Source organism: Acomys minous (genome assembly GCF_964271855.1).
Source record: "Acomys minous genome assembly, chromosome: 12".
Taxonomy (NCBI): Eukaryota; Metazoa; Chordata; class Mammalia; order Rodentia; family Muridae; genus Acomys; species Acomys minous.
In genome coordinates this window covers 88,112,765-88,391,162 of record NC_140493.1, presented here as the reverse complement: position 1 = coordinate 88,391,162, position 278,398 = coordinate 88,112,765, and the positions used below count along the sequence as shown (strand labels likewise).

The window sequence follows — 278,398 nt, the reverse complement described above, 5'->3', positions numbered from 1 at the left end:
GCTGTGAGCACACTTGGCTAAGCGTGAGTGCGTCTGTTCCCAGCAGTGGCACTAAAGTCTGTTTCTTCTGTACAGAAGGAGCAGCAGAAGACACTTGAGCAGACCCTGGAGAAGATGAAGGAGGCAGAAAGCGCTGAGAAGAAGAAGCAACAGGAGCTGAAGGCACGTGACCTCACTCTGCCTCCTCCTTATCCCCCTTAGAAATGTCTGCAGGGGCAAGTGAGCAATTCTCAGCCCCTGGCCACTTCAGGCTGACCTAGGTGACAAGCCTGAGCATTACAAGCCATTGCTCCCCTGTCTCGAAAAAAAAAAAAAAAAAAAAAAAAAAAAAAAAAACAAGCCATTGCTCATTGAGCCAGGCCTTGGGCTGTAAGGCTAAGCCACTGAGCAGGGAGTAGTTCTGAGGAGAGTTCCTTCCAATTGGGCGCTCCACAGAGTGCTTTTTATTCCCATACACTAGAATGTAATGTTCCTCTAAGTCCTGTTTTTCACTGTTGCTTTAGAACCAGCTGTCCAGTCTACAGAAAGAAGTGAGGAGCCTTGTTCTGCAAGACCAAGTAAAGACAGAGCAGCTGGAGTGTCTCAAGAAAGTAAACAGCCAGCTCTCCCTCAGCTTAGCTGAACAGGTAGGCTTGGAGGGAAGCACCCCCAAGACAGTACGCTTTGCTTTCTATAGTGGCTCCAGGAGAGTTTCAGGAGGAGCCTTTCTGTTTCTCCTGTCTGCCTCTTTGTCATATGAGGATGTACCATGGCTTTCTTCAACAACTAAAACACTTAACCTCTCCCTCTTTCGTCTGCTCAAGAGCTCAACAGGTGTGCTAACGATGTGGGCACACTTGGCTAAGTGTGCGTGTGTGTCTGTTCCCAGCAGTGGCACTAAAGTCTGTTTCTTCTGTACAGAAGGAGCAGCAGAAGACACTTGAGCAGACCCTGGAGAAGATGAGGGAGGAAGAAAGCACTGAGAAGAAGAAGCAACAGGAGCTGAAGGCACGTGACCTCACTCTGCCTCCTCCTTATCCCCCTTAGAAATGTCTGCAGGGGCAAGTGCGCTGTGCTCAGCCCCTGGCCACTTCAGGCTGACCTAGGTGACAAGACTGAGCATTACAAGCCATTGATCATTGAGCCAGGCCTTGGCTGTAAGGCTAAGCCTCTTCGGGTTGGGGCAGTTTACAGTTCTGAGGTTCTTTACAATTGTACATTAGAATGTAATGTCCTAGTTTTCCCTTATGTCCTGTTTTTCACTGTTGCTTTAGAACCAGCTGCTGAGTCTACAGGAAGAAATGGAGAGCCTTGTTCTGCAAGACCAAGGAAAGACAGAGCAGCTGGAGTGTCTCAAGAAAGAAAACAGCCAGCTCTCCCTCAGCTTAGCCGAACAGGTAGGCTTGGAGGGAAGCACCCCCAAGACAGTACGCTTTGCTTTCCATAGTGGCTCTGCTCAGGGAGAGTTTCAGGAGGAATCTTTCCTACCAATGGCTGCCCAGGCTGGCTTGGGACTCAGTTTCTCCTGTCTGCCTCTGTGTACTTCTGGGTTAAAGCCGTTTGTTATATGAGGTTATATCATGGTTTTCTTCAATAACTAAAAGATTTGACCTCTCCTTCGCTCTGTCTGCTCAAGAGCTCAGCAGGTGTGTCTATAGTGTGCACACACGAGGGTGAGTGTGTCTGTTCCCAGCAGTGGCACTATAAAGTCTGTTTCTTCTGTACAGAAGGAGCAGCAGAAGACACTTGAGCAGACCCTGGAGAAGACGAAGAAGAACGAAATTATTGAGAGGAACAAACAACTGACTCTGAAGGCATGTGACCTCTGCTCTTTTCCATATTACCCCCCTTAGAAAGGTCTGCAGGTGCTTTTAATCCCAGCACTTGGGAGACAGAGCAGGCTGACCTCTGAGTTCGAGGCCAGCCTGGTCTACACGTGAGTCCAGGATAGCCAGGGCTGCACAGAGAAACCCTGACTGGGAGAAAAAAAAACAAAACAAAAATAAAAACAAGGCCAGTAAACAAAAACTCTGTGGGTGCAAGGAAGTGTGGTGTGCGCGTCCCCTGGGCACCTCCAGTCTGATCAAGTTAACCTGACTAAGTGTTAACCAGTTTAGTCGTTGGGTGTTGGGCTGTTATGTGTAAGGCTAAACCACTGAGGGGGGAGTAGTTAGTTTTCAGGGTTTTTTGTAATTGGACTTTGCTAGAGGAAGGTCTTTGTTACTGTACATTAGAATGGAATGTTCCAAATTTTCCTTTGTCCTATTAATTCATTGTTTGCTTTAGAACCAGCTGTCAGTTCAACACCAAGAAATGCTGGCCTTGGCTCGGAAAGATAAAGAAAAGGCTGACCAGCTGGAAACACTCAAGAGCCAGCTCTCCCTCAGCCTTGGGGAACAGGTAGACTGGATGGGAAACACCCCCAAGACAGTAAGCCTTGCTTTTCTATAGTGGCTCCTGGAAAGTTTCAGAAGCAGCCTTTCCTTCCATGACTGCCCTGGGCTGGCTTGGGGCTCAGTTTCTCCTGTCTCTACCTCTGTTCCCAGCAGTGGCACTAAAGTCTGTTTCTTCTCTGTACAGAAGGAGCAGGAGAAGACACTGGAGAAACAGGAGCTGAAGGCACATGAACCATTTTGGGGTTTTTTCACATCACTATGTGAGGGTTTCCAAGGACACAAGGGACAAATAAGGTGTTAGAAAAAGCAGCCACCCAAAGCCAATTGTTATAACTAATGTTAGCAGTCACCATTAATTGTGAACCATTCTGAGTAGTATAGTAGTCTTTTTTAAAAGCAACAAGACCCCAATGAACTAGTGATTTCCTGCAATAAATTGTTGGAAAAGAGGCCCCACGATGGTGCTCCCAGGTGCCTGAAAGCTGTGGATTCTGAATGGATGGGACTTGTCACTCTTGGTCAGTTTTTGAAAACCGTGGTGGCACAAGTCTTTAATCCCAGCCCTGGGGAGGCAGAGGCAGGTGGATCACTGAGTTCGAGGCCAGCCTGGTCTACAAAGTGAGCCCAGGACAGCCAAGGCTACAGAGAGAAACTCTGTCTGGGGGGGGGGGGGAGGCAGGGAGGGGGAAGCTGTAGCGCCTCCTTGCCATCTGCAGGTGGGGGTGGAGGCGAGAGCAGTGACATGGATCTTAAGGTGGCCTACGCAGCACACAACCACACACAGGGTCTCATGTGCTAAGCATGTACTTGCTCTTCCACTGAGCTACTCCCTCAGCTCTGCTGCTCGCCCACCTCCTTCCTTTAACTCACTTCTTTCCTGAGGTATTTTGGATAGAGATTTGAGCCTCTTTTTGACCAGCGTAGCTTTCCTTATTTCCGCCCCCCCCCAAAAAAAACCCCTTTTTTCTTGCTTATGATAGATCTTTATTTCTCAAAAGCCCTCTAACTGCCAGGGCTGTATCTTACACTTCAGGAGCCTATGAAGAAGGAAACAAGGAAAGAGGAGGAGGAGTTAGCGCAAGAGGTGAACCGCCTAAAGGCAAAGGTAGAGGCGGAGAGAGCCCAGTTCTTTAAGAAGTGCGAAGAGTGTCAGCAGCTCCACAAACAGATCAGGGAACTCAGTGCTGCTACAAAGGTAGGTGGCCAAGTCAAGGGGCCCAGGAAAGTAGGGGATGTGAAAGATACACACACACACCAAGTGCAGAAGATGTACCCCATTACTAAGAAATCTGGGGAAAAGACCCTAGGAACTTAGGCAAGAGCCCACTCAAGTCTCCGGAGAAAGTTTCTGTAGTGATCGAGGTTTGGGGCACTCATTTTTTTTCGAGACAGGGTGTCTCTAACAGAGCCCTGGAACTTAGAGCCTGCCTCTGCCTCCCGAAGGCTTAGTCCTTATTTCTTCTGCCTTTTGAGGAAGTAGAGCAGAACCAGAAGAGCCAACAGGAGCCAGTGAGGATGGGGAGTCAGCACTGTCATGGGGTAGCCCCCTTTTGACCCTCAGGGTCAGGCTAGAAGCACACAGCAGTTTGGGCACAAGCATTCAAATAAAAATATCCCGCAACCAAAAAACCACGACTAGTAGGATTAGTTGAAGGTGTGTTCATGAAGACGTATGCACACGTATGTGTACAAACATGGAGGATGGTTGAATCACTGCCATCTTCTGGGAGACTTGAGTGTGGTTTGTGTCTCCTGCGGGATCTGAGGCACAATATCCCTGTCTTTCCATTAAGAGTCCTCCCAAGCAAGCCATGTCTGAGCACCTCAGGCAGCAGAGCAAGATGCCTCAAAAGCTAACTTCTTCATGTCCCGGCTGGGTAGGGTTCCAGGAGGCTAGTTATTTACCTTTGTCAAGCTTCCTCCCTTCCTTGACCTTGTCATGCCTGCCTGAGCTTTCAGCATTTTGGCTCTAAGTCCTCAGCACCCTCCCTACGTCCCTTCTCCCCAACCTCAGCCTGCTTCCCTTAGGAAGCCGGCTCCTCTGCAGGCTACATTGGGGCTCTATTGCATTATAAGATCCTAATTCTAATGTCTTTTTGCTTGACAGAACGAGAAAGAGCAAATGGAAGCAGATATCTCTGTAAGTCTGAGGAAGAAAAGCACGGGGTTTCAGAGGGAAGGGCTGCACACACGGTTCATGTTAGGAGGGCTCAAGTTTTTAGGCCAGCCTGGTCTAGAAAGCAGTCCAGGACAGCCAAGGCAACACAAGAGAAAAAAGTACTTGGGTGAGACCCGCGGTCATCTCACAAGAAGCAGCCACTCTTTTACTCACCCACCCAATGTTTTCTGTGTGTCAAACTGAGCTTAGCTAGGCGTGGTGGTGCACACCTTTAATCCCAGCACCAGTGAGTTCGAGGCCAGCCTGGTCTGCAAAGGGAATCCAAGCTAGCCATGGCTACACAGAGAAACCCTGTCGGGGGAAAGAAAGTGCTATTTTAATGGCCACCCATGCATGTAGTTCTTATAGCTGCTCTTTACTGTCTTTCAACACAACCCCTTTCTCCTTAGTTCTTGGAGAAGGAGAACAAGAGGCTGATGAGGTACCTGACTGACCCTACAAACAACAAAGAGCAAAGCCCAGCCCTTGTCAGCAGGGCCTCACATCTTGGTAAGATCACTTTCCCATTGTAGCTGGAAGTGTGCCTGGCTTTAACTATATTGGCTCTATATTTCACCCTCTGCTCCTTTGCCTCCACTCTTCCAATCTCTTAAAGATTAAGTCGGGGGTGGGGGTGGGGTTGGAGGGGGGGTGTGTGGGACAAAAGGCGACATCAGACTTCTTCCTGCTGATTAGAGGCTTTGAGTTCCTTCTCCAGGCCCTAGGACAATAGGAAAAATCATAGCCAACGGCTGCACAGCAGCCATCAGAGATGCTAGAGTCACATTATGCCTCCCAGAAACCCGTAGCTCAACCTCTTGAGCTGCCGTTTCCCCCCAACCCCAGTGGGTTGTTCTTGCTCTTGTCACTTTGAGAACCTTTGGGGGTTCAGAGTCCCAGAACCCACATAAAATAGCACAATGGCACATGCCTGTAACCAGTACATATCCCCTGGGGGGATATAACCACCCAGGCATCCCAGCAGTTCGCTGGCCAGCCGTCATAGCTAGCCAGTGAGCCGCAGGTTCATTGACAACGAGCTAGGACAGATCAGCACTTAGCGTTGGATGCATGAAGACCAGAGGCCAGGCTACTAGTAAGACTTGCCTCAAGCAAAAAGCAATAAAGATGATGAGGGGCTGAGTATATATAGCTCAGTTGGCAGAGTGCCTGCCCAGGGTGCACCAAGAGCCAGGGTTTGATCCCTAGCATACCAGAAACAGGTCTAGTGCCGAGTGCCCACAATCCTAGTACTTGGAAGGGAGCAGGAACGCCCTCTGCATAGTGAAATGGAGGGGCGGCAACACATCAGTTAGAAAACAGCTGGTGTTTAGGTATGCTAGCCTTTTCATTAAGCACTATTCTCCTAGGTCCCCAAAGTGCCCTCCAGAAATTTTGGTCAAGAAACCCGCAATGGGGTGAGTATTTGGTTCCTGAGATTTGTTCATAGATTAAATCCCGGAGAAACCTCCATTCCCGCTCCAAGTCATTGGAGAAAGATCAGTTTGGTTTGATGTCTGCAGGGCTTAGTTGGCCAACCTGTCCTGGGCCCAGGGCCAGGATAGCCTGCTGAGGCGGGGGTGGGGGGGGGGGGGGGGGGTGGGGGGGGTGGGGGGGGGTGGGGGGGGGTGGCAATGACTGGGGAGGAGATGTAGCCTGGGGCAGCCCACCAAGCAAGGCCTCCCTGGTTAATTGCCCCTTCCAGGCCAGAGCTATGTTGACTGCTTTGGCAGTAGTGAGTGCTTGGAGTCCTGGGAGGAGAGGAAAGCCTCCAGGCTTCATCCTCTCCAGATGTGAAAATGTATTTCTTGAGCTCCTTTCACGAGCTATAATTATACCACATTCTGAAAAGCTCACATTGCCACTGACCTCCATTTCTTCAGTTTATCATGTGGGGGGTGTGAAGAAATTGGGTTGTGTCAAGGGCTTCCCACTGAGAAAGGAGCCAGAGCAGGCTTTCCACCACCCTGTGGGGCTAAGCTGCACTAAGCTATCCTCAGAGAAGCCTGCCTAGCCAGAAATCATTGGGGGGGGGGCACTTAGAAGTGCTGCCTGCAAAGCCGGAGTGTAGCCACTTTTTTAAAAAAGCCAATTGTATTATTATTATCCAAAAATAGCACAGCAGCAGAGAACGCAGGTTCAAAAGATATGTGAGCTTCCAAAAGAAGCCTTTTTGATTTTGTTTTGTTTTGACAGGCTATTTAAAATAGAAGATGTGCTCTACGAATTACAAGTGCTGCGGGCAGTAGTTAGCAGCCATCACTCCTGCACCTGTCAAAATTTGTTCGAATTTCTGGATACCATCATTTATCTAAACCGCAAGGGCCGAAAGTGAAGGTTGAAGATGGCTGAGTTCAAAGCCACCCAGGGAAGTTGGGGGGGGGGGCAGGGAAAGAGGACTTTCTAGAATCCTCTAATTGGCATTTTCTGTTCCCTTTTTATGCATGTAAAATGTATTGTCATGGAGGTTTTTGGGTTTTTTTTCAAAAACAATTTTGGTAGGAAGGACAGGTGCTTGCATGCTCAATCATGGAACAATGAGACTATTGTTCATCATTTTAACATAAAATAAACTCTTTAAAAAGATACGGTTTTGGGTCTGGTTTCTGAGACACCACCACCACCACCACCACCCCCAGCGACGTGGTTTTGTTTTGATTTCCCTAGCCCTGGCTCTCCTGGAACAGAACCACCTGCCTCTCTGGGATTAAATTTGTGAGCCAACTTTTTTTTTTGGTTTTTTGAGACTGGGTCTCTCTGTGTTAGCCGTGGCTGTCCTGGACTCACTTTGTAGACCAGGCTGGCCTCGAACGCACAGCGATCCGCCTGCCTCTGCCTCCCGAGTACTGGGATTAAAGGCATGCGCCACCACGCCCGGCTGTGAGCCAACTTTTAATTGATCATTGAAGGACTAAGATTGATGGCTCAGATGGAGCAAGCACCAGAGTTGGCAGCTCAATCATCTTAAGCTCCAGCTCTAGGGGATCTGATCTGGCACACACACACACATGAATAATAAAAATTTAAGGAGGGTGGTGATACAGGCGACAAAGACGATGATGTGAAAAATGTTAGATACCAGAGTTCCAGTCCTGGAACCTACATGGGGAACTGACTCCCAAAAGTTTCTCTTGACTTCCGCATAAATACATGAGCGTACACACACCCTCTCTCTTAACAAAGTGAAGACATTCTGATTATGATCTTTGTGTGCATTTGGGACTGGAGAGATGGCTCAGGTTAAGAGCACTGCCCGTTCTTCCAGAGGTCCCGAGTTCAGTTTCCAGCATCCACATGGTAGCTCATAACCATCTATAATGAGATCTGGTGCCCTCTTCTGGCAGGCAGGTGTATATGCAGGCAGAGCACTGTATACATAGCAAGTGTAAAAAAAAAAATTGTGTGTTTGTGCAAAAGGCCATGGGAATGCAGACTCCACTGGTGATTCCCCTCAATTGCCTTCTATCAACTTGAAAGACTGTCCTTATGTTGAGGTAGGGAGGTGATGAACCATCTGCTTGAACTGAGGCCCTTACTACTTGTGACTTACTGAGCCACCACAGGGTTGCTGGGATTTGAACCCAGGACTTCTGGGAGAGCAGCTACTACATGGAACCTCCCAGGGCTTTCTCTGCCCTAGACACATCTTGCTTCCTAGCCTCTTTTTGTTTTTCCAGACAGGGCTTCTCTGTAGTTTTGGCTGTCCTGAAACTCGATAGACCAGACCGATCCACCTGCCTCTGCCTCCAAGCACTGGGATTAAAGACCTGCACCGCCACCACCCGGCCCTGGCCTCCTTCCTTGCCCATACCAACAATGGCTCTAACAGTGCATGACTGCTTCAGTCTCCGCTTAGAATTTCCTTTCAAGGCTCCTAAGCACACAAGGGCCTGGTGACCATGTCGGCTTCTGCTCAATTTAGTGACCACCTGGTCTTTAACCATGTTCTCTGCCCATGTGGCTTTAAACGGTCTTAAAATTCATTATGATCATCTCCTCCTTCTACCGCACCCCCCCAAATCCCAGGAGTACAGGCTGATACCACCATGTTTGACTTGTGCTTTCTGATTATATGTCAATTCGCTGGAATGTAAAAGTAACTGGCTCAATTGTTGTCTGGGAGGCTAACTGCCTCCTGCTAACCTACACCTAGTCCTGGGAGTGTCTAGCCTCCGGACAATCTAGTCTAGTCTCTGAAACTTAGTGCTTAGGAAGCCACCCTTGTTCTTTCAGAGCTCTAGGCTGGCTGGTTCAACTCAGCCAACTCTTCTCCCAGCTGACTTACTTAATCTGGCTTTTCTCTCTGCCCAGAATTACTTTGTGTCTCAGCAATCTCCTGTAATCTGGCTTCTCATTTTTCTGGCCTGTTTCATCTTCACCTGAGTTCCCTCTGCAACCTATCTCTCCTTTACTGTCCTGGGAAAAACTGCCACCTCTCTGTAAAACTGCCTCTTAAACTATTTACCAACTATTCTACCAAATCTCTGCCACTCAATTAGACATCATTTTCAAGCTAACTTTGGGATTAAAGGCATATATCACCGAACCTGGATCTAAGCTTTTCTTTACCTGATACTTTATACCAGGCTGGGTCTTGAGCTCAGATCTGTTTGCCTCTGTCTGCTGGATTAAAGGCATGCTGGTATTCTAGACGGATCACACAGACCTAGATGATCTTCGCAAATGATCTGCCTCTCAAGTGCTGGGATTAAAGACCTGTGCCACCACTGTCCGGCTATATATTGGTTTTTCGAGACAGGGTTTCTCTACGTAGCCTTGGCTGTCCTGGACTTGCTTTGTAGACCAGGCTGTCCTCCAACTCACAGCGATCCTCCTGCTTCTGCCTCCCAGGTGTGCACCACCATGCCCAGCTCATGCCCAGCTCTTTATTTATTGACACATGCCCATTTTGTTCCTCTAACCCTCTCAGGAAGAGGGACTATCTCTGCTCCTCAGTACAAATCTTTGAGCCTTGGACTCACTGTTGATTATTTAAATGTGCTGGGTGTTGAATGTTGATCATAATTGAGCGTTGTGGGCTGGAGAGATGGCTCAGGTTAAGAGCACTGACTGTTCATCCAGAGGTCCTGAGTTCAATTCCCAGCAACCACATGGCAGCTCACAACCATCTATGATGATATCTGGTGCCCTCTTCTGGTCTGCGGGTGTACATGCATACAGAACACTGTATACATAATAAATAAGTATTTTTAAAAAAATAATAATTGAGCATTGTGAGAGAGGTAAGGCTTAGGGAGAGGCTGGGCAGAGAGATGTGTCCTCAGCACTGTACCATCTAGGGAAAGGGTGGTACCCAGTTGTAGAAGCATGGGAGAAGGGGGTTCAGAGTCTGAGGCTAACTTCCTCATACTCAACTTTTCTCATCTTCTCTGTCAATAGGGTTCATAGTCCAGGAAGTCCCCTGCAAGTGGGAACTGCTCTTAAACATCACTAAAGATAAGAGCTTCTGAGCCAGAAGCTTTCTCTCACAAGCATGCTCTGTAACTCTATTTGCCAGTGGCCTGATCTTGCAGCTTACTTAAAAAACAAAGATTTTACTTTAGGCCTGGAAATATAGCCCAGCCATTAGATGCTACAACTTACAACCAAAACATCAAGATTTTATTTCATTTTATTCTGAGACAGGGTTTCTATGTGTTAGCCTTGGATGTCCTGGACTCACTTTGTAGACCAGGCTGGCCTCGAACTCACAGAGAATCCACCTCTAACTCCCAAGTGCTGGGATTAAAGGTGTGCTAAGCCCTGGGAGGGCACCTCCAACTCTGAATCAGCTTGATTTCTCATGTCCCTGTGGTAAGTAGCTGGGGTCTTCAGCCTGATAGGGCCCACTCACTGAGTTCCAGTGTAGCCGAGAATAATAGCTATCTTCTTTTTTGTTTCGTTCTTTGAGTGAGGGTTTCTCTGTGTAGCCTTGCCTGTCCTGGACTCACTTTGTAGACCAGGCTGGCCTCGAACTCACAGAGATTCGGTGGAGTGTGGCCCCCTCACCAGGCTTGAATAGTAGCTGTCTTACTTCCTGTTCTACTGCTGGAAAGAGACACCACAACCAAGGCAACTTTTTTTGTTTTGTTTTGTTTTTCGAGACAGGGTTCCTCTGTGTAGCCTTGGCTGTCCTAGACTCACTTTGTAGACCAGGCTGGACCAAGGCAACTTATATAAAAGAAAGTATTTATTTGGGGGGCTTGCTTACAGTTTTAAGGCGTTAGTTCATAATCATAATGTCGGAGACAGAGACACACCGCCCTGGAGTGTCACAGTGGCAGCAGGCAGAGAAGGACAGAGACCAGGCCTCATGTGGTAAGGGGGGGATGTGAGGGTGAGGGTGCTGGAGAGGTAACTCGGGGATGAAGAGCATATATTTATTGGTTTGAGGAGACCCTAAGTTTTATTCCCAGCAACTGTGTTGAGCAGTAACTGCCTCGAACTCATGAAGATCCACCTGCCTCTGCCTCGCAAGTGCTGGGATTACAGGCTTGCACCAGGGAAAGCACTTTTAAAGCATTTTATTTTTCAATTCTGTGGACTGAGAGGCCTAACATCAAGGTGCGGGCAGCTGGCTGAAGAAGAAAGGACCAGTGAGGGTGGAGGAGCAGAGCAGTGCACAGCGGAGCAGTGTGCAGCCACCTCCTGAGCTGGGAGTCCCAAACGAGAGAAGCTTTCCCCCTCAATCTCTCCTTGGTGTTAGAGCCCATGTGAACGCCCCTCCCACTTTAGATCAGGTAAGATGCGGGACAGAGAGAGTCTATGTCACTGATGCTGGGGGTTTGGCTGTTGCTCTCCTGGGAGGAGAGAAATAAATTCAAGCCTCAGACCCTGTCCTGAATTCCTAAGCCCTCTGCCTGGAGTCTGCAGTTTAACTCAATTCTGCTCCATTCTGGGCACCCCAGCATGGCTTGACACTTCAAAACAAGTAATACACACCCCCACACACACACGGAATGTGGTTTATACCCAAGCTTTATGAAAAGTGAATTGCAGCTGAGCAGATAATACAGCAGAGTTATTTGTTTAATCTTTGTTTAATTCCATAGTATGGCTTTCTTTTTTTCATTTAGAAGCCAATATTTTTTTTTCCAAGTTTCAATCATGGCTCCCAGACCTAAGACTTTGAGGCTAAGAAACAGGTCAATAAGTACCTCCATTGCTAAAGCTAGCCGCCTCTCTCAGAATTTGCCGAACCCAAAGACCAAGTCGACTGTACCCCCTCCAGTTACCTGTCCATTCACCCTCCCACCCACCCACCAATTCGTATGTTCAGAGGGGCCCGGGGTAGAGACCCGGTAATGCGGTGTGAGACTGCCCTCTAGAGGTTGCTCCAGGAAGGTGCAGGTGGGGAGCTGAGCGCCTCCTTCATTCCTCACTCACCTTCATTGTTAACAGATGAGGTTAAATACACTAGGCACGTCGTTGGTACAGCTCATTGCAATGACTGCGGCAATGCATTTGTGCACCAGCCCGCTGGAAGCATCAGGGAAAACCGGGTGTCTCAGGTCACAGAAGTAGGCCCCACAGTGGTAGTAGCGATCAAAACTGGGTCTCAAAAGGGTGTCTGACATTTCCAGGCATCCCAGGAGGCAGAGGCAAGTGGACCTCTGTGAGTTCAAGACCAGCCTGATCTACAAAGTGAGTCCAGGCCTTGTCTCCAAAAAACACCGATAGATAGATAGATAGATAGATAGATAGATAGATAGATAGGTAGGTATTCTCAGGTCAACAGAATGGCAGACTTGCAAGAAGAGTAGAAAGGAGTTTCTATACAGAGAAACCTTGTCTTAAAAAACCAAAAACAGGGCAGGGCAGTGGTGGCGCACGCCTTTAATCCCAGCACTCGGGAGGCAGAGGCAGGCGGATCTCTGTGAGTTCAAGGCCAGCCTGGTCTACAAAGAGCATCTGGGACAGCCAAGGCTACACAGAGAAACCCTGTCTTAGAAGAAGGATGGGGGGAGAGGAGGGGGGGGGCTATTCTGAGTGAGAGGAGCAGCTCTATGAATGGCAGGCTTGCAGGGGCCTGTGAGGAGAGTAGAACATACCCAGTTCACAGCCAAGACATACCTAGCAGGGGAGGGAGGGAGGGAGGGAGGGAGGGAGGGAGGGAGGGAGGGAGGGCAGGCCAAGCATGAGGAAACCCACCTAAAGGAACTTCTCCTACACCAAAGGATGAAGTCAGAATGCTGATTATCGAGCTGCAGGATCTTAATTCTTGGAGCGAGTGCATTGATTTGTTCATTCAAGAGGTATCTGCTGAGCGAGCACCTCTGTGTGCCAGGAGCTATTTTAAGCCTGGTGTGTACAACAGGCAACAATCCTACACTTGAGCAGCTTAAAACATAAGCACACACTAGAGGACAAAAAGGCAACACCGTAGTGATCGTGCTTGCTTGCTTGCTACAGGAGACCACACTAACAGCCTCAGGAGGCCACACTAACAGCCTCAGGAGGCCACGCTAACAGCTACAGGAGGCCACACTAACAGTGGCTGAGGGCACTGGCTGTTCTTCTGGAAGACCCCATTCAGCCCCCAGCACCTACATCATAGCAGCTCTAACGGCTGTCACCCAAGTGCCAGGGGATTCCGATGGTCTCTCACGGCCTCCTCAGAGCCAGGCATGAATGTGATACACAAACATTTATGCAGACAAACACCCACACACCTAAAAATTATGCATAAATCCTCTTAAGGTGGTTGGCATATGCCTTTGATGCCAGAATTGAGGAAGCAGAGACAGGTGGATCTCTTGAGTTTTAGGCCAGCCTGGTCTATAGAGTTCCAGGCCAGGATAGCCAGGGCTACACAGAGAAATCCTGTCTTGAAAAACCAAAAATAAATAAATAAATAATGCTTTGTAGACCAGGCTGGCCTCGAACTCACAGCGATCCGCCTGTCTCTGCCTCCCAAGTTCTAGGGATTAAAGGTGTGCTCTACCACATGTGCCACCATGCCTGACCCAGCCTTTCTTTAGTTTAACCAGTCAGAGGATGTGTGCATCTGGACTGCAACAAGATCTTGGTCAGCAGTGGCCTGGGCCAGGTCTGGTACAGCTTGCTTCAGGACAATAACAGAAGAACCTCGAGGTCCGAGGTCTGTTTTTCTTGCTCAGAGGCAGCTTAGAGCGCTCAGGGCAAGGCCCATGTGCTAGGCTGAGGGGTGGAAAGAGTTTTCCACTGAGTGTTACAGTTAGCTAGCTCTTTCTGTTTTGTTTTGTTTTTCGAGACAGGGTTTCTCTGTTGTAGCCTTGGCTGTCCTGGACTCACTTTGTAGACCAGGCTGGCCTCGAACTCACAGCGATCTGCCTGCCTCTGCTTCCCGAGTGCTGGGATTAAAGGCCTGCGCCACCATGCCCAGTTGCTAGTCTCTTTTAGAAATGAGATTGCTGGTATCAGATAGCAGTGGAAACTTGAGGGCCACAAGCCCGTGATGATACTAAAAGTGTTATAGCTCCTCGGTTAAGCTGCTCTGCTGTGCAGGGCAGAGGATGCAGACAGATGGATGTTTGTAACTGGCCAGAAGGCAGGTCCGATGAGATGCAGGCCTGGCACTGCCAGCGGTCAGCACCAAGTTTGCCATGATGGAGGGGGCTGTAGTGGCTGCCGAGGCAGCTCTGCCATTATTGCCTAACCAACAGTAAAGCCCTGGGCATTTAGTGGCAATTCTTCCCCCAGAATATATGGAGTCTCAGACGGTTGGGTTAGAGGAATGGCGTGAGCCAGCCAACCTTTATTTTTGTGAATCGGGGCTTTCTAAACCTTGGGTGGTGGGGAGGGTTTGAGGGCGACTGTGTCTGATTCGCTGGGGTAGGGGTGCCAGGACACTTCATCTACATGTAGTGGGGCGGCGCCTCATTTATGTGCAGTAGCAGGGGGGTGGGGGGAGGAGGGTATTATTAAAAGTCAGTTGCCGCAGGCTAAGATCTCCTTAGCATAGGGTGGGGGATTTCCAGGAACCCCTGCTTGCTCGCTGAACAGGTTCTAGCAGGATAGGGTTTGGCCTGTGATCTTCCCAAAGGGCTACATGATGCTCCTTATAAGATCTGGGCTTCAGAGAGGGGACCCCACTGAGAAAGGGAACGCTGTCCATGTATACCAAGCTCAAAGGCTATCTGAAAGCACCAGCCTTCGCCCTCTCCAGCAGAGCCCCACAGTCAGCATTTAGCATCTGAATACGTAGAAGACCAGACCAACCCTCAACAATATGTGTGTGTGTGCCTGTATGTACACATATATGTGTAGTATGTATACATATATACATATATATGAGTGTTTCAGTTGGTACATCTGTCTGTCTGTACACCACACATGTGCCTGGTGCCCTCAGAGGCCAGAAGAGGGCAGCAGAGACCCTGCAATTGGAATTGCAGATGTAGCGAGCCACTGAGTGGGTGCTGGGTCCTCTGAAAGAGCAGCCAATCCTCTTAACCATTGAGCCATCTTCCAGCTCCTCTTTCTCTTTTTGAGATAAGGTCTCTAGCCCAAGTTGGCCTCAAAATCACTAAGTAGCCCAGGATGGCCCTGAACTTTCTGATCCTCCACTCCACTGAATTCCAGGTGCGTGTCACCCGCACACAGCCACCTGAGATTGAGGGCTGAAACCCAGAGCTTCATGCATATGAGGCAAGCATCCTACCAACTGAACTACGTTCCCCAGCCAAAATAAACTTACCTTCTATAATAAATAAATAAATAAAAGTAAAGTAAGATTAAGGATAATAAGGATTGAGTGCTTGCCTTATTAGATAGGGATACCAGGCTAGCTTTTAAGCAAGACCTAAAGAACACGGCTGAGTTGTAAAGCAGCGATTCTCAACCTGTGGGTCACGACCCCTTTGGGAGTCAACCAACCTTTTATAGGGGTCACATATCAGATATCCTGCATATCAGATATGTACATTATGATTCATGCCAGTAGCAAAATTACAGTTATGAGTAGCAATAAAATATGATTGGAGATCACACCACCACACGAGGAATGGTATTAAGGGGTCGAAGAGTTAGGAAGGTTGAGAGCCACTGTTGTGAAGAGTAACTGGCCGCTGGGGCCGGGTACTCAGTGGAAGGAAATGTCAACGGACAATGGGAGGGGAGAACTTTGATTTTTCGACCCTAACAATTTCCTTAATAATAGTATTTAAGAATAGGTTGTTTTTGAAGCCAGCCTGGTCTACAGGACAGCCAGGGCTACACAAAAAAAAAACCCCTGTCTTAAAAACAAAAAATGAAACAAAACAAAAAACCCAAAAACAGAACAAACAAAACAAGTCCAGGCCAGCCAAGGCTACACAGAGAAACTCTTTTTTTTTTTTTTTTAGAAACTCTATCTTGAAAATACCAAATAAATAAGTAAAGGTGCAATTCTCAGGGCTGGAGAAATGGCTTAACAGTTAATGTAGGGCCAGGAAGCTGTGCTGACCTGGAGCAAGAGTGAGGTGGAGGCCTGTCCAAACCCTGACAACATGAGGCGAGAAGGAATAGGACCTTTTCCTCCCTTCCCTGGGCCTGCACGTCTTTGTACACACAGCCTAACAACCTCCACCTCGGCTACCCTTGAGATGGTCAAGTCACCTGGTGGTGAGGTTACAGTTTAAACTTCCTCTCTCCTTATAAGGTCATGTCCAGAGGGCTGGCGAGATGGCTCAGTGGTTAAGAGCACTGTCTGCTCTTCCAGAGGTCCCGAGTTCAATTCCCAGCATAGCAGTTCACAACTGTCTGTAACTCCAGTTCCAGAGGATCCAACATGGTCTCACAGACATACATACAAACAAAACACCAATGCAGAGGCAGGTGGATCGCTGTGAGTTCGAGGCCAGCCTGGTCCACAAAGTGAGTCCAGGACAGCCAAGGCTACACAGAGAGACCCTGTCTCAACAACAACAATAACAAAAACCAAAAACCTGTTTATGCCAGGCATGTTGGTGCATACCTGTAATCCCAGCACTCGGGAGGTAGAGACAGGTGGATCACTACACGTTCAAGGCCAGTCTGGTCTACAAAGTGAGCTCCAGGGCAGCCAAGATAGTCAAGGCTACACAGAGAAACTCTGTCTTGAAAAACAAAGAACAAGCCGGGCATGGTGGCGCACGCCTTTAATCCCAGCACTCGGGAGGCAGAGGCAGGCGGATCACTGTGAGTTCGAGGCCAGCCTGGACTACAAAGTGAGTCTAGGACAGCCAAGACTACACAGAGAAACCCTGTCTTGAAAAACCAAAAAAAAAAAAAAAAAAAAAAAAAAGAAAAAAAAAAGAAAAACAAAGAACAAAACAAACAACTAACAAATAAACAAACAAAATCTAAAACAAAGCAAAACATCCATTACAGTGGATGGATTCCAGCACTCCAGAGGATGCCTGATCCTCGTACACAGAAACGTGGTAACTATGGCTCTGGAACTGATAACCTAGCTACTCAGTACCTTGCTGAGTGCTTGTACTCAGCTGGACAAAGGGAAGGCTCACCCCCAGGACAAGGTGAGGCAGGGCTGGGACAAGACAGCACAAAATTTCACCAGACTAGTGTGCACGTTTAAAACCGGCCTTTTCCACTCACCATCCCTTCCTCCCGCCCCCACTTGCTCTTTTTTGAGACAGGTACTGACGTAGCTCTGTAGGCTTTGAACTTTTTCACACCGACTTTATTTGTGGTTCTTTAATGCTTACCCCTCCCCTCCAATCCACGTCCTCTAGAGAGGAGAGAAAAGAGGTTAATAGGGACAGAGAAGAAGCAGGCCTTCTTAGACTCAAGTTTCTTGGAGCGACTCCACTGACGTAGTCAGCAGGATTCCAATGGACCAGTTAAACAGCACACCAGCAATTCAGCGGAGGTGACTGCCACAGCAGCTGGAACCCAGAGCCTCCAAGTGCTCTCTCTAGGAGCGTCTTGAAGTGGAGTGATGAACAGCCAAGACCAAAAAGAAGCCTCACCTCTTGTTTTGGGCGTGTGTGTGTGTGTGTGTGTGTGTGTGTGTGTGTGTGTGTGTGTGTATCCTCTCAGAGTCTGCACTAGAATGTATATCAGTTGGCAAAGAAGACCACGCCCCCGCAGGAGGCGGTTCCTCTTCCAGTGAACAAACATCACCTGTTCTCTCACAAGTCTGTTTTCCGTGGAGAAACACTGCACACCCTCACACAAGTCTGTTTCACATCCCACACTTGGGATTAAAACAAGAACACGTTTACATCCATTTCGACATAGCTCAGCTTTGAACTCAAGAAGCTGTAACTTCTGGTGCCCGGCCTCTGTTTCACAATGGTGGCATCACGGGTGTTGGCCATCATACTGTCTGTGCCATTCTGGGACTGAACACAAAGCTGTACACGGCTAAGTAAGAAGAGGGCATCAGATACCCAAGTGCTGGAGTTACAGACCCTTGTGAGCAGCCATCTTGAAGGTCATTACAGGAAGCCAGAGTTTTGACTTTTCAGATTCACTTTGCTCCTTTTTGGTTTTGTTTCAGACAAGGTACCATTCTGCAGCTCGGGCTAGCCTAAAATTCATGTCAATCTTCTACCTCAGTTTCCTAGTTCTAGGATTACATTTTTTTTTTAAAGTTTTTCGAGACAGGGTCTCTCTGTGTAGCCTTGGCTGTCCTGGACTCACTTTGTAGACCTGGCTGGCCTTGAACTCACAGCGATCCTCTTGCCTCTGCCTCCCAAGTGCTGAGATTAAAGGCGTGCGCCACCATGCCCGGCTAGGATTACAATATTAGTATAATTTTAAAAGATCCTCTTCTGATCTTTTGTTTTTTGTTTTGTTTTTTTCCAGACAAGATTTCTCTGTGTAGCCTTGGCTGTCCTGGACTGGCTTTGTAGACCAGGCTGGCCTCGAACTCACAGCGATTCGCCCGCGTCTGCCTCCCGAGTGCTGGGATTAAAGGCGTGTGCCACCACACCTGGCCCTCTTCTGATCTTTTAATCATATATATATATATATATTAGGTTTTTCGAGACAGGGTCTCTCTGTGTAGCCTTGGCTGTTCTGGAGTCGCTTTGTAGATCAGGCTGGCCTCGAACTCACAGCAATCCGCCTGCCTCTGCCTCCCGAGTGCTGGGATTAAAGGCGTGTGCCACCACCACCCGGCTTGGTTTTGATTTTTTAAAGACAAAGTAACTCTATGTAAACCTGGCTGCCCTGAGCTTGATATGTAGACCAGGCAGGCTTCAAGCTCACAAAGATCTCTCAGCCTCCCGATTGCTGGGATTAAAGGTTTATACTACCATGTCTTGTCCAGAACTTACTGAATAGGAAAAGTAAATGTCACACTGATAGTAAATGCTCAAAAAAGCTACATATATTTAAACAAAAACTTAAAGGTATGCAGGTGTTTGCCTGCGTGCGTAGCACATATGTGCCTGGTGCCTCTGAGGACAAAGAGGGCACTGGATTCCTGGAAAGTGGAGTTAGAGGTATTTGTGTGTCACCATGCGGGTGCTGAGTGTGAAGACCAGATCCTCTGGAAGAACACACCATCATGCCCAGTGTGAGAGTATTTCCATCATTCATTAATTTTTTTTCCTTCAGAGGCAAGGCGTTGTTATGTAACCCTGACTGTTGTTGAAGTGAGTGACCCTCCTGCCTCTGCTTCCCAAATGCTGGGATTACAGCCATGTACCAGAGATGGCACAGGGGTTAGGAGCACTAAAGGAGCAGAGTTTGGTACCCAGCAACCATGTAGAATTGCTCACATCAGCTTGGAACTGGAGTTCTAGGGGGATTCAATAATCCCTCTTCTGGATTCTGAGAGCACTTGCACATCTCCCATCCCTCATATGCATAATTAAAAAGTAAAAACAGGCCTAGTGAGATGGCTCAGCAGGTAAAGGCACTTGTCACCAAGTCTTACAACCTAAGTTCCATCCCCCAGGACCCATGTGGGAGGGTGAGAGGGCACCAGAAGTCCTCTGCCGATTGGTTGCTCCCCCCGGCTTATTCAGCAAGTTTACCTCAAGACACATGATAAATAAATACTTGTAATCTAAAGCCAGGCACAGTGTCACATGCCAGTAATCCCAGCACTCAGGAGGCAGAGGCAGAAGCAGGTGGATCTCTGTGAGTTCGAGGCCAGCCTGGTCTACAAAGTGAGTCTAGGGCAGCCAGGGATACACAGAGGAAACCCTGTCTTGAAAAACCAAAAAAAAAAAAAAAAAAAAAAAAAAAAAATCAAAACCAAAAGCTCTGTAAATGCACATCCTTTTCCATCAGAACCTTGGCATAACATCATTTATTTAGTGCAGGTTCCTAGAAGTGATAATACTGGGTCAAAGAGAATGGAGCATTTAAAGATTCTCAATTACTCAAGAATTACTGGGTCAAAGAGAATGGCTCACTCATAGCATTCCAAATAAAAAAAAACAACAACAACAACACTGCCAAACTGCTTTCCAGGAACGTTTTCTAACAGTTGTGGGGTTACTGCAGTCCTATTTTCCCTACACTTTGTGCTTGTGTGTATATACATGTGGTTTTGTTGTTTAGGTTTTTTTTTTTTTTTAAGCAGAGTTTTGCTACTTAATCTAGATTTGACCTGGAACTCGCACATGGTCTTCCTGCCTAAGCATTCTGTTGCCTGAGATTACAAGCATACACCACTCGACTTCTCTGCAGGCTTCCTGTGTAGCAATTACTGTTCTCATTTTAGAGTTCTTTCAACTCTCAATACAACTGTGTAGCCCCACCTCGGTTTTTTTGACCGAAACTCATGAAGCTCAGTCTGGCCTTGAACTCCTGACCTTCCTGTGTCCACCTGCCAAGTGCTAAGATTTCAGATGTGGAAACAACCAAGCCTGGCTTCAACTATGTTAAAAAAAAAAAAAAACCAGTCCATGTCTGCTGACCATTGACAGGTCCACAAGAGCACGCTCAGTACTTGAAACATTTCCAACCGGCCTTAATTCTCGGACGGAAGTAGGGATTTTTACAAATCACTATGGTGGAATATACCGCAAAGGCGTCGCGGCGCTCCCTGCCGGGAAGCAACGTCTCGCGGGATCTCGGTGGTCCTTGGACCCTCGGACCGGACTACAAGGCCCAACATGCAACGCGCTCCAAGGTCCAAGCGGCCGAATGAGAGCACCGAGCCCATGTCACGTGTCCGCCTGCAAGGCGTGGCCTGTCGTCACTCCCACGCCTTTTTCTTCCGCTTGCACCTTTTGGTCGCCATTTTGTGTTGAAGGTTGTAGAACCTCTGAGTCTTGTCGACTCTATGGTCCAGCATTTCGGAGTTCGACCAATCGTAACCCCGACCTCAGAAAAAGAACCCGCCTTTATCCGCAAGGAGGCGGGAATTGCCACGAAGCTCCTGTGGAGAGAGAGGAAGAAGCCGGAGAAAACCAATGAGAAAGAAGGAGTTGATGACGCGAACCAATTGGAACGCGTGGCGATAACGGCCAATGGGAGTGGAGGGAGCCCGGACACGTGGGTGGGGGAGCTGAGCGCTGAGACCAAGGGCTAAAGCTGGGAGGTGAGTCAGTCACCTTGAGCAGGGAGAGTGCTGTGGGCCGACCAGGGGCTGCAGGGGTGTGGGAGTGCAGGTGACTTGGGGCCTGGTGCCCGGGGTCCGCAAGGCTGTGGGGTGGGACGGATGGAGCAGCTTTTGCCTCCAAGGATGGGGATGAGGACAGGAGTCTTTAATCCTTATCAATTAATATTAATTACCAACGGTAATGAGCGATAAACGGCCACTGGGGAGAGTAGGGGACAGCAATTGGAACATGGGCAGGATCCTGCACGGCGTCTGCCAGTTTCTGCCTCCAGCCTTCCCGGGAGACCATTCCTTTTCGCAACATTTCCCTCCTGGGGCCTGAGCCGCCTCCTTTTTTACTTCCGAACTCGGTTGCTGTCTTTCTGCAGACCGCTGCGCAGAAAGGGGTTGACCCCGCAAGCGGCGCTGTCCTTCTGACCTCTAATGCCCTCCTTAGCTGGGGCATAGGAAGAGAGGGGTGGGGAGAACGATTCGGGGTGGATGGGGGACGACAGAAGGTCGACAGTATAAGCAGACCACCAGGCTTTCATAGGAATTACAGATTTCCTTCCCTTCCCCCCCACCCCCCTTCTTGCAGATTGAAAAATGCAGACTACCAAGGCACTGCTGGTTTCTCCAGTTCTGGTAAGCTGTGGCTCGGGGGTACCCTATAGAGCCGTGTGTGGTTTAAGAGCGGTCTTGTTTAATGAATGGACTAAGAGGAGCTGGCGCCCCGTGGTGTTGATGGGCTTTTGGGGGGGATGTGGTGCAGGTAACCTTTGCTTATTCAGGGCTGTAAACCAATCTGTCGCGGCTTTCTGAGTGTCCTCAGAGAGGCTAGAGCTGACCTTTTATCACAGCTCTGTAGCCAGACACCCGGAAAACAGTTTTTCTCAACCTTGGCTGCATGTGCGGGTCATCTGGAAAGCTTACCACTCACGATGCCCAGACTGCACCTCACACCAATTGCATCAGACCGTGGGAATGGAGGTGGAACCCCCAAACAGTTTCTTTTTTCAGAATTTCCCTGGTGATTCTAATGTTCTGCCAGGTTTGAGAGTCATTGTACTAAATAATATGTCAAGAAATTTCCCATCGCTGGGGGCTGTCCTAAGATGGCTATTCTGAGAGCCAAACCGGCTTTCTGGCCCCACTACATGAAGGATTAGTAGCTCTGAGTTTATTTCAGTAAATTTCTCCCTTTGGTGCCTTTTGTTATCTCTGTACACTTCCTGTAACTGATTGGATGTTTGAGTTTTTCTTCTGGGAAACTGGTGAAGGTTCTGTGCCCTTGGAAATGAACTTTGTACCTGGCTTGGTTTGGGTCTGAGGATTGACCCCAGAGTCTTGGGAATGCTCTACAGCCTGGTACATCATTTCAAATGGTGATTGCTGCTACTGCTGCCTGCTACAGATGATCAGAACAGCTGTGTCTCTGGTGCAGCTCTACCTGAGAGAAATAAGAACAAATTAGTTGACCTTGAAATTTATTGGACTGTTTATGACAGTGCTTGTCACTTTGGTTGGGTTTTGGGCTTTTTGTTTGTTTGTGCCTGATTTGGAGGGATATATCTTTTCTGGTTTTGCAGATCCGCTCCTGTACCAGGGGTCTAATCAGGCCCGTGTCTTCCTCCCTCCTGAGTAGACCAGAGGCCCCATCTAAACAGGTAAGGAAGTAAGACCCCCACCCCCCAGGAACCCCTAGGCAATGGTCCCTCCAGTTAGCTGAATTGCTTTTTAGAAGAATTAGGATCTGTGAGGCCTTTGTAACTCCCAAGTCTCAAAATGACAGATGTAGCCCTGTCTGAAAACACCGTAGGACTGACAGACATTCTCCCTGCACACAGAGTACTCTGCCCTTGTCAGGCTGTTTGCCAGCGGCTTCTTAGCTCAGGTGGGTGGGGTGAGAGTGGTTGTCTCCGTGCTCTCTTCCTTACTACTCCCTGTTCTTCCAGCCTTCCTGCAGCAGCTCCCCTCTCCAGGTGGCCAGACGGGAATTCCAGACCAGCGTTATTTCCCGGGACATTGACACAGCAGCCAAGTTTATTGGTGCTGGGGCCGCCACAGTTGGTGTGGCTGGATCAGGGGCTGGCATTGGAACAGTGTTTGGCAGCTTGATTATTGGCTATGCCAGGTAAGTTTGGGGCTGCCTATAGTGTATAATAAGTTCCACCCCATCTGGGCAGAGCCTTAGCAAGATGGGAGCCTTCAAGTTGATGTTATTTTACCTCCTATTTCTCTAGTGACCTAGTCAGAGTTGAAGTATCCCACATGTGAACTTGCCCTTCCTGTCCAAGTCCCCAGGGTAGATGTAGGCTGGTCCCTTTTGGAATAGTAAGCTGCTCCCCTCCCCCACCTGTACCCTCACCCTTTCCTGTCCCTGGCAGGAACCCGTCTCTCAAGCAGCAGCTCTTCTCCTATGCCATCCTGGGCTTTGCCCTGTCTGAGGCCATGGGGCTCTTCTGTTTGATGGTTGCCTTCCTCATCCTCTTCGCCATGTGAGGCTCCATGGGGTCACCCAGCCGTCCCTGCTGCTCTGACTCCATGCCAGTCCCGGTGCTGGAGTGTGCTAAGCTTTACCATTAAACGACAACGTTTCTCTAAACCATATGCCTGTGCCTGTCTTTCTACCTGCGGGTGGGTGAAGCTTTTGTGAAATGGTTAGAAGTGACACTTGGTGATAAGGAAGTGGGCAGAGCATGGATGGGTCCCACTGGCCCCCAGGAGGACTATGATAGCCTGGGTAACAATGGTTGGCGCTTCGCCCCTTTCAAGTTTAGCATATTGACAAGTACCATTTTGTTGGTTGTTGGGTTGGGGGGGGTGTCTTTTATTTTGTTGAGTCCTCAGGGACTTGCTGTGTGGCTCTGGCGGGTCTAGAACTTGCTGGTAGACTGGGCTAGCTTTGAAATTACAGAGGTCCACCTGCCTCTACCTCTTGAGTGCTGGGAATAAAGGCAGGTGCCGCCACTCCCATCTGAGAAAAGGTTCTTGTCACAGCAGCCTATTGACGGGATCCAGGGAAGGTGGAGGTGGAGGTGGGCTTCTCACCTGTAGCTAGTTCGTTGTATCTAGGGCTTGTGAGCGTCATTTTCATCATCAGCCTCACAGGCTTGTGAAATGTTCTTTTATATATATGTACATATATTATACACATACGTGTGTGTATGTATCTATTGTTTTTATTTTATGTGCATTGGTGTTTGCCTGTATGTGTCTGTGTGAGGGATGGATCACCTGGAACTGGAGTTACAGACAGTTGTGAGCTTCCCTGTAGATGCTGGGAATTGAACCCAGGTCTTCTGGAAGAACAGCTTGAATTATTTTTTGTTTTTAAAGATTGGTTTATTTACTTTATGTATATGAGTGCTCTGTTTTCATGCACACCAAAAGAGGTAATCAGAGTCCATTGTGGATGGCTGTGAGCCACCATGTGGTTGCTGGGAGTTGAATTCACGATCTCTGGAAGAGCAGCCTCTTAACTGCTGAGCCATCTCTCCAGCCTTTTTGTTTTTTCATTTGTTTTGGTTTTTTTGGTTCTCTGTGTAGCCCTAGCTGTCCTGGACTCACTTTGTAGACCAAGCTGGCTTCTAATTCAAAGCACTCCTCCTGCCTCTGCCTCCCGAGTGCTGGGATTAAAGGTGTCCATCAGTACGCCCAGCTTTGAAATGTTCTTGACTAAACAAAGCACACAGTTTCCTCTTAGAGAATCTATAATCTTTGCTTGAGACTGACAGCGCTGTTGGAGGGTGTGGGCTGATGAATTGCCCGACAGCTTCATGTAGCTCTGTGTCTGTGGCCTGTGCCTACACCTCTCTTCACCCTCATTTGGCTAAAGTGGCACTGATAGCCCACGTAAGATGAAGACGACACTGCTGTCACCCCCACACATACACACGCAGAAGCATACATGTGTCTGTAAACTGGCATGAGTTAGTTTTTATGTGCATGCTGGCATTCACAGTTGCCAGAAAAGGCTGTCAGATCCCCTGGAACTGGAGTTACAGGCAGATGTGTTCCTGGGACTTGAACTCACATCTGCAAGAACAGTCTGAGCTCTTTACCATTAAGCCAGCTCTCTCATCTGGAACAAGTCATTTTTATAAGTAAAGAAACCAAGAGGAAAGCTCAGGGAGGTGTGGCGCCCTGCCTAGGTCGCATCGCTGGTTAGTAAAGCTATCCTTCAAACTCTTGGAACTTGTTCTTATCACTGTGCTGACTCATCAAGAGTTTGTATCAGGTCAGTGACTTGCTCAAGGTCATGCAGGAAGCCAACATTCAGGTTCATTTCACATTTACTCCTTTCACAGCTTTGTTGTATATGAGGCCAGGTAGTCCAGTGGTTACCTTGAGGGATGTTTCTGTTTGGTGGGTGAAAGCATACCCACTTAGTCTCTAGATATCAGTAGCAACAGATTCTCAAGCTTGGACCACTGACAAATGCCCTTTTAGTTTTCCCTAAAATAATTCCCTCAGGGTTACTGACCAATGGTAAATCCCAACACAGCCTGAGATGTCAGGCCAAAGACAAGGAAGAGGACTGAGGTTGACCTGGCAGTAGATTAACTGGCAGTGTTGCTACATAAACGAAACATAACCCTTGGGGACATGATGCTGGCACCTCCCTAGGTCACTTATTTGGACGTAATCAAGGAACATTCCCCAGGGATGTTCCCCAGGCTCAAACCCATCTATAATGTGATCTAATGCCCTCTTATGGTAGGCAGGCAGAATACTGCATACATAATATATAAATAAATCTTTTTTTAAAAAAAGATTTACTCATTTATTTTATGTTTGTGAGTACTCTATCTGCATGTACACGTACATGTCAGAAGAGGACACCAGATGGTGTCATAGATGGTTGTGAGCTACCATGTGGGTACTGGGAATTGGACTTAGGACCTCTGGAAAAGCAGACAGTGCTCTTAACCTCTGAGCCATCCCTCCAGCCCAAATAAATCTTTAAAAAAAGAAAGAAAGAAAGAAAGAAAGAAAGAAATCCAAGGAACCTGAGGGACTGACTGGTAAGGATCACCTTCCATCCCAACCTGGCCTTCAAGGAGCCTTGGAATTGGCCGAACGTAACAGATTAGCAGGGACAGGAATTTGGCAGGTGAAAATGCTTTCACATCTTCTGTAGGTTAGAATTATAACCTCTAAGGCTCTTCGGGGTCTGGCATATGAGCGTGGGTGAGAGCATTTTGCTTAGTGCAAAATGTTCATAAGTGAGCACAGAGATGTTTTCATCTTCGGGGTTTATGAAAAGAGCATAGGAGCGACAGTCTTGGGCCCTGCGATGAGGTTGGCAATACAGCTCAGTGGTAGACTGTTTACCTAGCATGCTTGAAACCCTGGGTTCTGCTCCCAGCGAGGGGCAGGGAGATCAGAAATGCCCGGGCTTGAGAAGCAAACAGAGATACAAATCTTAAAGCCGGGCATGGTGGCACATGCCTTTAATCCCAGCACTCGGGAGGCAGAGGTAGGCAGACCTCTGTGCCAGCCAGGTCAGCTAAGGCTGTTAACACAGAAAAATCCTGTCTCAAAAAACAAAACAAACAAACAAAATACAAATCTTAGCCCTGCCCCATCCTAGATAAGATGTTACTATCTCCCAAGTGGTGATTTCATCTCTACAATGTGGATGAGGCTGATTTCTGATGACGGTAATGAAATGAGATATTACAAGTAATATGTGTAAATGAGGTAACACACAAAATTTTGCTTTTGTCTACTTGCCTGGTTTTACATGCTGCTGGGGACTTTAGGCAAGCTTTCAACCAACTGAGCTATCCCCTGTCCCTGTCTACCTGATTTTCTGACAGAGAGTCTCACTGAATCTGGAGCTCAAATACTTTTATTTTTAATTATGTGTATGTATGTATGTCTGTGCAGTATGTGTGACTGAGTGAAGGTGCCTGAGGAGGACAGAAGTGCTGTGTCCTCTGCAGGTGGAGTTTCAAGCAGCTGTGAGCTGCCCAGCGTGGATGCTGGGACCACATGTATGTCTTCTGCCAGCGTAGTTGTGGGCTCCTAACTGCCGAGTGGTCCACACCCCACTTTTACTGGGTAGCCAAACTCAGGTTCTTATGCGTGGGCCACAAGCACTCTACCTACTCTACCCGCTCACTCCTCAGCTCACAAGATAAATGTTTTTACTACGTTGTTAACTACTGTGGACTGTGGACGAGCAAGGTGGTTTATGCGAGTAATCCCAGCACTTGGAGGATGCAGGCAGAGGTATTAAGGAATTCAAGGCCAGACTTTGCTATAGGTCTAAGGCAGTCAGGCTATGTGACATCCTGCTTCAAACAACACCAACAAAACAATATATTCGTGTGTGTGTGTGTGTGTGTGTGTGTGTGTGTAGAGAGAGAGAGAAATATGTTTTCAATCATTAAATAAAATATCTGGCCCAAGTTATGGTTTCTTTCTTAGTTGAGGCTCTATAATCTAGTGGGGAAATGTTGGTGTAACCCTGGCATGGCACCTGAATGCTGGAGGGAGGTGGGGCTGCCCTAGACCACAGTGGCGACACACAGCTAGGAAGCCGGAGAATCCTCTCGGTGCATCTTTTCCGAAAGGCGATCTGAACTCATGTCAAGCCCTGACCTCAGAGCATGACCCTTACAAGGTGTTAGCAAACTGTTGGCCCAGTGGAGGGGAAGCTTGAAGCTGAAGCGGGAAGGGAGATTTGGAGCTGGATTCCTGTGGGAAGCTGGCACCACAGCCATCCCCAGAGGGAACAGAAGGCGTTCCAGGAAGCATGCTACTGCCCTCTGGCCAAGTTCTCTATAGAAAGTAGCCAGATGTTACCTTTAAAAAGCCAACAGACAGCTGGGTGAGGTGGTGCACGCCTGCATTCCCAGCACGCAGAGAGGCAGAGGCAGGCGGATCTCTGTGAGTTCGAGGCCAGCCTGGTCTACAAAGCAAGTCCAGGACAGCCAAGGCTACACAGAGAAACCCTGTCTCGGAAAAAAAGAAAAAAAAAAAATCAATGGACACCAGAGGAAGTTGGCCAGCTTACTTTGTGTTCCCCTTCTGTGTCCTTATGTCATCCCCGTCTCCACTCTCCACAGTACCTATGGGGGTGGTGGGCAGTGGGCTGGCCCTTTAAGCAGCTGCCATCTTTGGAGTCCTTCCCACCTTGACCTGCAGATTCTTTGTGCAAGTTTGACTTGGAAGACCTGCATATCTAAGGAAGAGGAGGTGAATGAAAAGCCACGGCCAGGGGAGGGCCAGGGGCTGGGCCTCATTTCTGCCCTGCTCACCCGTGTGCAGCACCCAGTGAGCATCAGGCCCCAGAGCCAGGTGCCCTGTGCTTCCTGCTCTAGAGGAGGCCCTAGCCAATGGCCCCACGTGAGTAACCAAACCACTGAAATAAAAAAGTAGCAAGTGCTGTAATAAAGGCATGAATAAGCCACCATAAGAACCAGAAGCGGGAGCAATTAAAACTAATACATAGCAATAATAACATGCCTGGGAATATGTTATGGCCTGGCAGAGAAAGTGGAATTCAAAACTAGCTTTAAAGGATGTGTAACAATAACACTTAATAGTTATTACTGGCCCTGGGCAGTCATTGTGCCCATTCATTATCACAGTCTCTGCCTTTAGTATCTTCAGTTGTGAGGGTTGGAGAGGTTAAATAGCCACGGCACCCAGGAAACTCAGATTTCTTAAACTAGGCAAGCATGGTGGCAGAGACCTGAGCCCAGCGTTGGAGGCCAAGGCGAGAGCATCCTGTCAGGGTGGAGGCCAGCCCGTGTTACAGGCGAAACCCTGTCTCAAAAACTAACCTCCAAGACCTAAGCTCTTCCCTCTGAATCTTCCAGTTATGGCCTTGTAATTTCGAAGACTTTGAACTTGAAAGCTGTTTTAGTTAGGCATGGTGGTGCATGTTTATAATCCTAGCACTTGTGCTGCTGAAGATCAGGGGGAGTTTGAGGCCAGTCTTTCTACGTAGCTAGAGGGAGGGAGAGGAGAACAGTGCTGTGGAAGTGAGAGCGTACACTGAAGTCCCTCCATTCCAAAGGCAGGATTTGGGCTTCTGTGATTGGAGCCAGGTTGGTTCCCAGAACACACTGGGGTTCACAACCAGCCACAACTCCAGTTACAGGAGATTAAAAAAAAAAGTTCTCCTGTGACCTCCCTGAGCACCCTGCACACACGTGGTACACAGACACACAGTCACGAGAATATGCATACTTGTATAGACCATGCTGGCCTTGAACTTAAAAAAAAAAATCTTCCAGCATTTGCTTCCTGAGTACTGGGACTAAAAGCATGCACCACCACTGCCTGGCAAAATAAACTTTTAATAAAATGTTATCTCATTAAACAAAAAATCCGAATCCAAAGATCCACTAACAAAACATGGAGCCTCTATAAAATATTATACTAACTAGTTTTGTTTCAAGCTAAGTTCCTAAGCTAAACTATAGTAAGCCCTATGCTGAATTCAAAATAACACATAAGCCCCACTGTGTGTGTGTGTGTGTGTGTGTGTGTGTGTGTGTGTGTGTTGTTTTAGGGTGTAGAGGGCAGAGCAACTCATCCCAAAAGACCATCATTAGTAAAGTGACAGGGTAAAATATAAGTGTGGAGAGTGACAGTGGCACAAAGTGGCTTAAGCCTGTCTGGAGTCAGTCAGATGCAGCTCTGCCGCTTGCTCTCTGTTGCATGACTAACCTGTTTGCCTGTTGTTGTCTTTCCATCTGTTAGAATAGGCTAATAACGGTCCTTACATCACAGAGCTGGGGAAAGGAATAAGATAAAGCAGCGTGTGGCCCTGAGCACTCAATTAGTGGCAGCTTCAAAACAAAAGTGAAGTATTAGCTATTTCCAGACACCCCGACCACTTGAGAAAATGCACAAGTGTCTAAACCCCAGGCTTTTCATTTGTTAGTTTTGTTTGGGTTTGGTTTTTTGTTTTGTTTTGTTTTGTTTTTTTGAGACAGGTGTCACTTTGAAGCCCAGATTGGTCTTAAACTGTGCCAATTGTAGAAGCCAAGCTTCTTTGAGAGGTTTTTTTGTTTTTGTTTGTTTTTAAGTGTTGGGGAAACGTAATCCAAAGTGAGGCGCTGGCTATTTGTTCTAGAATGTGTGTAACTAAATGTGCAGAAGGCCCGTGCACTGAGAAGGCTGAAGTAAGCACCTACATAAGGAAACTTTTTGTCCCAAAAAACCGAAACAAAACAAAACACTTTGCTGTAAAGTATCAGTATGTTTGTTATGGATATTGCCTCTGTGGCTGGAAGGGTTGTTTAAACTCTCAATCATGTGGTACCGCTGATTTTCAGGCAGTATTACACACACACACACACACAATCTCTTTCTCTCTCTTACGTTCGTGTCAGGAGAACAAGGTTTAAGGTCTTTCCCCCTTAGTCACAGAATTCATTTTCTTATCACAAATCTCAACACAGTTCGAAGGAATCCACAATTTCAATTCCAGTATTAGCAGGAAGGGAAGGTATTGAACTTGGAATCAAGCTTGATGTTTGACTCCTTCAACCAAGTTGTCTGCTTCTGTGTCATTATCTCCAGGGTCCGTGTCATTATGCCCAGCGACAGCCCTTCATACATACATATTCAACAAACTGAAATGAGGTGGTGTGATGTTCGCAGTTCGATTCCGTTCTCTCCTTTGGTCCAGCCGCAGGCAGGGGGCAATAGTAGTCCTTGAAGGAGGAGAAGCCGACGAGGCATGATCCATCACGGAGGCGTGGGGACCTGCAAGGCCCTAATTAGTCAAGCTCTTCCTTTGAGCGGCCTACAGGAGCATCGGATGGTCCCTCCCTTTAAAACAGAAGCTGTTGTTCTTTCCATGTTCTTTGAATTTCCTTCTCCCAGATCAGCACTTGAATACGAAAGGACTGCCAGCGCCTCGGGCGGAGCGCAGAACCAGCGCGGGATTGGGGCGCCCGCTGGTCCGCTAGTCCCCGCCCCCCGCCCTGGAGGACCGTGGGTGGACGCTCTGGCAGCACGCCTCTCGCTGGTCTGGGCGGAGGTGGGCGGAGCTAGCGCCGCCCGGGCTGGGGAAGCGGAGGGTGGGGACACTCTGGCCCGGCTCTCGGTGGTGCGGGGAGCAGCGGCCGCTCTGGTCGGCGGACGTGCTGCGGAGCAGTCCCGGAAGCGAAGCAGCGATGGCGGAGAGTCCGACTGAGGAGGCGGCGACGGCGACGGCGAGTGCCGGGGCAGCAGGCCCAGGGGCGAGTGGTGTTGCCGGTGTAGTCGGTGTTAGCGGGAGCGGCGGCGGGTTCGGGCCGCCTTTCCTGCCGGATGTGTGGGCGGCGGCGGCCGCGGCGGGCGGGGCCGGGGGGCCGGGGAGCGGCCTGGCTCCGCTGCCAGGACTCCCGCCCTCGGCCGCTGCCCATGGGGCCGCGCTTCTTAGCCATTGGGACCCCACGCTCAGCTCTGACTGGGACGGCGAGCGGACCGCGCCTCAGTGTCTACTTCGGATCAAGCGGTGAGCCGGGGTTTTTCCTCCTTCAACCCGGAGCCCCAGGGCTCGACCTTCCCCGCCCCCCACCCTTCCCCTTCGTGGCTCACTCCCGCCTCAGGTCTCGTCTCCCAGGCCCAAACCCTTCAAGCCTCTGCTGACGGGGCCTTAGTGTCTCCCTCTCCCTCCTACTCTCCTCAGCGCCCGGCCCTGCCAGCCTAAACCAATGCAGAATTGCCTTCGGGCCTACCCCGCCCCTTAGCGACCTCGGTGAGCCCTGCGGCTCCATTCCCGACGCCCTATCCCTACCCCCTTCCGAGCGCCCGAAACCCGACCCTTTTGCTGTTCAGTAAACACTCTGTCCCGCCCTTCGCGCCTCCCCTCTAACCTACCCCACCAGCCTACCTAGAGGCTGTCCTCGGGCCCCACCCATCGGGCCCCCCTCATCTCTCCTGGATCCCAGCTTGGACATACTCTCCCCGCATTGCTCAGTTGCAGACTCGAGCCAGTCTTCCTTTTTACCTTTCCTTTGCTGATATCCCCACCATATGGTCCTTTCCCAGATCTAGATAGCTTCCCTGACTTTGCAAATCATCTCTTGAAACCCCCTTCCCGGCTCCCTAAAGCTGTCCCACTCTCACACCTGTTTCAGAAACCCAGCAATCCTCCCCTTTCCCAGTCTCACTCTGAATTGTAGCGTCTTATTCAAGAACTTTTTTCTGTATTTACTCCCTAGATTGTCTGGTTTACTTTTGGGAAGCAGATATACTCCTTTCAAATATAGGGACAAGAGCCCTAAGGCCTTCCTGTGCTTTTTTTCTTGGGTGACTGCTCTTAGATCATATCAATTCAGATAAATGTGTTTTTGCAAAAGTCCTTCCTTGTATAGTACCTATTGCACAGGAAAGAGTAACTTGTTGTTTCCTGATGACCAGATGTACTTTTCTTCATCCCCCTTAGATAGTATTACTCCAAACATTCGCGGTCCCTTCAGGTACCTGCCCATCTACATATTTTCCAAGTTTCTAATAAAAAAAAAATCAACTACACCATGCGTGTAAGTACCTGGCACAGTGCCTGACACAGAACAACTTCAAAGAGCTATTTGAGTCTCCCAGTCTTTTTTTTTTCCCCCTTCCCCAGAAACAGGGTCTCTCTGTGTAGCCTTGGCTGTCCTGGACACTTCGTAGACCAGGCCAGCCTCGATCTGCCTGCCTCTGCCTCCCAAGTGCTGGGATTAAAGGTGTTTGCTACCACGCCCGCCTCACACTTTTTTCATTTTTCTTTCTTTCTTTTTTGGGTCTCCCAGTCTTCATATGCCTTTGTACTGTGTCTCCAGACTTGCTCCTCCTCGTTTTCTTGAGCCAGTCCTCAGATGATCCTTTCTAGATGATTAGATTTCAACCTATACACTTCATCTAGTCTAGTTATTAAAAGTCATCTTCCAGATACAAGCTTCTGGTGGTTTCAGGGGGTTCCCTTTCCCTAAAACAAACAACTCCATCTTAAAAGTTTCCTGAACACACAGGTCATGGTTGACTTGCTCCTGATAGTGTTATGCAGTCTCCTTACCAGCAAAGATCCACTGTGTGGCTTATGGAGCAAGTTTTGTACTGGACTTAATGACTTTCTAAACCATCTCTGTGGTCAGTTGCCTGTAGTACCTGGGAATCCGGGAGATGGGAAGTAAAGGGATTTCCATGTGGGAAGGAGTGAGAGTAAATGGGGTGTGGCTTTTCCAGGGTGACATCTGATAACCATTGGGGTGTTGGCTTATTTTTTTCTCTCTCTCAGTGCCTCTTCCCCTTCCCCCCCCCCAGCCCCCCAGGAAACAATGCCCTTTTGATAATAATTTGCCCTCTGCTTGCCTGACAAGTATTCAGCTGAGATTTTCAGCCAACAGGACAGTGCAAACATTTCGGTACCAAGCACCACTTTGTCAAACCCTGGGCGCACTGAGATGTTAATAGCTGTCCCTCTCAAGGGATTTCCCTTTCCCTTCCTCACTCCTCCTACTTCCTCTTGGTGTTATACAGGGATATCATGTCCATTTATAAGGAGCCTCCTCCAGGAATGTTCGTTGTACCTGATACTGTTGACATGACTAAGGTAGGTGGCTTGATGGGGGGAGGGGGTAGGGGAATTACGGGAAAATTAGGCCCATAAAATTAAAAGAGCTTAAAAATTCAGCTGTCCTCTCTGATTATATAGATGACAAAAATCAAAACTCCAAGAAAGTAAGTGGCTTGCCCAAAGCTGTACATTGAGCGATAGAGCAAAGTTCTAACTAGGATTGTTGTTAGGGTACACACAGGTATTGTTTGCCTCCCAAATGCCCCACTCTAGGTAGTTAAGTGTGGTCACGCTCTCCATCGCACTTCCCAGCTGTTGTTCCATCCTAGCACCTTGGTTTTTACTGTGGTGCTGCAAGGAGGCTGGGGATGAGGCCATCTTGGCTGAGGTATTTGTGGTAAAGGTTCCTGGTCTCACTGATTTGGAACATCTCCCACCCCCAGGACCTCCCTTGTCCTCAACACAAAAAGCTTCTCCGTACTATTACTCTAGCATATATACCTAGGTTTCTGTCACTGAATCTTCTGTTCTCTTGAGTGAATTTGGACATAGACTGATCCTGAGAAGAAATCAAATTTTCTAAATCTAGTATTTTAAGCAAACACTAATGAGTTCAGACTTCTAAAGTGAAAACTCAGCTTTTGTATTGTTACATACTTTTTAAATTTTTTAATAGACTTTCTTTTAAATTTTTTTTTCTCCCCTTCTCATGTGATTGGAAATGTTTTTCCTGTGACCTGCTGTGGCCCATCAAATGCTAGGGTAATATGCTAGTCTCCGAGGCCTTAGAATTGATGCCAGGTGACTTGACTATTTCCAGAGTTTGCAGACTAGAATATAAACCTGTGTTGCCAGGGCAAGGTAGGATTATAGATGGAAGCATGGGAGTGCAAGGCCTTTTTTCCGCTTGCTGTGTAAATTCTGAGCACACTTAAGTCATTAATAGAAGCCTTTGAAAATGACAGAGAATTGAAACAGCTCAGGTTTGCTTCCCTTTTCAAAGGGAAATTGTGGTCAGTGTTACGGTTGTGAGGGATTACTGATTTAACATTTTCTAATATATTTTATTAATTTATTCATATTACATTTCAATTGTTATTCTATCCATTGTATCCACCCATTCCTCCCTCCCTCCCATTTTCCCCTCACTTCCCTTCCCTATGACTGTGAATGAGGGGACCTCTTCCCCCTGTATATGCCCATAGGGTCTGCTTCTTTTTTTAAACAACAGTGTTGGCAAGACTTTGGGGGATAGCCTAACGCCCCCTGCCCATCATACAGCTGCAGAGTAGAGTTGCATCATAAGCATGGTTAAAACTGCTGGGATTTTATAATGTATATTTTATGTTTAGGTTCCGTTTGGTGTCCATAACACCAATCAGGGAGGTCTGGTAGGAAAAAACAAAACAAAACAACTTGTTTTAAGGTAATATTGACTAGAGTCACTTTGCTCCTTGGGCTCTGACCTTTTAACATAAGCTCCTAGTGTGGAGTGCGATGCTACCCCACTGTAATGGGATTTCCTTACGCTGAGGACCTGTTTACATCAGTCCAGGCAGTTCTTTCTGTATGGTGAGGACCTGGAGTGTGAATGCCAGGCAGTGCTTGCTACTGCCCACTGTGTCTGGTGGGGGTAGCCCGTGGAAGCCAGGAGGGGTTGTGGTTGGGTATCACCTCACAATTTTGAGATGGGGTTTTATTTTGCAGATTCATGCATTGATCACAGGCCCATTTGACACTCCTTATGAAGGGGGTTTCTTCCTGTTCGTCTTTCGGTGTCCACCCGACTATCCCATCCACCCACCTCGGGTCAAACTGATGACAACGGGCAATAACACAGTGCGGTTTAACCCCAACTTCTACCGCAATGGGAAAGTCTGCTTGAGTATTCTAGGGTAAGAGGAGACGTCTAAGTGGCCAAGTTGGTATCAGCAAATAATCACTCTAGGGCAGCCTTTATCAACTACGGTTCCTCATCTGAACCAGCAGTGTAGACGTGATCGATGATTTGGTTCTCAGGAGGGTACATTCTAGATGGGAAGGAGTAAAATCAAATCATTACATGTAAGGGATGTCTTAATGAAGTGCTTTACTAAGTGTGGCTGTGGAGCTGCCATAGCAGTGTCTACAGACTTGGACTTTGCATCCTAGAAGTGTATCAGAAACTTGGCTGTGCCAGCATCTACTTTTTAGAGGTCATGCAGGTGATTATGCTGTATACTCCTTTGAGAACTATTCCTTTCTTTTCCCCCAGAGGCTGCGGGTCTGTTGTACTCATGTAGTGGGTGTCGATACGACTCTCTGGTGGGTCATCCCCCCTACACACACCCCAGGGATCTCTGTGTAACAGCCCTGGCTGTCTTGGACTCACTTTGTAGACCAGTCTGACCTCAAGCTCAAAGCGATCACTTGCCTCTGCCTTCCCTAGTGCTGGAATTACAGGCGTGCGCCACCACACGTGGCTTTGTAGTGGTGGGAATAATGAGTATGATAATTTAACTATTGAATAAAAAGTCTGAGCTTGGAGGTCACATCAGATATGAAACAGGTTTCAAACACACTTCCTAGGATGCTGCTCTGTAGAGTTCTTACTCATCCTACACCATTTGCCTTTGCAAGTTAAAATTCAGGAAGAAGACTTACTGCATGGTTTGCATTCTTTGCACTCCAGGTTTGCTTGAGGTACAAAAATATTGAAAAGGTTGCTTCCTTTTTTATTTTTTGAGACAGGGTTTCTCTGTGTTGCCTGGCCTGGCCTGGCCTCACAGCAGCCCACCTGCCTCTGCCTCCTAGCGTACTGGGATTACAGGCGTGCACCACCACTGCCCGGCTTCCCTCTTATTTTTATCCAGTACATTTCTAGGTTTGTGTGTGAGGAAGACAACTGAGGGGTGCTAGAAATGTGGTTCTTCTTTTTTCCCTAAAACTCTCAAATCTAGGAATATGAATACTCTGTTAGGCTTATGATTTAATAAATCCTTCATTTTATTAGGCTAATAAGTGTCTCTGCTGATGGGATTGGTCTATGTGTATGTCCCTTGGTAGTATGGACTTTTTTTTTTTCTTCTCTCTCTCTTTTTTTTTGTTTGTTTGTTTGGTTGGTTGGTTGGTTGGTTGGTTTTTTGTTTTTTGAGATGGTTTCTCTGGGTAGGTTTGGCTGACCTGGACTTGCTTTGTAGACCAGGCTGTCCTGGAACTCACAGCGATCCACTTGCTTCTGCCTTCCAAGAGCTGGGATTAAAGGTGTGTACTACCACGCCCGGCGGTAGTATGGAAATCGAGTCATGGGTTTGGAATGAAATTTTCCTTGCTTTGTTTTCGTTTTGTTTTATGGTTTTTCGAGACAGGGTTTCTCTGTGTAACAGCCCTGGCTGTCCTTGATTCTCTTTGTAGACCAGGCTGGCCTTGAACTCATAGATCCACCTGCCTCTGCCTTCTGAGTGCTATGATTAAAGGCATGCGCCACCATGCTCAACTCCGAAATTTGTTCTTGACAGTGTGTGTGTGTGTGTGTGTGTGTGTGTGTGTGTGGTAGGTTTTCCTTTAATAAGCTAATACAAAGCTATTTTGGACACTTACCAGCTCATGCAAAGAACAGGCAAAGAATCGTGATTGAGTAAAAGTGGCAGAAGTGGTACTGGTTGCTCTTTCAGAGGTCCTGAGTTCAATTCCCAACAACCACATGATGGCTCATAACCATGTATAATGTCATCTAATGCCCTCTTCTGGTGTACAGCCATGTATGTAGGCAGAACACTGTATACGTAATAAATAAATAATCTTTTTTTTAAATCATTATTTTTAAAAAAAGAAAGTGGCACAAGTTTGTTGCAAGGAAAAAAAGACCCATTGTGAAATAGAGATTTTACAATTAAGAGTCAGGGAGTAAGCCAGGTGCATGCCTGTAATTCCAGCATTCTGGGAGGCAGAGGCAGGTGGATCTCTGTGAGTTTGAGGCCAGCCAGGGCTGTTACACAGAGAAACTCTGTCCCAAAAAAACAAAAAAGGAAAAAAGAATCAGGAGTAGAAAGAGTCTTAGGTAGATTTAGTTGGTTACATTAGCTTTATTGGTCTAATTTCTTCTCTTCATACCTAGAAAGAGCCTGTTGGGCTGACTCTCTGCCAAAGTAAATGGAATGCCACTGGCGCTGTTGACTTGAGTTCCCACACACATAAAGTGGGGAACAGCACTGGAGAGAGCAGCTCTGAAGTTACTATTCCACACCGTGACTTAGGCCTTCTTCCAGTGTAGAAGGGAACGGGCAGTGGTCAGTTAACTTAAATAAGCAAATCTTGGCTCTGGTTGTGTTCTGCTTTCAACTCTCATGCCCCGTCTTATTAATTAATTGAGCTAAAATAAATACCTGCTGTGCATGGTGAAGCAGATCTCTGTAAGTTCTAGGACAGCTAGGTTGACATTAGTAAGACCCTATCTCAAAAAGAGAAGGCACTGGCTTTCAAATGCCTCACTTTGTTTAATGCCTGGTGTGGTTTAAGCCAGGAATGGTGTAGTGCCTGCCTATAATCTGTGACATTTAGGAGGCAAAGGCAGGAGGTTCAATTTAAGCCAAGCGTGGTGGCGCACACCTTTAATCCCAGCACTGGGAAGGCAGACCAGCCTGGTCTAACAAAGCAAGTCCAGGACAGCCAAGGCTGACACAGAGAAACCCTGTCTCGAAAAACCAAAAGAAATTTACTAATAATTTAAAAAAAAAAAAAAAAAAAAAAAGAATACCCAGGGTTGGGCTGAAGAGATGGCTCAGAGGTTAAGAGTGCCACTTGCTCTTCCGGAGTTCCTGAGTTCAATTCCCAACAACCACCTGGTGGCTCACAACCATCTAGGTGATCTGATGCCCTCTTCTACAGATAAAGTACTCCTATACAATAAATAAATAAATATTTTTTTTAATTTTAAGAATACCCAGGGTTATATACCATGACCCAGTCTTAAAAGAAAAAAGGGGTGTGTGGGGGGGTATTTTCCCTGGTTGTTTTCCCTCAGATAGTGTTACAGTGTTGGGCTTTCCACATTCTGAGTATGCACCATCTATCTCTCTCAGCAGAATTGTGTATCTTCAGAGAATTTGACCCTGCTTGTCTTGTCACAGAGCTGAGTCCATGCATTTCAACATGTACTCTCATAGGCAAAGCTCAGGCACCTTGGTGCCTTTGATTAGCATGCCTTACCTTCACCAGCTCTGTCTCCACCAATAAATAAACAAGCCACAGTGCTTAACACTTAGAGTTATTTTCCCTAGCTTGGGCTCTTGTTTTGGTAGGGTAACCTTCTGTGGCTACTTTTTCTTGTTTGCTCTGTTTTTTTTTTGTTTTTTGTTTTTTGTTTTCTGTCTCAGTTGATATGAGGATCTAGGCATTTGCCTGTTTTAGTGAATGAGGGTAAGGCAGGCAATAATAGTGAAAGAGGAACTTACAGTGAGCCAGTAATGATGGTGGTGCGCTGCTGTCAGGGTTCCCTGGCTATTCTAAGCATCACGCTCTTCCCTTCCCTCTGCTATGTTTGCAGTACGTGGACTGGCCCTGCCTGGAGCCCAGCCCAGAGCATCTCTTCTGTGCTTATTTCCATCCAGTCCCTGATGACTGAGAATCCCTACCACAACGAACCAGGCTTTGAACAGGTAAGGACTGTTGGGCCATGTGCTGAGGTCTGCACTATCAGGGGCTGTGGGTGCTGTGAGCTATCCTTTGAGAGTCCTTTTTCTCTCTTCTACCTAGGGTAGCTCCACATAATACCACTATAGAGAAAAAGGGAACTGACATGTTCTTTTTTTATAAGAATTACAGTTCATGCCAGGCCGGTGCTGCAAGCCTGTGACCCCAGCACTCAGAGAGGCAGAGGCAGGTGGATCTCTGAGTTCAACCAGCCTGCCTCGACAAACAAACAAAAAAGAATTATAGTAACAGCTGGGCATGGTGAAGCACGCCTTCAGTCCCAGTACCAGGAAGCCAGAAGCAGGTGTATTTCTGAGGTTAAGGATAGCAAAGTCTATGTAGTGATTGCCAGCCAGCTAAGACTGCAAAGTGAGACCTTGATCTGCCCCTACCCTGCCACCCCCCTCCAAAGAAAAAAAGGAAGGATTGGTCTTGAATTCTTTATATTCCCACAAACTTTGAACATTTTTTCCACAAGATTTGTTTTTGTTACTTGAGCATGAGTATGTGTGCTATGTGGTGTGCACACTTGCATATGGCATGAAAACCTGGGGTTGAGGTTGCAGGGCATTGTGAGCTGCTAGGTATAGGTGCTAGGATCAAACTTGGGTCCTCTGGAAGAGCAGCAAGTGCTCTTAACCACTGGGTTATCTCTCCAGCTTCCTAGACCTTCAACTTTTGATGCCTTGCTTCAATCTCTCCCAGCAGTGAGGATCATAGGCCTGTGTTACCAGGTCTTTCTCTAGCTATCTATTACTTTGGAGAAAGGAAGTATTGTAGTTAAAGGAGCTAGTCATGGGCCTGGAGAGATGGCTCAGCACTTAAGAGCACTGGCTGCTCATCCAAAGGTCCTGAGTTCAATTCCCAGCAACCACATGGTGGCTCACAACCCTCTATAATGAGATCTAGTGCCCTCTTTTATCTGATGCTCTCTTCTGTCATGCAGGCAGACCTGGAATAGAGTGCTTATATATAAAAATAAATCTTTAAAAAAAATAAAATAAATAAATAAATCTTTTTTTTTTTTTTTTTTTTTTTTTTTTCCCGAGACAGGGTTTCTATGTGTGTAGCCTTGGCTGTTCTGATTCACTTTGTAGACCAGACTGGCGTTGAACTCACAGGGATCTGCCTGCCTCTACCTCCCAACTGCAGGGATTAAAGGCTTGTGCCACTACACCCAGCTCTTTCTTTCTTTCTTTTTTTTTTTTTTTAAAGGAGCTAGTCATTATGGGTTTTTGTTTTGTTTTTTGAGATAGGGTTTTTCTTGTGGTTCTGGCTGTCCTGGACTCTTTTTTGTGGACCAGGCTGACTTCGAACTCACAGAGATCCACCTACCTCTGCCTCCTAAGTGCTGGAGTTAAAGGTGTGCACCACCACTACCCAGCTTCTTTCATTGTTTCACTGTGTGTGTTTGGGTCATGTACTCCAACTGACCTTGAAGTACCTTTGCACTGGCTTTTTTCTTTGGCTAAATTCGTACTATGGCATCTGTCAAATTACAGGAAAGACATCCAGGAGACAGCAAAAACTATAATGAATGTATCCGGCATGAGACCATCAGAGTTGCAGTCTGTGACATGATGGAGGGAAAGTGCCCCTGCCCTGAGCCTCTACGGTATGTGTTTATTTTGCGCACTCGGTTTGTGTGAGCTTCGCATCAGACCCCATTGTCAAGAAAAGTAGAAAAGATGGGTTTCTGTTTTAATTCATTGGTTTGGTGTGGTTTTAGACAGGGTTTCAGTATGTATGTAGGGCTGGCTATCCTGGAACTCACTTATGTAGACCATGCCGCCCCTGAATTTACAGAGAAACCCTGCCTCAAAAAAGAAAAAAGAATTTACAGAGATAATCCTGCATCCCAAGGATGAAGTGTGTGTGCCACCACAACTGGCTCTTACAGTCTTTTTTCAACATAAGGTTTTAGCCAGGCGTGGTGGCGCATGCCTTTAATCCCAGCACTCGGGAGGCAGAGGCAGCCGGATCTCTGTGGGTTGGAGGCCAGCCTGGTCTACAAAGGGAGTCTAGGACAGCCAAGGCTTCATAGAAACCCTCTCTGGGTGGTGGTGGGGGAGCGCGGACGGACAACAATCAAGATAGGGTTTCTCTTTTGAAGCCTTGGCTATCCTAGAACTCATTGAAGCTGGCCTCAAATTCACAAAGATCCTGTCTCTGCCTCCTGAGTGCTGGAATTAAAGTTGTGCACCACCATGCCTGGTTTAGACTTGCTTATTAGGCAAGCACTTTACTACTAAGTCCCAAAATTTTTTAATTATCTGTTCCTCCTTGGCTTGTGTGTCCTGTGGGTGTGCTTTTGTGTGGAGGCCAGAGGTCAGCATTGGGTCTTCCTTTCTTCTTCTCTGTTTTTTGAGGTTGGGTTATTCCCTGAAGGTGGAGTTAACAGTTTCTGCTAGATTGGGGGGTCCAGCAAGACTCCAGGATCCACCTATCCATTCCTGGGAGTGCCCAGAGTTTGCAGATGTGTGCCACACGCAGCTTCCACATGAGAGTGGGGATGTGAGCTCAGATCCTTATGCTTACTTGGCAAGCACCCTACCTACCAGTCGATCCTACACAGTTTTAGTTTTCTTTGTAATGTATACAGTGCTCTGCCAGCAGAAGGGGGCACCAGATCTCATTATAGATGGTTGTGAGCCTCCATGTGCTTGCTGGGAATTGAACTCAGGACCTTTGGAAGAGCAGCCAGTGCTCTTAACCTCTGAGCCATCTCTCCAGCCCTACAGTTTAAGTTTTCAACCTAGGCTGAACTGGAACTCCTGATCCACCTGCCTCAGCCTCTTTAATTCTAAAAAAAGAAACTTAAAATCATCCTGCCTACTCTGCTTTATGCTCGTTTATTTCTCTTGGTTCATGCTGGTTTTGGTTTTTGGTTGTTTTTTTTTTTTTTTTTTTTTTTTTTGAGACAGGGTTTCTCTGTGTAGCCTTGACTGTCCTAGACTCACTTTGTAGTCCAGGCTGGCCTCGAACTCACAGCAATCTGCCTGTCTCTGCCTCTGCCTCCTGAGTGCTGGGATTAAAGGTGTGCGCCACCACGCCCCGGTTGGTTGGTTTTTCGAGACAGGGTTTCTCTGTGTAGCCTTGGCTGTCCTGGACTCACCCAGCTTTTGGTTCATGCTTTTAAAGAGCTAGTGGCTGAACAACTAAAAAGTTGTTCAGAGTTTCTTAGGTTTTTGTTGTTGTTTGTTTGGGTTTCGGAGGGAGGCTGGGTTTTGTTGTAATTGTTGTTGTGTTTTTCTAAGACAGAGTCTAACTATGTAGCTCTGGCTATCATGGACCTCACTGTGTAGACCAGGCTGGCTTCAAACTCAGATATTCACTTGCCTCTGTTTCCTGAGTGCCACTATGCCCAGCTTTTAAAAATTACATCAGCGAGCGGGCGTGGTGGTGCACACCTTTCATCCCAGCACTCGGGAGGCAGAGGCAGGTGGATCTCTGAGTTCAAGGCCATCCTGGTCTACAGAGGGAGTCCAGGACAGCCAAGGCTACACAGAGAACTCTGTCTCGGAAACCACCACCACCACCACCACCCCAAAAAGTTTTACATCAGCGAATGTAACAAATTAGCTGAGTGAGAAGCTTGCTAGGAGCTGGGTGTGTCAGTGCACACTTGAGACAGGATCTTACTATATACTTCTGGCTGCCTTGGAACTCACTATTCAGACTAGGCTGGCCTAGAATTCAGAGATCCGCCTGCCTCTACCTCCCAAGTCCTGGGAGTAAAGGTGTGGGCCACTTTGCTGGGCCTCTCAGTTCTGTTTTAGTTTGGTTTGGTTTCTGAGACAAGGTCTCTCTGTGTAGCCTTGGCTGTCCTGGACACCCTTTGTAGACCAGGCTGGCCGCGGCCTCTTGGTTCTTTTAAGAGTATGAAGTTTGATAGGGAAAGCAGAGTGTATATTCAGGGAGTCCCCTAATTTCATGAAGGCGTGAAGAGCCAAATGACAGTGAACTCCATTAAAACCCATTTCAGTTTACTTCTGAGTGTTAAAACTAGATGAACAAAGCATAGTTCAAAACTTACTAAGAGGACTGGATGGGGTGTGTGTGTGTGTTTGTGCATGATGTAAAGAGTCCGATGCCCTGCAGCTAGAGTCACAGACAGTTGTGAGCTGCTGAGTGTGTGCTGGGACATAACCCAGGTCCTGGGAGAACAAATGGTGCTTTTTATGTATGCAGTGCTCTGCCCGCATGTGCACCTGCACGCCAGAAGGAGGCGCCAGATCTCATTATAGATGGTTGTGAGCCACCGTGTGGTTGCTGGGAATTGAACTCAGGACCTTTGGAAGAGCAGGTGGCGCTCTTAACCATTTCTCCAGGCCACAGATGGTGCTGTTTTTTGAGAGTCTCCCCCTCACCCCCCAGACAGGGTTTCTCTGTGTAGACTTGGCTGGCCTCAAACTCACAGTGATCCACCTGCTTCTGTCTCCAGAGTGCTGGGGTTAAGGATGTGGTGGCGCCACTGGGCTCAAGGTGGTATATTCTCCCCCCCCCCCTTTAATTTTATTTATTGGTGTTGTGCCTGCATGTATATCTGTGTAAGGCTGTCAAGTTGCAGACAGTTGTGAGCTGCCATGTGGGTGCTGGGAATTGAACCCAGGTCCTCTGGAAGAGCAGTCAGTGCTTTTAACCACTAAGGCATCTCTCCAGCCCCCTCAGGTGGTACTCTTAAACACAGTTTTGTTTTGTTTTTCGAGACAGGGTTTCTCTGTGTAGCCTTGGCTGTCCTGGACTTGCTTTGTAGACCAGGTTGGCCTCGAACTCACAGAAATCCGCCTGCCTCTGCCTCCCGAGTGCTGGGATTGATGGCATGCGCCACCATGCCTGGCTTGTTTTGTTTTTTTCAAGACAGGGTTTCTCTGTATATCCGCTCGATCAGGCTGGCCTTGACCTCAGAGATCTCTGCTTCCTGGGGATTGGGATTAAAGGTGTGCCTGCCACACCCAACCTGTTAGGTTCACTCTTTAATTTGGCATTAAAATTAGGAAATGAAAGGGGGACCTGTGGCTCATGTTTCTGACTTCTCTGTTTCCAGGGGAGTAATGGAGAAGTCCTTCCTGGAGTATTATGACTTCTATGAGGTGGCCTGCAAAGATCGCCTGCATCTTCAAGGCCAGACTATGCAGGTAATATAGTCTCTTGTTGCTAGTTCTAGAAGCCACACACACAAAAATAATCATTTGAGGAGCTGAGGCCATCAAGAAGACTGACTTGCTTAAGAATATGAAGAGAGCTGGAGAGATGCCTCAGAGGTTAAGATCATTGACTGCTCTTCCAGAGGTCCTGAGTTAAATTCCCAGCAACCATATGGTGGCTCACAGCCATCTATAACATGATCTGATGCCCTCTTCTGAGGACTGTATAAAAATAGTAAGTCTTTTAAAAAATAATGAGATGTTTCCTAGTCATGGTATAGTCATACTCAGAGTCAAGTTGGTCCTGAGTTCAGTTCCCCACACCCACATGGCAGCTCACAACTCTCTGTAGCTCCAGTTCCAGAAGATCCAACATCCTCTCACAGACATACAGACAGGCAAAATACCAATGCAAAAAAAAAGAATAGGCTGTGTTGGGGCCAGTAAGATGGCTTAGTGGATAAGACAATTTGTACACAAGCCTGGTGACCTGAGTTTAATCTCTGCAACCCATGTATAGGTGGGAGGAGAGAACTGACTCTACAACATCGTTCTTTGCCCCTGACTTCCATATGTATGCCTTGGCATATGCAACACACAGTAATAGCAACACAGTGGTTCATGTCTGTAATCCTGGCACTTGAGAGGCTTGGGCAGGGGAATTGCTGTGAGTTAGAGGCCAGCCCAGATTACATATAGTAAGCCCCTGATGCAGATTTTTTTGAGATGCAAATTAAGGAAGGGACCTTATTTGTTTTGAAACAAGGTCTCATTATATTGCCCTAGCCAATAGAACCCTAAAGTGTAGGCCAGGCAGGCTTAGACTTCACAGAGATCTGCCTTCTTCCCGAATGCTAGGATTAAGGCATGTACCACCACATCCAGCTTCCGAACGCCTTGTTTTCACTCATGAGGCAGAGGCAGGAGGATTTTTGAGTTCTGAAATAGCCAGGGCTATACAGAGAAAGAAACCCTGTCTCAAAAAAAGAAAAAGAAGAAGAAGAGCTGGCTTTAACAAAGAGAGTCTTATTACCCACGTCATAGACAGAATCATCTGTTTGATGAAAGCTGAGCCCCGGCACCCCCCCCCCCCCCCCAGTCTTGGAGCATCAGTTCATTGGATCTGGATTCCTTGCTTAGAAGTGGGATGGCTTGGCTGGGTGTAGCCCTACATCCCATTTCCTCGAGAGATATAGCAGGAGTATACAGTGCTTAAGGCTACCCAGGTAGTTTAGTGAGAATTCTTCTCCAAATAAAGAAAGGACTGAGGATTTTAGCTTAGTAGTAGAATTGTCTGGCATGAAGGATACCCTGAGTTCATTTTTGTTGTTGTTGTTGTTGTTGTTTGTTGTTGTTTTGTTTTGTTTTGTGTGTGTGGTTTTTTGTTGGTGGTGGTGGTGGTGGTGGTTTTTGTTTTTGAGACAGGGTCTCTCTGTTAGCATTGGCTGTCCTGGACTTGCTTTGTATTCCAGGCTGTCAGTCATCTGCCTACTTCTGCCTCCCAAGTGCTGGGGTTACAGGCATGCGCCACTACCACCCAGCCTGAGTTCAAAAGTTGTAACCCCAAAAGGAAAGAAAAATAGAGTGACTTAGGCAGTTGACTAAGCACCCATGGCTTTCCCAAGCTCCTCTTGGGCTGTTTCTATTTATGCAGCCCCCTTACAGTAGGCTCCTGGTAACTTCTCTGTCTACTTATTTGCCTTGAAGGACAACTGATAAAGCAGACTGAGGATAAACTTGTTTCCTGAACAAAGTTCCTGAACTTTTTAGGATACATTAGAGGAAGCCTGCCCAGATCTGTTCTCCATGAGGAAGCTTTATCCCTGGTGACAGTTACCAACATTCAGGTTGTGAAGGAAAACTGTGTTCAGTGACAGTCAAGGCCTACTTGGGTCAGCATCTGGGGAAGGGAATAGGGGAAATGGAGCCAAAGGATGAGGGAGTATTTGAAGAATTGATAGCCCAAGAATAAAGAAGAATCTCACTTTAAGAACTATAACCGTGGCCTGCTCTACAAAGTGAGTCCAGGACAGCGAAGGCTACACAGAGAGACCCTGTCTGGAGGGGGCCGGAGGAACTATAACCCACATGCCTTTAATCCCAGCACTTGGGAGGCAGAGGCAGGCAGATCGCTGTGAGTTTGAAGCCACCCAGGGGTTTCTCTGTGTTGTTTTAGCTGTCCTGGACTTGTTTTGTAGACCAGGCTGGGCATATTTTTGTGTGTGTTACTACCATGCAAAGAAAGGGCCCATTGTTTAAATGCTGGCCCTGTAAATTTGCTACCATTAAATCCCTATCTAGGATTTGTTTGCTGGTTTGGTTTGGTTTTTCTTTTTCTTCTTTCTTTCCCCCCCCCCCCCAAGACAGGGTTTCTCTGTGTAGCTTTGGCTGTCCTGGACTCTCTCTATAGACCAGGCTGGCCTCGAACTCACAGTAATCCGCCTGCCTCTGCCTCCTAAGTGCTGGGATTAAAGGCCTGCGCCACCATGCCTGGCTGGTTTGGGTTTTCAAGACAGGGTTCCTCTGTATTTATTTTAAAGGCAGGGCTTTACTATGTAACCCTGGCTGGCCTGAAGCTTACTCCTATATATTCTTTTCTTTCTTTTTTTTTTTTATATATATATTATTTTCAAAACCTCTTTTATTATTATTTTTGTTTGTTTAGGATTTTTTTTTTCCTCCCGCAAGACAAGGTTTCTCTGTGTAACCTTGGCTGTCCTGAACTCACTTTGTAGACCAGGCTGACCTCAGACTCACAGCGATCCACCTGCCTCTGCCTCCCGACTGCTAGTATTAAAGGCGTGCGCCACCACGCCTCACTGTTTGGTTAGGCTTTTGCTCTTTGGTTGTGTTTGTTTTTGTTGTTTGTATGCTCCATTCCAGCTATAACTATTTCTGATATTTTAAAGACAGTAAATCTATAAAATGTTTAGTGTGGTAGCACATGCCTTTAATCCTAACACTTAGAAAGCAGAAGCAGGCCTATCTAAGTTCAAGGCCAGTGTAATTTACAAAGTGAGTTCCAAGCCAGCCTCAGCTACACAGCGAGATAGACCCTGTTATTATTGATACATAGAATATATAATTAATGAATGATTTGGCCAAGGGGTACCATGCCAAGGTGTGCCCCTGAGGAATTAGTCCATGGAACAAATCTGGTATAAGGAAGTTTATTGGGGGAAGGGAAAGGACCTGGAGAAAGTGTAAAGGCATCAAGTGAGCCAAGGGGGCTCCTAGAATCGGAGCGGGGGAGTTGGAAAAGAGAGAAGTTGGAGAGAAGAGAGCTGGGGTGGCGGGGTCCTCAACGCCTCACCTGACAGCAGCGGGTGTGACATAAGCAAGTGCTAGGACCCTAACAGACCCTGACTCAAAGAAAAAAAAAAGGTAGTGATCTTTGATCTAGAAGGACACTGGCTAAGGTCCAGACTAGGTGGCCCCCAGAGCACGGCCCAAAACCTGAATAGGAAGGTGGTGGCAGGTTTCTGAGGAGGAGTACAGGTGCTTATCAGGAAATCACCACTCCTGACCTTTAGACTTACTTGTGGTCTAAGAAAAACAATATCCTTGGTAAAGACAGAAGAGACGGGAGATTATTTTCTTGAGTTTTCAGAGGTTAGTTGAAAACACAGGTCCTCAGGGCCAGAGATGAGTCAGCAGTTCAAAACAGTGACTGCCTCCAGATACCCAGGGTTTGATTGCTCGCACTGGCATAGCAGTTCACAACAGTTCACAACTGTCTACAACTTCAGTTCCTGGGGATCCGAAGTTATCTGTGGCCTCCATGGGCACTGCACATACGTACTGCATAGACATACATGAAGGCAGTGCACCTGTACATCATAAATAAACTCAAAAAAAGGAAAAGCAAACAGGCCCACCTAATGATTATGGTCTCCCTTGATATTTCATAGAATTCCTAGTATTCTCTTTTGCATGTTGGCTTCTTTCCAGAATGCAAACGTATTTCAGTGTGATCCAAGCTAGACCTATTTGAGGCCATAATACACTATTTCATTTGGAACCATTTGGACCACCTGTGCTCTGCACTGTGCCTTTCTCTGTCTCTGTGGCTCAGCAGGTGAGCTTGCATTTCAAAGCTGTACTGTAGCCTGAGGCATAGACTTTACTCTTCATCTTCTGGTTTCCTTTCCCCACAGGACCCTTTTGGAGAGAAGCGGGGCCACTTTGACTACCAGTCCCTCTTGATGCGTCTGGGACTGATTCGGCAGAAAGTGCTGGAAAGGCTCCATAATGAGAACGCTGAAATGGACTCTGATAGCAGCTCATCTGGGACAGAGACAGACCTGCATGGGAGCCTGAGGGTCTAGACCCTGCTCCCCTGCCCTTCCCCCAGCAGAGCCCCTCCCCTCACCCCATGGACGGAGAGGCACTGTGCATCTCCCTTCAAAAGTGTCGGCATCCCGCAAGATGGCAAGAAGCAAGCAAACTCAATCCCAGGGTGTGGGGGTGGGGCTGTTCCAACCTGACCTCCTTGGTGCTGGAGCACCGTGGGCTGTAGTCCATCCTGGATCAGGGCCAGGGTACTTTTGCAAGAGTACCTGGAGTGATGGCCTCTGGGAAGCTCAACAACCAACACACCTCTCTGCAGGGCCAGCCAATTAGGGATAGGAGAAGACAGAAAATGAGAACTCAAGAGGGAGCATGCCCACGTGGTTATAGGGATATCTGGGAGTTTGGGTGGGGGTGCTGTCCGTGACTCTTTAAGCAGTCTGGTTGGTTATCTGTTTGTCTTCAGTCTTGAAGCAGGGCTTCCCAACACCCTTTTCTTCCCCTCCCCTATTATTTCCCATGGGCCAGCATAACTTTGTTTTTCCTAATTTATAGTCACTGTTCTAGACAGACCAAAGACAAGGAACAGTGGTGGAGTCTGGGCTGCTGATCAGTAAGCTTTACCTAGCACCTGAGCACCTTTTTCCTCACAACACTTCCTCTGCATTTTAGGTTACAGGTAGGAGGTAAGCCTGACTGGAACTAAGCCTAGGTCTCTGTGAAGCCTGCACAGGCGTCAGGAAGCTGCTTACTGTTTCCCACAATCACTGATTTGAAAGGTTCCCAGCACAGGCAGCTGCAGCATGTATGGGGTTTGAGCCACTACATAAAATAGTACCTTACAGATTTTCCTGGATACAAGTCAATGAGGGTGTTTTTCTTGGGGAGGAGCACAGGGAGACTGGTTTTGTTTTGTTTAGCTGTTACTGTCTGTGGTCCCTGTCCTCCCTTCTGCCCTACCTACAGTCCCTCGAGATTTGTGAGCATGGACAGTCAGTGGGGAGAGGATTGGGGCCCGGACTCCGCAGACTCCTCCCTTTATCTTTACCCTCTTTGTCACTGGCTCTGTTACTTTTTTGAATTTAGCTACAATGATCCTTCAGCTGTTTGAGTCAGAAAAAAATGTGTTTTCGGTGGCTGGAGTCAGAGGAATTCATCCTTCCCAGTTTGATAAGTTGACACTTTCAGGTTTGCTGTTCTAGCTCCCAGTGGTGGGTTGGTGGTCCACACGAGCAGGCCTCCTGGTCAGTGTCTAGCCCTGAGGAACGAAGAGACCTGCCTGCCCTGCCCGCTGCTATAAAGGTCTCTGCCTTGTGGATCATGGGACTCCCTTGGAGAGACAGGGAGAAGATAGGGCACAAAGAGGGACCTCTTGGGAGGGCAGAAAGCAGGGAACTGGACAGGGACGGTTCACTTGGGGAGAAGTCTTGTTTTGGCTTCCTGAGGCTGGGTCAGATGTGGAAGTTTGAGAAGGGACCCTGCTTCATTTCCCTCTTCATTCCCAGAGCTAGTCCAGGGCCGAGAAGAATGCCTTTGGTCTGTGGGTCCAGTGTTGTCTGTCATCCGTTTAAGTGTTCCCACTTCAAGTGACAATCTTCTCCTTGGCCCTGCCATGGGGCAGAGCATGGCTGGCATAGCAGCCTTTTATGCCCTAATCTTAAGTTGAGGAAATATATGCACAGGAGTCAAAGAGATGTCTTTATATCTGACTGTACATAAATGAAGTTTTCTTTTTTTCCTTTTTGGTGCAATAAAGTTTGTTTTGGCAGAAGGAGGAAGCGCCTGTGGGTGCGGGAGGGTTTGTGGAAAGACAACATGGAATCATTGCTAGCTGCAGTTCACCTGGGCAAAACACTGGCAGGAGGGAGGTCCTCAGCTTTCTAGAAGCTGAGCACTGAGGCGTGTGTAGAACTATTTGTGGCTCCTTTTACATCATTTGGAAATGGAGTTGCTCTCTGTATGCTCCGCCCTCAGCAGTCAGTGAAAGGAACGACCAGCCCTGAGTAGATTCAAAAGTAGCCTTCAGGGCTGGGTGGGAGTGGCCATCTTCTGTGAGCAAGTCTCTATGGAGAAGCCACTGCTTCAGTGTCCAGATACTAACATCTGACGTTTAGGTCTTAGAAGACTGGGCTATAAATCCGCGTCTCTTCTCCATTACCATCTCATTTACATGCAGTGAGAATCTTGCCTTTTTATATTTTTTAAGGTTTTTTGACACAGGGTTTCTCTGTGCAACAGTCCTAGCTATCCTGGACTCGCTTTTGTAAACCAGGCTGGCCTCGAACTCCGCCTGCCTCCCAAGTGCTGGGATTAAAGGAATCTTGCTTCTTTCTAAGGGAAGGCTTTTCCTCTTGGTTGCTCACGGGTGCAGGAAATAGGCAATGCACATTATGTCCTGCCCAGCCTGTGAGAGGGCTAAGTGGGTGCTGGGGCTGGTACAGCCAGGCTTTAGATTTGGCACAGCCTAAACCAGTGGCCTCTGGCATTCAGTGCCCTATAAATCAAACAACATTCAACCACAGGACGAGTGGGTGCTGTATGTAATAAGAGCACAAGGGGGCCACTTAGTAATTCCCTACCTTGAGTCTACAGGATGGGAGCTAGTGAAGACTGTGAACAAATTGTTCACTTGGAGGGTTGACTTCCCAGTGAACTGTACTGCTTGCTTTCCTCTAAACACCAGATTTGAGTTTCACACAGTTCAGTCTCTTAATCTAAAACCTCTACAGAAGACACAGGAGGGTAAACCGGAGTGACTTACTATGAGAGAGCCTAGGTCCGCTAGGGTGGAAAACAATGAAAAAGAGGTTTGCATCAGTGGAATGGCAGTTTTTCTCACAGCTGTATTAAAGGCTAGCCATGAGACTGCATCTTGCAGTCTCTGGATTTGTAGATGTTGTGTCCTAGTCATTTTATGTGCTTGCTGCTTGCTGTCTCTTCCTCAGGTTACCCTTACTGGGTAGATGAGGCTTCTTCCAAAACAGATGAAATGTGATGGCACTTTTAAACAATATTGGGGAGCCAGGTGTAGTAACACCCACCTGTAATCCCAGCACTCAGGGAGGCAAGGCAGACGGATCAGTGTGAGCTCGAGGCCAGCCTGGCCTACAGAGTGAGTCCAGGACAGCCAAGGCTACACAGAGAAACCCTGCCTGAAAAAATAAATAAATACTGGAGGAGCAAAGAAGACTTGGAATGAACTTTTTTGTAAACAAAACTGTTCAGTTTTATTCACAGGCCCCTCCCGGCTTGCTGCTGTGTGTCCCTCCACACTCGGTCAAGGGAAGGCTTCTTTGGCCTCCTCAGCTGATATCTCCTGGGAGTAGAGATCTGTGAAGAGAGCTGGCAGCCAGTAGTGGGCCTCCCCTGGCGCCTGCAGATCCAACCAGGCCAGTCCTTCCTTCAGCAGGTGTTCCTGGAGGAAGGAAGAGGACTGGTGTGAGAGCCTTCATTGTTGACATACCCAAACAGGGATGGTGCTTGACTTTGGTCAAGACATGAATGACACCCAGTGTTCTAACTTGTCCAGCTGCAGGACACCGGGAGACTGGGAAGAGGGCAGCGCTCCAGCAGCACATGCTATATGGTGTCAGAGTCGCTGCTGCTCTCTCCAGCTTCCCAGAGCAAAATGGAGATCAAGTGTTCTGGGGGCTTCGAGATCATTTGCAGGGAGCAAATGAGAAGGACCTTACTTAAACTAGGATCGACTCAGTTCCCAAGATAAGCTGTGACTGTCCAGGGCTAGACACATTTTATGTTCTCCCATTTTATAGATAGAAGCGCAAAGAATTGCTGCAGTAAGGACAAAGGTACTGAAACAATGTCCATTCTGTTCCATCTTCCAAGCCTAGGTGTAGAAACTAGTATTAAAGTTTGTAGAAGAGCGAGAGAGCAGGGCTTCAAAGCAGACAGACGGAGGAAGAAGGCTGTTCATCCTGCTGCGTTTACCGTTTGCTAGTCCTGATGACTGAGATTGGCATTTTCCCAAAGAACCAATGACCCTAACCCACTGGAACTAAGTCTAAAGAGGTCTACCTTCCCTGTCCCTTCTAACCTTTCTCTCCTATTAAAAACAAAAAGTAGGGCTGGAGAGATGGCACACAGATTAAGAGTCCTGACTGCATTTCCTGAGGTCCCGAGTTCAATTCCCAGCAACCACATGGTGGCTCACTACCATCTATAATGTGATCTGATGCCTTCTTCTAGCAAGCAGGCCTGCATGTAGGTAGAGCACTGTATCCATCATAAATAAATAAATCTTTAAAAAAAAAAGTAGTGCTTAGCCGGGTGTGGTGGTGTAGACCTTTAATCCCAGCACTCAGGAGGCAGGCGGATCTTTGTGAGCCTCGGCTACAAAGCAAGTCTAGGACAGCCAGGACCATAAGAGAAACCCTGTCTTGAAAAACTGAAAAGGGGCTGGAGAGATGGCTCAGAGGTTAAGGGCACTGACTGCTCCTCCAGAGGTCCTGAGTTCAACTCCCAGCAACCACATGGTGGCCCATAACCATCTATAGTGTGATCTAATGTCCTATTCTGGCATGCAGGTATACATGTAGGCAGAGCACTGTAGACATAATAAATTTTTTTTAAAAGAAAAGATGTAATCTAAATTAAAATTTTAAAAAATTTAAAAAGTAGTGCCTACACCTGCTTGTACTCAAGTAGCTGGTTTCAAGATTAGAGGAACAAAGCAAGGCTGCCTCTGACCCCAGGGCTGCCATCTGTCACATACCAGCACTTGCCGCGCTCGCTCCGTCTCCCATTTAAGACTGGCTTTGATTTCACTGACAGTCACGTACCCGTTTTTCTGGAGAAAGGAAGAAAAAACAGGAACTGAATCAGCTCAGAGTGTTCATTCCCTACAGTCCAGCTCCTGCCCAGAAGCAGGACATGCATGTGGCCAGGCTGCCCTTCAACAAGCCTGAGCATGTAGAAAAAGAACATGAAAGAAATTCAAAGCCACTGCACCACCTCACCCCACCCATCCTCCAACACAGAAAGGCCACTGATTATCTAGTTTTGTTTTATATCACAGAATTAAGAAAAGTGAGCATGCTGGGTGTGATGGCACACACCTTTAATCCCAGCACGGGAGGCAGAGGCAGGCGGATCACTGTGAGTTCGAGGCCAGCCTGGTCTACAAATCCAGTCCTGGACAAGCAGGGCTTCATAGAGAAACTATGTCTCGAAAAAGCAAAAAACAAAAGAAAAATGAACATATCTTCCATGTCATGGAGATGAGGACGATGCAGGATGTCTATGCTCAGGCATGCTGAGAAACCAGGCCAAGCGGATGACAAAAGGTTTACATTTGTGAGGAACCCACAAATTACTTTTAAGACAGTAGAGGGCCTGCCCCAGGAAATATAGCTGTCTGCATGTCTGTCTACCTGACTAGACTAAGCCCCTCAAGAACAGGGGCTGCAGCAGCCTCGGTCCCAGAGCCTAGGGAGGTTCTTTGCACTGTAGTTGTTCAATAAATGCCTCCTGACTGAGCACAGGCTTGAGTACTTCATCGCTTAAGACAGTCTTCACAAAAGGCCTGAGCAACAGACAGGTGGAAAGTGCTCCTGACTCCAGCCCAGGCTGTCCCTGGCCCTCAGCACTCTGCAGGGCACACCCTACCTCGGCCAGCTGCAGCACAACGGTGTGATCCATATTGAGCTCAGCTGGAACTGACTGAATGAGGTAAGTGCCGCCCACGGGGATGATGCCGAAGCCAGTGCCCAGTGCTTTCAGCTTCTTGATGGCCCTGATCAGGTCGTCTCTGAAGTGAGCAAATGCAGCTTAAAGACCCTTGGCAAATCAGGCCTGACACTCAGATATGTTTAGTAGAAACAGCAACAAAGAGCCAACAGGCTGTATTGTGAACTACAGCAAACAAGAGAATGCTTGTCCATTATTAAAGGGGCGGCAGCTGATTACTGCTATTTTCTGATTATAGTTGACAACTGAACCCACAGAACTCGTGCAGACCCCACATAGCCAGCACATACAGGAGGTTCATGCCCCTGGCAGGGAAAGCACGTCAATGGTCTGAATGCCCTTCCAGTGCCCTCCAGGAGCTGATTCAAAGCTGTTGGAATACACTAGCTCCTCTCTCTCCTGAGAAACTGATGCACAGAGCATGGCTAGCAGCCTCTTCTGCCACTGCTTTCTTTTCAATATGTCATTTGAGGTTGGTCTCTTGGGAGCTACATCTAAAACAGCTTTTTTTTTTCTTCTCAACTTTGGATTCACACAGATGGGTCAACTCAGCCAACTTATGCCCTGTCAACTAACCTTCACCTTGGTCCCCAGTCTTTAGGTGCCTGCTCTAGTCAACTTGACACCAAATAATCTCAACACATTAAAAAGTTTAACATATGCCAGGTATGATGGCACATACCTTTAATCTTTTTTGTTGTTGTTGTTTGTTTTTCACACCTTTAATCTTAATACTGTTAAGGCAGAGGCAGATGGAGTTCTATGAGTTTGAGACCAGCCTATTCTACATAGTTAAGATCCTGTCTCAAAAAAAAAAAAATATTTTTATAGGGCCAGGGACATCATAGTTCATAGTATACGGACCTAGGTTTGATCCATACCACCAAAACAGGAAAAAGGAATGTATTTTATCATACAGACTAAGTATGGTTCTAAGAGTCCAGCATGGGAGCACATGCCTTTAATCCCAACACTCAGAGAGACAGAGACTGGCCGATCACTGTCTACAAAACCAAAAAGAAAAAGAACGATTCTAAAGCTAGTCTAGGCATTAGAGGACTAGGAAGAAAGAATGCTATATGATTTTTCTGTTTTTTGTTTTGTTTTGTTTTAATTAAGATTTATACATTTATTTCTTTATATAATGTACTGCTTGCATGTACACCTGCACACCAGAAGAGGGCACCAGATCTCATTAAAGATGGTTGTGAGCTGTCATGTGGTTGCTGGGAATTGAACTCAGGGTTTTGTTTTTCAAGACAAGGTTTCTCTGTGTAGCCTTGGCTATCCTAGACTCACTCTGTAGACCGGGCAGGCGTCTGCTTCCCAGAGTGCAGGAATTACAGGTGTGTACCAGCACCTCCAGCTTGCTATATCATTTTTAAAGTATTCTTTCTAGCCAGGCGTTGACCATGCCTGTAATCCCCACACTCAAAAGGTGGTGGTGCTGGAGAGAGATGGCTCATTGATTAAGAGCACTGGCAGCTCTTTCAGAGGACCTAGGATTGAGTCCCAGCTCCCACATGGCAACTCACCACGCAAACTCCAGTTCCAGACAATCGAAGGCATTTATGGCTTAGATGGGCACTGCACACACATAGCATACAGACATACATGCAGGCAAAACTCTCCATACACATAAAACTTAAACGGGATATAAGTGGGTGGACGATTGTGAGTTCAAGACCACTCTGAACTCCAAAGTGAGGTTCCACTGCACCTGGGCTACACTGAGACCCTGGAACTCACTCTGTAGACCAGGCTGGCCTCGAACTTACAGAGATGCGCCTGCCTCTGCCGCCCAAATGCTTGGATTAAAGGCACGTGTCACCACTGCTTGGCTGAGACCTTGTCTTTTTTTCTTTTCTTTTTTTTTTTTTTTTTTTAATTCCTTAATGCTGGAAGCGGGGGCTGGAAGCAGGACCTACTGGCTGACATCCTGAGCAAACTTGCCCCTTCCTTTCAACACCTGCTGATGTAGCTCCTCCAGGGTTATCAGACCTGTCAGAGAGGGACAGAAAGAGAGAGAAAACATTACCTAGATGGCTGCAACCCCCTGGAGTCCAGCCAATGACACGGGACAGAAGTCACCCTAGCTCCTCCAGATCTCCCAGCATAACAGGTTAGACCACGGAGAACGAGCCCTGAGCCCCTGCTAGGCCCTGCAATGGGGGAGGCCCAGAGAAATCTGAAAACAGGCATGTTGGCTTACCCCTGGCCTCCCTGGCCTCCCTGGTCCCCGAGGCAGACCAAGGTGCAGGCCAAAGTGGGCTACACAGCCAGACCCTGTCTCAAAACAACAAAAAAATGGCTCTACCAGACGGTCAATTTGATTGTCCTGTTGGTTTCTTTGAGACAAGGTCTCTGCCAGGTAGCCCAGGTAGGCCTGCAACTATGCAGTGAGAGTGACTGTGAACTTCTTTGAGACAGAGGCTTGGACTATATAGCCCTGGTCCACCCGGAGTCCACGGAGACCTGCCTGCCTCTGCCTCCTGAGCGTGTGGGGTGAGGGCTGTCCTGTACCACACCTGGTTCTGTTTTCTTGAGCTCTAGGGTCATTCTGTACCTCATGTATGTAGCCTTACCCCTTCCTGTATAGCCCAGGCTGACCCCTTCCTGTATAGCCCAGGCTGACCCCTTCCTGTATAGCCCAGGCTGGCCTCCAATTCAGGATTCTGCCTGAGCTACTTGTAATGAAATGACAGGTGTGTCCCTCAGCAAGCAGCAATTTTTTTAAAAAGTTTTTTAAAATGTGTTTATTATTACTGTGAGTGTCTGTCTGATGTGTGGGATGCATGTGTAGCTATGGCACGATGTGCACATGGAGAGCAGAAAAAATGTCTGTAGAGGCAGCTCTCTTCTTGCACTTTTATGTGGGTCACAGGGATCGAACCCATGTAATCAGGCTTGCACAGCAAACATTTGTACAACTGCGCCATCTCACGGGCCCCAGATGATCAATTTTAAAGTCATAAATCTGGCCACTTAAAGGGCTCAGCAGGCCTCACTACACTTCAGAGAGTTGGGTCAGGTCTGCAGGTCTACTCACAATTACAACAAGAACATTTTAATCCAGACCACTGTACACCAGAGTATCAGACCAACCTCCTACCTCCGTATTATTTAACCTTGGCTATGGAGACCAGACAAGGGTTAAGCCACATGAAACAGCCCAGATATGTCTCAAAACCTGCAGGCCTGCAAGCTATAAAACTTAAGAAAAGAAAATAAGAAAACTACATATAAAGCCCAGTCCACAAGCCCCAAGCCCCCTTACCTCCATTGCGATGTTTTAGGGCCAGGCACACTTCAATGATCTGGACACCCAGCTCGTAATAGAAGTCCCCAACGCCCAGCATCTCAGACCAAAACCCTTTTCCAGCTGAAGACAGAAAAATAAAAGCTGTATTATTCATTCATTTTAATCCATTTTCTTCTTTCTTTCTTAAGGTTTTTATTTAAGCCAGGCGTGGTGGCACACACCTTTATTCCCAGCACTGGGGAGGTGGGGGGGGGGGAGCTCTGTGATCCAGGTGGCGGATCCAACCTGGTCTACAGAGTGAATTCCAGGACAGACACGGCTATACAGAGAAACCTTGTCTCAAAAAAACAAAACAAAACACACACACACAAAAACAAAAACAAAAACAAAAAAAACCAATCCTAGATTTAATCCTAGAACTAGAGAGACAGAAGTGAGCAGATCTCTATGAATTAGACATCAGCCTGGTGTACACAGTGAGACCCTATCTGAAGAAAACAAAGACAAAACACTTCTGTCTTTATGGGGCTTCTCTTTAAGTGGCTCAGCAGTTAAGAGTATTTCTTGCTCTTCCAGAGGCCCAAGTTCCATTTCCAACACCTACGCAGGCAGCTTACAATAGCCTGTAACTGCAGCCCTCTGGCCTCCAAGGGCACCTGTGCTCACCTGCACATCATGGCCCCACACACACACCAACACACACACACATAATCAAAAATATTTTTTTATCTTTATTTTATTTATTTATTGGTTTTGTTTGTTTGTTTGTTTTTCGAAACAGGGTTTCTCTGTAGATCCTTGGCTGTCCTGTACTCGCTGTGTAAACCAGGCTGGCCTCAAACTCACACTGATCCGCCTGCCTCTGCCTCCCAAGTGCTGGGATTAAAGGCGTGTGCTACCACCACCTGGCTAAAAATATATCTTTTTTTTTTTTTTTTTTTTTTTTTTTGGTTTTTCGAGACAGGGTTTCTCTGTGTAGCCTTGGCTGTCCTGGACTCGCTTTGTAGACCAGGCTGTCCTCGAACTCACAGTAATCCGCCTGCCTCTGCCTCCCGAGTGCTGGAATTAAAGGCGTGCGCCACCATGCCCAGCTCTAAAAATATATCTTTAAAATACTTTTCTTTTTCTAATAAAAGGAAAAGAAAAAGGTTATACAGATTGGTCAAGGAAAGCTGCTGCCTACAGCGGGCACTCCAGGCTCTCCCCTTCCACACCATCCTCCTAGGTGTCCTCTGAACACACAGCCTGCACACTTCCGACGACACCAGACCCCTACAGACAACTCCTTACAGGCCAGAGGGTCCACCCCAATGGTGGCGCACATGTCTTGGAACTGTACTCGGAACTCGGGATTCTTCCGGATCTCTTGCTTGTGCTTGCTCGCAAATTCTTCTAGGTTCGTCTTGAACATGTCCAACTGTTTTGACATCTGTTAAGAAAAACAAGGGGAGACTAGAGCAACCTAAGTGTAATCAGAAGCTAAAGACAGGTCCCCTGCCTGGTAGAAGAGAAAAATCTAAACTAAGCAGTCTCTGGCTGCTGAGGTGGCTCAGGCGGTCAAGGCACTTGCTGTCAAGCCTGACACCCATGGTTAGTCCCGGGGCCACACATGGCGGGAGGAGAGAAGCAGTTCCTGAAGTCGTCTCTGCCTTCTCACATGTATTGTGGCATTAGCCATACACTACACACAAATAAATATAAAAAAAAAATAACCCGCTTCCTTCAAAGCTGTCATTATCCTATGGATTTGTTGGCGGGGGGGTGGTTTTGGTTTTTCAAGACAGGGTTTCTCTGTGGAGCCTTGACTGTCCTGGACGCGCTGGCCTCAAACTCACAGTGATCTGCCTACCTCTGCCTCCCGAGCTCTCTGCCTCCGAGCTCTGGGATTAAAGGCGTGTGCCACCGCACACAGCGGAACTTTAAATCTTGTGCCTCCCAAGGGACAACTCCAGATAAAGAATTGGTATGGTGCAGCACAATGAGGCTTAAGGCAAGTATAAAACATTTGGAGATTTTTCCTTTTGTTTTGTTCTTGTTTTTGTTTTCGTTTGGTTGGTTGGTTGGTTTTTCAAGATAGGGTTTCTCTGTGTAGCCTTGGCTGTCCTGGACTCACTTTGTAGACCAGGCTGGCCTCGAACTCACATTGATCCATCTGCCTCTGCCTCCTGAGTGCTGGGATTATAGGCATGTGCCACCATGCCTGGCTTTGGTTTTGATTTTTTGAGACAGGGTCTCTCTGTGTAGCCCTTGACTGCCCTGGAACTCACTCTGTAGACCAGATTGGCCTCAAACTCACAGAGATCCACCTGCCTCTGCCTCCTGAGTACTAGGGTTAAAGGTGTGCGCCACCAATGTCCTGTGAAACAAGAGCTTTTATTTACTTATCTTTTAATATTTTAATATTTATTTATCTTCTGTGTGCACATCGGAGTGTATGTATGTGCACCACATGTGTACCAGAGCCTGAGAAGGTTATAGGGTTTTGGATTTCCTAGACCTGGAGTTATAGGCACTTACAAGCACTCTTAGCTGATGAGCCATCTCTCCAGCCCCCAATAAGTGCTTCTTAACAGTATAATCAGGCAGGCAGTGGTGGCACACTCCTTTACTCCAAGCACTCAGAGGCAGAAGCAGGCAGACCTCAGTGAGTTCAAGGCCAGCCTGGTCTACAAAGTGAGTCCAGGACAGCTAGGGCTCTGTTGCACAAAGAAACCCTGCTCAGAAAAAAAAAAGAAAAAAGAAAAAAGAAAGAAAGAAAAGAAAAAGAAAACAAACAAGAAGCATAATCTAGCTGGGAAATGGGATTAAGCATTTGGGAGGATGAAGTGTAAGGATCAAATTCAAAGCCAAGAAGTTCATAAACAGGAAATGTGAGAGGGAATCTGGAGCCCATCCATCCCTCATCCACCTGTGCGTTCCCCGTTGCCATGACGGACAGGTACCCCAAGTCAGGCCTGTGTCCATTAGTGTGTGATATTTAAAAGAAAAGCTGTAAATTGAGGTACAGCTGGGTGATGGGACACATACTCAGCATATGCCACACCCTGGGTTTGACACAAAGCACCACAAACAATGTAATAAAGGGTGTGAGTGTTATATTTCTTTAATCCAGCACTTGGGAGACAGAGGCAAGTGGATAGCCTACTTCAAGGTCTGCCCGTTCAACACAGCTAGTTCCAAACCAGTGATATACAGTAAGACCCTCACTCAAAAAAAAGAAAAGGAAAAAAAATAGCCTGGCTTGGTGGCACATGGCTTTAATCCCAACACTTGGGAGGCAGAGGCAGGAGGATTGCTGTGAGTTCCAGGACTGCCAGGAGTACATAGAGATCATAGCTTAAAAAGGCAAATAAAGGGGGCTCAGTGGTTAAGAGCACAGCCTGCTCTTCCAGAGGTCCTGAGTTCAAGTCCCAGCAACCACATGGTGGCTCACAACCATCTATATTGTGATCTGATACCCTCTTCTGCAGATAAAGCACTCATATGCAATAAATAAATAAATCTTTTTTTTAAAAAGGCAAATAAAACAAAATTTCAAAAAAGGCACCTGCCCAGCAGACTGTTCAATCTTAAACAACGCCATTCTTATTATTAAAATATTATGACTAAAATTATCATTTCAAAATATCTCACATAATATTAATGTTTTTACTTTTTGTTTCAACTTCTTTTGTTTGTTTGTTTTTCGAGACAGGGTTTCTCTGTGTATCCTTGGCTGTCCTAGACTCACGTATGGACCAGGCTGGCCTCAAACTCACAGCCTGCCTCTGCCTCCCAACTGCTGGGATTAAAGGCATGCACCACCATGCTCGGGCTATAACTTCTTTTAGGTATGCTCATGAATTTCACTGGCTTGTGCTTTCCTAATGCTATGCCGTTCCACTGCAATGTTATTCCCAAACATACATCAGTATTCTTTTTTGTTTTTTGAGACAGGGTTTCTCTGCGTAGCCCTGGCTGTCCTGGAACTGATTCTGTAGACCAGGCTGGCCTCAAACTTAGAGATCCGCCTGCCTCTGCCTCCTCAGTGCTGGGATTAAAGGCGTGTGCCACCACTGCCACTGCCCTGCCAAATGTCGGTATTCTTAGAAGTTACCATTCTGATTTTTTTTGGGGGGGGGGGGGTTTCGAGACAAGGTTTCTCTGTGTAGCCTTGGCTGTCCTGGACTCGCTTTGTAGACCAGGCTGGCCTCGAACTCACAGCGATCCGCCTGCCTCTGCCTCCCGAGTGCTGGGATTAAAGGCGTGCGCCACCACGCCCATTCTGATTTTTAAAGAAAATTTGTTTAAATGTTTGCTGTGCTGAGAATGGCCTTCAGGTACTTGTGCATGTTAGGTAAACACTCTACCTCTGAGGTACATCCCTAGTTCACCGAATTTTTTTTTCCAAGATTTACTTAGCATGTACAGTGTTCTGCCTGCATGTACATGTGCAGGCCAGAAGAGGGCACCAGATCTCAGTTTAGATGGTTATAAGCCACCATGTCATTGCTTGGAATTGAACTCGGGACCTCTGGGAGAGCAACCAGTGCTCTTAGCCCTCTGAGCTATCTCTCCAGCCCTTGAATGTGTTTGTTTGTTTGTTTGTTTGTTTGTTTGTTTTTTCAAGACAGGGTTTCTCTGTGTACCTTTGGTTGCCCTGAACTGGTTTTGTAGACCAGGCTGGCCTCAAACTCACAGCGATCCGCCTGCCTCTGCCTCTCGAGTGCTGGGATTAAAGGCGTGCGCCATCACGCCCGGCTCCGATTTGTTTGTTTGTTTGTTTGTTTGTTTCAATTCAGGCTAACACGTAATTGTAATGCGAATTGAACATGACCATGAAAGTAAAAGAGGAGGAGGCATATGCTACTCAGAAGACCGAGACTGGAGACTCACAAGCTGGGAGCCCGGCCTGGGCAGCAAAGAGAGACACAATCTTTAAAAAAATAACAACAACAACAACAACAAAAAAGGACACAATAATCAGGTAAAATAAAAAGGGAAGGGGATATGCAGAAGTCTAATCACTCAAAAACTTAGCTATTATTATTAGCAAATCTCCCTAAAACAAAATCTGGATAGACAACCTATATCACCCAAAGTATATTGGCCAGTCCTGTTCCATCTCCCTTCCTGCTTAGGGCCTTACAATCACTCACCTGCGCCAGCTGGTCCTCGGCCAAGACAGTCCCTCGCTCCTTATACTTGGCCTGTCAGACAAAAAGAAGGGCGTGAGCTGAGACGGTGAGCGCTAAGGCTCCCATGGTGCAGCCACACACAGCTTTAGTGCGAAACGGCAAGGATCTGTCTTAAACAGTGATTTAACAGGCGGTCTCCTGACACCCAACGCATTCCTTCCCGGGCTCCGCAGAAGACTCCCTTCTACGGATCGTTAGGAGGCGACTTGGGGAAAGAGAGAACTCGGCTCCGGGAGAATTCGGTGTCTCGCGGGCAGAACAGGCTTCGGCCCAGCTTCCTTCCCGCTCACCTCTGCGAGTTTCTTCTTGGCGATGGCGCCGGCTCCCACCCCGCGCCGGTGCATCCCCGCCCCGGGCCCGCGGGCCGCCTCGGCGCTCGGACCCCAGCTCTCCGCCTCCCGGGTTCTGAAGCCGGCTCCCAACCCGGAAGCCCCGATGCCGTGCGTCATCCGAACGCGCCGGAAGAAGTTTCCCGATTCACTTCCTGCGACCGGTCTAAGAGTGTCTTGCGGGGGGTCCCTGCCCCGCCTTTGCTGGGGGCCACGTTCCACGGAGCCCAAAGGGCATAGAAGGCGGGAACCTCGTTCCCTATTGTATTTCCCCATGCATCCCACCAAGGTGGGCGTCTGGTGTTCTGCTGCTTCTGGGACATCACCAAGCGCTGTGGTTGGCCATGGAAGGTGCCATTTTTTTTTTCCAGACAGGATCTCACTATATATCCTTGGCTGGCCTGGAAATCACTATGGAAGCCAAGCTGGCATCGAATTTACACATCTCCTGCCTCTACCTCCGAATGTTGGGATTAAATGCATGTGCCACCACGGCCAGCTGAGGGTGTCATCGTGATCAAAAGTCAATAATAAAACTAAATCATAGAAGAAAAAGCAGCACTGATGGTTCTGTGCCACGCACTGCACAACTTGCCTTGATCTATACTTATTTTAAAGAAACCCTCAAATTCATGAGTTGATATTATATTTCACAAGCGATGGGAATCTGCCTTAAAGTACTTAACTGCAAGGAACAGAATTTAGTTATGAGTCAGGCAATCTGACTCAAATTCAAATTGTTATGGGGTTTTTGTTTGTTTTTTGGTTTTTTTGGGTGGGGGAGGGGGTGTCCTGAATTCGCTCTGTAGTCTAGGCTGCCTTAGAACTCAGAGGTCCTCTTGCCTCTGCCTCCCGAGTGCTGAGATTAAAGGCATGTGCCACCACGGCCCAGTTCAAAATTTTAACCATAAGTTTATTTGTTGTTTTGTCTTTGAGACAATAACCCTGGCTGTCCTGGAACTCACTATGTAGACCAGGCTGCCCTGGAGCTCACACAGATTCTTCTGCGTCTGCCTCTTGCATTCTGAAATTAAAGATATTTGCCACCATGCCTGGCCTTTGGTTTCTTTTTTTTTAATGTATTTTATTAATTTATTCATATTACATCTCAATGGTTATCTCATCCCTTGTATCCTCCCATTCCTCCCTCCCTCCCATTTTCCCCTTTCTCCTCTCCCCTATGACTGTGACTGAGGGGGACCTCCTTCCCCTGTATATGCTCATAGGATATCAAGTCTCTTCTTGGTAGCCTGCTATCCTTCCTCTGAGTGCCACCAGGCCTCCCCATCCAGGGGACGTGGTCAAATATGGGGCACCAGAATTCATGTAAAAGTCAAACCCCACTCTCCACTCAACTGTGGAGAATGTCCTGTCCATTGGCTAGATCTGGGTAGGGGGCCTTTAGTTTCTTGAGACAAGGTTTCTCTGTGTAGCCTTGGCTGTCCTGGACTCACTTTGCCGACCAGGCTGGCCTCAAACTCAGTGATTCACTTGCTTCTGGCTCCCCGAGTGCTGGGATTACAGGCATGTTTCACCACACCCAGCATCTTTTTTTTTTCAGGACAGGGTTTCTCTGTGTAGCCCTGGCTCTCCTGGAACTCTCTTGGTAGACCAAGCTGGCATTGAACTTAGAGATCCGCTTGCCTCTGCCTCCCAGTTGCTGAGATCAAAAGTGTGTGCCACCACAGTCCGGCTAAATTTTTGTAAAGCTAAGGTGGCTGGCTCTGAAAAATGAAAATTGAGCCTGTCCTCTTGCCTCAACAGAAGCATGCACGCACGCACAGAGACACACAAAAATCTAATATATAAAAATCTATTTTTAATACCTTTTAACTGCTTCCTTAAAACAGTAATAATAAGAGGCCCCAGCATCCAAAGGCACGCGCCTTGGTGCCAAGCCTGGTGACCAGAATTGGGATCCTGCAGCCTGCCCACACGGTGGAAGGAGAGAACGCCTGAAGGTTGCTCTCTGTCCTCCACAAGAGCTCCAGTGCAGCCACATGCATGCAAACATGCCCCCACAGGCACACATACAAAAACTACTTAACACGGATGAAAAGTGTAGCTCAGGGGCTGGAGAGATGGCTCAGTGGTTAAGAGCGCTGCCTGTTCTTCCAAAGGTCCTGAGTTCAATTCCCAGCAACCACATGGTGGCTCACAACCATCTACGGTGAGGTCTGGCGCCCTCTTCTGGTAGACAGGCATACATGAAGGTGAAACACTGTATACTTAAATAAATAAATCTTTAAAAATTAAAGAAAAGTGTAGCTCAGCCATAAGCCGCTGCCTAGGTCCTGGGTAGCATTGCCAAAAGGGGCTTCATCAGGGAAAAATGACTAAAGTGAATAATCCTCTAAGCAAGGATTGTCTCGTAATTGCATGGCACACACTTCAGAAATGGCAGAAGTTTAGAAGGGAACAAACAATATCATCAAAGATGCATGAAAACTTAAAAGTCAGCCAGGCACCCCAACACTTGCCAGGCAGACGCAGGCAGATCTCTGAGTTCCAGGCCACCTTGGTCTACAGACTAAGTTTCAGGACAATCAGAGCTAAATAAAGAAATCTTGTCTCAAAAAAAAAAAAAACAACAACAACAACAACAACAACCAAAAACTCAAACAAACAAAAAAGAAAACTTACATGTCAACTGAGAGGCTAGCAAGGTGACTTAGGGAGCAAAGACACTTATCATGTAAGCCTGGTGACCCTGAGTTTAGACTCCCTCAAATTGTCATCTAACTGTACACAGTGTGGTGCAAGCATGCCTATGCACACACATGATAAACACTCGATACTATTAATAAAGAAAATGTAAGCCAGGTGTGGTGGCGCACGCCTTTAATCCCAGCACTCGGGAGGCAGAGAGACAGGTGGATCCCTGTGAGTTCGAGGCCAGCCTGATCTACAAAGTGAGTCCAGGACAGCCAGGGATACACACAGAGAAACCCTGTCTCGGAAAAAAGAAAAAAAAGAAAGAAAGAAAATTAAATTAAAGTCAGCTGCAGTCCAGATATCGTAAAGCAGGAGGCCTCAATTCAATTCTGGGAATAGAAATGGCAGTTGAGACGTGGCGCTGCATAGTATGCTCAATGCGTTCTACCTTCAACACTGCATGTGTGTTCTCTCTCTCTCTCTCTCTCTCTCTCTCTCTCTCTCTCTCTCTCTCTCTCTCTCTCTCTCTCTCTCTCACACACACACACACCTTAGACAGCCTTGTCCAACAAGTTCCAGATCAGCTACAGCTACATAGTGAGAGCCTGTCTCAAAGTAAATAAATAAAATATTTTTTTCAAAACGTGTACTACAATATTTGACTCAAGTGTAAGAAATATAATAACCAACGGTAATTTCTACTGGCCACATGCTTTTATGTCAGATATTATCTGGATAGTGGCTTTAGCCTGTGACCTATGAGCTGACTGGTGAGTTAGACCGTGGTCTGCTAAAGTGATTAAGAAGAGAGGGGACAGCACTCCAGGCAGGAAACCAAAGTGGGAAAGGAGAAGCCATCGGGAGAAGCCCCCGTCTACACTGCAGTAGCTTTAAAGGATAAAGGGGGGGGCTGGAGAGATGGCTCAGTGGTTAAGAGCACTGTCTGCTCTTCCAAAGGACCCGGGTTCAATTCCCAGCACCCACATGGCGGCTTACAACTGTCTGTAATTCCAGTTCCAAGGGATCTGACACCCTCACGCTAAAATAAAATAAAATAAAAAAAGGATAAAGGGGTGCACATCGGGGTGGTTTCTCTACTTCCATCTCTCCAGCAACATCATCTGTCCCCTGGAGCCCTGCAGAAGTCACCAGACAGTTTCTGTTTTTCCACTTCATCCGTGCAACTCACTATAATCCTCAGTGTGAGCCAGAGTCTGGGAATGCAAGTAGATTCTCTGACTTGCTCTTTCAAATCCTTCAAGAACTTTAGTCTTAGGCTAAGTATGATAGGGTAAGCCTTTAATCCCAGCACTCTGGAGGCACAGGCAGAAGCATCTCTGTGAGTTTAAGGCCAGCCTGGTCTACATAGTAAGTCTCAGGACAGCCAGAGATACATAATGAGACAGTGTCTCAAATACACACACACAACTTCAGTCCTCATTGAATATACAGTCTTTTTCTTTTTGAGACAGGGTTTCTCTGCGTAGCCTTGGCTGTCTTGGACTCATTTGTAGACGAGGCTGGCCTCAAACTCACAGCAATCCACCTGCCTCTCCCTACGAGTGAGTGCTGGGAATAAAGGCGTGCGCCACCACCACCCTTATGTTGTTGTTTTTCTTTATTCTTTTCTTTCTTTTTTTTTTTTTTTTTGGTTTTTCGAGACAGAGTCTCTCTGTGTAGCCTTGGCTGTCCTGGACTCACTTTGTAGACCAGGCTGGCCTCGAACTCACAGCGATCCGCCTGCTCTGCCTCCCAAGTGCTGGGATTAAAGGCGTGCGCCACCACGCCCGGCCCTCTTTTCTTTTTGTTTCCTTCGGGTTTTGTTTTGTTTTGTTTGTTTGTTTGTTTTAGTTCTTTTTCTTTTTTCTTTTTTTAAAGACACGTTCTAACTTATTTATTTTATGCATATAATGGCCTATCTTCATGTACACCTACAGAACAGAAGAGGGCATCAGATCACATTATAGATGGTTGTGAACCACCATGTGGTGGCTGGGAACTGAACTCAGGACCTCTGGATGAACAGCCAGTGCTTTTAACCGCTGAGCCATCTCTCCGGCCCTGTTTTGGTTATTTTTCAAGACAGGGTTTCTCTGTGTAGCCTTGGCTGTACTGCACTCACTTTGTAGGCCAGGCTGGTCTCAAACCCTCTGCCTCCCAGGTGCTGAGATTAAAGGCGTGAACCACCACCTCCTGGCTCCACTGTGTGTGTTTGTTTCCGTGTTATATACAGTGACTTTGTCAGTATCTGTCTTGTCTAGGTTGAGTTTCCAAGTATGCTTGTAGGGGCGGCCATGGACACACCCAAGATACACACAGCCATGCTCCGTGAGTGCTCAGCTGACATTTGAATGAATTTTCACGGGAGGACACCAAGGTTAACTTCAGCTCAAGACTTTATTGGTTTGCTTCTCTCAGAGACTTTGGACCAGGGCGGAAGCAGGAGCTGAGCAAGCAAAGGTCAGAGTCCAGTCCTGCTCTGGGCTAAGTCAGTCACTGAGACCTGGAGAGGGGGGAGACACAAGAAAGGAGGGGGTGGGAAGGAGGGTGTCAGCTCAGCAAGCTTATCCTGGCTTCCAGGCATAGATAAGCCAACTCCTACATGCAAACAACCTTTTTAATGATTGATCAGTAGTCAAAATCATTCACACGAGTACAGAGACAGCTCCCCACCTTCCTATAGATATTTGTCATCTCCACTGGCTTAATCACATTCTCTCTCTCTCTCTCTCTCTCTCTCTCTCTCTCTCTCTCTCTCTCTGTGTGTGTGTGTGTGTGTGTGTGTGTGTGTACATGTTCATGTGTACCCATGTGTCTGTGCATATATGTACAGGCTATAAGTTGGTGTCCACCCTAATTTTTTTTAAGTTTATTTCCTTTTATTTTATATACTTGAGTGCTTTGACCACATGTGCGTATGTGCACAATGTGCATACAGGGCCTGTGGAGCCCTGAAAACTGGCATTATGGATGACAGTTAGCCATCATGTAGGTGCTGGGAACAGGACAGAGCACTTGAAGAGCAGCCAGTGCATAACCACTGAACTCACTCCAGCCTCCGTCCACCTTCTTTCTTTCTTTCTTTCTTTCTTTCTTTCTTTCTTTCTTTCAAATCAAGGTTTCACTAATTTCTCTCAATGTCTTGGAACCCACTATGTAGACCAGGCCGGTCTTGGATCCGCCTGCTTCTGCCTCCAGAGTGATGGGATTAAAGATGCCCCCACCACTGCAGCCGGCTCCCACCTTATTTTTTAAGGAACGATCCGTCAATGAACCTGGACCTCACTGACTCAGCTGGACTGGTTGGCAGTCCCCAGTGATTTACCTGCATCTGCCTCAACACCGGGACTTTCACATAAGCGCAAGCAATGGAACCCAGCGAGCACCTCAGCCTCTGAGGCGTCTCTCCAAACCTCTCCTTCCCCCACCCTTTTTTCTTTTTTGGTTTATTCAGATAGGTTTTCTGAGTTTTTTTTTCTTTTTGTTTGTTTGTTTTTGTTTTTCGAGACAGGGTTTCTCTGTGTAGCCTTGGCTGTCCTAGACTCACTTTGTAGACCAGGCTGGCCTCAAACTCACAGCAATCCACCTGCCTCTGCCTCTGAGTGCTGGGATTAAAGGCATGCACAACCACATCCGGCTGTCTGGTTTGATTTTGGACTAGTCTGCGGCTAAAATACTAATCGTTAGCCAAGAGTGATCTTGATCCTCCTGCCTCTACCTCTGCAGTGTCGGTATTTTTTATTTTTTTAAGATTTATTTATTTATATGAGTGCTCTATCTGCATGTACACCTGCTTGCCAGAAGAAGGCATCAAATCCTAGTAGAGATGGCTGTGAGCCACCATGTGGTTGCTGGGAATCGAACTCAGGACCTCTGGAAGTGCTCTTAACCACTGAGCCGTCTCTCTAGCCCAGTGCTGGGATTATATAAGTGACACCACATATTTTGTAATTTCCTTTCTTTTCCCGTGTGTGTGTGTGCGTTTGTGTGTGTGTGTGTGTGTGTGTGTGTGTGTGTCTTTGAGACAGGATTTCTCTCTCTTTTTTTTTTTTTTTTTTTTGGTTTTTCGAGACAGGGTCTCTCTGTAGCCTTGGCTGTCCTGGACTCACTTTGTAGACCAGGCTGGCCTCGAACTCACAGCGATCCGCCTGCCTCTGCCTCCTGAGTGCTGGGATTAAAGGCGTGTGCCCCCACCACCCGGCTAGAGTGTCTTTTTTTTTTTTTTTTTTTTTTTTTTTTTAGACAGGGTTTCTCTGTGTAGCCTTGGCTGTCCTGGACTCGCTTTGTAGACCAGGCTGGTCTCGAACTCACAGTGATCCGCCTGCCTCTGCCTCCCGAGTGCTGGGATTAAAGGTGTGCGTCACCACGCCCGGCTCGAGACAGGATTTCTCATGATGGAACTTGTTCTACAGACCTAACTGGCCTTGATCCTCCTGCCTCTGCCTCCCGAACGCTGGGATCAAAGATGTGTGTCACCACCGCTGGCTTTGCTGTTTTAGTTATTTTAATTTGGGAGACAGGTTACCACTCCCTATGTAGCCCTGGCTGTCTTAGAACTCACGAATGTAGACTGAACTCAAGTTTCTAGCCAACCGTCCTGAGATCCCACACCCCATAACAGACCTGATTGTAGTGACTATTCTGAGGTCCTGAAAGGGTAAGTACTTTGCCAGTGTGTCCTGTGACAAAGATGTGAACAAGGACTAGGGACAACGGGGCACGCAATGGCACACAGCTGTAATTCCAGTACCGGGCGAATCGTGAGTATGAGACCAACCTGGGCTACACAGGGAACACTGGACCAGCCTGGGCTAAGCAAACAAGCAAGCAGGACTGGGGATATGGCTCAGTGGTAAAGCATTTGCTTAGCAACTGCAAAGCCCTGGGTTCAGTTCCTAACAAGAAGTCTATTTGCATGCAGACAGTGACATACAAAAACACACACAAATCTGAATACGTGTCACCTGGAAGCCTAAACTTCTAACAACCTTGCGTCACCCCCATGCCCCCCATGCTCCCCACCTGAGTCGGCAGAGCGATGTTTGGTCCACCATCCAGGCCACCAGCTCTTGAATCAGAAGGTCCCTCAGCACATCTTCTGCACTGGGGTCCTTGGGCAAAGCACTGCAAAAGAAACAGATTGCAGGAGCCAAGGTGCTTTGCTTTTATTTAGACAGAGTCTCACTCTGTAGCCCTGACTGGCCCAGAACTTGCTATGTAAGCCAAGTTGGGTTGTCTCTGCCTCTGCCTGGGCCTCTGGAGTGCTAGGATTAAAGCATGTGTCAAAAGCTAGGGAGCTGGAACTAGAGAGATGGCTCAGTAGTAAAGGACACTGGCTGCTCTTCCAGAGGACCCAGGTTCAATTCCCAGCACCAACATGGTAGCTTACAACTGTCTGTAACGCCAGTTCCAGGAGATCTGGTGCCCTCACACAATTGCACATAAAATTAAATTAAATCAAATTTAAATTTAATTTTTTAAAAAGATTTATTTATTTATTACGTATACAATGCACATCAGATCACATTATAGATGGTTGTGAGCCACCATGTGGTTGCTGGGAATTGAACTCATGACCTCTGGAAGAGCAGTCAGTGCTCTTAACCGCTGAGCCATCTCTCCAGCCCCTCAAATTTAAATTTAAAAAGCCAGACTGGGTGGCACACATCTGCAATCCCAGCACTTGGGGAGGCAGAGACGAGTGGATCTCTGTAAATTCAAGGCCATCCTGGTCTACAAAGCAAATCCAGGCTAGCCAAGGCAGAGAAATCCTATCTTGAAAAACAAAAACGAAAAGAAAAAGCTGGGCAGAGCCGGGTGTAATGGCACACGCCTCAGCACTTGGGAGGCAGAGGCAGGTGAATCACTGTGAGTTCGAGGCCAGCCTGGTCTACAGAGTGAGTCTGGGACAGCCAAGACTACACAGAGAGACCCTGTCTTGAAACCCCGCCTCCCCCACCCCCCACCCACCCCTGCCAAGAAAAAGCTGGGCAATGGTGATGAATGCCTTTTTTTAAAAAAGATTTATTTATTTATTATGTATACAGTGTTCTGCCTGCACACCTGCACACCAGATCTCATTATAGATGGCTCTGAGCTACCATGTGGTTGCTGAGAATTGAACTCAGGACCCTCTGAAGAACAGCCAGTGCTCCTAACCTCTGAGCCATCTCTCCAGCCCCACTTTTTTTTTGGGGGGGGGGGTGGTGGTGAATGCCTTTAATGCTAACAGTACTCCAGAGGCAGAGCCAAGTGGATCAAGGCTAACCTGGTCGACAGAGTAAGTTCTAGGACTGCCAAGCCTACACAGAGAAACCCTGTCTCAAAAACAAAAACCAATTAATCCCAGCACTTGGGAGACAGAGGCAGGCAGGTCACTGTGAGTTCGAGGCCAGCCTGGTCTACAAAGTGAGTCCAGGACAGCCAAGGATACACAGAGAAACTCTGTCTCGAAAAACCAAAACCAAACCAAACCTAAACAAACAAACAAACAAACAAAAAAACCCAACGACAACAAAAGAGCGAGGGAACCAATACAGATTGCTGCCGCTGGGTTATCTCCTCTCTCAGATCCCAAACCTCTTTTGTGCTGGGCCCTGCCTGATTCTGCCTACCCAGAGAATACAGGGTCCAAAGTCCAGGCAAAAGCAACCACAAAGATGCAGGGCAGTAAGACAGCTCACCCACTCACTCACCTGGGAAAGTCTCTGAGAATGCGACCCCAGAGAGAACCTCCCTGAGCCTCACACTCATCACTTCTTCACAGAGCAGGGGGCTGGCTTTGGGAGGATGCCCAGCTCTCCCAGTGGTCTCCTCCACAACCTTCCGGAGATTCGGCAAGGAGGAGAGAAGCCAGCTTCGGTCTACATCCCCTTTGCTGTTGCCCCATTTCCTGCTCTCCTTGAGTCAGGGAATCCATGTACACACTCAGGCACAGATCCTGGGAACCTTCAGGGGACCCTGCAGGACTTTACTCTCCGGAGCCCCTCCTCTGAGCTCTTAGACAAAGAGGTGCCTATCACGGGGTCCCTGCCTTCCTCTGCAGCGTGAGAGTGGGAGCAGTGACACCATCGGGCAGGAGGCTCTGTCTCCCCTCTCCCCACAGTGGCCTCACCTCCGCTGTGCCTCTGTGTCCTCATTCTTCTGAGATTGGCCTGCCAGCTCCAAGGCCCGGGCCTCTCTCTGGGTGATATTGTGTTTCCAGCTGGTGAGATGAAGATGATTCAGGCGTGAATTGGTCTGGAGGGGACAATTTGAGTCCCCCACCCAGGGACACTGAAATCTTTATTGTGTGTCAAGCATAGGAGCGACAGACACCTCCGCTCCCCCACCCATCACTGCCTGTATTCAGTTGCCTCCATCACTGACAGCTCTTTACAGTCCACCGGACTGACCAAACAGCAGTGGACAGGGCTGGGAGAGGCACAGTGGTGGTTTATTTCCACAGTCTGAAGTAGCCACCACAAACAGGCAACCCCTTTCCTCCCACCTTCATCCCCAGACCTCTGTGGACCCCTCTGGGTCTTCCACACTTCCGTCTGACTCCTCTCCTTAGAAGGATAGAGCCTGGCCTGGTGGCGCACACCTTTAACCCCCAGGACTTGGGAAGCAGAGACAGACGGATCTCTGTGAGTTCGAGGCCAGACAGGTCTACAAAGCGAGTCCAGGACAGCCAGTGTTATACAGAGAAATCTTGTCTCCAAAAGCCAAAATAGAAGAAGGAGGAGGAAGAGGAGGAGGTGGGGCTAGAGAGATGGCTCAGCTGTAAAGAGCACCAGCTGTTCTTTCAGAGGTCCTGAGTTCAATTCCCAGCAACCATAAGGTGGGTCACAACCATCTGTCATGAGATCTGATTCCTTCTTCTGGTGTGCAGGTGTACATGCAGGCAGAACACTGTATATGCAATAAACAAATAAATCTTTAAAAAAGGAGGAGGAGGAGGAAAGGATGGAGCCAGGCACGATGACGCACACCTGTAATCCTAGCCCTCAGGAGGCTGAGGAAGGCAGATCACTGTCAGTTTAAGGCCAGCCTGGTCCAGAACAGACAAGGCTACACAGAGAAACCCTGTCTCAAAAAACAAAACAAAACAAAAATAGCAAAGGATGGGAGAAATGATCCTGTACCAGACTGTTCCATTGCCCATCAGTCTCAGGGCCCCAGTCATGGCCATCTCCTTTCCTCAACCTCACTTATTGAAAGGTGTCTGTGGAGTTGTGGGCCTCACAGCCCATGTGGTCACCTAGCAGGTGGCCTGAGCATAGCAGAGTTTGGCAGGAGGCAGGAGGGGTGGAGGGGGCTACTTACTCACTCTTCTTCCCCTTCTGAGCCAGCAGCCAGTTGACAAAGTCTTGTTGACGGATCTTGTCCATGGCAATGCTATAATCACTGATGAAAGTCCCCTCTGCATACCTTGGGCCCCGAGGTCGGGGGCCACCAACTTTAGCATGGGATCTGAGAGGTGACAGGTAGAAACCAGCATAGCAGTGAAGGGAAGGTCAGGAGAATCATATTGCTTGATTCAGTTCTTTGGTTCGTAGTCAGCGACAATAAAGTGACTATAGCTGGGCATGAGAGTGCACATCTGTAATCCCAGTACTTGTGAGGAAAAGGCCTGAGGATTACTGAAAGGTCAAGACCAGCCTATTCAATATAGCAAGATACCATCTCAATAATAATGATGATGATGATGATGATGATGAAATAAGTGGGTCGTTGGTGCACATGCCTTTAATCCCATCTTTTGGAAGGCATAGGCAGGTGGATCTCAGTGAGTTCAAGGCCAACCTGGTCTAGGACAGCCAGAGCTACAGAGAAAGACCATGTCTCAAAAAAAAAAAATAATAATAATAATAATAGTGAACTCAGGGGCTGTTGAGACTGTTTGGCAAATAAAGGGCTTTGCTACCGTGCCTGACACCCTGGGTTCAATCCCCAGGACCTGCATGATGGAAGGAGACAACCAATTACCACAAGCTCCATCCCAGAGAAAGAAAGAACAAATGAACTCAGTGCCAGGTATAGCAGTACATGTCAGTGAGATCTCAGTGTTCAGGAGGTGGAGGCAGGAGGATCTCAAGTTTTATTGTTTAAATTTTGTTTAATCGAGGTGGGGATGGTGGCGCACACCTTTAATCCCAGCACTCGGGAGGCAGAGGCAGGTGAATCGCTGTGAGTTCAAGGCCAGCCTGGTCTACAAAATGAGTCTTGGATAGCAAAGGCTACACAGAGAAACCGTGTCTGAAAAAAATTTTTTTTCACTATTATGAAGGGTTTCCCAAGACCAAGTGCATGCAGAGGTCAGAGGACGCCTCTGTGGGGTTTTTTCCTCTCTTTCCACCTTTTCATGAAGTCTGAGGATTGGACTCAGGCTGTCAGGCTTGCATCAGTGGACAGCAAGAGACTGTTCCTGTTCAGCCATTTCATTGGCTCCAGGTAACAAAGTTTTAAACTATCCCGGGGCTACATAAATAGACCCTGTCTTGATAAAAGGACACCAACAATAACACTACTTGGTGAAGTTATGGAAAGTGCTTACTAGGTATGACTTGAGGACTGTATAAGCCTCTTTGGTTTGTATTTTTGTAAATAATTTATTATTTTTATTTTATGTGCATTGATGTTTTGCCTGCATGTATATCTGTGTGAGGGTGTCAGATCTTGGAGTTACGAACAGTGCAAGCTGCCATGTGGGTGAGGGGTGTCGAACCCAGGCCCTCTGGAAGAGGAGCCAGTGCGCATAGCAGCTGAGCCATCTCTCCAGCCCCGGTTTGTGTTTTTTTGAGTGCTGAGCCAGTGCCTTATGCACATTAGTCAAATGTCTTACCACTGAGCTACACCCCAGTCTATAGAAGACTTTTAGTAAGTAAAATTATTCTACCACAGCCCCATGAAATAAGTCCTATTTGTATTCTCTCTCTCTCTCTCTCTCTCTCTCTCTCTCTCTCTCTCTCTCTCTCCAGACTCTGGTCTTGGTATGCAGCCCAGGTTAGCCTCAAACTTTTTCTTTCTTTCTTTCTTTCTTTCTTTCTTTCTTTCTTTCTTTTTTTTTTTTTTTTAGGTTTTTTGAGACAGAGTTTCTCTGTGTAGCCTTGGTTGTCCTGGACTCACTCTGTAGACCAGGCTGGCCTTGAACTCACAGCAATTCACCTGCCTCTGCCTCCCTAGTGCTGGGATTAAAGGTGTGCGCCACCACACCTGGCTTAGCCTCAAACTTTCAAACCTGCCAAGTGTGAGGTTACAGGAGCAGGCTGCCACACTCGGCATTACCCCGTCCGTCACTGTCTAGACTTGGCTCCACAGTCCCCTGTAACAAGTTCATGTGGTTCCTTTCTGCATCTGCCTTGGTTCTTGTTCGCACTGAAGGCAGGTGGCATCTTGGACCTTTGTTCACATGTATTCCGTGCCTGGTGCACAGGAGGTTCCCATGAGAGCTGAGTGAATGCATCAGTGATGACTCCCAGACACCAAAAAGTCCTTCCACCGACCTAGCTAACCACAGCCTTTCTCTCATCAGCAAGAATTCTCTATGCTATCATTTTTTGTTTGGGGGGGGGGCTTTTGTTTTTGTTTTTCCAGAACAGGATTTCTCTATGTAGCCTTGGCTGTCCTGGGCTCCCTTTGTAGACCAGGCTGGCCTCGAACTCCAGAGATCCACCTGCCTCTGCCTCCCCTAGTGCTGGGAGTACAGGCATGTGCCACCACTCCCAGCTCCAAAAACAGTTCTTAATAAATAACCCTAATTCTGTCCTCATTGCATGCCCAGGCTGCAGACTTACCACCCCTATCCCCAACCCGGCTTGTTTTTAATATTTATTATATATATATATAAGCACTCTATTGCATGTATGCCTGCATGACAGAACAGAGCATAAGAGAGAAGAGGGCATCAGATCATGTTACATATGGTTGTGAGCTACCATGTGGTCGCTGGGAATTGAACTCAGGACCTTTGGATGAACAGCCAGTGCTCTTAACTGCTGAGCCATCTCTCCAGCCCCTTCCTCCCACTCTTACCGGAACTGAACCTCTTCTTTTTCTCCCAGCCCGACCGCCAGGAACAGGAGCACCAGCAGCAGAGAACAGGTCTTGATAGCCACCATCTTCCTATACTGTGTCCCTGAGCTGAGGAAGAAAAAGGCCAGGACTGTACTGAGCAGGGACCCAGGAGACCACTTGATGCTGGAGCCTGGGCTGACAAGTGCTGAGAGCTGGGGTGGGGGTGGGGGGTGGGGTGGAGGTGGGATAGGAGCAAGTCAGGGGGTGCCAGGCATTACTGGGAGAGACATGCAGCCCTGACCCAGAGCTGATCCTGCTTTGTGGATGCAGAGCCGGGTGTGGGATGGACAGTCTAGGAAGAAGAAAGCAGCCAGGGCCTAGGCGGTGGGAACTCCTTTCCTGGCTCTCGCCCAGACATCACAGGGATAGGCTTTGGTAAGATTATCCCCTTAAAGCCCTAACAAAGTTCAGAGCAGCCCACCTTCCTGCTGCCAACTAAGCTGTTACTCAGTCACTATATTTCCCTCCCCTAAATGAAAACCACACAGGGAGCCCATCCTGCCCAGTCGTCCCCCGCCCCCCATCCTCTCCCCCTCCCCCACAGGCTTAATTAACTACCTCAACTCAGAAGTTCTTAAGGTTTCACCTGAACTCCTGGGGTCTGGACCCATATCAGTCTTCAGGAAGAGATAGCAGAGGGCAAGCATTGAGAAACCTTCCTCCCTCTGCCTAAAGGCCAGAGAGCTGGCCCAAGGCTACGAGACCTGGTCTCCTAAGAATCTGTTTAAACTATCTTCTGAGTAAGGAGCCAGGATGCCTCCCACTTCCTCCAGGGCAGCCTGGGCTGTTCCCGGCATCTCTTACCTCACTGTTCTCCTAGCTCTCCCAGGAGGGCAGATTGAGGTCCCTTCGTCCCACCTGTTGGCTCTCAGGATCCTGCCTCAGGGCCCTCTGCCTTAGCTCCTTTATATGCAGGCACCACAGACCCACTGATTACCCTGAAAGCCTCTTATCTCAGAAGCTTAAAAGCCCACTGCTCTGGCCCAATGGAGCCCATTGTCTACCTAATGATGGTGGTTCCCTTTCCATCTGGACTGTGCTAATGGGTGATTAACATTTGGGTATCTCTAGTTTTATCTGGGGCTTGCCTGGTGGGCAGGGTGGCTTGAGCACCCCATTTTCTCTCTCCTCTCCTTTTCTGGGCACAAGGCTCTCTGCTCTTGCCTTGCTTCCTATTGGATCCTGTATAGAAAGGGTGACCTTGGTGAGGGGGTCAACTGAAGTAGTGCGCGCTCTCTCTCGCTCTCTCTCCTCTCTCTCTCTTACTTTATTTTTTTGGTTTTTCAAGACAGGGTTTCTCTGTGTAGCCTGGACTTGATTTGTAGACCAGACTGGCCTCGAACTCACAGCGATCCGCCTGCCTCTGCCTCCCAAGTGCTGGAGTTAAAGGCGTGCACCATACCACCACCTGGGTTTTTTTGAGGGAAGGGTTGTTTGGTTGGTTGGTTGGTTTTTTGAGACAGGGTTTCTCTGTATAGCCCTGGCTGTCCTGGACTCACTTTGCAGACTAGGCTGGCCTCGAACTCACAGTGATCCACTCGCCTCTGCCCCTGCAGCACTGCACCAGGCTTTTCTAAAGTAATCTTTAAAAAGAAAATAAAGTAGCCGGGTGTGGTGGCGCACGCCTTTAATCCCAGCACTCGGGAGGCAGAGGCAGGCGGATCGCTGTGAGTTCAAGGCCAGCCTGGTCTACAAAGTAAGTCTAGGACAGCCAAGGCTAACACAGAGAAACCCTGTCTCGAAAAACCAAAAAAAAAAAAAAAAAAAAAAAAAAAAGAAAGAAAGAAAGAAAAGAAAAGAAAGTATTATTATTTTTTTTTTTAATTTAAAAAGCTGGGTGGTGGCAGTGACACATACTTTTAATCCCAGCACTTGTGAGGCAGAGGCAGGGGGAAATCTCAGAGTTCAAGGCCAGACTGTTATACAAAGCAAATTTCAGCACAACCAGGGTTACACAGAGTAACCCTGTCTCAAAAAAACAAAAGCAAAAGACAAAAAAATTTTTTTTCAAAAAGCAAAATTCTTTTTAAAAAGAAAAGAATCAAGACCCTGTCTCAGAAGCCGGGCGTGGTGGCGCACGCCTTTAATCCCAGCACTCGGGAGGCAGAGGCAGGCGGATCGCTGTGAGTTCGAGGCCAGCCTGGTCTACAAAGCGAGTCCAGGACAGCCAAGGCTACACAGAGAAACCCTGTCTCAAAAAAACCAAAAAAAAAAAAAAAAAAAAAAAAAAAAAAAAGACCCTGTCTCAGAAGTCCCACTTTAAATAACTAAATAAACAAAGCATCAAAACCCCTCTCTCAAACACAACCCAGGCCCCTTCTCAAATGCACAAACTGGTCATCTCATCACATCCTTTCTCCTCACAGGCCCCCTGAGGCCACCTCATTCTTCTGAGTCCTGAATCAGGCCCTCCTATCCCTTATCAGTCAATCAGTCTCTGGAAGAAGCCATGACACTGGGACCATCTCTCAGCATACTATGGTTTCTTGGGGTTCAGTGTTGTCCCCGCCGCCCCCTCCCCTCAGTCCAAGAGACCCTTGAAAACCTTTATTTGCCTTTTCACAAGTGCTTAGGTCATTGCTATGGCCACAGGATTCAGACACCATTTTCTTGGGCCCTTCCTTTCTTTCTTCACTCTTTCACTCAGCCTGGTCCTTGGAACCCTTAACCCAGCAAGCTCCCTTCCTACCTATAGCCCCAGGGCGTTAATCATGGTCACTTTGTGACTCTGGTGGCCTCGGTGGAAGATCCAGGCTTGGGTTAAGGGCGGCAGTGGGATGAGAGGTCGCTGGACTGGAAAGACTGCTCACTTCTGCCTCCTGGAAACCTAGGCCACCTACTCAGCCATCACTCCTCATCTAGGCAGCCACTTTCCCCCGGGAGCAGGCTTTGCCTTGCGTCTCCCGGCTACCAAGGGGCTGGGATTAGACATTAGGGCAGATTTAACTTCCGGAGGGGAGGCGTGGGGGCAGCTTGAGAGCTTGCACGCTGCCCAGTAACATAGTTAATGGGCTTGTGGGGTTTTTATCAAAGCCTGGACACTTCTGTCTGAAGACAGAGGGTATTGGGGCGGGGGGGGGGGGGGGGGGAGACACCATTCTCTGGGCCCTAGAATCTGGAGCCAAAGCCAGCCAAGTCTGTAGACATATTTTGGGATGGTTCCTTACCGCCCCTTCTGTCAGCCTCTGCAGCCCAGTTTCCCCTTGATTTCTTTTGTTGTTGTTGTTTCAAGACAGGGTTTCTCTGTGTAGCCTTGGCTGTCCTGGATTCGCTTTGTAGACCAGGCTGGCCTCCGAACTCACAGCGATCCATCTGCCTCTGCCTCCGAGTGAGTGCTGGGATTAAAGGCGTGCGCCACCACGCCCGGCTCGATTTCTTTGTTGTTATTGTTGTTGTTTTGATTGTTTGTCTGAGACAGGGTCTTGTCTGTAGGCTTGGCTGGTCTGGAGCTCACTGTTTAGGTGAGGTTGGCTTCAAACTTGTGGTAATTCTCCTGCCTCAACCTTCTTAGCCCTGGCAATACAGAAACGGGCCTCTGTCTCCATTTTGTTTGTTTGTTCAGGGTTTGAGAGCCCTGGTCTGATAGCCTCAAAGTAACTAACTCACTGTGTAGCTGAGACTGTCTTTGCCTTTCTGATTTTCTTTTCTTTCCTTTCCTTTTCTTTTCTTTTTTCCTTTGTATGTGTGTGTGTTGTTGTTTTGATTTTTTAAGACAGAGTTTCTCTGTGTAACCGTGGCTGTCCTACAATTCTCTTTGTAGACCAGGCTGGCCTCAAACTCACAGAGATCCATCTGCCTCTGCCTCCTGAGTGCTGAGATTTAAGGCTTGTGCCACCACTGCCTGGTTCCTTTCTGATTTTCAATATGTTTCTTCCCAAGTGTTTGGATTCCAGGTGTGCACTACCATACCCAGTTTTTTGTTTTTGTTTTTGTTTTTCTTTTCTTTCTTTTTGGTTTTTCCAGACAGGGTTTCTCTGTGTACCCTTGACTGTCCTGGACTTGCTTTATAGACCAGGCTGGCCTCTAACTCCCGAGTGCTGGGATTAAAGGTGTGGCCACCACTGCATAGCCTAAGAGTCTTACACTGTAGCCAAGGCTGTCCTGAGACCTGCCACAGAAATCCCCTAGCCTTCACTTTCACCATACTGGAGTACAGGAGCTAACCATTACACCCCAGGCTGTTTGGTTTTATGAGTAGAGTTTTGTTTTGTAGTTTAGGAGGATGGTCTTCCTACCTCAGTCTCCCAAGTGCTGGGATTGCAGGCGTGTACCACCATCAAAAGCCCCCCTTGGTCGTGAGCTGGTCCTTGTGCCCTGAACAAGGTAAATCAAAGATAATGTGTCTTAGGCTCTGGGAAGGGCAGGTGGTAGGCTAGAATCTAGAAGTTTCTTCACTTCTGAGGAGCAACAAAGTAAAGAGGAGAGGGTTAGTGAAGACCTAAGAAAAGCCAGGTGTCCCAGGGCTTACCCACTGGTCCCTAAAGGGCACCTAGGGAGGCAAGAAAGTGCAGACTTGGATCCTGGGAAATTTCTGAAGGCTGGAAAGACCTGATGGAATTTTTTTTTTTTTCCTTTTAATTGTGGTGCTGGGGATGAAACTCAGGACTTTGCAAATGCTAAGTAGGCACTCTTGTCACTTAGCACCCTTAGCACAGGCCTGCTGGACTTGATCAAAATAGTTCAATAAATCCAAGTGACAGCTGAGCAAATCAGACCACACTAAAAAGAGCAGAGCCCTGGGCTTGGGAGTCCTGTGTGGTTTCAGGTGGGAGAAGGGGGGGGGTCAGGGGGAGGAGGGAGAGGCCCCTTCTGCCTCCTTCACTACAGAGGAGTTCAGGATGGGAGGGGTCAGAGGACACAGGCAATGGGGGTCATGAGGACACCCCAACTGGCCCTAAACTTAGACAAATGGAGAGAACGCGTAGAATAGGAGATATTAGGGAGTACTGAAAACCAGACGTTCAAGCTCAGGTAGAGAGAAGCTGGGGTCTGGGTCACGCCCGCAGTGATCCTTGCACTCCTCAGAAGGCTGAGGTAGGAGAAATACGAGCATGAGGCTAGCCTAGACACAAACTGAGTTCCAGGCTAGCCTGGGCTACCATGTAAAAACACTGTCTCACACACACACACAGGGAGAGAGAGAGAGAGAGAGGAGAGAGAGAGAGAGGAGAGATGTGAGAGGGCGGGGTGGGGGGGAGGGAGGGAGAGGGAGGGAGAGAGAAGAGAGAGAGAGAGAGGAGTGGCAGGAGAGAGAGGCAGGCTCTCATTTACTTCCTGGCCTCTCCTGGGTTTCCTCTCAGGGCCTTCGCTGGCTCTTCCAGGCCCCACTGGTGACTCACCTCCCCCCCCACACACAAACACTGCAGACATTCCAGGCTCGACTTGCCACTGGCAAGCTGACTCAGAGCAGGCCTTCCCTGCCTTGGATTCTGCTTTTGAAGTTCTCTGGTCTCCAAACTCCCTGATGACTCAGAAAGCCCTGCCCCCGCTCAGATCCCTCTGATACCCCTATCAGAGCAGGAGACCAGAGGTGACACAAAATCTGGCCGCAGTGCATCATCTGGTTCCCCTGATTCCCAGAAGTTAACTCCCCAGTTGCTGCAGGCACAGTCGCTGCAGGCACAATCCCGCCCCACTGTCCACCTGGCTTAGTTGAAAGTAGTTCCTTTCCAGGGGGGCTCTTTTTTCTTTCTTTCTTTCTTTCTTTCTTTCTTTTCTTTTTTTTTTGTTTGTTTTTTGAGACAGGGTTTCTTTGTGTAGCCTTGGCTGTCCTAGACTTTCTTTGTAGACCAGGCTGGCCTCGAACTCACAGCGATCCGCCTGCCTCTGCCTCCTGAGTGCTGGGATTAAAGGCACGCAGCACCACGCCCTGCTTTTCCAGGGGGGCTCTTCAAAAAAAAAGAAAAGAAAAGAAAAGAAAAGACTGGCCAGTGTGGTGGCAACTCCTGTAATTCCAGCGCTCAGAGAGGTAGAGGCAGGAGGATCTCTGTGAGTTCGAGGCCAGCCTGGTCTATAAAGTGAGTCCAGGACAACCAGGGCTACATAGAAAAACCCAGTCTCGAAACCCCCACCCTCCCCAAAAAAAAGATGTTCTCTCAAAAATAACCCAAAACAGCAACAACGAAGTCTACCACTCAGTAGTTCACAAACTGCCTATAACTCTAGCTCTTTAGCTCTAGGGGATCTGAGAGACTCTTCTATCTCCGTGGCCACCTCATCCAACACACACACACACACACACACACACACACACACACACACACACACACGCAGTCACACACACATGCACACACCCATGTATGTAAAAATAAAATAAATATATAAATACTTGAAAATTATGTTTAGTTCTCTGTAAGTTCGAGGCTGGCCAGGTCTACAAAAGAGAGTCCAGGACAGCCAGGGCTCTGTGTAATAGGGAAACTCTGTCTCTAAAACATGACCCCAAAAAGAGAGAGAGAGAAAGAGAGAGAGAGAGAGATTATGTTTAGGGCTGGAGGTGTGGCTCAGGTTTGGGAGTATGCACACAGTTTGATTTCTGTACCCACGCTATGCTGCCCACAGTTGTCTGTAACTCCAGCTCCAGGAAATCTAATACTTCTGGGTTCAGTAGACAGCTGCAAACAAACACACAGAGCCCATGACACACACACACACACACACACACACACACACACACACCATACTACACATACAAGTTGTTTAAATTAATTTTTATTATTATTTATTTATTTATTTTGTTTTTTTTGAGACAGGGTTTGTCTGTGTAGCCCTGCTCTGTAGACCAGGCTGGCCTCAAATTCACAAGGATCCACCTGCCTCTGCCTCCCGAGTGCTGGGATTAAAGGGGTGAATCTCCAAGCCTAGAATTATTGGGTTTTGTTTTTCCTCAAGACTGGGTCTCTCTGTGTGGCCCTGATTGTCCTGGAACTTACTCTGTCAAACAGGTTGGATAGACTTTAGAGACCCAACTGCCTCTGCCTCCAGAGTGCTGGGATTAAAGGTGTACGCTACCACACCCAGCTACACTTTAAAATTTCATTTATTTCTTTGTGTGTGTGGGTGGGTACTTGCGTGCCACCGCCTGTGAAGTTCTGAGGACAACTATTGGAAGTGGCTCTCCTTCCCTTATTTTGGTCCTGGTGCTGGAACTCAGGCAATCAGGTTTGGAGGCAAGCACCTTTTCCCTCTGAGCTAAATCTTGCCTGCCCCAGTGGGTTGTTGTTGTTTTTTAAATTTTTTTTAAAAAATGAAGGGGCTGGAGAGATGGCTCAGTGGTTAAGAGCACTGCCAGCTCTTCCAAAGGACCAGGGTTCAATTCCCAGCACCCACAGGGCAGCTCACAACTGTCTGTAACTCCAAGATCTGACACCCTCACACCAACATCCATAAATTAAATTTTCTTTTTTTCTTTCTTTTTTTTTTTTTAATATTTTTTATTTATAGCCGGGCGTGGTGGCACATGCCTTTAATCCCAGCACTCGGGAGGCAGAGGCAGGTGGATTGCTGTGAGTTCAAGGCCATCCTGGTGTACAAAGTGAGTCCAAGACAGCCAAGGCTACACAGAGAAACCCTGTCTGGAAAAAAAAAAAAGTAAAAAAGTGAGGCAGATGAACCAGGCATGGTGGCACAGGCCTGAAATCCCAGTACTCTGGGAGGCAAAGGCAGGTAAGTCTCTGTGAGTTCCAGGCCAGCCTGGTCTACAAAAAGTTCAGGACAGCCAGGGCTACAGAGAGAAAACCTGTCTCGAAAAGCAAAACAAAATAAAACAGCGGGCGGTGGTGGTGGTGGCACACGACTTTAATCCCAGCACTCGGGAAGCAGAGGCAGGCAGATCGATGTGAGTTCAAGGTCAGTCTGGTCTACAAAGTGAGTCCAGGACAGCTAGGGCTACACAGAGAAACTACTTCTCAAGAAGCAAACAAACAAACAAACAAACAAACAAAAAAGCGAGGCTGGCAAGATGGCTCAGCGGGTTAAAGCCCTCACTGCATAAGCCAGACAACCTGAGTTCATTCTCCAGATGCCACATGGAGGTGGAAGCAGAGGACAGACCTCACAGAAAGCTGTCTTCTGATGTCCATAAGCACTCCGTGACGTGCTGTGCCCCAAGTCACAGAAGTCATGTGTGCGTACAACAATAAAATCTGAAACTATGGAAACAAAGGTTAGAGATAGGATGGCTCAGCAGTTAAGAGCCTAGTTGTTCTTTTAGAGGACCCAGGATCAGTTCCTAGAACACACGTGCTAGCTCACAACCGTCTGTAACCCCAGTACCAGGGGACCTGATGCCTTTTCTGACCTCCAAGGGTGGAAGGCGTGAGTGTGCGCGCATACATGCGTACACACAGGCAAAACCCTCTTAACATAGAATGACATTTTAAAAACAGAAACAGTCATATAATCTACTTCACGGTTATTTGCCATATTTTGGAAAGTTCTTTGCTCTCTCTCTCTTCTTGGGGAAAATGCTAGAAACAAAGAACTAGATTTGATTTGAAAAATCATACTCCAGACAGGACGGACTCTAGGAGGGATGAAAGGCATGCTGGAAGCCATAGGGTACTACTCATCCTTAGGGTGTTCACAGGACTGTGACACCTGCTCCTGCAAGGGCAAGGCTGGATGGGCAAAAAAATTTTTTCTTTTTTCTTTTCTTTTCTTTCTTTCTTTTTTTTCTTTTTTCTTTTTTTTTTTTTTTTTGCAAATTTCTTTCTTTCTTTCTTTCTTTTTTTTTTTTTTTTTTTGAGACAAGGTTTCTCTTGGTTGTCCTAGACTCACTTTGTAGACCAGGCTGGTCTCGAACTCACAGCAATCCACCCACCTCTGCCTCCCCCATGCTGGGATTAAAGGCGTGCGCCACCACTGCCCGGTTTTTGTTTTTTGAGACAGGGTCTCTCTGTGTAGCCTTGGCTGTCCTGGACTTGCTTTGTAGACCAGGCTGGCCTCAAACTCACGGTTATCCACCTGCCTCTGCCTCTTGAATACTGGGATCAAAGGCAAATGCCACTGCGCCCAGCTGAATTTTGCCCTGGAATCCTTTGCAACTGCTTGAACAGTGACATTTTTGATAGGTAACATTTTTTTCTTTCTTTTTTTTCTTTTCTTTTCTTTTTTTTTGACACAGGGTTTCTCTGTGTTATCTTGGCTGTCCTAGGCTTGCTATGTAGACCAGGCTGGTCTCGAACTCACAGCGATCCTCCTGCCTCCGCTTCCCAAGTGTTGGGATTAATGGCGTGTGCCACCACGCCCGGCTTAACTATTTTTTATTTTTTTTTAAACCACTGGGCTCATGGAAATATAACAGAGCGTCTGTGTGGTGAAAATAGTGGAAACCAGTCACTCAGAGAGTGAGAGCAGCACGAACGCCGCAGTCCTGTGGTTTCCAGTGTGTTGTTTTGTTTTGTTTTTGTTTTTGTTTTTCGAGACAGGGTTTCTCTGTGTAGCCTTGGCCATCCTGGACTCACTTTGTAGACCAGGCTGGCCTCGAACTCACAGTGATCCGCTTGCCTCTGCCTCCCGAGTGCTGGGATTAAATCCAGTGTGTTGTTGAACATGATCCCACAGCAAGAAACTCTAGGACTGTTGAAAGAGATTCTCTGGCTTCATCTCCAGAGGATTCCAGGGTATCTAATGAAAAGGGTTAGGATTTGAGAGGCATGGTGTGCCTGCAACATCTCAACATCTAGGACACAGGGGCCACGTGTGAATCCAAGTGCTTGTCCCTCTGTTGTTGACGGTGTCGGCTCTAAGGCTCAGTGCATCCCATCTCATTTTACTATGAAGACATGTATAATTAATCAGACCGTTAGCTAAAGCCAGGCCACATCCGGGATTGATCTGGGGAGCTGCAGTTAACCTTCGGCTCTTGGTGCTAATGGAAGAAATTCTGGTGGCATCAAGTCTTGGGACAGCAAAGGATTTTTGTTTTGTTTTGTTTTGTTTGTTTTTCGAGACAGGGTTTCTCTGTGTAGCCTTGGCTGTCCTGTACTAACTTTGTAGACCAGGCTGGCCTCAAACTCACAACGATCTGCCTGCCTCTGCCTCCTGAGTGCTGGGATTAAAGGCGTGCGCCACCACTACCTACCTTCAGCAAAGGATCTTAAACAACTCCTGATTTTGGTTTGTTAACAATTTCTTGTATAGTTTATTTGAACATTCATTTGATGTTTTAATAATTTGATACACACACACACACACACACACATATATATATAAATATATATATATATACACGTACATATATACATATACACTTTGTAGACCAGGCTGACTTCAAACTCACAGCGTTCCACCTGCCTCTGCTTCCCAAGTGCTGGGGTTAAAGGTGTGCGCCACCATGCCTGGTATGACTCAGAGTTCTTATTACAGTGTTTTAGCCATCCTCCCATTCCTGTAGTTTCTTTCTTTTTTTTTTTTTAATTTTTTATTAATTTATTCTTGTTACATCTCAATGGTTATCCCATCCCTTGTATCCTCCCATTCTTCCCTCCCTCCCATTTTCCCCTTAATCCCCTCCCTCATGACTGTTCCTGAGGGGGATTACTTCCCCCTGTATATGCTCATAGGGTATCAAGTCTCTTCTTGGTAACCTGCTATCCTTCCTCTGAGTGTCACCAGGTCTCCTCCTCCAGGGGACATGGTCAAATATGAGGCACCAGAGTTCATGTGAAAGTCAGACCCCATTCCTGTAGTTTCTTATCAGACTTTTTATTTCAGCCCCTCCCTCTCTCTCTGTCCAGGGTCTCATGTTGCCCAGGCTGCCTTCAGACTTGCCACTCGTTAGCTGAGGATGAACTTGAACTCCTGATCCTCCTTTCCCCACCTCCCAAACGTTGGGATTACAGGCAGGCAGACACTGGGCTCTTGTATGAAAGATCTGTAACTAAGGCGCATGCCTTCTATCCCAGCCCTTGGGAGGCAGAGGCAGGTGGATCACTGTGAGTTCCAGGCCAGCCTGGTCTACAAAGCCAGTCTAGGACTGCCAAAATATAGAGAAACCCTGTCTGGAAAAACTAAAAAAAACTGAAAAATAAATAAATAAAGATAAGCTGGGCATGGTGGCACACACCTTTAATCCCAGCACATGGGAGGCAGAGGCAGGCGGATCTCTGAGTTCGAGGCCAGCCTGATCTATAAAACGAGTCCAGGACAGTCAGGGCTGTTACACAGAGAAACCCTGTCTTGAAAAACAAAACAAGCCAGGCAGTGGCGGCACACGCCTTTAATCCCAGCACTTGGGAGGCAGAGGCAGGTGGATCACTGTCCAGGACAGCTAAGGCTACACAGAGAAACCCTGTCTCGAAAAACAAAAAAACAAAAAAACAAAAAAAGAAAAGAAAAAGAAAAAGAAAACAACAAACAAACAAGATAATATATGTAGAATACATCGTTTCCTGAGAAACAGTAAGGACCTGTACATAGCTGCCACATAGTCACACCACCTCACTATTTTTTGTTTGTTTGTTTGTTTTGTTTTGTTTTTCGAGACAGAGTTTCTCTGTGTAGCCTTGGCTGTCCTGGACTCGATTTGTAGACCAGGCTGGCCTCGAACTCACAGCGATCCGCCTGCGTCTGCCTCCCAAGTGCTGGGATTAAAGGCGTGCGCCACCACCGCCCGGCCAACTCACTATTTTTGAAGCACTTCGTGTGTCTTCCTGTGATCAGCCCAAAGCTGCTCTGCAGAAGTCAAGCACAGCCTGTACTTTCACATCTCCTGTTGTCTTTGCTCCATTTCCTCTGGAGGTATAGCGAAGCAACTTACTGCTTAGTTTTATGCATTCCTGAGCTTACAGAATTAGAGCCATAATGCGTGTCATTCCTCAGTTTCAGAGCTCTGGGTCCTCGTGAGAGTCAGCCACACTGGCGCATGCCACCTTTTTTTATTGTCACTGCTCATGCCCAAGGCATGGTTATGGCAGGCTTTAGGGGTTTCTGATTTCGTTATGACAGATAACCCACTAAATATTATTTTATTAAAACTCTTTATTACATTTCTTTACTGTGTGTGTGCACGTGTGCAGATGGGTGTGTGGGAGCTGGCACCTACAGAAACTGCCTCTCTTTACACTGTATAGGTCCTGGGGATTGAACTAAGTTCTTGCCAACAGCACCGTTGCCTTTGAGCTACTCCACTGGTCGCGCTGTGTTGTATGTGTCTACAGGGACCGACATATGCACTCAGCATGCCCTGCTTTGAAAGGGTTTTTTGCCTTCCTTCCTTCCTTCCTTCCTTCCTTCCACTATAAAGTCCTGGCTGTCCGTCCTTCCTTCCTTCCTCCTTCCTTGCTTCCACTATAAGGTCCTGGCTGTCCGTCCTTCCTTCCTTCCTTCCTCCTTCTTTGCTTCCACTATAAGGTCCTGGCTGTCCTTCCTTCCTTCCTTCCTTCCTTCCTTCCACTATAAGGTCCTGGCTGTCCGTCCTTCCTTCCTTCCTCCTTCCTTGCTTCCACTATAAGGTCCTGGCTGTCCGTCCTTCCTTCCTTGCTTCCTTGTAGACTGTTGGCCAGGAACTCACAGGGATCTGCCTGCCTCTGTCTCTGCATCTCAGGTGTACATACCACTTAGCTAAAGGGTGTTTCTTGTTGTTTTAAAATTCTTTCCAAGGCTGGGCGGTGGTGGCGCACACATTTAATCCCAGCACTCCGGAAGCAGAGGCAGTGGATTGCTATGAGTTCAAGGCTAGCCTGGACTACAAAGCAAGTCCAGGACAGCCAGGGCTACAGAGAAACCCTGTTTCTAAAAACCAAAAATAAAGTAAGATAAAAAAAAAATTTCATGCCAGGTGTGGTGGCACACACCTTTAATCCCAGCACTCGGGAGGTAGAGGCAGGCGGATCGCTGTGAGTTCAAGGCCAGCCTGGTCTACAAAGTGAGTCCAGGACAGCCAAGGTTACACAGAGACACCCTGTCTCGAAAGACCAAAAAAAAAAAAAAAAAAAAAAATCTTTCCAATTATTCAAAAGGTTAAAAAATTTTCACACAACCATATGGTGTATAGGATGTTATTTCACTATATTCTTTTTTTTTTTTTTTTTTTTTCCTTTTCTCTAGATAAGTTCTCTCTCTATAGCCTTGGCTGTCCTGGAATTCACTCTGTAGACCAGGCTGGTCTCAAAGTCACTGAGATCCATCTGCCTCTGCCTCCTGTGTGCTGGGGTTAAAGGTATACCATTTCACTCTATTCTTCCTAGTAATTAATCCTATAATTCTTTTAAAAATCAAATTCTGCCGGGCGTGGTGGCTCAAGCCTTTAATCCCAGCACTGGGGAGGCAGAGGCTGGTGGATCACTGTGAGTTCGAGGCCAGCCTGGTCTACAAAGTGAGTCCAGGACAGCCAAGGCTACACAGAGAGACCCTGTCTCAAAAAACAAAAACAAAAACAAACAACAACAAAAAAAGGTAAAAATCAAATTCTACTTTCATGATCTACTTAATTTTAGATTTAATTTATATCACTACAAAAACTGTTGTTGTTGTTGTTTGTTTGTTTTTTTGCCTTCCTTTAGTATTGGTTGCAGAACTGATAGCTAGAACATTCAGTTACCATCCGCCTGAGATGAATAAGAAGGGAGCCCCAGAGGATTTGGGGAATCACCAAGAAGAAAAGCTCTTTCAAAGTGACAGTTTTGAGTGACGGAACAAAATAAGGCGTCTTTATATGGTTAATGGGGTCTGCCAGACACTCCCTGAAGGAAGATGCTAAGATGGCTCTTAGCAGAAAGCATTAAGAAGAGTTTTTCTTTGAGACTGCTACCCTGGCTGTTTGGCCCCAGGGGAACCCAGTAAATCAAGGGATGTGGCAAGCAGCTGACGTGGTTGCCTGCCTACCTGAAACCCTGGGTGGAGAAGGAGGCTCTGGCTGTTTGAGTGAACTCAGGAAAGGGCTCGGCTGTTGATGCACAGCACAGGATCGCCATGAGCCCAGAGCCAGAGCCAGAGGTGCTCCTTGGTTGCTGTTCTCCACGTAGATCTTCATGTGGCCTTTTCCGTGTGATTGTGCTGTTATTATTAAAAACAAACAAACAAATAAACCAACAGCAAAAACCAACAGCCTCAAAGCATTTTACCTAATCTCAATTACTCAAACATATTTTTTGGTGGACATCTGTCAACAACGTGTTTAAACTCCCTGGGTAATACATGGGCTTGGTTCTCAAAGCTGTCTTAGATAGCCAGTAACAAAATTATTCCTAAGCACCAGGAGACCAGGAAAAACCTGCAAAGATATCAAAGTGTTGGTGACTGCTCTGCAGTGACTGCTGGGAATGAAGATGCTGTTCTGGGGTCTGTCGCCCTGGAGTTCTCTTTAAAAAAAAACAAACAAACAAAAAACAAAAAACAAAACAAAACTGCACCTTTCCTATCTTGGAGTTTACAGTAATTCAAGCATTTTTTTGCATCCTCTCCGATAACAACGGTTTGAATGCTAACAAGTGGGAGAGGAGAAGGAAGGGGGCAGAGGAAGAAGAAGAAGAAGAAGCAGAGTGGATGAGCTTATTGATTAAAAAGAGGGAAGACAGGAGTCCAGGGGGCAGAGGGGCAGCAGCACAATAAACCGGGAAAGAGGAACAACAAAGAAAAAAAGAAAAACCGAGAAGAGGGTAAACGTAAAGGGGGAGGGGGAGAGGAGTTGACACTGTCGGGAACAGGAAGAAAAAATGGAGGAACAAAAGGAGAGGGGAGGAAGAGAAAGGGGAGGGCAGGGGGAGGGGCAGGGAGGAAGAGAAGAGGGAGGGCAGGGGGAGGGGCAGGGAGGAAGGGGAAGGGAAAAGGATGGGGTCAGAAGCCTCATTTGAAAACAGTTTCAGAGATAACTCTAGTATCTGTCTCCTGCATACTTTATAAACACATTGCAGAAAGAAATGAAGGGGTAAAAAAAAAATATATTATTCAGTCATTTATCACAAAAATGTTGAACAGATATTTTTTTCATGGTATGCTCAAGAGTGGAAATTCTAGTTGCCACATTAAGAACTTTTTTATTTTTATTTTTCATGGAACTCAGAGTGTTTCTGGGAGAGGTAGATGAATCAGACAATTTTCCTAGATTAACTGCTGAAAATCAGGAATCGTATCCTGGTTTGGTCGAGCAAACCAATGTAACAACAAAACACTTAGGCTGATCGCCTTCTATTTGTAAAACAGGTTTGTACATGGAAGCAGTGATGTGCTTGGTTTTTAGTTATTTCTTCCCCGTGTGTGTGTGTGTGTGTGTGTGTGTGTGTGTGTGTCTGTGCGCGCGCACATGTGTGTGATGAAATGCTAGTGAAATGACCCATGGTACTAGTTTTTAAAAATCAAAAAACCAAAAACCAGCAGCAAAAATTTCCCCTAAGAATTTGGCAATATTTGAGGCAGCTCCTGAGGAGGGGTGGGGTAGGGTGAGGGGGGGGGGGAATCCTTATAAGTAAGAGTAGAAAAATCAATTCATCTTAACAAGACTAAAACTTGGAGCAAGCAAACGAAAATAATTTCCTTTTCAGCTAGAGAAATATTGCCTCTAAGATGCACACATCTTGGAAAGCTCAGTTCGAGCTAACTCCGTCTGGCTTGTCATCCTAGAGCATTCATTTTGAGTCGAAAATACTTCCAATACTTAGAAGACACCCTGGTTTCAAGTGAGAAATCACCTCCTCCTTCCATGTTAAATAAAGGTTGGCTGGAAAGTCCTTGTTCCCATAATTTGTTTGTCTCTTCTGGAACTGTGCAGTTTCCTACAAATGAGATCAGGGATCTCCTTTGCATTCTGTGGTACAGGGAACAAAATTGATCATCATCTTTGAGAAAATGACTTTGGAGTAAAACAGAAGACGCAGAAGCAACAGGGGTCTGAGGAACAGTGTGGACTATTTTACCTCTGCTAAAGAGGCAGCGTAGAGCTGTTTTATTAGCAACAGAAATGTGGAAATATGCATTTTAAAAAGCTACTAGGATAAAGTATTTACTTCCATGCTTTAAGGTTTCCACAGTAATTCTGATTAAAAGATAAAAATAAAAATAAAGTTTTTTTTTTGTCACACACACTGACACAGTAAATCAAACAGTTGTTCTTAAAGTTTATCCTCAACTTTGAGACCCAGCTTTACAATGAAAAAACAGTCCTTTAAAGGTTTGTAACAGGTTTGAACGATGATTTGAATGAAGAAAATGTTCTTTTTTTTTTGCCTTTGACCCTCTTATATATCATGAGAAATCCTAAACACACAATCATCCTTATATATTTGCCTGTCCTCTAAAACAGACTCATTTAGACTTTCTCAAAGTTTACAGGCATCTAAAAGGGAGCACACTTCAAACTGCAGGAAGAAAACATCCCAACAGGCAAACAACAACAAAAGTAAACAACATACAACCCAGAGCAAAAACACCTCAAAATGTCGAGAAACTTTGAAGTCAGAGCTGTTAGAAAATGTTTTTACATTTCTTTTTTATATCTCATGGCAACCATGATTATGTAAAAGTTAATTGATTCACTAGAAAACACACACAAAAAATCTATTTATTTCCCTAGCAGCTTTCTAGGTCCCCCCTCCCTTTTTTTTTGTGTGTGTGTGTGTGTGTGCACTCTCTTTTATAGAACATACCGAACATACCAAATTTTTAAGATAGAAATCATGGATAAGTGTTAGATTTAAATTACAATATGTATATTGGGGATTCATCCAAAGGAGCTAATATAAAAGCAGAAAAAATTCTATGTACAAAAATATCTCTTTTGCATTATTTTTCCCTCCTGCAATACTTAGAAAAAGTTTTTTAAAAACTGTAACTTATTTGTCTCACAATAATAAATGACCTGTGTCTATTTTAGAGTCTGAGTTAAAAACATGGTTCTGGACCCTGTGAGGCGGTATGGGTTCTGTGCATTAGCACCCAGTGAAAAACAGACACAGAAAGGTGAAACTAAAAAATGAAAAATTCACAAACTGAAAATGTTGGCAAGAAACACTTGAAAATAAGTTGAAATTTGTGTTTGTGTAATGATAGAATTGTTGGATTTTTTTTTGTTTTTGTTTTTTGGAATTGCTTTTTCAGTTTTCAACTTTATACAAAGTGGCTTTATTCTTTTACTTTTTTTTTCCCCCTCTGCACATTCAAATTGGAGGAAAATGGACAGAATTCTATCTTTAAAATGTAATCCAGTTTCAGTGTTCTAAAGTCAGAGGGGAGCTGTGCAGACACTTTTGGAGGACACAAAGAGCAAGAAGAGCAGTAACAAGTGAATATTATTATTACATAATAAATGTAATGGTTAAAGAGAAACCTAGCTCCTTCAGATGTATTTTTAACTCAAATAAATTTTCTGTAAAGATTCACTTTTCTAGGAGAAACAAAACAGAACCCACAATGTTTGTCTTTTAACACCAAAACACTAGCCAAGGGAGTTGAAACGTCTGGTCCTTCCCTCCACTGACCTAGGAATGTAAGTTCTACAAGGAATATCCCTCCTGGCAGGTTCATTTCAGTGTTGGGAGAATTCACTGCAGAGGAATAAAGCAACAGCTCACACCATGTTGTTCCCCCAGCCCCAGCCTAAAATAGCCAGGCGGTCACTGAGGCAAAACTCATGTGAGGGGCTTTAAATCTGCCTCTCACCCCAGCTGCCCCTACTCTTGCCTCCTTAAAAAAACGCTTGCAGCTCTTGACTGTAAACACAGAAGCTCTGCTTTGTGGGGGGAAGGGGGAGGGTGGAGAGAGGATTAGAATTTAGTGAAACAGCTAACTTAAAAAAAAAAATCAGTGTGACTAGAAATAATTGGTACTTTGCTAATGAAATAATTTTGAAAGATTAAAAAAAATACTGTAGAAGCAATCTATTCTGAAATTTCTATTTTTCCCCATCATTTCAAGAAAAAAAAAAACTAAAAAAAAAAACAAAAACAAAAAAAACCTGGTTACTTCCAGCTAACACTTAAATTATTTCTTAAATGAAGAACAAGTCAACCTAAAAGTGAATTGAACTAAATTGCTATTTTTAATCGGTTTGTTTCTCTTGAACTCGAGGATAGAAAAGAATGGGCTGCATTTTGCAGGAGCTTAGAAGTCTGGGTAATTTTTTTTTTCTTTTTTTAAGGGTTAAGTTGCTTTTGTTTTAGTGAGTAGTGGTTAGGTTACCCAGGGGGATTATCTGAGAAGTCTTTTTATCAACCAGGAAGACTTAAATGAAGCAAACAGTACCTCAAGTTTTTTGGGAGCTGGGATGTCCTGCCTAGGTACTTTCAGCATGCCCCAAGATAAGGAAAGCTTTGGAGACAGAGTTACTATTTTATGAAGACCCAAAGACTATTACTGACAGCCTCTGAGACCATCTCTTACTTAGCCCTTTTGAAAAACCCGCACACATTACTAAAAGTCCCCAACAGATCCACACATTCGAGCCAAGATAATCTCTCTCCGCTGGACTTTCAATTTTTTTCCTGGATTCTCTTTAGTCTGTAGTTTTGTTTTTCATTCAAAAATGTTTATTGTTGATAGCCTACTAAATGGCAGGGACTGTTTCCACCTCGTTGGCTTAGTAGGCTAAAAAAACAACACAAAACTGCGCTGTGATCAAGAGCTGACAAAATATGAAGTTAGTGGGGGCTGGGGGAAGTCGGGGAGGGCGTGTGTGGGGCCAGAGACGCAGATGTCTTCCACCTTCGTGGACAGAAAATATTTTTCTTCCCTAGTAAGCAACTAATAGTCCATAATATTTAAATTCCTGTTGCTTCATGGGAAGAAAAATGTCACAAAAACAAAAAACCCGACAAACACGTGGCTAGCCAGAACAAAACGCTGATTTGAGAGTGGGTTTTGAAGGTGGTGGAGGGAGACTCAGGAACCGAGTTGGAAGCTCTCCCCCAACCCATTTCTTCCCGGCGCTCCGGGGGAAAAAGAGAGGAAGGGGACAAAGGTGCTGGGTGTTGTGTTTTAACTCCCGACTTTTCGAAAGGTAGGAAATCAGCAGGCAGAAGGGCGGTGAGCCGAAGTCGGAGTTGGCTTAAGGACTCTGTAAACGAGGAAAAAAAAAAAAACAATAAAAAAAATTCAAGCCATTCATTTCGGTGCAGTCAACACGTGTTACCGAGCCGGCCCGGGCAGCAGACGACTGAGACAATGGGGTCGGGACGGGGGAAGGGGAGAGTGACCCCCTTCCTCACCTGCCCTCTCAGCACGCGTGCCCCAGACTGCCCTCCTCCCTCCCGCAGACTCGCGCGGCTCAGGGAACATCCCTCTTGGGGGCGGGGAGTGGAGTCGTTGGACCCCTTTTCCACAGTGGCCAGGCAGGGGGCTTCTCCGGGGTCCCCGCGCCGCGCTCTCCTCCACCCCCTGGAGTCTTCCCAGCCCCCGCCGTTGGAAACTCGAGCGTCCCCGCGTCGAGCCGGGTATCCCAGGATCGCGCGTGCAATGCGTCCCGCGCGCTCCGCTGCGTGTCCCGGACTCCCAGCGCGCAGCACCCTCCCCCACCGCGTAGACGGGGTGCGACCGCCCACGTGTCGCCCCTTGCCCAGTCGGGTCTTTCCCTTGGGCTCCCGGGAGTCGGAGGATCCGGAACGCGTCGGTCCTAGGCGAGGGAAGGGACCTGGGCGGATCCACTTCCCCCTCCCCATGAGTGAGGGGGAGGGCCGCAGCCCCCTCCCCCGCCGCTTGCTTCCTGAAGCGCCGAGCGGAAATTACCCCCTCCCCGCTCCGGGCTGACCTGGGGACGTGGGCGGGGCCTCGCATCCCCCCCACCCTTCCCTCCCCAAGGCCTTCCAAAAATCCAGCACCCCAAACTAAGTTCCGAGACCCGGGCCCTGCGCGTGGACAGCCGCTGTGCGTCTCGGGTGGAGGCGACGCCACCTGTCCGCTCCTTGCGTGGAGAGGGCGAGGGGACCCCTCGGGTCTCCACTCGGTCACTCCCTTCTGAAACCAGCCCCTTTTGGTTCTCTGGCTCTTGGTGAAGCGACTACCCCCTCATCGTTCTTTCCACCCTGCTGGTTTTCAGGGGTGATCTCGAGCCAGGTCGCGGGCTTCCCCCCAAGATTGCTGGAGTGTTGTCATCCAGCAGCTGGACTGGGTGCAAGCCAGCTCTCCTCCAGTGGGGATCCCGAAACACGATTTCCTGCGGGTCCCTCGTTCCCAGGCGCTGTCCCCCGTATTCTGAGCTTCCTGGTCCCGCGCTCTCAGGGTGCCCTGGATCTGGACCCAGGGAAGTCTCGTGGGGGTGTGGCGGGGAAGACAGGGACCCCCTACTTAGAAACGTAGAGGAAAGGGGTCTTTTAAATAACCGGTTCGTGCGACCCCCTCCAGAAGACCCCAGAGTCCTCAGCTTCTCTTTGTCTGTCTCGGCCGTCCCCCGCCTGTCAGTCGCTAGCAGTTTACCGGAGAGGGGTGGGCAACCCAGTCACCACAAAACGAATAAAAAGATATCGTACATCTTATTCCTAAGAACTGGGGAGATTTGGGTCGCCACCACTCTCCTACCCCCCCAGTACAGGTCATAGAGGCAAGATGAGTGGGGGCGGGGCGCTGCCTTTAGGGGCCAGGTTCTTGCAAAGGGGGAGGGGGCTAGGAGAGCTTCGGGGACTCTCCCTTCCTGGTTTACCCCTGGGGTACGCTGAGTGCCCCCCCTCCACAAGGCAAGAGACTGTTGGGTTGGTCCAGGTTGGAGGGCTAAGGGGCCCGGTGGCGTCGGGGGTCTTTCCGTGCCGGGTGGGTGGGGGCTGTCACCACGTGGCTTCGCCTTTTTTTTTTTTTCCGCTCCATTTTTTTTTTTTCCGAGTCGATTTTATTTAGAGGCGGCGCCAGGGCGGCCGCGGAGAAACGTGACACACCAGCCCGCTCGCAGGGGTTTCGGACCGAAGGGAAAGGAGCCGCGCCGCGTCGTCCGCCTCCCTGCACTCGGCGGGCACTTCTCCCCGGCCAACCCGAACTCTCCCGTGACCTCCGCGTGCCCTTAGGCCGCCCACCCGCCCAGAGCTCCGGACAACTTCAGGGGTGGGGTGCGTAGAAAGTTTGCGGCTCCCGCCTCCTCGCCTCTCGGCCTAGGGAGGATCTGCGCCCGCGCCCGCCCGTTCGGCCTTGCCCGGGACCGTGTCCTTGCACCGCCACCGCCACCATGAACAAGCTTTACATCGGCAACCTCAACGAGAGCGTGACCCCCGCAGACTTGGAGAAAGTATTTGCGGAGCACAAGATCTCCTACAGCGGCCAGTTCTTGGTCAAATCCGGCTACGCCTTCGTGGACTGCCCCGACGAGCACTGGGCGATGAAGGCCATCGAAACTTTCTCGGGTAAGAGCGCGGCCACCTCCCCGGGGGGAAAAAAAACAAAACAAAACCACAACGAAATCCCGGAACAACGGAGACCTGCAGCTTCTCTTTCCTTGCCCGCCAACTCTTCCCGGGCCCGGGAGGGCTCGGCCTGGGTACCCAGCCACGACCGGCCTCCCTGGACGCCCTCTCCCCGCTTAGAAATATTTGGGACTTCCTCACCCCTTCCCCCAGCCCGGTACGCTCGTGGCTCCCTGCCCCCCCTCCCCCGACGGGGCGGGAGCCCCCTTTGGCAACTGGTGGGGGTGGGGGTGTCTTTCGGGCACTGAGTCCGGGTCTAGGCGTGGTTTCCCCATGGCCCCCAGCCCCTGGACAGTCCCTCCTGCTAGGGTACCCCCACCCCAGTCCCTTCCCTCTGTCCTAGGCCTTTCCAAGAGGTGGGGTTCCCGCACCTCGGATCTTCCCGCTTTTCCTGGAGGCTAGCCCTGAGGCAGGACGTGGGAGGAAGGGGCTCCCGCCTCCCGCCCAAGGCCTGGGGCTTGAGCCATTTTGATTTGAAAGTGGGGCGTGAGCCGGGTGGCGCGGCGGCGGCGGCGGCGGGTCGCCATGCTGCTTCCCGAGACGCCGAGGCTGGGCCGAGAGGCGCGCGGCTGCCGCGAGGGACCCTCCCCACCGCGCCGCGCCGCGCCCCCCCGGGGGCCCTCCGCTAGCCCTCCGGCCCCGACAGGTGACGCCTAGTCGCTTAAGTACGTCTCCGTAGCTCTGCGAGAAAATAAAGTTAAATACTCTACTCCACCCCACTTTGAGAAAACGGGGTGCTCCCTTCCCCTGCCTCGGTCCTCCTTCTGGAGCGGCAGAAGCAGCGCGCTCACGCAGAACGCTCTCACACCTTCACTAAATCTGGCTCTCAGAGCAAAATGTTCAAGTAGCCCTAGCGTGATTAATGGAAATAAAACGAAAATTTGAAAAACAACGAAACTACGGGGTCTACCATGCCTCAAGTAAACCCTCCCCCTCCCCCGCTTCTGCAGCCAGTGCCTGGATTCCTAGGAGGGCCCAGGAACTCTTGAATTTAGCTCCTGTCCCTTACCCCCCCTTCCTCCCCCCTTTCCCCCCTTCCTCTCCCATCCCCCCACTCCTGTACGCTCATTCATGCCTCTTTTTCTTTTTTTTAATCTTTAGGGAAAGTAGAACTGCAAGGAAAACGCCTAGAGATTGAACACTCGGTCCCCAAAAAACAAAGGTAGGAAAAGAGTTCTTTTTTTGGGGGGAACTGAAAGGAATATTCAGGGGTCCATAGTGTCTCCAGTGGAATAAACCCGACACTGGCCTTTCCACCCCCAACTCCGGATGTTGGGGGTGCTGGGAGAGGAGGTTGGCTAAGATCTTGTAATGGGTGTTTTAGAGCTTAAAAAACAACAACAACAAACCAACAAGTTGGGGGCTGGAGTGGGCTAAAAGATGTTACTTAAAGAAATTTAAGAGGGGGGGGAGAGAAAAAAAGAGTAGACTCCCTGTGGAGTTAGTTCAAAGTGTGGGACCATTTTTTGTGGGGACTCTTTAAATAAGGAGAGAGTTCAAAGTCGTGGCAGTGTTGATTTCTGTGACTTACACCAGGCCTCCTCTTTTTCTGTTTCTCATCTTTTCCGCATCATAATTTGTAAGTGGATTTAAAGGGAATCCTCTTTTTATTGTGTGTGTGTGTGTGTGTGTGTGTGTGTGTGCATAATAATCGCAGTCTACCCCCATTCGAATCTCTTATCCTGTGCTAATAATTTCTGTTACAGGCGTGGATTTTGTTGCCCCCCACCCCATCCCCCCCCCCAGATCTTCCTCCTTATTCTCTCACATCTCATGTTGCCCCCTCAACTGGATTGTCGAAGAATATGCTTTGGCTGTCTTATCCCTTTCCAGCCCCCCCCCCCTTACTCCTTCAGCCCATTGTTACAAGGACCATCTGGGGTGAGAGCTTTGTGCTCAGGCTGCAAGCTGGGGCTCTGGAGGGTCTAGAACTCCGTGGATGAATGGGTGTGTGTGTGTGTGTGGTGTTCTCGTGTGAGTTCCCTCCCCCCCACCGCCCCCCCATATAATCTTTTCCAGAAAAAATGGTGTATCACCATCTTCCTGAAAACCCGGGGTTGATTTCCAGTCCCCTTGAATTCTGAAGTGTTTGATTGAACTCTGCCTGTGGAGTGTAGGGAAACTGTTTGAATCTGTTTACAGTGCAGTTTTCTTTTCCTGTCCTTGGTTGGAAACAGCCCTCAGTACATTTTTTGATCCCCTCAACTCCTCTTTCAGCTGGAAAACTTGCTGTATTTCTGAACAGTTTGTGGTTCTCCCCCCCCCCCCCCCAGGTGGAAAGATGTATGTGGGTGTTCTTTTTTGGGGGGGAGGAGTTTTAAGGGATCCAGAAAGTTTAGCCAGAGATAATCTCTTCCCTGGTTTGGCTTCAGATTTGTAAGTAACTGTATTGTGTATCTAGGTGATCAATATGGCTGAGTCTGTGTTTTTGGAGCGGGATTTGGTGTCAAAAGGATTGAGATACTGTTTCTGGGAAGGTGATTAGAATTAGGAGGGAAAGAGGCACTAAAATGTGAAGGAAGGACATTTTTCTTTTGGGAGGTGGGAACCATAATCGGTGAACATATTCCGGGAAGGTTATGGACATTTGGATTCAAAGCTGTGTGGCTGGGGACTCTCAGCTGGGAATCTGAAGTGTGTGGTCTTGTTGGTTTCTGCTCTTGAGGATGGTTTAACGTGGAAAGACGAAGAAGGAAGAGAGAAATAGCGAAATGTGGTCAGGCCGTCGTCTGCTTGCTGTGGAGGCATTTCTGTGTTGGCTCTTGGTCCCTCTAAGGGCATTACTATCTTCTGAGTTGGGTTAGAAAGGGGGTTTGAGAGAAGGAGGTTTTTAAAAAAAATTCCCTTTTCATGGACGTAATAAATCGGATATTTTGTGTGTTCTCCCCTTTTCTGAGATTTTTTTTTTCTTCAAACCAATCAGTTGTCTCGCCCCTTTGCCCCTTCTGGCTAGTGGCGGTGAGGAGAGTATTTTTAGCCTGAGCTAATTTTTGAAGTCCCAGGGTTTAAAAAAAAAAAAGTTTGTTTTCATTAAGTCAGTTTTATGTTCCTTGAGGAAGCACGTGTGATATTTATCTAGTTTGTGCATGAACATTCTTCTTCTTCAGTGGAGTTTGTTACTGGCATTTTCAGTGGAAGAGAGTGTAGCCAGGGTGAGCATTGGAAGCAAATGAACACCTGTAGAAGTGTGGTTTTTTTCCTTATGTGTTGTGTTTTCAGTGCTTAAAATCAAACTCTTGGTATACTCGGTTTGCAAATGAATTATGATTTTAAAGTATTACTGTTTTCCCTTTGTGCTTGATAAATGATACATAGCTTTTTAAAACCCAGTAGGCTGAGCACCATATTTAAGACGAAAACAGCAAATAATTTGAATTTTTAATATGGGAGACATTGAATTTTACTGTTACTTTCTCCAACATTCTCTTAGCCTGTGTGGGAATTTGCTTACCAGTTTTGCTCCTTGTTGAGAACTTTATTCACTGTCAAAATAATTGGTTCAAAGGAGAAGGACCTAAAACATTTTAAAAAGTTACACAGCCTTTGTGTTTAGGTTGGGTTTTCTTCCAGGAGACCTTAGAGGTAAGGAAGGAGGTACCATCTTAAACTTCCTTAGGGAAACAAGTTGGTTTTCTATTTCTTTTTTCTTTTTTATTTTTTGAGACAGGTTTCTCTGTGTAGCCTTGGGTGTCCTGAACACACTTTGTAGAACAGGCTGACCTCGAACTCACAGCGACCTGCCTGTGCTAGGATTAAAGGCGTGCGCCACCACTGCCCGGCATGATTTTCTTTTCAAGAGACTGAAACTTATTTTTATTTTTTATTTTATTTTATTTATTTATTTATTTTGAGACAGGGTTTCTCTATGTTACCTTGGCTGTCCTGGACTCGCTTTGTAGACCCTTCTGTCTCTGCCTCCTGAGTGCAGGGATTGAAGGCGGTCCAGAGACTTTTCTTAGCCCTGAGGCATTTTTTAGGGGAGTGATTCCTAAACCTTGCGTATGTACCATTAACTGGTGTCATCGAAAAAGAAAATGTTGCTATTAACATATGAAAGATGTGTGTTGCTCTTCCTTTTCCAGGTGATTCCAACTTTGATGCCTTCTTTAGGCAGGCTGACAGTTCTTTCCTTTAGGATTGATTTCAAATGAAGTGGGTTCATACTCCTAAATTTCCAGTGATTAAAATGAAAACCAGGTCTGTTTTCCAGGGGTGAAAACTCTAAAGAGAATGTATCCCAATTTGATTTCTATTTTAAAAGTTAAATTTTATGCACTTATCACCTTAAAATCTGTGTGGGGCTGTTTTGTACATGGCAGGAAGCATATTTTCAGATGATCTAAAATTAACTGGAAATGTTGGGTAACTGAGTTTTTAAGTCTTTTCAAAACATGTTTAAAACTACCTTCAAAAACAAATTATTATTATTTTTTTTAATTTTTAATTTTTTTTTGGTCTTTCGAGACAGGGTCTCTCTGTGTAGCCTTGGCTGTCCTGGACTCACTTTGTAGACCAGGCTGGCCTTGAACTGGAAGTCCACCTGCCCCTGCCTCTGGAGTGCTGGGATTAAAGGCATATACCAGCTTTGTGATTGTTAATTACTCAAATCCAAAAGGACCTTAGCTCAGATAAGGTGAACCATATATAGAGCAAAATACCCGTACACATAAAAATCACACATAAAATTGGGCGCCCACCTTCAGTTTCAGCATTCTGGAGGCAGAGGCAGGCACATCTGAGTTCGAGGGCAGCCTGGAATACAAAGCAAAGTTCTAAGACAGGCTGGGCTACTCAGAGAAACCCCTGCCTCAAAAACAAAGTTTAAAATAGAAACAATTTATATCTTTTTAGTACAAATGATGTTAGCCTGTGTGTTTTTAAGTGAGAAAAATGTTCAATCTTAATTTTCTGTAGTGTTTGGAGACAGTGTAGACACGGAAGTTCATTTCCCTCTGATTCCACTTAGAAATGAATTTTACAAACTCAAGAGTGTATCGCTGATAAAACCCATAGTAGTAGTAGTTGCTGTTGTTTGTTCTTGTTGTTCTTCTTCTTCGTTTTGAAAGATTTATTTATATATTATGTACACAGTGTTCTGCTTGCATATATACTTGCAGGCCAGAAAAGGGCATCAGATCAGATTATAGATGGCTGTGAGCTACCATGTGGTTGCTGGGAATTGAACTCAGGATCTCTGGAAGAGCAGTCAGTACTCTTAACCTCTGAGCCATCTCTCCAGCCCCCCTCGTTTTGTTTTTTGAGATAGCATTTCTCTGTGTCACTCTCGTTGTGGGCTTGATCTGTATGTAGACCAGGATGGCCTGGAACTTTGTTTTTGTTTTGTTTTTTGAGTCAAGGTCTCTCTGTGTAGCCCTGGCAGTTCTGGACTTGGATTGTAGACCAGGCTGGCCTCGAACTCACAGCGATCTGCCTGCTGATGGCCTGGAACGTAAAGAGATCTGCTTGCCTCTAACTCCCAAGTGCTGGAATTACAGGAGTGTGCCACCACGCCTGGCTAACCCATAGCTTCTTAATTCGGTGGTTCATATTTGAAGATAAGACTTGCCTGAGTATAAAGCTAACTGTCCTTTGAAAACATTGTGGATCGGCCTCTCCCCTCCCTCAAGACAGGGTTTCTCTGTGTAGCCTTGGCTGTCCTGGACTCACTTTGTAGACCAGGCTGGCTTTGAACTCAGAGATCTGACTGCCTCTGCCTCCCAAGTGCTGGGATTAAAGGCATGCACCAGCACACCTGGCCAGTGTGAATTCTTTTTTTATTTTTTATTTTTTCCTTTCAGTTTTTTGAGACAAGGTTTCTCTGTGTAGCCTTGGCTGTCCTGGACTCACTTTGTAGACCAGGCTGGCCTAGAACTCACAGTGATCCGCCTGTCTCTGCCACCTGAGTGCTGGGATTAAAGGCGTGCACCACCACCACCCGGCCCAGTGTGAATTCTTAACCCTGGGTTTTCTGACCCTAATTAGAAAGATGGAATTTGACTCTGATAGTTTCTCAGATGGAGACTGTTTTAGTAAAGTGATTCTCATCACTAAATTTAGAGTGACTTGACTTTATCCCAGTTGTCCCCTTTGGTGGCATGGGTTTTGGTGTCTTACAGTGCTGTGGGGGAAGAAACACACAGCGGCAATTGAAAGACCCTTGACTCAAAGTGTCTGGGTGTCTGACATTTTACAGTTACCCTGAAAGGTTGTCTGAATCTATTTCATGTGTGTGGCTGCTTTTAAAGCTTAGGGGTTTTTGTTTGTTTTTATACTTTATTCTGTGCTTTAATGTATAACAGCCAGTTGACAAAGATAGCGGGCGGTGGTGGTGCACGCCTTTAATCCCAGCACTCGGGAGGCAGAGGCAGCAGATTGCTGTGAGATCGAGGCCAGCCTGGTCTACAAAGCGAGTCCAGGACAGCCAAGGCTACACAGAGAGACCCTGTCTCAGAAAACAAAACAAAACAAAAAAAGACAGGCTAGTGAAAAACAACTAGGAAAAAAAAACAACAAAGTAAGCAGAGCATGGTGGTGTCTGCCTTTAATCCTAGCACTCTGGAGGTAGAGCTCAGGTTTCAGTGAGTTTCAGGACAGCCAGGGGCTATATAGAGAGACTTTGTCTCAAAACAAAAATAAGTCTCACATTTGGTTTGACTAAGCTTGAAAAGGAGAAGACTTAAAGGTATTCTCCTTTTGAGACTGGATCTCATTGTGTATTCCAGGCTGGCCCCAACTTGAAGGCAATCTTCCTGCCTCAGCTTCTGGAGTGCTGCGATTACAGATGTGAGCCATTCGGCTTGGCTGGTTATTTGAAGTTGAGAGGTTTCCCGAATACCTCAGCATGTGGAAGGTGGCAGGAAAAGTGTCATAGGAAAAAATTAACAAACAAACAAACAAACAAAAAACCTAAGACAATTGAGGAAGCAAGGGCTTTTCTCCTCTCAAAATTTAAATTGTCGGCCGGGCATGGTGGCACACGCCTTTAATCTCAGCACTCGGGAGGCAGAGACAGGCGGATCGCTGTGAGTTCGAGGCCAGCCTGGTCTGCAAAGTGAGTCCAGGACAGCCAAGGCTACACAGAGAGACTCTGTCTCGAAAAACCAAAAATAAATAAATAAATAAATAAAAAATAAAGAAAGAAAGAAATTGTCTTGTCTGTCCCCCTGTCTTAAAAGGTTCTAAAACGTGGATGTGGGTTTTTTTGTTTTTGTTTTTTTGTTTGTTTTGTTTTGTTTTGTTTTGCTTTTTTGGTTTTTCGAAACAGGGTTTCTCTGTGTAGCCTTGGCTGTCCTGGACTCACTCTGTAGACCAGGCTGGCCTCGAACTTACAGTGATCTGCCTGCCTCTGCATCTGTGGGGCCCAGATCCCTTACCAGACCTTCCATCCTAAGGCAGAAAGGGGGTCCCGGGAAGTGTGGTGGCACTGAGGTTACCCCACCCTGAGCATAAACTGTCAGGGACACCTGATTGTGCGTCCTGAAGGCTGACTGAAACTGCAACTGGGACTGGTAATAGGGAGAGGATCTGTGCCTTTTTTTTTTTTAACGAATAAAGATAAACAGGTCTTAAGGGCTGACTGCCGGGGACGTTTGGACGCAGGGTCTCATTCCTTGTTAGGTAGGAAACTTGTGTTCCCAGCCATTGAAGCAACTGTCTCTTTTTAAAAAGGGGGGGGGGGCATCCAGCCTGTACTTAAGGGACATGCTCGTTTAGTTATTGATGATTTGATTTGCCTAGCAACGATCCTATAAGATAAAACACAGGGGGGCTGGAGAGATGGCTCGGGAGGTTAAGAGGGCACTGGCTGCTCTACTGGAGGCCCTGAGTTCAATTCTCAGCAACCACATGGTGGCTCACAACCATCTATAACATGATCTGACGCCCTCTTCTGGGTGTGTGAAGACAGATTAGCAGCAGGTAAGTAGATATCCAGTCTGACGTCCACCGTGGTGGAATTGGATGACCATGTGTACTTCATAGTACTGATATACTTATTACACCGCCAGCTTTGTATGACCTGCTCTTTTATTATTATTATTAGTTTTTTTAAACCTTTGTGGTGCAGTCAGTTGGGATAAATACAACAGGAACAGCCTTCTCTTAAAACAGGAGGCACCGGTGTCAAATGTGTGCTGATTACGGATAAATCATGAGGTTTTTTTTTCCAAAGTAGGTCTGGACCTCGTAATTTTAATATAGTTACAGAAGAATCTGATTGCAGCACTGGGACCAAACGTCAGCCACGAGTCCTGTCGGAGCAGTTGGGCACCAGGAGCAGAAATGGCCATTAGGCCACTGTTTTAGATGGGGAAAAAAAAAACAAACAAGAGCTGGATGGCTAAAAAGAACTGATTGGATTATCCAGATAGTTTCAAGACCCGGGGGCAGCCTTGTGCAGTTTGGGGTGTGGAAGGCACAGAGGAAACTGATGGGGCCAATGGGGAATTTCTTTTGTTGAATTTGAGGAGGGCCATAAGAGAAATTGTCTGTTGCTGTGGCAAAATCACTAAGGGTTTACTCCATTTTTTTCCCCTTCCTTTGAGACAGGGTTTCTCTGTGTAGCCTTGGCTGTCCTGGACTCACTCTGTATAGACCAGGCTGGCCTCGAACTCAGATCCTCCTGCCTCTGCCTCCAGAGTGCTGGGATTAAAGGCAGAGGCAGGCGGATTCCTGTGAGTTCGAGGCCACCCTGGTCTACAAAGAAGTCCAGGACAGCCAGGGCTAAACAGAGAAACCCTGTCTCGAAACCACCCCCCCCCCCAAAAAAAAGATATATTTTTAAAAATTTTATGTGTGGGGGTGGTTTGCCTGCATGTATGTGTACCGTGTGGTTGCAGTGCCCTGGAGCTGGAGTTTTAAATGGCTGTCAGATACTGTGTGGATGCTGGGAATGAAACCCAGGTCCTATGGAAGAGCAGCCAGTGTTTTTATGCTTTTATGTACAAAATCATTTGTCAATCCCCCAGGAAAACCCAGAGCCCTGGGTTCGGTCCTCAACTCTGGGGAGAAAAAAAAAGTCACATTCCTGATGGTTCACTACCTACCATCTGTACATCCAACTTAGGGTACCAGCGTCCTGTTGGCTCCCACAAACTTGTGTACACACAGACAGACAGACAGACACACACACACATTGTGCTAAAAGCTTTAAAAGACGTTGGTCTTAAGCCACACACTCGGCTTTAATCCCAGCGCTCGAAGGCTGAGGCTGAGGCTGAGGCAGAGGCAGAGGCAGAGGCAGGCAGATCTCTGAGTTGGAGGCCAGCATGGGCTACAAAGAGAGTTCCAGGGCTATTATACAGAGAAACCCTGTCTTAAAAAAAAAAAAAAAAAAAAGAATTGGTGGTGCATGCATTTAATCCCAGCACTCAGGAGGCAGAGGCGGGCTCTGAGCTTGAGGCCAGCCTGGGGGACAGCCAGGGCTCTGTTTTTGTTTTTGTTTTCTTTTCAGGGCTCTGTTTTATTTTTTAAAAAAAATCCTATCTCAAAAACAAAAAAATTGATCTTATTAGTTAAGATTGTGGAGTTTTTGTGTGTGGGGGGGGGGGTGAAAAGAGCAGGAATCATGCAGAATCCCTGTTTGTTTTTTTTTTAATGGGGTGTGTGTGTGTGTGTGTGTTTTGAGACAAGGTCTCTATGTAGCCCTGACTGTCCTGGAACTCCCTTATGTAGACCAGGCTGGCCTCAAACTCACATAGATTCTCTGCCTCCTGAGTGCCTTGTGACATTATTCAGTATTCTTTCCGCACCCCGCCCCTCCAGACAGGGTTTCTCTGAATAGCCTTGGCCATCCTGGACTCACTTTTTAGACCAGTTTGGCCTAGAACTCACAGCGATCCGCCTGCCCCTGCCTCCGGAGGGCTGGGACTATAAAGGTGCGCACCACCACACCACCACGCCGAGTATTCTTAAGAACCAGGAAGGAGGAAGCTTTCTAAGGCCATTTGATCCAGCTCTGGTCCTTCTTCTGTAAATGGCCGGGAGGAAAGATGGTTCTCGCCCGGGAGGGGACCAGTGTTCAAAGCAGCGGCTCGCAGACTGTAAGGTGTGCTGAGGGCAGACTCAGTTCTGTTCCTGTAGCATCGCCGCTTTGCTCTAGGAATGGGCTTTGCTGCTCCTTTTCAGGCTCTGCAGTTCTGATCCGTTAGAGCTGTGGTTGCTCCAGGACAATTGGAATGGATCAAGTGTATTTGCGTTTTGAAAACACGTCTCTGAAAGGTTTTGTCTTTGGACTGTGGACGGCAACTTGGGGTATTCACCTGAGGCGTTAGGTTAGGTGTCTAAACATACTTGTATATATACTTGGTGGGTTTGGCACATAATTTTTGATTTTCATTTATTTTATTGTTTGGGTTTGTTGTTGAGACACAGGGTCTTACTGTGTAGCTCCCAAAGCCTAGAACCCACCGTATTCCGTGGCGTGCATTGTACTACTGGTGGCATTACTGAGGGACGGACCTGGGCAAGCGTGGTGCAGATTGGGTATTAGGAGAAATGTGGATCATTTAGTACATTTCCGTTGATGTCCTGAACGCAGTCCAGGCGCCTCTTGTCATTTTTCTGTCTAGGTTGCTGTCACAGGTGTGTGTAGGAGAGGGGACCCACCCGCCTGTAGCCGCAGAAGATGTGACAGTGGGAGGAGTGGATTGGGCAGTTCTGAGGAAGGGAGAGCAGCTTCTCTTACCCTGATGGGGATAACAGCAGTGTTGGTTTTTTATATTCTGTTTTTTTATTAAGCTCATAAAACAAGCACTTAGAAGTTAGGGACCCTTCATGCCCTGGAGGGGACTGGGTAGCGTTCCTCCTCCTTCCGTTTGCCTTTGTTGTGACCTCACATCCTCCTCTCCCTGGTGCCCTGGTCTGGAAACGGTCCTGTGAAATCCACTCAAAACCGTTTCCATGTTCACTTTCAGTCCTCCTTGTTCCGAGTGGGCGCATCATGTCTTGGGTGCACACACGTCCACAGCCCGGGGTGTGAACCATCGCCTCCTGGGTATAGAAAGGCTTTGAATCTGGGTGTGGTTTCTGGCCCTTTAACAGGGTTGGGACTTTAATCAGGCACTATAAAAGGCTTTACAATTGTTAGTGCACAGTGATGTGTGTCACTGTTGGGATAGCTTTGGGCTCATCAACTTCCCGTTAAACACCCCCCAAATGAGGGGGGCTAGGGACTGAGGTGGGGTTGCTGGGGGAAAGGCCGGTCAGAGCTAGAAGCTTTTACTCTGCCCTCCCAAGTATTTGGTCGCTTGGGTGGAGAAATCCAACCTAACTAGAGAGAGCCTAGCGGTTAAGGGCGATTGTGTCCAGGGAGCTGGGTTTTCCAGAGCCAGTGAATCCTGAGCAAGTACGAACAGTGCCAGGGTATTTATTGGCTGGGGTGGGACCTCTGCGTTTCAGTGGCTTTTCTTCCCAGGGAGGAACCCCACCCAGCTTTGCTGGGTGAAAGGCACACACTCTACGGAGAACCTCTCCCCCCACACACACATGTGCATGGGTGTTTTGCCTGAGTATTTGTAGTTGTGTATCACTTGGGCATTACCAGTGGAGGGCAGAAGATGTCAGATCCCCTGGCTGGAGATATAGACAGACAGTTGTGAGCTGCCATGTTGCTGCTAGGAGTCCAACCTGGGTCCTCTAGAAGAGAAGCCAACCAGCCAGTCAACCCCCCTCCCCCCCCTTTACTCTGGGCTTTTCCATTCCATGAGGCCGGGGCATGCCTGTGATCCCAGTGATAGGGAGGCAGAGGCAGGGGATCACTCTTAAGTTTGAGGCCATCCTCATCCTCGATCGAGTCACTAGCCAGCCAGGACTGCACAGTGAGATGCCTCAGGAAGGAAATGCTTCTGGAGGTTTCGGAGAAGGGTGGAGCGACTGAAAATGAGCTCTGTGTAGAGGTGGAGTCTCTCCACCTCAGGAGAGGTCCCACCATCAGGAACCTCAAGCCTGTTTGAGGTAACCAAGCCCGCTTCCCCTGGACCCCTCTTTTTCTGGCTGCCTTAAATGAGCGGCTTCCCTGCACTTGGGAACTAGGAAAGGAATGCTACCCATCTTGTTTCAAAGGCCGTTTGCTTTCCTTTTTCAAGAGAAAAAGTTTTCCCCTGCTGTCAGCAGCATTTGCCTGGGGTGTGAGACTTTGTCAATCAGCCACTAGCTGTTAAAAATTAAAATATGGAACAGTTAAATGTGAGCGCATTTATCAACCTAATGCTGACTTTTGCGATAGTCCAAATACTGTTGCAGGAATTGGTACTTCTAGCCTGGTCTACACCACCTTCCACTAGGTGAATCTAGGATTTGTTGGCATGTTACTTGCTTTGTCAGATACCTGAAGTAAAAAACAAGTAAAGTATCAGCTTTAGGTTGTTTTTCTGGAAAACTTAATTAACTCTTAGGTGTCTTCCCCTTCACCCCCACCCCTTCCTCTTCTTTAGAGATGAACTGGTCTTTCATTGCTGCTGGTTACTTTTCTTCTTTTTTTTTTTTTTTTTTTTTTTTTTGAGACAGAGTTTCTCTGTGTAGCCTTGGCTGTCCTGGACTCGCTTTGTAGACCAGGCTGGCCTCGAACTCACAGCGATCCGCCTGCCTCTGCCTCCCGAGTGCTGGGATTAAAGGCGTGCGCCACCACGCCCGGCTTACTTTTCTTCATTTTTATTTATCAGTTTTTTTGTTTGTTTTGTCCCCTCCCCCACCCCCAGACAGGGTCTCTCTGTGTAGCCTTGGCTATCCTGGGCTCGCTTTATAGACCAGGCTGGCCTCAAACTCACAGAGAACCGCCTGCCTCCTGGCTTTATTTATCAGGTTTTTATTGGATCTCTTTTTCAGTCAGGGTGGGAAAGGGATTTAGGGGGCAGAGGGAGGGTGGGGAGAGAGAGAGAGAGAGACTGAGAGATTGAGAGATTGAGATTCTATCAAAGAGGGGAGGTACAGGACAGAGTTCTTTCTACTTTTAACATGAGGAGGAAAGCCATGTACCCTCCTTCTGGTGTTTTCCCTTTAGATCCAGAAAAGCCGCGAGCTGGCCCAGGGATTGAGGGGCTGAGATGGTGAGGAACATTAACTCCTAACTCAAGAGCTTCAACAGGGAGCGGGTGGCCCCTAAATTGCATTTTGGAGTATAGGCAAGGGGGACAGAAGTGGACTAAGGAGAGTGGTTGGCTGTCAGGGAGGTATTTGTGGGAAGGTAATTCATCCCTTAAGAGTGGAGTTGGCATTTGTGTGTGTGGGAACGCTGGGCAGGTAGAGTCGGAGCACTTGTCATTGCTCCTCAGGGAGCCTCTTTGAGCATTTATGTGGGAGGATCAAGGATGAAAAAATTGTCCTCCTACAATTGGAGGGGCTTATGCTGAGTGTCTGTCTGTCTAACTGGCTTCCACGCTGTTCTCTGAGACCTACAGAGGAGCCCCATGTGTTGGCTCACACCTGCAATTGTAGCACTTGGGAGCTAAGATGGAAGAGTGCCCTGAGTTCAAAGTCAGCATGGGTTACTGATGACACCCTGTCTCAACAAACAAAAGAACCACCCACCACATTCAACCGAAGGTTTAAAGAAAAGAAAAGAAAAACAAACCGGATGCTCTAGTGATGCTTGTAACAGTTACACAGCCAAGGGCCTGTCATCTGTAGGTGTGCTTGTTTTCAAAGCCCACCGTTTGCATCCGAAGCCCAGCTGTGCCTTACACACTGGCTGCATCTTTTCTTGGGCTTTAGTGGAATACCATAAACTTTGCAAAGAAAAACACAGCCAACGACCATTTGTCCCCTGCCTTGAGCCTTCTTCCTTCCCAGGCTGAAGGAAACAAAGATGGTGTCAACCATCAACCTGCAGTGGGATCTGGGGGTCATTGTTTATTTCTGGGCCTCTAGTCTCCTTGCCTTGAATTCTCCCCTTCTCCAGAAATCTGATGAAATAGTATGGGTACAAATCTGCAGATCTTCCAACTACCAATGGTTGCCTCTTCCGTGGTTTTTTTTGTGGGGGGGGAAGCAGGAACTTGGGTCAGGACAGGGACTGAGCTGTCTTCCTCCTGCTCCCTCCCCCAGCAGTTAGGGACGAAGAGGAGACCTTTGTTAATGCCTACTGAACCATACTTCTTACATTGGCTTCTAGGGAGCAAGAACCCAATTTCTGGAAAGCGGTAACAGTCCCTATGTTGTCACCGGCCGCTTTTGGCTGGTCAGTCTCTCTGAGCCTCTTTTACCACCTAGAAATGGAAGTAACAGTGTTCGCAGTCTCCTGCTGGCTGAGCAGCGCACACCAACCAGCCTCACGGTCCAGGTTCATAGATTTTTGTGTGTAAGAGACAGGCACTTTATAAACTCGGAAGTACTATGCAAAGCTGCATTATTAAAGCTACGTATTAGTAAGATAATTGATGGCACCCCAAAGGGATTGGCAAGTAAGGTCGTTTCGCTCCCTAACACCCTATTTTATTATGGGGACAAGGATGGATTTTCAATGAACACTTCCGCTATCCGGAAGGCCGAAGGGACCTGGCCTCGCCATGGCCCAGAGGGCTCCGCTCCCAAATTCTGCGCCCCGGTTCTGCTCCACTCTCAGGTCCTGTTTCTCTTCCTTGTCTGTGGAAGGCCTCTCCAGCATGGTCCTGCCGCCTTGTATAGCCCCAACGATGTCCCCCTAGGATTGCTGCCTCCAGGGCCATTTTCTCCTCCCCAGCCTCTGCTGCCCCACTCCCACCCTCTTCCCGGCTTCCCTGCCCCCAACTCCCAGCCTGTTCCCCCTTAAATGTTTGCAGGCCTGTTCGCAGGCGGGAAGCCCCCTCCCCCACAGGACCACCTCAGTCACGGCCCTGACCACGGGGAGGTCGGGTCTGGATTTACTAAAGAACCCCGGAGGGGGAGCCTGCTCCGCGCCGCCTTCCTGGCTCACCGATGGGGTCGGGTTTCGGCCGGTGGCTCAGCAGAGAGGGAGAGAGGGAGACAAAGGGCAAAGTCCTGGTCCCCACCCCCACCCACCGCCCCCGGCGCGGCCCCTCCCCCCACCCCGGGCCCTGCGCGGGCGACCAGGGGCCGCCGGGGCCCCTCTGGACCCGCTGAGCGTCTCCGGGTACCCAGGGCACCTAGGTGCGAACATTCTAGACGTGGCACAGGGATTGGGGCGCATCCTTGTCCCCCTTCTCCATCTGTAGTGCAGCAGCCCATCCAGAGCTGGGGTGGGCGAGCGCGCTGGGCTTCCCCCTTGGGTGAGGTGTGGGGTTGGGGGGAAGGGGCGCCCCGTGGGGCGCAGGCCGGGCCTCTCAGCTGCTCGGGCCTTCTCAGTTGCACGGCCTGCAGGGCTCCCCCCTCCTCCCCCCAGCTGCTGCCACCCTCCCCCACCTCAGCTGCCGCCGCCCTTCCCAGGCGCTGCCTCCTCAGTTGCCCTGACTGCTCAGCTTTCCAACCCTCCCTTGGCAAAAGGCTGCTGGGTCCGAGGCCTGGGCCCTCCGAGCTGTTGAACCCGCCTTTCTTCCTGGTCAGGGTGGCCGCGAGCCATTTTGGAGAGCGCTGGTGGTCCAGGCCTCTTAGTGATCTCTGAACTTGGGGGATAGGGTCCTTTGGAGGGCATTTTGTCTCCTCACCCCAACTGCATCAGAACTCAGGATGGGCAGGAACGGTGGAGAGGAAAGTAGTTCTAAGAACTTTGACACCCGCACTTAGCACATGCTCTTCCTCAACTCGCCCAAACACCAACAGGTATTTGCCCTGAGTTGGCAGCTGGAGAGGACGGCACCAGAGTCCATTCTACTGATAACGATAAATTATTTCTTAACCCTACGGATTTCCAGTATTATGCTAATTCTTCCCCCCACATCTTCCTCCCCCCACATCTTCCTCCCCCCCCAGGAGTTGCCTGATTTCTTCAGAGAGAGACAGACACTTCTCTCCAAGGTTTTCCCCACGTGCCTTCTCCGGATGATTCTTAGACTGGCCTCTCGGCTAACCCGGTGGGAGACCATTTGGCACCTAGGCTTCCGGAAGAGATAGGGTAGTGGGAACTAATAGAGTTGAGGGGCAGTGGGGGGCGTGCATTGAGGGTCTGTCACCTTTTTAACCTTTCCCCCATTGCCTTGGGAAGACCCAGAAACTCTTGCTGCTGCCAGCCTGAAAAGCGTGGGGACAGTTTCTGAGGGAACACCTGCACCCACACAGGAGGCTCATACGGGCAAACTCGTGTGTGTTATTGTACTTTAAGCTTCAGCAGAGGTTTCCTCCTCACGCCTCACCCGCCCTCAGGTTCTTCTTGCCTGCTTTTACCCACTGTTGGGCTCCGCTTGGCCAGACCCCTGCAAGTTAAAAAGTTAAAAAGCCCAGGGTGTGGTGGAGGAGGAAACTTGGGGCTGGCAGATCTGGAATTTGCCTGGAAAGAGAGCCGGCTATCTATCCCAAAGCCTGTTTGTCTTCCTCTGTGGCTGCCCAGATGAGTGGGGGGGTGGGGCATATGTGTGTGTGCGCAGACACACACACACACACACACACACACACACACACACACACACCAAAAAACTGTGGTCTTGTCAACCCATTTATTCCTGAGTGAGTTAGGCACTTCCGAGGTAGGCTTTCTCTCGTCCTCCCTTTGTTCGCACCTTTACGGCTTTGCCTGCTCTAGATGTAGCTAGTCTTTTGTAAGAGAAGAGCTTTCCTGGCTCTGTAACAGATCCCTGACAGCCATCCAGCCGTATTATAGGGTAGTTAGCTGTTCTGCAAATTAAATCTGGTGCCCAAATTAGAGCCGCATGCAGTAAAAGCCAGTTGGCAGGCGTTTAACCCTACAGAATATGGGCAGTTTCCCTGCTCTCAACACCGGGCTCTGAGGGCTTCTGCTGGGCTGACACTTACTTGTCTGTGAACAAGCTGCGGCTGTCAGTGAAGGGAGCACAGAGCAGCCTGCAGAGCTGAGTTCTAGTCCTCTTCCCTGCTCCCTCAGAGCCTTAATCTCCGCACCTGTGAAGTGAGGGGGGGACACTTTATGGCCCATTTAGGCCCCTTTATTGCTTCTCTGAAATATGAATCTGATTCCCTTGGTAACAAGAGGGGTGCAAGTAGCATGTCCTGTAAGAACCCCAATGAGTCCCTCAACCCCCAATTTGGCATTAGACTCAGGTAACGACCCATCCTGAGGAGAAGTTAGGGTTAAGCCCAGAGGTGCTTCCTGTACATCCAGCGTCAACTCAGCTCAGGGACCAGAGTGTACATGGGAAAGCGTGTGTGTGTGTATGTGTGTGTGTGTATGTGTGTGTGTGTTCCATACATTTAAAGCTCAGAGGTGTTTGCTGCTAAACCTGGTGACCTGAGTTTGAACCCCGGGACCCACATCCTGAAGGAGGGAACCAAACATATTTGAACATGTCACCCGATGCGCTGTGGCACATGCACTTCCCCCATACACACAAAAAAAACAAATAAACGGAAATTTAAGAATCTGTAAAAGGCAGTATGCACATAAGGATTGACTTCTGTGCCTCTTTGGCGGCGCGTGCGCGAGTGCGTGTGTGCGCAAACGCTTACACACTCCTTCCTTGAGGCGGTGACGGCATCTGCCTTGGTCCCAGACCTCTCACTAGGTCACTGTTACGGCTGGAGTCCTAACCTGCAGCTAGCTTACTCAGTAGAGTGCCCGCCGGCTGCCTGGCCTGTCTGGCTGCCCCCTGCCTCCGGATCGGCGGGCGTGAAGCCCTGGGCACGCAGCCAGTTCCTCCTCCCTTCCCGGCACCACCCTTTTCTCAGCTACTGCCCTGCTTGGAGCGTGCCAGGCTGGCCTCCGTCAGAAGTTTCCTGGGCTCCCCTCCTCTCCCCTCCCCTCCCCTCCCGCCCCGGTTTCGATCCCACCATTCTGTATCTTCTGTGGTTAAGAAGGGTGGGAAGGAAGTACTAATAGTCTGATGACCTGGAACACCAGGGCCATCTTGGAAGAGCCAATGATGAACACGTTCTCAGCTGGAAAAGGGTCCGTCACTGGTTACTGGGTTAATCACTTAACGGGTCCTTTTGTTGAAAATAGAACTAGCCAGACGTGGGAGTGCACCCTTTAATCCCAGCACTCCGGAGGCAGAGGTGGGTGGATCTCTGTGTTTGAGGCCAGCCCGGTCTAAAAGCGAGTCCAGGACAGCCAGGGCTTGATACACAGAGAAAAGCCTTATTTTGAAAAATGGAGAAAAAAAAAAAAAAGGAAACAGCAGAATTGCCTGCCTAGCAGACACCGTTACCACTCCCCGCAGCCAGCCTTATCTACTTTCTCTCCTTTCCACACCAGCAAGCTAGCTGGCCACCACTGGAGTGGAAACTGAGGTCGAGGACATTTCCCATCACAATCTGCTCAAATCTGCTCAGCGGTGGGGCAGCATCCAGACCCACAGGGTAGCAATAAAGCCAAAGCCACAAGAGGAACAAAAAAAGGGGGGTGGGCGTGGTGGTGCATACTTTTTAAGCCCAGCACTTGGGAGGCAGGAGGATCTTTGTGAGTTCGAGGCCAGCCTGGTCTACAAACTGAGTCCAGGACAGCCAAGGCTACACAGAGAAACCCTGTCTCGAAAAACAAAACAAAACAAAAAAGAAGAAGCAGCAGCAGCAAACCCAAAAACTATTAGTGTGTATTCACACTTGGAAGTTTTGAATTATAATCTCCGTGTGGAGATTGGGTGGGTGGTGCACTAAAGAGGCAAAGGCGGGTGAGCCTGGTCTACAGAGTGAGTTTCAGAACAGCCAGGGTTGCATAGAAAAACGCTGTCTCTAAAACAAAACAAAACCCCAAAACAGCAAAATAATAATAATAATAACAACAACAACAACAACAACAACAACAACAAAATTTTATTATTAAATAAAGAATGCACCCTGCACTTGTAGCACCCGTATCAGGTGGCATTGAAACAACCTCTTCAGGCATCTTAGGACGTAAACAATTAAAAGTAAATATAACATAACAAACTTAAATATTATATAAACCTTTAGAGTAAAAATAAAGACTTAAGTTCTTCAGTTGCACGTGGTCATGTTGCATCTCAGAGGCTGAGTGCTTAGTGGCTACCCCTGCACACTAGAGCTGCGGAAATAGCCTGTGGTGGAATTAGACAGCTCCAGCAGCAGTCTGACTTTCCAGAAATGTCAAGGAAGGTCGCAGAAGCCAGCATTTCACATTTTGTTTAGTGTGTGTTTTTCAGTGGACTGGACAACTTTGGGGAGTAGTTTTCACCTTCCACCTTGTAGGGTTTCTATTTTCTCTCCCTTTGCTCAAGACCAGCTGGCGGGAGGGACTGCATAAAGTCCCACCTTGTGTTGTTAGGTGTAGTGGGATTGTAGTAACCAGCTTTCTTTTTCTTTTTTTCCTTGCTGTAACCAGCTTCTATTCGCGGCTTAGAATTCAGTACCTATGACGTAGTGGAGCATGGTGTGTGCTGTATATACAAATGTGAGCAGCCCTGGGCTTGCTTTTGGGGGCTTGGGGGATTAGGGGGCTGTTGGGTAGGGCCCTCACTCGGTAGCTCAGGCTGGCTTTGAACTCAGAGATCCACCCGACTCTGCCTCCTGAGTGTTGGGATTAAAGGCTTGTGCCACCATGGCTGCCTCTGTCGGTTTTTTGTTTTTTTTTAAAAAGATTTTTGTGTTTGAGCGTTTTGCCTTTAGGGCATGTATGTGGATCACATGCACCTCTAATGCCAAAGGTCAGAAGAAAGCGTCAGAGGCCTTGAAACGATTGCAGATGGAGAGAGAGGCTCCAGGTGGGTCCCGGATGTGAACCCAGGTCCTCTGGAAGAGCAGCCACTGCTCTCGACTGCAGAGCCCTCTCTCCGGCCCTTTGGCTACTCCATTGCTGCATTCCAGTTTCAGCCACAGCTCCACCACTAGCTTGGCATTTATTTTAATTTATGAAATTGCTTTGAGATGAGCGACAGGACCCAGGGTTTCGGCACTAGGCAGGCTGCCGTAGTTGTGCGCTACAGCTGCAGTTCCCTGGTGGTATTTCCTCACCGCCTGGGGCAGCGTGCTCTCTCTTTCACAGGTACCTAGAGGCTTCGCTGAAAACCTGGACTTCCCTTAAATGAAGTTTGGTGTGTGGATGTGTGTGAGGGTCTTAACTTTGGGTTTATGGATTGTTTCAAAGTTTTGTCTCGAAATGCTGCACACACTTTGTATCTTGTGGAGAGTGTTTTTTTTTTAGCCTTTATCACATTGTTTTTCTTTTGTTTTGCTTTTCAAGACAAGGTTTCTCTGTGTAGCCTTGGCTGTCCTGGACTGGCTTTTGTAGACCAGGCTGGCCTCGAACTCACTGCGATCTGCCTGCCTCTGTCTCCCAAGTGCTGGGATTAAAGGCGTGCGCCACCACGCCAGGCTATCACATTCCTAAAAGGGAAAGCTAACAGTCAGTTACTCAGACCATTAGTGCATAGTGAGATCCGATTCCCTTTATTTAAGAAAGGTGTCTGGCCAGGCGGTGGTGGCGCACGCCTTTAATCCCAGCACTTGGGAGGTAGAGGCAGCCTGGTCTACAAAATGAGTCCAGGACAGCCAAGGCTACACAGAGAAACCCTGTTTTGAATAAAAGAAAGCAAGCCGCTTATAGGTAGACAGGCTGATCTGGGCATGCAAGACACTTGAGGTAAACTAATCCCTTCGGCTATTTCTCCAGCTGTGAGAAATGGCCCCCAGAGAATTGAAGGTTTGACTTGAGTCCACAGGTGGAGGCAGAGCTTGGCCTTAGGGTGGGGTGGGTGTAAAGATTCCAGTTAATTGTTGTTTTGGAAGGAGGTGAGAGTTTAGCCTTGATTCAGGACTGGGGCCTCAGCAGATTCCGAAGAAATGCTGCTGCCACCACCCTTCCCAGCCTCATTCAGCTTTTCCTGCCCTGATATGAGGGAAGGAACTCCTTTAACTAGGGAGGTGAAGCCATCAACATGGTGGCAAGTGACACCTCCCGCTCTGGGTGCAGAGAATAAACCATGAGAGATGGTTCGGCAGTTAAGACCACCGACTGTTCATCCAGAGGACTCAGGTTCGCTTCCCGGCATCCATGTGGCTGCTTGCAACCACCTGTGACTCTGGTTCCAAGGTATCTGAGACCCTCTTCTGGCCTTGACACCGAACATGCCTTGGGCACCTTCATACATGCAGGCTCATGCACATAGAATAAATAAACCTTAAAAAAAAAAAACAGCTCTACCATTCACATATCCTTAAAAGGAATAGCAGGGGGTGGGGCTACAATTGGGATGTAAAAATGCATAAATAAAAAATAAAAGAATAACAAGAGTAAAGTAATGAGGCTCGGGCAGGAAGATTGCTCCCAGTCGGAGGCCAGCCTGGGCTACAAGAGTACAACTCAACATGGGGGAAAAGTTTAGTAGTAGAGGGCTTGCCTAGAATCCAAAAATCCCTCACCTCGACACCTGGTACCCTATAAAACTGGACACTGTGGCACATCCTTACCTGTAATTCCAGTGAGGTGGAATGGGTATCAGAAACAAAACAGGCCAGGTGGCAGCGGCGCGCACCTTTAATCCCAGCACTTGGGAGGCGGAGGCAGATGGGTCTCTGTGAGTTCGAGGCCAGCCTTGGTCTACAAAGTGAGTCCAGGACAGCCAGGACTACATACAAAAACCCTGTCTCCAAACCAAACAGAAACCAGAAAGATAATATTATCTTAATGTCATTTAACTCGGTACGTGTTACAGTATGCTATAAAAATAGCTTTTCAACAAAATCTAAAACTATACAGCTGGAAAAATAAATCAGTAGCTTCAGGCAGGGTGCGGCGGAGCACGCCTCTAATCCCAGCACACTGGAAGGCAGAGGCAAGCAAATCTCCGGGTTCGAGACCAGCCTGCTCTACATACAAAGTTCAGGGCGACCAGGATTATGGAGGGAAACACTTTCTCAAAAAACAAAACAAAGCAAAAAAAAAAAAAACCAACCAAACATGACAAACCCTCCCGGCTTTGGTTCTCAGTGATTATGAAAAGGAGACAAAGATGTTCCTTGCAAATCTTAATCTCAGAGCTCTGGGCTGTCAAACATAGCCTTGTGCAATGGGAGGGTTGGATTCTATAAAATGGATCTGGCAGACACTTCGAAACTCAGCCAGCGCCAGCCCCTGCCCCTGCGTGTGTGTGCACCGCATGATGGATGCACAGTGCACTCCTTTTGTCTTTGGATCTCCCTTGCCTGGTCCCTCTGCCTGGTCCCCCTGCCGGGTCCTCACACTCTCAGATTGGCTTGACAGCAGGCCAGAGGTGAGTTTCCTAATTACCTTGTGTCTGTTGAGCTCCACCAGGGCCAGATCCCTGTACAAGAGAAAGCTGCAGGCTGCTGTTGGCACTTAGGAGCCATTTGGGCAGCTGTAACCATCGCCTTTAGTGGCCACTGCAGGCAGATTGGCTGTTTGAGGATTAGGGAGTCAGCGAGGGTCTCCTAGTTCTGTCTCCTGGCTGGAGTGAAGCTTGGCCCTCCGGGCACTAAGAGTGTGCTCAGGTGTGCTGTGCCCTTTTTCCTGTAGGGCGGAAACGCTGCTCTGCCTGGCCGAGGCAGAATCGAGTCTATTGGTCAGGCAAACGGTCTTGGTAGAACGGAGGACTTGAGTCAGGTGGGGCTTAAACAGTGATTATTTTGTAAGATCTCCCTGCCCCCCACCATCCCCATTGTGAACGACTTTAAGTTCTGTAATGGCTGTCACTGTCGGTCCCTTCCACCCTACCTTCTGGCCTCCTTTCAAGTACCATCGAGGGCTTTATTGGAGTTGTGTTCACACCAGGAGTCTGTCTCTAAGCCAGTGGTTTTGAACGTTGCCAATGCTGCGGGCCTCAGGTTGTGGTGAGCACCCCACTCCATCCAGGCTCACAGCTTCATAACTAATCTTGGTATTGTTATGAATCGTAATGAAGTGTCTGTTTTCTGACACTCTCGGGCGTCAGAAAGGGTAGTTCCCAAAGGGTGCAACCAACAGATGGAAAGGCACTGCCAGCCCTTGCTGTACACCAGCCTAACCCAGCCCATGCTGTGGGCCTACCATATGTGGGGTGAACGAGTTATCCAAAGGGGCTGTACTGTAAGGAAGGTAATTCAGCTTACAGGTCTCAGCATTGCCCTGTGCGGTTTGGGCCTGAAAGGAATTAGGTGGCACCACACTCAATGGAAGACCAGGCTTGCAAGACAGAGGTGCCTGGACGCCTGAGCTCCCTTCCCGGCCATCCCTCCTGTTTTAATCAGGGCTGGGGGCTTTGCAGAAAAGGAAGCCTGGGAGGAGCCTCTAGTAGGTTCCCAGGGTGGGGTGTATGCCCTAGAGGGGTGAGAGACGGCTGCTGGGATGTCTCTCTTTCATTGGCTGGGTGGCCCTGCCCTCCTCTCTCTCCCGGAACATTCCAGACATTCCAGCCGATCTGCCTGCCATTGCTCCCTGGGCATGGATTAGCATCCTTGCAGAGATTAGATTTCACGTCACCACCCTTCTCTCTTCTGCTCTTCCTGAGCAGAAGGCCCTGCTATGGAATTTGAAGGGGGAAGTTTTAGCCTTTGACCCTGGATTGCACTAATGGACCATTTTCAAACTAGGCTCCTGTATGAGATGAGCTACGGGTGCTTTATGCCTCCTTGCTCGGGCCCCTGGGCAGGCAGTCGTCTTCTCTTCTTCCGTCCATCCAAAAGGATTTGCCAATAGGAGATGCCCTGGGCGCTGGACTACTGAAAAATCCATCTTTCCTTTAGCTATTATTTTTCCCTTTTTTTTTTTTTTTTTTTTTTTTGGAGACAGGGTTTTTTCTGCGTAGCCCTGACTTCTGGCTGTCCTGGGACTCATTGTGTAGACCAGGGTGACCTTGAACTCAGAGATTCCTCTGCCTCCTAAACACTGGGATTTGGAAGGTTAAGGTTAGGGCAGCCAGGCACCACCACCATTGCCCTTTAGCTCGATCTTTCTTTCTCCCAGCCCCCCACCCCCACCCCCAACAGAGTTTCTCTGTAGCCCTGGTCCTGAACTTGCTTTGTAGAACAGGCTGGCCTAGAATTCACAGTGATCCTCCTGCCTCTGCCTCTTGAGTGCCACACCCAGCTTCCTTTTTAGCTATTTCATCCCAGATTTTCCTTGCTGTAGCTAATGGTTCATAGCCTGGCATGGTGGCACATGCCTGTAAGCCCAGCACTCTGGGAGGCAGAGACAGGCAGATCTCTGTGAGTTCAAGGCCAGCCTGGTCTACAAAGTGAGTCCAGGACAGCCAAGGCTACACAGAGAAACCCTGTGGGGGGCGGTGGGGGAGACTCGCCATTCTTGAGTTTCAGACTAAAGGGAATCACAGAGACTCCCTGAGATACTAGATGTAGCCTTGGTAAAGAGACTCGACCGGGACAGCCAAGGCCAACATATCCACAGTTAGGACGCATTCCTTGCGCTCCTCCACGCCAAAGCTGGGTAGCAGCGCGTCTGGTAGGCACCGAGGCCTGAGCTCACATGGCTTAAGCACATCTTTATTTTATTTTATGTGCACAAGCGTTTTGCCTGCAGGTATACATGTGCACCGTGTATCGCCTGCCTCTACCTCCCTGAGTACTGGGACTACAGGTGTGCCTCGGTGCTCTGAGGTGCTGAGCCAACTACCCAACCCCCTGGACCTTGTCTTTGAACTAAGGATTTGTGCAGGATCAAAGATACACGGAGATCTAAATGACAATTGACTAACACATCAAGTCAATTTAAATGTCTTAAACTCGGGGATTAAGGTATTGATTTAGGTGGTGAGCAGTCCCTCTGGGATTTAGCCCTGAACCTGAAAGCATTCCTTAAGGGAAATCACACTTTTCCCCCCCAGAGCTATTTGAAGGCTGGGATGGAATAAGTATGGTACCTGGGAGGGAGAAGGTGGTCCTGATGCTGGGCCGTGTGTGGAGAGCCTTAACTATTCATGGGTGCGTCTATTGTTACACTTTAAGGACTTATTCCAAGTCTTTACTAAGCGCTTTACAAATATTATCTAATGCCACCTACCTCCTGTGAATAGGGTTTTATCCCTGTTGTACAAAGGGGGAGACCGAAAGATCAGCGCTAATAAGTGGGTTGGATCCCTAGCTGTGCCAAGGGCTTAACCGCTGTACTATTATCTTATGCGATTGTTTGCAAATGTTGTTTCCCCTAATACGCTGCGAGCCCCTGGGCCAGACATTCCACCTCTTTTGTTCGTTGCTGTGCCCCAGGCCCAGGGACAAAAGAGGACCTTGAAGTCTGTGCCAGTTAGAGGTGTTGAGTTAATTAATAATTACTATCTTACTTGACTTTGGGTTTATATTATTTTTAATTATGTGTGTGTGGGTAATGTACCTGTGAATCCGGTGCCTGAGGTGGCCAGAGGTATCGGATTCCCTGGAACTGGGATCCAGGCAGTTGGGAGCTGCCTCCCGTGGGCTCTAGGAATCAGAGCCCTGCGCACCGTTTCTCCAGCCCTTTTGTTGGGAGTGGTGTACGAAAGCTAAGTTGTGGCAAACATCAAAACAATTAGCTTAGATCTTTTGCTGCCGTTCTGCTGAGACTATCTGGTCCTGCGAGCTTCTCTGTGGTCCTGTTTCGTGGTTGGGTCTATGAGGTGAAGCCGTCCCCACTCTTAAAATCTGCCTTCCAATTGGGTCGCTGGTCCTTTGTTTTGTTTTTCCTGAGGTGGGGATTCTCTCTGCGTGCCCTGGCTGTCCTGTAATTCACTACGGAGATCAGGCTCAGACTCAAAGAGATCCCCCTGCCTCTGCCTTCCGAGTGCTAGCCGAGTTAAAGGTGTGCGCCGCCACTCCTGGTTTAGGTTGCTGTTTTAAGGGCTTGGGGGGTGGGGCGGGGCGGTGTCTATCAAGTGCCAGATCATGAATTCAGTCCGAAGCACTGTGGAATGAATGTCAGCTGGGACAAGGGTTAGAAACTCAGGTCCATGGGGGCCTAAAGCATCTGCAATTGTTTAACTCCTTTTTTTCTTCTTCTTTCGTTTTAGGAGTCGGAAGATTCAGATCCGAAATATCCCACCTCAGCTCCGATGGGAAGTAAGTGTTTGGGGGAAGTGACAGCCCAGGCTGGGTGGAGGGCAGAGACTGGACTGGGACCCTGCGTGTGGCTCGGTAGAAATAACTGGAGAGGTTTCCCCCTGTGTGGGGGGCTAGTAGGGTCTCATTTGTCACTCATGCTCTGGGGCAAGAGGAGGGTAGAAAGAGTGTTTCTACAACTTTCTGGTGGCAGAAGTCTGAGTCTGCTTCCAAAAGGCCCTTAGCACAGAGCCCAGCTACAGCCTACGAACACCAGCGATAGTCAGCATGTAGGACCCAGGAGATGGGACTGAGAGGCGACCATAGTGTCTAGCTCCTGCTGGGGCCCCCGTGCTTTAGGGAAGGGGGTGTTCAGGCTCCCTTGATACTCAGACCCCTTTTTTCTACTTCCCCAGGTGCTGGATAGCCTGCTGGCTCAGTACGGGACAGTGGAGAACTGTGAGCAAGGTAAGACTGGGCCGAGGAGCGAGCCAGTGTGCAGGGAGTTGAATGGCTGTTCTGTGAGCAGATCCACTGGGAAGACCCAGATGTGCGCCATAGTACTCCTGGACTTAACCCTGGAAGGCTGGCCCCGGCACTAGCCCTACTGTGTGTGGAACCGCAAAACCGGGCTACCCTGTGGTAGGCAGTCTTTTGTTTTGTTTTGTTTTTTGAGACAGGGTTTCTCTGTGTAGCCTTGGCTGTCCTGGACTTGCTTTGTAGACCAGGCTGGCCTCGAACTCACAGCGATCCTCCTGCCTCTGCCTCTGCCTCCCAGCGATAGGCAATCTTAATATCTCTCTTGTCCTTGTTTTCAGTTTTTTTGAGTCAGGCTTTCACAGTGTCGCCTTCCTTGCCTGGCCCAGAAACTGCAATGGAGGACTCGAAATACAGATGAGTCTAGCTTTTTGGTTTTTTTGAGTCAGGGTTTCTCTGTGTAGCCCTGGCTGTCCTGGACTCACTTTCTAGACTCACAGAGATCCGCCTGCTTCTGCCTCCCGAGTGCTGGGATTAAAAGGTGTGCGCCACCACGCCCGGCGAGTCTGGCTTTGAACTCATCCGCCTGCCTCTGCCTTCTGAGTGCTGGGATTAAAGGCGTGCACCAACACACCCATCTTTACCACCCTTTCTCATTGAGGATTCTGAGTCCCAGGCTTGGAGGATTCACAAGATTTCAGTAATTCAAGAATGGAAATTTGAGCCAGGTGTTCAAGCAGGTGAATCACTGTGAGTTCGAGGCCAGCCTGGTCTACAGAGTGAGTCCAGGCCAGCCAAGGCTACAAGAGAAATCCTGCCTGAGAAAGCGAGGGGTGGGGGGGGGGTTCACAGGGAAGAGAAAGGAGATGCTGGGCACATTCAGTCCCAGCTATTGAGAGGCAAGAGGCAGAAGAATTTCTGTGATTTTGAGGCCAGCCTGGTATACCTATCATTTCCAGCACTACACAGAGACCTTGTCTTTTTTTTTTTTTTTTTTTTTTTGGTGGAGTGAACAACTCTCTATTAAATATACACACAGTTACTAGGAGGAGGCCATGATGCTGGGCACACTGTCAAAGTCAAGCTTCTCTCTGACTTTCTTGGGCTTAATGCTGCCTTCATGGCTGCAGATGATCTGCCTTGACATTTTTTTTTTTAAAGCATTTGTTTATTTATTGTTTGTACAGTATTCTGCCTTCGTATGCTCCTGCCTGCCAGAAGAGAGCACCAGACCTCATTATAGATGGTTGTGAGCCACCATGTGGTTGCTGGGAATTGAACTCAGGACCTTTAGAAGAGCAGCTGGTGTTCTTAACCTCTGAGCCACCTCACCAGAGCGGCCCTGACATCTTTATAAGGAAAAAGGAAACTTTTTGGGTGTGTCAGTGCAGCAGAGGCAGGTGGATCTCAAGTGTAGCCTGATGCTTAGCAGCACTGGCTGCTACCTCAGACGATCCAGGTTTGATTTCAGTACCCAGAGGTGGCTCCTAGCCATCTGTAACTCCAGTTCCAGAGGAGCTGATGCCCTCGTCTGACCTTGAAAGGGACATACAGTCAGAATATCCATACACAGACAATTGAAATAAAGCCGGGTGTGGTGGCGCACACCTTTAATCCCAGCACTTGGGAGGCAGAGGCAGGTGAGTTCAAGGCCAGCCTGGTCTACAAAGCAAGTCCAGGACAACCAAAGCTACACAGAGAAACCCTGTCTCAAAAAACAAAACAAACAAACGAACAAACAAACAAAATGCCTACATTACACCTGCACACTAGAAGATCTCATTACAGATGGCTGTGAGCCACCATATGGTGCTGGGAATTGAACTCAGGACCTTTGGAAGAGAAGCCAGTGCTCTTAACCTCTGAGCCATCTCTCCAGCCTCGGATTTCAATTTTTTTTATGACTAACACGTCTTCCAGTGTGTGGACTTGGGTTGGGGAGGGCAGGAGAGTGAGTCTTTCCTGTCCGCAGCTTAGATCAGTGCCTTTCTTCCTTATGAGAAGTGCAGTAGCTCACTTTTGGCAATCTTCAAGAAGCAGCGGTCGCTTTGTCTGAGGTTTAAATTCTGAGCTGACGTGATTACAGATGTCTCCTGCCCAGCAGTGATGGGCTGTATCGTCTGCTCAAACCTTCTAAGTTGCGGCCTTTCATGCTGAATGCCAGGACACAGCTGAATTTGCCGTTAGCTGTTGCCTGGTCCTGCTTTCAGCTGGTCTCATGAGTTAGACAGACTGAGGCCCACACTGAGCAGGCAGCTGTCTGCCACCTGAAAAGATCAGGCTCGCTGTCAGGCTGACCCACCAGAGTCAATCCCTGGACCCCACATGGTGGAGCTGGCTCTGACCTCCACTCAATGTGAACGAACGAACACACACACACACACACACACACACACACACACACACACACATCCCAGGACTTGGGAGACAGAGGCAGGTGAATCTCTGAGTTCGAGGCCAGCAGAGTCCAGGACAGCCAGGGCTGTTAACACAGAGAAACTTTGTCTCAAGAAAAAACCAAAGCCACAGCAGCAAAATGCCTAAAAAGGTTCCTACAAACCTGCCCGAAGGGTCTCACCAGGTTGGCAGCAGACATAGCCTTGTTCACCTGATCCACCACACCCAGCTCAGCTTTTCTTTGAGGCAGAGCCTTGCAGTGTCATCTTGGCTGGCCTTAACTCACTATCAGCCCTGCTGCCCAGGAGATAACAGCTTTCCTTATCCTTTGAGTGGGCCGGGATTCCCAGTGTGTGCTGCTACACCCAGCTTCAAACACCAGTTCCTGGTTTATTTGAGGAAGACTCTCTAGCCCATGCTGACTTATTTTACTGTGTAGCAAAGGCTAGTCTGTTTTAACTTTGTTATTTATTTATTTATCTATTTATTTATAAAAGATTTATTATGTATACAGCATACTGCCTGCAGGCTAGAAGAGGGCACCAGATTTCGTTATAGATGGTTGTGAGCCACCATGTGGTTGCTGGGAATTGAACTCAGAACCTCTAGAAGAGCAGCCAGTGCTCTTAATTGCTGAGCCATCTCCCCAGTCCCCAAATTTTCTATTTACTTTTATGTTCATTGGTGTTCTTCCTGCTTGTATGTGTGTGTCTTGGAGTTGGCAACCAGTTGTGAGCTGCCATGTGGTTGCTGGGAATTGAACCCTGGTCCTTTAAAATAGCAGTCAGTGCTCTTCACAGCCAAGCCATCTCTGCAGCCCGCAAAGGCTAGTGTTGAACCATGACAGTGTTTCTGACTTAGGCATTCTGAACGCTAGAATTGCAGATGTTCATCACCACACTAGGCTTCAAATGCCACTTTTTTTTTTTTAAAGTTTTATTTACCTCCTGGAGAGATGGCTCAGAGGTGAAGAGCACTGCCTGCTCTTCGAAAGGTCATGAGTTCAATTCCCAGCAACCACATGGTGGCTTACAATCACCTGTAATGTGGTCTGGTGCCCTCTTTCTGGCCTGCTGGTGTACCTGAGGGCAAAACGTTATACTTAATAAATAAATGACTAAATAAACAGATCATTTAAAAAAAAAAGTTTTTGGCAGCGCACGCCTTTAATCCCAGCACTTGGGAGGCAGAAGCAGGCAGACCTCTGTGAGTTCGAGGCCAGCTCTGGTCCACAAAGGGAGTCTGGGATGGCCAAGGCGAACACAGAGAGAAGTAAGTTTTATTTACTTATTTTAGTTTTTCTGAGACAGGGTCTCACTATGTAGCCTTGGCTGGCCTTGAACTCATAGGTCCACCTGCCTCTCTTAGAGCCGAGCCAGGTGGGTATGAGCTGGGAGCAGAACTGGATCCTGTGGGAGAACAGCCAGTGCTTTTAGCTGTTCAGTTATCCTTCTAGGACCTTTTTTTTTCCTTTCTTCCTTTTTAAAATATATTCTTTTGCACTTTGTGTGGAGGCCAGAGGACGAGAGTTGGTTTTCATGTGGCTCCTAGAAATGGGACTCAGCTTATCGGCCTTGGCAGCTCACCGGCCCCTTACTTATTATGTAATTATTTATTGCGTTGTGTGTATGGGTGTTTTGCCTCCAGCTGTGTCTCTGCACCATGTGTGTGCAGTGTCCAAAGAGGCCAGAGGATGGCTTCAGCTTCCCTGGAAGTAGAGAAGGCTTGAAGCCACCATGTGGGCCCTGTGGAGGGCAGCTAGCACTCTTACCCACGGAGTCCTCTCTCGGGTGTTTTGTTTTAAACAAAGCTTCCTTTAGCTCAGTGTAGTCTTGAACTCCTGATCTGTCTACTTTCTCCTCCCAAGTGCCAAGATTGTATGTACATCCTGCAGAGGTTGGCCTGAAGTTCTTCTGTCTCTTTTGTTTGTTTGCTTTTTCTGAGACAAGGTCTCTCTATGTAGAGACTCAATTTGTCCTGGACTCGATTTGTAGACCAGGCTGGCCTTGAATTTACAGCAGTTCGCCTGCCTCTGCCTCCTGAGTCCTGGGATTACAGATGTGGGCTGCCACACCTGGCTTTGCTGCTTGTCCTTGTGACCTGCAAACAGATTGAGCTTTGTCCGCTGAACTGTAACTCTGGCACTGTCTCTACAGTGAACACGGAGAGCGAGACAGCGGTGGTCAACGTCACTTACTCCAACCGGGAGCAGACCAGGCAGTGAGTACCTCAGAAGTGGGGGTGTCTCTTGAGGGGTATTGGGAGCTGGGTTGTCCTTGGACTCCCATGACTGGGCAGGGGCCTGTGGCTGAAATTCACAGCTGGCTTTTGATAGTGGTTCAGCTAACTCTAGGATCCTACAAAAGGTCATTTCAGGGGCATGTTTCAGAAGTCAGAAATTTCTCACTATAAATTAACTGAAAGGAGGGTGTTGATGAATGGAATAAAAGATTGTCCCTGGGTACCTGGGGACTTTTAGAGTCCTGTACTGTGTCAATGGTGCCATCTTTTGGTTACGAGAGGGAACTGCCTTGCTCTAAGCAGGTGGATCAAAAGTGTGTGTGTTTCTTTTCTTCTTTTTCTTTTTCTTCTTCTTCTTCTTCTTCTTCTTCTTCTTCTTCTTCTTCTTCTTCCTCTTCCTCTTCCTCTTCCTCTTCCTCCTCTTCCTCCTCCTCCTCCTCCTCCTCTTCTTCTTCTTTTGAGACCATCGTGGACTCCAGCTCACTTAGATAGCCAAGGGTGACCCTGAACTCCTGATTTCTGCCTGTATTTCCCGAGCGCTGGGATTATGGGTGTGGGTTACTGCCCCTGAGTCGAGTGATGCGGAGCCGGGCTGATACGTTTCTAGGCAGCTTGACTATCCCTCACACTCCCGCCACAGGCCAACCCCATTAGTCCTTAGGTTCAGCATTTACAGTTCTCACTCCCGGAAGTGGACAGAACACAGGTTGCGTACATTGACTATTTGGTTTTTTTAGCTCTACGTGGCTGTCACGGAGTATTACCATTTTTTTTTTTTTTTTTTTTTTTAATTTTCTTGCTACAACACTTCCCAGTGTGACCAGTCCAGCTGGTCAGTTATTGGGGGGCCGAGGAGGGTCGCAACCTGTGAATAAAGAATGGGCGAGAAAACAGGCAGGGCTCAAGGAAACCATAGCTTGTCAAGAGCCGTTTATTGAAGGTGAGGGCAGGCTTTTTAAAACCTGCTTTAGGGAGGGCGGGGGTAAGCGAGGAGGGTAATGGAAAAGTGCAGAATCTTCTGGGGTTGGGCCCCGGGAACATCTGCAGGGGGAGGGGGTTTCCTAGTTGGGGCAAAGCAGGATGTCTCAGTGGTTATCTCAGGATCGGATCGCTCTCTTCTCAGGGCTAAGCTGGATGCCTTGCGTGCCTAGTGAGTGGCCAAACAGGATGTTTGCTGCTGGTGCTGAATGGGTGGGGGTCGGCCACGGGCCGTTTGGTTCCTGGCACCAGTGGACTTAAAGTGGAAGACTCTTGTGCACACTAAATCCCAAGGAAGCATGTGTCAATTACTTTCCCCACAGTGTCTTCTCTCTCATAGACCAGAAGGTTCCCTAGCAATGGTGGGGGTGGCAGACAGGTGGTCATCCTCCCACCCCATTTCTTCAGTGTATCCCCAGTATGTGCCCACCGGTAACTTAGTAGGCAGTTGGTGTGACCGGTGTGGAGTGACCATTGGACTTACCTGTCCACAGAGCCATCATGAAGCTGAATGGCCACCAGCTGGAGAGCCACGCCCTGAAGGTCTCCTACATACCGGACGAGCAGATCACGCAGGGTCCCGAGAACGGGCGCCGCGGAGGCTTTGGCTCTCGGGGCCAGCCCCGGCAAGGATCGCCTGTGGCAGCAGGGGCGCCAGCCAAGCAACAGCAAGTGGACATCCCCCTCCGGCTCCTGGTGCCCACGCAGTACGTAGGCGCGATCATTGGCAAGGAGGGCGCCACCATCCGCAACATCACAAAACAAACTCAGTCCAAGTGAGTGCTGGGCAGGGGAGGGTGGGTGCGGGGAGATCAGGGCCTGGGGCCCGCTCCCGGGCGCTCTTGGTTTGGTCATGAGCACTTTTCTCCTGGGAATGGATGCTTGGGACATACGTGGTGGCAGTTGGCAATACTGTGTGTGAGAGCTGGGCAGAGTAGGAGGCAGGGTGGGTCTCCCTGGTCCATACAGTGTCACCAGCAGGAAGAGTCACTCCAGGAAACCCAGTCCTGTGGGCTGGGAGTCAGCCACTCACCCCTTTAGGCTTCTTCCACCACTTAATGGTGGTCACAAGCTGGCCAGCCTGGCTAAAGTCGGGGCTCTTTGGCATAAGTCATAGTTAGGTCCCACTTCACACTGTAGTGTAGTTACCTGCTGTCCTCATCGTTACAGATGATTGGTGATTATGGGAAAGAACGGCTCAGGTTCCGTCCGTAACATCCCAAATCACTACTACCTATTTGTAGTTGGGATGGCGTGTCTCCCTGATACACTAGGGACACCAGAAGGGGAAAACAACTCCACAGCTGCACACAGCATGAGAGTGTCCCCACTCGGCAGCTGTGAGGCGGCCTGCCCTGTCCTCTCAGGGGTGGGCAGAGCAACACCTACCTGGTCATCCTTCCCTGGCCCCTTCTTGACTTTCCTGGTTCTATACCACGCATCTCCCATTCCAAGGAGGGAGTGGCCTTTTTGATTGACAGGAGGCGGGGGAAGTCCTGGGTTACTGGGGATGACTAATGGGGCTTTCCCCTTGGGGTCCTCAGGATAGACGTGCACAGGAAGGAGAACGCGGGGGCTGCGGAGAAGGCCATTAGTGTGCACTCGACCCCCGAGGGCTGCTCCTCCGCGTGCAAGATGATCCTGGAGATTATGCATAAAGAGGCAAAGGACACCAAAACGTAAGGCCCGGCTGCTCTCGGGAGGCTGCTATTGAGCGCGCTCGCTCTCTCTCTCTCTCTCTCTCTCTCTCTCTCTCTCTCTCTCTCTCTCTCACACACACAGACACAGACACACACACACACACACACACACACGCCCTTTTTCTTTCTGCTTTGATAGCCCAGGCAGAGGCTTTGCGGCTGAGCCCCCCCCCTCCCCCCCAGCCTCTAACACTTGTTCATAGTAAGGAAACAGATTAGGAGAGAGTCGCAAACTGCACACAAATAAATGTAGAAGCTGAGAGCTAAGATTCCTGTGTTTATGTACTTGTGATGTGTATATTTGTGTGGGTGTACACATTACAGTCTTCGTAGATGGAGTGTGCAGATGAATATGCATGTGTGTTGGCACAGAGGATCAGGCTGAAATGATGCTCTGTCTATACCTTTATAAATTTTTTTGTCAGCATACTTATCAGTAAATATAAGGCCCATACAAAGAGAGAGACACGGGACACAGGGTTTGAAATACAGCACAGTAGCATGACGCAGCTGCCTGCAGTGCATGAGAACCTGGGTGTGGGTCCCACCGATGCACATCCGTGTAAGGGATTCACATGGGGTCTGTCGTGTGGGCCGGGGTGTTTGAAGCGGGTCACTGTAGCCCAAGCTAACCCTGAACTCCTATAGTCAGTCCGCCTCCTGAACACTCAATTACAAGTATGCGCTACCATGCCTGACGTCAGTTTTAATTTTGCTTTCTTGAGAATGGCTCTGCAGTTAAGAGTAGGTAAGGACCAGAGTTTGGATCACAAACCCTTGGAACTCAGGCTCCAAGGGATCCAGCGCCTCCCTTCTGACTTCCGTGATCATCTTCACACGTATTCATAGTCTGTCTGTCTCTGTCTCTGTCTCTGTCTCTGTCTCTGTCTCTGTCTCTGTCTCTGTCTGTCTGTCTGTCTGTCTGTCTGTCTCTCTCTCTCTCTCTCTCTCTCTCTCTCTCTCTCTCTCTCTCTCAAACCCACTCTGCCTCCCTCTTCCACATGAGTACTCTGATAATAGGTGTATTATTACACTAAGTTTCAGGGTCTCTCCTCCCCCCCCCCCCCTTTCTTGTTTTTTTGTTTTCAAGACATGGTTTCTCTGTGGCCTTGGCTGTCCTGGAACACGAACTCAGAGTTCTCCTGACTCTGCTTCCTAAGTGCTATGATTAAAAGGCACACTCCACCACTGACTGCCTGGCTCACTAGTTACTTTCTTTGCTAATTGATTTACCTTTACTTTATGTGCGTTGTGTGCTTTTCTTGTATTTATGTTTATGTGAGAATGTCAGATTTTGGAGGTACACACAGTTGTGAGCTGTCATGTGGGTCCTGGGATTTGAACCTGAGTCCTGTGGAAGAGCAATCAGTCCTCTTAATCTCTGAGCCATCTCCCCAGCCCCCAGTTATTTTCTCGATATAGTCTTATTGGAGTTCCATTAGTGTAATAATGCTGTGTTTCTTGTAGACATGTTTCCTGGCTTGGCCTGGGCTCCATGGGTGGGTGGGTGGGTGGGTGGGTGGGTGTCTGTTGTCCGTTCGTCCCATTCTCTCCCCCCCCCCCACCCCCCTCCCGCTTCAGCAGCTAGGACTGTAGGCATACATCACATCACCTCACTGTGTATCAAATCTGTTTCCTTTCTGCTCCTTCCCCTTGGGGGTGGAGCCTAGACCTCATGCATGCTGGGATACTAAGCTAAACTCCCAAATCCAATTCACCTGTTTTTCGAGCATGTAGTTTGATGAGTTTCGATTTGTATATATGGTGGTACCTGTTGAGCCTGATCACAGTGGAGGCAAAGCTGTGCCTCCCTAATTTCAGCTTGCCTTCCACAGTCCATCCTCATCCACCATTTCTCTGTCTGTAAAACTGATCTCCACTGGGTTTTGTGATCTGACACTTGACTTGTGGTTTGCTCTGGGTTTGTGGTGGATGGCCACATGGTTGGCTGTTTGTTGGCACTGTTGATCAGGCTCTCTCTCTTCCCCAGGGCCGACGAGGTTCCCCTGAAGATCCTGGCCCATAATAACTTTGTGGGGCGACTCATTGGCAAGGAAGGGAGGAACTTGAAGAAGGTGGAGCAGGACACGGAGACAAAGATCACCATCTCATCGTAAGGCTCTCCCTGGGTCCCTTTACAGCAGCGCCGAGTGCAGGGCCCGGTCACTGAGCCTTAGCACCCGCCTCTTAAACTGGGGCGGATGGGGAAGTGGTGGGGTCATTTTCTCCTCAATAAGGAGCACCCTAGGACCTCCCCTTGGCACCCTCAGGAAAGACTGCAGCGATCGCCCGGGCTTTCGATGTGTCTGGCACTGTGAGGGGTGCATAGACCTTGGTCCCGTACAGCCTGGGCATGCTCGGCTGCCTGTGATGGACCAGTGACAGGAACCGGTTAGCTCTGTGTGAGCACCCTGCGTCTCCCATTTCCTGAGGAGACTGACGTGTTTGCAGAGCAACCCTACTGTAGAACTGCGCAAGTAAAGAACGGGCTGCCTGCGGCCAGCCTGCAGCAATCTCCGTGACAGGCCGTGTACCCACAGAAGGGGCCTCCTTGCCCTGGTTGCCTGAAGGCTGGAGATAGTGACTTACTTGCCAGAAATTAGGCAGCCTCTGGAAATGCCTGCCCGGGCACTCCCTCAGCCGCTCTTCTGTCCTAGTCCTGCACTGCCCACTGCTTGACGTTGTCGTCTCTTGCCAGGCTCCAGGACCTCACGCTCTATAACCCTGAGAGGACCATCACTGTGAAGGGAGCCATTGAGAACTGCTGCAGGGCGGAGCAGGAGATCATGAAGAAAGTTCGGGAGGCCTACGAGAACGATGTGGCTGCCATGAGCGTGAGTGAGGGGTGGCACACTTCTGTGCGCGTTGCTGGGAGTTGAATTGGTCCCTGGGGGTAGGCCGAAACTGTGCCTCTGAGCTATATATATCCCAAGCCCCTCTTTTCTGAATTGTAACAGTCAGGGTAGCCAGAACAACCTTGGAGCATCACTTTTTTTTTTTTTTTAATGTACATTGGCGTTGTGCCCACATGTCTCTGTGTGTGAGGGTGTCAGAGTCCCTCGAATGGCAATTATAGATGCTTGTGAGCTGCGATGTGAGTGCTGGGAATTGAACCAAGGTCCTTTGGAAGAGCAGTCAATGGCCTTAACCACTGAGCTACCTTTCTAGCCCCTCAGTTTATGCTTTTGGACTTAACACATCTGAATTTGTCTCAGCGGCGGTGGTGGTGGTGGTGGTGGTGGTGGTGGTGCGGCCGCCGCCACCACTGCCAGGGATCAAATTTGGGGTCTTGTACATTGTAGGTCAACAGTCTGCTGCTAAAAATGGGAAACTATTCAATATGGCCCCTGTTCTGTCTCCTGGGTTGGGGGCAGAATCTGGATTTTTATGGGTTCTTACACTTTAGCCGGTCTGTGATCCTCCTCCAGTAAAACTTGGCTGCTGTAGTAGACAGAAGGGTCACAATTTCAACTGTTTTTCTCTGAGACAAGCCTTCACTATGAAGGCTAGAGCTGAAATCAAGCCTTCTACCTTAGCCTCCCAAGGACTGGGACTTACAGGCGTGTGCCACCACGGCAGCCAGCGCGTAGTAGGATCTTTCCTTCTTTTTTTGGACGTGTATGTGTGAGGTTAGACGTGTGTATGTTCACACAGAGGCCAGAGGGTGACATCGGTGTTCAGCTCTCTCACCATCCTCTTTTACCAAATCTGGGAGCTAGGTGGGTGACAGCAAGACCCAGTAATCCTGTCTCTCTGTCCACCCCACCCTCCCCAACCCTTCTCACACGCCAAACCCCACTGGGCTTAGGAGCATGCGTGATATTCCCATGGGTGCCGGTATTCACACTCGAGTCCTCACGCAGCTGAGCCGCTGCTCACTTGAAACAAGGGTCTCAGTGTGTAGCTCAGGCTGGGCTTGGAGCTTGATAAGTAGACCAAGCTAGCCTCTAACTCACAGAGATTCACCTGCCTCTGCCTCCGGGTGCTGGAATTTTATTCTCGCCACTTCTAGCCCCATTTGGATCTTTTAGAGGAAATTGGTGATGGGAAATTTGGCCAAAAGGTTCAGAACTACTTGGGCCCCAGGAATCCATGGAAGCTCATATAGAAGGGCATCACATTCTCAGGTTAGGAGTTGGGTTTGCTTCCGTCAACAAGGCAGAAACAGCGAGTGGGCCTGCTGGCTGGCTTCCTGCTTAGACAACACCAGCTTAGTCCAGTGAGGACATCTCCATGGCCCAAGGGAAACCACACTGCCAGGCAGGTTTTTGTACAAAGTAGCTCCTGTGGGACCCTGACTTGCTCTGGGGGGGGGTCCTGGCCCCTAGAGCCAAACACCAGGGCCCACCTGGCTCCGTCGGCAAGCTGGGACCCGTGAGCAAGCTGATGTGTGCCTCACCTCTCTTCCCCCCAGTTGCAGTCCCACCTCATCCCGGGTCTCAACCTGGCTGCTGTAGGTCTCTTCCCAGCTTCCTCCAGTGCTGTCCCGCCACCTCCCAGCAGCGTCACCGGGGCTGCTCCCTATAGCGCCTTCATGGTAGGTGGAAGGTCTTATAACTGGGGGCCTGTGGGGATATGGGGCCTTGGGACCTTGGCAAGAGGGGGGGAGGGAAGAAAGGCCCGCAGCTAGAACGCCAGCCTCAAGGAAAGGAGCCCAGCCGAGTCCTCCGTCTCCGGTGTGGCAGGTGCTTTTTCTCTGGATTTTGCTTTCCGTTAGCCGGAAGAGAGCTAAAAAGAGTTTGTGCGGGCCTTCCATGCCCCCAGGGTGGAAGGATTCTTGGGTCTGGCCTTGCTCCTCCTCTGCCCAGGCCTTTGGTAAGGAATTCCTTGTTCCCTGCAGCAGGCTCCGGAGCAGGAGATGGTTCAGGTGTTCATCCCTGCCCAGGCTGTGGGCGCCATCATCGGGAAGAAAGGGCAGCACATCAAACAGCTCTCCCGTTTCGCCAGCGCCTCCATCAAGGTGAATTGCCCTTGAGTTCTTCCGGTTCTCTTTACACTTTGGGGAACGAGAGAGCCCGGTCCCCTGTGGGTGTGTCTTCAGTGCCTTTAGGTTTCCAGGCTAGACAGGAGGCAGGACTAAGGTAGAGATTCTACCACGAAGTAGAACGGACCCAGCCCCAACCCCTTCCCAAACTAACATTTGCACCTCTTGCTGGGCTCCGCGGCAGAGGCGGATGCTAGGGAGCAGGTGGTGCCTAGCAGGGAGCACTATGGCAGCGTTGGCTGACTTTCCCCGCTCTGGATCCAGGACCCTCGAGAGCAAGCAGACCCGTGCTGTTGATCTTGCCGGTCCAAATTCATGAGTTTCACTGGGTGGCATTTAGTGCTCTGCGATTCCCTTCCTGACTGACTCCAAGAGGGGTGCAGCTCTACCCAGTCGTCTCGTAATCCTCTGCCTCTCAGCAGCACTCTGCTAAAACCCTCAGATAGGGTTGGTGGTGGGCATGATCATACTGTGAAAGGGCCCCTGAGGCGGGTCCTCCTAGCCCTCTGCCCCACGGTTCTTGTGTAAAGACAGGAACTTGGGCTTGAGGCTCCCCCTTCCCCCCCCCTCAGAATTGGCAGCGGGAGGGAACCAAAGGTTTGGAGAGGCCTTCGTCTCCTCTGGAAGCAGCTCCCTCTGACCAACTTTGCTTTGTAGATTGCTCCACCGGAGACGCCAGACTCCAAGGTCCGAATGGTTATCATCACTGGACCCCCAGAGGCTCAATTCAAGGTTCGGTCTATAGCATCTTTCCACGATGGACACAGGGGAACTGAGGTTGGGAAAAGGGTTGAGGTTGTTTCCACAGGACACACAGCGGCAAAGCTGCTTTCAAAGCGCTGTCAAGCTTAATTTCTGCTCGTGTCCCCTTCCTTCCTCACTTCCTCATGGTCTGCCCAGAAATGTGAGAACAAAGGTGCTTGCATTTGGTGGCAGCCCCCCTTCTCCATGGATCTCTGTGAGGATAGTCTGGGCAGCTTTCTAGGCATCCAAGGAGCGTCAGTTGTTGGCATTTGTGGTTGTGACACACCAGTTGTAGCCACATATGTCATCCCAGAACATACAAGTTTGGCGTCTCCTCTGAGGTGGGAACAGAGTAAGGCAGGGCCTTGAATATGTAACTAGCTGGCCCTGAACTAGCCATGCAGACCAAGTTGGCTACGAACTTGTGGTGATCCTCCTGCCTCTGAAGTGCTGGGGTATTCATTTATTCATGGCTCATAATCTGAAGGTCTCCAGCATTACAGAAAATCAGGGGTGCCATTGAAGGTCACCCACTGTGGCTTTGCAACCATCTCCCTTAGCTGGTCAGTGTTCCTATGTAGAAAAAGCTGGACGGGAGCCCAGACAGGCACTACACTCCTGCCTAGCTACAGGGCTGATTAACGGTGACCTTCTCTCCTTAGGCTCAGGGAAGAATCTATGGCAAACTGAAAGAGGAGAATTTCTTTGGCCCCAAGGAAGAAGTAAAACTGGAGACCCACATACGGGTTCCAGCGTCAGCAGCTGGCCGGGTCATCGGCAAAGGTGGCAAAACGGTGAGCTCTGAGGGCTGGACGCTGCAGCCCTTGGTGTCTAAAACTCACGCCTTTGTGTAGGCGTTTCACCTCTGTTCATTTGTCCACTGACCTGATTGTACTTCCCACATCCAGTGACCGAATCCTTCCGTCCTGCCTTATCCCAGCTCCAGCCCCCCCCCCCCCCCCCGCCCCCTTCTTGTGGAGCTAGGTCTTGAACCCAGGACATCATACGTGCTAAGGAAAGCATTCTACCATTGAGTTGCCCTCATTCCCCCCCCCCCCCACACACACACACACATTTCATTGCTAGTACTCTGAGCTTCTCTCTGACCGCCCCACCCCCTAGGTGAACGAGCTGCAGAACTTGACCGCAGCTGAGGTGGTAGTGCCAAGAGACCAGACCCCGGATGAGAACGACCAAGTCATTGTGAAGATCATCGGCCATTTCTATGCCAGCCAGGTACGTGCCGTGCTCCCCTATCTCCAGAGGACTCGAGCCAGGAGCAGGAAAACCATGGTGCTCGTGGTTGATCTGTGTGACTTGCACAGGCCCTGTGCCTGACCACCTCATGATCCACCTGCTGTGGGCTGGGTTGGTCTTGTTCAGGTTGTAAGAAATGAATGTGAGGATGTTCTGTTTCTGCTTAGTCTTCAGTGGCTCCCTGGGTAAAGTGCACATGCCTGTAATCCCAGCACTCTGGAGGCAGAGGCAGTTCGAGGCCTGCGTGATCTACAGAGCGAGTTGCAGATCAGCCAGGGCTATTAACACACAGAAATCTTGTGTTTGGGGGGATGTGGGAGTGCTTATCACCAAGCACAAACCTGGGTGCAGTCTTCAGTGACCACATGGTGGCCAAGAAACAACCTCTGTTTATGGGGGCTGGAGAGATGGCTTAGTGGGTTAAAAGTACTGACTGTTCTTCCAAAGGACCCGGGTTCAATTCCCAGCACCCACGTGGCAGCTCACAACTGTTCTGTAACTCCAAGATCTGACACCCTCACACAGACATGCAGGCAAAACACCAAGGCATATAAAATTTTAAAAAGGGAGAATGTCTATGTATGGAATTAATGATTTTATCCGCTGTATAGTCATGGTCTGTGTGGTGTCCTGAACCCCCTTTGAACTGGATAGGAAGTTGGTTTTCAGCTTTGTTCACAGAAGGATGACAGTACAATTAGTGACATCCTGGGTTTTCTCATACTTAACCCTCTGGCCTACCAGTAGCCCACTGTCTAGATGAGGCTGGCTTGCCATTCCCAGTAATCCTGCTTCAGTCTCCTGAAAGCTGGGGTCACACATGTCTGTCACTCACTGTACCTGGCTCTGTGCCATCTGTAACTTTTTATCCCCTTTCCTTTAAGTCCCTGGCGTGGCTCTGAAGCCAGGAAGATGAGCCAGTCTTAGGTTAAAGTTTTTATTGACCTCCCCAGCAAGGGGAGGAAAAGATGGTTGACAAAGGGGCTTTCTTTTTTTGGTTTTTTTTTTTGAGACAGGGTTTCTCTGTGTAGCCTTGGCTGTCCTGGACTTGCTTTGTAGACCAGGCTGGCCTCGAACTCACAGCGATCCGCCTGCCTCTGCCTCCCGAGTGCTGGGATTAAAGGCGTGCGCGCCACCACGCCCGGCTCAAAGGGGCTCTCTTAAACCCTCAGTCATCTTTAGTTTACTGCTGTGCAGTGGCCCCCCCAGGGGCTGCTTGAGCAGTGAGGGGCAGAACTCACACTTTGAGCGCAACCCCACACAGCCTCTCTGTATTGGCCGCGTTCTCTTAAGGATCTTTGAGAAGCAGTGAGAGAGACAGGAATTGTAGCTGAGACTTATGATCATAGTGGACCCAGCTTTGTGTCTGTTGACTCAGTTACGCCTCATGAGACCCACATTGTTCAAATGAGGGGACTGAGGCTTGGAAGGACGAGTGTCGCATCCTGGCTCACACGGTGCCAGGTGCTCACACAGTGCCAGGTGCATTGCAGACACTAATGCGGTTGTTCAGGAAAACAGGAAAAGGAGTCAGTGGAAACGTGCGTGTGTGTGTGTGTGTGTGTGTGTGTTCGCGTGCTCATGTGCTCACAAAACAGACTCGATGTGTAGCCTACTTGGCCTCTAACTCATAGATTCACCTGCCTCTCTCCCTTTGGAGTGCAGGGAATTAAAGGTTTGTGCTACTACACCCTGTGGGAAGACTGTTTTAAAATCCACCCCCCCCCTTTCCTGGTTTTTTAAGACATGTTTTCTCTGTGTAGCCCTTGCTATCCTAGAACTCTCTCTCTCTGTAGACCAGACTGAACTCTGCACTTAGAGATCTGCCTGCCTCTGCCTACCAAGTGCTGGGACTAAAGGCGTGCACCACCAGCCCTGCTATTTTTTTTTTTTTTTTAATGTGAATGGGTGTTTGCCAGCCACAGCACACGTATGTCTGTACTGTGCACAGTGTCCTCAGAAGCTAGACGATCACCTTGGGTTCGCTGGGAAACAAGAGCTTAATAATTGTTAGCTTCCACGTAGGAGCTGGAATACCCAGGGTCCTCGGAACTAACAGCCAGTGCTCTCAGCCGCTGAGCCATGTTTCCAGCTCCAAGGGGGAAAAGTTTTAAGAAGGAAAGTGGAAGCCACTCTTGGGTGCTTCATCTGTCTCATAGGGGGCGGACTGTGACATCACTGCTGGGTGCGCGGTGTCTGGGCGCTTGGCCTTCTTGCCAGCACTGTGTCTCTGCGTGGGAGTTTAAAGTGATGCCTTCTGGCTTACGATTGGGCTGTCGTGAGATGTCCTCATGCCTAGGAATTGTGGTTCCATTTAGCTTCTTCCTCTATTTAATGATCCTACTGAGCTGCAGGTGGCTTCTCTGTTGCTGTTATGCGAAGCATGAGGTCCTCACCCTCCTCCTTGCCTGTTCTCAATGCAGATGGCTCAGCGGAAGATCCGAGACATCCTGGCTCAGGTTAAGCAACAGCATCAGAAAGGACAGAGCAACCAGGCCCAGGCACGGAGGAAGTGACCCCGCCCCTTCCTGTCCCTGTGGCTCCAGATCGGCAGGCGGACCGCAAAACTAGAGGGCCGGTGGAGGGCCAGTGTGCTCTTCCCAGCAGGCCTGAGAACAAGTGGGAATCAGGGGCCTTTGGGCCTGGCTGGAGATCAGGTTTGCACACTGTCTTGAGAAAACCGGCTCAGTGCGGAATCCTGATCTCTTGCCACCGTGCCCCCCTCCCCGCCCCCCCAAATTGAGCCAGCTGGCCTCGGCCCACCCTTTGGCATATTACCATTGCAATTGTAGCTTGGGTTGCTTTTAAACGTGGATTGTTTTGAGGGAAGCTCTCCAGCCATCAGAAGGGTGTGTCGGATCCCGGGGTGGGGGTGGGGGTGGGGGGGAGACGGGGAGAGAAATAAAATTTCCTTCAGGTTTTAATAAAACCTCAAAGGATGGTTTGTTTCTTAACCCCATCCCCGCCCCTTCCTGACTTCTTGGTTAATTGATGAAAACTCCTCCCCTTCTTAATGCCTTGACCAACACCTTCCCCTATTCATTTACACGGTTTCAGCCTTGTTTCTATGGGTGAGGGGTCAAGGGAGGAGGCCTGGCACACAGCTGTGTTTACAGTGGTAACTGTGGAGAGCACCTGCTGTTCCGGTCCTTCCTTAACCAGTCGCTGGGCAGAGTATAAGATATAAAGGCGAGAGATAATAATTAAAATGCATACTGATCCACGTTTAAAAGGAGTCCTTGGGCTAAGGATAGAGCTCAGTGATCACAGTGCTTGCCTGGCTTGGGCAAAGCCCTGGGTTCCATCCTTGGCATCACAAAAAGGAAAAAAAATAAATAAATAAATTAGTATGCCCTTGTGGCTGAGCTGTTGCGGATCGCCGTCTTGGAAAATTGGCCCAACAGAAATTTCTCTCAGTCGGCTGGCGCGTCCCTACCAGGACAGCCCACCTCATTAATGCCCCTCTCTCCCCCTGTGGGTCCTGCATGGTGGCCCGCGCTCAGCAGGGCAGGGGCTGGTCACTGTCCCTGATTCCCATCATATTCTCAGGCGGATTTTATATAATTTTTTTTTTAAAGTCTATTTTAATGGTCGGATATATGAGCTCTGGGAAGGGGGTGTGAGTTCCCTTTGATTAAAGTCTCAGTTCCGTGGAGGAGTCGAGTGGCCCAAAGGTGCTCTCACCCCAATCCATGTGCTCTTACAAGGGCTGGGGCAGGCATCGCGGCGCGTCCCCGCCACGGCACTGTTTTCCTTGTGGTGGTGGCACTAGAGCCCAGCCCTGAGCTCCCGATAAAGCCTGAAGTCCATCAGCTGACAACCTTAGAAAATTGGAGAATTATCGCTTCTGTTTTTTTTATTCTAGAGGAGTATTTAACTGACTGCTTAATGCCTCCATGAATTGTCTTGTCATTATGAAAGGCATGCCTGAAAACAAACCTCAGAATACCAGCAGCATTGTGCACAAAGGGGCGAACACACTTAATTTATTAATGTACCAGGCTCGATGTGACCTGTTGGAAGTTTAGCCCTTCTGGAGGACGGCAGCCACCAGTTAAGTGAGGCTAGGCCTCCCCTCCTAATACTGTACTGATTGTAATGCATATTAGCCAGGTGATGCACTTTAGCTACCCTGGACAGTACTATCAAGTGTGCTGGGAAGAAAGGAAGGCCTCTCTGCGTGTGGAAAAGCCCATGCACTGAGCTCCCCTCTTCCCAACATTGCAAGGACTACAGTGACAAAGCAACCGTGATATGTGGGCGGAGCCAGGCAGTGCTGTGCTAAAGTAAACTACCTCAAGGTGTGAAAGTTACCTCAGCAATGATTTTCCTTTGTTCCCTAAACCCTGGTTTTAATTTTCTTTCTTTTAAAAAAAAAAAATTTTTTTTTTAACTTTTTTAATTTTTATTTTCTTTCTCTGCGGCTTGCTGATATTTTATATAAAAAAAAAGAAAAGAAAAGCAAAAGAGAAGCTGATAGTCTTGAATATTTTATTTTTTTAATGAAAAGAAAAAACGAGAAAGTTATGTTTCATAATTTCTTACGTGAGCCAGTAACTCTTTAGGCGCTCTGTGGAGGACAGGCCCTATGGGGAAAGGTGGGGAGTTGGGGGCTGGATCCAGGGGAGGAGGGCCAGGGTGGAGCGGGGAACCCCAAGGGGCCCAGGACTTTGCTGGGTTACGATCTCTGACCTCGAAGCAGGATTTAAGATCTAGCAGAGCTTGAACCCTTGGGGACCAAACAGCAGTGTCCACTAACCAAATGGCCTGTGGGCACCCCTCCCCCTCCTCCTGTGAGCCAGTGCCTTAGCTGGGTAGTCCTGCCCGTGGTGCTGTTATTTTAAGATATTGCCTCCGTTTTATCGAGGAGAGAAATAATAACTAAAAAATATACCCTTTTAAGAAAACCTGTATTTCTTTTTTTTAAGAAAAAAAAAATACGGGAGCCAAGATTTCGTCTATGGGAAAAAGACAAGACCGCCCTCTCGCCGTCGGAGAGGCCCACCCGGGTTTGCCGCTGCAAACTGCGGTGCTTCTCGTGTTTTATTTTTTGGTTATTGTTTCATTTCCATCCCACCTTGCTGTTCTTAGTCTGTGTCATTCATAGACTGCAAGGCAAGCAGGTCCTCAGGGACTGCCCGCCCCCAGCTCCCTGCCTTCCCTAGGTTCATCTGCTTGAATCTAAAAAGCGGACCTGTTAGGACATTCTTGACTTTAGGGTGGTGCGTAGCCAGGGGGGGGGACGGGGAAGATGCTGAACGAGACTGAGGCAGGATCTTACCACCCAGTCCTGGTCATGATCTTAACCACTTGTTCCCTGTCATGATCGTACCACTTGGTCCCCATCACAGCCCCTCATAGGCTCCAGACCTTATAGTCCAAAGAGAGAAACAAAGTCTTTAGGATGATCACAGGCCAATAGAATTAAAGCCTACCACCTGTCCCAGACACAAAGAAAAGAGTCTCCCAGCTTCCACCTGGCTCGTCCTTTGTCCCCAAACAAAGCTGACAATGTTCAGACATCGGCCATTTAGTGATTTCAAGTGGATTTCTTGCAGCAAGCATGCTTCGATCCCCGGTTCAAGTGACCACGGGAGGGGATCCCGCAATACCTGGACTGAGATTGTTTGAGTGTTCGGTTCCCTTCACACCTGAAGCCCAAGTCCCTTTCCTTTGGCCGATTGAGCTCCCTGAAGAGATCAGAAAGTGTGGCAAGGGACCTGAAAACTTACGTGGATTGGCCAAGCAAGGTTCCAGTCAGAGCTAGACTTGCCCAGCAGGAGGATTGTGTAAGTTGGCATACTGGAAAGCAAGAATAGGGATTAGGGGTCAGAGGTCAGCAGGAAGGGAGAGCCTGGCCTGTCTTAGGCCAGATTTTAGGGCAGCTCCTTTGCCTGTTTGTTACCTCTTTTTTTTTTTTTTTACCTCCCTGTCCTAGGTAAGATAGCAAACTATTACAAAAAGCACTTGGGAGATTTGGACCGTTTTGAGAAAAGCAACTTTAAAAAAAAAATGCTTCTGTGCTCTAAGGTGTATAGAGAGAGAGTTGTATGTGTGCACGCTACACATGTATTTTTAATGAAAGGACCATCTACTTAGCATCTATTTTTTAAATTCTTTGAAAGACATAAAAAGCCAAATGGTTTGATTCACTGACTGACTTTGAAGCTGCATCTGCTGTGTACACCGCAGTGGCTTTAACCCTTTTGGGGTCTGGTTGCCTTTTGCAGTTTGAGTTGTGGACTTGGTTGCTGGAGGGGGTCTAGGCAGGCAGGAGGAACCATAGTTGAGGACAGGGAAGTTGTGTGGCCCTTGACTCTTTCTGGTCCTTTCTGTTTTTCATTTTCTCCCTGAGCGCTCCGCTTCTGGGGAAATCTCATGCCTCACCGTTGGCCCGAAGAGACCCCGTGTCAAAACCCAGAGGATGCTGGAGCAAGATGCCCCAAGTGGGTCTGTATGTCCGTTTTCCTTTGTGCCAAAGACAGACAGACAGACAGACAGAGGCTGAGAGACTATTTTCTGAGACAAAAAAAGCAGTGGCCGGCCAGCTTTCTACATCTCCTAGGCCTGTCTGCAAGGGGGAGGGCCTGGAGGCTGTACACTAAAGACAAGTGCCCACTCTTCTAAAACTGCTGGGGAGATTTGGGGATGGTGCTTGCTAAGGGCTAGGGAGCAGGGAATGAAGGGGGCCCTCTGGCTCCCTGTTGCACTTTGGGGAAGGAGGGAATATTTTGGGCTCCTTGTTGAATGGCTCTCCTCCTGTCCCCACGGCAGAGATGGCACCGGGAAGTTCCCTTCAGGCCTGGCAGACTGGCAGTGAGGAGGGGCCTCAGTTAGCTCTCAAGGGTGCCTTCCCCTCCTCCCTTCCCAGACACCCTCTGCCAAACTGGGAACCATCAGTGCTACTAACTACCTCAGCCCCAGAGGGCACCAAGCCTAACTGAGCCCCAGGAGGAGCTGGTGCTTTAGGCAGCTCTTCCCCTCTCTTTGGGGTGAGGTCTCCTTTCCTTTCCCTAAGGGGGGGGGAGATCCTAGCGGCTTTGCCATTCAAACCACACAACTGTTTTGCCTGTTTGTTGAAAACCAGTAGAAGGAAAACAGCTCTGCCTGACAGGGCATTTGTAGGAAGATTGAAGAGAGCAACGCCAGGGGATGGACAAAGCCATTTTCCTTTCAGATAGATAACTCGATGGTTTTAGGTGCAGAAAAGTTTCTCTTGTATTCAGACATAGAGTAACACCAGCTGGAACTCCCTGTTTCTTCCTTTGAATACATCTCGGTGAGGGTACGTGACATGGGAGAGGCCGCGCGCCTGAGGGGCCAGAACCTCAGCCCTACAGGGTCTGGTGGCACCATTGCTGATGCCCTCACATGGTTGAATGTGGACTGACAGAAGAAGAGAGTTTGTTTTTCGTAAATATCAGGAAGCTCCTGGAGCACATGTCCTTTGTAATCACAGATGATGAATACTATGAGTGTAAATGGATGAACTACCTCAGTCCTTACAGTAAGATTGGAAATAAGGCGGGTTTGACTCCCAGCCTGAAGAGAGTTGAGGCTTTATGCCACAAAAGGTTTGTCTCCGGGATCAGGCAGGCGTGCCGGGATCCCCCACTCACATAGGTCGGGTTGGCAGGGTTCGTCATCTCGTGTATCTCCCCCCCCCCCTTTCTGCTTTCCTCACCCATGCTTTCACCCCTTTCCCCTCCAGCTTGTCCCTCTCTGACCATTTAGCTTGGGTGGACCATCTGGTGAGGAAAGGACTGGCTCCTTTAGAGCACTGGTTGGAGGGGAGTTCTGGGACTGGCCTGGGATCCCTCAGCTCCTGGGCCTCCTCAACAGGCTTTCTTGACGATCCTCTACCTCCACTGAAACCCCCCCCCCATCTCCATGGAAGGGGGTGGGGCTATTGCCTCTGAGATGGAGCAGGATCCTTTGCCCTGGGGCTTGGCCAGTCCACCAGACTCACCCACGCCACCTGTGTAGTTGGGGAACGCCACTGGGTGACCTAGCCCCTTCCTTGCCCTCTAAAGGACCTCCTTATAGAAACCCCGTTTCACTTTTGTTTTTAATCTACCTCTTAGCAAAAAATATAGAGAAATTAGGTAGTGGCAACTCCACTTGCTTAGGTTAGGGGGGGGGAAAGGTTTCTTTTTCCAAAGGAAAAAATATTACCTTAAAAATACTTTCCAAAAAATAATAAAAAAAATTAAAAACCAAAAAAAAAAATCTTTTAAGGGAGGAAGACAATTTCCAGTAACGGGGATGAATTTCCTAAACTGTTCTCCTCCCCCTCCCCCCCTTACATAAGTTTCACTCTTTGGCAATCTTTTTTCACTTAAGGTAATGCCATGTAGTTATGAACAGGTGCAGCTTTCCCAGTGTGCTCCTTGGCTTGTCACATCCCCACCCCAATGGCTGCCAGTGAGACCCCACCTCCCAGCCAGGTGACTTCAAGACCCCCAAGCAGAAACTGTGGCTTGGGGGAATGTTTTCTCTTGGCAGGTGGTTGGGGGGGGGGGACCACTTGTGACTACAGTTTCTTGTGAACCACTGCTCGTAAGCTCATCCGGAATGAATTTAAGCGTATGATCAATTAGCTTAGCAAGTAAACATCGTTTTCCTACCATTTGGAGGTCTCCCTTTTTTTCAGATTCTTTATTGCGGTCTCTGAAACAGTTAAGTCAAAAGAACCCGCTCCCCTAAGGCACAGATGCAACTTTAGTGAGGAATTGGTTCTTTTTCTGGATGGAAATCTGGGAGGGGGTGGAGGGCTGCTGCTTGTGACTGTTGTGCTCTGTAACGGCGACAACTTTGAAAATTGTACTTTATCAGAACTCTGCCAGCCATCGCAACCATGAATTTGATTGTCCCCTCCTCCCGCCCCCCCCCTTCTCTGTTCTTGAAGCCGGGGGAGGTGGGCAGCTGCCTCGGACTTGGCAAGTTTGGCTTTTGTTTTTGTTTTTTGATGGATAAGCAGGCCGGGGTTCCTTCCCGGTAAATGTTGTTTCAGCCACTACACGATTTCATTTCACTGTCTCAATCTCAAAATAAAAAGAAACGTTGAAAACCTGAATGTGTGTGTGTGTGTGTGTTTGTGCTTCTGGGAAGGGATGGGGGAGGTGAGTGCAGCCCTGGGTGTTCCCTGAGGAGAGGGAGATGTGTCAGGGTCGGCTTGGCACCATCTGTGTCCCCGAGAAATTATGGGCAGGAAGCTCAGGGCACAGGTTGCCTCGCTCCCTTGCTGCTGTGAGGAGCCGCGGTGCTCTGCTGTGCGCTTGCATTGAAGACCTGGAACAGTGCCACGAAACACCTGAGTTTTGCCATGTGTTGTACAGGTGAAAGTACACTACTAATTCACGTGTGAGGGATAGCCTTCACAAGCTCAGCTTTTTCTTTCTTTCCTCCTTCCTTTCTTTGCTTTTTGAGGTATGGTCTCACTGTGTAGCCCAGGCTGCCTTAGTCTGCACCCCCTCGGCTTCAGATGGCTGCCTTCTGCTTCAACCCCTGGTCTGCATTGTTGTCATCAAGTCTTGGGTTCCTCCCCTTTGTCCTAAGCAGTTTCTTGTTTGGCAAACCCCTCACAGAAATGCGGCTATTCATAGAGGATAGCTCCAAATCTATTGTTTCTGCTGCCTGGGCTCATTTCAGGACCTATCCATCATCTACCACACGGGTTTCCAACCCATCCACCTGTGAGAGGGTGAGAGGCCCCTGGCAAAGGGAGCTTGGCTATGTGGAAACCTTAGAAGGGACGATGCGCTTCGTTTGGGCCCCCTCTTCGAGATCTGCTTTGCTTCACACTGGAGCGTGGTGCCTTCCACCGACAATTCCGCAAAGGGCCGGAGAATGAGGCACTGCAGGAATAAGGATCAGCACCCGTCCTTCCTGCCTCACCTTCCTGCCTCACCGAGTGGTCCTGGAACCTCCTCTGCTGGCCAGGCTGGTTTTCAATTTGCATACATCCTCCTGCCTCTGCCTCCCAAGTATTGGGATTAGAGCCACCACACCTGCCTCTTGCTGTGTAGCCCAGGCTGGCCTCAAAACTCTAAATCACCTGTCTCCAGTGCTGACATTTCAGGAGTATAATACCAGGCCTCAGCTGCTTAAACTGGAAGTAAGTCCTAAATTTAAAAAGCGAGCTGGGCTAATCCCAGCAGAGGCAGGCGGATCACTATGACTTCGAGGCCAGCCTGGTCTACAAAAGGAGTCCAGGAGAGCCAAGGCTACCTACACAGAGAAACCCTGCCTCGGAAAACAAAAGGGAGGGAGGGAGGCTGAGCAAGCCATGGGGAGCAAGCCAGTAAGCAGCGCCCCTCCATTACCTCTGCATCAGGCCTCCCAGCTCCTCCTGTCCTGATTTTCTTGAGTGGCAAGCCTAAGCTGGTTAAACCCTTTCCTCTCCAGCTTGCTTTTGGTCACAGTTTATCATAGCAACAGTAACCCTGACTAAGGCACATGGTATAGAGAAGCAGAGACTAGTTATCCCATTAGTGGGATGATGAACTCCCATTTCCCAGAAGCCCCTCCTGTGTGTAGCTTCAGTTTCCATCAGGCAGCAGTGCAAAAATTGCTTGCTCTTCTGAGCTGTTCAGAACTGCGCAGCTGTCCCCCACTTTGATGCATTTGTTCCTTTTGGTTGTTTTGTTTTGTTTTGTTTGTTTTTTGAGACAGGGTTTCTCTGTGTGGCCTTGGCTGTGCTGGACTCGATTTGTAGACCGGGCTGGCCTCGAACTCACAGCAATCCTCCTGCCTCTGCCTCCAAGTGCTGGGATTAAAGGTGTGCGCCACCACACCCGGCCTTTTGGTTGTTTTGAGACAGGATCTCACTTTGTTCCCCTGGCTTGCCTGGAATTCACTATGGAGACCAGGCTGGCCTCAAGCTCATAGAGATCCACCTCCCAAGCAATGGGATGAAAGGCATGTGTCACCGTCCTTGGCTTATTTATCTGTAAAGATTTTATCTTGTTTTCTAGTTTGTATTTATATTTTGGGGGGGTCTGAATGTATGTATGTGCATCACACGCATGTAGATGCAGCCAGAGGCCGGAAGAGAGCGTGTGGTTCCCCCAAACTGGAATTACAGGGGTTTGTTATCTACCACATAGGTGCTGATAAACAAAAGCTGGGTCCTCTGGAGAAGCAGCCAGTGAGTGGTCTTGACCACTGAGTCAGTTCTCCAGCCCACTGATGACATTAAAAAAAAAAAAAAGTTATGTTGTAACAGTGAACATATGCAGATAACATCAGAGAGCTGCTTGCAGGAGTCACTTCTCCCCGTCCACCACGTGACTTGTAAAGATCAAATCAGATCATCAGGCTTGTTTGGCAGGCATCTCCATCCTCTGAGTATTTCAAACGCCTGCTTGAGGACAATTGTACTAGAATTTCAGAAATAGAACCCCTGGGCAGGCGAGCTGTGAATCTCAAGTTGGGGGTGGGGGGGCGGGCGGTGAAGAAGAGGAAAGCTATGGGTAGTGTGGAGCCATCCCTTTTGAGATAAGAGTCCAAGAAAGCCAAAAGGTTCAGCAAGCCAGCTGTAATGCAAACAAGTAACTGCGTGGCAGGCAGAGGGGGCTTTCAGAAAACACATAAAAATGCCCAGAGTGGAAGTTAGGCATGGTGGCGCACGCCTTTAATCCCATTACTCAGGCAGGCAGATCGCTGTGAGTTCGAGGCCAGCCTGGTCTACAAAGCGAGTGCAGGGACAAGCCAAGGCTACACAGAGAAACCCTTGTCTTAAAAAACAAAACAAAGAAAGAAAGAAAGAAAGAAAGAAAGCCCAAAGTCAGGCTGGAGCGATGGCTCAGAGGTTATGAGCACTGCCTGGTCTTCCAAAAGTCCTGAGTTCAATTCCCAGAAACCACATGGTGCCTCATAACCGTCTATAATGGGATCCAATGCCTCTTCTGGCTTGTGGGCATTTATGCAAATAGAGCACTCTTATATAAGATGTACGCATAATTAAAAAATAATCGAAAACACCCTCGGTGATTGTTCACGCCTTTAATCTAAACACTTGGGAGGCAGGTGGATCTCTAAGCGCTAAAGGCTAGCCTAGTCTACATAGCAAGCTCCAGGGCAGCCAGTGCTCTATAGTGAGACCCTGTGTCAAAAAGGAGAAGCTGGCTGGCTTCAGAGGTTAAGAGCACTGTCTGCTCTTCCAGAGGTCCTGAGTTCAATTCTCAGCAACCACATGGTGGCTCACAACCATCTATAATGTGATCTGGTGCCCTCTTCTGGAGTGCAGGTGTTACATGAAGGCAGTACACTCATATACATAAAATAAATAAATCTTAAAGGAGGAGGAGGAGAAAGAGGAGGAGGAGGAGGAGGAGGAGGAGGAGGAGGAGGAGGAGGAGGAGAAGAAGAAGAAGAAGAAGAAGAAGAAGAAGAAGAAGAAGAAGAAGCAGCAGCAGCAGCTGGGCAGTGGTGGCGAACACCCTTAGTCCCAGCATTTGGGAGACAGAGGCGGGTGGATCTCTGTGAGTTTGAGGTCATCCTGGTCTACAGAGCAAGTTCCAGGACAGCACAGGTGGGGGGGGCAAGGGGAGGGAAGAAGGGGGTGGGAGCTGGGGGAAGTGACCCACGGCTTTAATGCCCACACTCATGAGGCAGAGGGGCAGGCAGAGCTCTGTGAGTTCGAGATTAGCCTGGTCTACAAAGTTGAGTCTGGGACAGGCAGGGCTACACACATAGAAACTTTGTCTGGAAAGAGAGAGGGAGGGAGAGAGGGAGAGAGACTAAAGGTTGATGCAGGCGTCTGTCTGTACCACTTTCCAGCTTATTTTTTAGGCAGGGTCTCTCAATGAACTTGGAGCTCCAGGAAGCTGCCTGTCTTCACCTCCCAGTCCTGGGATTATAGACCCTTGTCTCCAGGTCTGGCTTTTTCATGTGTAGTGCGGATCCAAGATGCAAACCCCCATGCTCTCACAACAAGCCCTTTGCCAACCGAGCTATCCTCCCAGCACCCTAAAGTGAGATTGTAATATCTATTATTACAATTTTTTATACTTTATGTGTGTGTGTGCTATGTATGGCTGTGTGGGTGCCCTAGGAGGCCCGAAAAGACCATTGGATCCCCCAGAGCTGGGGTGGTTATAAGCTCCCTGGTGTGGGTGCTGGGATCCAAATTTGGGTCCTCAGGAAAAGCAGTGCTTTTTTGTTTTTCTTTCTTTTTTTTTTTTTTTTTTTTTTGTTTTTTTGTTTTTTTGTTTTTTGAGACAGGTCCAAGGTCTGTGTAGCCTTGGCTGCCCTGGACTTGCTTTGTAGACCAGGCTGGCCTTGAACTCACAGCGATTCGCCTGCCTCTGCCTCCCAAGTGCTGGGATTAAAGGCATGCGCCACCACACCCGGCCTCTTTCTTTTTTTTTTTTTTAATTAATTAATTTATAGTATATGAGTGCTTTATCTGCAGAAGAGGGCATCAGATCACATTATAGATGGTTGTGAGCCACCATGTGGTTGCTGAGAATTGAACTCAGGACCTCTGGAAGAGCAGGCAGCGCTCTTAACCACTGAGCTATCTCTCCAGCTCTTCTTTTTCTTTCTTTCTTTCTTTCTTTCTTTCGTTCTTTCTTTCTTTCTTTCTTTCTTTCTTTTTAAACATCTGAACCCTCCCTCCCTTCAGCCCTACAGCTGCTTTTGAATGAACCAGAGAGATCCTATTTGCTCTCCTGTTTAATAGTTTCTCTTGACTACCTTATGGGCCCAATTTACACCCTTCTCTAAATAGACCCTTTCCAGCCCTTTCTAGGGAAATGCCAAACCAAGGAAATGACTCCACCCAAGGAAAGCTTGGAACTGGTGACTTTACTGAGGGTAATTTACAGGAGAAAGAGTGTGGGCTTCCTTATGGGCTCAAGGGCAGCTCTCAGCAGCTGGAACCTAGGCAGTTGGCCGACACCACTGTATAGTCACCTGTCCCTCACCTATTGCTTACTGAAACAGGTGTGTCTTGGGTGACACGATCATAGCTGATCAGGGTTCCTGGCGCTGGTTCTGCGCCCTGCATGGCACTTTCTGGCGTTATATAAGCTAGTGTCCTAGTTAGGGTCACTATTGCTGAGGGGAAACACCATGACCAAAGCAGTTTGGGGAGGAAAGACTGTGTTTGGCTTTATGCCTCCATATCACTGAAGATGGCATTTGCTACTTTGTTGTTGTTGTTGTTGTGTTGTTATTCCAAGACAGGGTTTCTCTGTGTAGCCCTTGGCTGTCCTGGACTCACTTTGTAGACCAGGCTGGCCTTGAACTAACAGCGATCCACCTGCCTCTGCCTCCCAAGTGCTGGGATTAAAGGCGTGCACCACCACAGCCGGCCAGGCTCTTAGAATCTTTTTAAATATTTATTTATATTTTAGTTTAGTTTAGTTTTTCCAGACAGGGTTTCTCTATGTGTATCCTGGCTGTCCTGGACTCACTCTGTAGATCAGGCTGGCCTCGAACTCACAGAGATCCGCCTGTCTCTGCCTCCCAAGTGCTGGGATTAAAGGCGTGAGCCACCCCGCCCGGCCTTTTTTAATTTTTAAAATTCATTTTATTTTGTTTTGTTTTGTTTTTTGTTTTTGTTTTTGTTTTTGTTTTTTTTGAGACAGGGTTTCTTCGTGTAACAGAGCAGTGGCTGTCCTGAACTCACTTTGTAGACAAGGTTGGCCTTGAACTCCACCTGCCTCTGTCTCTCCAGTGCTGGGATTAAGGGCATGTGCCACCAAGTCTGTCTATTCCAGAATCTTTTAATTGAAAGTACACAGAATCCTAAGACCCACCATTGTCCGTTCCAAGCACCTAGCGGTAGCTGGGGCCTTACTAAGCAAGAACAACAAAACTGTTAGCAAAGTCCAACACAGCGCATGGGCAATCCCATTGCTGCATTGGCTGTCTCATCAAAACTCCTGGACGAGTTACCTCTGCTGTGGAGTTAGTCCTTTCTGTTCTAACGAGCCTTCTTTCACACGTGGGATTTCCTCAGTAATGCCTGGTCTTCCTCCGTTGTATTACAGTCCATGACACTCAAGGGGGGGGGGGGGAGGGCGTGCATCCATCAATAACCAAATATCCCTAGTGGCTAACAGAAGCCATTTGTCAGGGACTTAACTCCTTCCTACTGCCTCTGATTATGCAGAGTCCAGCTCAAGAAGCAGCAAATAAGCCTGCTGTGGTGGTTAGGCAGAGCCACATGGATCTCTGTGAGTTCAAGGCCAGCCTGGTTCTAGGCCAGTCAGGGTAGTTACACAGAAAAACCAATAAGTAAATACATGAATCAATCAATCAATAAAATAATAAAAATAATGCTGGGCAGTGGTAGCGCACACCACTTGGGAGGCAGAGGCAAGAGGAATCTCTGTGAGTTCGAGACCAGCCTGGTATACAAAGCAAGTTCCAGAACAGCCAGAGCTGTTACACAGAGAAACCTGTCTGAAAAACAAAACAAAACAAAAAGCCAAAAACCAAAAATACCAAACATCATCGTCATTGCTGTCATCATCGTCGTCATCATCATCATATAGACTTTAAGGAAAATAATACAATACCACAACCTGGTATTAAGTGTAATCATTAGCCTGGTCATTGTGAAGTCAGTCCTGAAAGACTTTTTTTTTTTCTTTAAGATTTATTTATTATCAAGCTGGAGAGATGGCTGAGAGGTTAAGAGCACTGTCTGCTCTTCCAAAGGTCCTGAGTTCAACCATTTGTAATGTAATATGATGCCCTCTTCTGATGTTGTAGGTGTACATGCAGGCAGAACACTGTATATATAATAAATAAATCTTTAAAAAAAAAAGATTTAGCCGGGCGTGGTGGCGCACGCTTTTAATCCCAGCACTCGGGAGGCAGAGGCAGGCGGATCGCTGTGAGTTCGAGGCCAGCCTGGTCTACAAAGTGAGTCCAGGACAGCCAAGGCTACACAGAGAAACCCTGTCTCGAAAAACCAAAAAAAAAAATAATAATAATAAGATTTATAAGCCAGGTGTGGTGGCACATGCCTATAATCCCAGCACTCAGGAGGCAGAGGCAGGTGGATCACTGTGAGTTCAAGGACAGCCTGGTGTACAAAGTGGGTCGAGAACAGCCAAGGCTACACAGAGAAACCCTGTCTCGAAAAACAAAAAAACAAAACAACAAAAAAAGATTTATTTATTATCTAGACAGTGTTCTGCCTACATGTATGCCTGCTTGGCAGAAAAGGGCACCAGACTCACTATAGATAGTTGTGAGCCACCATGTGGTTGCTGGGAATTGAACTCAGGACGTTTAGAGGAACAGACAGTGCTCTTAACCTCTGAGCCATCTTTCCAGCCCCTGAAAGACTTTCAAGTAAGCATATCAGGTGCCTTTCACTGGAAAGGTGCTGTGCAGGGAGCTGGATGGGAGTTTTTGGCATCCTGCCATGTGACAGCTAAACTGTCCCATTCTCAGGATAAATAGTCCGTGTACTGGTTTTGATGCAGTGTCCACTGGGCTGGATTTTTCCTAGGAAGAACCATGTTTGGCTCATTTGCCACTCATTCCATTACAAAGATTGAGGCTGTTTTTGTTAAAGAGCACCACTCTTAATTTGGACCTGAAATTTTTCAGCATGCTAAAACCTTGCTGCATGGTTGCCTCTACTTTGCGTCTGTTTTCTTTGCTCTTCAGGTTGCCTGGAGTGCACAAACAATAAATTTCTTGTGACGAAAAAATTCTTGTGACAATAAATGTCCTGTGACAAAAATTGAATCTAAATTGTGTGTGGTGGCGCGCACACCTTTAATCCCAGCACTCGGGAGGGAGAGGCAGGCAGGTCTCTGTAGGTTTGAGGCCAGCCTGGTCTACAGAGTGAGTGAGTTCAGGACAGCCAAGGCTACACAGAGAAACCCTGTCTCGAAAAACCAAAGAAAAGGATGCCAGGCGTCGTGGCGCACGCCTTGAATCCCAGCACTCGGGAGGCAGAGGCAGGTGGATCGCTGTGAGTTCGAGGCCAGCCTGGTCTACAAAGCGGGTCCAGGACAGCCAAGGCTACACAGAGAGACCCTGTCTCGAAAAAACTTAAAAAAAAAAAGAAAAGAAAAGAAAAACCAAAGAGAAAGAAAGAAAAAAAGGAAAAAGAAATCAGAACCAACATTTCCATTCACAAGAGGGTTTAAAAAAAAACAACAAAAAACCACCTAGTAATAGGCCTAAGCTAAGCAAGGAAGTGAGAACTCACTATGAAGCTGAGGGCGAAGTTCAACTCCTGACTTCCCTGCCTCTACTTCCCAAATGCTGAGAGAACATGTGTGAACCCCCACACGTGACTAAAGAGAGAATTTGGAACACGCGAAGATGGAAAGAGGCCCCAGGTGCATGGATTGGCAGAGTTAATGTTGCGTAAATTCAAATGTACCCCCAGAACATCCACAGCAATGAGAAAAAGAGCAGCGGCCAGAGCCATCATAACGCCAGGCTTCAAGGTATATGTCAGAGCCATGAGAGCAGAACAGCACAATGCGCGCGCGTGCGCGCGCGCGCGCGCGCACACACACACACACACACACACACACAAAACACACACAGACCAAAAGATTCAAATGCAGAGTGTCCAACCTGTGAGCTTGGGCTTCAAATGTTCTAGAATAGCTATGAGTGCAGCCTAACATGTCTGTGTAGATCACACTGCCGTGTTTCAATGTCAAAAGACATCCCATAAATAAAGCTACGTAGGCACAGCCAACCGCACTTCATTAAAGTTGCCAGACAACATATTTATTTATTCATTAGTTATACAGTGCCCTGCTTGCATGTACACCTGCCCATCAGAAGAGGGCACCAGAGCTCATTATGGATGGTTGTAGGTCACCATGTGGTTGACTGGGAATTTGAACTCAAGACCTTTGGAAGAGCCTAAGCTGCTCTTAACCTCTGAGCTATCTCTCCAGCTCAAGACAACATATATTGGAGAAAAATACAAATGGACATTCACAGGCCCAAGAATGAAACCACCTGGCACAACAAATTCAACGCAAACCTATCAAAGACCTCAATGGCTAATCTGAAACTTTAAAGCTGCTTGAGGAAAAATCCAGAAGATGTAAGCAGGGGATGTACTTTCCAAGACGTATTGCAGTAGCCCAGGGAAATAATCACATGGATGAATAACTGAGAATTGTATAAAATCAGAAAGACTCCGCACAGCAAAGGAAAACAGAATGAAAAGGCAGACTACTGACTGAAGTAGAGAAAATCTCTGCTAGCTTTCCACTTGGCAAGGATTGATAGGATACATGGAGGACTCAAAAAAAAAGAGAGAGAGAGAGAAAAGGGGGTTCAATCAATAAATGAGTGAGTTGGGGGGTTGAAGGCTGGAGAAAAGGCTCAGAAATGTGTTTCGTTTTTCAAGACAGGGTTTCTCTGTGTTACAGCCCTGGCTGCCTTGGACTCACTTTGTAGACCAGGCTGGCCTTGAACTCACACCGATCCACCTGTCTCTGCCTCACAAGTGCTGGGATGCAAAATATTTTTTTTTTCAAGACAGGTCTCTCTGTGTTAGCCTTGGCTGTCCTGGACTCACTTTGTAGACCAGGCTGGCCTCGAACTCACAGCAATCCACCTGCCTCTGCCTCCCGAGTGCTGGGATTAAAGGCGTGTGCCACCACAACACCTGGCTGGGATGTGTATGTATGTGTGTGTGTGTGTGTATATATATATATATATATATTTTTTTTTTAAAATTACTTTATTTATTTTGTGTATATGAGTGAGTGCTCTATCTGCATGCACACCTGCAGGCCAGAAGAGAGCATCAGATCACACTATAGAAGCTTGTGAGCCACCATGTGGTTGTTGGGAATTGGACTCAGGACCTCTGAGCCACCTCTCCAGCCCATGGCTCAGCAGTTTAAGTACTTGATGACCTTGAAGAGGATGACTTGCAGCATCCATGTTGGACAGCTCACTACTGCGGGGAACTCCAGCTCCAGGGCATCCAATGCCCTCTTCTGGCCTCTAAGGGCACCAGGCAGGCATTCGATGTACATATATACACATAAACTAGGTATGAAGACACAGGTCTATAGTCCCAGCCCTTGCAGAAGGTCAGGAGGTCAGTGCGACATAGTGAGACAGTGTCTCAAGGCTTAAGAGGTGGGAGAGCTGACTACAGGGGGGGGTGGGTCCATCGCCAATGGCCTCCAATCCTGCTAATGTTTGACTAGCTACTCAACATAGTTACCCCAGGTAGAGAGCCAATGACGGAACAAAGAAACGGTTGCACCCAAGTTCAGTGTGTTGATCCCATGAGTTCACTGGGTCTGTTTCCAAGAGTGTGAGGTGAGTGAGTTACCTGCATGACCACAGAATCTCTCCGCTCTGGAGGATTGCCTCACGGGGTGGGGGTGGGGGGGGGGGCTGCAGCACGGAGCTCTGCTTCATAGCTACCCTCCCCAAGAACACTTGCAGTTTGATCACAGAAAGGAGTAGTAGATACGTGTGGCATCTCAGGTCCTGCCATTCTCCCTGCCTTCTGTTAGGGAGTGGCCATAGGTGTAGCATTATTATTGTAGAGATTACTATTGTTTTCCTTATTCTGTGGCAGGGGTGTGGAGCTCAGGTCCCTCGGCTTCCTGAGGTGTGTGGGGGGGAGATGGTCACATACACCTGAAGGAAACAACCCTTCCTGCCCTTTTCCTGTACCCATCCTTCAGGAGACCCTATTTATTCACCTGCTACAAAAGCTCTCTCTTTCTCTAATTTTTTCTTTTTCCGAGACAGGGTTTCTCTGTGTAGCCTTGGCTGTCCTGGACTTGCTTTGTAGACCAGGCTGGCCTTGGACTTACAGAGATCCACCTGCCTCTGCCTTCCGAGTGCTGGGATTAAAGGAGCGTGCCACCGCACTCAGCTTCTTTTTGTTTTGTTTTTTCAATTTTTTTTTTAAATGCACATTGGTGTTTTGCCTGAGTGCATATCTGCGTGAGGGTGTCAGGTTTTAAAGTCACAGACACTTGTGAGCTGCCATGTGGGTGCTGGGAATTGAACCCCAGTCCTCTTGAAGAGCAGTCAGTGCTCTTAACCACTGAGCCATCTTCTCTCCGGCTCCTTTAGGGTTTTTTTTGGTGTGTGTGCGTGTGTGTGAATGTGTGTGTGTGTGCGCGTGTGTGTGTGTGTGTGTGTGTGTGTGTGTGTGTGTGTGAATGTGTGTGTGTGTGTGTGTTTTGTTTGTGTTTTGGGACAGGGTTTCTCTGTGTAGCCTTGGCTGTCCTGGACTCACTCTGTAGACCAGGCTGGCCTTGAATCCTTTTGGGTTTTTAACAAAAGCTGTACCTGATACTAATAGACTGGGTGAGAAAACCCACAAGGTGTCCATATTCTCTTTTTGTTTTTGTTTTTTGAGACAAGGTCTCTCTGTGTAGCCCTGGCTGTCCTAGAGTCACTTTGTAGACCAGGCTGGCCTCGAACTCACAGCAATCTGCCTGCCTCTGCCTCCCGCATGCTGGGATTACAGGCGTGTGCCACCACGCCCAGCTGGTGTCCATATTCTTTTTGGCTTCTGTGCAACAGTTCTTAGTCCTGCATCTGAAACAGGACCTCTCTCTACAGTGGAGCCTCATAGAGGCAGGATAAAACGAAAGTTAGAACTTGGGACCTGGGCAGGAAAAGGGACGGCTCACTCCAGAGTCTGACTTGGAAGTCTCAGCCGCTAAGAGGGAAGGTATATCAGCAGAATTAACAAAAATTTTGCTATGATTGTATTAGAATGAACCCAATATTCCTTTAATAGAGATTTCCTGGACACAACAGCCATTAACTCAGTCACATGAATCGGTGCCACATTAAGGGAAAAGATCAGTTAACCCAGAGCAAGTCCAGATTTGAATTCTCTGCTTCAAGCTCCCTCACCCTCCCAGTAAGGGTGAGTGACTTTGAATTCTGATCCTCCTGGGGTTACAGATGTGCCCCATCACGGGCATCTGGCTTTGGAAAAGTTTGACAGTATCTTTCTTCCAGTTTGGGTATTTAGAATTACTTCGTTTTCAGCCTTTCTTCCTTTTTGGGACGCAGCAAGCTATAAAGAAATACATACCGCGCGTAAGCAGAGGATCGCACGCAATCCTCGTCTAAGAGAAACTAGCGGCCTGGCCTCGCGCAAGTTGGCTGGGCGAAAATCAAACCGTAGAACCGCTTAGAAAAGAGCCTCCGGAAAACCACCCCCAAGACATTTCGAAAAGGGTTTCACAAATACAGATGCGGAACAATTTCGTGGGAAATTCACTTTTTCTTCCGTCACAAACAAAAAAAGCATCATGTGGCAGGCTAAAGTTCTTGTAAGAGGGTTCGGACTACAAACAACTGCAGTTTTACTTTCCTGGGGGTCTCGTCACGACAGTTGGCGGCGGGGTGTTGCGGGGAAAGGTGGATGTAGGGCAAAGGCTAGATTAGGGAGAACCGAGATTTAAACTGTGGAAGGGCAGGTAGGGGACGAGGTGACAGGGAGATGTAGGAGTGAGCTAGGAGACTGTTTCTCTGTAGGGTGGATACGCTTGTTGACCCAGGGAGGCGGAGAAAGAGGAAGAATTTGGAAGAGAAGCGCGCGGTGGAGGAGAGGGGCGGGGGGTTTGCGGAACTGAGCACCTAGGTTAACTAAGGTGTGCTAAGACCCGCCCCCACAGCCCAGAGGACTAGCCTGGAGAGGGAACACAACAAGTAGGGTGACGCCATTTGTTTCTGATGAGAGAAAGCAATGAATGAACCAGTTTCACCTGGTTCCAGTCTAAGCGCTCTACCTCCCTCAGAAAGACCAGCCCACTAAGGAGATGTCCTGGGCTGGCCTGGGGGGTTTATCAGAGGTGGGTTGCATTCTTAGCCCTGAACCCAAGGAACGTAGAATACACCCAAAGTAGGTCGAAGCCGGTTTACGCTGCTTACTGTTTGATTGCCTCAATTTGCAGAACTGTCTTTTGGGGCTGTGGTAGTTTATACACGTAAATTAAGCGTTAGGAGCTATCTCTGGCAAGTCTTCTAAGTAGGAAAAGCTGGGGCGGTGGTCGGCGCAGGGACCATCTCGTTCCAGGGATAATGGGCCCCTGGAGCTTCAGAGTCATAAAGGATCAACCCACATGGTGGCAAAAACTATTGGAACGCAGCCTGGGCGCAAGGCAAGGTCCAGCGCCTGGGCGGGGGATGTGGGATGTGGGCGGGTACGGTGCCGGGGACTCGCTGCTTTTTCCTGCTCCGGTCCCGACCTGCGCCGGGCAGTCGGCAGAGAGGTGGCTAGAGCGAGCGGCGATGACTTCCAGCTAGTGAGTGTCCCCGGGGCCCCGAGGAACTTGAGGGCGCGATGTTGGGGAGGAACAGGTGTGGAGACGGCACACCGGAGAGCTCAGACAGCGGGCAAGTGACCCGTGGAGCCCCGGGAGTTTTCACTTGGGTGGCAGCAATCGCCCGGCACGGCGCGTACCTTCCTTTGCAGAAACCTCCTCCTCCTTTTACCCCCCACCCCCGCCCCTTGCCGCGGCCTCCCCCCTTTAGCCCTCTGCCTCCGCCGCTGCGCCCGGGCAAACCGGGAACCGTTTTCCCGTAGGAAAAAAAAAATCGACCAGGAGGTGGCCAAGAGCACACCCGGGCAGGTTCGTGCGTGGGTCGTGCCTTTGGGGGGGCGGGTGCTGGGTGCCCAGGTAGCAGCCCTGAGGCGCCGACCCGACCCGGGCAGCAGCAGTAGGATGCGGGCTTAAGCAAGTGCAGGAACATTGGTCCCTGAGTTCTTTCCAGAAGGTTCCATAGCCGCCCTCGCAGACCCAAGGATTTCAGAAAGTCAGGTCTGGAGTAAGACGCTCGTTCGGCTGTACCTCAGTGCACCGCAGCACTGACCTCTGAAGAGGCTCAAAGGTTACTTAAAAATGAACGCGGAAAAAAATGTACTTGGACATACGTGTTCGATTAATTTTTACAGAAGTACCTAGAAGGATCAGAACTGAGCGTTGTGAGTTAGAAAGCAGTTTTGTGTGCGTTACATACCTCAAAGGTTATTTTCTCTGAAAGAAAGAAAGAACGAACGAACGGTTAAGGGAGGTGTAGCTCAGTTGGTGGAGTGCTTGCCTGACACCCAGGAAGCCTTGGGCTCAATCCTAACTGCTTGGGAGAAAGGCCTACAATTCTGAGGCCAGATGGAGATCCTGTCTGAACACTTTATTTATTTATTATTTTTATTTATTTTAGTTTTTCGAGACAAGGTTTCTTTGTGTAGTCTTGACTGTCCTGGACTCACTTTGTAGACCATGTCTCAACACTTTAAAATAGGCCGAGGGTGTTGCTGAGTGGTAAGACGCTTGCTGACGACTATACACCAAGATTTTTATGTGTTATGATGTTATTTATTTATTTTATTTTTAATTTTTATTTTACTGTTCGTTGGTTTTTTGTTGTTGTTGTTGTTGTTGTTTTGTTTTGACATAGGATTTCTCTGCGTAACAGCTCTAGCTGTCCTGGAACTTGCACTGTAGACTGGGCTGGCCTCTAACTCACAGAGATCCGTATTTTTATGTTTTTTTTTTTTTAAGCACTCACCTGTTTCACAAAGGATGCAGGAAGAGAAGGGAGGATGGCAAGCCTTGGCCTTTGCCCATTGCTAAGGGTTTCAGGAGTCCTTACACATTCCCGCAGCTAAAAATAAAAAAAAAAGACAAAAAAGGGGTTGGGGATTTAGCTCAGTGGTAGAGCGCAAGGCCCTGGGTTCGGTCCTCAGCTCTGGAAAAAAAAAAAAACCCCACATTCCTATAGCTTCCTCCTTCCTGCATGAGGGAGGAGGCGGAAGCTAGGATTCATGTTTAACAGACTTAAGCAACAGGAATGATGCCAATGAACTTAAGGCTGGCACAAATTGGGGCAAAGTTCGTCTTTCCTCCACTTATAAAAAGCTGTCATTGTGGCCTGGTGTGGTGGCACCACACCTTTAATCCCAGCACTCGGGAGAATTGCTGTGAGTTCGAGGCGAGCCTGGGCTATATGAGACCTTGTCTCCAAAGGCGGAAAAAGTTCATTTTAGTACCCTGTGGAGCACTAAGGAGTGGGCTCTGGGATCATATGTCTCTCTAAAGTGGACAGAAATCCCTGATCACAAGGTGGGAAGGAACCAGGAGACCAACGTGGGTGCATGGGCTGTAGCGCAGGGCAGATCTTTCAGTAGCATTTCTAACAACATCTATGAAGAATATACTGCTGAAATCTGCGTTTTTACAGTTGGGGAAACTGAGAGAGAAGGTTGTCCCAGGGCCATTCTGGAGGGAGCTGGCTGGATTTTAGCTCAATTCTATGGGTTTTTTTGGGTATTTGGGCCACGTACTAGAATTCCATTTAACAAATGTTGCGGGCTGGAGAGATGGTTCAGGACGTAAAAGCACACAGCGCTCGTGCGGAGGCCCCGAGTTTGATTCCCAGAGCTGATGTCTAGCAGGCAATGAGCGCCTGTGACTGCAGCTCCAAGGGGGTCTGAAACTCTCCATTGGACTCCTCAGGTACCTGTACATTTTCTCCCCCCCCCCTCTCTCCCTCTCTCACATACGCACACACACTTAAAAAAATAAAAAATAAAAAATAAAAAACCAAAGCCAGATATTGGGTGCCACCCCAATGTGCTAGCTGTCTTACTAGGTCCTGGAAATACAAAAGTCCCAACTCCTTCCTCCTCCTCCTCCTCCTCCTCCTCCTCCTCCTCCTCCTCCTTCTTCTTCTTCTTTTTGAGACAGAGTTTCTCTGAGTAGCCTTGGCTGCCCTGGACTCGCTTTTTAGACCAGGCTGGCCTCGAACTCACAGTGATCCACCTGCCTCTGCCTCCCGAGTGCTGGGATTAAAGGCGTGCACTGCCGCGCTGCCACCACCACCACCACCGCGCCCGGTTAGTCCCAACTTCTTGAAGTGGTAACTGTAGTGCACTGGACATCAACATCACATCCTGTGTCCTGGCAAAGACTTTATTCCAAAATTACATTTTCCTCCCTTGGCCCTTGAACGACACAGTTTGTTTGTTTGGTTTGGTTTTGGTATGGTTTTTCAGGGCAGGGTTTCTCTGTGTAGACTGGCTGTCCTGGACTCACTTGAAGAACGCATTTCTTTAAATGAGCTCAAGTTAACTTCAGTGAAGTTGTGGACTTCTGAGGACGGCTTTTTTTTTTTGTCTGCAGCGCATGCGCAGGAGGCCAAGGGGCGGGGCAACTTTTCTCCTACCTTGTCGTTTGCAGGGGGTCAAGTTCGTGTTATGTCATCAGGGTAGCGAACATCTTTACCTTTGGACATGTCTAGCCATCCTGCCAGCTGGCCCCCCCCCCGCTCCGGCCCCCCCCCCCCATCTTCTTTTCCTCTTTCTGATTTTGAGATGGTGTTTCATGGAGCCAAGGTTGGCTTTGAACTCACCATGTATCCCAGAATGACCTTGAATGCTAGGTCCTTCCTCTCCCTCCATAGGACCAGGCTCAGAAGCACGTTACCGCTGTGGCCAGTTTTAACACCTCCCTCCTCTTTGGAATAGGATTATTTTGGTAACCAACGAATAAGCAATAGTTACTTTCTTGTGTTTTTTATTTTTCTATTTACTTAGTGTGTGTGCGCATGCGTACATGTGTGTGTGCATGCATGTGTGCTTGCATGTGTCTGTGTGCATGCATGTGCGCGCGCGCGCGCGCGCGCGCGCGTGTGTGTGTGTGTATACTTGTGAATATCTTCACAGTGGTGCATATGTAGAGGTCATAGGACAAATTTTAGGTGACCTCACCTTCTACCTTGTTGGGGCAGGCTCCTTTTTGCCTCTGCCAATGTGAAGTGTGCTCCAGGCTACCTGGCAGAAAAGCTTCCTGTTGACCTTCCTAGTCTCTCTTCCTGTCTTGCTGTTGTTGGTTTTGTTGTTTTGTTTGTTTTTGTTTTTGAGACAGGGTCTCCCTGCGTAGCCCTGGCTGTCCTAGAACTCACTATGTAGACCAGGCTGGCCTCGAACTCACACAGATCAGCCTGCCTCAGCCTCCCAAGCACAGGAATTAAAGGGAGTCCATCTCCCATTTTGTGGTAGAAATGTAGATGCTGAGAATATACTATTGCATTTGGCTTTTTGTGGGGGTTCTGGGGTCAAACTCAGTTCAGCAGACTCCCACAGCAAGTGCTTTTATCAGCTGTGTCATCCTCCCAGTTTTTCTTTCACGTTAAAGCAACAAAAAAGTTATACTCTTTAAAGATTTTTTGAAATTGGGTGAAACGGATATGAAGAGAAAAGGGTTATCGAAGGCCAGGCGTGTAGCTCAGTGGTAGGGCGCTTGTCTAGTTTGCACGAGGGCTCTATGTTACCAAACGGGCAGGGAAGCTTAGGCAGCTAGGATGTCTAATTCATACGTAATAAAATAGTACACTTCAAAGCTGGCTAGTGGTGGTGCACGCCTTTGATCCTGGCACTTGGGAAACAGAGGTAGGCGGATCTCTGAGTTCAGTGCCAGCCTGATCTACAGTGTGTTGTGTTTTACCTCTTGGTGGTGCTGGGTATTGACCCCAGTGCTTAGTCTGGTACTTCAAACTTGCTTTGTAGCCCAGGCTGGCCTCACCTTTCTGTCTTCATGGTATTTAAAATTTTAAAGCATCAATTAAAACCCTGAGTAGAGCTGGGCGTGGTGGCGCACGCCTTTAATCCCAGCACTCGGGAGGCAGAGGCAGGCGGATCGCTGTGAGTTCGAGGCCAGCCTGGTCTACAAAGTGAGTCCAGGATGGCCAAGGCTACACAGAGAAACCCTGTCTTGAAAAACCAAAAACAAACAAACAAACAAAAAAAAACCCCAAAAAACAAAAAACAAAAAACACCTCAAGTAGAGGGCTGGAGAGATGGCTCAGAGGTTAAGAGCACTGGCTGCTCTTCCAAAGGTCCTGAATTCAATTCCCAGCAACCACATGATGGCTTACAACCATCTATAATCGGGCGCCCTTTTCTGGCGAGCAGGTGTACATGCAGGCAGACACTGTATACATAATAAACAAATCTTTAAAAACAAAACAAAAAACCCTCAAGTAGAGCATAATTCGGGTCTCAACTTACAAATTACTGGGCCCAGTGAGCACAGAGTACCCTCTACTCTGGTTGGTATTGCCTCTCAGCCATGATCCTTTTACTAGAGAGGCTTCAAAGGTCAGCCTACGCTAGAGAAACCCTGTTTTTTGTTTTTTTAAAAAACAGGTTGAAAAAAAAAAAAACCAGGTTGAACAGCACAGAACAAATTTCGACTCTCTAAAACATCTAGGAAAAAACTTGTATGTTATAAAATTAATTCAATCGCAAGCTTATTCTTGTAGAGAATCTAGGTAGCCTAGTATATGTGAGGGGATGCAGGAAAGAAAGTCCTGACAAGTCACTCAGTGAAAAGGTTAAGTCTTTTATTATAGATATGAGAGAGAGAGAGAGAGAGAGAGAGAGAGAGAGAGAGAGAGAGAGAGAGAGAGAGAGAGAGCAGCCAGAGGTATCTGGAAGAATCCAGCGCGGAGAGAGCGTTAGGGAAATGGGAAAGCAGAATAGTGGAGATAGTAAGAGGCAGAGAATAGAGCTCGGATGGAGAGAGTGAGCGAGCAAGAGGGAGAATGGTGAGAGTAGCCAGGTATCCGAAGGACGTGTAGCTTCGGGGAAGGGAAGCAGGGAGAGCAGGGTAGCGGAGGAAGTGAGAAGGGTTCCGGGTGCTACCATGGACTTTGAAACATGTAACAGGTGCCTGTGATATCAGGGAGCCCGCAGGTACCATGAGCTTTGATATGCTGATAGACGCCACAGGTAGCCCTGTGTGCCTTCTGCCAAGGGGAAGGGAGTGACTGCTTTTGGCAGATGAGAACAGGTTTCACAAAGGTCCTGATGCCTCCTGACTTTTACCTAACCACGAGATCCCTATAATCCAGGTTGGTCATGTTTCTGGCTATTTGGACAGCCCTAACACTGAGAACCAGGTAGATGCTGGGAGCCAATTACCCAAATGAGTTCTTCAGATGAAATTCCCCCACATTATGGGGGAAACTTAATTGCTCATGGGAAGCCCCCCCCCCAATCCTTAAAACACAGCAGTAACTGGAGAAATGAAGGCGGAAGTCTTCTCTCTCTGGGATGAAGAACTCCATGCAAAAATGTAAAACTCCTCACATCAAATACAGCAAAAGGGCCAGTGAGAGATGGCTCAGCAGGTAAGGGTGTTTGTACCACAAGCCTGACAGGCCTGGGTCTACTCCCTGGAACCACGAAAAGGTGGGAAGGAAAAACCAACTGCAGAAAGTTGTCCTCTGACCCCCATACTTGCCTGGTATGTGTGCCCCAACCAATCATGTGTGTGTGTGTACATGCACGTACACACATACATACACACACACACACACACACCAAGCTGGGCTTGGTGGCACACTTCTTTTTTTCTTTTTTTTTTTTTTTTGGTGGCACACTTCTTTAATCCCAACACTCAGGAGGCTGAGACAGGCAGATCTCTGTGAGTGTAAGGCCAGTCTGATCTACATAGAGTTTTAGGATAGCCAGAGCTACATAGAGGGACTCAAAATAAAAACAAACAAACAAAATAACAACAACAAACCCCAAAAAACTTTTGTTTACTTGGGGTATATTTATTGCTACTTGACAAGCTGTGAATTAAAGTTGAAACCATTTAAAGATAGTTAGGAAAGCCTGGCGTGGTGGCACACGCCGTTAATCCCAGCACTCGGGAGGCAGAGGCAGGCGGATCGCTGTGAGTTCGAGGCCAGCCTGGTCTACAAAGGGAGTCCAGGATAGCCAAGGCTCCACAGAGAAACCCTGTCTCAAAAAACCAAACAAAAAACAAAAACAAAAAAGAATTCATTAGAAGTGACTGGGCTGGGAGTAGGGGTTTGACTGTAGCGCCACAATCAATAAACTAAATCAAGGACTCAATCATAAACCTACTAGATGTTAACACAAATTCATTCATCTATTCATTTTAAAGACTTGCTATGTAGCCTGGGTTGGCCTGGAATTTGCTTTCTACCCTCAGCCTCTTGAGTTCTCTGATTACAGGTATGCCCTGCCACACTCAGGTTTATATATTTTTTTAAATGAAATCCAAGCGGTGGTTGCATACTCCTTTAATCTCAGGACTTGGGAGGCAGAGGCAGGTGGGTCTCTGTGAGTTCCAGGCCAGCCTGGTCTACAAAGTGAGTCTAGGCCAGCCAGGGTTGTTACATAGAGAAACCCTATCTAAAACAGCAACACAAACCAAACCAAACCAAACAAAAAAAAACCATATCTTCCCTCGAACAAAACCTATCTTTTAAAAGATTTGTTTATTATGTAAAGTGTTTTGCCTGCATATACAGCTGCTTGCCAGAAGAGGGCACCAGATCTCATTATAGATGGTTTGTGAGCCACCATGTGGTTGCTGGGAATTGCACTTAGGACCTTTGGATGAACAGTTAGTAAGCTTAACTTCTGAGCCATCTCTCCAGCCCTGAATGAAACATATTTTAATGAAAACATAGCTAGAATTGGCCTAAAGCTTGAGTAAGGCTCCAACATCCACTTTCTGTCTCATTCCTGTGCCTTTTAGCTAGAGGTTGTAGATGCTCTTTGAGCGGGACTCTGCCAATTCTGCATCTGGAAGCCAGCTTCTGAATGAAAAAAGGAAGAAAGAGAGGGAAGGACATGCCTTCTCCTAGGATTAGAGCAGTCTCCCAGGAGGAGAAAGTTTATTATAGATAACAGGGAGAGCACAGGCAGAGACAGAGACATCAGGGACAGTCCAGAGTAGCCATGACCAGACTGAGCCAGGCCCTGTGAGGAAACAGGGCCTTGGGAGAGGAGACAGGAACTAGACCAAGAGGTCAGGAGGGCGAAGGGTAGATCAAAGGGCCAGGGAACCAAAATGTTTGGATTATATAGGGAAGGGCAGCTGGGGAAGAGCAGCCCAGCCCCAGGGCTGAAGAAGTTTAGGGTAACAGGAGGGGTATGGGAGCCAGCCAGGAGGGCCCTGCAACGGGTAGGGATCTGGGGCCAGCTCTGATATGTTAAGTAGGCACCTCAGCTGTCTGAGGTTGAGACCTAACAGCTTCCTCCTTAGCAAATCGCCCGAGAAGCCACCAAGGCCAAAGCCACCATGAATTTTTTTTTTTTAACCTAATCGCAGAAACCGGAAAGGTTATGTGTGTGTTTGCTGATCACAAAGTCCAGTATAAGAAAGGAGTTCAGTACCACAGTGAGCCATGGGGTTAGGCTCCCACCAGGCAGGCACGATGGAGCCCTTTGGTTTCGCTGATGAGCTGACAGCTTGCTTTTGATGCAACCACTTGAAAACCACAGCTGAAGACATCCTGGTTCTTAGAAAAACCATAGGCAGACTGCTGCTCACAGCATGTTGGCTGACGGTCTCTTTCTGCTTCGTAAAAAAAACCTTTTCTAAACCCCAAACAACTGGACAAGGGCAGTCAGGTCTTGGGACTCTTCATACTAAGCAGCCTAGCCTTGATGGGAGTGAGGCTCAGGATCCCTTGTTGGCCAATAGTCTCCTTTCTTTCTTTCTTTCTTTCTTTCTTTCTTTCTTTCTCCTTCTTCTTCTTCTTCTTCTTCTTCTTCTTCTTCTTCTTCGTTTTTTTGAGACAGGGTTTCTCTTATGTAACCCTGGCTGTCTTGGAACTTTTTCTGTAGACCCGGCTGGCCTTGAACTCACAGTGATCTGCCTGCCTCTGCCTCCTGAGTGCTGGGATTAAAGACATGTGCCACCACGCCAGGCTTCTCATCGTGTTTTTTATTGTTTGTTTGTTTGTTTGTTTTGAGACAGGGTTTCTCTGTGTAGCCCTGCCTGTCCTGGACTTGAATTGAAGACTAGGCTGGCCTTGAACTCACAGCAATCCAACTACCTCTTCATCTTGTTTTTTTTAAGAAGTGCTGGGATTACAGATGTTTGCCATTGCATGAGGCTTTTTACATGGTTGCCAGAGGTTGAACTCAGGTTACTGGGCTTGCAGAGCAAGCACTTTTACTTGGGACCTCACAGGACTTATTATTTTATTTATTTATTTATTTATTTATTTGGTTTTTCGAGACAGGGTTTCTCTGTGTAGCCTTGGCTGGCCTGGACTCACTTTGTAGACCAGGCTGGCCTCGAACTCACAGTGATCTGCCTGCCTCTGCCTCCCGAGTGCTGGGATTACAGACGTGCGCCACCATGCCCGGCTGACTTATTATTTTAAAAGGGAATTGGAATTTATTAGGAAAACAACATGGGTTTAAACATGCAGTAAAAAGAGAGGTGCTTTGAGAAGAGATCGGACGTCCTCCAGGGTCAGAATGGACTTCCCCAGAGGGAGTCACCCCAAATTATTTTTTCATCTTTTATCATTTTTTTTTTTTTTTTTTTTTTTTTTTTTTGGTGTTTTGAGACAGGGTTTCTCTGTGTAGCCTTGGCTGTCCTGGACTCGCTTTGTAGACCAGGCTGGCCTCGAACTCACAGCGATCCGCCTGCCTCTGCCTCCCGAGTGCTGGGATTAAAGGCGTGCGCCACCACGCCCGGCTTCATCTTTTATCATTTGAAAAATAGTTTTGTTTTGAGTTTATTTCATGCTACATTTAATACCACATCATACATTTTCCTTTGCGGGGGTGGGGTGGGGGTGGGTGGGGGGGCAGGAGTGTAGGAAGGGTTCAAAATAGGGTTTCCCTGTGTAGGCTTGGCTGTCTTGGAACTCACTCTGTAGACCAGGCTGGCCTTGAACGCAGAGATCCGCCTGCCTCTGCCTCCTGAGTGCTCGGGTTCGAAGGCATGCACCGCCACCACCACCCAGCTTACTTTTTCCTCCTGTAAAATATCTTTTGGTTTACAACAGTAAGGATCATCTACATGAGGCAGGGGAGTGCCTATCTGGGTAGATCCATCCATGGACTGTATCAGTACAACACCATGGCTTAGACATTTTGTTCATGTGGATGGATTCACTGTCCAGAGAACATAGCCAACCCTGAAGCTCAGTGGTTATTGTCAGTGTTTCCTAATGATTTATTTACGCTTATGCGTATGGGTGTTTTTGCCTGCCTGCATGTATGTAGGTGAACCCCATGTACACCTGGTGGCAGTGGAGGCCAGAAAAGGTTATTGGAACTAGAGTTATAATTATTTATTTATTTTTAAGATTTATTTATTATGTATACAGTACACATCAGATCACATTATAGATGGTTGTCAGCCACCATGTGGTTGCTGGGAATTGAACTCATGACCTCTGGAAGAGCAGTCAGTGCTCTTAACTGCTGAGCCATCTCTCCAGCCCCGGGAACTGAAGTTATAGATAGTTCTGAGTCTCCAAGTGGGTAGCGGGGAACAAACAAGGGTCTTCTGTGAGGACAACAAATGTTCTAGCCATGAAGCTGTCTTAAAAGTATCTGGTTTTTGTTTTATTTTGTGTGTGTGTGTGTGTGTGTGTGTGTGTTTGTGTGTGTGTGTGTGTGTGTGTGCGTGCGCCTGCGTCTGTCTGTGTCTAGGTATATGCATGTCTGTGCAGGTGTCCCTGGAGTTGCAGGTGATTGGCTGCTGGGAGTCACACACACTTAGCTCCTCTGCAAGAGCAACTCTTAGCCACCGAGTCAGCCCTGCCCCCGCCCCACCTCCACCCCAGCCTATGCTCCCCAAGTTTCTGCTGAAAGTAGGAAACTGGAGTTCCTTATTGTGTGAATTGCTAATAAAATAATTTTAAAATAGATTCAGGAGGAAACGAAAGGCTAATTTATTAGCGTCTGAGAGAAAATCACCAGGGCAGGAAAGGGAAATCTTAGCAGCTGTCAGGAAGAAAAAAAAAAAAAGGAACTTTTATTCTTCAGAGGTGATTGTCTCTGAGGCTTACTGCCTCTGTCTGCTAACCCAGGCCTAGTGCTGGAAGCTTCTAGCCTCCATAAAAATCTAATCTAGGACCACAGTGTTTTCAGTCTCTGAGAATAAGCTCGCCCTTTCTACCTCTTTCTGAATTCTGGCTGGCTGGTTCCACTCCGCTAAGCAGTTCCAGCTCGTAAGCTTCTAGCTACACTGACTCAACCTGGCATGTTCAGCAATGGAGGTCGGTAGGCAGTTGCTATGGGTGATGGGTGATTCAGAGAAGGTCCAGGGTGTCTGGACAAGTAGGTTTAGCTTAAGGCTGGTCTCCAGAGAGCTAGAATGAGTAAAAAGGAAAAGTTAAAACTTAGAAGAGGGACCGGCAAGACGGCTCAGTGGGTAAAGGCACTTGTCCCAAGTCTGATGAACCCACGTGGTGGCAAGAGAGAACTGATTCTTGAAAGCTGTCCTCTGAGCTGGGCGGTGGTGGCGCACACCTTTAATCCCGGCACTCAGGAGGCAGAGGCAGCCAGATCTCTCTGAGTTCGAGGCCAGCCTGGTCTCTAAAGTGAGTCCAGGACAGCTAAGGCTACACTGAGAAACTCTGTCTCTAAACAAACAAACAAATAAAAAAGGAAAGAGAGAAAAAAAAAAAGAAAGCTGTCCTCTGACGGCCACACTGCCACACATGGGGTGAGGCATGTTGACTACCTTTCTCCACACACACAAAATAAACAAACAAGGCCAGGCGTGGTGGCACATGCCTTTAATCCCAGCGCTCGGGAGGCAGGCAGATGGCTGTGAGTTCGAGGCCAGCCTGGTCTACAAAGTGAATCCAGGGCAACCAAGGCTACACTGAGAAACCCTGTCTAAAAAAACAAACAAACAAACAACAACAAAAAAAAAAAACCAAAACAGGAAACAACCAAACAAATAACTGAGTTGGAAAAGTGCATAGGCTTAGCAGTGAAGATCTGCAACACCTGTATCAACGGAAGGCTTTTAGGCATAAAGGGGATAAAGGTTAGGCTAGTTCCTTCCCTTTTCTGAACATATCTTTGGATGGATCACTTCCGGTAGGAGGGCTGTCTCCTAGACAGACAGGTCCGGTTGCATTTAAAAACCAGGGAAGGGGGACTGGAGAGATGGCTCAGTGGTTAAGAGCACCATCTGCTCTTCCGGGGGTCCTGAGTTCAATTCCCAGCAACCACATGGTGGCTCATAACCATCTATTATGAGATCTGGTGTGCAGGTGTACATGCAGGCAGAACACTGTATATGTAATAAATAAATAAATCTTTAAAAAAAAAAACAGGGAAGGAATAGAGCAATGGTATGTAATGTGCTGATCTTTGGGGTAGATCAGAACACCAGTTCTCCAGTCAAGGCTAAAAGATGGAACTCTGATTATATTCTTTTAACTTTATTTAGTGAGGCTCAATGGAATCCTGACATACACACCCTTTTATATCTGGCAGTTTAAATCCTAAGCAGGAGCAAAGCTGACCCTTCCCTTTCTAAGAGTTGCCAGAGAAATGGGAGGTGGACCCAAAGCTGGTAATACGGGAAGGGTCCGTCTTCACAGGCCTTCAAGCTTGCCAGGACCTGTCCAGCCAACAACTGCAGGGAAAAAATAAAAAAATAAAAAATCCACACTCACTTTGGACCTGATGTCTAACACCATTGTTTGGTCTGTCACATCTGCCACCCACGGTACTGTTTTAAGTCTGCAGTGGCTCTCGTTGCTTCTTTCAGATACGTTTTGTGGTTCGCACCTTTAACTTCTGGGAAGGCGTGAACTAATGCCTTGAACCCCAAATGAGACACCAACGACAGGCCTACGTAGGAATCCCACCAAAGCCCAACCTAACAAACCAATGAGTTTTGGAGACTTACAGACAGAGCATGAGCGAGGTCTTCCTCACAGCAACATGGGTGACCTCAAAATGACGGCATTGGTGCGGACGTTGCACCCCATTGTGGATGATGACCTCATGGGAGCCACACCACAGAGTCCTATTTCTAGTCAACCATCCACTTCCTATGTATGCTAGCAGCTCCCAGAGACCACTTTGCAGCTGGAAGAACGGAAGGGCAAAATGGCTGCAGTCCCAGCAGTCCGGCCTCTGACTCTCCCTTGGCTCCTTCTACTTAGCAACTGTCAACAGGTGTAGATAGGGAACCATTTCTAGGGGGGGAACCTGGATACCTCAGCCTTGTACAATTAGCAGCCATGGCTAACAGCCAAGGACGGACTCTCCACTCCAACATATGCCCTGAGGAGTCACACTACGGTGTCCTTAAACGTGGGACAGGTGTTCAGTATGGTGGTGGCACATGCCTTTTTAACCAGCACTCGGGAGGCAGAACAGACTGGTCTCTGAGTTCAAGGCCCCGCTGTGAGCTACATAGAGCTCCAAGTCAGCCAGGACATTATCTCAAAAAAAGCAAAAGTGACTTTAAAAAAAATTTTTTTGGGGGGGTGGGGACTGGTCGGTGGTGGTGGTGGCACACGCCTTTAATCCTAGCACTTGGGAGGCAGAGGCAGGTGGATCGCTGTGAGTTCCAAGCCAGCCTGGTCTACAAAGTGAGTCCAGGACAGTCAAGGCTACACAGAGAAACTCTGTCTCGAAAAACCAAAAAAAAAAAAAAAAAAAAAAGAAAAGAAAAGAAAAGAAAAAAATTTTAGGTGGGGTGCGCTGGGGGTGGGGGTGGGCGGATTAGGGGGGTGGGGGAGTTGTGTCTCACTAATTCAGCTGGTTGCCCAGAAAGATCCTTCCGTGTCTGCCTTGGCAATGCTAGGAGTAAAGACATACACCATTACAGGAGAATAATGAAATCTTTTCACACTTTACCTCAGACGGCTTACAGGGAGAGTTGTTTATTTTTGTTCTTCATCATTTTGCCCATTGTCTTAGTAGCCTTCCGCGATCTCCCTTTTTGTGTGTGAGTAGGAGAGGAGGGGCTGGGGATTTTTAAACTGCCATCAGTGATAGGACGGTGCGCAGTCTGGGCTCCTGTGATTGGAGGAGAGGGAGGAAGGCCGCAGTTCTATCTCAAGCGCGTTTAGAGGAACCACAGGAAAAGCGTGCCCCAGCCGACCTTCCCTCCTTTAGCAGCAGTCACTGTAAGAGGAGGCGCATTAGTTGCTTTCCTCTACAAAAGCAACTGAGGGAAAGCAACGCCTCTTCTCTGAATGCCTTTAATCGCAGCCAGGGCTACACAGAGAAACTCTATCTTTAAAATAAAAAATTAAATTAAATTAAATTTTAAAAAAAGATAAGAACCAGCAGAGGCAGGCTGATCGCTATGAGTTCGAGGCCAGCCTGGTCTCTAAAGTGAGTCCAGGACAGCCAAGGCTACACAGAGAAACCCTGTCTTGAACAACAACAACAACAACAACAGCAAAAGTGTGTATTTAAACAAGAGGCAGCAGTATCCAGGGTTCAGGCTTCCACTGTCCCAAGTTCCTGCTCATTACAAAAGCAAGTTGTTGGTGGCAAGGATCCTCAAAGGACACAGTGCTAACCGTGTTCCACCCTGGGTCCTTAATTTGGCATGGACTTTATAAGTCATACTGTGGACCTTTCTTGGATCTTTCTTTCTTTTTTCTTTTTTCTTTTTTTTTTTTAATTTTTTCTTTTTTAATTATTTATTTTTTGTTTGTTTGTTTCTTTGGTTTGTTGGTTGGTTTTTTTTTGAGACAGGGTTTTTTTTTTTGTGTAGCCCTGGCTGTCCTAGACTTAACTTTGTAGAGAGGCTGTCCTCGAACTCACAGTGATCCACCTGCCTCTGCCTCCCTCAGTGCTGGGATTAAAGGCGTGTGCTACCACCACCTGGCTTCTTAAATATAGTCCAATCAGCCAGGCAGTGGTGGCACATGCCTTTAATCCCAGCACTTGCGAGGCAGAGACAGGTGGATCTTTGTGAGTTGAAGGCCAGCCTGGTCTATAGAATGAGTCCAGGACAGCCAAGGCTATACAGAAAAACCCTGTCTCAAAAAACAAAACCAAAACAAACCAAAACAAATACACACACACACACACACATATTCCAATCAGCCTCCATGAAAGCACATAAGCAGTGCTGTTTTAACAGGATGAAATCTTTTTACTTATCTCGTAAAAATTAAACCTTTATTAATACTCTCCTAGCAGAAGAATCTCTGCTAACGGTTATGCCATAAGATGTTATCCTAGCTAGAGCCAGATTTGGGGAGTCAGAAGTCTAAGAACTTAGGGCTGAGAGTGTAACTCAGTGGTAGAGTGCTTGCTGGGCATACACACGATCCTGAGGTCAACCGAAAATGACCAAAAGTCCAGGGATTTAAATCTAAAGCAGTGTTGCACACGTGTAGTTCCAGTGTTGCACACGTGTAGTTCCAGCACTCGGGCTGGGCCATAGAAGCACAGGGACCAGGAAGTTCAGGAGGTGGGGGCCCAAGGGAGAGGAAGTCGATGACATCTCAGCTAGACAGTAAGTTTGAGGTCAGTCTGGTTTTGTTTTAAAAGTCCACGGGCCATGGAGACGGCTCAGCATGTAACAGTTCTTGCTACCAAAAGAGACAAACTGAGGTTTAATCCCCGAGTCCCACATGATGGAAAAAGGGAACTTACTTCCAAAAGTTGTCTTTTAACTTCCATATGTGGCCACAGCATGTGCACATTGACATACGTCACCCCCACCCAAACTAATAAATACATAGGTTTTTAAAATTAATTTATTCATATTATATCTCAATGGTTATCCCTTCCCTTGTATATGCTCATAGGGTATCAAGTCTCTTCTTGGTAAAATACATAGTTTTTAATAGTCAAAGGAGATTTGTTTTTGTTTGTTTGTTTTTTGTTTGTTTGTTTTTTGTTTTTTGTTTTGTTTTGAGACCGGGTTTCTCTGTGTAGCCTTGGCTGTCCTGGACTGACTTACTTTGTAGACTAGGCTGGCCTTGAACTCACAGAGATATGCCTGCCTCTGCCTCTCTAAGTGCTAGGATTAATAAAAGCATGCGCCACCGAGCCCAGCTTTTTTTTTTTTTTTTTAGATAGAGTTTCTGTGTGTAGCACTGGCTGTCCTAGACCTCTCTTTGTAGACCAAGATGTCCTAGAACTCACAGAGATCTACCTGCTCTACCTCGAGAGTGCTGGGATTAAAGGCGTGCGCCACAAGTGCCCAGCATGGTTTTGCTTTTGTTTTTTTAAATACTGAGCATTTCTGGTCATGGACTTATTCTATGTACTTTTTTTTTGTTGTTGTTGTTTTGTTTTTCGAGACAGAGTCTCTCTGTGTAGCCTTGGCTGTCCTGGACTCACTTTGTAGACCAGGCTGGCCTCGAACTCACAGCGATCCGCCTGCCTCTGCCTCCCAAGTGCTGGGATTAAAGGCGTGCGCCACCACGCCCGGCCTCTCTATGTACTTATTGATTCCTAAATCAATAACTGTGCTTTAAAGTCACTAGCTCTTTAAAAGCTCAGCCTAGAGTACAGTTATCCCTCATTTTTTGTTTATTTGTGTGTGATTTGTTTTGTTGTTGTTTTGAAGACAGGGTTTCTCTGTGTAGCCTTGACTATCCTGGACTCCCTTTGTAGACCAGGCTGGCCTCGAACCCACAATGATCTGCCTGCCTCTGCCTCCTGAATGCTGGGATTAAAGGTGTGCGCCACCATACCTGCCCAGCTTTTTTTTTTTTAATGTGTTTTCTCTGAGTAGCCCTGGGTATTCAGGAACTCCCTCACAGACATCCACCTGTCTCTGCCTCCCTGAGTGCTGGAATTAGTGTATTTAAAGTTTAACATTTTCCTCTCACTATAGCTCTAGCATGTTTCATAATGTACTATGTTCTGCCTTTATTATTTATTTAGAGGTGTGTGGTGGTTTGAATAAGAATGCCCCTCATGGGCTGGAGGGATGGCTCAGCGGTTAAGAGCACTGACTGCTCTTCCAGAGGTCATGAGTTCAATTCCCAGCAACCACATGGTGGCTTCACAACCATCTATAATGTGATCTGATACCTCCTCTGGTCTGTAGGGGTACATGCAGGCAGAGCTCTGTATACATAATAATAAATAAATAAATCTTTAAAAAAAAAGAATGCCCCTCATTGCTGGGCGGTGGTGGCACACGCCTTTAATCCCAGCACTTGGGAGGCAGAGGCAGGCGGATCGCTGTGAGTTCGAAGCCAGCCTGGTCTACAAAGTGAGTCTAGGACAGCCAAGGCTACACAGAGAGACCCTGTCTCGAAAAACCAAAAAAAAAAAGAATGCCCCTCATAGGCTTACAGATTTCAACCAGGGAGTGGCACCATTTCAAAGGATTAGGAGGTGGTGCTGTTGGAGAAAATGTGTCACTGTGGGTGGGCTCTGAGGTTTCAAAAACCCAAGTCCAGGGTCTCTCCACTGGTGAATCAGGCTATAGCTCGGAGCTACTTTTCCAGCACTGTTTCTGCCAGTGTGCTGCCATGCTGATAGCTGACTGAACCTCTGAAACTGTAAGCGAGCCCTCAATGAAATGCTTTCTCTTATAAGAGTTGCCTTGCTCACGGGGCTGGAGGGATGGCTCAGAGGTTAAGAGCGCTGGCTGCTCTTTCAGAGGGCCTGGGTTCAATTCCCAGCACCCACAAGGCAGCTCACAAACTGTCTGTATCTCCTGTTCCAGGGAATCTGACACCCTCACACAGACATACATGCAGGCAAAGCACCAATGTACATAAAATACAAATAAGTTTTTTTTGTTGTTGTTTTTGGTTTTTCGAGACAGAGTCTCTGTGTAGCCCTGGCTGTCCTGGACTCACTTTGTAGACCAGGCTGCCCTTGAACTCACAGCGATCCGCCTGTCTCTGCCTCCCGAGTGCTGGGATTAAAGGCGTGCGCCACCATGCCCGGCCCACAAATAAGTTTTTTTAATTAAAAAAAAAAACGTTGCCTTGTTCATGGCGTCTCTTCGCAGAATTAGAACACTGACCAAGACAAGATGGAAGTCTCATGAAGGAATTGAACACAAAAAGAACTAAGAGTGAAAACTGTGTGTCGATCGACTTCATCAGCCTGGATGAAGTCACGGGGGTGGGAGCCCGAATGCCAGCATATTTATTTATTTATTTATTTAGGTTTTTCGAGACAGGGTTTCCTTGTGTTGCCTTGGCTGTCCTGGACTCACTTTGTAGACCAGGCTAGCCTCGAACTCACATCGATCCTCCTGCCTCTGCCTCCCAAGTGCTAGGATTAAAGGCGTGCGCCACCACCGCCCGGCTTCCAGCATATTTAAAACACAGTACAATTTGGGAAAATGTTTCCAGGCAACAGTCAGTTTAATCAGCTAATTCCTGGTGCTTAAGGAGTGACTACCTAGCAACTCTTCTGCAAGGTACCTGAGATCACGAGGGTGGGTTCTACAGCTAAAAGGCCTAGAACCCAGAGAGATCTCTAAGCAATGGCGTAGAGGTCAGCAGGTCACAGAGTACTGCAAACCTTTGTGACCATAGGTTTTCGCCTCTGACTCTATCCCAGAGCTCATCTCTCTCCCGGAAGTCCCACCTCTGAGTTCCTGCCTCAGCTAATAGGCCGTAAGCTTTTTATTGACAGGTGATCCTTTCCTACAGTACAAGAGATCCTCTTTACAGAGGACATTGTCCCTTAGGATGGGTAATGGTCTAGGGGGAAGGGGGCTTGGATAATCATTGTGGGGAATTTGGGTGAGGTCTGCTTTCACAGATAGCAGGTCTAGTGGTCATTAATAAACTCCACTCTGGTGGCACACGCCTTTAATCCCAGCACTGGGGAGTGGGGAGGAAGAGGCAGGCAGATTGCTTTGAGTTCCAGGCTTAGCCCGGTCTACAAAGTGAGTCTAGGAGAGCCAAGGCTACACAGAGGAAATCTTGTCTCGAAAAATCAAAATAAATAAATAAACCCCACTCTCAGCGTTCTGGATGGAGTGCAGGTGTTTGATTTTTGTCTCCTCCACTGAGGAGACACCCCTGTGTGATTAACATCCCCTGGTTCTCTGTAGACCAGGTCGCTTTGTAGACCAGGCTGGCCTTGAACTCGCATTGATCCACCTGCCTCTGCCTCTGCCTCCTGAGTGCTGGGATTATAGGCATGCACCACCACGCCCGGCTGCTCTGGAGAGCTTTAAAGTTTCCATTTGGAGGTTGGATGCAGTGGCACATGCCTTGACCCCAGCACTCAAGAGGCAGAAGCGAGGGTAGCTCTGAGAGTTCAGGGCCAGCTTGGTCTACATAGGAAGTTCCAGGCCTGGGCTCACACAGTGAGACCTTGCCCTGAAAAAGAAGATTTCTGCATCATGGCTTAGAGTTAAGAGCACATACTTATTTTTCATAGGAAGCATAGGATTAAAACTGTGAATGACCACATGTGGTGGGTGTTGCTGTTATTATTAGTAATTGTTATTTTATTAGTAATGATTCTAAGGATAGCTAGGGCTTTGAGAATTGTGGGCCAGCCTCTTTTGTAATTTTTTGAAATTCAGTCTGCTAGGAATTGAAAGTCTGGGGCTGGAGAGATGGCTCAGAGGTTAAAGAGCACTGGCTGCTCTTCCAGAGGTCCTGAGTTCAATACCAAGCAACCACACAGTGGCTCACAACCATCTATAATGAGATCTGAGGCCTTCTTCTGGCCTGCAGGTGTACATGCAGGGAGAACACTGTTTACATAATCATAAATTAATTAACTAAAAAAAAAAAAAAAGAATTGAAAGGCGGAGGCAGCACAGATGACTAAGTGGTTAAGGGCACTTGCTACGTCTGCAGAGGAACCACATTAGGTAGCTCACAACTGGCCCTCTCTCCCTGACCACCTGCCATGGTGTGCCCCTGAGGAACTACGCGCCATGCAACAGATCTGAGACGAGGAAGTTTATTGGGGAGGGGAGGGAGGGAAAGGAGCGCCTAGAACAGAGAGAGGCACACACACACACACACACACACACACACACACACACACACACACACACGGTGCACCTGGTGGGACAGTGGTCGGCGATGACAGAGCAATTGCTAAGGCCCTGAAGGCAGGCCAGTTGAACTGCCTGTACACTAGCATTCCTCCCCTTTTTGTTTAATTAAAAATGAGGAACTAGGTGGTGGTGGTGGTGATGGTGATGGTGATGGTGGTGGACACCTTTAATCCCAGCACTTGAAAGGCAGAGGCAGGCAGATCTCTGTGAGTTCAAGGCCAGCCTGGTTCCAGGACAGCAAGTTCCAGGACAGCCAAGGCTACCCAGAGAAACTCTGACTCGGAAAACAAAAACAAAAATGAGCCAAGTAGGAAGGATGGTGAGGCAGGAATGAGGGCGTTGCGTTGTTTAGGCTGCTTCCTGCAGATAGGGGGGATGAAGATATCTTTGGGGACCCTAAGAAAATTTGGAGACCATGGCAAAGTCCTGGCAAGTCCTGGGAGGACTGGCTGTTTCGCTGCTGTCTAGGATATATGTGGGTGTTTACAATCTAGCTGAAGCAATCTGCAGACTGGTCTGCAGCAGCAGTGGGTAACTGCTTTGGAGCTGTCCTGGATGCTGTCCCAGGTGTTTCCTGGACTTAGCAGGAGTGTGTGTCTGTGTGTCTGTGTCTGCGTGCATGTATACATATGTGTGTGTGTGTGTGTGTGTGTGTGTGTGTGTGTGTGTATCTTGACAGACCAAAGTAACTCCATTTTGTTTAAAAATTCCATTTCTGTATTTGGGTGACCTAGTCCTGAACTCTGAATATAGGAAAACCACAGAAGATACACTTGGCACAGAGATGTAGAATAACCAATCAGCTGGAAAGCAGGGAGGCACTGAATGTCCAGGTGCCTCTTCAGACCTTCAAAAGAGTTATTCTTTAGATCTTCCAAAAAGCTGGTCATCTGTGGTTTGGCACTAGACTTGCACCACAATCCAAAGGGCAACATCTTGCTACAAATGTTAATCAATGAAGCCCTAGCCAGGCTGGAAACCCTCTTGCTTGCCTGCTTGCTTGCTACGAATGCATAAAAATCCCTCCCTCCCTAGGCTGGAGACTCACATCTGAGAGCCACTACATCAGTGATGGTGTGAGCCCAGCTTAAGCTGGCAATAACCTAGCAATAAAGACCCTTGTGTGTTTGCATCAGAATCAGCTCCTTGGTGGTCTTTGGGGTTTTTGTGAGCCAGGCACAACAATATGTGTGTGTGTGTGTGTGTGTGTGTGTGTGTGTGTGTGTATACAGGAAGATAAAGTTAAGTAGGTCAGGGAAATTTTTTTTTCCTAGGTATATTTTTGAAACTTTTAGGCCCATGGTCTTGGTAGTCTGGAGAGGGGACTCATAAAACCAGGGACAAGAAGAGGAATCCCACCCTCCGAAATAGACAGAAGGTAGGAATCAACTTAGGCTGTTGATTGACAGAATTGCTTCCCTGGAATCCGTTTGACCTGTGAGAGGTGGATCCCAGTGGATTTCCCAAGAATCCTTTTAAGTTTACAAGAAGAGGAACTTCAGACAAATTAGCATTATCATTGTTTGTAATCTGCGCTGGAACCCACGCTGCAGAAAAAGGCAGAGGCACACGTCTTTGTGTCATAGCATAGCTGTGGCTTGGAGGACAAAAAAAAGATCTTGGGTTAAAAGCATGAACGCTTTTTGAGATGTGCTCAGGGAAGGCAGAAGCTCACTTAATCTTGATTTTCATTATGGCCACACGTCATCAATGAGGGGATTTTTTTCCTCTGTCAAGAACACTAGGTGTATATAAATTTAGCACAATGAGAAACACCTGTAGGCTTTTTTAAGATTTATTTATTACATATACAGTGTTTGGCCTGCATGTAACGCCTGCAAGTCAGAGAGGGCACCAGATCTCATTATAGATGGTTGTGAGCCACCATGTGGTTGCTGGGAATTGAACTCAGGACCTTTGGAAGAGCAGCCAGTGCTCTTAACCTCTGAGCCATCTCTCCAGCCCGCTTTGAACATTTTTTGTTTTGTTTTGTTTTGTTTTTTGGTTTTTCGAGACAAGGTTTCTCTGTGTAGCTTTGGCTGTCCTGGACTGACTTTGTAGACCAGGCTGGCCTCGAACTCACAGCGATCTGCCTGCCTCTGCTTCCCGAGTGCTGGGATTAAAGGCGTGAGCCACCACGCCCGGCTGCTTTGAACGTTTTTAAATCGACTTTATTTGGGGTTTTTTAATGCTTATACCTCCCTCCCACCTACCTTAGGAAAGAAAAAAGGTTAATGGGAACAGGAAAAGTAAACCTTTTTAGACTCGGTTCCTTGGAGTGATTCCACTGGCGTACGATTCCAGCAGACCTGTTAAGCAGCAAACCAGCAGTTCATCAAAGGTCACTGCAACTGCAGCTGCCAGAACCTTGAGGCATTCGCTGGAGCAGTTCTCTCTAGAAGCATCTCAAAGGGGAGCGATGAACAGCCAAATGATGCCAAGACCAAAAAGCCTCTCCTCTCAGAGTCCGTACCAGTACGTTAGGAAAAACCATGCCCCTCAAGAGTGGCCCTCTTCTAGTGGACAAACATCACCTGTTCTCTCACAAGTCTGTTTCCAGTGGATAAACACCGTACACTCTTACACAAGTCTGTTTCACATCCCACACTTGGGATAAAAACAAAAACATATTTACATCTACTACAAACACCTTTAAGTCTATACTTAAAAGACAAACCAAAGGAAATTTAAAATCTTGAGCTTGGAACCATGACAGTGGATCATACAGTGGAATGCTTTACCAGAATTAGATTAATAAGTCAGAGCTCCATTGATCAGTGACAAATCTCTGAACTTTTAAGCCTTAATACAGCAGTAGCACAGGAACAGGAAGAAATCTGGAACACTTTTCCCTCCTTGTATATGCCTTAAATCACTTTCTTATCACTGCCTAGGCTTTCACTTGCATTTATCAACCTTAAAACACCTTCTTAGCTCCTAAAATACTCTCTTGGGTCCTCATCACTTAATATTCTGTATCCTCAGGCCTTACGTAAACTTTATATTTTCTTCCTACCCAATTATTCACCAAGAGACAAGGTGAGATTACTGGGAGCAGTCACTGTAAAGCACCTTCCTTTAGATAAAGGAACGGTAGAGCTGGGAGTGGTGAAGACAGAGGCAGGCACTGTCTGTGAGTTCGAGGCCAGCCTGGTTTACAAAGTGAGTCCAGGATAGCCAAGGCTACACAGAGAAACCCTGTCTCCAAAAAAAACCAAAAACAGTAACATCTGTGACCTGTTTTTTGTTTTGTTGTTGTTGTTGTTGTTTTTTGTTTTTGTTTTTGTTTTTGTTTTTGTTTTTAGACAGAGTTTCTCTGTGGGGCCCTGGCTGTCCTGGAGTCACTTTGTAGAGCAGGCTGGCCTTGAACTCACAGACATCCACCTGCATCTGCCTCCCGAGTGCTGGGATTAGAGGCTTCACCACCACACCAACTTGTGATCTTTTTTTTTTTTTTTTTAAATCTAGTAACAAGGTTTTTCTAATCTAGTGGTAGCAGCTCTAAGAGAGGACTGAGAAGGCATCTGAAACCTTTGTTTCTGTTCTTAAACTGATAAATCTTTCACTAGCCTGGTCTTCAAATCCATCAGAGACCTGAGAAGGATAAATTTTACCCGAGTAAGCAGGAAGTGCAGACCAAGCACTTCCAGTGCTTTAAATGTGGCCAGCTTTGCCTCATTTAAACAAGTTTCAGCTGGAGTGTCTTCTCTGCTCGTCGTCGGTCTTTGGAGGAGATTAGGGATGTTATGAGGAGTTGACATGTCTATCACAAAAAAGCCTTGACTGTCCTGGACTCGGTTTGTAGACCAGGCTGGCCTCCAACTCACAGAGATCCACCTGCCTCTGCCCCCCTGCCCCCCCTCCCCCTGCAAGTGCTGGGATTAAAGGTGTGTGCCACTGCCCGTCTTACAAAAAAGCTTTTTTAAAATTAAACATTTTAAATGTCATATCCTGCAGAAGTGTTTGAGGACTACGTCCATCTCAAGTAGATCTAAAGAAACAAACTTTGCTTGTTTCTAGTTACTTACTCTCTTCTTAACTTTGAAAACATGTACAGGAGGCTAAATAAAGATTAATCTTGTAAGCCGGACGTGGGAGTGCACACCTGTAACCCCAGCACTCAGGAGGCAGAGGCAGGTAGATCTCTGTGAGTTCGAGGCCAGCCTGGTCTACAAAGAGAGTTCCAGGACAGCCAGGGCTACACAGAAAAACCCTGTCTCAGGGGGAAGAAAAGATTAATCTTGTCATTAATCACATTAGTTCTTAGCATCTGAGTTACACCTGCGACCTGTTCTCTGACAAGGTTTTAGACAATGTCTGGACGGGGTAATGGCAGCTGTAGGAGACTGAGGCTTATATTTCTCAACGTAGGGAGGATTTGATCATTTATAAAGTGACTGAATATTAACTTGTATTTTTTAGTTATCATTAAAGACTAACACTTAGGTGCTATCCTTGTTAGGTTTAGAGTCAGAAAAATCATGATTCTCAAGTGGAGCTCTTCTAGAATCAAAATAAAACATTTTCATTCATATTCATAGCCCATAAAGAGACTGGGGACTTTCTGATCTTCAGATGGTGTATCATTACAGAACATAGCAGTTTCCCATATAATTTAGCTCATTAAAAAACCCTATAGTTTATAAAAATATAAAAGCTATATTACAGCTTAACAACATTAGCAAAGACAAAGCTAAATATGTTTGCTTGTTTGGTTGGTTGGATTTGGGATTTGGGTTTTCTGGGATTTTTTTGTTTGTTTGATTTTATTTATTTATTTATCTATTTTGAGACAGGGTTTCTCTGTGTAGCTCTGGCTGTCCTGGACTACACTATGTAAACCAGGCTGGCCTTGAACTCATGCTTCTGTCTCTCTGAGTGCTGGGATCAAAGATGTGTGCTACCATACCAGGATGCCTAAAAATATTTTATGACAATGATTTTTAACTTTTTAATGTTGTAAACTTCCAAATTAAAAAAAAAAAAGAAGAAGTTAAAAACCGCTCAATTGTGTTTTTGTAATATTAAAATAAAGAGTGAAGACATAAGCCGGGCAGTGATGATGCACGTCTTTAATCCCAGCACTCAGGAGGCAGAGGCAGGTGGATCTCTGTGAGTTTGAGGCCAGCCTGGCCTACAGTTTGAGGTCCAGGACAGCCAAAGCTACACAGAGAAACCCTATCTTGAAAAAAACCAACCAACTAACCAACCAACAAACAAAAAACTTCTTAGTCCTAATGCATCCTCTGCTTATTACTTCATCTTCTTTTTACACTAAGAAAGCAACAAGTTTCATGTTTTAGATTGGTACAGATTTTTATATGATAGAAATTCAAAGTTACTTTTTAAAAAATATATTTTATTGATTTATTCATATTACATCTCAATGGTTATCCCATCCCTTGTATCCTCCCATTCCTCTCTCCCTCCCATTTCCCCCTACTCCCCTCTCCTATGACTGTGACTGAGGGGGACCTCTTCCCCCTGTATATGCTCATAGGGTATCAAGTCTCTTCTTGGTACAAAGTTACTTTTATAATATACTGCATAAGTGATTCAACCTTGGTTTAAAATATTCTTTATATCATGGTGAAATTTCAAGGTTACTAAGGTCTATTCAGATTAACAAAAGCTAATTCATGTCTTTGCTAGTATTTTTAGCCATTATATGTTTATTTCTGACTGGCCTTAAGTGTATGAGTTTATTATATTCTGTATGTCTTGGTTATAGATTATTGACTTATAAATTATTGCATATGGTTAAAAGTCCCTTTATACACCAGGCTGACCTCAAACTCAAAGAGATCCACCTGCCTCAGCCTCCCCGAGTGGTGGGGTTACAGGTGTGTACCACCAAGCCCCGCTGGAGCTTTATAAATGTTGCTTTATACCATGTGGTCATTTTAAGATGGTGAAGACACATGGCCGGTTGCAAGCCATGTGACTGACATGGTTGCTATTTAAAAACATTTGTGTTTCTGTGATATGTATTATCTTTTTCGCCCCCCCCCCCCTCTGTGTAGCCTTGGCTATCCTGGACTCACTTTGTAGACCAGGCTGGCCTCGAACTCACAGCGATCCACCTGCCTCTGCTTCCCCAGTGCTGGGATAAAGACGTGAGTCACTGCCGCCCTGCTGGTATATATCTTTTTTTTTTTTTAAGATTTATTTTATTTATTATGTATACAATGTTCTGCCTGCACACCAGAAGAAGGCAGCAGATCTCATCATAGATGGTTGTGAGCCGCAATGTGGTTGCCGAGAACTGAGCTCAGGACCTTTGGAAGAGCAGCCAGTGAGTGCTCTTAACCTGGCGTCCCAAGGAACCCCGAAAAAGACCAAACTGATGAAGGCACAAACTGTTCTGGTAAACTGTCATTTACTCAGACAGGGGCTGGTGCTAGCAGCACGAGCAGACACGGTTACGCGATACCAGGATTTTACAGAAGCGGAGAGAGCGGGAAAGAAAAGTGCTGGAAAAGTCTCATCCAGGGCAATGGTCAGACACAGAGAAGCGCTTAGAGCACTCACCAGTTTGTTGGTGTTGGCTGGAGCGCCTAGCGAGCGGGCTAGAATGTGCTGGCAGGTGTAGCAGGACAAGGGAAGCCAGTGTGTTCAGACACCAGAAGAGCCCACGGAGGTCACCGCACCCATGTTACGATCTGTAATGATGAAGCCCGAGGGGATATTATGGCGGGCCCATGCCAAGGTGTACTCCCTGAGGAATTATGCCACGCAACAGATCTGGTATAAGGAAGTTTACTGGGGGCACGTGGGACGGGGGGGGGGGGGGCGGGCGGGGAGAAGGCTTGCAGAAGATGTAGAGGCAGCAGGCAAGTGAGCCAGGAAGGCGGGGTGGGGGGCTGGGGGGAAGGAGGCCGGGGGCGGGGGTGGGGGTGTGGGGGGAGAGGCCGGGGGCTGGGAGGAGGGGGGAGAGAGAGAGAGAGGGCGGGGGTCCTTACATCCTGCACAAGGCCCTCTCTAAGGCTATAAAGACAGTAAGCAGCCTCCCGGGCTACGGGCTACGTGCTCTTCCAGCAGCCGTAGAGGTGCTTGGAGGAGACCCCGAGCCCCGTGGAAAAGCAGTTTCTGCAATTTCTGCAGTGCTGTAGTAGTCTTGAGTTGTGAGCCCCCCGTTGGGGTGGGTCAGCGTTTTGGTAAAGCAGCTCCCTTTGGGTTGTCCCTTCTCCTTTAAGAAACCTCTCAGCCGGTTGTGGTGGCGCACGCCTATAATCAATCCCAGCACTTGGGAGGCAGAGGCAGGTGGATTGCTGTGAGTTCGAGACCAGCCTGGTCTACAAAGTGGGTCCAGGACAGCCAAGGCTACACAGAGAAACCCTGTCTCGAAAAACCAAAAAAAAAAAAAGAAAGAAAGAAAGAAAGAAAGAAAGAAACCTCTCACCCACATTACCGATAAATCCATTAGTTCGCCAAGTTGGATTTTAGTATAATCACCGTGTTGGTCTGTTGCCACTCTCTGTTTAGAGTGAACAGATGTTTTGTTGTCTGGTCCCTGGCATAAAGGTCACAAACAGAAAGAACCGCACTAGATGCAGGTGGTACTGTCCCCTGGGCTGGAATTCCCCTCTCCCAAAGTCCTGTTTTGTTTTGATGTGAGGAACTCCCTTGGGACCTTCTTTGCAATGACTTCTTAAACCGTGGGGATGGGGGTGGGGCAAGTGAGGCCCCCCCCCCCCAAATACTCTTTGCCAGTCATTTAATTGCTTAAACACAAAACCGACTGACACCTGAGCTTCAGCTGTGATCCCGCCCCCTTCCCCCTTTGCTCTTCCTGTCATTTGGGATGCTTCTGAGTCCTTTTGTTGTCACTTGATTCTTCTTTGTTTTCCTTAGAAGTACTTCACCTTTAAGACAAGTCTCTCAGGCTGGAGAGATGGCTCAGAGGTTGAGAGCACTGTCTGCTCTTCCAAAGGTCCTGAGTTCAATTCCCAGCAACCACGTGGTGGCTCACAATCATCTACAATGAGATCTGGTGCCCTCCTCTGGCACACATGTGGGCAGAATACTGTATACAAAAATAATAAATAAATAATGTTTTTTTAAAAAAAAGACAAGTGTCTCTGCCAGGCGGTTGTGGTATATGCCTTTAATCCCAGCACTGGAGGCAGAGGCAGGGGGATCTCTGTGAGTTCAAGGCCAGCCCAATCTACAGAGCAAGTTCCAGGACAGCCTGGGCTACACAGAGAAACCTTGTCTCAAAAACAAACAAACAAACAAACAAACAAACAACAAAAAAGACAGTCTCTTATTGGCCTGGAGCTCACCATTAGGCTATGCTGGCTGGCCAGTAAGGCCCTTGAGGTCCTCCACGGTCTTCCTGTTTAATCTTGGGATTACAAGCATGTGACGTTATACCCAACTTTAAAAAGATAATTAATAATCCAAGAGTAGTGGTGCACGCCTTTAATCCTAGCATGAGAGGCAGAGGCAGGCGGATCCCTCTGAAGTCAAAGCCAGCATGGTCTACATGGTGAACTCCAGGCCAGCCAGGGCACTATGGTGGGGCCTGTCTGAAACAAACAAAAACACTCCACAAAAGCCCCCGAATAATTTAATGTTATTGAGTGTGTGTGTGTGTGTGTGTGTGTGTGTGTGTGTGTGGTGTATATGTGCAAATGCCATATCTTGGGTGTGGATGTCAGAGGACATCTTTGGGAATTGGAACTGCCCTTCCGCCGTGAATTCCAGGAACTTCATCCTGGGGTTTACACGGGAAGCCTTTTTACCCACAGAACCTTCTACCAATCCATACCCAGCTTTTACGTGGGTCCTGGAGACTGAACTTGGGCCTCATGTGTAGCTAAGCCATCTATTTCCCCAAGCCTTCAAGATCAAGGTTTGTTGTTGTTGTTGTTGTTGTTGTTTTTTTAATGCATTTTGCCTTCTCTCTGTGTGTTTTGCCAGCTCCAGGTTTCTGTGGCTCCTAAAGTCATCGGTCATAGTCCTAGGACTTGCTGTTGTTGTATTTATGTTCAGAAGTGAGTCCCTTCAAGCAGTGTTCAGCACCTCTAAGCCAGAGTTCCCGCAGCCTGTGCCGGTCAGCCGAGCACTGAAACTTCTACCAGAGGAGCATCTGAGGAACCTGTTTACCTACAATGGCATCTGGTGAGACACTAGGTGCTCCAGCCTCGTCACAGTCTTTCTAGTGTCTCTTCTCTGCTTCTTCGTTGGGGGTGGGGGGTGGGGAGGGGGGGAGGCCCTGGATGTTGTAGACAATTCTGAGCAGGTGCTGATTGCTAAAGTGACTCTCAGAGACCAGGCGTGGGCTGTGGGATCCCGGCTCTATTCCCTACAGCACCCAGCAAACGTACAACCTCGCTGGATCGATGCTGCTTCCTGGCGTCAGCTGCCAACTGAAATGCCTGGTCCCTGGGTTTCAAGAAGCAAAGCAGAGGGGCTAATTCAACAGAGGGCTGTTGGGCATGGTGGTGCACTCAGGAGGCTGAGGCAGTGGGGGTTGGCATGAATTTGAGGCCAGTCTGGGTAACACAGACAAGATCTTGTCTCAAGGCGGGTGCAGCAGCCCATACCTTTAATCCCAGCACTCTGGAAGGCAGAGGCAGGCGGATCTCTGTGAGTTCGAGGCCAGCCTGGTCTACAAAGCAAGTTCCAGGACAGCCAAGGCTACACAAAAAGATCCTGTCTCCAAAACCAAAACCAACCAACCAACCAACAACAGCAAAAAAAGATTCCGTCTCAAAAAGGAAAAGAAAGTAAGAAGGGTTTTATTTTTGTTTTTGTTTTTTGATATAGGGTTTCTCTGTGTAGCCCTGGCTGTCCTGGACTCACTTTGTAGACCAGGCTGGCTTCGAACTCACAGCAATCCGCCTGCCTCTGCCTCCCAAGTGCTGGGATTAAAGGCGTGCGCCACCACCGCCCAGCTGAGAGAAGGGTCTTTTAGTTCCTCCCTTCATCCTGCCACCTCACCTCTCTCATCCTGTCTCTGTGAGTGGTTTCTGTAAGGTCCAGGGTACCAACGCAATCAGGATAGCCATGTGGTAAAAGAGATTTCTCAGGGTGAGTGAGCCATGAGATTAGGACGCAGGTGCCCTCTGTCCCATCCGCCATCTGTGTGTTTCTGCTTCTCTCGCTTGTTTTAGGCTCTTCCCTAAAAATCAGTGCGACTGTGACTCTGGCCAACTGCGAAGAAGGTATAATTTTCAGGATGCCTATAACAAGAACGACCTCCCAGCTGTGAACGCCAGGAGACAGGCAGAATTCGAACACTTTCAGAGGAGGTGATGCAGGCTGTGGGGGGGACAGGGGCGCTCTTGGGGTCTCTGGGGAGAGCGCTTAAGTGCTGGGGAGGCGAGGAGCCCTAAAAATAAATCTGGACCCCACTCTCCTGAGGGGCCCCTGGGAGGAAGTGCTGGAAGTGAATAGAGGAAGGGCAAATGCAGTACTGTGTGCCCCGAGGAACACTTCAATAGAGCCGATAGACAAGGAGGGACCCAGAGTTCAGCGCAGCTCAGTGACGATGGTGGCTCAGCCACCAGGTGCCAAGGCCAGTACAGAAAGGTGGTGATTCCATCTGCTGGGAACATACTGTATGCAGAGTGTGTCGCTATCTTTTGACAGTGCTGGAGATTGAACTCAGGGCCTCTGACAAGCCAGGCAAAGCACTGGACCTCTGAGCCCCACTCCATGCCGCCATGTGGCACAGGGAATCAAACCCAGGTCCTTGCATGTGTCAGGCAAATGCTCTGCCGCTGAGTTTTACAGCCCCAGGGCTCGCTGCTCCCCCACCCCGCCCTCTTCAATGACAAAGGATTGATACCAAAATGGTTGGTTGAGAAGGGAATTAAAATAGGTTCTGAGCATGGTGGTGCAGGCCTTTAATCCCAGCACTTGGGAGGCGGAGGCAGAGGCAGGTGGATCGCTGTGAGTTCAAGGCCAGCCTGGTCTACAAAGCGAGTCCAGGACAGCCAAGGCTCCACAGAGAAACCCTGTCTCAAAAAGAAAAAAAAAGAAAAGAAACATAAAATAAATTAGGTTCTGGCTGGCTTTTATTAAAGGGGCCTTTGTATATGCTGGGAAAGCTAGCACATGTTTACAATCCCAGCTCACAGCAAGACCTGTCTCAAACCAACAAGATGGAGTTGCTTGTGACTAAGAGCCAAGAGGTTTCAGAGCATTGCTTCCCAACCATCCTAACGCTGTGACCATTTAGCGCAGTTCTTCATGTTGTGGTGACTTCCAAGCATAAAATTCTTTTTTTTTTGTCGCTACTTCATAGCTGTGATTTTGCTAGTTATGAATTGTAGTGTAAATATCTTGTGCTTTCCAATGGTCTTAGCCGATCTCTGTGAAAGAGTCACCGGACGCACAGGTTGAGAACCGCTGATTTGGAGCGATGCTCCTTACCCAGGGCTGGCTGCCTCTAACTGAATATGAACCTTGCTTCTGATATGGACATATTTCACCTCAGGAAGCAGGCAAATAAAAAGGGCCTACCTCAGGGATGGCAGTATTCTTGCTCTAAGATTTACTTTTTTTTTTTTTAGCCAGGCAGTGGTGGCATAAACTTTTAATCCCAGCACTCAGGAGGCAGCGGCAGGTGGATCTCTGTGGGTTCAAGGCCAGCCTGGTCTACAGAGTGAGTTCTAGAACAGCCAAGGCTACATAAAGAAACTCTGTATTGGAAAAAAAAAAAAGGGGGAGTGCTACTTTTTATTATCTGAAATCATATGTATATGTAGGTGATAATTTTACTTGTTCTTGATGTTGGTTCTTAAATGTATATATATATATTTTTTAAACATTTATTTATTGTATTTATTGTATATGATATGCCTTATCTGCAGAAGAGGGTATCAGATAACATTATAGATGGTTGTGAGCCACCGTGTGGTTGCTGGGAATTGAACTCAGGACCTCTGGAAGAGCAGGCGGTGCTCTTAACCACTGAGCCATGTAATATGACTCTTAAATGTATATTATCATAACCAACTCTCATTCTTTCTCCTGAAGAAAAGGGCTGCCCCGCCCACCGCCTCTACTGGCGCCGCCCAACCTCCCCTTCGGATACCCGGTCCATGGGGTGGAGGTGATGCCCCTGCACACAATTCTCATCCCAGGTAGGTACATCTGTATTAGAGGCTGCAGGTGATGCTCTGTGGTCCTTAAACCAAAGGAGGAAGCAGAAGCCAGTTGCTCCGGGGCGCCTGCGTGCACTTGGCACACCGCAGGAAGCTCGGTGGGATTTCATTCTGTATTAGACTCCCTGTCCACAATCTGGAATTAACCTTCCAAGGTCCTCCAGCATCAAAGAACTCACTGATGGGGGGCTGGAGAGATGGCTCAGTGGTTAAGAGCACTGGCTTCTCTTTCAGAGGTCCGGGGTTCAGTTCCTATTACCCACGTAGTTGCTGTAACTCCAGTCTTAGGGGAATCCAATATCCTTACACAGATACACATGCAGGCAAAAACCCCAATGTACATGAAATAAAAATAAATCGTAAAAGCCGGGCGTGGTGGCGCACGCCTTTAATCCCAGCTCTTGGGAGGCAGAGGCAGGTGGATCGCTGTGAGTTCGAAGCCAGCCTGGTCTACAAAGGGAGTCCAGGACAGCCAAGGCTACACAGAGAAACCCTGTCTCAAAAAACAAACAAAACAAAACAAAACCAAAAAAAAAACCTACCAGCTCAGAAGAGAAAGGATTTATTTTGTTTCACATGGTGTAATGCCATAATTCCTGTTCCAGAGGGTCTAACGCCTTTTGACCTCCAACGGCTACAGGCATGCTGCACGTGGTGCGCAGACATACATACAGGCAAGCCACCCGTACACACAGAATAAAATAAGAGACATCAACCTCTGGCCTCCACACACAGGTATGCATGTGCCTGTGGGTGATTGCATGCGTCACACAGTCCAGAGCCCCCGCCCAAGGAATGATGCCACTCACAGCGGCTGTGTCTTCCCATTGCTCCACAGACATGTCCAGATGCCCTTCTCCTGGGCTGATAATTAAGACCAACCATCATCACTTCCTCCCTCCCATCCCCTGGCAGGTGTGCCATTTCATCTAAGGATCATTCATTATGCCTGCAGTAGTTTAAAGATTTATTATGTAGCCGGGCGTGGTGGCGCACGCCTTTAATCCCAGCACTCGGGAGGCAGAGGCTGGCGGATCGCTGTGAGTTCGAGGCCAGCCTGGTCTACAAAGTGAGTCCAGGACAGCCAAGGCTACACAGAGAAACCTTGTCTCGAAAAACCAAAAAAAAAAAAGATTTATTATGTATATGGCATTCCACCTGCATGTACACCTGTGTGCCAGAAGGGGGCACCAGAATCACATTATAGATGATTATGAGCCACCGTGTGGTTGCTGAGAATTGAACTCAGGACCTCTGGAAGAGCAGTCAGTGCTCTTAACCTCTGAGCCATCTCTCCGGCCCCAGCCTCCATTGTTGCTTTCCCTTCAAACAGCAAGACCATCTGGAAGGGCCTGTGTGAGTTCACACAACCCAAAGCTGAGGATGACCACCGGATGCCTTAGACCCATGTGGGTTTGTGGCCGCAGAGCCATCCTATAGCCCAGGGAACGGGAACTATGTAGGTCAACCACCAGATAGGAAGTGACACTCGGTGGGGCTTTCCAGATATGTAGGGGTAGAGGTAGGGAGGTGTCCCCGTGAGCTTCAGTATCCACTCAGACACTCCCCCCCCCTCCTGTCTTCTAGGCCTCCAGTATGAAGGACCAGATGCCCCAGTCTATGAGGTAAGAGTCCCGCGCCAGCATTTTTTTTGGCACTGCCTGGCTTCCACCACTATGGCTGATTTCAGCCTTTAACCCCTGTCATTTATCCAGTGGAAAACACCAGATAAATACAAAGTGGGCCATGGTGGGGGGGAGTGGGGGGTGGCATTGCACAGGAGTCTTCTTAGCCTCTGGAATGGCTGCAAGGAAGGAGCACAGAGTCACCTCCTGGTTGTTTGATTTAGGAGGTACCTCTTGCCACATGTGGCCTCTGACAAGAAAAAATGTGGGATGTCCTGTTTCCCTCCCCTCACACTGTCGCTTTGGGTTGAGGTCTTAGGAGGGGACGTCTGAAGGGTGAAGTGAAATCCCATTCAGAACCTGCAAAAGGGCCCTGGGAAGTGAGGCGTTGGGGTGTGTGCACAGGCGTTGAGTACGGAGGCCACAGGACATTGGTGTCCTCCTCTGTGTCTGTCCCCACCTCGTATTCCCTTGAGGCACCGGGGAGCTCTCTGTTTTTTGGCTAGGCTGACAGCCAGCAACCCTCTGTGAGCCTCGTGTCTCGTAATCCATCTTCTTTCGATTACTAGGGTTGCCTGACTTTTTTTTTTTTTTTTTTTTTACATGGGAGCTGGGTGTCCAAGTTCAGGTTCTGAGCCAGGCGGTGGTGGCGCACGCCTTTAATCCCAGCACTTGGGAGGCAGAGGCAGGCGGATCACTGTGAGTTCGAGGCCAGCCTGGTCTACAAAGTGAGTCTAGGACAGCCAAGGCTACACAGAGAAACCCTGTCTCGAAAAACCAAAAAAAAAAATTCAGGTTCTGATATTTACGCAACATATGTTCTTACCCTCGGTGCTGTGTCCTCAGCTCAGAAGTGAGGTCTTCACCCTACACCCCCATAGGCCGCTGAATAGAAGGTGGAGTGGGGGTACATAAGCCGCTCTGTGTCCTCAGAGATCTCCTGTCACCCACACAAACCCTCCTATCCTACCCCTGTCATTTTTCTTTAACTATGATTCATTTACTTATGAGGGTGCTTGTTGGCTCTATTTCTTAACAATTAAACTTTATTATACAACCCAACTAGCTTACACAAGAGGGAAAAAACGTTAAAGGGAAAAAAGAGTGAAGCTTCCGGTACCTAGGTGTCTCTGGCCTGCGTGCTGGTCCGGCCTGTTCACTGGTCCTCTTCCCGATCCACGTGCGCTCAAGCCTGGTCTGAAGCTGCTGCTCCTCTCTGTCCTCTCCTCGGGCCTGTCTCCACCTCCCATTGAGGGTTGATTAGAAACACAATAGGTGGAGTCCCCAGTCCCCTTCCTGAATGCCAGGCCCAGGATGGCTCCACCCAGTCTATCTCAAAGTTAATCTCAGGGACTATCCATTGTGTGTCCAAGGGCAAAGCCCGCCAAGACTGCTTTCATCTATGACAAAGTTTACAATCCTTCCCACAAGTGCTAAGGGCGTCTCACATGCTGGGCAAACTCTGTACCACTGAGCCGTGTCTTTCATTATGTGCTTAATTTGTGCCTTGTTAGGGTGTGGGTGTGGCAGTATGCTTCTCATCCTCACTGGCCTATGGACTTGCTTCTCAGAGATTTTGTTGGTTTTTTTTTTTTTTGAGACAGGGTTTCTCTGTGTGTTATCTTGGCTGTATTGATTGGCTTGAGTTTTCAGAAGGGAGTGGCATAACCCAGTTGACTTCCCACAAAGCAGCCTGGCTATTGCACCCTAAAGAGTAGTCTTTACGGGTGGGGGGTGGGCATGGAGGGAAGCCTGCTTCCAGCTGCATCTTCAGGTAGAATTAATGGGCAGGACTTGCTCCCTGGAGGAGCTCCAGGCAGGAGGAACAAGAAGGCCACTCTTTGGGCATCTGAGAACTGTACTGAAAGCCAGTGCCTTCCACGTGTCAGGAGAGAGTGAAGGGATGATGGGCTTAGAACAGCAGTTGCTATTAGTGGCACACTGATTTAGCAGGTTCTGCTTTGCTTTTTATATTTTTGGTGCTGAGAATTGAACTTGGGTCCGTACGCCCGGAGGCCGGAAGAGCCACCTGCTCTCTCAGAGCCCAAGTTGCAGGCTTTTACAGGATGCCCAGCTTGTTAAGTCGGAGCTGTGTTCCACTATTCCTGTCCCTGACACGGCTCAGTGGTACAGAGTTTGCCCAGCATGTGAGCCATCTCTACCCAGTGGTTTAGTTATTTAAAAACTAACTTAAGGTTGCATGCAAGCCTTCCTTGCAGGATGTCTTAGTTAGGGTTTCTACTGCTGTGCTATAAACACCACAACCAAAAGCATTCTTGGGGAACCAAGGGCTTATTTCAGTTAGTGGCTTCACATCGTGGGTCATTGTCAAAGTCAAGGCAGGAACCGAAAGCAGGAACTTGGAAGCAGGAACCGAAGCGGAAGCCGTGGAAGCATGCAGCTTGCTGGCTTGTTCTTTTCTCTTCAAACCGTACATTTTGCATTCCACCCCTCCAGTCACTCATTTTCGCTGCAGACCCGCCTAAGAGTGATTACTAATCACTAATAACTACTAATAACTAATGACGCGGTCAGTATTAGACTGTCTTGAAACCTCCTCTGCTGAAGAAATTAGTCCGTTGCTTTTTTTTTCCTTGTTAAGATTTATTTACTTATTATATATACAGTGTTTTGCTTGCATGTCTGCACACCAGAAGAGGGCGCCAGATCTCATTATAGATGGTTGTGAGCCACCATGTGGTTGCTGGGAATTGAACTCAGGACCTTTGGAAGAGCAGGCGGTGCTCTTAACCACTGAGCCATCTCTCCAGCCCCTAGTCCATTACTTTTTTTTTTTTTTAAAGATTTATTTATTTATTATGTATACAGTGTTCTGTCTGCATGGACACCTACAGGCCAGAAGAAGGCATCAGATTACATTATAGATGGTTGTGATGCACCATGTGGTTGCTGGGAATTGAACTCAGGACCTTTGGAAGAGCAGGCGGTGCTCTTAACCACTGAGCCATCTCTCCAGCCCCTAGTCCATTACTTTTTAACTTCACTTCAGGCGAGTTCTTAGGATGAGGGCAGAAAGTAGACATCACCAGCTTATCACAAGGATGGGCTCCAGCGCATTTGCTAACATTGTTCCCCTCTGAAGTCGTTTGACCTGGGCCTCCACAGTCCACACAGCTTCCATCGCTGCTGTCTTCCAAGATCCTACTAGGATGCCCATTAAGCTCTGCCTACAGCATTTAACTGCTTTCCTAGTCCAACGTCCCCCTTCAAAAATATGGTCAGGTCAAGCAGGGCAGTGGTGGCGCAAGCCTTTAATCCCAGCACTCAGGAGGCAGAGGCAGGAGGATCGATGTGAGTTCAAGGCCATCCTGGTCTACAAAGTGAGTCCAGGACAGCCAAGGCTACACAGAGAGACCCTGTCTTGGAAAACCAAAAATAAATAAATAAATAAATAAATAAATAAATAAAATATGGTCAGGTCTGTCAGATCAATATCCCATGAACCTGGTACCAATTTCTGTCTTAGTTTCTTTTCCATTGTTGTGATGAAACACCATGACCAAGGCAACTTAAAAAAGCATTTAATTGGGCTTACAGTTCCAGAGCGTTTGACTCTATGATGGTAGAGCAAAGGTGTGGTGGCGGGAACAGCTGAGAGCTGCATCTCAAATTGAAAGCAAGTGGCAGAGAGCACACTGGGGATGGTGGGAGGCTTTTGAAGCCTCAAAGCCTGCCCCAGTGACATATCTCTTCCAACAAGGCCACACCTCCTAATCCTTCTCAGTTCTACCAACTGCAGACCAAGTAGTCAGACATATGAGCCTTTAGGAGCTATTGTCATTCAAACCACCACAGTGTGAAGGCAGCGAGATGAGGCAGAGACAAAACATTTTGTCTTCTTAGTTTTTGAGACAAAGTCTCACTTCCTCACCCTGACTGGCCTTCGCTCTGTAAACTAAGCTAGCTTCAATCTCACAGACATCAGAGTGCTGGGACTAAAGACATGTGCCCCCCAAACTGGGCTGTGATAAACATTTAGAGACCACCTGAAAGCTGACGGTATCTATTGGATGGTGGAGAAAGTCTTCTGGCAGGAAGTTGTACTACAATAAGAGAGAAAGACCCAGAACCAAGTCCTAGAAAACTGCCACCAGACATTAGAGGGGGCAGGAGCAGGAGTGATTGACAAACAGAAATCAATGGTGGCGGCGGCGGCGGTGGCGGCGGCGGCGGCGGCAGCGGCGGCGGCGGCAGCAGCAGCAGAGCAAGGCAAAATGGCCCCCATCTGTAGTCCTGGGGAGTATTAGAGGGTGGTGGCAGGAGGCAGAAATATCTCTTTGGAGCTCAAGGTTCCTCTGGGCAACATAGCGAGACCTCAGAGAACTTGTTGAAGGGCAGAGGGGAGAAATAATCTAGAAACCATCCCCCCCCCCCAGACAAGGTTTCTCTGTGTAGCTCTGCCTGTCCTGGAACTCCCTCTGTAGACCAGGCTGGCCTCAAACTCACAGAGATCTGCCTTCCTCTGCCTCCCAAGTGCTGGGATTAAAGGCGTGAGCCACCATTGCCTGGGTGGCTCTGTCTCAAAAAACAAAACAAAACAATAACAACAAACTCCCCCCCCCAAAGAAAAAAACCAATGGGGCTGAAGATATGGCTCAGTGGTTAAGAGTGCTGTCTGCTCTTCCAGACGTCCTGAGTTCAATTCCCAGCAACCACATGGTGTTCACAACCATCTATAATGTGACCTGGTGCATACTGTATACATAATAAATAAATCTTTAAAAAAAACACACACACACAAACAAGGAAGGAAGAAAAAAAAAAAACAAAGAAAGAGGAAAGAAAGAAAGAAACGGTGAGTCCGGGCATGGTGGCACACACCTTTAATCCCAGCACTCAGAAGACAGAGGCAGGCGGATCGATGTGAGTTCGAGGCCAGCCTGGTCTACAAAGCGAGTCCAGGACAGCCAAGGCTACACAGAGAAACCCTGTCTCAAAACATACAAAGAAACAAACAACAAAAAACAAAACTAAAAAAAAAAAAAAAAAGACAAAGAGAGATGTTTGCAGAACGAGTCCTTTAAATCCTCGAGTCTCTGGGTCTTGGGGGGTGAAGGAGAGAAACTTTGTACTATCTTACCCTGTCTTAGCTCCTGAGGGGAGCTCTGCCCCCTGCTGGCCATCCAGAGTCCTTGCACTTCCAGTGAATGGATTTTTCTTCATGCGGGGCATTTAGAATCTTTCGGGATTGGAGGGTAGGATAAAAGCCTCCTAGAGATGGGTAGGGGTGACTGTACGATAATATAAGCACTCTCAATACCACCCCCCAGGTCACCCTGAGAGCCTCTCTGGGGACATTCAACACCCTTGCTGACCTCCCAGACAATGTGGTGCAGGGCAGAGGCCAGAAGCAGCTAAGCATTTCCACCAGTCATCGGGAGGTCCTGAATTTCATCCTTCAGTATGTGACATACACCAGCACGGTGTACCAGCTCCACAAGGTGGACATAGGTGAGACGCTGTCTTCTGGGTGCAAAATGCAGGGCTGGAAAGTAGCACCAAGGCCTCTCAAAACTTTCCTCCTCCAGGAAGCAAGCATGCTCATGCTCCAAAGAGTCTTCCTGTCAGTTCCTTCCTTCCTTCCTTCCTTTTTTCCTGCCCCTCTCTTTTTTCTTTTCTTCTTCTTTTTTCTTTTATTTTCTTTCTTTCTTTTTTTTCTTTTTTTCTTTTTTCTTTTTGGCTTTTGGGTTTTTTTGTTTATTTGTTTGTTTTTAGAGACAGGGTTTCCTCTATATGTAGCCCTGGCTGTCCTGGACTCACTTTGTAGACCAGGCTGGCCTCAAACTCACAGAGATCCGCCTGCCTCCGCCTCCCCGAGTGCTGGGATTAAAGGCGAGCTCCACTGCACCTGGCCTGTCTGCCAGTTTCTAAGCCTAGACAATTACTTTTTAATTTACTCTACCCAACAGTGAAAGGTCACTGGCCCTGTTCGCCTTGCACATGTAGACAGGAAGTCAGTGTCTTGTTTATCACTCTGGCTAACCCTGGGATAACATGGAAAAGGAAAGTTTTCCTCTTGCTCGCATGTTTGGAGGCTGCAACAGACTGGCCCCTCTGCTTGTGGTGAGGCAGCTGTAGGAGACAGAAGAGCCTCTTGCCTCACAGCTAGGAAGCAAACAGGAACAGAAAGACAGGAGACAGGTCCTGCTGTCACCTTAATGGCTCACCCACAGGGGCCTGAGCACCTCCTAGTGTTTCCGGGCTCCACCTACCAAAGGCACCACGGCGGCCAATACCTATACTCTGTGGACCTTTGAGTAAGGCTTATGCGGTGCTGGGAAACCAAGCCATGACTCCTGTGTGCGAGACGGGCCGTCTGCTAGCCCTGTTTCTTGAGACAGGCTCTCTCTCGCAGCCCAGGGTATTCCAAACTCTTCTGTAGTTGCGGCTGGCTGGTCTTCAACTCCAGATCCCTCCTTCCCTCATCTCCCAAGTGTTGGGATTACAGGTGCAGGCCACCATACTCTGCTTAACTTTTGTTTTGTTTGTTTACTTGTTTGTCCATTCGTTGAGGCAGAATCCTGTTGTGTATCCTGGGCTGGCCTCAATTTCTCAATTCCTACACCTCAGCCGTATAGCCCTATGCCTTAGCCTTATCCCGTTCAGCAACTTTTATTTATTTTTTGGGGGGGGGGCCGTTTTCGAGACAGGGTTTCTCTGAGTAGCCTTGGCTGTCCTGGACTCGCTTTGTAGACCAGGCTGGCCTTGAACTCACAGCGATCCACCTGCCTCTGCCTCCCGAGTGCTGGGATTAAACACATGTGCCACCATGCCCGGCCCATTCAGCAACTTTTATTTTTATTTATTTATTTAAATTCCATTAATGGGGACCCCATGACTGCCACCATGAGCTGGGCTTTGCTGAGGAGGTGGCGGCCTGGAGGGTTAGGAAGCAAGCAGTTCCCCAGCAAAGGTGGGCGGGCAGGCGGCTTGGCTGGGCCTGGCGAGGCTGCCAAGAAAGCAAGCACAGGTGTGGAGGCGCTGTGGCCGGCCATCCGCTGCCTTCCTGCTGCAGGTGTAGGAGGCCCTCCCACCGCAGCCTCTTTCTCATCTGCTGTCAGGAGCCACCTGCGAGTGTTTCGTAATTAGCTGGAAAGGAAAAATAACTTTTACTCATTTGAGCCACCTTCTGAGACGGGAGTCTCGGACACAGTAGAATGTGCGCGCCTCCAGCTTAAGTGTGGAGCCCATCTCTGCAGGGTTTGCTTGGGCCCCAGGATGTGCTCTCGGTGCAAACAGGCACATGAGTGCAGTGCGCAGCATCAGACACTAGACTGGCGGCTGGGACACAAGCAGGCTTCTACACAGTCAGACCATTTAGGACATAGAGTTCCAGACCACAACTTCCTGTTTCCAGAATTTGAAATTGTAACAGAAACAGGAGATGAAAGTTTGCCCGAGGCCGTGGAAACGGAAGATTCTGAAATTACAGGAAGCGTGGGGGGGGGGGGACACTACCTGAGGAAGAAGTAGGTTCCATGGCCAAGATTCCATCTTCCAAGGAAGATCACATGTTTCCAAAAATTTAAATCCGAAATAGCTCTGGGAACCTGAGTGGATCCTTAGGTATGGAAGAGGCATTCAATCCATTTGGATTTCCCTTGAAAACAGCCCTCAAGAGAAAGAGATCCCACACGGCCCTTGTGGTGCCAAGAGGATATCTGAATTCCAGATCATGCCTCAGCTGTTGAGCCACCTAAGGGCAGACAGACTGGGCAGAAGTGTGGGCTGGGACATCTTGGCCGCCTTCACCTGTGCTGAGAGCTGTCGCCTGGGCACTGGCTACACAGAGGAGTTTGTGTGGAAACAGCATGTGACAGACACACCCTGAAAAGGGTTAAATGTTCCTTATGAGCAGCGGTGCACGCCTGCAATCCCAGGGAGGCAGAGAGGTGGATCTCTGTGAGTTTGAAGCCAGCCTGTTCTACAGAGAGAGTCTAGGACAGCCGAGGGTACACAGAGAGACCCTGTCTCACAAACAAACGAACAAAATGTTCCTATGCTTCAGCGCCTCACAATTCCACTTGTAGAAGATGCTGCCTGGTACACTGTTTGTGATGTCTGTGTATTACTCAAACAAGTATCTGATGACAGGGAATTACATTTTAGGTATATCTACAGTGAAGGGCAGCAGTGTGGATGCTGCAAACATACATGGACACCAAGTAAGCGGGGTATAAGTTAGCACCAGGGTATCATCGATGATGCTTCTGGTATGTTGTTAATTATATAGAGATAGTCGTGTGTGCATAGAAACAAATCTGCTGGAGAGAAAAAAAAATCCATTCACACCAGGCGGTTGTGGCGCACACGGTTAATCCCAGCACTTGGGAGGCAGAGGCAGGCAGCTTTCCGGGTTCAAGGCCAGCCTGGTCTACAGCGTGAGCTCCAGGATAGCCAAGGGTACACACAGAAATTCTGTCTTGAAAATCCAAGAGAGAGAGAGAATGAGAGAGAGAGAGAGAGAGAGAGAGAGAGAGAAATCCATTTCACATATTTGTTGGGGGAGCATGAACATAGCACAGTCAGAAGACACCTTGTAAAAGTTGGCTCTCTCCCTGCAGCTGCTGGCCTCATTGGCTTCCTCAAGGCGTCAGAGTCAGATCAGATCGGACACTGCCTGGCCTCTGACCTTTCTTTTCCTTCCAGTGAGCTTGGAGTCCAAGTCCTCAGTGGCCAAGTTTCCAGTGACCATCAACCAACCGGTTGTACCCAAGTTGTATGACCCTGGACCTGGTAAGGCTCTTGTCTTTGAGGCTCAAGGACGACATCAGGCTGGGTGAAATTCAGAGGGTGTGTTGGTGCGAATGACAAGGGCTCCCACAGACCCCTGTATTTGAATGTTTAGTCTGTGGCTGGAGGAACTGTTTGGGGGAAAGATCAGGGGGTGTGCCACTGGGGGGGGGTGTGCCACTGGGGGGTGTGCCACTGGGGGGTGTGCCACTGGGGGGGGGGGCTTTGAGGTTTCAGAAGTCTGTAGTCGGTAGAACTGGTAGTGGACGCAAGGTCTCATGTGGCTCAGGAGGAGCTCAAAGTAGGTAAATAGTTGAGAATATTATTGAACTCCTGAACATCGTGCCTCGTTTCCCCAAGTGCTGGAATGCTACGCAGGCACCACCAAGCTCAGTTGCTGGGGATCGAACCTAGGGCTTTGGGTGTGTTCGTAGGTAGGCACTCTGCCAACCGAGTTAGATTTCCATCCTCCTGTACGCCAGGCTGGACTGGTCATCCTCTGGACTCGGCCCTGTTAATGTTGAGATTACAGGCAATTACTGAATGTGTGTGTGTGTGTGTGTGTGCGTGCGTGTGTGTGCTCACGCATGTGTGCATGGATGCACTCATGTCACAGAGGGAATATGAAGTTCAGAGGACAGTCTCAGGTGTTGGTCCTAGCCTTCCGCCTTAACTGAGGGGTGGTCTCCTCTTTTATTTTGTTTGCTACTGTATATACCGAGTTACCTGGCCCTAGACCTTCCAATGACTCTCCTGTCACCATCTCCCATTTCACTGGGGTTACGGATATGGCTACTGAGCCTAGTTTTATGTGGGTGCTAGGGATTTGAACTCAGATCCTTGTGCTTGTGCAGTGGATATTTTATCCACAGAGCCATCTTCCCAGCCCTGAGTAAATTTTTTCCCCCCTTCGAGACAGGGTTTCTCTGTATAATAGCCCTGGAATCACTTTGCAGACCGGGCTTTGAACTCACAGAGATCCACCTGCTTCTGCCTCCCGAGCGCTGGGATTAAAGGTATGCGCCACCACCACCTGGCCACTTTTTCTTCTTATGCAGCCCATGAAGAGTGACACACACACACACACACACACACACACACACACACACACACACACAAAAGAGTGACACTCACTCAGGGTGGGTTTTCCTACCTCAGTTAAACTCATCTGGAAATGCCTAGAAGATTCCGGGTCCAATCAACCTGACAGTCACATGTAACATTCCCAGAAGGGTCCGTGCAGTGAGAACATGCCATTGATGAGGAGGGGCGACGAATGTCAACTTACGTCTCGGTGGCTTTGAAAACATGCGTCCTCCCTAGACAAATGGTGATTGGGACCATCTCCTCCCAGTTTTTTTTACAATCTGTTTCTTTTTCTTGGTGAGAACGGGCCTCAGAGGCTCATCTATTGGACTGTTTGGTTCCCAGTATGGTGGAACTTTCAGGGTGGATTAGGAGGTGTGGCCTTGGAGGAGGTGTGGCCTTGGAGGAGGTGTGGCCTTTGAGGAGGTGTGGCCTTGGAGGAGGTGGGCCACTTGGGATGGACTTTTGAATTTTCAAAAGCCATGGCCTGGCCCACAACTTGTGGATCAGGATTCAAGGATGCAAGTCCTCAGCTGCTGCCTCAGTAGCATGCCTGCCTGCCTGTTACCATGCTTCCAGCCATGGTGGTTATGAACTAACCCTTGAAACTGTAAGTAAGCCCTCACTTAATAAGTTTGCCTTGGTCATGATGGCTCTTTGCAGCAATAGAACAGCGACTAAGATCCTTGTCATGTTATATTTGGCCACAATCTCCCCCATGGTGTTGAATAATAGTACCGGGCAGTTTTGTTTGCTCCCGAATTTAAGAAGAACATTCTGGCATTATGCCATTCATGTTGCCATGTGGCAGGTGTTTCAGGGTAAGAACCCTCCCCTCTTCCTTCCATTTCCATGTCTGCTTTCAACTTTTTCTTTCCTTTCTCAGAATAGAAAGGGTTTTGAATCTTTTAAATGAGTTGAAATGTATTTATGTGCGTTTGCTTACACGTATGTATATGCACACATATATGTGCTCACTTAGTGCCCATGGAGGCCGGAAGAGGGCACTAGTGCCCCTGGAACTGCAGTTCCAGGGTTGTGAGTCGCTGTGAGCTGAGCCCAAGTCCTCTGCAAGAGCAGCTGGTGCCTGTGCTCCAGCAGTTTGCATTTTGGCATCTTTTCAGTGACCCTTTTCTCTTTTCCAAGCTTTTTGCTCTTTACCTCTTCCCATTTTTAATGCGTCCGTATGCTGTGCTCGTGTGTGGACACGTCTGCTTGTGTGTCGGCACCAGCATGTGCAGGTAGTGCACATGAACATATGTGCCTGTGCACGGTCGGCCTAAGGAGGCCCAAGGTTAATCATGTCTGGAATCATCCTCATGGTCCTCCCACCTTGCTCATTGAAACAGGGTCTCTGGGGCTGGAGGTGTGGCTCAGAGGTTAAGAGCACTGTCAGTTCTTCTAAAAAGGTCCTGAGTTCAATTCCCAGCAACCACATGGTGGCTCACAACCATCTATAATGAGATCTGGTGCCCTCTTCTGTGTGTGGGCAGAATACTGTATAACTAATAAATAAATAAATCTTTAAAGAGAAAAAAAAAACAAAGAAAGAAAGAAACAGGGTTTCCGAGTCCAAGCCAGGGATTGATAATACAGCTAGTCCCCTGGGCAGCTCACTCTGGGGATCATCTGGACCCTATCTTTTGCAGCTAGAACTGCAAAAGACATTCTACCACAGGGGATACGCCCGTGGGGAGCCGCACTTTGAGTGGCAAATGTTTCAACCAAGTCCTGTGGGTCTCTTGTTTGTTTTTACAAGTCACACATTTTATAGTGACCAACACAGTCCGGGTCCTCAGGTCTTCAAGTAGACTCCTTTTTAACCGTGCCTCCCTGAGACGGAGGTCGTGAGACATCTAGGAAGCTGTTCTCAGAACCAAAGGCAAGGGTGGGTTCCGAATCCTTTAGACCTTTTCTTCTCTTCCTGGGCTCTGGAACCTTTCGTCTGGAACCTCTTTAGTGAAGAGGCTCTGGGTTATCTCAACTTCTAGAGGTTAAGATGGAAGCAGGGCACACGGGGTTGACGACAGGCAAGCAGAGGACGAAGAATCCTGACAGCAAGGAAATGGCACAGCGAGGGCAGCCAGGGAGAAGAAGATTCCACCCAGTTGGGGAACCTTATGATGTCTCTATTTCCCAGTGTGGCTCACAAACTCCCCCAATTAAGCACCTCCTGTGTACAGAAGGCACAAGGTCTCCAGCGCCCACAGGTCAGAGGATAAAGGAGCCACCAGATGACGTGGCTGGAACTCAGTTGGTTCAGATCCCCCAGCCTGGTAGAAAAACAAAACCAAGCGAACCACATCTGAACAAAGCAAATCTGGAGTAGGGGGTGGGGTGGGGTGCTAGCACCCACTTTTACGTTTTTCTCTAGGGAGGAAGCTCAGAAACCTGGTGACCATTGCCACCAAGACTTTTCTCCGTCCCCACAAATTCAAAATCCTGCTTCAGAGTATTCGAGAATATTATCCGGACTTAACCGTGATCGTGGCCGATGACAGCAAGCAGCCGCTGGAAATTAAAGATGACTACGTGGAGTATTACCGCATGCCCTTTGGGAAGGTACATCCCCCCCAGACTGGGGACGTCTAGCTCCCAAAACAGGAAGGACCCAGATTCAGTTGCTTCCATGGTCTGCTCTAGGGAGCAGAGTCCTGTGGTGAGAGAGGGATCGGGGTCTCTCTAGTTCAGACGCAGAGGGAAATCGGATCGATCGCCTCTTTCCATTATTAATGAAATGTTAGTTTATTGCATCTTCATTCCTGTTTGATGTGGAAATTGACAGGGGTTCTTAGAAGTGACTTCAGGGAGCTGCCATCTGATTGTGATGTGTGGGGACCGGCAGCCGTTTGTAGTCTGTGACTGTGCCCAAGCTAGGCTCTCCGTTTCTTCCTCCTTGCCGGGCTCCTTTCCTCCTTCAATCCCTCCCATCTTCCACCGAGGATAGAGGAGGGAAAGATACCACTGATAGCAGATGGCCCCCAAACCAACAGCTCCCAGCAGGTGGAAGGAAACTGTGAGAAAGGACTGCAATCTATTCAAGGAGGCCACTGGACCAAAAAAGGACCTTCCGGTCTTTGTCTCAGCCTCTGAGCCAGAAAGTCGCTCTCCGAGGCAGACTCCTTTGACCCCGGCAGTTGCCAGCCTTGTCTGAACTATAGAATCCCACAGATTCCAACTCTGTCCATGGTGGGAGGCAGCCTGGCCACTGGGAATTCAGGGAGTCCCACTCCCCTCCCCCACCCGGGTGCTGCCTGCTGATCTGACACCCCACCCCCCACCCCACCCCACCCCCGCCACCTGCAGGGCTGGTTTGCTGGTAGGAACCTGGCCGTCTCACAGGTGACCACTAAGTATGTCCTCTGGGTGGATGATGACTTTCTCTTCAACCACGAGACCAAGATTGAGGTCCTGGTGGACGTCCTGGAGAAAACTGAGCTGGATGTGGTAAGGGGCAACGGCCAAGTTCAGCCAGCTGTGATCTGTGTGGTTCTGAGGAAGGGTGGAAAAAGAGAAAAAGGCATGGCAGTGTCTGAGGGAGGAGCAGGGGGAAGGGCAAGGCAGGAGAGGCGCTCACAGAGAGGCTAGAGAGCGGTGACACGGCTGCTCCTGACTCCCTGATTGCTCGCTTTGAGCACATTTTATACCCCACACTAAAAACTTTACAGTTGGTTTTGTTTTGTTGTTGTTGTGTTTTTTTTTTTGTTTTGTTTTGTTTTTGTTTTTGAGACAGGGTTTCTCTGTGTAGCCCTGGCTGTCCTGGACTCGCTTTGTAGTCCAGGCTGGACTTGAACTCACAGCGATCCGCCTGCCTCTGCCTCCCGAGTGCTGGGATTAAAGGCGTGCGCCACCACGCCTGGCTCAGTTGTTCTATTTTAAAGCAACATGTTTACACATCACCTCTAGTTCTCTCCTTGGATTGTATGACACTGAAGAGAACTGTGCTCTCTTTCGGTCAGAAGACTTAAAAGATTCTTTTTTTTTTTTTTTTTAATTTTGCTTGCCTATACATCTGTGCGCTCATGGTGTTGGGTCCCCTGGAACTGGAGTTACTGATGGCTGTGAGCTGCTATGTGGGTGCTGGATGGGGACAGAATTCAAGTCCTATGCAGGAACAAGTGCTTTTAACCACTCTCCACCCCCATAACATTTATTTAAATATAAAAATACAGCTGGACATGGTGAAATACACCTTTAATCCCAGCACTTGGGAGGCAGAGGCAGGAGGATCTCTGTGAGTTCGAGGATAGCCTGCTCTACAGAATACACCATCTCAAAGCCAACAACAAAACCCAAACCCCTAAAGATATTAACACTGTGTGGGTGGTGAATGCCTGTGGAAACACAATGGTGGGAGTTCAAGGCCAGCCTCAGCCACCAAGGCAAGTGTGTATGTATGTGTATACACACCTGTATGTGCCAGCCTGCATGTGGAGATAGGGATTCAATGCTCCAAAGGACCGAGTAGGAGTATGGGAAGAGCTGTGGCCACATGGCAGAGCCACTGAGAGTCCTCTGGGGGCTAGATCCGGAGAGTGCAGCATCTCTGAGGTGCAGTCCGCTGAGGGAAGAGTACTGACCTCAGATCTCTGTTCCTGTTTGCTGACTAGGTGGGCGGCAGCGTACAGGGAAATGTGTTCCAGTTCAAGCTGCTTTTGGAACAGAGCGAGAATGGAGACTGTCTCCACCAGAGGTGGGGAGGGTTCCAGGCCCTGGACGGCTTCCCCGGATGCACAGTGGCCAGTGGTGTTACAAACTTCTTCTTGGCTCACACGGAACAGCTCCGGAGAGTTGGTTTTGATCCCATCCTGCAACGGGTGGCTCACTCAGGTGGGAGACTTGGAGGGGTGAACCAGGGAGTGGGGAAGTGGGTCCTCCTTGGGAGCCCCTTCTTGCTACCTCAGCGATTTCCTTCCCCCTTTCACCTCTGTGACTCCCCTAGGATGCCTCTGCCCATTTAAGACACCCCACTCCTTCCTCCCCTCCCTGCAGTTCCAGCCTTTACCTTGCCCCGCCCCCTCACATTCTTCTCTCAGAAAGTCTTTCCTGCACTGAGGAACTGCCCCTCCCTCTTCCCTTTTTACCCCTCCCCCTCCAGAGCCCACAATGACACTGATGCCCACACTCCAATCTGAGAAACGACCTGGAGCCAAGTGTGTGGCTGGATTTCCCTGAGGCTAGGGACCAGGTGCTCTCCTTAGGGAAGGGTGAGGAGGAGGCCTGGCTGGCTGACTGCAGATCCCTTTTGTCTCTGCAGAGTTCTTTATTGATGGGCTGGGGAGCCTGTTGGTGGGCTCGTGCAAGGGTGTGACTATACAGCACCAACCACGGACACCATCGAATGATCCAGAACTGGCTGCCTTGGAGAAGTCTTACAGCACATACCGCACCAACACCAATTCTCAGGTCCAATTCAAGCTAGCTCTCCACTACTTCAAGAACCATCTCCAGTGCGCCACGTAAAGGCGCAAGGAACAGGAAATCCAATAAACGGATTGGCTTTAGACAGCAAAAAATAGTAGGACTGGTCATTAGGGATACCAAAAGCAGCCTCCTAACAGGCGGAACAGGAAACAAACTAGTTGGTAGCTGGGGCTGTTGCAGGGACCTCGAAGTTGGCTCGAGACACTCCCAAGACCAAGTTTTTAACACAAAGAGTTATTTGCCTGAGAGGGACAAAGGGCAGGGAATAAGGCACAAAGACAGGAAGCTAGGTATGGCAGTGCATGCCTGTAACCCAGGTACTGGGGAGGCAGAGGCAGGTGGATCTCTGTGAGTTCGAGGCCAGCCTGGTCTACAGAGCTAGTTCCAGGACAGCCAAGGCTACACAGAGAAACCCTGTCTTGAAAAAACAAACAAACAAACAAACAAACCAACACACAAAAATATGATTTAAAATAATGTTTATTAGAAGCCAGATGTTATATGGACAGTTGTAATCCCAGAACTCAAGAAGTGGAGGTTGGGGGATTAAGAGTTCAAGGCCAGCATGGCCCATGTGGAAGGCTGTCTGTAAATGAATAGCTACATCTCAGTGCTAAGTACTACTCTTGCAGAGGACTTGGTTCTCAGCACCCACATGATGAGTCACAACTGTCTGTAACTCACTCCAGTAACTCCAGTTCCAGGGGATTGGAAACATCATATTACTGCAACAGCTCCTGCACACACATGGTGCACAGACACACACGCAGGCACCTTACCTCCAACACTCCTGCACACACATGGTGCACAGACACACACGCAGGCACCTTACCTCCACACATGGTGCACAGACACATACTCAGGTACATACATATGCACACAAAATAAAATAAGTTTAAAGTAAATAAACAAAGGAATGAGTGAATGAATAAATGTTAACCAAATAATTCTGATTTTGTTTTGTCAAGATGGCCTGGCTAAGAACTTACTGTGTAGAACAGGCTGGCTTCAATCCTCCTGCCTCCATCTGTCAGAGCTGAGAGATCAGGTATGAGTCACCATTACTAGCTTGATGTTAAGCTTTGAAACTTTGATTTTTAAATATGATACTTGTTCACCAAGTGTGGTGGCGCATACCTGTAATGCCAGCACTCTAGGAGGCAGAGGCAAGCGAATCTCTATAAGTTTGAGGCCAGCCTGGTCTACAAAGTGAGTCAGGTCAGCCAAGGCTACACAGAGAAAACCTGTCTCCAAAAACCAAAAGTAAATAAATAAAATAAAATAAAATAAAAAATAAGATACTTGTTCATTATAGTTCTCGTATTTTTAATTGGATTTTAAAATAAATATTAATATTATAGAATGTTCTAGAATAAAAATAACTTCTAAGATCATGAAAAGTAATGCTAACTTTAAAGTTTACATTTAGGGGCTGGAGGGTTGGCTCAAAGGTTAAGAGCGGCACTGGCTGTTCTTCCAAAGGTCCTGAGTTCAAATCCTAGCAACCACATGATGGCTCACAACCATCTATAATGAGATCTGGTGCCCTCTTCTGGCCTGCAGAAATTACATGGTGGCAGAACACTATACATAATAAATTTTTAAAAAAGAAAAGAAAAGCCAGGTAGTAATGGTACATGCCTTTAATCCCAGCACTTGGGAACCAGAGGTAGGCAGAACTCTGTGAGTTCGAGGCCAGCCTGGTCTACAGAGTGATTCCAGGATAGCTAAAGCTACACACAGAGAAAGAAAAACTTAAAAAAAGAAAAAGTTAGGCCGGGCATGGTGGCGCACGCCTTTAATCCCAGCACTCGGGAGGCAGAGGCGGGCGGATCGTTGTGAGTTCGAGGCCAGCCTGGTCTACAAAGTGAGTCCAGGACAGCCCAGGCTAACACAGAGAGACCCTGTCTCGAAAAACCAAAAAAAAAAAAAAGAAAAAGTTTTCATTTACTCTAGTTTACCCTTGGGGCAAATTTGGACACTGTGAACACACTTGCACTTCATTTTTCACTTCCTGAGATATTTATTGCTCAGGGCTGGTCCATAGAGATCCACCAGCCAGGGCTATACAGTGAGCTCTCCTCCCCACCCCCAAACCCAACCCAAATTAGGGGCTGGGGAAATGGCGCAGAAGCGAAAGTGCTTGCTACTCAGATTCCCAGAACACAAAGCCAGGCGTGGCTGTCAGTCTGTAACTCCAGGCACTCTCACAGCAACTGTAATACCCTCCATCTTGACAGGCTTACCATCAGCATGCTCAAGTCCTTTTGACTTCAAGATCTGGAACCATCTCTCCAGGAGCTTTGGTAGGGAGTTTGCTATGATCCAGTAATCCCTCTTTCCCCCAGGAACGCAGGAATGTTCTAAAGGCATGTGAAACATTCCATTCAACTCAAAAGCTTCAGGAAGGTCCTGAAACCCACCAGACTCACTAGGCCCCTCCCTCCCGGGTATAAATAAGCCGTGAGGGCCGAGGAGATGTACTCTCAGACAAGCTGAGCTCCCTGGAACAGACATTCTCCAACCTGTCAAGCGGCCTGCAAGTTGAGCAAAGGGCTTCAAGTTAACTGCTTTTGTGGTATGGTGAGCTCTTGTGGTACAGCTGTCTTTCCAGTCATATCTGCTCCTGTGGTAATCCCTCACCCATACTTCTGTAAGAAACCCCAATAAACCTCATTGGTCTTGGGGCTGGAGAGATGGCTCAGAGGTTAAGAGCACCGTCTGTTCTTCCAAAGGTCCTGAGTTCAATTCCCAGCAACCACATGGTAGCTCACAACCATCTATAATGTGATCTGATGCCCTCTTCTGGCATGCAGGTGTACATGCAGGTAAAACGGTTATATATTAAATAAACAAAGAAACAGATAAATCAATCTTTAAAAAAAAAAAAAAAAGGCCGGGTGTAGTGGTGCACACCTTTAATCCCAGCACTCGGGAGGCAGAGGCAGGCGGATCACTGTGAGTTCGAGGCCAGCCTGGTCTACAAAGTGAGTCCAGGATGGCCAAGGCTACACAGAGAAACCCTGTCTCGAAAAACCAAAAAAACAAAACAAAACAAAACCCCTCATTGGTCCACTACAACGGACTTGGGTGGTATCCTCTGTCATTGGATCCCTAATTGGAGTAGACGCTTGTTCACATCTCACATGACAGCTAGCAAGTGATTCAGTGACAGAGTCTGGTAAGACACCAGCCACATTTAAAGATTAGCAAGCTCCTGTTAACTCCAGGGCCTACTCTGAGAATTCCAAGCCACACCAAATGGAGTGAGAGAGTAAGTGGGAAAAAAATGACACCCTTCCATTCCTGTTAACTCAGAAGTGCAGCAAGCAAAGACAAGGGGAGCAATCCTTTAAGGCCACCGAGAAATGCTAGAAGGGGGGTTTCAGAAGGTGTCAGTCAGTGAGATTAAGATATTGATTAACTGGGCTGGAGAGATGTCTCAGAGGTTAAGAGCAACGGCTGCTGTAGTGGCGCACGCCCTGAATCCCAGAACTCAGGATGTAGAGGCAGGTGGATCTTGAGTTCGAGGCCAGCTTGGTTGACAAAAGCAAAACCAGGACAGCCAGGGCTACACAGAGAAAGCCTGTCAATTCCCAGCAACTATGTGGTGGTTCCTAACCATGAGATCTGGTGCCTCCTTCTGGCCTGCAGGGATTTATGCAGACAGAATACTGTACACATAATAAAAACACTAAAAAAAAAAAAAAAAAGACATTAAATAATTAGTTAAGAGATGAAGGATAGTGTGATTTAGAAAGAAGGTGGCGGGCAGACAAACCTGAGCAGAGAGAAATGGGGATAGAAGGGGGTAAGTCAGGGCTGGCCTACAGGTGTGCATGCAAATAGAGCACTCATATACAATATTTATAAATATAAACACAGAAGGGATATAATCCTGACCTAGTGGCTCTTGAGAAACCAGGCCAGTCATGGTGACAAGGCCTTTGATCTCTGGTCTACATAGCAAGTTAGGGCTGTGAGGGCCGGGGAGCTACAGAGTGAAACCTTGGCGAGGGAGCGAGGAGAGAGACACAGAGAGATGCTGTATCCTGTGTGAGTCATAGGACCGTGTAGTTGGGGAGGGACTCACAGAGATCAGCCTGCCTGTGCCCCCATAGTGCTGGGATTAAAGGTCTGTGCCACCACGTCCGGCTCATAGGGCTTTTGTAAGAATGAAACAAGAAGGAAAACTGAGGTCTAGAGATGCCTGGTGTTCAGGCTCAGCCCTGAAGGACAGCAACCTCTAATAGAAGCTCAAGGTTGGGTTGGCTTACTCCACAAAACAGAAAACCTTGGAGGTCTGGGCGTGGTGGCTCACACCTGTAATCCCAGCACTCGGGAGGCAGAGGCAGGCGGATTGATGTGCCTCAAAAAAAAAAAACAAACAAAAAACAAAAAAGGAGACACATCTGTGATGGCTATTTTGTCAACTTGACTACATGTGAGATTAACTGAAAGCCAAAACTGGAGGTCACACCTGTGAGGGATTTTTGCTTAATTTGAAATAGGAAGATTCGCTTCTAATTCAGATCTTGAGGTGGGAAGACACACCTTTGGTATAATATATTGTATTAATATAAATATGTGTTACATATGACACACTTCTTTTATATTACTATTATATATTCGTTCTGTAAGTTGAATTTCCCCCCATAGAACCCTAATACAATGTTACAAGCAAACAGAATGCACCAGTGTACAGCTCTTCTGTTTGCACAAGAGTGACATCTTAGGCATGTGACCACCAAGGCCAGCAACTGCCCAGGGGAAGAAGGTAGTTCACCTTACTACGACTCAGTAGCTTAAGACAGGTGACATCTTCCATTGTGTGTGTGTGTGTGTGTGTGTGTGTGTGTGTGTGTGTGTATTCCATATATAGTTTCCATAGACTGACTGAGAAAAACACTCGTTAAGGGGGTCTTGGGGAGTAACTGGTGTAGTCCCTGCCACACGGCACAAAGGACATCAGGCTAGTAACCCGTCCACTCCCAGCCTTCTGGGCAGAAAACAGGTTATCCATCTCTCTCATAAAAGAGACAGACAACCTGTGTACTTAACATTACTGGTTTCCTTGGTGCTTATCTATGAGCACAAGAACCGCTGTGCCTCACACACAAGATTTTGTTTTGTTTTGATTTTTTGTTTTTCGAGACAGGGTTTCTCTGTATAGCCTTGGCCGTCCTGGACTCCAGTTGTAGACCAGGCTGGCCTTGAACTCACAGCCTCCCGAGCGCTGGGATTAAAGGCCTGCGCCATCACGCCCGGCCCACAAGATATTTTAAAAACTCTTTCAGAGCACTTACAGAATAGTCTTTTTTGTTGTTGTTGCCTCCTGGCATAGACGGAAGTCCAATAGTAGTATATCGACCGGACCGGCGAAATCGCTGAGTCAAACTGTTGGTAGCCTGACCTGCACAAAAACACTTCGAGTCAGTGAAACGAGGGAGTGGGGAGGAGGCCGGAGGCGTCTGATTTTAAGATCTGACTGGATCTTTCTAAGGATCCGAACGCTAGAAGTTTCGGCAGCGCGGGCGGAAGTGGGGAACTGGAAGCGCATCTCCCTACAGTGCGGAGCGGGGACTGCGGGTACCAGGTGGGGCGCACTCTCCAGGATGCTCTGCCCCCCCGACCCCCCCCCCCCCCGCCCGTTAGCATCCCAGGTGCGGCCCGGGTTTGAACGGCTGTGCCACCACGTGCCAGTCCGCGTCCTTCCCCGCCGTGCTAAAGCGTCCTGACCACAGGCTTCCTAACATAAACACGTCAACAAGCCGAAAGCTCAGGCTGCGTGAGCCGAACCTCCGGGGCCCGAGCCGGCTTTCTCCGGATTTGGCCAAACCGGACAACCCGCCGTCGCCCTCGGATTAGGGGGCAAGGGCCGGTATCCCTGGAGGAACACCCTAAGTGGTGACACTACGGGACCCGGGAACGTGTGGAACTCGTAAGGACACAGTTACCTCGGTGGTTCCGTGTCTGCCCGCCACTGCGGCCATTGGCCAGAGGCCCAATCCAAGCGTAGCGAAGCTTAGAAAAAGGTTGCCCAACGTCATGTGGCTTGAGAAGGCTGCCGGGCGCCTAAAGCCGCCAGCAGGTCCCATGGTGTAATGGTTAGCACTCTGGACTTTGAATCCAGCGATCCGAGTTCAAATCTCGGTGGGACCTCACTGATTTTTTTTTTTTTCTTTAAGCCTTAGAATCCCTGTTTTGGGGCCTGCAGGAAGTAACAACAAACCCGTGGCCGCGCGGGGAATGCACTGACCTGCAGGACGGCCGTTCAGCTTCCCTCCCTGCGTCTCAACACGCTTACATTTCAGGAACAGCCTAGGCTGGAAGGCACTGCGCACGCGCGCTGAGTCCGGCCGAAAAATAAATGTGTTGATGGAAGACTGAACATTAACTTTACCCTAGAGTGAAAACGAAACAACCCGAAGGCTCCCGAGGCTCTGCTGTCTGGCTACGGCGGCGCCGGGCGCGCCTGGAAGTCCCCGCCTCCTATTCTCTGATTGGCTGGTGTGCAGAACGCATGGCGGGATTGCTTTATGAACCGCGAATGAAATGGTCGGACAGGGCTGTGGGGGCGGGCAAATAAGTGCCAGGGGACCTCTGATTGGTCACAAGCCAGTGGTTCCCGGAGGCTAGTGCGTTTAGGGGTCGGAGACCCGTGTTTTGATCTTGGCTTCTTCCGTGCTCACGGAGATCCGTCGTCTTTCAGTTAGACAACAGTCCCTTGGCAGGCGCGCAGCTGGTCAGGACTGTGTCTCATCGTCCATGAGGTGTTCCTCCGAGCGGAGGACAGGAACCGCCGAGGGCTCCTCCAGCAGCATCGCGCGGGTGTGCGTGGGACCTGCGGGAACAGGCGTACCTCCACGATAGGGTGAAAGATATATGTATACAGGGAGAATTCTCTTTGCATTTCGTTTCTGAGGTTTGAGACGTGTTTGTCCCTGTGGGGTAAGTGACGAGGGAGCCTTGCTGACGCATTATGATCTCCCTACAGAGTGATTGGCACTGTGGCTATAGGTTCCCGCTCTTGGGAGGAAGCCATGGAGACAGAAAGGAACCCCACTGGTCTCCTATTACTCCACTAAGCACGCCTCTTCCCGACCTGGCCCACGCACTCTTTAAAAACATCTGAATGGATCAGTTTGAACGAGCCAATCAAAAATATCAAGGCGCGAGAAGAGGGACACTTGCGCTACCAGAAAATAAAGTTGCTTGTCAACTGTACACAAAAGAGATTAAGATAATGTCTGGATGGATAAACGTACCTACTGATGGAACAGAATACAGAACCAAGATGCAGCCCCACCTTTGATGGACAGTTAGTTTATAACAGGTGTCAAAAACAGAAAATTTAAATAATAATAAAAATAAAAGGTAGCACAACAGAGTAGGGAAAAGAACCTCCTTGACCTTGGGCCGTTGTGTTTATATGGAAAAATATGAAATCAGATTCCTCTCTGATTTACACCAAGCACAGCAGTAAATCCCACGAGAGTTGTTGACCTCAACGTGAAGGAAGCAGTGAAGCTTTGGGTGACAGCACAGGGGAATACCTACATCTCTTCAGTTTAAACAAAGCCTTAATAAAAGACACAAACACTGTGCGTGCTACCCTATGCTCCGATCGAAAGATGCTAATAAGGAAGTGGACAGGCCTGAGTGTGTTACTCAGTGGCAACTTGTGCAAAGCACTAGAAGGCCTGGCATAATAGAAAAGGTGAGGAGCCGGGCGTGGTGGCGCACACCTTTAATCCCAGCACTTGGGAGGCAGAGGCAGGTGGATCGCTGTGAGTTCGAGGCCAGCCTGGTCTACAAAGCGGGTCCAGGACAGCCAAGGCTACACAGAGAAACCCTGTCTCAAAAAAAAAAAAAAGAAAGAAAGAAAGAAAGAAAATAAAAGAAAAGGTGAGCCACAGAATAAAGATACACATGTGTAATACATAAGTAACAAATTAATGTAAATAAATAAATACTAAAACCCCGTAAGAAAACTGCCCGCAGAAAAATAGCAAAACCATGGGCTACCGGCATAGCCCCGCTGGTAAAGTGCTTGCATGCAACCATGATGCCCTGAGGTCCATCTGCAGAACCCTTGTCAAAAGCTGGGCACAGCAGCACTTGTTTATAGTCCCAGTGCTGGGGAAGTCCCAGTGACCCCAGGCGGGTCTCTCAGGCTCACTGGCCAGCCAATAAGAGAACTTGTCTTTTTGTAAAAGAAAAAAAAAAGAAGAAGAAAGAAAGAAAGAATAAGAAAACTGAGCAATGCCTGAAGAACCACACCTGAGGTTGATCTCTGGCTGCACATCCCCACGCACACACATTTTAAAATAGCGAAATCGAGAGGAAAGTAGCCTAAGACTTTAGTGGGTACCTCACTTTGGAAACCCACAACAGCCACCACATGTGAGAAGGCGCAGCAGATCACTAAAGCACGCACCTGGGTGTCACACGCCCACCTGATGACAATGCTCAGTGTCTACAGGGACATTGGGACAAAGATGGGCTGGAAGCCTACGTCAGCAGGACACTTAAACAAAGCTCTCAGCCTGGCCTCTTCAGAACATGCGTTCATTCACAAAACTCCCTCCACACACGGGTATGGCCCAATACTCTGGGAGGCAGAGGCAGGTGGATCTCTGAGTTTGAGGCCAGCGTGGTCTACAGAGTGAGTTCCAGGACAGCCAAGGCTACACAGAGAAACCCTGTCTCGGGGGAAAAAAATCCATCCTCCCTCAGTTGGCTAGATCTATCTGGGTAAGCAATTTGAATGTACTAAGCCTCTTTGGTAAAAGAATAACACTGGTGCCAAAACAAGCAGAAAAACCCTGGCTAGGTGTATTGTCCCATGCCTATAATCCCAACACCTGAAAAGTAGGAACAGCAGGATCAGAAATTCAAGGTCATCCCCCACTACACGGCAAGGTCGAGGTCAGCGTGGGCTCCTTGAGATTCTGTCAGAGAAAGAAAGAGGCCAGTGAGATGGCTCAGTGGGTAAAGTCATTTATCACCCGAGCCTGGTGACCTGAGTTCCGCTCTAGAACCTGCATCAGGAGGGAGGACAGAACTGACTGCCGAAGGTTGTCCCCTGAGCCCTGCACACAGCTTGACACACATTTATCTCCACCCAACTCTTCAGGAACCCAGGTAACGTGAGATTGAGAGAAGGCGGAAGCACTTCCGTCTGAACCAGTCTACGCTCCGTCCAACAATGGTAACTTCTAGAAAGACAACCAGAATAGTGAAGGTCTAGGAGCTTGAATACTAGAAAGAAGAAACCCTGACTCGAGGGCAAAACACTTAGAGAGCACAGACAGCTATCTAATGTATTTGCTTTTGCGTTCTTAGTCTGGGCTACAGCGGAGGCAGAGGGTGAGGTGAAAAGGCAATTAGGACGAACAACGGGACAGTCCTGAGAGACGGGGTTTCTGATGCCTAGAAGAATTCTGGGGAGCTTCAAGAACTCAGTCTGCTGTGGCGTCAGAAGCTTCTGCCCTGGGGAAGAGATGGGCACCGCCCACGTCAGGCCAGGCCGTCTCATCTCCCACTCCTAGTGAGTCCTCACTTTCCGCTCTGAGCTTCACCGGCCATGAGCTTTCAAACCAGTTTTCCATGGGTTTCCCCCTTTTTGTTTGTTTGTTTGTTTTGTTTACTCATTGGCGTTAAGACAGTCAGTCAGATAACATATTTTGCTTCACAAACCAACACACACCTGAAATATAAGTTTAAGAAACATGACATGGGCTGAAAAGGTGGCTCAGTGGTTAAGAGCACCCACTCCTCTTGCAGAGGGGTCTGGGTTTGATGCCCAGCACCCACACCGTCTGTAGCTGCACTTCCTGGAAATCCAGAGCCTTCCTCCTCACCACCTTGATGCATGAAGTATGCATGAGGTGCACAGCCATACATACCTAGATAAAATAAATAAATCTAATTGAGATGGGAGTCGGGGGAAGATCTAGATGTGGTGGTGGCATGCCTGCAACCTGTCTCGAAAGACAAACAAACAAACAAAAATCCCATCATTCCTCTGTTCTTTTTCTCGTCCCAGCATCTCTGACCCCTTTTTTCCCCTTCCGAGCCCCTGTAGCTTTGGAGGAAACCTCTCTTTTCTCAAGACAGTACCTGCTCATGGTTTTCTTCCCAAGAAAGGACAGATGGGCTGTTTTTCTGGAATGTACCACAGAATGATGCCGTCTGTAGCTTGATGTCCCAGTCTGAGTCACCAGCAGAGGGCAGCACCCTGGCACCAGCAAAGCTGCATTTGCATCCTTACTCCTGAAGCCCTCCCTTACTTGTCTTGGTTTTCACTTGCAGATAAGATAATGTGCCAGGTGGGGTGGTGTGGTGCCCGACTTTAATGCCAGCACTCGGGAGGCAGAGGCAGGCGGATCGCTGTGAGTTCGAGGCCAGCCTGGTCTACAAAAAGTGTCCAGGACAGCCAAGGCTACCCAGAGAAACCTTGTCTTGAAAAAACCAAAAACCAAAAACAAAACAAAACAAAAAACGTTCAAATGTACCTGCACCACTTAGCACACTGTTTAGCACACAGTAGCCTGTGAACTGTAGAACACAGACTCCTCTCACACCTGTTGGCCAGCACCCTCCAAGGTCAATGAAATAAAGCAAGCCTTGGCCTCAAGGAATCTGAGATCCTTAAAAGAAAGCAAGAGGGGCAGGGGGAGTAATTGGAGCTAGAGAGACAGCTCGGTGGTTAAGAGAGTTTGCTGCTCTTGCAGACGACCAGTTTGATTCCCAGCATCCACTTGGCAGCTCAAGCCCATCTGTAACTTCAGTTCCAGAGGATCCAGTGTCCTTTTCTGGCTTCTACCAGACATACACACAGTACATATAGGTAAAAATTAAGAAAACTGTGTCTCGGAAAAAACAAAAAAACTAAGAATAAAAAAAAAATATATAATAATGTGTGCATATGATTGCAGACACGGGTGGGTAAGGGAGGAGTGTCTGTAAGAGGTCAGAGGACAACTTTCAGGAGTCAGTTCTCTCCTTCCACTGTGAATTCTTGGGGTTGGACTTGGGTAGTCAGGCCTTCTCCATCAACCACTTTCTGTTTTGTTTTGTTTTTCGAGACAAGGTTTCTCTATGTAACCGTTGGCTGTCCTAGATTCACTTTGTAGACCAGGCTAGCCCTGAACTCATGATGATCCGCCTGCCTCTGCCTCCTTGAGTGCTGGGATTAAAGGCGTGCGCCACCACGCCCGGCCTCCATCAACCACTTTTACCTGCTGAGTCATCTCATCTTAATGCATCTGGACGGAAAGATTACAATCAAACTCCCAGTCTTGACCCCTGCAAGGCCGTGGCAGGAGGGCAGTGAGGTAGAGGCCAGTTTAGATGTTTAACAAGGTGTGGGCCCAACCTGGGATAAGTACTGAAATCCTGTCTCAAAGCCAAAAAAAAAAAAAAGGCCATGGTGGCTACACCCCTTTAATCCCAGGTTTTGGGAAGCAGAGGCAGGTGGGTCTCTGAGTTCCCACTAGCCTGGTCTACAGAGTAAGCTCGAGCACAGCCAGAGCCACACAGAGAAACCTTATCTAGAAAACAAAAACAAACAAGAAGGGCTTTAAGAGAGGAGAAATCCCTTCAGAGTGAACTGCAGGGACCGGAAAGCCCTGGGCGGGAGAGGAGTTCCCAGGAAGCTGTGGAGCCTTGAGTGGTGAGCCTGAGGCAAAGGGTCTTTGGCTAAGGAAGTGGCAGAGTGAGGGAACAAAGCCATTACAGATGAATGCTTGAGAGCTTTACTGTCCTAGAGAATTACAGAAGTTAGGAATTAGCATACCCCAGGGACATGCAAGCCTGTAATCTCAACCCTTGAGGAGCTGAGAGAGAGAGAGAGAGAGAGAGAGAGAGAGAGAGAGAGAGAGAGAGAGAGAAGAGAGAGAGAGAGAGAGAGAGAGAGAGAGAGAGAGAGAGAGAGAGAGAGAGATATCAGCAGTTCAGAAGGTCGAGGCCACTCCCTGCTGCTCAGTGCGTCAGAGGCCGTCCCCTGGATAGAGTAGACCATGTCTCAAAAAGAAAAGAAGGAGCCGGGCGTGGTGGCGCTCGCCTTTAATCCCAGCACTCGGGAGGCAGAGGTAGGCGGATCGCTGTGAGTTCGAGGCCAGCCTGGTCTACAAAGTGAGTCCAGGACGGCCAAGGCTACACAGAGAGACCCTGTCTCGAAAAACCAAAAAAAAAAAAAAAAAAAAAAAAAAAGAAAAGAAAAGAAGGATTTGGAACGTGAGAAATGACTTAGTACAACATGACTTAAACAGGGCTTGGAGGGGTTTTAAGTCCCACTGCCTCCTCAGATCAGGGCCCTCTGAGTTGCAATCACCTGGTCTCTGCTGAGCAGCTCTGCTTCTCTGACCCAACAGCTCGCAGGCCCCTTCACTGCCCTTCCTCCTCTGGCTCGCCTGAACTGCTGGGGTTCCTCCCGTCTCTATTTCTGGCTTTCTTTCAGACAAACACAGGCACTCCTGGAAGATCAGCTACCACCTGCCAATGATTTGGAGTAGGGCACAGAAGGTGAGAGGAACAGCCGAGGGGAATCTCTGGGAGAGTGCCTGTCGTGTGTGTGTGTGTGTGTGTGTGTGTGTGTGTGTGTGTGTGTGTGGTGTCTCTACCTGTGTCCTCACCATTGACCCATCATCCAAAGACCAGGATGATAAAGTTGAAGGAAGTAGTATCCTTGGTACTTTTTCTTTTTCTTTTTTGAGACAGGGTTTCTCTGTGTAGCCTTGGCTGTCCTGGACTCACTTTGTAGACCAGGCTGGCCTCGAACTCACAGCGATCCGCCTGCCTCTGCCTCCCGAGTGCTGGGATTACAGGCGTGCACCACTGTTCCCTGCTACTTTTCTTGATGTCTATCTTTTCTCCTATTCCTTGCCTCCACTCTGTGCCTTCCTACTTCATCTCCTAACCACATGTGAGAGGTTGCCTGCTTTAGTCTGCTCCTCCTTTCCCCGGAAACTGCTGTTCTCGGGGGTGCCCTGGAAACTGCTGTTCTCGGGGGTGCCCTGGAAACTGCTGTTCTCAGGGTGCCCTGGAAGTCCTTTCCATGCTCTGGACTCCTGTTAAGGTTCTGGTCAGTTGGTCAAGGTCATGGAGCATAGTTAACAAGATGAGGACAAAGAGGTCTAAGAAGACCCTATGGGGTGAGCCCAGAGGCTGGAGACACTGGGCGGTTCTGTATTGACAGGTCCCTGAGGCAGCTGCGGGTTGTCCCCACTGGAACAGGCAGTGGTTTAGGAGTTAGCATTGTATTCTCCTAAGTCCATGGATAATGGAATGTCTTCCAGACAGTCTCAATGCCTTAGATCCTGTGGTCTTTAACCAAAATCTCTCCCCAGTAAAAGAGAAAGGAAATAGACTTAAGACAAATCCTGGAGCAGAGATTTTTTTTTTTTTAATCTCTTATCTTTGTTTTTGGAGACATGGTTTCTCTGTGTAAGCCCTGGCCATCCTGGAACTCACTCCATAGCCCAGGCTGGCCTTGAACTCAGAGATCCACCTACCTCTGCTGGGATGAAAGGCATGCGCCGCCACCACCACCACCGCCGAGCTAGGAGTAGAGAAATTACATTAATAAAAAACCTGGAGAATATAGCCAGGTGTGGTGGCGCACGCCTTTCATCCCAGCACTCGGGAGGCAGAGGCAGGTGGATTGCTGTGAGTTCGAGGCCAGCCTGGTCTACAAAGTGACTCCAGGACAGCCAAGGCTACACAGAGAAACCCTGTCTGGAAACACAAACCAAACCAAACCAAACCAAAAACCCAGAGAAATCCAAACAAAATTTGGAGTTTAGTTGATAACATTGTACCCATGCTAGTTTCTTATTTTTTGTTTGTTTATTTATTGGTGTACGCAGCCATGTGCACACGTCACTATCGCAGGACCTCTCTGTGGATGTCCGAGCAAAACTCTCAAGGGTTTATTCCTTCTTCTGCCTTGTGGTGACCCAGCTCAGGTTGTCAAGCTTGGCAGCAGACATCTTTCCTCGATAAAGTATTGCTGCAGCCCCCTACTTTTTGTCATTTAAGACAGGGTCTCACTGTGCAGCCCTGGCTGGCCTGAAACTCACATTGTAGGACATGCTGCTGACCTCATGCTTGTGGGTAACCCTCCTGCCTCTTTTTCCCACATGCTGGCGTTCCAGGCTTGTGTGGCCATGCCCACTTCTCGATTTCTTCATTTTAATAAATGTCATGGTCATATAAGAAGTTACTATTGGGTAAGAGTAGAGGGGAATTCTGTTTGCAATTCTGCAATTTTTCTGTAAATCTAAAAATATTTCAAAACCACCAAGGAGGTGGGGACTGGAAGGAGTGGAAAGAGAGGAAACTGCTGCCAGTCTGTATTGAGAACAAAGAAATAACTACATCAGTCATTCAGGCAAACAACAACAACAACAACAATAAATACATAAAAATAAAACCACCAAAGGAAAAAAATGTAAAAGCCATGGAGCTGATGGTGGCAGGATTTGATGGCACCGTTTGTGATCAGAATCTGAGAGCAATGGCTTTGGTGGCACACTGGGCTCACTTGAGAAGACTGAGTGGAGTGTCCCAGCCTTGCTGGGTGACACCACTGTGCCCAGGCTAGGGGCCATGGCCATTGGACAAACAGCCCGGCCCCTGCACCTTTAATCCCAGCACTCGGGAGGCAGAGGCAGGTGGATCACTGTGAGTTTGAGACCAGCCAGGTCTACAAAGTGAGTCCAGGACAGCCAGGGCTACACAGAGAAACCCTGCCTGGAAAAACCAAAAATTAAAAGAGAGAGAGAGAGAGAGAGAGAGAGAGAGAGAGAGAGAGAGAGAGAAAGACCAGGATAGCCATAACTACAAGAGAAACCTTGTCTCACCCCCCACCACCCCACCCCTGCCAAAAGATCATTGCTAGGACCTTTAATCCCAACACTGAAGAGGCAAAGGTAGATCTCTGAGTTCAAGGCCAACTTGGTCTACATAGGTCACCTAGAACAGCTAAATCTACATGAAAAGATCCTGGGGGGGCAGGAAAGGAAAGAGGGAAGGAGAGAGGAGAAGGAGAGAGAGAGAGAGAGAGAGAGAGAGAGAGAGAGAGAGACCCTGGAGCTGGAGTTACAGGTGGTTGTGAGCTACTTGACGTAGGTACTGCAATCTGAACTTCAGTCCTCAGGAAGGGTAGGACCAGCTCCATTGTTTGTTTTTGGAGACAGGGTTTCTCTGTGTAGCCCTAGCTGTCCTGGAGCTCACTTTGTACACCAGGCTGGCCTCAAACTCACAGTAATCCTCCTACCTCTGCTTCCTGAGTGCTCGGATTAACAGGCGTGCGCCACAGTGCTCGGCAGTAGTGGCATTTACTTGCTGGTGTTTGGTCTTGACTGTTAGCTTGGAGAGATTTAGAATCACCTTGGAGACACAACTTCAGGTGTTTCTGGCAGAGAGTCTCCAGAAAGGATTAATTGGGGGCGGGGAGTGCTCTCAAAGCAATTAACACCTTCTTTTTTCTTTTTTCTTTTTTTGAGACAGGGTTTCTGTGTGTAGCCTTCGCTGTCCTGGACTCGCTTTGTAGACCAGGCTGGCCTCGAACTCACAGTGATCGCCTGCCTCTGCCTCCCAAGTGCTGGGATTAAAGGCGTGCGCCACCACGCCCGGCCAATTAACACCTTCTAAATGGTGGCCCAGGTAAAACGATGTCTAAAGAAAAAGTGATAGCTGCCTGAGCTTCTTCCTTCAGACAATTCATCCCATCGCTGGCACTGGGCTCCAGCGTCTTCAGCCTCCCAGTGTGGACTAAATGCTTACTGGCGGCTCTCCACAGCGCTTCCAAGTCTCCCAACAGTGAGGCTTCCGGCGTTGTGGACCGGGGTAGCTGCAAAGTTCTGAGCCTTTCTGGCATACAGATGGACACCGCTGGAAAGCCCAGCCCTGATTCTGTCAGCGCCTGTAGCAAACCCCCTTGTACCTGAAGACACACGCTCCACTGGCTGAGTTCCTCTCGCGCATGCTGACTAACACAGCTGTCACCCGTGCTCTCTTCCCAGCAGTCAGACGCCAAGAAACTCTGCAAACCATTCCCCCTGCGGCTACTTACGGCTACTGCTGTTCTTCTCACCTCGTGCCACCCTCCTCCGCCTCCCCTCCCCCCCAACCATCACTTCCTAGTTTCCTCTCCAACCTCTTCCCGCTCCCAGTCTTGCCAAGAGCACATTTCCACTAGGGGTGGTGACTCATGCCTGTCGTTTGGAGCTGAGGACGCCGAGGCAGAAAGGTGGCTGTGAGTTCAAGGTGAACCCGGAGTGCTTGCTGTATGAGATTCTATCACAAATTAGCAAAACCAAAACCAAACCAAAAAGAACAGAAAACAAAACCAACCAAGCAAAACAAAACCCCAGGAAGTTTCCTTCTAACATGAGGAAGACAGGGAAATGGACAGCTCTACCAGCAGATCGAGCTGTGTTGCTCAGCCAGAAGACCGTCTGACCATCGTAAGGGCCTGGGACTCCTCTTGACATTCACTTCCAACCTGACTGCTCTTCCATTTAAAATACAGTTCTTGGGAGCTGGAGAGATGGTGCAGCAGCTAAAAAGCACTGGCTGCTCTTGAAGACGAACTCAGTTTGGTTCCCAGGACCAACATTGGTGGCTCACAACTGTCTGTAACTCCAAATCTGGGGAATGCGATGCCCTCTTCTGACCTTGATCTGCAGGAAACAGGTGTTCACGTGGTACACATACATACATGCAAGCAAACTTCTCATTTACATGAAACAAATAAATCTAAAATAAATAAATAAATAAATAAATAAATAAATAAAGCAGAACATTAAAGTACAGTTAGAGCGGGGTATGGCGGTGCACATCTTTAGTCCCAGCACTCAGGAGGCAGAAACTAGTAGCTAGATCTCTGTGAGTTTGAGGCCTGCTTGGTCTAAATAGCAAGTTCCAGACCATCTAGTGCTACAAAGAGAGACCCTGTCTGAAAAGAAAACAAAATAACAGCCGGGGTGGGGGCTGGTGGGGGGGGTGGAGTAGCGCACACCTTTAATCCCAGAACTTGGGAGACTGAGGCCCCTAAGACCGATGTGAGTTCAAGGCAAGACTGGTCTACACAGAGAAACTCTGTCTCAAAAAAAAAAAAAAAAAAACCAACATCTGGGGCTGGAGAGATGGCTCAGAGGTTAAGAGCACTGACAGCTCTTCCAAAGGTCCTGAGTTCAATTCCCAGCAACCACATGATGGCTCACAGCCATCTATAGTGAGATCTTCTGGCATGCAGGCATATATGAAAGGGAAACACTGTATACTTAAATAAATAAATCTTAAAAAAAAAACACAAAAAACCAACATCAACAGCAAAGAACCAGCTGGCCTTCCTCATGCTTCTGGCTGTACCACCTAGCATGTCGTAATAGACACTCAATACATTAAATCAACCATATGCCATGTGATCACGACCCTACAAACACCCCCTCCCACACACACACACTTTCAAGCTAATGAAGTTTTTTATTTTGTTTTCTTTTTCTTTCTTTCTTTTTTTCTTTTGTTTTTGTTTTGTTTTTTATGGTTTTTTGAGACAGGGTTTCTCTGTGTAGCCTTGGCTGTCCTGGACTCACTTTGTAGACCAGGCTGGCCTTGAACTCACAGCGATCCGCCTGCCTCTGCCTCCCGAGTGCTGGGATTAAAGGCGTGTGCCACCACGCCCGGCTTCTTTTTTTCTTTTTTTAAAGATTTATTTATTTATTATGTATACATTGCTCTGCCTGTACACCTGCAGGCCAGAAGAGGGCACCAGGTCTCATTATAGATGGTTGTGAGCCACCATGTGATTGCCGGGAACTGAACTTAGGACCTCTGGAAGAGCAGTCAGTGCTCTTAACCTCTGAGCCATCTCTCCAGCCCCTTCTTTTTCTTCTTTTTTAAAAAGATCTATTTATTTCCTTGTATGTGTGAGTGCTCTATCTGCATGTACACCTGCAGGCCAGAAGAGGGCACCAGATCTCAGTATAGATGGTTGTGAGCCACCATGTGGTTGCTGGGAATTGAACTCCGGGACCTCTGGAAGAGCAGACAGACAGTGCTCTTAACTGCTGAGCCATCTCTCTGGCCCTTGTTTTCTTTCTTAATTTTGTTTCGTTTCACTGAGAGGGTCTTAGATAGCCTGGGCCGGTCTTCAACTTCTCATGTAGTGAGCACGACCCTGAATGTCTGATCTTCCTGCCTCTAGCTCTCTAGTGCTGGTACTTTAGACAGGGGCTACCATACCCAGCTCATGTGGTGCTGGAGATGGGACGCTGGGTCTCCTGCATGCCAGGCAAGGGCTCTACCAACTGAGCTCCCACCCCCATGCTGTAATTGAAGTAATTAGCAAGAGGGTATGAGGAGAAGACATGGGGCAGGAGAGCCCTCTTCCCAGCCTCTAGCCCAAACGACATTGAGGTAGAAGGGAGAAGAAAAGATACAGGATGGGATGGCGTTCTAGGAGGAGGGAGGGGCTCAGGGCACTGCAGGCTCTTCCTGACCTGCCGCACACAGGTGTACCTACCTGCTCCTGCTCAGCCGTAGAACTCTGATTCTTCCTGGCCACACCCCCCCCCAATGAAAGCTCCTCATTGGTCAACACTTCCTCACTGTACCCCGCCCCCCTTGCCCTATCATAGGCAGAGGCGGGCAGGCGGAGGACAGGGTGGGAAGCAGGATTGACAAGCGACTCAGTGTGTGGTTGGTTGGTTAGTTGGTTGGTTTTTCAGCATCTTTACTCATTTTATGTGTAAGAGGGGGTGACCATTGACCCCTGGGTATCCCAGCACACTTGGGCCTGGCTGAGGAGGGACAGAAAAGGGGCAAAGGGTGCTCTGGGCCATCAGCTTATCACACAAGCGCCTTTCTCTTTGAAGGGGTTTTTGTCTTCTGGGATGCCTTTGAGAAGGGGGTCGGTCCCTGCTTGGGCCTCGACGTAATCCTTGATCTCCTTTCCTGTCTTGGAAATCTGTAGGATGACAAAAACATCCTGGTCACTACTCTCCTTTGTTTTTCAGAATCCATGTCTTGGCAATCTTAAGAAGACAAGCAGGAGCTGAGCGGTGGTGGCGCACGCCTTTAATCCCAGCACTCGGGAGACAGAGGCAGGCGGATCGCTGTGAGTTCAAGGCCAGCCTGGTCTACAAAGCGAGTCCAGGACAGCCAAGGCTACACAGAGAAACCCTGTCTCGAAAAACAAAACAAAAGACAAGCGGGGTAGGGATGAGGTGAAAGAGGAAGAAGACAGAAGAAAGAGGAAGGCAGGAGGGTCGGTTCCTCAACCCAACACTCAAACACTTGATGGGCTGCATGGCCAGGCCAGCCTGGAGCCAGGGCTGGACACACTGGGCTCCCTCCCGACAGCTCTCAGTCTCTCCCCCGTGCCCAGGAACACGAAGAGGACACCAGCTATCTCCTATACCTGACCCCAGCCCAGTGATGGGGCCTGTGCCTAGTGTCTCTTCTCAGTTTTGAAGAGAGATAGAGAACCAGCCGGGCGGTGGTGGCGCACGCCTTTAATCCCAGCACTTGGGAGGCAGAGGCAGGTGGATCTCCGTGAGTTCGAGGCCAGCCTGGTCTACAGAATGAGTCTAGGACAGCCAAGGCTACACAAAGAGACGCTGTCTCAAAAAACAAAAACAAAAAACAAAAAAACCACACACACAAAAAAGGAAAAAACGCCGGGCGTAGTGGCGCACACCTTTAATCCCAGCACTCAGGAGGCAGAGGCAGGCGGATCGCTGTGAGTTCGAGGCCAACCTGGTCTACAAAGTGAGTCCAGGACAGCCAAGGCTACACAGAGAGACCTTGTCTTGAAAAAAAAAAAAAAAAAAAAGGAAAAACCAAAAATGACATAGAGAACCAGGAGGAGTGACGGAGGCTCACCGGATCACGTGGGTTCTTCACTTCCTTCTTCAGCTGTTCCACTTCCATCCTCAGCAGCTCCTTTTCACTGAGATCCTGGGCCATCCCGTCCTGGAGGGAGACCTGGGCCCTGACAGAATCCCACAGCCATCAGCACCTCCATGGGCCAATCCCAAGCAAGGTTGCTCACAGATCAACAGCCCCTCCCTGTTATCCCTCCGCCCCTTGCTCTATATCATGAACAAAGGTTTAAAAGGACTAGAAGTGACCAGTCAGATAGGGGTGACACAACCTTTGCCCTTGGCAAAGAACCTCTCTAAGGAGGAAACAGAAAAGGAAGGGAAAATGGAGTTTAAGTATGGAAAAGTTGAGACAAAAAGTGACTGCTCCAGCTGGGGACGGTGGCTCAACGGTGGCTCATGCCTGTAATCCCAGCGCTCAAAAGAAGCAGACCCAGGAGAATCTCTGTGAGTTCGAGGCCAGCCTGATCTACAAAGTGAGTCTAGGACAGCCAAGGCTACACAGAGAAACCCTGTCTCAAAAAAACAAAAACAAAAATCAAACAAACAAAAAAGAGTGATTGTGCCAGGGCGTGGTGGTGCACACCTTTAGTTCCTGCCCTCGGGAGACAGAGGCAGGCAGATCGATGTGAGTTCAAGGCCAGCCTGGTCTACAAAGTGAGTCCAGGACAGCCAAGGCTACACAGAGAAACCCTGTCTCAAAACATACAAACAAACAAACAAAAACGAGTGATTCCTCCATGTAATGACTCGGGGATGTTTTGTCTCCAGGTTCTGACAGGGGACAGTATGCCCGGTGTTAAGGGTTTTGGAGGCAGTTAGAGTCCAGCTGTGATGACTGCCCCCCCACCCTGGCTCTGCTGCTTTGTCCTTGTGTGGCCTTAGAAGAGCTTCCTTGGGTCTTAGCTGCACCCTCAGCAAATGAATACAATAATAGTAGCATTGCTTTTATTTTTGAGACAGTGTCTCACGTAGCCCAGGCTGGCCTCAAACTCCCTGTGTAGCTGAGGATGACTCTGAACTCCCGATCCTTCTGCCTCTACCTCCTGAGCAGTGGATTTACAGGCATGCACCACAATGCCTACTTTGTGTGCTACTGGGGATGGGACCCGGAGCTTCAGGGATGCTAGGGAAAGGAAGCATTCTATCAACTGATCTACATCCCTAATCCCACTATTATTGCGAGAACTAAAATAATAATAATAATAATAATGCTGCATGGGGTTGCCGGAGAGATGGCTCAGCATTTTAGAGCACATACTGCACTTGCAGAGGGTGAGGACTCAATTCCCAGCACCCACCTGGTGGCTCACAACCATCCATCCATAACCCCAGTTCAGGGGACCTAATACCCTCCTCTTACCCGCTGAGAACCAGGCATGGATGTGGAACAGTGTATTCATGCAGGCAGAACATTCATACATGTGAAATAAAGAAGGAAACATCGTCATACTGCCTGGCACATAACAACCAGGGCGCATTTCTTGCTTCTTATTACTATTTCTGACAATAATAGTATTACCAAGCTGGGCACGGTGGCGCACGCCTTTAGTCCCAGCACTCGGGAGGCAGAGGCAGGTCTCTGTGAGTTCAAGGCCAGCCTGGTCTACAAAGCGAATCTTGGACAGCCAGGGCAGTAACACAGAGAAACCCTGTCTTGAAAAACCAAAAACAAATAACTAAATAAAACATTATTATTACTATCATTATTGCCATCAGATCTCCAGGGTAACAGGAGAGCCAACTCAGTGCTTAAACTTGGTAATACTAAGACTAGATCCCAGCCCAGTGTCCCAGCCCCTCCTTACCTGTTAGCACTCTCTCCAAAGTACCAGTCCAAGAGCCAGACGCGATGGTGCTTGAACCTCCTAGTGCCTCATGAGCTGAAAATCTTCAGATAAAGCAGATGGTCAGCAAAGCCAAATCTCAGGCTCCTAAGCTGATCATGAGCTCAGGGTTGTAAGTCCTGATCCAAGCTGAGCCCCCACGCCCTTCACTCCTCTGTAGCAGACACTAATGTTCCACCCGCAAAATAAAAAGCAGGCTGCCTCCATGGTGGGCCCCTGGACCACATCAACCCCTCTCCTGTTTCCCTACCCTTTCTCCCTCACACCCCCCCCACCCCCACCTCACAGATTCCCTCTAGCCCACATGCAGCCCTTGCTTGTCTTTCTCCATCACAGAGCCTGCCCCAGATGGCATGTCCCGAGCTAGCTCCTAGCTTTCCTCACCCTGAAGCCCTGTTCTTTCCATGGGAAGGTGCAGAGGTGGGGGATGGGGGATTGCGGGGGGGGTGGGGGGGGGTGGGGGGGTGGGGGGGTGGGTGGGGGGGGTGGGGGTGGTGAGAGAATGGGGTGAGGGTGGAAGAGATGGGGTGGCCGTTCCATACTTTCACCTTCCTCAGGCTCACACTCCTCATTCACGCCATAAAAACATACCCTTAGTTCCAATGCTCAACAGTTAGTGTCCAGTGGCTGTGGCCACCGCATTGCCTCCCCGCCCTCCCTGGCGTTTAGAACTCCATTATTTTCGGTTCCCAGTACCCGCCCACAACCTGTTCTTTCCCTTCACCTCTCCCAGGACCACCTGACACCACGATGACATTTAGCAGAGCCGAGCTCCTGCTCTGGCTGACATTTGTCCAATGGCAGGGGACATTCTTGATGAAACGTTAAGGAACCAATGTGGTCAGTGAGGTTCCTCGTCTGCCAGGGGGAGGGGGAGGGGGAGGGGCTCTGGGAGGCCGTCCCTGGGTCAGGATTAAGTCTCAATCAGGGAGCTCCATGAATTCACAGTCAGGACAAAGCATAAGGCGGAAGGCCCGTTCAGTACTCAGTCCACCGTGCTGCTTCAAGCCCACCACATACGCTTCTGGAATCGCCTTTCCTCACACCCGAGGCCTCCCTGTTGCTCATCTGGGTCCCTATAATACTTATTTGGTCAGTTTCATCTTCCCGTACCTCCAGCAGGCACAAAAATACTGGTCACAGGACTTCCTACCTGACCCTCCAAGGGCTTGCCTCACAGGTCTTCAGAGTCTCTACTGGTGTCTTCCTGGTGTCTAACCCTGATTTTTCTTTGCTGCTGCTTGGGCTGGTTTCCATTGTAGCTGCACTGCCAGCCCCGCCCCGCCCCCCCCCGCCCCCCCATTAGTATGACTTATCTCTATATCGTACCCACCCCCCACCCCCCATCCCATAGTGACTCATCCCCAAGCTTCCCAAGGAAGCCCCCACCCGCCGCCCTTTCCTCCCTTCTTCCATGAGTGGAAAATCCACCCCCATAGCAGGCCAGCCCCTTCCTCCTGTCTCTACAACCCCATCCCCCCATGGACTAGCTTCCTCTCCAGGACCAGGGAGCAATCACAGATGCCCCGACCTTGGCTTCCTTTTTGCCCCGGGAGAGTTTGAAAGGCTGAGCGCCCAAAACAGGCCCCTGGCTTCCCCCTTCTCCTGAGCAGGGACAGAGAGACACAGGCCCAGGACCCAGGGTCTGACTTCCTCTTGTCCCCAAATGAGCATGCCTACCCTTTGCGGGCAGGTTTGGGTCTCTCACGCAGAGGAAACCAAAAGCCGTGAGAGGGAGGGAAGGCAGAGCGGCCAATCAGGGCCAGGGTGAGGCTCAAAACCCTGCAGGCTCCCCAGGGAACCCCACCGAGGCCTGAGCCATGGCTGAGCTACAGCAGCTGCAGGATTTTGATATCCCCACGGGCCGGGAGGCTCTGAGGGGCAACCACAGCGCCCTGCTGCGGGTGGCCAACTACTGCGAAGATAACTACTTGCAGGTAAGCAGAGAGCCTGCGCGTCCAAGATACTCCTCGAGGGGGACGTGCAGCTTAGTCCCCTTTACATGGCCACCTGACGGGTACCTGTTCTTGCCTTGGCCGAGCGATCTTCAGACTTCAGCATCGTCCCACGTTTCCGAGCGCCACAGCGCTTGTTCTCTCTGCCACAGACTCAGAGGTAGATGATATGAGTATCTTACCGTCTGTATAATCAGTTCTTCTATTCCCTCCCCACCGCCCCTGCGCGCTTAAAGACCCTTTCCTCTCACAGGTGCTGGTACCATCTTTGGGCTGGCTCTAAGGGAGTCAGGAAACTTCCTGCATCATGGGGGAAAGGCGTTTGTTCCTTCAAATTTGAGGGAGAACAGAGTCAGAGCAGATCCCGATGTGTGCTGCAGAGGCAGGGGCACTTACAGCCTGGCTGCTGGGAAGTAGTGACAGAGAGGCACTGTAGAGCAGCTTCTTTTTGTCTGTTTTTTGTTGTTGTTGTTGTTGTTTTGTTTTGTTGGTGTTTTTTGTTTTGTTTGTTTTCGTTTTCAAGACGAGACAGGGTTTCTCTGAGTAGCCCTGGCTGTCCTGGAACTCAGTCTATAGACCAGGCTGGCTTCCAACTCTCAGAGATCTGCCTACCTCTGCCTCCCAAGGGCTAGGATTAAAGGCGTGCGCCATCACCGCCCAGCTTGGTAGAGCGGTATTTGGGGCTTTTGAGATAGGGTCTTACTGTATGGCCCAGGATGCCGTTGAGTTCACTGTAGCTTAGACTTCTAGCTTTCCTGTCTCAGCCTCCCACCACCTCACCTACCTGTTGTTTGTGTTAGGAAATTTTGTTTCGGTTTTAATATTTTTTTATTTAATTTTACTTTACCTGCGTTGGTGTGAGGGTGTCAGATGTTGGAGTTACAGACAGTTGTGAGCTGCCACGTGGGTGCTGGGAATTGAACCCCGGGTGCTTTGGAGGAGCAGGCAGTGCTCTTAACCACTGAGCCATCTCTCCAGCCCCCTTGTTTTGGTTTCTTAAGGCTTTGGGAGGGGAGCCGGGCTGTCTGGGAAGCATTCTTCTGCTGGGCTAAAGCCCCCTCCACCCTGGACTTAGTCTTGTTCTTTAACTGATTCCTGGGGAGGCAAGAGGGGCAGAGGACTGCGAGGCTACCCACCTGCTCCTTTTGTCAATCTTCGTGGCCACCTTGTGAGACAAAGACTTTATAATTCCTGTCTTACGAATGTGAAAACAGCAGCTCCCGAGATGGAGGGCGGGAAGGTAACTTGTCCAAGGTCCCCCAGGTTCCCTCCCTTCTCACCTGAGCCCCTTCCTCTCTCTCTCTCTCCTTCTACCTGTCTGATGCACTACATGGCTTGGGACAGTTTAGCTACACTCTTTGTCCTTGGTTTCCTCTGCTCTATCAAGAGTGACAGGCCAAGCCTGCGACCTCTTACCCCCTAGCCAGATTTTTTTTTTCAAGACAGGGTTTCTCTGTGTAGCCTTGGCTGTCCTGGACTCACTTTGTAGACCAGGCTGGCCTCGAACTCACAACGATCCGCCTGCCTCTGCCTCCCGAGTACTGGGATTAAAGGCGTGCGCCACCACGGCCCGCCCTAGCCAGATTTTGAGACAACACGAGGGGCCTCCTCCTATGGTGAGAGGGCTAGGGAGACCAGGGGAGCAAATGCCCATGGGAGAATGGCAGACCTAAACAAGGCAATGATGACCAACTTCTCCCTGTGCCCTCCCACGGCCTCTTTTTTTGTGCCTACTGGAGTCCTGAGAGGTGAGCACCATTCACACAGCACAATGAGGAAGCTGAGGTCTGCAAAGGGTTAAATTGTATTTCCAGAGGCTTCCAGGAGAGCCACTGAGACAGAACTGAAGGTCAGACTTCTAGCTGGTTGTGGTGGTCCATACCTGTGATCCCAGCACTTGGGAGGCTGTGCCAGGGGGGATCTCTGAAAGTTCAAGAAATGCCTTATAGCTGGGCAGTGGTGGCGCACGCCTTTATTCCCAGCCCTCGGGAGGCAGAGGCAGGTGGATCGCTGTGAGTTCGAGGCCAGCCTGGTTTACAAAGTTAGTCCAGGACAGCTAAGACTACACAGAGAGACCCTGTCTCGAAAAAACCAAAAACAAACAAACAAACAAACAAACAAAAGAATTCTACATAGTGAGTCCAGGCCAGTCAGGACTGCATAGCAAGACACTACTAATGAACCCAAACAGCAAACCAGAAGCCCAAACAAAAAAGCAGCCAGAATTCTGACTCCAGATCCCATCCTCTAAGCCTTCAGGCCACAGTGCTGCCTTGAGTGTCATTCTGGGGTGTGTGTGTGTGTGTGTGTGTGTGTGTGTGTGTGTGTGTGTGACCAGCTTGTATACTTAGATGACCTGGCATGTGGCATATAAACTAGCTTTGCCCTGCTAGCACTCAGGCAGGAATGGAAGCAACCCTTTCCTTTCTACACCCCAAAGTCCTTCTGGTGTGCCCAGCCCACCTCATGTGTACAGTTGGTGTGCACACAGGAACTGAAGCCACAAGGCTGAGTCCCCCCGGTCGGCCACTTATCGCCTTAGGACGCTCTGGTGAGTTTCCTGATGAGCTTCCTTCCTTTCCCTCTCTTCCTTCTCTTCCAGTCATTGTGACTCTGCAGCCCCGGCTAGCCTTGAATTTATGACCTGTCTGCCTCAGGCCCCAAGTGGTAACACAGGCCTGTAATCTAGTCCTCTGGAACAGTTCCTCCTCTTAGACTAACTTCTCCAAGGTGGTTATAAACATTAATTGGAACCCTGTGTTAAAGCATTTGCCCAGGGCCCACCATCCTTTCAGAAGGGCAGGATAAACGTAGCTGCTGCGGTTGTTACTGCTGCCATTCCGGAAGGGTAAAGGGCACACACTGGTGATGAACCCTCATTCTTTTGACGTGACAGCCTCAGGGCATCAGAAGCAGCGAGCCAGGTTGGAATCCCTGGATTCCTTTGTGTAGGCCACTGGCTCCTAGACCATACAATCAATGACCATCCCATCCTGTCTATAGAGGACACTTTTGGGTCTTTAATAAAGTTTCTACCCCCATTCTTCACCCATTAACCAAGGGTCAGAAGCCCCGGAGGTAGCAGGCAGAGGCAGGCAGGTCAAGTGTTGTGTTCTCAGTCAGGGTTGACCAAGTGTGAAAACGGGGTCATTTGCATGACAGTCTGTTTAGATTGAAGGATCCCAGACCCTTGCTCCTCCACACCTGGCTTTGGGGTAAGGATTAAAGCTAGAAAACATCTGGGTTAGAGGCATCCAGAGCTGGGGCCCAAGCAGACACTTTTGTTGTTTGGGTTGCAAAGTCCATGTGCTGGGCTGGAGAGGGGACTGTCCAGGAGCGGAGGAGGCTGAGGTTTGTTTGTTTGTTTTGTTTTGTTTTGTTTTGTTTTTCCAAGACAGGGTTTCTCTGTGTTGTCTTGGCTGTCCTGGACTCCCTTGGTAGACCAGGCTGGCTTTGAACTCACAGCAATCCGCCTGCCTCTTGAGTGCTGGGATTAAAGGTGTACGCCACCACACCCAGCAAGGAGGCTGTTTTCTTATATTAAACAAAGCTCTAGAACAAGGTCTGCTGTCCTTTGGAGTGTGTTTGCTTATTTAAGGCTTTGAGTTGGCATATGTTAACGAAATGTAAATTTTTATTGCATATGCAGATGACATGTAAATGGGCACGCAAAGGAACATCGGTTTCCTGCTGTCAGAACGGAAAAGTAAGGAAGGGAAGGACCATGGCATGAGTTTTCCAGAAGGTTTTAGTTCAGGCTATATGAGAGTACTCCAGACCTCACCAAGGGGCCTGATCGTTCTGGTGACACAGGTCTGATGGAGCACACAAAGTTTCAAGCCAGGAGGCTATAGGGTGTGCAGCCTTGCCTTGCCTGTCAATACCCTACCTCTTCTAATTTCCTTAGACTCACCTCTGCCCACCCCCACAAGAAAGGGACAGGTTTCAGTGGTGCAGCCTCATTGGTGGGGAAGCAGGAGACCCAAAAAGCTTTACCCAGCCCCCAAAGTCTGGTCTGGGACCAAAAGAGTCTTGTTTTGTCTTTGGCCACTCTCTGGTCACCCCCCTTTCCACTGACTGGCGGCGTGGCACTGCTCAGTGTCTGGCACGCAGTAGGAAGCTGCCCAGCTAGTGTTGGGTTCCCCTTAGACCTGTCAATCAGCCAACAAACGCATACGTATTTCCTATCTTCATGCTGGAGACTTTGACAGCATAGGCTACAGAACAGGATGGGCTAGCTCTCTGGTTTCATGGTACTTATATTTGGACGGTGGGGGGCAAGGGGGGGTGCGTGGAAAGAAAAAAAAAAGGGCAAGTATGATATGTCAAAAAGATGAGCTGGGTAAATGCTTAGGGTCATGAGAAAAGTGGAGAGAAGCTGGAATCACCGGGTGAAAAGAACTCTAAGTACAAGCACCCAGGCTATGAGGTAGGGGCACTCTGTCCTGTTAGGGAGCAGAATGCCAGAAGCTGGAAGGTCCAGAGGGAAGCAGGAGGTGTGGAAAGTGGGGGTGTGATATTTCTTTTTCTTTTTTTTTTTTTTTTTTTTTTTGGTTTTTCAAGACAGGGTCTCTCTGTGTAGCCTTGGCTGTCCTGGACCTGCTTTGTAGACCAGGCTGGCCTCAAACTCACAGCGATCCACCTGCCTCTGCCTCCCGAGTGCTTGGGATTTATAGGCGTGAGCCACCACGCCTGGCTTGGGGCCTGGTATTTCTAAAGCCACTTTGTATGGCAGTGATGGTTCTGGCCTTTGATCCCAGCATTCGGGAGGCAGAGGCAGGCAGATCTCTGAGTCTGAGGACAGCCTGGTCCTACAGAGTGAGTTCCAGGACAGCCAGGGCAGAGAAACCTTGCCTTGAAAAACCAGTAATAATAATAATGAGGAGGAGGAGGAGGATGAAGCCAATTGTAATCCTAGCATGCAGGAGATGAAGGCAGGAGGATCAGAAGTTCAAGGCCAGCCTTGGTTACATCAAGAGTCTGAGGCCTACACTACATGGAAGTGTGTTTCAGAATAGGAAAGGAGCTTGTCAGAAAACTGTCAGAGGGAAGGAGAGATCGGAGTCCTTCTCTGAGTTCCCTCCCCCTGAGAGTTGGGGCTGAGGAAGTAGAGAGACAACTGGGGGGGCTGGTAGACTTCTGGCCTCACTCTGAGGAGGGGACTTTGGTTTGCAGGTAAGAGCCTGATAATTGGCTGGTTAGGTTTTGAATATAGGAATGTCTCCTGTAAGCAGCATCGACTCCCCCCCTCCCGCCCCCCCTCCCCGCCGCCTCTCCCCTTTCTACCCTTCACCAGTCAGGCTGCAAAGAGACTTTTGGCTGAGGAAGGCAACAGGGTCCTTTCATTTCAGTCCTCCCCTCAACTACTGGAGGAGCGCACTCCTCCCTCACCCTCCCCGGCCAGTTTTTTTCTCCGGCTGGCCTCTGACTTGCGCTGTCCTTGCATGTCCCCTCTTACTACAACACATCCTCCCGGAAGCTACCTCAAGCATCCGAGGATTGCAGCTTTCTCCAAGTTCAGCTCCCGCCTTCCTTAGATTCTCTTGTGGTTCCACCCGACTCTGCCAAGGAAGCTGTGGAATGTGCTGGCCTCAGGCCAAGGCTGTGTGTATTTCAGGCCACAGACAAGCGGAAGGCTCTAGAGGAGACCATGGCTTTTACTACCCAGGCCCTGGCCAGTGTGGCCTACCAAGTGGGTAACCTGGCTGGACATACTCTCCGAATGCTGGACCTACAGGGTGCTGCTCTGAGACAGGTGGAAGCCAAGATCAGCACGCTGGGCCAGGTAAGGGTGTAGAAGGACATTAATAGTCTTAGCAACAACAATAACAAAAAATCCCTTAATTTTCTCCATGTCCACATGGCCAACTTGACTATAGAATGACTTTTCAGAACTTTGGAAACTCCTATCATGGTTGTCTTAGTGGGGTGTCCTTGCCACCCCATTAGGCACGCAGATCCTGAAAGCAGACCTTTCTCTTTTTCTTTCTTTCTTTTCTTTCTTTCTGCCTCTGAACCTGCAGAGAGCAGGAGAGACTAAAAGGCCAGCCTCTTTGCAGTGCCGTCTAGGCAATGATTAATAAATGTCCTCCACTCAGGCTGGGCAAGCCTATCTTCAGCCCCAGAGGAGTCCCTGCCCTTGGCTCATATGTACCCTCCGCCTTCTTTCCTGGATCCTTGACCCCACAAGGCACAGGAACTAGGGAGTTACACTTTTGGTTTGACCATATGTCCCCCAAGGGGTCAGGGTATATGGGGTTTGTCTTCCTCTTCCTCCTGAAAACCCAAGGCCCCACCCCTCAAGGCCTGAGGGAGCATCCCAAGAGGAAGCTAACTCACATATTTGTCCCCTACAGGGGAGAGCTGATTTATAATTCTCTGCCACCTCCACTTAATGCCCTTCAGCTCCAGCGCTGTGCCCTGTCCTTCGATCCCTTCCCAGCATCCCCAGGGACGTTGGTTTTCTGGTTCCTGCACAGCTAATAATAGTCTCCATTCTCTCCTACCAGGAAGTCGCTCCAAAGTGGCTTCATCCTTTCCAGCCACTCTTCTCCCAATGGGGACCAAACTCGCCCTTTCTCTTGATTTCCTTGCCTTCCGTGGTCCAGAACTCGTTATATAGACCCGGTCGGCCTCGAACCCCCAGAGCTCTAGCTACCAGCCTCTGTCTCCTGATGGTGGTGTTGTGCAGGCTGTTGTTTCCCACGGTGGCCTCCCGACCCTGTCTGTCGTGCAGATGGTGAACATGCATATGGAAAAGGTGGCCAGGAGGGAGATCGGCACTTTGGCCACTGTCATGCGGCTGCCCCCTAGCCAGAAGGTCATCCCTCCTGAGAGCTCGCCTCCCCTCACTCCCTACTACAGAAAACCCCTCAACTTCGCCTGCTTGGATGACATTGGCCATGGAGTCAAGGTAAGAGAGGTCCTGCTCTTCCACTGCCTACCGTGCCTACCCCCTCTCTGCCCCCCCCCCGTCCCTCCCCCCCCACCCCCCACCCCCCGCATCTGCATCTGCTCTCCTGTCTTTCTTCTGTCCAAGCTCACAACCCGCTTCCATACCTCTCTCCCCCAAGGTCCTTCCTTACCTGCCCTCTACTTTTTACTCAGACACCCGTGAGCTGTCCCTGCCCCCCCCCCCCACCCATGGCTACTGGGTGTGGGTGTGAAAGGGAAGAGAGGCGGGGAGGGAGGGCGTCAGTGCATGCTTGAGAACCACTTGTCAGCCACATGAGAACTGCAACTTCCTCTGTCTGGGGGTTTGAGGTCACGGCTCTAAGAAGTCACCCCAGAATGCTGGTGGTAGGGGCAGGAGGCAGCAAACGAAAGCAGACATGGTGGGGTGGGGGTGGGGGTGGGGGGGGGTAAGCATCTCTCATTTTTGCCAGTGCTGCTTCATATCAGATTAGATTAGCAGCTTTCCTGGGTCTTAACCCTTGGATATTATGCCTGCCCCCAGAAGGGAAAATAACTCTTTCCTTTGGTTCCCAGATCCCTGTAAATTGTTTTTCCCACCCAACTTTCTATTGTTTTTCTTTTGATGGCAGCTGTGTACAAAGCACAGGCCTTCTATAAGGTCCACCCTCTGAGTGATGTGCCCACCCTCCAACTTGTCCTTTATGCCTCAGTTCCCCTTTGCCTTGTCTCTAGTGAGTGAGGGTGACAGAGAACACGAGCCCTAGGTGCTCATCCTGGGGGAAGTCCCAAAGTTACCCAGGTGTCTCTTACACTGGGAGTTGCACCCTGTCCTCTCCTGAATGTCTTGGGTTCTGTCATCCCTTTGATTGAATTTGGGGGGGGTGTCACTTCCATAGGTTTACGGGACATTTCCGTATGACTTATCTCCTCAGCTCATGCTAGAGTGGAGGTCTAATCAGAGTTAAGGACCACCAAGCTGCCAGGCCCCCCGGGGATTTGCAATAGTGTGGGGGAGCAAAGGCCATCTCAGTCACTGTGGCTGTGCAGAGGAAGTGGCCCTGCGGGTTCCTTTCTGTGGGGTGGCTGGGGGTGGGGGTGGGGCTGCTGCAGACTTAAGACCCTGTGGCTCAGGAAATGACACCCGGGGTCGGGGGTAGGACAGGAGGAGGGCTGGGAAGTGGAAGTAGGAACTTGCTGAATCTGCCTAGCCCTCCCAGTTCTGGTCCTCCCCTCCCCCAGTTCCTCTCAGGGATGAGGGTGAGATGCTTGCTCCAGATGTCAACCCTATCCCAACCCCGCCCCTCCCTTCAGGACTTGAGCACGCAGCTGTCGAGGACCGGGACTCTATCTCGCAAGAGCATCAAGGCGCCTGCTACACCTGCCTCCGCCACGCTGGGGTGAGGCCTCAAGGCCATTGCAACCAGCCCCGCTCAGCCCCTCGAGGTTCTTAACTGCTTCCCGCACCTACCCCCCACCCCTTACCCGCAGCGCCTGGCTCCTTGATGCTCCGCGCCTGGCGCCCAGCTCCTCCTTCGGAGAGTCGCCCTCCCTCAAACCTTGAGCCCTGCTCAGCAGAGGCCCCTCCCTCCTCACCTGTCTTACTTCACCCCTCAGGAGACCACCCCGGATCCCTGAGCCGGTGCAGCTTCCGGCCGTGCCGGACGGCAAGCTCTCCGCTGCTTCCTCGGTCTCTTCCTTGGCCTCCGCAGGGTGAGCGCTTGAGTCTAGTGGGTGGGTGGGTAGGCAGTAGGTGGGTTTTGAGAGGAGGCCTCCTGCCAGACTTATGGGGTTGAGAAAACTAAGAACTACAGGGTGTGGAAAATAAGTTGAGACCAGAGTTTGGATTGAAGGGGCGGGGCTGGGAGGACGCTGAGTTAGAAGGCGCCCCTCACCTGCATGTGCTCTGGTCTTTAGCAGTGCCGAAGGTGCCAGTGGGGTCCCCCAGCCCAAGGGACAGGTAGCACCTGCGACCCCGCCTCCTCCACCTGTAGTACCTGCAACCCCGCCTCCTCCACCACTCTCTGCTGAGGTCTTCTTGCCTCCTCCTCCGCTGAAGGTGTCCCAGCCTCCTCCGGGTAAGAAGTGCCCCCCACCCTCTTAATACCCACTTTGAAGTTCTCATCTGTCCTTCTGGGCTCTATCGCTGTGCTCCCCAGGAACTCTACCCATGGAAGCAGTAAACCAAGACTCTTTTATACTAGCCCCGTGTACGAAGCTGCTCACTTAAAGGTAACTTTGGCAGGAACTTTATGGTCTTAAGCCACCTGCCTAAAGGTTGCCCAGCAGGGTCTGCCAACCCTCTCTGTATGCAGAGTCCGTCCAAGCTCCAGCAGTGGGCTGGAGGCATCGTGGTTGATGCCGCAAGGGGTGGCCCATGCCATACACATCCCCATGTACCTTTTTTGTTTTCCTTTCCAGAAGCAGAGTTGCCCCTGCCCCCTCCTCCAGCCCTAGAGGAGGATGACCTGGGGCTGCTGCCTCCTCCCCCACCAGGTTTTGGACCAGATGAGCCCAGCTGGGTTCCTGATGCCTACTTGGAGAAAGGTACCTTATTCTTGGGACTGAGTGTGGTCCCAGAATCTATTGGCAGGTTTCTGGGCTCTGTTGTCCAACTTCCACTCTCCATCTCAGAGGCATTCGAGAGCTAGCGCGCTCTCTCTCTCTCCCCCCCCCCTCCCCAAAGTACGACTCTACTGGGTTTCTCTTTCCTTTTCGTTTCTGAAGCCTAGGAAAAGAGCAGCTGGACTGATATTACTGAATATTCCCTAAGCTGGGGAGAAATGCAAAAATTCCAAAGCCCTTTCCCGTTTCCCCTAGAGCTCAGCATTAGAGCTACTCTATCCTTGGGGGGAAGGGGGCATGACCGAGGGCACACCTCACCAGACTCTCTTCTTGCCCTGCAGTGGTGACACTATACCCATACACCGGGCAGAAGGACAATGAGCTCTCCTTCCCTGAAGGCACCATCATCTGTGTCACTCGCCGCTACTCAGATGGCTGGTGTGAAGGTGTCAGCTCAGAGGGCACTGGGTTCTTCCCAGGGAACTATGTAGAGCCCAGCTGCTGACAGCCCAGACCTGTACTCCCCAGCACCAAGCCAGCATTGCCTCAGCGGGCCTCTTGAGCCCCCCAAGAAGCCAGCTTCCACAGTCAAAAGCTGGACTGCCTGTCTACCTCTTGGGTTTTTGTGAACTGTATTCAGTCCCTACTCCACACAGCAGAGGAAAGGGGGGATGCTTAGAGAGGGCTGGTACTCGGGAGGATTGCTGAAGATGGGGAGGAAAAAATAATAATAATAAACCCAAAACTAGCAGACAAGTTCAAGCACCTTGCCCAGAGGACCCCTAGCTCATGCAGAGCACACTGACAGCTTTGAATCAAACTCTGTTGTCCTGGTAGTTGCCCCCACAACGCCAGCGGGCCAGAAAGGGCGGATGGAGAGCGAATGAGGTCATGGACAGAGCAGACTGTCACAGAAGGACCTCGCCATCTCTTTCCTGGTGCCACTGGACCTCTGACATCACAGGCAGCCGTCCCCTGCATCTTTCGCCTTTTGTTTGCTGCGTCCAGTCTGGGCTGGTCAGGCTTCCCCCCTACTTTAATGTGGGCTCCCCGACAGCAAAGAGCACCTCTCTCACACCCCTCCCACTGTGGCGCAAGAGAATGAGTCACTTTGTCCCCCCTACACCTCCTTTATAGATCTGAAACACCAGGGGAGGGGGGGAGGGGCCTGGGCTTCCCTGGCTCTGCCTAAAAACATGGCTTTCTGTTCCGTAAGGGCGGAGGGGGATGCGGAGGACGACTTTGGTGAAGTCCCTGGCCTCTTGCTTTGGTAGATGAGGCTGGAGTGAGAGGGTCTGTCACACTCTCCGAGGTCTTTGGTTGTTTCTACCTCGTTCCACCAGCAGGAGGTGGTTGTTCCTTCTGGCTTTTTCTTCCTTTGAGGGGGGTGTCTGGCGTGGCCAGGTGGGGAAGGCGGGAGGAAACGAGGCGTAGCCAGCGCAGCGGTAGTGTAGGGTTGTGGCGGCTGAAGCAAGATCAGGGATACCCCCTCGAGCTGTCTTCTGAGAGAGCATCATAGCTCTGCGCGGAGGAATTCGGTGCTGGCATGCAGTTTGGGGGGGGAATCCTGAGTCCGTTCGGAAGACTAGGTAGGGAAGGTTACGCAGCCGGAGCAGCAGTTAAAGTAGTGCGGGTTACTCTTTCTCCTAACTGCCAGGAGCCCCTTCCTCTCAGCTCCAGGGACACTGCCTGCCTTCCTTGACAGGAGGCAGCCAAGCTGTGTTAACTGCATAGATAGGGACGGCCCTGAATCTCCGCTCCCAGCCCACAAGCGGACGGAATTCCAGAAATGCCCGGGGGAGGGTAGCAAAGCGAAAGCGAAGAGGGGGGGAGTTAAAACCAGGTGGTCCTAAACCAATTCCTAGTCCTGTCCCTCCTCCGCCGATTCACACCCCCCCCCCCCGCCGCCGGCGCGCCTCCTGCAGGCCATGGTCTTCAACACGTCTTCAGCACCTGTTGCAGATGTTGGCGCACTTCGGTGGCTGTTTGCCAGGGCACCACGTGGGCGCGGAAGGAGCTGGGCTCGGCCTTCTGTGCCTCCTGGATGAGACGGTGCATGGGGTAGCCATGGCGCGGGAAGGCCACGTCCCCACCCGCCAGCAACCCCATGGGGCAGAAGTCATTTGCCCCATCACCCACGTAGAAGAGGCGCTCGAAGTGCACGCCGTCACGGGCCCGCTCACGCAGGTATTCGCTGAGCACCTTGTGCTTACACATGTTGGCGGGGCAGCGCGAGCAGTTGTGCGTGTGGAAGGGCCGCAGCGTCAGCAGTCCCCGTGCGTCCGGCCCGGACGGGTTGCTGAGGATGCGGCGGAATAAACTGTAGTGGCCTGCGGCGCGCAGGGCACTCTCCACACCAAAGGTGTTGGCATCCGAAATGAGAATAACCTCGAAGCAGGAGCCCTGCTTGGCTATGAACTGCAACAAATCGCCCATGCCCGGCGACAGGGGGATGGTCTCATAGACAGCGCGCAGGTCCCGAGGCCGTACGTCCTGCTCACCGAGGTACTTGAAGACGCGTTGCATATACTCATTGTAGTAGCCCTCGCGATAGGTGGCACGCAGGCTCTCGGGCAGCTGCTGGCCTGGCGCAGCGCGCACGATCGAGTCGTCGCTGTTTTCGTCCACGATAGTCTCATCGAAGTCGAAGGTCAGGAGGAAGCGAGGCGCTCCTGGCGCAGCCATCCTGCCGTCCTGGGAGCAGGGGGAAGAGGAGCAGGAGGGGACAAGCGAGAGGCGGCGCGGCGGGAGCCGGCCAGGGAGAGGCTGGTTAGCGGGCCACGGCCAGGGTCGCTGGCACATCCAAGACCTGAGGAGGACCCAAGGCTGGTTAAGCTGGAGTTGGAACCAGTGTGTGGCCCATCCCGCCGTCCCTTGTCTGTTTCTTCAGCTAATCATGCTGGGGTCGAGGCAAGGGGGTGGGGGAGGGGCCATACTAGTCTTGGCTTTCATTTCGGCTGCTCTCATGAGAGACCCCCGGGGTGTTTACAGAAGTGGCCTTGAGGCTCAACTGGGTCGGAGACTTCTGGAGATGCAGACAATAGTGGGCGAACCCCACACCCTCCGCTCTACCACATCAAAGTAGACAGAAAAATCAGTCGTGTGTCCAAGGGAGGCGGCCTCTTTTTCCCTCTGATCTTTGTGGGATCAAGGATTAATGGGAGAGCCAGGCTCCAGGCTAGACCATTGGCATCACCAAGACAGTGAGCATCAGGTCTTTGCCTGGGCCTGGATGTTAGCTGTAAGTGCCAGGCTTGGAAAGCCTGATCCCTGAGCCTCCTCTGGCCTGGCCAGAGAACTAGATATATATATTTTTTTGCCCTTGAAATTACCAGGTAGATATGCAGCCCACACAAGACCCAGGGAAGGCTCTTTGGGAGCTGCTGGGCCCTGCGCCGCCGCTGCCCACCACTAATCACTTGCCAAGTCCCTGAGAAGCACGTGCCAGCGGGTGGGGCTTCTGCCAGAGTCCGAAGCAAGCACGCAGCAGGAGAAGCAATGGAGCTTAAGGAGGTGGGACCCCCCCACGCCAGGCCACGGCATACCTGGGAGACAGGTAGGGGAGAGGAGAGAGCAGCAGTGGCTAAAAAAGCAGAGAGAGAAAGGGGCAGGTAGGTGGCGTGAGGGGGGTGGGGCAGGGCGGGGCGGGGCTGGGCGTGTCTAGGATGAGGTTAGACCAAGGAGGGCGGAGTAGGCTGCTGGAACTTGGTGGGAGTGCTTTGGGTCAGTCATCTTTTCGGAAGATGGCAAGGCATGGGGGATGGGGTGGTGGTGGTGGGGAGAGTGTGGGAGATGGGGGTACAATGGGAGTGTTGGGGCACAAAGAAAAGCAAGCACACACGGACACAGCAGGGTTCCATCTACATGTTCCTGCCATCTTTGTTTGCCAGCAGCTGTGTGAGAGGGGCAGAGTGGCAGACCCCCCCCCCCCATAAACCTGTCACACTGCTTGTCTCTTTTCAACACTTCCTATCTCAATGCGCTAAATATCCAGTATGGAACCTGGTCTCAGATCACACACCTCCATCCACGTCTGCCTTTCTTTCTTTGTAAAGAATGGGTCTCATGTAGCTCAGGCTAGCCTCAGACTTGCTGTGTGGCTGAGGATGATTATGAACTCCTGGCCCTCCTGTCTTCAAGGCCTTCTCTGTGCTGAGGCTAACAGCACTCTACCAACTGAGCTACATCCCAAGCCCTCACCCACTCTTATTACTTCCGGGGTGCTGACGGACGGACGGACAGCCTGGCACTTTGTAAAACAACAGCTCAAGCTCATTTCAGAGTTGGTATTGGAACCTGGCTACCTGTCGCCCTCAGAAAACCTGTCTCTTCCAGCTTGTCACCTCCAGGAGGAACCCTGGGGTTTTAGCACCCGTCGGTGGGAACCTCTGGCTTGAGGGGGGCAGGGGCTGCCTGTTATGTGAGGCACCAGGATCCACAACAGAGAAAATTCCAGGGATTCACAGAGCACCAGTGGTAAGGGCAAATCTGAAAGGGGCTGGAGAAGGCTCCTCCTATCCCAGGGTGGAAAGTTGGGGCTTGAGGCTTCATCCTGAAAGGCTCCCACTTACCCTAGATAGGCATCGTAGACCAATGGCTGGAAAACAGCCACTCATTGTCAGCACAGTATGCCGAGCACCACCTCTTAGAAACTTTGTCGGTCTTCAGCTGTCATCCAGAGCTCCTGGGGGGGGGGGCGGGAAAGACCCACAAAAGTCGATACTTATTTATTTGGGGTGTGGTGGCGCACACCTCTCAGCACTCGGGAAGGAGGCAGGGGCGGGTGGGTCTGAGTTTGAGGCCAGCCTGGTCTACAGAGTGAGTTCTAGGACAGCCAGGGATATGTAGAGAGACCCTGCCTCAAAAACAAATTGCCCATGCACTGACTTCCTATTCACCACCCCAATGCCCACCTGACTGTCTCTTCCATCAAGCCCATGAGCCATACCCAGCTTCTCAGCAGTTCTTAAATACGCACTTAGGCCATGCTCCTTGCTAGTAGCATCGTTGGCCAGGTCCCCGGCTTACCAGAGAAGTTGCAGAGGGCATTACTGGAGATAAGACAGGCTAAGGAAGGGACATGCCCAAAGGCCACTCGCTCAAAGTAGCTGAGACTTTTCGAAACCAGATCTCAGCGTCTGGTCCAGGGCTGCTTCTCCAGTATGGCCGTTTCCCACAGGTGAGTAGGGCACACCCTAGTTTACAGACCACCTTTATTCCCAACCTCATTCACGGTTCATCAGACCTATGAAGGCAGAGAACAGAGGGATAGCTCACTTCCTAGAGGCTATAGTGTTTAAACAGGGTGGCACTTGGCTCATGTGCAGTGCACTACTGTCTAGAGGCTGAAAGCCCTGGGCCCCTGCAGGAGATATGAGACTTGCCACCAGCACTAACAGGACAGGCTGAAATCTCCACTGGAGTTTAGGTGACCCGGTCTGATGTTTTGGCCAGGGCCTTCATCAGGGCACCTACACAGGATACCATCTACAGCCTCTGGTGCCCCCCTGCTCCTCTACCCCTCCATGCCCAGGTTGGGAGACCAGAGGCCAGCCCCTTGGAATTGGAAAGATACCAGAGATATTGCAAAGATCTAACTCATTGCTGCCCTCTCGTGGTGACAGGGCGGCACAGCAAATGCTGACTTTGTCAAGGTGACACTCGCTCCCAAGACCATCCCAGGGCAGCAGAGAGGCAACTGCCTCCAAATAGACTAGGGGGGGGGGGGCCTGGGAGGGAACACAGACCCTCTTTATAGAGCTGCATCCTTGGCCTCCCTCGCTTCCTCAAAGTAAAGCTTTTCGGTAGAGGCAGGAAGTAGCGTTTAGTGTCCCCTCACCCCCAAAGAATTTATAGCTCGGAAGGTAAGAATTGTTGAGATAGCAGATGACAAGGAGACAGGGTTGGGGGTGGGGGAACAAGGGAATGGCACCCAAGGGATATTGGGGGAGCAGCCACTGTCAGAATCCCGGCTGATAGAACCTTTGTCCCAAGACAAGAGTTAGGGGTGAAAGGTCAGGGGGTGCCACAATCATTAAAAAGAAGGACTAAGTGTCAGGCAGGGAACAGAACAAGGGGCACACACAAAGACACAAATGGGTCACCAGCAGCCACAGAGACCAATTTTCTCTTCTCTCATCCCACTCCTCCCTCCCTTCCATAGTCAGCACTGAGCCCGGGGCTTTATAGGTGTTATACAGCACGCCCTTAATCCAATGTGGTTTTGTTTTAAATTTTGAGACAGGTTCACCCAACTTGGGACAGCCTCCTGGGGATTCCAGGCATGTAATAAATCCGCTCTCTGCTAAGATCAACTTTTGTCCCTCGCGGGTGTGGAAAGGCCAACTATTTGCCTGTCTTCCTTTGAAATAATTATACCAGCTGGGCGTGGTGGCACACGCCTTTAATCCCAGCACTCGGGAGGCAGAGGCAGGCGGATCGCTGTGAGTTCGAGGCCAGCCTAGTCTACAAAGTGAGTCCAGGATGGCCAAGGCTACACAGAAAAACCCTGTCTCGAAAAAACAAACAAACAAAAAAAAAGAATTATACCAATCTTAGCCAGGTGGTAGTGGCTGGCGGCAGTGCACGCCTTTAATCCCAGCACTTGGGAGGCAGAGGCAGGTGGATCTCCGTGAGTTCAAGGCCAGCCTGTACTATAGAGCCAGTCCCAGGACAGCCAGAGCTGTTAAACAGAGAAACCCTGTCTCGAAAATTCTTATGCTGTAAACTTCTCATGTCTCGCGGTAGCAGACACGATTCTGTTTTTTTACCTAATACTAGATAAGTGTGTTTATGAAAATTTCCATATTTTGTTTTGAGACAGGGTCTCACTACCTAACCCTGGCTGGCCTGCAGCTCTCTTTGTAGACCAGGCTGGCCTCAAACTCAGATCACCTGCCTCTGCCCCCAACTGCTGGGATTAAAAGTCCAGTGCTACCACTCCCATTTCTTCATCATCCCCAGCAGAGAGCCAGCATCCTGGGTTTCTTCTCAGAAACTAAGGCAGCCTCACTGTGACTCCCCCACCCCTGCCTTACTCCCTAGTTATTATTTGACTTCATAACAATTTGAAAAGGCCAGTGGCAGATGCCTGGCCTGGGGATGCAGGAGAGGCAGGGGCGTAGAAGAATCTAAGCTAGCCTGAGCTACATGAAAAGTTCCTGTTTCAAAACCACCACCACCACCACCACCACAAAGCCGGGCGTGGTGGTGCACGCCTTTAATCCCAGCACTCGGGAGGCAGAGACAGCCGGATCTCTATGAGTTCAAGGCCAGCCTGGTCTACAAAGTGAGTCCAGAACTGGCAAGGCTACCTACAAAGAAACCTTGTCTTGAAAAACCCCAACCAACCAAACAAACATAAAACCACCACACACACACACACACACACACAAATATCCCAAGAGTCACTTACTTCTGACAGGTTTGTATGTGATTAAAAACCCCCCAGTGACGCCAGGCAGTGGTGGCACGTGCCTTTAATCCACTCGGGAGGCAAAGGCAGTGGGATCTGAGTTCGAGGCCAGTACAAAGTGAGTTCCAGGCTAGCCCGAGCTACACAGAGAACCCCTTGCCTTGAAAAACAAAACAACAGTAACAAAAAAAAAGTTCTGTGTGGCCACCAGAGTCCCTTGTGGAGAAGGGGGACAGGATCTCTGAGTTTCCCCAGCATGCTAGAGCAGTGAAAGGCAGGTTTTCTCAGCCTGAAAGCTCTTTTCTAGTCTCAACCAAAACCAACCTCTGTGGCCCTGGTTCCCCAGCCCGTTCCCTCCCAGGACACAAATACTCTTAGGTTAAATCTGTGGGAAGGTGGGGTGAGGGGGGGGGGAGAGAGAGATGGGGGGTGGGGGTGCAGGATCTATGCTTGAAATACTCCTAATGTTGGAGAGGGCAGAGCCCATAGGAAAGTTTGAGGAGTTTTTCAGAAGAAACATGCAGGTTGAGAATGAGGACGAGAACTTGAACTTGAGAAATGTCACAGTAAGCCCTCTCTGTCCGTCAGTAGAAATTAGATCCGACAATAAAACTGGGATTCCTGCCCTTAACACTCCCACCTTCTTGTTCACTAACCCGTACTAGGGGGGGAAAAAAAGAAAAAGAAAGAAGGAAAGAAAGAGGCCCAGAGAAGTCCAACTTACATCACTGGCGTTACACAGTGTCAGAAACAGGATTAGAACTCAGGGGTCTCTACTGTCTCCTGGAGAAACTAGCTGAACCTCTTCGGTTGTTCTGGAAGCTGTGTAATGCTCCCTGTCCTAGCTACGGAGTAGTGATCTGTGCCCTGGTGCCGGTGAGGAATCTGGGACTAGGCGTCGCCTTTGGGGTTCCCTGCTTGGGTGGACAAGCAGAGGTGATCCTCACTGAGTAGGGGCAGGGAGATGGCAGCTGCCGGTGGGGTAGCAGGAGAGATATTTTTAGAGGTGACTGGAAAGCAGGCACTCTGGCACACCCCCAGCTGGCGGGCGCTTCTCTCTAATGCGGGCGGGGGGTGCGCAGCTCGGGTAGAAGGGAAGATTTGGGGGTGGCGGGGACCTATGACAGTGCCCGGAGATGAAGGGACACTGGGCACCCTAAATCTGGGAAAGGGGGCTCAGTTCTCTGCCCCAAAGATTACCCCACCACCAAAAGCATGAAACACCCTCAAACTCCACACGGCCCCCACCCCAACATTGAGGTTGCGGTCCTCCCGGAGCCCAGAACTCATGCAAGGCAGCGGCGGTCGCACTTCTGTCCCAGCAGAGTTTGGAGTGGAAATAGTGGGGAGGGGGCTAGTTAAGGGATTTAGGGGCAGGATGGAGCAAGGGGTGCTTACGGGAATTGGAGGGGACGCGGTCTTATCCACCCCCGGATTTCTGAGCTCCGACTCACGCGTCCCTTCTGCCCGAGGGACCGTGGATGATGTGCTTCGGCTCCGTCTCTTCCACCTGCCCCCCATCCCCGGGGCCGCCACCGCGTCCCCTTTAAATGCCAGGGAGCCTGAGCCCGAGCCGCGGCGGGCGCTGCGGCAGCCGCAGCACTCGGGCCCACCGCAGTCCCCTCACGTCACAAGCGCCCAGCCAATCACCGCGGCGCCGGCGCACATCAAAGGGGCGGGCTGCCCGCGGGCCACGCCTCCCGGCTGCCCCCGAGGCCGCGCGGGCGGCGGTGGGGCTAGGCGGGCGGGACGGGTGGAGCGTTGCGCGTCCCGTCCGAGCAGCGTGGGGTGCGGGGCACCCTCTGCGTGCGCGTGGGCACGCGCGTGAGTCACTGTCACACTGCCCGCCTCCTGCTGGCCTCGGCGCGGGGAGTTTGCATGCAGCCGGTCCACGGTATCGGGGAGCTCCGCGGGACTGCCGGGTGACAGACCCTCTCTCCACGTGCGCCAAGCTCGGTACCCTCTGTCCTTCCAAGATGAGCCAAGGCGTCCCGTCGAACCCTTGGAACCCTGTCCCCAGCTTACCCGGTACTTGAGTTTGAGAGGCGGAGGGACTCTCCCACGCGACACCGCGTAAACACAGAGTTGGCGAAGCAAGTTTAAAAAAAAAAAAAACCGCTTTTTTCTCAAGTCCCAAGAGTCCGTTCCTTGACCCCATCCTCCGCTATCGCCGTCCTTCCCAGCCTTCAGGACATTAGATTACGATCAAGAGAGGTGAAACCTAAGATTTCCTGAGCCTGTTCTATGACTTCTTCACTGCCTCTGCTCCTAACACACCAGCGTCCTCCGCCTCACTTGCTGAGGTCAGAGGACCAACTAACAGGGACCACTGTGCGCCTTCCACCTTGCGGTGCCCAGGCCCTTGTTTGGCTGTTTTATTTTGAGTCAGGGAGTCTTTTACGGTTTGTGCTAAATTCACCTACCTGTCCTAGGCCTGGCCCTGAGTTCCTAATCCCCGGACCTCCACCTCAGGTTTCGTGGATTAAAGGTCTGAGTCACCACACCCTGCAATCCTTCCTCTTGCAGAAACTGTTTCATCTCCAGACACTTCGAAAAACAGACACTCATACAATCTTAAGCGTCTGTGCTGTATCTGTTCCCTGCCCTGCAGTGCCCCACCCCTTTGCCCTTTGAGACAGTCTCATGTAGCCCAGGCTAGTCTGGACCTTGTTATATAATATGCAGAAATGACTGTCAACTCCTGACGGCCCCCCGCACCCCCCCCAACTCCTCCTGAGCACTGAGATTAAAGGCATGTGCCGCTGTGCTTATGCTGGGTCCTGTGTGTACTCACACAGCAGTGAGGAAGTGCTGGATAGATTTATGTGTGTGGATCCACCATCTGATCCTTTATTCTCACACCAAAATGTTGCCAGTCCGGCTATGAGGAGATCAAGGCATGAGGAGCTAGCTGAGCTGCCTCAGGGCCATCCAGCTGAGTAGTGCTGGGGTTCCAATCCCATTGGTTTCATGACCTCATATGTGCCTCTTTTATTTTGCTCTCTTTTAAGTAAAAAATTTGAAAGAGAGCATGTTTTTGTCTTTTGTTGTTGTTGTTGTTGTTTTCCAGACTGGCAAGGTTTCTCTGTGCATCTCTGCATGTCCTAGAACTCACTCTGTGTAGCACTGTGACAGAGACCCCAGGTACTGACACCTATAGGCCTTAGATTTTTTTTTAAATCAATTGTTTGTTTGTTGTTTATGTTTTTTTGAGACAGGATTTCTCTACCTAGCCCTGAGTGTCCTGGACTCACTTTGTGGAACCAGGCTGGCCTTGAACTGCCTGCCTTTGCCTCCCCGAGTGCTAGGATTATAGGCGTTCATCTCTGTACCCAGCTGTAAAAAATTTTTTAAAAGAAGACATGCGTGGTGGCGCACGCCTTTAATCCCAGCACTTGGGAGGCAAAGGCAGGCGGATCGCTGTGAGTTCAAGGCCAGCCTGGTCTACAAAGCAAGTCTAGGACAGCCAAGGCTACACAGAGAAACCCTGTCTCAAAAAGCCAAAAAAAGAAAAAAAAGACATTACCATTGTTTTGAGCTGGCTGGTGGTGGCAGTGGTGCATGCCTTTAATCCCATCAGTTGGGAGGCAGAGGCAGGTGGACCTCTGGGAGTTTGAGGCCAGCCTGGTCTACAGAGTGAGTTACAGTACAGTCAGAGCTACATAGTAAGACTGTCTTGAAAAAACAAACAAAACAAACCTGAATCTCTGGTGCAGTTTCACCCTCATTTCCAAAATCCCTAATAAGGCCAGAGAGAGCTGGTAAATGGCTTTTGGTCTCTACTAACGATCTCATGTTTTTTACTGCCTTCTAATCCAGTCACGGGGCTGTAAAAACCCACCTGTGCCACCTGCAAAGTGCCTCTGCAAAGTGTAATAGTGTTGGCGGGGCAGCATCGGGCGTGCTAGGGAACTGCCCTACCACTGACATATTCTCAGGCCCAAACATAGAAACTGTTAACTTTTTTTTTTTTTAAAGATGTGTTTTATTAAGCTGAGCGTTATGGTGCACACCTTTAATCCCAGCCCCGGGGAGGGGGGGCGGCAGAGGCAGGTGGATCCCTGTGAGTTCGAGGCCAGCCTGGTCTACAAAGACAGTTCCAGGACTCTCTTTGAAACCCTGTCTTGAAAAGCAAAACAAAAACAACAACAGTGCACGCCTTTAATCCCAGCACTCGGGAGGCAGAGGCAGGTGGATCGCTGTGAGTTCAAGGCCAGCCTGGTCTATAAAATGAGTCCAGGACAGCTAAGGCTACACAGAGAAACCCTGTCTGGAAAAACCAAAAAACAACAACAAACAAACAAACAAACAAAAAACCAACAACAACAACAAAAATATTTTTAAAAAAAACTATGTGGGTATATGCATGAACAGGCAGGTGCCCTCAGAGGCCAGCGGCTTCACACCTCCCTGAGCTGGAGACATAGGCAGAGACTGTAATGTGGGTAAGCTGCCCTATATGGGGGCTGGAAACTGAACTCAATTGCTCTGTAAGATCAGTGTGAGCACCCGTCTCTCCAGCCCCCAGTACGGAAAACATCTATTCCCCCAGCACTAAAACATTCCGGACACTCCTTGCCTGTCTTTCCATTTTCTTTGCTTTCCCTCTTAACAGTCAAGAAAGTGAACCACCAGACGATCAACCTTGTGTCTAAAGATGGGGACAGAAATGGGAGGGAAGGAGCACACGCTCAGCCCAGGGTCAGCCCAGGGTCAAAGTTTCTTGCTCTGAGTCAGTTTTACTTGATGACTTGGGTCATCTGACCTGGTAGAGAGCTCGTGGGGGTAAAGGGTCATCTGAGGTGACGGAGCTTGCTCAAGTCTATGACGACCCTTGACTCAGGTGGCCAGAGTCCATCGAGCGTTCCAACTACGTGATCTTCACAAAGAGGTTGACTCACTTGCCCAAGGTTTCAGTGGTGAAGCTGAGAAGCCAGAGAGCCAAGGTCACAGCCTGCTCCTAGGAAGGAGTGGATGGTTCAGCTCACAAGGCCCACCTGAGGGAGGAAGACCTCTAATCTGTCCAGGAACCATCTGGGTATTGGCCGTGAGATACGCCCAACTGCCTTGGCAGGCGCCTTTAGTATTTGCAGTTTGACTGAGGCAGAAGCCTAGGGACAGTAAGAAAGTACTTTGCCTGAGGGCACAATGTGGCAAACGTAGGTGATCAGAAGGAGATCTGTACTGCTGGTGAACCCAGAGAGCACAAAGGTGGGACCAACAGCGACGTGGGGACTGACGGGCTTAGGTGGGAGGCGGGGCAAAGTGTCCTATTCGGTTACTTCAGTTGTAAAGCACTGTGCTGGGAGCTGTTTTTCAGGACTGAAAACAACTACTTCCTAGCCTAGCCTGGACAAAGAAGGCCCATTCCAAAATTCTCCCCTCTTCCTGCCCAAAGCACTCCCCCTGTGCTACTAGTCCCCCAATTTATATATGCGAGGGAGGGTGGGGAACTGGAGAGATGGCTCAGCAGTTAAGAGCATTGGCTGATCTTCCAGAGGACCTGGGTTCAATGTCCAGCACCCACAAGGTAGCTCATAACTATAACATCAAGATCTGACACAGGCAAAACACCAATGAACATTAAAAAATAAAGGCAGGCAGGGCCTGGGTGAACACCTGTAATCTCAGCACTCGAGGCAAAGGCAGGAGGATCGTTGTGAGTTCAAAGCCAGTCTGGTCTACAAAGTGAGTCCAGGACAGCCAAGGCTACACAGAGACCCTGTCTGGAAAAAACAAACAAAAAGAAAAGAAAAGAAAAAAGAAAAGGAAAAAAAGAAAAACCTAAAATAAATAAATTAATTAAAAACAAGGCCTGGGGCGGGGATGGGGCGGGGCGGGAGAGTGGTTGGAGAGATGGCTCACAAGAGCCTGAGTTCAATTCCCAGCAATCATACGGTGGCTCACAACCATCTCTACTGGAATCTGATGCCCTCTTCTGGCCTGCAGATGCACATGCAGACAGAGCACTCATACATAAAACAAATAAAATCTTTAAAACAACAACAACAACAACACACACACACACACACAAACAACACACACACAAAAAACAAGGCATAGGATATGTCACTTGCCCAGAGTCATAGAGCTTAGGACATGGCAAAATACAAGATTTGAAATCTGATGGTTTTATTATACATGAACGTATTTTGTAGAGTGACTGACTGCTAGTCCTCCTGGCTAGCTTCTCAAATGCTAGCAATATAGGAGCCTGCCACCATATCCATCTGGGAGCTGAGACAGTCTTGTTTTGTTTTTATTTTTGTTTTTGTTTTTGTTGTTTGAGACAGGGTTTCTCTGTGTAGCCTTGACTGTCCTGGAACTCACTCTGTAGACCAGGCTGGCCTCAAACTCAAAGATCCTCCTGCCTCTGCCTCCTGAGTGCTGGCATTAAAGGCATGCACGGCCACGCCTGGTTTCCAATTGTATTCTTTTTTTTTTTTTTTTTTTTTTTTTTTGGTTTTTTGAGACAAGGTTTCTCTGTGTAGCCTTGGCCATCCTGGACTCACTTTGTAGACCAGGCTGGCCTCGAACTCACAGCAATCTGCCTGCCTCTGCCTCCCGAGTGCTGGGATTAAAGGCGTGCGCTACCACGCCCGGCTCCAATTGTATTCTTAAGCAGTTTTTTTTTTTCCAGACAGGGTTTCTTTGTAGACCAGTCTGGCCTCTACTCACTCACAGAGATCTGCCTGCTTCTGCTTCCGAGTGCTGGGATTAAAGGCGTGCACTACCACCACCCAGCCTTAATCAGAATTCTTTTTTTTTTAAAGATTTATTTATTTATTATGTATATAGTGCTCTGCCTGCACACCAGAAGAGACACCAGATCTCATTGTTGTGAGCCACCATGTGGGTGCTGGGAATTGAACTCAGGACCTTTGGAAGAACAGACAGTGCTCTTAACCACTGAGCCATCTCTCCAGCCCCTTAATCAGAATTCTTAATCAGAGTTATTCTGGTCAAGTAAAGGTGCTGCCCTAGGGGAGGAGATTTGTTTATGTTCTTTTTGGTTTTTGTTTGTTTGTTTGTTTTTCTGAGACAGGGTCTCACTATATAGCTCTGGGGGGCCTGGAACCCAGACTTATTTATTATCTATCTATCTATCTATCTATCTATCTATCTATCTATCTATCTATCTGTGTGTGTGTGCTTAGATACAGGATCTCTTGTAGGCCAAGCCAAACGCCAGCTCACTATGTAGCTGAAGTTGACCTAGAACACCGAATCCCCCCTCTTCCACGCACCCAAGCCCCAAACAGAGATTACAGCACCATGTCTGACAGGAGGCTCAAGTTCTTGACTATAATACTTTCTTTTCTGAGCACATTTGGTCCTATTAGGTGTTTTGGTTTGGTTGGGTTTTTGAGACAGGGTTTCTCTGTGTAGCCCTAGCTGTGTTGGAACTCTCTTTGTAGACCAAACTGGTCTCAAACTCAGAGATCTCTCTACTTCTGCCTCTCCAGTGCTGGAGTTAAAGGTGTGGACCACCACAATCAGCTTTAGTTTAGTTATTGTTTTTGAGACAAGGTCTCTCTACAGAGTCCTGGCTGTGCTGGAACTTACCACGTAGACCAGGCTGGCCTCGAACTCATAGAGATCAGCCAGTCTCTGCCTCCAGAGCTATTATGTATTACCTTGTGGGGTTGAACATCCCTTAAGTTCTGGCTTCTAGAAGGAACAGTTTGGCTAGGAATGAGGACATCAGGCACGTGGCTCCCTTGGGGGGAACCTTGTTTTCCAACTAGGGCAGATGATCAAGATCGTGCAAGTTTTAAGGGCTGCCTGTTATTTAATGGGATCCAGACTGAGTTTTAAGGGTTCCTCCTCTACCTGCCTAGAGGCCACACAGTCCCCCAGAACCCTCAGGTCCCAGCCAGGTCCAGAGAGCATGGGGCAGGAGCAGAGCAGGCATGGGTGGAGTGTCCTCTGCACAGGCACCAGCCTGCCTAGTCACCTGCGTCCGCAGCCCCAGGAGGGCACGACAAGGAGCATTTTTGAAATAGTCTGGCCTGAGTCCCTGGGATCACCCAAACACGCAGAAGCCTGTCTGCTGCCCGGTGACACTTGGGGCATTCCACAAGTCTGGCCCCCATCCCTACCCCCCGATGGGGAAGCCTCTGAATCTTCATGCCGTGACATTCTCGGTAACCACGTGAACCTGCCTGATTTCAAATTGCTGCCCTTCGGTGGATCCAAATAGGCTGTGCCACACCCACTGGTCCACAGAGGAGTTGGGCATCTGAGCTTCAAAGCCAGATCCTTCAGAAGCTGGGAACAGCCTGTGCCCTCCTGCTGCCCACGCCACACAACCGTGCTGTGCTCATTTGTTTGTGGTCTCTTTAAAAAACAACTAAAACAAAAACAAACACCCCCACCCCACCCCAAATAAAACAAAAAACACAGAAGGTGAAGATATGGCTCCTCGCGTAGCAGTTAAGAGCACACTGACTGTTCTTTCAGAGGATGGGAGTTCGATTCCCGGCACCCACGCGACAGCTCATAATCATCTGTAACTCCAGTTCCCGATTTTCACAGGCACCAGGCATACCACGGTGCAGGCATACACGTAGGCAAAACATCCATGCTCATAAAAATAAAAAGAGACTGCTGGGCGCGGTGGCCCACGCCTGTACTCCCAGCACTCTGGGAGGCACAGGAAGGTGGGGTCTCTTGGTCTACAAAGTGAGTCCCGGACGGCCAGGGCTACACAGAGAAAGAAAAAAGAAATAAACAAGTAGAAAGAGACAAATATTTACTGTGTAGGGCACTGGGGGGAGGGAGATTCAATTAGGGTGTAGCCCCTGACCTAGGTCAGTTTACGGTCTGAAGGTAAGAGAACAGGCCTTTCAGAAGAGTGTCAGAGAAATCCAGCCCTAGCGGCAGACTAGTGCCTGGAAGGCTGAGGCCAGTTCAAGGACTGACTGGTCTAGGTAACTTAGCAAGATTTCCCCCTTCAAAGTAAAAACCAAAAGTAATTTTGAAACGTTGGGAAGCCGGATGTGGTAGTGTGTGTCTCCAATCCTAGCTCTTGAGAAGTGGAAGGTCAGAAGTCATGGGGTTTTTTCTTCTCTTTTTATTTATTTACTTATTTATGAAGATAAAAATTTTACTATGTGGACCAAGTTGGCCACAAACTCACAGAGAGCTGACTGCCCCTGCTTCCTGAGGGCTGAGATTGGAGGCCTGCATCAAGATCAGGAGGTGGCGGCAGCCGGGCAAAGGCTGCGGCAGCAAGGGCGGCGGTGGCAGTGGTGATGCACACCTTTGATTGTAGCACTTGGGAGGCAGAGGCAGGTTGATCTCTGACCTCAATGCCAGCCTGGTCTACAAACTGAATTCCAGGTCAGCCAGGGCTACACAAAGAAATCCTGTGTTGCAGGATCTTTGATCCCATTGTGATCCCTGAGATTGTGAACTGTAAAAGCCTGGTACAGTTGAACCCTAAAACACCTTTAATCCAAGACCTTTCTTTTGTTTGCTTTGTTTTTCGAGACCGGGTTTCTCTGTATTAGCCCTGGCTGTCCTGGACTCCCTTTGTAGACCAGGCTGGCCTCGAACTCACAGTGATTCTCCTGCCTTTGCCTCCTGAGTGCTGGGATTAAAGGCCTGCGCCACCACGCCCAGCCGAACTTTCTTTACATAGGATTTAATGAGGTTAACCATAGGTCAAGAGGCAAGCAAGAAACCAGCTGACAGGGATTAAAGAGTAGGAGGGACCTTGAGTTGAAGTGTATTTAGGACAGCGTGTGGAAGTAGAAGGAACTTTAGCGCTTTAGCTCTTGAGCTCCTTGGCCTTTGGCTTTTGGGGTTTTTTGGCCTTCAGGTTTTTGGCCTTTTTCTCCTTGGCTGTCAGCTGAGCCTTTTGAGTAGGAAGGTCAGCTGGGTGCTTTCTCTGCGTCTCTGAGCTAGCAGGTTTTCACGGAGCATCTGGCTCCTGAGTCTTTATTGAGATTTTTATTTTCATTCAAAACAACAACCCTGGCCGAGGGCCGGGCGTGGTGGTGCACAGCTTTAATCCCAGCACTCGGGAGGCAGAGGCAGGCGGATCCATGCCAGTTCGAACCCAGCCTGGTCTATGCAGTGAGTCCAGGACAGCCAAGGCTACAACACAAAGAAACCCTGTCTTGAAAAACCAAACCAAACCAACCCCCCCAAAAAACAACCCTGGCCAGGCATAGTGGCGCACGCCTTTAATCCCAGCACTCAGGAAGCAGAGGCAGGCAGATCGCTGTGAGTTCGAGGCCAGCCTGGTCTACAAAGTGAGTCCAGGACAGCCAAGGCTCACACAGAGAAACCTTGTCTTGAAAAACCAAATCAAACCAAACCAAACCACAACTACCCTGTCTTAAGCCTCCCCCAAAGGATAATAAATAAATAAATAAATGAAGGCATGCATCACCATTGCCAGGAACATAATTTTTATTAGTAATTTAATAATAACAAATAAGGTCAAGTCCTTCTCAGCTACTTAATGAGTTTGAGGTCAGCCTGGGCTATATAAGACTCTCTCAAAAAGTGGGAGGAAGGCTGGGCCGGGGATAGCTCAAAGGCAACGTGCTTATGTAACATGTGTGAGGAGGACCCATGATCCGTCTCTGGTAATGAAAAAAATAAGGAGGGGTTGGGTTGGCGCCAGAACAGTTACCTGAGCTGCCGCCCTCCTGTGGACTTCTATGTCATCTGTGTTTCAGGAGGTCTAGGAACTGGCACCTGAGTGGCCATCGGGGAGAAAAAGGAGACCCAGTACTCAGGCAGCGGGTCCCCTGAGAAGGGCCCAGCCTGACCATTCAACTCCTTTCTCGGTTGAACTTTTTTTTTTTTTTTTGGTTTTTCAAGACAGAGTTTCTTTGTGTAGCCTTGGCTCTTGGTGGTCCTGGACTCCCTTTGTAGACCAGGCTGGCCTCGAACTTACAGTGATCCGCCTGCCTCTGCCTCCGGAGTGCTGGGATTAAAGGCGTGCGCCACCACCACCCGGCTCCGTTTGAACCTTTTAAAAAAGATTTATTTATTATGCACACAGTGCTCTGCCTGCATGTGGTCCTGTAGTGGGCACCAGATCTCATTATAGATGGTTGTGAGCCACCAAGGTGGTTGCTGGGAATTGAACTCAGGACCTCTGGAAGAGCAGCAAGGGCCCTTAACCTCTGAGCCATCTCTGCAGCCTCATAGATCCCTTTTTAATACATGTATCAGTTCATTCTGTCCATTACGTTCCCCTGAGAAGCCTGACTAACACACATATGTTTCTTTCCATCCAAGCCTTGTGTGCCTCACACTCCTCCAGCTGTGCGCTGAGAAGTGTGACCTCCTGCGCCGTTAGCTCCCACTGCTCTCCCTTTGGTGCATGTGTTCCTTGAAGTGTCTGCAAAACTTTGTAATTCCATACATAAATGGAATTTACAACCATACTTGCCTTCTTTCCAGTCTTTTTGTTGTTGTTTTTGTTTTTTGGGTTGAGACAGGGTTTCTCTGTGTTAGCCTTGGCTGTCCTGGACTTGCTTTGTAGACCAGGCTGGCCTCGAACTCACAGTGATCCACCTGCCTCTGCCTCCTAAGTGCTGGGATTAAAGGCGTGCGCCACCACTTCCTTGCCTCTTTCAGTCCCTTTATGGTGCTTGCTGGAGCCTCCGTCTGGGGTAAGGACGCCTCACTGAGTTCAGGGCTTCGCTCTTAAGTACTGTCTGTAAGGAGGCTCACGCTGCTCAGTCCCATGATGGGGGCCCCATCTGTATCTCCACAGCCCCCTGTATTTCTCCTGGTGAGTAATAACCCCACTCGCCCTAGACTGCCTACTCCACAGCACGCAGGGACCTTCCTGGGTTTACTCGCATGGTATACAACATGCCCAATAGAGTCCTTGATCTGTAAGAGCTACTCAGAAAATGTTGGGCTCAGTGGTACAAGTACCGTCTTGAGCAAATCCCACAGCCTGGGTTCAATCTCCCAAACCCTGAGTAGAAAGAGAGAACTGGCACGCACAAGGTGTCCTCTGGTCTGCGCATGCACACATTGGTGTGCAAGCACAAGCGTATTGTACGTGAGTGTAGACACACATTAAACAGTGCGAGACCAGCCTGGTCTACAAAGTGAGTCCAGGACAGCCAAGGCTACACAGAGAGACCCTGTCTTGAAGGAAAAGCAAAAGCAAAACAAAACAAAACAAAGCAGGGCCAGGCATGGTGGCACATACCTTTAATCCCAGCTCGTGGGAGGCAGAGATAGTTGGATCCCTGTGAGCTCAAGACCAGCCTGATCTACAGAGTTCCAGGCCAGCCCAAGGCTACACAGCGAGACACTGTTCCAGAACAAACAAACCAACCAACGACAAGATCAAATAAGTTATAAACACATATGAAATTGTCAGATAACAAAATGTATCAATAAAAAGAAAAATTATCCTTGTCTGAATATTAACAATAAGCGTTGCCTGGACAACGGTAAGATTCATCTGGTCCACCTCTATAGGGTGAGGGGGGGGGAGAACTGTGCAGGCCTTGGTCAGGTCGCGACCAGCTTTCTGAAGCCCGTGGTTGCGCTAACAGAGGGAAGGGCTAGCTGAGACATTTTCATTCTTCGCTGTGAGCCAGCTGCTCCTCCAGGAACCACCTCTCCCCCAAGGCAGGGCAGTGCTGCTGATGGTAACCTGGAGCCAACAGCACTGCTGGCTCAGAACCCTCAGCTCCTTGGGCTTCAGTCCAGATGTAACCACCAAAATAAGAGTTTCATCCAAAGTACTTTTGTACTTTAGGGGGTTTTGTTGCTACAAAACATATTGGTTACCATGATGTGTGAATGTTGCTTTTATTTCGTCAAAAGAGGTGATGAGGTGAGAGCCACACCCAAGCTGTGTGAATACAAGGTACAGGCTGAGCCCAAAGCGGTTCTATCTAAATACCCCTAAGCTGTACCTGGAAGCTTCTAGCCTTCGTACAGTCTAATCTTCGTGCAAGTCCAGACTTTGAAGACTTCAGTCTCCAGTGTCTGTTTGCACCTAGGGCTAGAATGTTCTCTGCCTCTGAGATTTACCCCTTCTAGTTCTTTCTGAACTCTGGGTAGCTGGTTCAATCCAGCTGTTCTGGCTCAGAGCTCCTCTCCAAGAGGACTGGTTCAAACTGGCTTTTCTCTACTTCTCACTAAATTATTCTACTTGGCATTTAATTGCTCCCCTCCATGATAGAGGGCTCACCCTCTGAAACTGTTTTTTAAAAAAAGCCCTCAATTAAATGCCTACTTTTATAAGTTGTCTTGGTCATTATATTTTATCATAGCAATAAAAAAAAAATGGGCGGTGGTGGTGCACACCTTTAATCTCAACACTTGGCAGGCAGAGGCAGGTGGATATCTGTGAGTTTGAGGCCAGCCTAGTTTACCAAGTGTGTTCCAGGACAGCCAGGGCTACACAGAGAAATCCTGTCTTCAAAAACCAACCAAGAGATGGACGTGGTGGCACACGCCTTTAATCCCAGCACTAGGGAGGCAGAGGCAGGCAGATCACTGTGATTTCAAGGCCAGCCTGGTCTATAAAGTGAGTCCAGGACAGCCAAGGTTACACAGAGAAATCCTGTCTCTCAAAAAAAAAAAAAAACCTTATATACACTAATAATACAAATAATATATGTGTATGTTTCTACATATTAAAACATATAGTTTTATTTACATATACATAACAGTGTTTATTTACATATTTATTTATCATGTAATTTTTTGTTTTTTGTTTTTTTGTTTTGTTTTGTTTGTTTGGCTGGTTGGTTTTGGTTTTTTGAGACAAGATTTCTCTGTGTCACCTTGGCTGTCCTGAACTTGCTTTTGTAGACCAGGCTGGCCTCAAACTCTCAGTGATCCTCCTGCCTCTGCATCCCAAGTGCTGGGATTACAGACGTGCGCCATCACACCTGGCCATATGTAGTTTTATTACTTATATGTTTTTAAAAAAGACTTTTAAATATTTGTGTATTTTGACTGTATGGCTGTTTTCTCTAGATGTATGTTTATGTATCACTTATGTGCTGGGTGCTTGCAGTTACAGATGATTGTTAGTCACTGTGTGGGGACAAGGAGTTGAACTTGGATTCTCTGAAAGAGCAGACAGTACTCCTAAGCACTAGACATCTCACCAGTTCTAAGATTTTTTTCCAGATTTGTTTTATTGATGTGTGTGCCTGGGTGGTTTTTTTGTTTGTTTATTTTGTTTTTTATAGGTTTTTTTTGTTTTGTTTTTTTGAGACAGGGCTTCTCTGTGTAGCCTTGGCTGTCCTACACTCATTTTGTAGATCAGGCTAGCCTTGAACTCACAGCGATCCTCCTGCCTCTGCCTCCTGAGTGCTGGGATTAAAGGTATGCCACCACGCCTGGCTCCTGAGTAGGTTTTAAGTACATTGTGTGCATGCAGGTGCCAAAGAGGCCATGAGAGAGTATTGGTTCCCCTGAAATTGGAGTTACAGGCAGTTGTAAACCACCTAGTATAGGTGCTGGGAAGACAGGATCTCATATAGCTGAGGCTGGCCTTGAACTCCTCAGGCTCCTCTCTCTCCCTTCCAAGTGCAAGGATTGGTGTGCATTACCATACCCAGCCTACAAAAACAATTTTCTTGTAAATTTTCCTCCCTGAAGAAAGTTTAAAAACTGATGAGCAAGTCAATCTTCTTTGTTTAAATATTTATTTATTAGGTATACAGTATTCTGCCTGCAGGTCAGAAATGGGCACCAGATCTCATTATAGACGGTTGTGAGCCACCATGTGGTTGCTGGGAGTTGAACTCAGGACCTTTGGAAGAGCAGCCAGTGCTCTTAACTTCTGAGCCATCTCTCCAGCCTGAGCAAGTCAATCTTGAAAACAACAAAACAAAAACTCCTGGGTAACACAGGCCCTGCAGTGTAAATGGGAAACAGCCCCTGTGCACTTCACTGTCCCCTGCCCGCTTGGTGACTAAGGTCCCTATAGCATATCAGCATCTCTGGCCCAAATGATGAACCTGGGCCACATGACCCACCTGGGCACTGCCACCCCTGGGTGGCTCCTCTGATTAGGCCTAGGAACACTGGCCCATGTGCTCTTGCTCACTCCACCACGTCACAGCCCCACAAACGCTGTGAGATCAGGGAGGTGTGCGGGTCATCCCGCAGAGTGTGAACACACAATACTGTGTGCATCATGGCTCCATCTGGAGGTGGGTGTGCCCTGCACTGTGGTGCTTGTTGACATCTGTGTGTTTCCCTCGGCACAATAGGCCGATATGTTTTGGAATGCGCCCACAGTCACACAGGCCTCTGGGTGGGGGTGGTGGGGAGAATGCTGGGTGGTTTAAAGGTCCTTTCAGGATAAATTCATTGTCGAGGCTGCTTAATCTCTGAGAAAACTAAAGACTAAACTACACATAATGATGCTAAAATGCCTTCTTCATATCTTCCCCCTCCCTCCCTCTCTCCCTCCCTCCTTCCCTCCCTTCCCTTTCCCCTCCCTCCCTCCCTCCTTCCCTCCCTCCCTTGGTCCCTCCCTCCCAGAGCCTTAAGTGTCCCTGGGTAACCTCAAATTCTCTATGCAGCCCAGATTTTGACCTCCTCATTCTCCTGCCTCAGCCTTCTGAATCCAGTGATTACAAATGTGAATTATGAGCGGGCATGGTGGCACACACTTTTAATCTCAGCATTCGAGAGGTAGAGGCAGGTGGAGCTCTGTGAGTTCGAGGCCAGCCTGGTCTACAAAACGAGTCTCAGACAGCCAAGGCTACATAGAGAAACCCTGTCTCAAAAAACAAAAACAAAAAAAACAACAAAACCGAAAAAACAAAACAACAACAAAACCCCAAATATGAGCTACAATGACAGCTCCCCTTGAGTCTTCTGTGTGACAGGTGTGTGTGGGTGACAAGGGTGCTGGCCTCCAAGGGGCCCTGCATGTCCGCTTCTTGGTGCCCATTCTGCCATGATGTGAAGGGCCGTCACTGTGAGGTTGAGTCCTGGCTCGAGGGGACACAGCCGCTGGCTTGGGAGCGCCATTGAGAGAGGCCCCAGAAAGAATCAAGCCCTAGTCAGAGGGAACCGGGGTCCGCTGATCCCTCATGAGGGAGCTTACACATGTCTCCACCCCAGCTGGCCTTGAGAGACCCACACTTCTAAGAGGACTCCCACTCACACAGCCTTAGAGATAAATACTTGCTGGTGTGAGCTGCTAAATTTGGGGACAGTTTGTCACATGATAACAGAAAAAGACATCGGGATACCAGGCGTTGGGGGGAGGGTGCACGTCTGCAATCCCAGCACTCTGAGAGGCAGAGGCAGGGGGATCGCTAAGAGTTCGAGGCCAGTCTCGTCTACAATGCGAGTCCAGGACAGCCAATGCTACACAGAGTAACCCTGTCTGACACCCCCCCCCAAAAGAAAACTACATCAGTTTCATCTAAACCGAATTAGCTGAGTTCTGAGAATAGCAGGAAAAGGGGTAGACCGTATGCTTTGGTCATTCATCTACAAGGTCAACCCAGTGTGCCAGTCAGCAGCCGGCATTGTGGAAAAGACCCTGGTGAGCAGCAGGGGGAGAAGGAGGGGGGAGAGTTCAATTTAAGTGGGGTCACTAGTGGGATGTGATGGGACAAGCCTGTGAGCCTAACACTCAGGAGTAGGTGAAGGAAGATCAGAGTTTAAGTCCAGCCTGGGCTATGTATGTGAGACCTGTCTCAAACACGCGCACGTGTACACCACACACACACACACACACACACACACACGTACATATGAATGCACTGGTGTGTGTGCGCGTGTGTATGTGTGTGCGGTAATTTTAAGTGGGGTGATCAAAGAAGGCCTGACTTAGAAGGGAACAGTTAAACCAAGACCAGGGGCTGGCAAGATGGCTTATCTAGTAAAAGCTCTTGTTTCACAGTAGGCCTGCTTTCATAGGTTCAGTTCCCGGAAGCCACAGAAGATGGAGAAAACTGACCTCCGCATGTGGCACCACAGCACAGGTGGGTCTGCACTCAAACACACATATAACACACACACAAAATTGTAAAAATTAATAACAATAACAACAGCAACTACTACTACTACCTGAAATGGCAGACTGATCAATAACAGAAATCAGAGGGGCTGCCAGTGCACTTCCGTAATATGCCTGGGGCGCCAGCCTCTCAGGAGTTGAGGCTGGGGAATCCCTGAGCTTAGCTGTTTGGTGGCAACATAAAAAGACCCCATCAAACAGAAAGAACAAGGGAAAAGGAGGAAAGTAAGAAAAAAGGAAAGGCTACACAGAGAATCTCTGTCTTAAAAAAAAAAAAGAAAGAAAGAAAAGAAAAGAAAAGAAAGGAAGGAAGGAAGAATTGAGAGGTCAGGAGAAGAGCCCGCTGGTGTCAGAAGCAGCAAGTGACAGCTCCCCTTGAGTCTTCTGTGTGACAGGTGTGTGTGGGTGACAAGGGTCCTGAGATGCAGGCATAGCTGGGTCACCTGACTGTTCTTGCCTTATATATTTCACCAGGTGGGCTTAGCTCTGGCCACCTCCAGAAGTGGGGGGAAGGTGGCATGTGGTGGCATCGCTGCTCTTGTGCTGTCCCCATAAAAGGCTGAGGCCCTACATCTTGGCTCCTTGACTCCATTCTCAGGAGTGGCTCTCATGGGCACCATAAGTGGAAGCCACTGCAGGACCCTGTGCTGTTCCAGCCCCTGACTGGAGCAGGTCTGGGCCACATTCAGGGGAGGGTGCGGGAGAGCGTGACTCTGCCATGTCAGCTGGGCATCCAAATTGTCACTGACAGAATGGGTTTCCTGCTGGTGAGTCATGATCCCCTTTCCACCCGCCTCCTTCTCATCCTCAGGATGCCCGTCTGTCGACGGCATCTCCTCAGAAACTCTGGGGTTCCCTTGAGCAACTCTGTTTAGCAGATAGACAGAGTGTGGGACAAGCCTGATGTTTTACTTCAAGGACAAAGGGACAGGATACTGAAGATGGGGGAGGTCAGAGGTGGACACTAGAAATGTAGCCCGGTTGGTAGACTGCGTACATAGGTTCAAGGCCCTGGCATCAGTTACCGGCACCATGTAAACAGAGCATAGTGGGATCCGAGCACTCAGGTGGATGCAGGCGGACCAGAAGTCTAAGGTTATTATACTTTTCAAGGCAAAGCAAATTTGAGGTTATCCTGAACTAAGTGAGACCTTATCTCATGAAACAAACATAAAGGAATATGGGCACTGAAGCCTGGGCTTTCCTGGAAAATGGAAGGTACAAAGTAACCAGGTACCACCTCAAGCCTCCATCTCTGAGAGCCTCCTAAGAGACCCACAACATCCCAGAGTGGCCGGAGGAATCATTTATTCATTCATTTTTATAGATTCCTTTGGGACGTTTCTTGAACACCTATTGTGTGCCAATTGCTAGGGAAACAAACTAAACACAAAGGAGGAACCATCTGCGAGTGCTCCTAGCTGCCCAGGGAGACAGCCCAGGGCACAGACAAGGCCACGCTGCCTCTGGGGAACCTAGAAGGGACGCTCATCCCAGGTCTGGATAGATGGGTGTATGTGCTGTGCTGAGTGGGAGTCAGGTGAGGGAAGAGTGCTGAGGAGGAAGAGCATGTGAAAGGTCGTAAGGGGATAGAGATGGTCGAGGACACACACACACACACACACACACACACACACACACACACACACACCACACACACTCACATACCACATATACACTCACACACACACCACACCACACACCACACCACACACCACACACACTCACACCACACACACTCACATATACAACATAAACTCACACACACACTCACATACACACCACACACACAACACAACACATTTACAACACAACACACACACAACACAACACATACACTCACATACACAATACACACTCATACACACTCACACGCAACACACACACACACACACACACTTACATACACATATACACATTCTCTCTCTCTCTCCCTCTCTCCTTCCCTTCCCCCCTCCCTCTCCCCCCAACACTCCCTCTCTCCTGGACCCCATGCCTGAGCAAGTCAGACCTCTAGAACACAGGCCAGTTCCTAGGGTGTTTGTGTGAACTAGGGGTGGGGGGCAGGTAATGACAGGCTCTCAATTGCTCTGCACCCCACCCAGCCCAGCAGACATGGAGGTCAGGCTTTGAGGATGCTATCCCTGTCTCCTGTGGCTAAGGGCTACCTCCCATTGAAGCCCACACTGGGACCAGTTTCTCCCTGGGACCCTCCCAGGGTGGCAGGCCTCCTCCCAGAGCCCTAGTGTCCAAGATAGCAGGGCAGTTTGGGAGCTGTTTATGAAAGGCCAGTTAGCTGGGGATGGGCAGGGCCCCGGGGGAGCCGTGACTGCGGCCGCAGATAGCAAGCAGGGTGGGGAAATGTGTGTAAATTACAGCTCCCAGAATAGAGGGGCCCACAGGGAGTGCCGGGGCCTCCTACCAAGGAAGTCCTGGCAGCCTGCCTGCCCAGCAGCATGTCTGGGTTCCAGGCACTGTGTTAGGCTGAGTCCAGTAACTACACGATGGGCTCGTGGTCTGTATGAAGTGCTGTCCACCCCATCCAGCCAGGTCACGGCAGGGAGACTCGTGTGGGTAGAGAGAGACCTGCCAGGTGTGAGCTTCTAGGAGGGGGTAAGTGGTAGGAGAGGGAAGGTCTAAAATGCAGGCAGGATGACATCTTGCCTACCCCCCCTCCCCCCCCCAGGGGAGGAGACTCTCCCTTAAGTGTCCCCGTGGATATTTCAAAGAAGTGTGAGATCCGCTAAAAATAACGGGTACGACAGGCAGACTAATAGCAGCCGTGTGTCAAGGCTGTTCTAAGCAGTAACGCACATCACTTCAGTTCCCCGGCACCGTCCTGCTCATGTAAGTATGATTAACCTCATTCACAGACAGGAAGAGGAAGGCCCGAGGTGGGGAGGGGGGGAGGGGCAGGGGCGGCGGAATGTATCAAATGGCCTAGGGTGGTAACGCAGACCTGAGCCCAGATGTGACAACCATTTCCCATGCTGGGTCTCTAGGATCATGGTCATTTTCCTCATCCTGGCTATTGTGGTTTGCGTAAGAATGACCCCCAGCAGGCTGGGCGTGGTGGCGCACGCCTTTAATCCCAGCACTCGGGAGGCAGAGCAGAGGCGGGCGGATCGCTGTGAGTTCAAGGCCAGTCTGGTCTACAAAGTGAGTCCAGGACAGCCCAGGCTAACACAGAGAGACCCTGTCTCGAAAACCCAAAAAAAAAAAAAAAAAAAAAAAGAATGACCCCCAGGTAGGCTCATAGATTTTGAGTGTTTAGTCACTAGGGAGAGACTGTTTGAAAGGATTAGAAGGATTAGAAGGTGTGACCCTATTGATGGAAATGTGACACTGGGGGATGGGGGTAGGGGGACTTTTAGGCTTCATAAGCCCATGCCAGGGCCAGAGCCTTTCTGCCTTCCGCCTGCAGCTCAGGACAGAGCTCTCAGCTACTGCCCTGTCTCATGTGTGCCACCGTGCTACCCCCCAACGATGATAGTGGACTAAGCCTCCAAAACCATAAGCAAGGCCCCCAGTGAAATGCTTTCTTTTATAAGAGTTGCTGTGGCGGGAAGTGCTGGCTCACGCCTTTGATCCCAGCACTCGGGAGGCAGAGGCAGGCGGATCGCTGTGAGTTTGAGGCCAGCCTGGTCTACAAAGTGAGTCCAGGACAACCAAGGCTAACACAGAGAGACTTTGTCTCAAAAAACAAACAAACAAACAGAACAGAACAGAACAAAAAAAGAGTTGCTGTGGTCGCTGTGTCTATTCACAGCACTAGAACAGTGACATTGACATTCCAGAGCTGTGTCTACACCAGAACAGTACCGTGTTCTGGAGGCCTCTAGCCTGAACAGAGCAGTCTGAGTCACATGTCTTACCCAGTCCAAGCTTGTTTCCTCCCGTAAGCTGGGGGAAATTGTGGGCCTTCTTGGGATCCTCTGGGAGTCTGACATTGCGCACGTTTGAACTGTTTAAGTCTTTTGTTTGCTTGTTTTGAGACAAGGTCTCATGTAGCCCAGCTTAGCTTCCAATTTACTAACTATACAGCCAAGGATAACTTTGAACTCTTCAATCCTTCTGCCTGTACCTCAGAGTTCCGGGGTTACAGGTGTGGACCCCTCAACCCGGTTTATGCAGGGCATGAACCGAAGGGCTTCGTGTCTGCTAGGCAAGGCACTGGGTCAACGAGCTACACCTTCAGAGAAGGCCATCAGAGACCTCTGCGATGCGGCTCATGTGGGAGCTGACTAGCTTGGACCGATCCCTTGCTGAGCGTCGGTGTGTTAATCTACACGTGTGTCTGTACTGGGCACCATATGTGTGCCTGGCATCAGTAGAGACCACAAGAGGACATCAGAGATTCCCCCAGAACTAGAGAACAGATGGCTGTGAGCCGCCTCATAGGACTCAAATCCAGGTCCTCTAGAAGAGCAATCAGTGCTTTTAATTGTGGAACCATCTCTCCATTTATGGAAATTAAATGTCAAAGGGAGGGGGGCTGGAGAGATGGCTCAGCGGTTAAGAGCACTGGTTGCGCTCTTCCAAAGGTCCTGAGTTCAATTCCCAGCAACCACATGGTGGCTCCCAACCATCTACAATGAGATATGGTGCCCTCTTCTGGTGTGCATGTGTACTTGCAGACAGAACACAGTATACTTAATTTTTTAAAAAAAATGTCAAAAGGGACAATAAACCGGGCAGCGGTGGCACACGCCTTTAATCCCAGCATTTGGGGGAGACTGTGAGTTCGAGGCCAGCCTGGTCTACAAAGCGAGTCCGGGACAGCCAGGGTAATACAGAGAAACCCTGTCTCAAAAAACCCAAAATAAATAATAAATAAAGGCGTCAGTAACACCAAGTTTACCAGGAGAGCTCACCTAGGTCCTCGAGCAACATCTTCTTCAAAATGAGGGATTGTCTTTGTGTTTTCTTTTTAACGTGTTTATTATTTATGTACTTATTTTGTGTGTGTGTGTGTCTATGTGTGTGCAGACGGGCCATGGCACACGGTATCGGTGTGGAGGTTGTCTCATTCCTTCCACCCACTATGTGGGTCCCGGGGATCCACCTGAGGTCGTCAAGGACTGGCGGCAAGCGCCTTTACCCACTAAACCATCTCGTTGCCCGCTTCCCTTGGGATTTTTGGGTGCTCTGTGGTTTTCATCCCAGGGTTAGTTTCAAGCAGGATACACACCCTTGTTTGCTTTCTCTTTTAGGTGGCTCTGCTTTCAAACTGCCTCTTTGTAACTATTTTATTTTATTTTTATTTTTTATTTTTTTAAAGGAGCCTGGGGCATCCCTGCTGCACCCCCCCCCCCTCAGGTTTCCTGCTTTGGTTGTTTTCCTAGGCTGGAGGCTTCATGAGCTTAGACTGGGCCCTGGGAGACACTTATCCAAACTGCTGGTGGTTTTAGAGCCTCCTGCCCTCCTCCATGTATTTCTTAACGTCCTATATGCGTCTCTCAACTTCCCCTAGGGACGTGCTGCGAGGAACCCCAGGGGTTGGAACCTGCTGATTCATCTGGGGAACCAAGGGCAGGTTAAGGGCACAGAGCGGAGCCCGGAAATGGGAGGGGATGCCAGGTCTGAAGCTTGGCAGCCTTGGGGTTCTGACAGCTGCTGGTAACTCTCTAACCCCCCAGCTTGGTATCTGCAGTGAGTGGCCGGCAGTGAGTGGGCAGGGACCACACACCCTCTATCTGCTCCTCAGGAGCCTTGTAGCAGTTCCTCTCTGCAGCGGCACCACCCTCCCCCACAAGGTTTCCTATGGGGCCCAAAGGTGAGCTGAGGAGCCCTCTCAACCTGGCAGCTGACACTGTGCTGTACTATTTATCACTGTGCAGTTGTAGCTGCCTGCAGCCCAGTAAAATACACCAGGAGAGCTATGGTCCACAAGACCATCCTCCTGGACAGTGTGAGTGCTCGGGCTGTGAGTGCTCAGGCTGTGAGTGCTCTCGGGCTGTGAAGGGGATTGCACCAATACTCAGTGTGAACTGCCTGTGTCTAGTTCTGTCCTGGATACCAGGGAGCTCCTGTCCGATGGGAGATGGATCAGCTGTAAGAAAGTGCATAGATACCATAGCATTACAGACACCCTAGGAAACAAGAAGCAACCAAGGGCACTGGCGGGGGGGGGGGGGTGTTGGGGGGGGGGGGGCACACTTACCTACCAGGAAGTAGAAGTGCCTACAGTGACAGGATGTTGAGCTCAGTTAGGGGAGAAGCAGACATGAGGGGAAGTAAGTGGCTTTCTACAAAGGGAACTTCAAGGACTCAAGTAGGGGCCTTCTAGGGGTGTTCAAGAGCCTTGGGGACCCAGGTAAGCTAGGCAGGGGCCGCTGAAGGGAAAGTGGATTTGATGGACGATGGGTGAAAGTTTGTTGTGAGATGGTTGTGAACACTTATCTCTCAAACCAGTGTTAAGATTTATTTATTTATTTATTTATTGGGCTGGTGAGTTGGCTCAGAGGTTAAGGGCACTGGCTGCTCCTCCAGGCCTCCTGAGTTCAATTCCCAGCAACCACATCGTGACTCACAACATTTATAATGTGATCTGATGCCCTCTTCTGGCCTGCAGATGTGCATGCAGGCAGAGCACTGTATACATAATAATAAATGATACATTTTTAAAAGATTTATTTATTAAGTATGCAGTGTCACTGGGTCAGCTCCATTTGAAAGAAGGATTTGTTATAAGTACTCACACCGAGACACACACACACACACACACACACACACACACACACACACACGGGGTCTGCAAAACAAAACACTCATCTTTTCTTTCTTTCTTTCTTTCTTTCTTTCTTCCTTTCTTTCTTTCGAGACTGGGTTTCTCTGTGTAGACCAGGGTGGCCTCAAATTCACAGAGGTCACAGGCTTGCCTCTGCCTCCCCAAGCACTGGGATTACAGTCATGTGCCACCGCACCTGGCTAAGACTGGTTGTATTTGTTAGGGTTTTATTGCTGTGAAGAAACAGCATGATCACAGCAGCTCTTTGGTTTGCTTTGGTTTGGTTTGGTTTGCTTTGCTTTGCTTTTTCGAGACAGAGTTTCTTGTGTAGCCTTGGCTGTCCTGGACAGCAGCTCTTATAAAAGAAAACATTTAATTGGGGCTGGCTAACAGTTCAGAGGCTTGCCGGGCACCGTGGTGCACGCCTTTAATCCCAGCACTCGGGAGGCAGAGGCAGGCGGATCGCTGTGAGTTCGAGGCCAGTCTGGTCTACAAAGGTAGCCCAGGACAGCCAAGATAACACAGAGAGACTCTGTCTTGGAAAAACAAAAACAAAACAAAACAGAGGCTTAGGCCATTATATTGTTGTCATGGTGGGAAACAGCTGCACGCAGGCAGACATGCTTCTGGAGAGGTACCTGAGAGTTCCACATCAGGATCTCAAAGTAGCAGGAAGAGAGAGTGACACTGGGCCTGGCTTGATCTTCGGAAACTTCAAAGCCCACCCCTTGTGACACGCTTCCTCCAGCAAGGCCACACCTCCAATAATGCCGCTCCCTGTGAGTCTATGGAGGTCATTTTTATTCAAACCACCACAGTGGTAAAGGGCAAACTGCCAGCGACTTGGGTTCTAAAAGAGGCAAATTCTGCCCTTGAGTTTAAGCAGGCTCTGCTTCAGTATCCGCATGGAGAAATGGGGACCTCCAGAAAATATCTCTCTTTAGCCCTCTTCTGGCCGACCCAGGTAATACGTGTGTGCCTGTGCATGTAAGTCGGACCGTGTGTGTGTGTGTGTGTGTGTGTGTGTGTGTGTGTGTGAAGGTCATAGGACCACTTCTGGGTATGGATTCTTTCCATCCAACGGGCAGTCCAGGGCTTGAAGTCAGGTCATCAGATTTGCACGCAAATGCCTTTATACACTGAGCCATTTTGCTAGTGAAGTTTCAAAAAAAAAAAAAAAAAGGGGTGGATATCAAGTAGCCCTGGAAAGCCTCAAATTTGCTATGTAACAGAGAACCCAGATCCTCTTGCCTCTACTGTCTCAAGCTCTGGGATCACGGGTGTACACCATTATGTCTGGCTTACACAGGCCAATCCTAGAGCCTCACACAAGTTAGGTAAACATTCTGCCAATGATCTACATCTCCAGTCCCCCATATGTATATATATACATATGCATACATATATATGAGTGTGTGTATATATGTTTTTTTGAGGCGGGGGGGGGGGGAGGGAGACAGGGTCTACCTGGCTGACCTGGAAATTACCACATAAACCAGGCTGGCCTCAAACCCAGAGCTCTGGTGCCTCTGCCTCTCTGCGGCCCTGTCTCAGTCTTTAAAGTTTGTTAAATTGTTTGGCCTTACTATTTATCCTAGGCTAGCTTGAAACTTACTATGTAACTCAGGTTGGCCTCAAGCTCATAGCAATCCTCCTGCCTGAGATTCCAGGCTGCCGGTATTTTATAGTTGTGCACCACCACATCGATCTCATCTGAATCACGTAGAACTTTATTCCCAGACGGTAGCTTAATCTATTCATTAAAAAGAACAAACAAACAAACACAAAACAAAAAACCTTCCTTACCCAGATAGAAGCTGAATTACAAGGGGGGCCAGTGAGTGCACTCCCAAGACTTGGCCTGAGTCATGCAGAGTCATCCCTTCCACCCAAGGAGAAGTTGGGGTGTCACCCAGTTGGCCCTTCTCTCAGATAGGACATCCAGGCTGGGAAAAGGGGGGCAGGCGATGAGCTATGGTGGGGCTGTTAGTATCTTGTGGCCCGTGTTCTCAGCCCAGCCAGGTACTTCTTAGAGTTTGTTATCTATCAGACCCAAGCCCTTGTTTCTGAGCGTTGTGCCCAACAAACCAGGGGGCAAGAAAGAACCTAGATTTCCAGTGGCTGTGGCCAGAGGATCAGTCTGCCACCCCAGGAAACAGGAGTGTGCTCCTCAGCCCCGGAGCCCCCCACGCCGACCCGGGATCCACAGGGTTCTTTATACAGTTGATAAGCCTGTTCTTTTTCCTGTTTTTTTTTTTGCATGGGGGTGGGGTTATAGTCTTACTTTGTAGCCCTGGCTGACCTAAGGCTCTTTATAGAGACCAGATTGGCTCCAAATTCACAGAGATCCACCTGCCTCTGCCTCCCAAGTGCTGGGATTAAAGGTGTGTGCCACCAAGTCTCATGTACTTTCTCTGTCTCTGTCTCTGTCTCTCTCTCTCTCTCTCTCATCTTGTTTTTTGGTTATCTCTAGAAATCTGAGGATGGAAAAGGGATGGTCCATGTTACCTTTAGCCTTCAATGGTCATCTTACATGAGGTTGGGCCTTGTGGTACAGGCCTGTAACGCCAGCTGTTCAGAGCTAAGGCAAGGGGATGGGAAGGCAAAAGGCTGGGCTGGGAAATTTAGTGGCGGGCCCCTGTCTTAAAAAGAAAAATTCTCAGCCGGGCAGTGGTGGCGCAGGCCTTTAATCCTGGCACCTGGGAGGCAGAGGCAGGAGGATCATTGTGAGTTCGAGAACAGCCTGGTCTACAAAGTGAGTCCAGGACAAGCCAAGGCTACACAGAGAAACCCTGTTTTGGAAAAAAAAATCTCTCTCTCTCTCTCTCTCTCTCTCTCTCTCTCTTTCTCTCTCGAGGTGCGGTGGGGGGGGGTGTATGAGAGAGAGAGATAGAGAGAGAGAGAGAGAGAGAGAGAGAGAGAGAGAGAGAGAGAGAGAGACGCCTAGAGAGATTGCTCAATGGGGAAGAGCACTGGCTGCTCTTCCAAAGGACCCAGGTTCTAGTCCTCCCACCCACGTGGCAGCTCACAACGTTTATAACTTCAGTTCTGGGGGATCTGATGCTCTCTTCCGGCCTACACAGACCCAGGTGTGCACAGATATATAAACAAACAAAATATCTATTCACACCAGGTATGCTGGTGCACTCCTTTAATCCCAGGACTCCACAGGCAGAGGCAGGTGAGTTTGAAGTCAGCCTAGTCTACATAATGAATTCCAGGACAGCCAGCGCCACATAGTGAGATGACAACAACAACAACAACAACAACAACAACAACAACCCATACATATGAAATAAAATAATGAAATATTTTTAAAAATGCATAAAGCACCGGGAGGTGCCGACACTGGCGGCACAGGAACTTACCTCGTAGGCACAAAACATAGGTCAGATCCCCAGAATTACAAAACCTTTTCATTGCAGGATCTTTGATCCCATTGTGATCCCTGAGATTGTGAACTGTAAAAACCTGTTTCTTGTTTGGTGTGGTTGAGCCCTAACAAACACCTTTAATCCAAGAATTTTCCATTTATTGTAATCAGGTGATTAAGGTGTGGTTCGGCTAGCCCTTAGCTTTCTGTACACAGGTCAAGAGCGGGAACAAGAAACCAGCTGACAAGGATTAAAGAGTAGGAGGGCCAAAAAAAAAAGGGGGGGGGGGGAGGGTTGGAGAGCTGGCTCGGTGGTTAAGAGCATTGACTGTTCTTCCAAAGGACCCAGGTTCAATTCCCAGCACCCTTATGGCAGCTCACAACTGTCTGTAACTCCAAGATCTGACACCCTCACACCAACACACATAAATTTAAATAAAATAAAAATTAAAAAAAAAAAAAGAGTAGGAGGGCCTCTCAGTTGAAGGATATTCAAGACATCCAGTAAAAGTAGAAGGAACTCATGGGCTCTTTAGCTTCTGGGCTCTTCAGCTCCTTGGCCTTTGGCTTTTTGTGCTTTGAGCTAACAAGTCTCTGGCACTGGGTTTTTTGGCCCTTTCCTCCTGGGCTGTGAGCTGAGCTAGTGAGCCTTTTGGGCCTTTTCCATTGAGAAGTGAGCTGAGCAGGAAGGTCAGCTGGGTGCTTTCTCTACCTCTCTGAGCTAGCAGGTTTTCACCCCAACATCTGACTCCTGAGTCTTTTAGTGGTAAAATAGAACATTTGGGATTTTCATATAAAACAACATGTTTTTAAAAATTAATTTTAAAAAATGTTCACTGGTGTTCTGCCTGTGTGAGGGCGCTGGATCCCCTGGATTTGGAATTACAGACAGTTGTGAGCTGCCATGTGGGTGCTGGAAACTGAACCGAGTATTTTTTTTTTTAAGATTTATTTATTATTTATATAGTATTCTGTCCACACGTGTGCCTGCATGCCAGAAGAGGGCACCAGATCTCATTATAGATGGTTATGAGCCACCCTGTGGTTGCTGAGAATTGAACTCAGGACCTTTGGAAGA

At 48.8% G+C, this 278,398-nt stretch overlaps 10 protein-coding genes, 2 long non-coding RNA genes and 1 pseudogene across 31 annotated transcripts in view; 8 read left to right on the top strand and 5 right to left on the bottom strand.

The window, feature by feature from the left end:
- CALCOCO2 (calcium binding and coiled-coil domain 2) overlaps nucleotides 1-5,998 on the top strand; it is a 16,733-nt gene extending 10,735 nt beyond the window's left edge. Inside the window, exons 19-29 of the mRNA XM_084748219.1 lie at nucleotides 76-198; nucleotides 504-626; nucleotides 901-987; nucleotides 1,254-1,376; nucleotides 1,707-1,793; nucleotides 2,266-2,379; nucleotides 2,560-2,598; nucleotides 3,409-3,570; nucleotides 4,483-4,515; nucleotides 4,944-5,043; nucleotides 5,904-5,998. Of these exons, the coding sequence (XP_084604345.1) occupies nucleotides 76-198; nucleotides 504-626; nucleotides 901-987; nucleotides 1,254-1,376; nucleotides 1,707-1,793; nucleotides 2,266-2,379; nucleotides 2,560-2,598; nucleotides 3,409-3,570; nucleotides 4,483-4,515; nucleotides 4,944-5,043; nucleotides 5,904-5,983 (1,071 nt within the window). The 3' untranslated portion in view covers nucleotides 5,984-5,998. The remainder of the gene's footprint in view (nucleotides 1-75; nucleotides 199-503; nucleotides 627-900; nucleotides 988-1,253; nucleotides 1,377-1,706; nucleotides 1,794-2,265; nucleotides 2,380-2,559; nucleotides 2,599-3,408; nucleotides 3,571-4,482; nucleotides 4,516-4,943; nucleotides 5,044-5,903) is intronic.
- A 6,650-nt stretch (nucleotides 5,999-12,648) lies between these two features.
- LOC311579426 lies at nucleotides 12,649-13,755 on the top strand. The gene is made up of 2 exons (XR_014773147.1): nucleotides 12,649-13,280; nucleotides 13,407-13,755. It is a non-coding gene; the product is annotated as an uncharacterized lncRNA (long non-coding RNA).
- A 7,140-nt stretch (nucleotides 13,756-20,895) lies between these two features.
- On the top strand, nucleotides 20,896-23,606 carry ATP5MC1 (ATP synthase membrane subunit c locus 1). Of its 2 annotated transcripts, none has more exons than XM_084748016.1 (5): nucleotides 20,896-21,001; nucleotides 21,600-21,646; nucleotides 22,591-22,668; nucleotides 22,957-23,135; nucleotides 23,389-23,606. In XM_084748016.1, exons 2-5 carry the CDS (start codon nucleotides 21,608-21,610, stop codon nucleotides 23,501-23,503), a joined length of 411 nt encoding a protein of 136 aa, XP_084604142.1. In that variant the 5' UTR covers nucleotides 20,896-21,001; nucleotides 21,600-21,607; the 3' UTR covers nucleotides 23,504-23,606. The 2 variants fall into 2 exon arrangements, with proteins under 2 accessions (XP_084604142.1, XP_084604141.1); XM_084748015.1 differs by having other exon boundaries at nucleotides 20,943-21,071.
- A 7,473-nt stretch (nucleotides 23,607-31,079) lies between these two features.
- UBE2Z (ubiquitin conjugating enzyme E2 Z) lies at nucleotides 31,080-50,396 on the top strand. The gene is made up of 7 exons (XM_084749963.1): nucleotides 31,080-31,472; nucleotides 33,482-33,554; nucleotides 35,226-35,413; nucleotides 39,043-39,154; nucleotides 40,691-40,803; nucleotides 44,236-44,326; nucleotides 48,493-50,396. Exons 1-7 carry the CDS (start codon nucleotides 31,150-31,152, stop codon nucleotides 48,661-48,663), a joined length of 1,071 nt encoding a protein of 356 aa, XP_084606089.1. The 5' UTR covers nucleotides 31,080-31,149; the 3' UTR covers nucleotides 48,664-50,396.
- Nucleotides 50,397-51,826: 1,430 nt separating this feature from the next.
- Nucleotides 51,827-63,218, bottom strand: SNF8 (SNF8 subunit of ESCRT-II). Its single transcript, XM_084749958.1, has 8 exons — nucleotides 63,061-63,218; nucleotides 62,732-62,782; nucleotides 58,884-59,022; nucleotides 57,609-57,713; nucleotides 56,260-56,332; nucleotides 54,251-54,392; nucleotides 53,358-53,432; nucleotides 51,827-52,040 (listed from the first exon to the last, which is right to left on the bottom strand). The coding sequence occupies exons 1-8, from the start codon at nucleotides 63,112-63,114 to the stop codon at nucleotides 51,903-51,905; spliced, it is 777 nt and encodes a 258-aa protein (XP_084606084.1). The 5' UTR covers nucleotides 63,115-63,218; the 3' UTR covers nucleotides 51,827-51,902.
- Nucleotides 63,219-68,132: 4,914 nt separating this feature from the next.
- Nucleotides 68,133-79,521, bottom strand: GIP (gastric inhibitory polypeptide). Of its 3 annotated transcripts, none has more exons than XM_084749966.1 (6): nucleotides 79,502-79,521; nucleotides 76,771-76,878; nucleotides 74,062-74,208; nucleotides 72,869-72,958; nucleotides 70,777-70,878; nucleotides 68,133-68,257 (listed from the first exon to the last, which is right to left on the bottom strand). In XM_084749966.1, the coding sequence occupies exons 2-6, from the start codon at nucleotides 76,854-76,856 to the stop codon at nucleotides 68,248-68,250; spliced, it is 435 nt and encodes a 144-aa protein (XP_084606092.1). In that variant the 5' UTR covers nucleotides 76,857-76,878; nucleotides 79,502-79,521; the 3' UTR covers nucleotides 68,133-68,247. The 3 variants fall into 3 exon arrangements, with proteins under 3 accessions (XP_084606092.1, XP_084606090.1, XP_084606091.1); XM_084749964.1 differs by lacking the exon at nucleotides 79,502-79,521 and adding an exon at nucleotides 77,234-77,270; XM_084749965.1 differs by lacking the exon at nucleotides 79,502-79,521 and adding an exon at nucleotides 77,054-77,209.
- A 17,987-nt stretch (nucleotides 79,522-97,508) lies between these two features.
- Nucleotides 97,509-147,954, top strand: IGF2BP1 (insulin like growth factor 2 mRNA binding protein 1). Of its 2 annotated transcripts, none has more exons than XM_084749918.1 (15): nucleotides 97,509-98,066; nucleotides 99,228-99,288; nucleotides 124,073-124,121; nucleotides 124,517-124,568; nucleotides 129,131-129,194; nucleotides 130,688-130,969; nucleotides 131,738-131,872; nucleotides 133,884-134,006; nucleotides 134,592-134,727; nucleotides 136,308-136,430; nucleotides 136,737-136,853; nucleotides 137,535-137,609; nucleotides 138,284-138,415; nucleotides 138,744-138,857; nucleotides 141,302-147,954. In XM_084749918.1, exons 1-15 carry the CDS (start codon nucleotides 97,892-97,894, stop codon nucleotides 141,392-141,394), a joined length of 1,731 nt encoding a protein of 576 aa, XP_084606044.1. In that variant the 5' UTR covers nucleotides 97,509-97,891; the 3' UTR covers nucleotides 141,395-147,954. The 2 variants fall into 2 exon arrangements, with proteins under 2 accessions (XP_084606044.1, XP_084606043.1); XM_084749917.1 differs by having other exon boundaries at nucleotides 97,510-98,066; nucleotides 136,734-136,853.
- Nucleotides 147,955-161,043: 13,089 nt separating this feature from the next.
- Nucleotides 161,044-209,719, top strand: B4GALNT2 (beta-1,4-N-acetyl-galactosaminyltransferase 2 (SID blood group)). Of its 2 annotated transcripts, none has more exons than XM_084749920.1 (11): nucleotides 161,044-161,131; nucleotides 189,545-189,745; nucleotides 190,741-190,878; nucleotides 192,611-192,717; nucleotides 194,326-194,363; nucleotides 199,655-199,835; nucleotides 203,034-203,120; nucleotides 206,578-206,765; nucleotides 207,510-207,650; nucleotides 208,814-209,033; nucleotides 209,461-209,719. In XM_084749920.1, exons 1-11 carry the CDS (start codon nucleotides 161,118-161,120, stop codon nucleotides 209,664-209,666), a joined length of 1,521 nt encoding a protein of 506 aa, XP_084606046.1. In that variant the 5' UTR covers nucleotides 161,044-161,117; the 3' UTR covers nucleotides 209,667-209,719. The 2 variants fall into 2 exon arrangements, with proteins under 2 accessions (XP_084606046.1, XP_084606045.1); XM_084749919.1 differs by lacking the exon at nucleotides 161,044-161,131 and adding an exon at nucleotides 187,030-187,366.
- On the top strand, nucleotides 201,166-203,027 carry LOC311579405 (programmed cell death protein 2-like; annotated as a pseudogene). The gene has a single exon. The product of its transcript is annotated as a programmed cell death protein 2-like (transcript).
- A 370-nt stretch (nucleotides 209,720-210,089) lies between the features above and the next one.
- On the bottom strand, nucleotides 210,090-211,373 carry LOC311579423. 2 transcript variants are annotated; one of them, XR_014773143.1, is made up of 2 exons: nucleotides 210,460-211,373; nucleotides 210,090-210,417 (listed from the first exon to the last, which is right to left on the bottom strand). It is a non-coding gene; the product is annotated as an uncharacterized lncRNA (long non-coding RNA). The 2 variants fall into 2 exon arrangements; XR_014773144.1 differs by having other exon boundaries at nucleotides 210,090-210,406.
- Nucleotides 211,374-228,342: 16,969 nt separating this feature from the next.
- Nucleotides 228,343-234,076, bottom strand: GNGT2 (G protein subunit gamma transducin 2). 8 transcript variants are annotated; one of them, XM_084749971.1, is made up of 5 exons: nucleotides 233,724-234,076; nucleotides 233,394-233,480; nucleotides 231,334-231,416; nucleotides 229,527-229,635; nucleotides 228,343-228,609 (listed from the first exon to the last, which is right to left on the bottom strand). In XM_084749971.1, exons 4-5 carry the CDS (start codon nucleotides 229,608-229,610, stop codon nucleotides 228,484-228,486), a joined length of 210 nt encoding a protein of 69 aa, XP_084606097.1. In that variant the 5' UTR covers nucleotides 229,611-229,635; nucleotides 231,334-231,416; nucleotides 233,394-233,480; nucleotides 233,724-234,076; the 3' UTR covers nucleotides 228,343-228,483. The 8 variants fall into 8 exon arrangements, with proteins under 8 accessions (XP_084606097.1, XP_084606096.1, XP_084606102.1 ...); XM_084749970.1 differs by having other exon boundaries at nucleotides 233,394-234,076; XM_084749976.1 differs by lacking the exons at nucleotides 233,394-233,480; nucleotides 233,724-234,076 and adding an exon at nucleotides 233,053-233,138.
- ABI3 (ABI family member 3) lies at nucleotides 233,166-243,566 on the top strand. 2 transcript variants are annotated; one of them, XM_084749942.1, is made up of 8 exons: nucleotides 233,166-233,309; nucleotides 238,945-239,112; nucleotides 240,064-240,240; nucleotides 241,554-241,639; nucleotides 241,857-241,952; nucleotides 242,160-242,317; nucleotides 242,661-242,786; nucleotides 243,146-243,566. In XM_084749942.1, the coding sequence occupies exons 1-8, from the start codon at nucleotides 233,193-233,195 to the stop codon at nucleotides 243,307-243,309; spliced, it is 1,092 nt and encodes a 363-aa protein (XP_084606068.1). In that variant the 5' UTR covers nucleotides 233,166-233,192; the 3' UTR covers nucleotides 243,310-243,566. The 2 variants fall into 2 exon arrangements, with proteins under 2 accessions (XP_084606068.1, XP_084606069.1); XM_084749943.1 differs by having other exon boundaries at nucleotides 233,190-233,309; nucleotides 242,157-242,317.
- On the bottom strand, nucleotides 243,420-251,855 carry PHOSPHO1 (phosphoethanolamine/phosphocholine phosphatase 1). Of its 5 annotated transcripts, XM_084749950.1 has the most exons (4): nucleotides 251,617-251,756; nucleotides 247,376-247,488; nucleotides 246,228-246,349; nucleotides 243,420-245,613 (listed from the first exon to the last, which is right to left on the bottom strand). In XM_084749950.1, the coding sequence occupies exons 2-4, from the start codon at nucleotides 247,418-247,420 to the stop codon at nucleotides 244,740-244,742; spliced, it is 1,041 nt and encodes a 346-aa protein (XP_084606076.1). In that variant the 5' UTR covers nucleotides 247,421-247,488; nucleotides 251,617-251,756; the 3' UTR covers nucleotides 243,420-244,739. The 5 variants fall into 5 exon arrangements, with proteins under 5 accessions (XP_084606076.1, XP_084606080.1, XP_084606078.1 ...); XM_084749954.1 differs by lacking the exon at nucleotides 246,228-246,349 and having other exon boundaries at nucleotides 243,420-245,498; XM_084749952.1 differs by lacking the exon at nucleotides 246,228-246,349 and having other exon boundaries at nucleotides 251,617-251,635.
- Between the last annotated feature and the right edge of the window lie 26,543 nt (nucleotides 251,856-278,398).

Coding starts and splice junctions, on each gene's coding strand:
- B4GALNT2 (XM_084749919.1), top strand. CDS start 187,272: ATGTTACGATCTGTAATGATGAAGCCCGAGGGGATATTATGGCGGGCC. Junction 187,367..189,544: donor TATGCCACGCAACAGATCTG/GTATAAGGAAGT, acceptor GTGTTTTGCCAG/CTCCAGGTTTCTGTGGCTCC. Junction 192,718..194,325: donor GCACACAATTCTCATCCCAG/GTAGGTACATCT, acceptor CCTGTCTTCTAG/GCCTCCAGTATGAAGGACCA.
- PHOSPHO1 (XM_084749950.1), bottom strand. CDS start 247,420: ATGAGTGGCTGTTTTCCAGCCATTGGTCTACGATGCCTATCTAGG. Junction 246,350..247,375: donor GTCTACGATGCCTATCTAGG/GTAAGTGGGAGC, acceptor CCTGTCTCCCAG/GTATGCCGTGGCCTGGCGTG. Junction 245,614..246,227: donor ACGTGCTTCTCAGGGACTTG/GCAAGTGATTAG, acceptor GGTCCTCCTCAG/GTCTTGGATGTGCCAGCGAC.
- GNGT2 (XM_084749970.1), bottom strand. CDS start 229,610: ATGGCCCAGGATCTCAGTGAAAAGGAGCTGCTGAGGATGGAAGTGGAA. Junction 228,610..229,526: donor TGAAGAACCCACGTGATCCG/GTGAGCCTCCGT, acceptor GTCATCCTACAG/ATTTCCAAGACAGGAAAGGA.
- IGF2BP1 (XM_084749917.1), top strand. CDS start 97,892: ATGAACAAGCTTTACATCGGCAACCTCAACGAGAGCGTGACCCCCGCA. Junction 136,854..137,534: donor TCGCCAGCGCCTCCATCAAG/GTGAATTGCCCT, acceptor TTTGCTTTGTAG/ATTGCTCCACCGGAGACGCC. Junction 138,416..138,743: donor TCGGCAAAGGTGGCAAAACG/GTGAGCTCTGAG, acceptor CCCACCCCCTAG/GTGAACGAGCTGCAGAACTT.
- GIP (XM_084749966.1), bottom strand. CDS start 76,856: ATGGTGGCTATCAAGACCTGTTCTCTGCTGCTGGTGCTCCTGTTCCTG. Junction 74,209..76,770: donor AAAGAAGAGGTTCAGTTCCG/GTAAGAGTGGGA, acceptor GTCACCTCTCAG/ATCCCATGCTAAAGTTGGTG. Junction 72,959..74,061: donor CAGAAGGGGAAGAAGAGTGA/GTAAGTAGCCCC, acceptor TCATCTCACCAG/CTGGAAACACAATATCACCC.
- ATP5MC1 (XM_084748016.1), top strand. CDS start 21,608: ATGCAGACTACCAAGGCACTGCTGGTTTCTCCAGTTCTG. Junction 21,647..22,590: donor TGCTGGTTTCTCCAGTTCTG/GTAAGCTGTGGC, acceptor CTGGTTTTGCAG/ATCCGCTCCTGTACCAGGGG. Junction 23,136..23,388: donor TTGATTATTGGCTATGCCAG/GTAAGTTTGGGG, acceptor TGTCCCTGGCAG/GAACCCGTCTCTCAAGCAGC.
- SNF8 (XM_084749958.1), bottom strand. CDS start 63,114: ATGCACCGGCGCGGGGTGGGAGCCGGCGCCATCGCCAAGAAGAAACTC. Junction 59,023..62,731: donor CCGAGGACCAGCTGGCGCAG/GTGAGTGATTGT, acceptor TTTTCTTAACAG/ATGTCAAAACAGTTGGACAT. Junction 52,041..53,357: donor AGCGAGCGCGGCAAGTGCTG/GTATGTGACAGA, acceptor TCCTTCCTCCAG/GAACACCTGCTGAAGGAAGG.
- UBE2Z (XM_084749963.1), top strand. CDS start 31,150: ATGGCGGAGAGTCCGACTGAGGAGGCGGCGACGGCGACGGCGAGTGCC. Junction 35,414..39,042: donor GTCTGCTTGAGTATTCTAGG/GTAAGAGGAGAC, acceptor CTATGTTTGCAG/TACGTGGACTGGCCCTGCCT. Junction 40,804..44,235: donor CCCTGCCCTGAGCCTCTACG/GTATGTGTTTAT, acceptor CTCTGTTTCCAG/GGGAGTAATGGAGAAGTCCT.
- ABI3 (XM_084749943.1), top strand. CDS start 233,193: ATGGCTGAGCTACAGCAGCTGCAGGATTTTGATATCCCCACGGGCCGG. Junction 241,640..241,856: donor CCTGCCTCCGCCACGCTGGG/GTGAGGCCTCAA, acceptor TTCACCCCTCAG/GAGACCACCCCGGATCCCTG. Junction 241,953..242,156: donor TCTTCCTTGGCCTCCGCAGG/GTGAGCGCTTGA, acceptor TCTGGTCTTTAG/CAGTGCCGAAGGTGCCAGTG.